The 272921-nt window shown below is 37.9% G+C and overlaps 1 protein-coding gene and 1 long non-coding RNA gene across 3 annotated transcripts; both read right to left on the bottom strand.

Annotated features, from left to right (window-relative positions):
• Window positions 1–8219: 8219 nt before the first annotated feature.
• GUCY1A2 (guanylate cyclase 1 soluble subunit alpha 2) lies at window positions 8220–190526 on the bottom strand. The gene is made up of 8 exons (XM_039322018.1): window positions 188837–190526; window positions 167181–167242; window positions 161128–161249; window positions 158338–159056; window positions 103594–104079; window positions 71829–71972; window positions 27479–27633; window positions 8220–9682 (listed from the first exon to the last, which is right to left on the bottom strand). The coding sequence occupies exons 1-8, from the start codon at window positions 189140–189142 to the stop codon at window positions 9475–9477; spliced, it is 2202 nt and encodes a 733-aa protein (XP_039177952.1). The 5' UTR covers window positions 189143–190526; the 3' UTR covers window positions 8220–9474.
• A 49859-nt stretch (window positions 190527–240385) lies between these two features.
• Window positions 240386–246942, bottom strand: LOC120298361. Of its 2 annotated transcripts, none has more exons than XR_005554056.1 (4): window positions 246886–246942; window positions 245574–245672; window positions 242037–242156; window positions 240386–240565 (listed from the first exon to the last, which is right to left on the bottom strand). It is a non-coding gene; the product is annotated as an uncharacterized LOC120298361 (long non-coding RNA). The 2 variants fall into 2 exon arrangements; XR_005554055.1 differs by having other exon boundaries at window positions 240386–240568.
• Window positions 246943–272921: the final 25979 nt, after the last annotated feature.

Below are 272921 nucleotides of genomic sequence, written 5' to 3' on the forward strand. Positions count from 1 at the left end.
TCACCTCTACTGTATATTCATCAGGAATATGATTTAGTTCATACCTGAGTGGCCTAGTGTTTTTCCCTACTTTTTTCAATTTAAGCCTAAATTTTGCAACGAGAAGCTCATGATCTGAGCCACAGTCAGCTCCTGGTCTTGTTTTTACTGACTGTATACAGCTTCTCCATTATGGATTACTGCCTCCCCTTTATGGATTACTGCCTTGTCGTGGCGAAGGAGCTTGCGTAACTCAATGAAGCTATAAGCTATGCCGTGCAGGGCCACCCAAGACGGACAGGTTATAGCAGAGAGTTCTGACAAAATGTATAAAACTTACTAGATAAATAATGAGTATGTTTGCTTCATGGAGGAAATTATTGCAAAGGAGAATGAAATCTGTATTTTTTAGACACTTTTCAGTGTACATGATGCACTGGGTACATGAAAGACTTCCAAGGAAGCAAATTTTGTAGTTTGCAAAGTATAGGTATGTGTTTCTCCTTGGAATGATTTGGTTGCTATCAGTTCAGAAAAAAAAGGTTCCTTATGAAGATCGAAAGTCTAGTTCAAAAATATCCTAAAGCTATAATGAGCTAGAGCAGTGGTTCTCAACCTGTGGGTCGGGACCTCATTTGGGGTCGAACGACCATTTCATGGGGGTCGCCAAACAAGGCTGTCCGCCATTTTTCCCCCCTTTTCTTTGGCCATGCCCCTGGCACCCGGTGATGTATAAGTCGTTGGGGGTCACCACAACATGGGGAACTGTATTATGGGGTCATGGCATTAGAAAGGTTGAGAACCACTGAGCTAGAATGAAGGGCGAGGTTACCTATATATCTTGGGCCTTACATCTCTCTCTCTCTCTTTCCCGTGTGTGTTTGTGTGTGTATTCAGTCTCAGTGTGGAACATTTTGACACATACAATTATGGATTTTATAGGGTTATTAGATCTACATTGTCTCCATGATTCCAGTAGTATCTTTTAGAGTCATTTGTGTAGGTAGCATATACATTTTAATACTAAATAAAGAAATATGACAGCAGCAATATTGTAAATAGTGATATTTTAGGTGAAGTTTTTTTTCTTCATGTTGAAGTAGAGATAAAATACAGATCAACCCCAATTCATTATGTAGATATAGCAGGAAAGAAAAACTTGAGAAGTTTTTAAGATTCAGTGGCATCAAAGATAAGCTATGGCTCATTTGTTCAGAAGATGCAAGAACAGACATTTGAAGAAACCAGCTGTCAAAAATTGGACATGTCTAAGTCTCCAAAGCAATGGAATGGGACCAATTTAAAGGTCAAAGATACCCGCAAGACTTACAGTATATTCCAATGCATGTCTATATCAATTTACAATCCCAGTGAGTTTAGTGGTTCTTTCTTAAATAAAAGTAGATGACAGAACTTCTAGTCGTATTTGGCTGCTAAGACCAAATTCAGAAATATGAGTCTTGTCCCCATATTTGTAAACAATGGGACAGCAAAATTAAACAGACTTTCATGATGCATTAAAGACTAACAAAATAGACATAAACTTTCATGGACTGGAGTCCATTTCATTAGATGCATGAAGTTTCCCAAGCTGGCCGATTCAGAGGTACAAGATTGTAGTCAAAAGTAACTGTTGGCAGAAATGTCCAACGCAAATGAGATACTGAGATAATACTGACTATGACAGTTACATTAAAACATAACTAAATATAAAACAACGTTATGATATTTCACAAAGCAGAACCGGTGATAATGAAAACATCCTCCTGTTGGTAAGCTAAACAATATCTCATGGGGTACAAAGTGATAGAGCTGAACTTCTTGATAAATTATGATTCAGTGGCTTCTATTGGGGACTTTATCAAATTATTCTATGACCCACCACCTCTATTAAGATAATAGGTATTTATCCCATACTCTGTAACATGTTATAGAACTAAATCCATTCTATTAAGAATGTCATAGTTTTATTTTTTTATATTGTCTGATTGAAGAAATTTCTCATATCATTATGCTTCCATTTTGAACATGTTTTACAAAATACTGATCTTACTTTGCATATCCAAACAATGCCCTTCAAGGAAAACTAATAACTTTACAATTCATAGGTAGCCTGCCCCTGAAAATTGTTCTAGCAAACAAAAATAAGTTCTCAATCTTTCTCATTTGGAGAGTCACCTTTTCTCAACTGACAATTTAAATTTCCTTGCTTTCTCTCAATTAGGGTGCAAATGCACTTTCTACTCATTTTTTTCACCTTGCACAGTCTTAGAAACTACATTTCTACGATACTTCAAACCTCTCAAGAAAGGATAATTGATCTGTTAGTGTTCCCCATCAGTATTTTGCTTAGCAAATTTGCTTATTTGGGATGGGTGGCTATAGAAACTGAATAAAGAAAGAATTCATGCTTGGCTTAATGGAAAACCATCTATACCAGGGGTTTCCAACTTGCAATGTCACGTGATGTGTTGCGACATATTGTGACATTTCCCCCATTGCCGGACCTGGAGTGAGTGCAGTTTTGGCATGATGCATCTGGCCCGCAGGCTGGCAGTTTGACACCCCTGAGCTATACTTTTCTTTCCAAGACATGAAATTATCTGCAATTACCGCAGGCGTAAACACAGACTCACATCTAACAATATATTAAATATTTCCTTGTACAGTAACTAGAGAAATATGCCCCAAACTAATGTTAGCTGTCATAATGTGAAAGCATATAAAAAGAATGTTTGGGATATACTATCTCTGAACATGTTTTCTTTAAAACACCAGTCTGTAAGCTTTTCATGGGAAACCATTCTTTCTTTCAAGAAAGAGTTGATTTATTTGCAAATATAGTCATTATCTCCATGGAGATGCTGACAACAATTGTTTAGGTTCTGCAGTGATCTCTGTGATTATGGATTCATCTCTTGCTATAAATTAGCTGTTTGAAATCACTTCTAAATAATGGTTCAACATTTTCACTCAAACTCATCCTATCTTCCTCCTGGACACTATTATTCAAATAAATTAATATTCCTCAGTCTTCTGGCTTGTCTGGAAACAATGGGAATAATTGGTCAAGCAATGTTGCCATGCAACATCTTCTAATTTTACCTGGGATTGAGCAAAAGACCATGCAAAGGCTTCCACATTGAAGGCTGTCAAGCATCAATGCTTTCCCTAGCTAACTGGGATCTGGCTGCCCGAATGATTTTTTTTATATTGGGATTCTGTGCATGGGTGTGAGAGAGTGTGTATGTTAGTGTTAGGAGGACAAAATTTAGATTCTGAGAAACATACTCAAAATTAAAATCTGAATGGCATCATATGCCTACTAATTTGTTTCCATGACAACTCTGATTCAGTTATTGCACAAGATGCCCACATAAATGGGGAGAAGGGGAGGTTTTCATATCATCATCTTGTAGGTATGTGTATGTGTTCATAATCTTTTGCCCTCTTACATTTGACAGGAATTTCTATATTTAAATCTAATCTACCATGTCCCGCCACCTGGAATTACATACCATCTGTATGATATTCTTTCAGATAAGTGAAGACTGCTATTGTATCTACAGTTATCTTTCCTTAAGGTTAAACATGTCAAGCTCCTTCAATCTTGCTCTATTTGCATTCTTTTGCCACTTGCTGAGCCTTTTTCTAAATCCTTAAAATGAGATGCTCAGAACTAGATGCAATACTTCAGTTGGACCCTCACCAAAGTGGAATAAAATGAACGATTGCTTCCTATGATTTGGATATTCAATTTTAATTAATATAGCCTAAATTTGCATTTCCCTTCTTTGCAGCCACATCACCACACTCCTGGCTCATGTTCAATTTATAATCAATTGCTCTTTGCAAAACCACTTTTTATAAGTACTATACCCAGCTAGGAATCCCTGTCATATACTATCTCTGAACATATTTATTTTTTGTTTGGGAAACATTTACTGAGTGGCTGTCTTTAAGAATTTATTTTCAAGCTAGGTGAGTGTGGCTGGATGAATTACAGGTATGCTGCTGTACTCCAAAGAAGGGTTATGCTACCCAACCGAGACTTAATTAGCTTGCTAATCAGAAAGTCAAGGTATACTTTAGTCAAATGTGTGGCTAAAATTCCCACTAAGATACTATTCTGATCAGAAAATGAAGTCATGTGAGTCTGGCTAATTTATTGTTACTTAATTTATATTGCTGTCCATCTCAAGTTCATGACTGTGAGCAGCTAACAATTAAAAACAGTATAACAAAAATATACTGTAGACAAATCCATGCTGACTTCAATTGACTGCCATTGTTTGCAAAGAGTTTACAAACTGATCTCCTTTTGATCTGTTCTACAATCTTCTTGTGAGCCAGTTTGGCGTACAGGTAGTCCTCGACTTAGCTGGTGACCTTAGCTTAATCCAGCTGGTGACCTTGATCTAGTGACTTTTAATCGTAGACATTACCATGCCATTTCTGTAATCTTGCCATGAAAACTGCAAGAACTTGTTCAGGCAGTTTCCAGAACCATCAATACTGACTCAGAGACACCCCAAAACAAAACAAAGCAATCACCCCAGGTATTGTGGTCAACCTTATCTATTTTGTTAGATCCTCCTTCCTACTCCGCCTACCTCATCTTTTCAAACCAGGAACATTTGCTATTCTCCAATTATCTGGCACTTCTTCAGATCCACAGGATTTCTCAAAGGTAACACATAAGGGTTCAGAGAGATAATCAGCAAGTTCCTTTATTAGCTTTGGATACAATTCATCTGTCCTGAAGATTTAAATGTTCAAAGTAAAGAGGTATTTCTTGACTCTGCTTGTCAATCTCAAGCTCCCTTGCTAACCCTTCTAATTGCTCTTCAGAATTTCCTGATGGAATCCATATTATTTTTTGTTGGAGAGGATTGAACTGAAGTGTTTGAGCACCTTGGACTTTTCTTTATTACCTCTTGGAATTTTATCCTTCTTTCTTTTTCTTTTTCATTTCATTACCATAGCTCATTCTGAGTTTTTTTTTTCTTTTTCTCTAGCTCTACAGTTCTGAGCTACTTGTCTGTACACTTTCTGAAAGCTGTCTTTCTATGTCCTATCTATGTCCATATGCACTTTTTTTTCCACTAAGCATTCTGTGTAACCATATGGCTTATTCATCTGTCTTCTATTTTTTTCTCCTCACTGAAATGGTTTGCAATTGTCTTCAGGAACCCTCACGTGTAAAAGCTTCTTGTTCCATTAACTTCTCTTATCACAGATTCCTACTTATCACTGCTCTAAATTAACATATTTTTTTCTGAAGTGAAAAATATGTTTGCTCAGTGTTTGCTTTTCCTTAAAATCAAAGATGGAGTATTACATTATCATTTTACCAGGCAAAATATCAAGTCTAAGGACAGAAGATCCTCTTGTAAGCTTTCTTCTCCTGAGAAGACTGTGCTTTGTACAATTTGTTCCCCAGCAGATTATTAAAGTTATTAAAAGTTATTAAAATCTCACATTATGACTTTATGACCCTTGGAAAGATCTGCGGTTTGCTTTAATAAGGCTTCATCTACATCTTTGGTTAGGTGGCTGATTGTAGACACCAACAATAGTATTGCTTTCATTTTTTTTCTGCCACTTATTTTAACCCAGATGGTCTCTACAGCTTTGCCAACTAGGATTATTCACTTAACTTTTCCCAAACATTTCCACTTAGCACTAAGAGCACAATATCCTTTAAGAGTTTCATTGATTTCTTGAAACCTTGATCATCATGCTAGAATAATCCAAATTGTAGGAAAAAACGGACTGGTGTAGTACCTTTTGGACTAATCAAAGCACAATGCCATCTGGACCATTGTTATTTGGGATATTTTGGAAAAATTGTGAATTTTTGAAAATTCTCCTCTTTTCTTACTTGGAAACCTATTGCTCTCTTTTTGACTCTAGAGGGAGTCAACTTTTACAGTGAAGGGCACCCAGCATCTGTCTTCTTAAATACCTGTTTGGCTTTTAATATCAGAACTGCTGTATAAATATGAACTTGAGTGCTCATTTGTAAGTCACAGACAGAGTCAGTTTCAAATTACTATTCAGTTGTAGATATCACTGCAGAAGTGATTTAGCAGCCCTCTCCTAACTGTTGAGAAAGCTCTGGAGACATGATACAGAGAAATATAATATGCTCCTGTGTTTCACCTTCAGACATCAAGAATCACACAAGTATAAATCATCAAAATCCTACAAAACTATGTTGAATTATGCCACACAAGGTAGCTAAGAATCCTGCAGCATTTTTAAGAACTAACAAGATTTATTGTGGCACTGACATTTGTGGGCTAGAGACCACTTTGTTGGGGAAATATTATAATTTTCTGGGAGAGATGTGTATGCATTGACAGAGAAAAAAGCATAAACACGGTGGCAAAAAGAACATGAAATGTAAATCTATGCAGAACCCAAACAAAAAATCCTGTTCTTATTTTTAAATATCTTAAACACTGTGGCAAAAGAGTAGGAAGTGTAAATCTATGCAGAACCCAAACAAAAAGGCCTGTTTTTATTTTAAATATATTTGAACTCAACAAAAAAAAATATTCTAAAATTTATATTGTCCCTTAAAAATTCTCTTTATTTATTTCTGTCAATATTTATTAAGTATAACCTATGTATTCATGTTTATCAAAGGAAATACTGCATGCATCTGATAAAATAGGCTGTACTCCCTAAAAAGCTAATGCCACAACAAATTTATTGATCTTGTCACTGCATAAAGCTTTGATTCTTTACCATTCTTGAGATCTGAATTGCCATATAATTTAACTGTTGGGCCATATATTGCTTGATATACTTTCAAGCTTGAGTGACCATGTGGTTGATACATTTATAGAAAAGCATAAAATTATACAGCATGTTTAGCTACCTGATGTAGGATATAACTATTAGAAATTTTTGAAGGAAAACATCTCTCTGAAATATTCTGCATGAAATATGGATACAAAGTGACCTAAAGGTCTAAATGAAGTATTATTTATCAAATTATAGTTCTCAAATGGTTTCAGGGGCATTTGCAGCAACAGGTATTGACTTCAAAATAATGGTGCAGATAGGCAGACCCACTCTTTTTAAGTGTGTGTTGCATGTTGCAGGTCTTCAATTGCTCGGTTGAACCTACCATTTTGAAGTATTGACCATCACTGTGGACACTCCTGAATGACTTACTCTGAAGAAGTTACCTCAAGAGATCAAACTTCTATAAAGTAGTCTCATTTTACACTGGCAGCCTAAGCGCAAACACTCAAACTTATTTAATCTTGAATATTCCCTAATACAGAAGCCCCGAACCTTTTTGGGCACGAGGGACTGGTTCCGTGGAGATAATTTTTTCCGTGGACCGGAGGGGGCATGTGGTGTTCGCATCGTGGACGGGGCTTTGCTTGTTTGCACAAATAGGTTTCTGGCATGCTATGGACCGATGTCGGTCCACGGACCGGGGATTGGGGACCCCTACTCTAACAGCCACAGGGCAATACTTATAACCAGGGTGGTGAAAGTATAATAAAAGAGAGACATGGAGCCAAGCTTCCTAAGGCGTTGAACATCATTCATGGTTTTTTTTACAACTAACATCAAAATTTTGAAGTTCCAAAGACTGAATTTTATTGTATGGGATGTTTCCAAAATATTATATCTCATTATGTTTAAGCATACAAGTAATTGTAGATGTATCACTCTCCCTCCCAAACTTTCTAAAGCCAGCAATATTTATACCTGTAGATTTTAATCCCTGCTAGTAACTAGGTAACAGTACATTAAGTGAGCCACACAACAAAGGATATGACATACCATAACAGCGTGGGAGAAGTTCAGGGGATAAAGTACAAATCACATACTTTTAGGTGTGTTTCATTACCTACTAATGAAAGAAACAGTGTTAATTAGAGTTAGGTTTAATTTAACACACATATTTGAGAAGCCTTCTAATCTGGTTTATTGACAGGGTAAATGATTTAAACTCTACAAGGATAACTGAGGATTCCTTTTTGGAATAGTTTACTTCCAGTTACTAAACATGATCAGCATGGTCTCAAAGATGCTTTTTTTCTTCAAAAGGCAACTGGACTGGGTTCTTTTTTTAAAAAAAAAAAAATCTTCAGGTTTCTGAAAAAGAAAGAAAAAAGACGTTTCACTTCTCATCCAAGAAGCTTTGTCAGTTCTGATGGCGGCGGGGGGGGGGGAGAATGGATTCATCCCCTGCCATCAGAACTGATGAAGCTTCTTGGATGAGAGCAAAATGTTTTCTTCTTCTCCCTTAAAGAAAAAACAGTCCAGTTGCCTTCTGAAGAAAAAAGCACCTTTGAGACAATTATCACTTGGATGACTGAGAATCTTCACAGACATGATCAGCATGGCTCTTTTTATACTATCCCAATATTGGACACTTATTATCAGCATGAGTAATGTGAACATGGTTGTGGATAGATAAAACATATTGCAGAAAATGAAAATCACTAAAATATCGTTCTTTGCAGACTGCAATACAATTGTGTTATTGTTATCATCCCACTTCATAAATTGGATACCTATCAAATATAAACAAGCTAGCCAGCTTCATATTTGCTATAGAATATTGCCCTAAAAGTGAAATGTGGGTTTTTAAAAAGGGTAAAATCCTTAATATATCATATCCCAAATTAAAATTTCTTCTTCTAAAAAGGTTATAAATAATCTTTACAGTATCTGTACGAAGTGGTTAAAGAATGGCAATCAACCAGAAATGTTCTCATCCTCAGCAATAAATCCTTCAAATGTAGGAATGTATCATAATCTGAGCAATCTCTGGTTGAACTTTGGCTAACACTGTTTATAGCTTTTGTATAAATTGTTCAGGTGCACATGGTTAAAAGATCAGGAGAACCCTGATTCTACTGAGATAAAAAGAGGATAAGAACAAGAGCAAGGATTCAACACTTGCATACAACAATGGCCCATTTCAGAAGAAAGCAATACAACCCACAAAGTACTCTATTTTAATGGATGTTACGGTCAGCAACCCGGGCCCCTCTTAATGTTAATATGGCAAGAACCTCATTATCTCTGGCCATGTTGGATGGGAGTTAGCATCCAATGATAACCAGGCAGCTACAAGCTACCTCTGACTTATTGGGATATCTCCACAGTTATTTAATTTAGATTCCTTTTCTAAAACCAAACCAAATAAACCTCCACCATTCTGATATTTATGATCAGTAGAATCTCTGGCAACAGAGAAATATTTTGTTAATTTGAATTTTGTAAAAAAAAAAAAAGAAAAAAAAAAAGAAATCCCTGCTCCCTTGTTTGCCACTTTCCAGTTTTTTTACTGACAGCAGTCACCCACCTTTAAAAAGAATTATTGCCTGACATTTCACAGAGCTTTTACTGCTTTTCTTGGAACAATGCAGTGAAAAAGAAAGACTCTCCTCTCTCTTGTCATGACCCAGTTCTGGGCTTGTGCTTTTTTGATGAGTCTTTGATCTGCAACAGGCTTCATAGGCTCGTTTCCCGAAGGAACATGGTGCCAATGTTGTAGGATATCTTTCTCACTCTGGCAGATGTGACAGAGGACTTTGGCTGCTTCTGACCAGTTCTGACCTCCAGGAAATAACAAATCCCAGGAATTTCCTTTGGAAAGTTTTCTGGAAGCTCTTCACGGGACCGAGGAATGAAGATAAAATTTTCTTCTTTTTTCAGAAGCCTGAAGATAAGGGAAAAGACAAGAATGGGACAACTTTGAGCAATAGTTATCAAAAGGCAGTGCACTTCATCCTTAGGTTGGTTACAAAGACAGTTAAAGATTGGAAATTCAGCCAGTTGACTGGTCATTGTTTTTTGTCTTAAATAAACAGAGTCACCAAGTCAAGCAGATCAATCTGAAGCCACAATTCTTTGGTTCTTGCACATGTGGAAAGAAACTCTGCAGGTAAATGTTGCTTTTATGGACTATTCAATCTCCTACCACCAATACTTCTGGTGACAGAAGGGGGGGGGGAAAGGAGTTTCCAGGAATACCTTGCATCTGCCACTCATCTGAAAAGCCCAATAATTGTGTCCCTAAGCGGTAGGCACTTGAAAGTATGAGTTTGAGATCTCATTTATATGAATGTATATGCCATTCATCTCACTGTCTAAGTGACTCTGGGCAGATTACATAGAAACATAAAAACAATTAGAATTAACAAGAATTAAGCAGAGACTAAAACCAAGTGTATAGAGGTGAACTTTTCCTCTTTTACGCCATCTACCATCTCCACCATAGAGTGCCCCATTGGGGCCCAAGCCAACCAGAACAGCTGAGTTTTAAGATCCTTCCAGAAGCCAAGAGACTTTTTCCCTGTCTTGTGTGTCTTGCTCCCTTCCTTACCATCATGGTTGACTTTTATGTCAATTTTAGTGTTAATGTTTATTATTTAACTGTTTATCTTGCTCCTTTTATGGTTTGTAAGCCATCTAGAGTTGTCTCTAGGAAAGATAGGGGGCATACACGTTTAATGAAAGAATAAATAAATTAGTATTACTGAAAATAAATCTAGTATGTAGTAAATACGAGCACATATTGATAGAAAAAAACAAATTTACTAACAAAGTTGACACCATTATCTCTTCATATAAAATTTCATACAGATGTGACGATAGATAGATAGATAGACAGACAGACAGACAGACAGACAGACAGACAGACAGAAAGAGATGAGAGAAAGAGAGAGAGAAAATTTTGAATCTAGTTCTACAGGAATGTAAAACTCTTTAGGATAAATTTGCTTAAGAAATTCATAAAATGATATGAAAAATAATAATTATAGTTTTTATTATATAAGCCAGTTCATAACTTCTCAAAGATTAAGATCTTTAGTTTTCTTTTTTTGGGTTAAGAATGTTCCTCTAGAAAAACCTCACACATGTTAATCCACCATGCCAAGCATATTCTACTAGGGCTAGTTATTATGTCTGTCTTTTTTTGTGCTCTATGTCAGTGTTTCCCAAACTTGACAATTTTAAGGCATGAGGACTTCAACTCCCAGAATTCCACAGCCAGCAACACTGGCTGTGGAATTCTGGGAGTTGAAGTCCACATGCCTTAAAATTGTCAAGTTTGGGAAACACTGCTCTATGTTATAGGTGGCCTTTGCATTTAGAACATCTATCATTTTCCTCCCACAGACGTTCAGACCTTACTGTTATTTACTGTACACTGATAGGCTAAGCCTCATTAGATTAGAACTCCTGCTCAGGCAGCCATTCTCTGAAGGAGATTGTTGCCTTGCAGTTGTTGTCTGCTATATTCTTTTTTGTACTAGTTGCAATTCCGTGTTAACTGCCCAGGGTTGCAGTTTTTGAGTCTGAATGGCCATATACTTTGATTCAGTTACATAACAACATGCATACATATTTTCAACTGGTTCCTCAGAGGTCTGGCCTTGCATTTTCTCATTTTTCATTCCATTGATCTTCTACATAAATTATTCCAGTTCAAACGTCTATTTGTTCTTATTTTATAGCTTATTAGTATTTGAATCTTTCAGGATGTTGCCTTTGGCTCTTCAAATAATGTTGTCAATAATGCAAGAAAAACTGATTGAAGACTTTATGTAAATTGATTGAGCAATGTTAGCACCTGACTTTAAAGGCTAATGTTGGTGTAGCAGATTGTATTTTGGACAAAGTTAGAATCATTTGTACAGCAGAGAGAAATGTATATTGAACATTTTTGTTAGAAGATATACTGGAGATATCAGCACATAGATTACAAATGTCTTGAGTCATATGATTAAAAATACTGAAAGGATTAGAATCTTGAACCATTTTAAGTAAAAGTAGTTAAAATTGTGACATCTCATATCTACTTTTTAACTCTGGAGTTATGTGTTGTTGAGAAATGCACTGATGGTTCTGTGGATGGAAAATGAAACAATAAATAATGCTAACAATGTTCCTTTGGTTTATTGAGTTTTAATTATCCATTTGTTTGTTTACACATAAATTGAAATGGATTATTAGGTAGCTGTTCTCTTGTGCACTATGCATAGAATGGTGCTTTTGAGATAGTAAACAAGTGCTTTGTTAAGTTAGCAATTCAACTGATCTCACTGATGCAAAAATATGTTTTCCATTTGACATTTATTTAAAATTATACCTGCACTTTCATTTAGTAAAAATACATAAGGCAGCTCAAAAACAAATTTAAAACAGTACAATATAATACAAAATTTATCATTTTTATTTGCTTGGCTGCAGTGGCAATAAACATGTCAATCAAATGTATCTCTCACTAGGTATATTTATAAAGATTCCAACAAAAGGAAAAGGTCATTTTTCTCTTTTAGTTGCCAAAGAATACAGGGGAGTTCTTGACTTGTGGCCTCATTTGAGCCCAACATTTCTGTTGCTAAACAAGACATTTGCTGGGTGAATTTTATCTCATTTTACAACCTTTCTTGCCATAGTTGTTAAGTGAATCACTGCAATGGTTAAGTTAGTAACACAGTTGTTAAGTGAATCTGGCTTCCCCATTGATTTTGCTTATCAAAAAGTCACAAAAGGTGATCGTATGACCCTGTGACACTGCAACCAGTCAGTTGCCAAGCATCTGAATTCTGATCATGTGACCATGGGGATGCTGCACTGGTCATTGGTCACTTTTTTCAGTGCCATTATAATTTCGAATGGTCACTAAACAAACAGTTGTAACTTGAGGACTAACTGTATATCCTTGAGCATTAGGGAATTCTGTGGAATTATATGGTCAGTTGTCCATACAGCTATGTAGGAAATTGGGGTTGGGAGATACCTTCTGAGGAATGGGGCAGAAAGCCTTATCATTCAATGTTCTACAAACCTTGTCCTTGTTCCTTATTGCTTTCTACTCTTCATTTGAATTTCAAAATCAAAATACTTTTACGGTCCTCCTTAAACATAATAAAAATAAAACAAAATATGAGACAGCTTAGCAAATATGTAGCTATTAATCTTTCTCCTCTTTCTTATGGGGCATAGATGTAGGCCAGAAAGAGGCCATGGTTTTAGGCCAATGGTCAGGTATAGAATTTTGAGTGCATCCTCTGCAATTTCTTACACAACAGGTGACACTGATCTATCGGAGGGCAAATGGAAGATATTTCTCCATGCCACTCATGTTAGTATATGTGGATGCTTTGCAACACACAAGAGTACTTTTTTAAGGGATTTTGGTAGTGGGAAGATTATACCAACTTCCAATCAAATCATTATTTTTGTTTTCTAACGATACCTCTGAGCCTATGAGAATTCTTGTAAATAAAGATGTTGGAGATTGGTGTCTGGTGGGTGTGTTGTTGCTTGTAGTTTGTGTGTGTGAGAGAGAGAGAGGGGGGGGGGAGATATTGGGCTGAGATCATAGCACGCACCAAGAGAAATGTCCACATATATTATGGCTCCTGGTCCTGTTTAGAAATTTGCCCTTTTTGGAACTTTGTCTTCTATATATTAACGGAGCAATAGAGCAACATAAAATATGAACCTGAGTTCAGAAACAAATAGGCAGCCAGGGATGTAATATTTCAGAACCCATCTAATATAGTTTGGATGTTTTACTCATGTCAACATGAAAGTTCACTGCAGTAGGCTAACTTTGATAACCAGCATGACTAACCGAAGCAAGAACAGCTGAAAACAGGTGAAATGAGAGTTGATAAATCAACTTTGTCATCAACACTGCCTGGCTTTCCACCAATAACAATGTGCTGGAAGAACTTATCAGGTGGCTATTTCAAGTGATTGCAACTTTAGATTTGTGTGCTCCTCTAGAATAAATTGTTATCTTGCTACCAGCTGAATGACAGATCAAGACTTGCACAAAGTATTATTTGCCTATCTACCTACTCTCTTTTATCTATGATTCATCTGTCAGTTATATCAATTAAACCAGAGTGAGCAAAAGGAAGCAAACGGGGTGGCTATTGAAATGAAAGTAATATTAATGAAAACTTCTAATAGGAAGGGCTACAGCTCACTCAGGACAAGTTAATAGCTAAACTGCATTTTTTAGCTGTTGTATCTGAGTAAACACAGTTCATTCTTCAAATACTGTGTACAAATTCTTTGAGGATTGATTACCATACATGGGTTTACATGAATTTCAAAGATGTTTTAAAGTCACGCAAGAAGCAACGCTGGAGGAATATACCAATACTAGATAATGAATCTGTTTCCTTAAGTTTATTTTTTTTAAAGGTGCTACATAGTTTAAAAACACAAATATCTTAGGACTATACAGAAGGTCAGAAATCCTTTCAAATTCTATCGTATACAGGTAATCCTCTGTTTATGACAACTAAGTGATGTAGTTGTAAAGCACAACTTCATGTGACTGCATCACTTAGTTACAGCAGTTCCACAGTTACAATTGCTTCAGTTAAACAAGGAACATGTGGGGGTCATTAAACAGGACCACATATGATTGCCACTTCAAACTTTCGGCCAGCTTCCTCTGCTTGAGGGAAGCTGGTAGGGAATGTTAGAAATCGCAATAATGTGCTATGACAGTCATAACTACTGGATCCAATCTGGGTCTGTCACTGGGACCAGGGATTTTGTCTTCTGAGCTTTTGGACTTATGCTGGGGCCCATCTTCAAGGAACTTCTCTCTAGCGGAGTGTTTTCTGAAGATGGGCTCCAGCACAAGTCCGAAAGCTCAGAAAACAAAATCTCTGGTTCCATTGTCTGACCCAGATTGGATCCTGCAGTATTATCCTGGGACAGGTATATTCATTTTCAGTCATAACTACCACTTATTTAATGCTGTTGTAAGTTTGAATGCTCACTGAAGGAATGGTCATTAAATGAGGAGCACCTGACTTTCAGGCTTTCTTTCACAGATGTCTGATGGATGAGTGCACCCTTGTAGTTAAAGTAATTCCACTGAACTGAGATATGATGAAGAGTTGTTTTTCTTTTGGCATTTTCTCTCCTAATCCTCCCTGCAAAAGTCTACTCAAGGAGACTGTGATTTCTCTACTTCTAGAGGTATTTACGAAGAATCTAGATAGCTATCTTTTGAGGAAGATCAATTGGTTTACCTGCATTTTGCAGATAAATGGTTATCCTTTTGGCCCTTCCAACTCTACAGTTCTATGATTCCACAAATTTGAAACTTTGAGCCTGTCTACACAGCTAGCTTGGTTGTTAGGTTTCTCATCTCTTTTCTTTCTCTTTTCCTCATATATTTTAGTGCTGCTGTAGATAAAGTTCTTCCCTCAAATCAAACTTCTCCTTTCTTCCTCTCTTCTTCCCAATAATAGTGTCAAATATTGTTTCAATATTTGATGGGCTCCTACAAAGACAAAGGGGTCAAACTATTTTCCAAAGCATCTAAAGGGAAGATGAGAAACAATGGATGGAAACTAACCAAGGAGAGAAACAACCAAAAACTAAGGAGATATTTCCTAATGGTGAGAGCAATCTATCAATGGAACAACTTACATTCAGAAGTTGTGAGTGCTGCATCACTGGAGGCTTTCAAAAATAGACTGGACAACCATTTGTCTGAAATGATATCAGCTCGAGCAGGGGGTGAACTAGAAGACCTCCAAAGTCCCTTCCAACTCTATTATTCTATGTTCTAATACATGCCTAATTATCAAGTATCACATTGATATTATATGATTCCCTCTAATTCCTTCCTCGGGTAAAATGAAAATCCACCATAAATTATAGAGATGAGGAGGCATTATCACTTGTGCTTTGGGAGTGACAGTCAGATTTTTAAAATGTTTAAATGCAGAGAATGGCACAAATCCAAAGGGATATGCAACACTTTTACTCTAAGCAATATAATGTGGAAGTCAGTTGTAATTCACATATGCATCTTTCTCTGGGTAGTTAACTGCTATAGTATGAAGTCCCTCAGACCATATAAGTGAGAGATATGAACCATTAGCTGAGAAAGATAAAATCCAGAGTGCTAACTGAAAAAGCAGATGAGCATCACAAGTTTTTAATCTCCTCCTTTGAATACAGGAGGAGGAGGAGGAGGAGGAGGAGGAGAAACAGCAGGAAATAAATGAGCCTGAATACATTCCATATCTGCATCATTTAATCTGACATTTTTTGTTCTTGGTTCAAAAGATCTAGTCATTAGCTCTGTCAAATTCATATGAACTGAAAATGATTGCTAATGACATTAGACAGTTTGAGGTAGTCTATTCAGATGTTGGATGAACAATGGGGAAGTTCATGTGGTTTGGACACTGAGCTGCCTCTGGTGCAGTGAAGAATACTTTCTCATTGCCTGTTTATGATGTGATTCAATTGTTGATCAAATTGAATAGAAACATATGCACAAATAGGGAAATATGCACAGATATTATCTTAATTTCTGCTATTCAGGGTGGCAGAGTCTTGGTTCCCTTGTTGAGTAGAATCAGAAAGATCCATTTTGCTTGCCGACTCTTTCTCACAGAACTGGTATAGTATAATGAGGGGAGACTCTAATGAGGAAAATGCATTACCTTCAGAGAAAAGATAATTTATTAAAATCTAATTTATTAAAACAAATGAAAGTCTTCCTATAGTACAGAACCATTTCTCCCATAATAATAATGGGATTGACACAATACACTAAGTCAGTGTTTTTCAGTCTCAGCAAGTTTAAGATGTGTGGGCTTCTGGGAGTTGAAATCTACACATCTCCAAGCTGCTGAGATTGAAAAACACTGCATGAAGTCATAGTATATGTCCAGATAAATTAGTATTTGGTTTGTTGGAAAGAAAGAGAAGATAAATAAGCTCATGAGTGTTTTAGTCATACTGGTGAGAAAAATAAATCCCAATATTTTCAACATACTATTCTATACGTAATCTGTTTTGCCACTGTGATGTTGGCAAAGCACTACTATGTTCAAAATAATATTTCTAAATTTAGAAACATATAAATGAAAATAGTATTTTTTATTAGACTATTGGGTGTAGTAGAGGATTTATTTACACATAAAGTCTGTCCACATAATGTCTGGCTGGACAATCTAAACAAGACTAATGTAAACACTGTGCCCAAAATAGAAAGCATATACTGTATTAAGAAAGAACAGTGTGGGATAAATAAGCAAGTAAGCACTTGGGAATTAGATATTTTTAAACTAGCTACTTGGCTCATGGCAAAGTTCAGACCACGATGCTAGTTTTGAGCAAATTGAGTGGACCCTCAGCTTGTTGGCAAAACTATACCTTGCAGCTGTCAAAACTGTATAAAACTTATTACATCTATGTATAAAGCCATTTTAATCTCTCAATGTGTTCTGCACAAGTCATATAACTTCAGATGATGACATATAAATAAATAACAGGGCAAATTTTATCAAATAGTCTTATACTAATCAAATTCATTTTCTCTTTTTTTTCCTGTTTTGAGAAAAATGGGTCTGATAATAGTAAGGACTTTTTTGTATCTTTAATAGGATGCTGTTGTTGTCTCCCTGACCAAGACAAACAAAGTCATATTTTTTTTTTTTAGGAGGGAGAACTGGAATATTACAAATTATGGCAGAATTAGTGGGAAACTCACTCAGTTAGCCATGCAATACACAAAGATATTTTGAAATGGGAAATATTTTAGATATTATTTTTTTTAAAAAAATCTACCATAACTTTCAATTAAATTATGGATGACCATTCGAAAAAAGGAATACTTTGCACTAATTATTGCACATCATTATTAATAAATGACTACAACTTTTTTTCCTGTTTTGAGAAAAATGGGTCTGATAATAGTAAGGACTTTTTTTGTATATGTAATAGGATGCTGTTGTTGTCTCCCTGACCAAGACAAACAAAGTCATTTTTTTTTTCAGGAGGCAGAACTGGAATATTACAAATTATGGCAGAATTAGTGGGAAACTTACAGTTAGCCATGCAATACACAAATATATTTTGAAATGGGAAATATTTTAGATATTATTTTTTTAAAAAAATCTACCATAACTTTCAATTAAATTATGGATGACCATTCGAAAAAAGGAATGCTTTGCACTAATTATTGCACATCATTATTAATAAATGACTCCAACTTTTATATGACTCAGTTCTTTCCCATATATTTTGCCAAATAATTTAGATATTTCTATGATTACTTACTATTTAGAAAATTGGTGGGAAATCCCTGTAATAATGGAAAAAATTCATCACTTTTAATCAGTACTCTAACCTTAAATTTCTAATCCAATTCATTACTAATGATGAGCACAACTCCAGTTTTAGGGATAATTCCTACAGAAAAATCTGTCCTTTTCTATTAATGTGTATTAGCACATTGCAATCGGCAGTCAATTAACTTGTATGTAACCTCAGGAAAGCTATCTGGAATGATGCTGGGATCTCCAGGGAATTCCACAGCTGTAGATCAGTCCAGGAAGTTGAAATTATCCCAGAAAAAACTCCAAGAAAATTACAAATCCATATACAAGTCAGTTTGAATTGTGGGAACTTAATCCAGTGTCATGAAGTACTGTTTTAGAGAGACAGTTAAAAACAGGACATGGAACTAGTTGGGACACCACAGTAGTTTTGAGTCAGGTAAATAAACTATAATAAAGTTATTTGTACAATTGCCATTCCCTTTTCATTGTTAAAACAATCCCAAAGCAGGAATACAATTGTATCAGGGAGACTTTCCCAACATGGTGCCCTCAGGATGATTTAAGTTACACCATTTAGACACTGTGCAAAATCTACTGAATCTCCAATATACTATTAGAACTGAGAAATATCAATAAAATAAACTGAACCTAATTGAACCCTTGTTGGTCTTCACTAGACTTCTGAAAAAGATTCTACATTAAGTATATGATTATTCATTTATCTATTTAAAACATTTACATGGTTGTCTACCTTAAACCAAACTCTGGGCAGCTCACAGTCAAAGAACACAAATAGCATATGAGGATAATCAAATCAAACCAAACAACAAAAACAGACTTATGATACTGAGGTCACTGGTATCTATTGATAATACTAATCTAGAGGTATCTAAGTAGACTATATCTCTGCAGTAAGAAGAAAGATATTTGTAACCACACGACATCTTGACAGAGCCAAATTTTTGCAACCTATCACTTCCAATTCTCCACAAGTCTAAAGGATACACTTGGTCTGAAACCAGCACTCAGAATCACTTCTATGCAAGCATTAAAAACCATCTATTTATATATATATATATCTACTTCTACCCCCTCTCTCATATACATACATACATACATACATACATACATACACATATACATATATATGGATGGATTAAAAATACTTTAGTATGTTTGCAAACAAATAAAAATCTTCTTTCATCTCTCCTCCATGGACAAACAGTGACTTTTCATTTCCAGACATTGATGAAATCTGCCTTTTCTCTCAAAAAATGTTTAGAATGGCTGAATTTAGAATGGTTTGTTATCTACCAAGAACGGCAAATACTCATACTTTCTTTTTGTAGAATTAACTGACCAAAACCCTGCATTTTGTTGCAAGCCAAAGCTTGTTATGCACATTATTGTTATGCAGATAATTTCAATCAAAAGTTAGATTTATTTAGGAAGTAATAATGAACTCAACCAGCAAAAGTTATTAGCATGATAATAAACTAACCATTATGATTGCTCATGTATTTTTAAAAGTTTTATCTCCCATTATATTTCTCAGGCAACTGAACAATTCATACCCTACTGCCCCTGAATAATGCATAAATGTTAAATATAAAATGCAATATGATAAAGCAATTACTGGCTGGTTTGCTAAAATATAGATATCATAGCTAGCTGTTAATTGCCGTATTTGAACAAAAAACTAGCTTGATTTTGTTGCGTCCTTGGCGGGAAAACAGACACGAGAAGCAGCTGGAGTTCTCAGGTTCTTTTATTCAGCGTTCAGCTTACAGGAAGATGGCTTCAGCTCAGCCCAAACGCCTCACAGCCTCTTATATAGGCAACTCCCGGGTAAATGGGTTACTTTTCCCGCGCCAGCACCCGCGCATGCGCACGGCGCTGGCGACAGCCTGTCTGGTCCCGGGCAGCTTTGCACCTGCCCGGGACTGCCTGCAAACGCCCGAGCCGTTTGCAAGGCTCGGGACATAACAGATTTCTCCACAAGACCAGATTTATTCTGTTTCCTACAACACTTTTCCTTAGGACTATGTAGCACTTTGTATTGTCTAAGATCGGATATAGCTTAAGAGGACAAGAAACCTGACATATTTTACGAATGGTTCTTAAGGGACAGAAGATAAGTCTCACTGATTCAGTTGTGATGTTGCTAAGCCTTTCTGGAGCTTAACGTCTGTGGCACCGAGCAGTTTATCCAAGGTTTGAATCAGTAGTGGGATTCAGCCAGTTCGCACCACTTTGGCAGAACCAGTAGCTAACTGTTTGTTGCCCAGGCCCAGAATGGACTTCCGGAAGTGGCATCCACACAGAGAATCGGTTGTTCACATATTTGAATCCCACCACTGGTTTGAATACTTACATCTGCTAAAACAAGACAAGGCTCAAGAAACAAAATGTCTTACTTTGCATTGCATTCCCTAATTTTCTTAATAAAATTTAATCTATTAAACTGATAGCATACATGCTTAATGTCTGTACTGTACTTATGAAATCTATCACCATTTAAAAGCGTTAGGTTTGAGAGAATATGAGTTTTGACAAAGGAGAAGTTATAGGTAAAGTGGCCCTTCAAACCGCAATAACCAAATGAAGATTATGTCTAAAAATGAAACCTGTAGCATTTGGTATATGAATGATAAAATGTACTACATTCTCATATCATTTTGCATTTTATCTGTCTCCTACTATTTTTCTGTCCTTGACTGCAGCTAGTTGACCTCAAGTTCTGGTAGACAACATATTTGCTCCAAGGCTGACGTTGCTATTTGGTAAAATGAGACAAAAATCTCAGCCTGTTTCAAACATTTCTAACAGATGACTCTTGTTTTCTCTCAAACAGCATTAGGGATGGTCAATGTGCAATCTGAAGATTGCATGGGATATCACAACATTGATTTTGCAATTAACTAGAATATCCCCAGTCACAATAGATGAAGTGCATTAGATGTGCAAGAGCATCCAGGAGCCAGCTTGGTGTGGAGCTTATTAATGGAAACAGCACAACACAATAGAACATGTGAAAGTTGAGGACTCATGGTATTTATTGACCTTTACTGAACTTCCAGTTCAATGGACAAATATAGATACAAATTAGAACACCTATGGATTTACTCATCTCAGGATTCATACCTGAAAGTCCACTACATTTAAGCCAAAATATGGATACATTAGGTAGACAATTACTTTTTCATGATAAAAAAAGGAACAGAGATTAAAAAAAACAACCTCCCCAACCTTCCTGAATATCTTCTTCAGCAGAGGAAACAATGGCAAAAAAAAAGGTTCATCTGAAAAGCACCTCACAATAACCAAGTACTTCACTACCAAAGCAACAACACATCTGTCCACAAAAGGAACTGCATAGCAACATTATTCAAAGGAGCAAAACAAAACAAAAAAAGTAACCCAACAGACAACCGTACAGCATTGTCCACTGTAATAAATACAGGACTTCATTGAGTTGGAAGGACCAACTTCTATACAAAGAATGGCTGCGGGATTTGGGTTTGGCTAGTCTAAAGAAAAGAAGAAATAGGGGAGACATGATAGCAGTGTTCCAGTATTTGAGGGGCTGCCACAAAGAAGGGGGTGTCACATTATTCTCCAAAGCACCAGAGGGCAGGACGAGAAACAATGGTTGGAAACTAACCAAAGAAAGAAGCAATCTGGAATTAAGGAGAAAGTTCCTGACAGTGAGGACAATTAACCAGTGGGACAGCTTGCCACCAGAAATTGCGGGCACTCCATCACTGGAGGTTTTTAAGAAGAGACTAGACAATCACCTGTCTGAGATGGTATAGGTTCTCCTACTTGAATGGGGGGCTGGATTAGAAGACCTCCAAGGTCCCTTCCAGCTCTATTCTATTCTATTCTATTCTATTCTATTCTATTCTATTCTATTCTATTCTATTCTATTCTATTCTATTCTGTTCTATTCTACCGTGTATTCTACTTACTGGAATATAACCATCACAACATATAAAATAAAACTCTACCATGTAAATCAAATATTTTTAATTGCCCAAAGAATACACAACTTCTTGGTATCATTGTAGCACACAAACAAACAGAATCTCTCCAAAGCTTCTTAAGCAAACTCAGAGATCCCATAATTAAATGTCAAATATAAGTAGGGGTAAATAGGGCCTGTATTATAAGACAAATTCTTTTTCCAGAAGGAATTGTCTATCTATACCAGTGGTAGCGAACCTATGGCACTAGTGCCAGAGGTGGCACTCGGAGCCCTCTCTGTGGGCACGCATGCTGTTGCCCCAGCCCTGCTTCCCCCCGCAGCCCCCTTCTCACCAGCAGGTCCCCTGGAGGAGAGTCACCTCCGGGTGCGGCCCGCATGAGCAGCACAGCCAAGCACATGGCAGCTGGACAGCAGATGATGCTACAGGGTGCAGGCGGATGACGTGGCCACCATGGGTGATCTGTGGCAGGCCGTGGATGGCCCTGAGGGTGGGCGGGGTGAGGACAGAGCAAGGCAGGAGTGGGCCAGGGGCAGGCCAGTTTTGGGGCACTTGGTCTCTAAAAGGTTCGCCATCACTGATCTATACAGTAACATCTATTATCTGAAAAACAACTGCACTTACAAATTGCCATGCATTTATTTAATCTAAATGATTCCAGGTAGGACAAAAAATACCAAACCAGTATAAATATGGGATGATTTCCTTGGAATTGCATAATGATATATCATTATGCAAGGAGAACTTTAAAGTTTCAGAATGAAGGTTGGTCTGTTCCAGTGCCCAATTTTTTTCCCTTCAGTAATCAGTTTTCTAGCTATAGTATGCCCCAGTTATTTGGTAACAGTTGATATTTAATGGCATTGTTTCTATAAATCTGAAAATTAAATATAGTCATCATAGATTTATCCATAAAATTATATAATCTTTGTCAAAGTCATGGAAACAAATGGCCAACATGTATTGCTAATGCAAAATTGGAATTATCAATTAATTATAATCACTCATTATAATCGAATTCTAGCGTTATGTGAATAAAAAAAATATCCTTGAATTTATGTTGCACCTTTGCCAATTATCCATGGACATTCATGGATCAAATATATCTAGTAGTGCTATACACCAGTCAATCACCTGGAATAGTGGTGACATGTAATCCTGATTTTGATAAGATCCACAATTAATAGAAGAGAAAATCTGTATGAACTGTACAGTTCCTGGTGCTCTCTGAGTTTAGTTGTTTGCTTGCGGATATTTCCTTATCAAATAAGGTAACAACTTCATTGTGGGAAGGGAGTAGGGTCTGTTTATATAAGGTAGTTTGCCCTTTCTATGTTGGTAGGAGTGTCATTTTCCCCTGGTAGTTCCTTGAGTAGGATATTGTTTACTGTTGACTGTTTGTCTAGTGTTAATACTGCTTGGAAAAAATCCAGGTTTACATTTTTATTTGACAATTACAGTCACTGACTGAGAACTGTATTCATTACTGGATTTGAACAAAATCGTGTTTTTTTTTTTATGTAAACAAGGATTCCTGACAACACTCTAATGATACCAACTGTCAATCTAACACTTTTCAGCACAATCAATTGCTTTTCTGAAATCATCCAACAGAAGATCAAATCAAGCACTTGGACCCATAGACTGGCTCTTTCCCACCCTTATCAACTTCACAAACTTAGGGTGAAATGTTAACACTATTCTAAATTAATTGGAAGAAAATGGGAAGTAAAGATCCTACAACGAACAGGAAAACAAAGCTCCTCAAATAATCTGAAGATCCCTAGAATAGAAAGCAGAAAACTTTCTCTTTTCCTAATGTCATGGCAATTAAGCATTATGTTCCTCTACATACCACATCCCCCTTCAACAGTCACTGTGGGTACTGAACAGAATAAAGCTTTTAATCTATATCAGATTTATTACTTTAATATTTTTCAAATTCAGTGAAAATATAACTGAGATTAAAAAATCACAGTTGGATGTTTAGATATAATATTGTATTATGGCTTTTCTTTAAAAAGAGGGGAGAAAATAAAGAGCGGGTTGTTTACAAAGTAACACAAAATTACATACATATGGCACCTATTTTACCAAAGAGCTGGCATTTCAGAAATAAGTTCTCTACCATATCCAAATTAACTAAGTTCTGGTCCCCTTTTTTTACAATGGCCTGCCAATGAAAGGCACTGTTTTCCGTAAAACTAGGCATTTAAACTGCTATTTGATTTAACAGGAACAATCCAAGCACAGAAACAAGCTCTGCCTGTGTAACAGATCAAACATGGAAAGTGGTGCACCTTTCAAAGGTTTTCAGTGATATTCGCAGGATAAATCTGTTCACTTTTCAGAAAAGATGGAGTGAAAATCCCTTGTGTGCAATAAAGAGACACGTGTCGCCTGCTAGATGGAGTGAAAATCCCTGGTGTGCAATAAAGAGACACGTGTCGTCTGCTATTCCCTACTGAGTATGAGGTATCTTGATTAGAGCCACTGGCTAAAAACCAATGAAGTGGAATTTTCTAAATAAGCAGAGTGCATCATATATAATCCAAGGAAACAGCCACTTGTAAGCACCTGTAACTGCTGACAATGGTTTTTGTTTAGCTTTGAAATTCATTCGGGCATACATTAAAATTATTATATCCTGGACAAGCAGCCTGTGCATTGGATTTAGTACATTGTTATAATTGGAGCAGCATTTTCTGTTTCAGCAAAGAAGAACAACTTTGTGAGATTCTCATCCAAGCAGGAATTTCGGAAGGACTACCTTGTTTACACTGGCACAGAGGAACAGTATGTGAGCACGAAGAGTTCGCCCTGAGACACAGAGTGCTGATCTTGAAATCTCAACTTTTTGCAGAATTAGCTTCAAATTGACATTGGAGGTGGTGGGTCAAGTGACATTGGAATGGAAGAAACAACAACTGTGTTTCCTTTCACCAGTTCATGCATATAATACAAAGGGTGGCAACCATGTGGTTAGGAAATGTGAGTTTAAGAAGGAGAAAAATCAAGAAACAGGGGTTTTTAAGAGAAGTATGAAAGAAGAGAGTACTATAACCAAATTGTTGCTTCTTTGGGGGAAACACAACTTTTAACTTTGAACAGCAATGGCAGGCTTTCTTTACAGAGAAATTGTAAAACTGTATTATTTCAGACATTAACTATTTAAAAATTTTAAAGCACTAAAAATGAAACTATCATTTTAAGCTTTAAAGGAACAGAATCACTTTATTTATCTGATTATGCAGAAACTAGGAGCCTTATTTGAGTACAGTTCAATTCCCGATGACTTCCTCATATACAAAAATGTTTCTCAACTTCAAGAACTTTAAGATGGGTGGGCTTCATTCCCAGAATTCCCCAGATGGCTGATGAATTCTGGGAGATGAAGTCTACCCAACTTAAAGTTCCTGAGGTTGAGAAACACTGGTGTAGAATGTAAACTGCTCCATCAGTTTAGTTACAATCAGTGGTTAGGTTTTCAATGATTTCACAAAAACAACTGTAGAATTGAGTCTAAGGCACAGTTTGTTCAAACATCCAGTTTTCAGTGTGTAAAAGAGAAAAGGCCAGATGGCATATGAGGCAGGAGTAATAGATTTTAGAACAAAACATCTGAGCACAATTTTCTGGCTGCTAGTCTTGCTTGCTTGGTTGTTGACTTGCTTTGCTGAGCATCGCCTGTTCTATTGACAGAGTAAGATAACGAGCTTCAGAAACAGGGACTGTAGCTTGATAGCAGAGTATACAACATTTATACGTATCACTGAAGAATTGATCCCTGCAATTCAGTCAAAAGATCTTGTGTGACTTTGGAATAAATATCACAAAAGATTATCTTGATTGTGCAAAATTCACATTCCAAGGTATAAATCAGATTTTAATTTATGGGGACCTGCTGCGGAGTATCTATTCTCATGTCAAATTTGAGCATCACGAGAAAAGAATTAAAAATCAGAACAAAACAATCTGACAGAATTGCACAGGGAAATTAGATTCTGATTTCAAATACTAATCACTGAAATTTTAATAACTGTTTGTTACTAGGTCGATCTGGGACAAAATAATTTATTTTATGCCAACTGGTTCCCAAATTACTTTGTATTCCCTATTCCAGCTTCACCTCTCTTCATCCATTATCCATCCATCAAAATCTGCTCAACATGTCTGCCCCTTGCTGAAGCACCCAAATTGGCTCTGTATAGTCATTATCTGATTTTTATCTATAGTGAATAATCTTCATTTTGAGCAATATTTTTAATTGCTTTTAAAACATCAAATCTCTAGCTGTTTTATATTCAATTGTATCAGTCTCTGAACATCCTGGGTGAAGACAATTATATAAGCTTTCATTTATATAGAAGTTTACACAAATGAACACAAACACAGAGAGTCTTGAGATTATTAAAAAGGGAAAGCATACAAAAAGGCAAACAATCTGAAACCACAGGAAGAAAACTACAAAACCTACAATAGTGAAAAAAGTTTCTAACTACAAAATGAGTTAAATTAGTCAGAAGGAATCATATGTGTAAGACAGGTTCAGAAATCCAGTTCACTTTTAGACTCTGAACGTGCCTTTGAAAATTATTAAAACATTGGGGGCACATCTAACTGTGCTTTTCACAATAATATTTTCTTTAGGGGCTGTGGCTTACATGATTTCTCAATTGTTTCATGCCATATTTTATTGAGCCTAATCTGATAGGCCACACTCAAAGCACTGTCGAAAGAGATGACTAAAATTGCTTTAACTGGTATTTTGCAAAAAATACTAACAAAAGGCAGCCTTTGAACAATCAGAATATCTGAAAGGAAGAAATTTTGAATGTGATGGATTTTTGGACCTGTATATTGGGGGAAAAAAAATCTGCTGCAAACTCTGAGTGGTGTCAGGAAGGGCATCTGGCTAGTAAACACTCAGCTCCAACCAGTTGCCCCAACCCTACTCTGAATTAAGGGATTACAGGGTGGTAAAAAGGAAGGTTTTTTTAATATTGAATATTTGCTGCATAGGTCACATCAAAGGAAAATAATTATAGTTACAAGTTCTTATGCTAAAGCACCCAACTAAAAATATGGAGAACATTAAGAAAGCACAACTTCCAAGCATTCTTGCTCAATATATAACTCTTTTATTCTGAAACCAGGCCCTAAATAGGTATGTCCCTAATTCTTAAAGAGATTGATTGATTGATAGAAGACATGCAGACAATATAGTCTTTTTCTGGTTAAAAGCTTACCTAGACACACATTGTCTTATGCCCCTAGATTTACTTTATATTGAAAATGTACAGTACATTGGGGTGATATATCATTTTGTTTTATGATCAGAAATGCTGTGTGCCAAAGCTTTAAGAAGTATATTTGAAAAAAAGGCTGAAGAACACTTACTGATAGGTCGTTGGGCTGACGTTGATGCGGCGTGGATGACTTCCTGACTCAAACTTACTTGCTAGGGTGACATTGTTGCCGAAGAGACAATATCTGGGCATTCTCACCCCAACAACTCCAGCCAGAACAGATCCTGAGTGAATACCTATTCTCATCTGTTAAGAAACAAAGAAATAATAAAATAAATCACATTAATTTCTTATCTTCTTTTGCTTACTGACTTAATCCTGCATTTATTTTCTACCTTTTTTTAGACAATCACCTTTCATTTTATCCTCACAATAAAAATCATGTGGGCTGATAGAAAATAATAGGCAAAAATCAGATAGCTAGTTTCAAGGTTAAATGTGGAATTGGTATTCATACTCCCTTTAACTAATACAATATTCAGAATAATTTAAGTTAATTTAAGCGAAGATCAATAGCCACGTGTTAAAAAAAACTTACTGAAATGTTAAAAAAAACTTACTGAATTGTAATTGATGAAAAAGTTATTTAGTTAAAGGCTGCCAGACTCTCAAATAAATCTAGGTGCTTATATTTGAAATGATTAATTTCATTTGAAAATAATAAACAGAGGAAACATGTTTGTGTCTAGACACACATACATCAAATATTTGTTCATTTGTTCAGTAACATAATTCAGGAAGAGTAGTCTGAGATTTTTAGGCAAACAATTAGTAAATCATTGAGTAAACCTCCTCAATCTGTGTGCATGGTAGAGAGGATAGTAATAGAGAAAATCCCTTGCTTTAAGAAAGCTTCTGAAATCTTTTTAATCCAGCAATCTGAAGGAACACTTAATATTTTCAGAAAAACTGACAACAAGCAGATTTTAAAAAGAAACTTCAGCCAGCTGATTTCAATGGCTGCAGCTGCATGAATGTGGGACTGCAATACTGTAGTATGAAAATGATACAATGAATGAGAGAGAACGCATCATATTGTAATTCATATTACTGATTCAATTTGAAACATGGCCGATCTGGATGCAAGTATGGTTTGCTAGCAGGACTGGGACCGTTTTTGAAAAACCCAATTTTCTTGAATTACCACTGGGATATCACATCATCATCAATGTATCACGACTTCAAAATCATGAAGTTGGAAAAGTTATTTTACTCCATCCCATTCTCATTTAAAGAGGAACTACTCGTATTGCTAAGCTTTTTGCAGCTGTTACTCAAACAGAACCATGGAACATCTTGTAACTATCAGGCATAAAAGTGTATTACATGCCTTGTAAAAACTGGAACCCCATTCAAATCTTTTCACCATAAGGAAGAATTATGTTTTGTATATGTTCCAACAATGATAGTTTATTTGCACAGGAAATAGTCTTCAGGAATAGGAAATCTCTTGCTTGCTTAAAGTACTACTGACTTCTGGACCAATCATTGGTCTCTCTTGTTAAAACATTTTCATCTGCTTTGGCTATACTCACAACTTTATCTTTGACAAGCAGGCTGAAATTTCACAACTAGGGAGCTTTCTAAAAACAGCAGGAAGGAGCTTAATACAGAAGTGGGTAGTCCATTTCATGATGGAGTCATTCCGTTAAAATAAAGCAAAAGAGGGAATCAGCTTCAATGATTTTTAAAATAGGAAAAGCTGGAATGTAATGAATGTACATTTATAAAGTTAATATCACTGTTAAAATAGTTGTTTAATAATGAGAGAAAAACGTGTTAAGAAATGAAAGTAATTCTTGCCTATCACAATTATTAAAATGTGTTGCACAAAAAGATGTTATCCATACAACATTTATTTTCTATGAAAATTCTAATTTTCTGGATGAAACAGAAATAATCATCTCTGAACTAGAATAGGAATAACAATATTCTTTATTGGCCAAGTGTGATTGGACACACAAGGAATTTGCCTCCAGTGCATAAGCTCTCTGTGTATATAAAACAACAAGACAGTAAGTCTTGATAGATTACTGTATGCGATCTATGTGATGTGCAATAGAACAAATGTATTGCAGACCAAATCAGAAAATAAGCATGGCCTGAGAAGCTGTTACAAGGGTCGATGAGTTCAAATTAATTCTGTGCTTTACAAAGTAGCCCTAATTGCAGGATCCAATCTGGGTCAGTCACTGGGACCAGAGGTTTAGTCTTCTGAACTTTCAGATATGCTGGAGCCCATCCTCAGGAACCTCTGTCTACCAGAATGTGTGTATTCAACTTTATCCTAGGAAACATATATTTGCCTTCATTCATAGCCATAGATTAAATAACTTGGTGAATGTTCTATGGTATCATTTCCTTCCTTCCTTCCCACACTCAATAGGTCACTATTTCAACACTACCTCCGACCAGTCAAAAATTACTGCATCTTGAACCAAATGTCTTTTAACACAGTATTTCTCAGCTAATTAGTATTAACAGGATCAGTATTAAGAACCCTATGCCTTAAACCAATTAAATTAAAACCAAGAACCAAATCAGATCAACTCTAAACAAAGGGTCTGTTTAATCTCCAATTTGAAGCCAGAATTCCGTAATAGGCCTTTATTACTAGATTGCTATTCAGTCACAATGAACTTGAGCATCTTTATATCTTTGGGTGAAGAACATGGTCAACTGCTTTTAATCAAATATTTATAACAGAACAGACACAGATAATTTAAATTTTATAGGAAGCCCTACTTTATCAATATTGTTTCCATATTTTTTTTCTGAAAAGCAAAACCATGGAAATCTGCCACAATTTCTATAACTGATTTGTGTGTTTTTTTAAAAAAAAAGATGGAAGAGAAATAGCAAATGCATCTACAGCAATGTCCTATTGGGCAAATAACTATCAGAGCTCAGTGCAATCTTTACAGCAAGGACCAGTCTTAATTCATTTATTTTATCCTTTAAGATAGCAATACAGATACCAACTAAATGAAACAATATAATATTTTTAGTAAGTATAAAACTCTTTATATTTGTTATCATTTAGAGCAGTGGTTCTCAACCTGTGGGTCGCGACCCCATTTGGGGTCGAACGACCATTTCACGGGGGTCGCCAAACAAGGCTGTCTGCCATTTTTCCCCCCATTTCCCCCCCCCTTTTCTTTAGCTGTGCTACTCCCTTTTATTCTATTGGCTTTTGAAAGCCAATAGAATAGACTCTATACAAGAGACTCTATTCTATTGGCGTTCGAAAGCCAATACAATCTATTGGCTTTCGAAAGCCAATAGAATAGACTCTCTTGAATAGAGTCTAATTCTACTGGCTTTCAAAAGCCAATAGGAATTGTCCAGGCTGTCTCTGCCCTGCTGAGACTGCCAAAAGCCCCAGTCTGCAAATGGTGCTGCAAGGAAAGCTTCCCTCCCTGCTGAGCAAATACTAAAAGTAAGTAAAAGAGGGCCAGGCGTGGGAGGTGGGAGGCTGGCGAGTGCAGGGAGGGTTTCTGGCGCGCGTGGGGCCTGGTGGGTGCCTTACCTGCCTGGACTGGGCCAGCTGGTGGCCCAGCCAGTGGTCGCCTTGTGCCATCGCTGCCCCTTGCCAGCTAGGCATCGGCCAGCGCAGGGGGCAGCACTACGCATGCGCAGCACTCCTGGGCAGGGAAAGTCCTCGACTTATGACCGGTTGGGTAGTCCTCGACTTACAACCGGTTGGGGGTCGCAGGATTAAAAAGGTTGAGAACCACTGATTTAGAGTAAGGTAGGAGTGAGCAGAATATAGTTTAAAATTATGTTTATTTTTTTTAAATAAACTACTGGTTGCCAAGTATCCCGCAATCAGGTGATCACCATTCACAATCTTCTCTGCTGGCTTCCCCAGAAAGTCAATAGGGAAGCTGCCAGGGAAGGTCGCAACGCTAACACCACCTGCATCAGAAGGATGCCACCTTCTGGCTTCTGGGGACTGGTTGCAAATGCCCTGTGCTACAAATACTCTGTGCCAAAATCCTGCTTGGATTTCAGGATGGAGCTGAAAATACAGTGAGAGTGAAAATACAGTAAGTGATATTGGTTCTGCTTTAGATGAAAAGAAAAATTTGAAAATCAAATTAGAAAACAGATTCCTATTCTGGAGTATCTACTTTTTAAATGAGGCTGAGAAAAGTTGAATTTCCAATGTAGTAATAAAAACTGTAAAAATGATTTATGTTGCAATCAGTTAATGTGTTTTCATTCCAGTGAAAAAGTGGACATATTGTTTATTTTGAGAAAAGCTGCACCAAATGGAGAAGAGTGAGATTGGAAATGTTAATAGGATGCAAAAGACATAATACAGAGTCCTGGTTAATTTAAAAGATCCATTAGACTTGGACAGGAAATTCTTTTCTTTCTTTTCTTTTTTGCCATTTAAAAGAATGAATATGAGTAATAAAAAATATTCTGCATTATTAAACGTGTGCAACATAAGCAGGGAAGTTGTTTAAGTAGCCATACTTGAAGTGAAAGGTTGCTAATACTAACTTAGTCAGGCTTATACATATTTATTTCCTTTTTAAACGGATTTTTAAAATCATTGGTAATTGCAGAAAAGAGGTCCACTATAGTAGACTTTTACTTCCAGCTGGCTCTACCTGCACTAAAATTCCTATAAGAGTTTTTCTATTAAAATGGATGGAGAATCCCTCGTAAAAAGTACAAACTTACCCCTTCTTGAACAATTACTATAGCATGACACAGAAGCCTAAGAGTCTCATAAATATGAATCAGTACACCAAGGATCAGACTCCTATTACTGTAGCACAATTGATTACACGCTATTAAGTTGTTTTTAACTCTCAGCAACCACACAGATAGATTTTCTTCATGAAGCACTATCCCTATCCTGGTTTTTCAGCACTTCCAAGGTAGTTCTTGCCACTGTAATTAAGTCCCTCTTTTTGCTGCTGCTTGTCCCCTTCTCTTTCCTTCCATCTTTCCGAGCATTACAGCCTTCTCCAGAGAGCTGTCCAAAAAAAGGATATTTGGGCCTAGTCATTACTTGTAGTACCATAGCTCTTTTAAAAAACCCTTTAAAACAAGATAGCATTGTTTTAAATATTTTTATTAAAACAGGAAGATGATGGAATGATATCCCACTGGATCAAAGTTAGACCCAGGGCAGTAAGGCAAGTCTCATATTGATTTCTGTTTGAGATTCTTGGGACAATTTCTTTTAAATTATGAAATGAAAGTTATGATATGTGTACTTAGAAATGTGTTAATAGGCACCTCTGTTTTACCATATACTCTAGTTTAATTAAAAAATAAAGTCTTAGGCAGAAATAAAATTTGCTGAAAAACATAGTTGCACATCATTCATCTAGCTGTGGTGGTGCAGTGGTTAGAATGCAGTATTGCAGGCAAACTCTGCCCACAGCCAGGAATTTGACCCTGACCGATCAAAGTTGATTCAGTCTTCCATCTTTCTGAAATTAGTAAAATAGGTACCCAGATTGTTGGGTGCAATATGCTGACTCTGTAAACTGCTCAGAGAGGGCTGTAAAACACTATGAAGTGGTATATAGGTCTAAGTGCTATTGCTATTTACACACTTCTCTCACACAAACAAATACATATATTGCTTCAGTATAGGTCAACATTTCATTTATTTATTTATCTATCAAACTTGTATGCTACCCATCTTGACAAAGGCATCTTACAGATGTTGAATACAATAGAGAATAAAACATTAAAACAATAAATAAATATCTTAAATTTTAAAATTCAATTAAAATAAAACTAAATAGGATGGACAAGGAGGGAGCAAAATGAGCACAGAGAGGAATGGGGTGTTCTCTATTCCATTAGCCACCTCCAGAATGCCATGCTGCCATTAGGGGCTCAGACTAGTTGGCACAGCCATGTTTTCAACGACTTTCAGAATGTCAGAGGGGTGGGAGCGGATCTGACTCTGGGGCCAAGATGTTCCAGAGTGCAGGATCCATGGCAGAAAAGGGACTCTGAAAGCCAAAATTCTTTTGCTGATGAGGTCCTCAGCATGCCCCTTTTGCCAGACGAGTGAGGTAGGCTGATCCCATTCGGATAAGCCGGTTTTTCAGATAATCTGGACCCATGCATGAAGGGCTTGAAAGGTGGAGACCAACACATGGTATTACATGAGATTGCCAGGTAGCTTATTCTGGTTCTGCTAACCAGACTAGGACTTCCTTATGTTTACCAGATTAATTTCCATAAAGCACTTTCAGATAAAGGCAGACTTAATAAAAACGACTGTTAAATATAATACTAAACAAGGGAAACAGCATTCCCACAGTTGGCCAATTTGCAATCTGCAAACTCCATTTTCCAATAGTACTGTGGAGAATCTGGACCAATCTATTTCGACCTCCACCATTCCATTAAAAACCTACCATTGAAAATGTCTCTGTTGAAGTGAAATATGTTGAATCCATTTTGGCAAAAGCAAGCCTAATAAAAATTCTTTGCAAAAATTTGCATCATTACGAGAGATAATAACCGTTATCTTTGCATCATTACCAAAGCTAAGAAAAGAAGCCAACCTTTTAAATATTTAATTAAATCACCTGAACACTCAGGCTAAGCAGCTGCGGCTGCACATATGTTGGATTCCAGCATTACTAAAGGGTTCCCCAACAGTTAAACTCACTAATCAATTAGTTTCCACATCAGATGTGAGTCATTTAATTGCTAGGAATTGCCAGATCATGGGGGTTATATTTATATCAAGAAAGAAAGGAAAGAAGAATATATTTTCTGATGAAATAGTTTTACTCTAGAAAGTCATGAGGAGAGTAGGATGCCTTATAATAAGTACAGGAAAGGAAGGCAATATCATTAAATCAGATAAAAACAATTTTAGTAAAACTGTGAACTGAAACCCATGAATGACCCTGAAGCACTTTCTAGTGGTTCCCAAGACTGCGGTAAAAACTAAGAAAATAAAATATTCAAATTTTTTTTCAGCTTCTGATTCCAAACAGAAAATTCAAGAATTTTTCCATTAAGTGTTAAACTCAAAAGGCAACTTTTGGCTCTTTAGAAATATTAACTCTGTGTATAGTTTAACCTTGTAGATCAGGGGTTCTCACCCTTGGCAACTTTAAGACTTGTGGACTTCAATTCCCAGAATTCCTCAGCCAGCTTTGCTGTTATAGATGGTTACAGATATTCTTTTGGTTACATCCACCTATTCAGAGACCATTCAAAGTTATGACAGTGCTAAATGAGGGGGACTTCTGACCCACCCTCAAAGTTGTGGTTATTGCAATGTTCCTGAAGTCATATGGTTGTCATTCAGACGCTTGGCAACCAGCTTATACTGTACTTATATTGGTTGAAGCATCCCACAGTTATGTGATTGCCATTTGTGACCTTTGCTTACAAGACAAGTCAATGGGGAAGGGGCAACAGGGGCTTTCAAGTTATTCCTGCAAGTTGCTTTTTCTTGCCACTTTTCCTCAAAAGGTCCCTCTGGGTGGCAGAAGGATCTTGTACTTCCTAGAGTGTGCATGCACCCATGTATGTCTACACTCCATAACACATACCTTCATTCAAGCCCATCTTGCACTCTGTAAAAGCTGGTAACACTTGCACCCACCTGTACTCATGCCCCCCTGTAAGATCTATCCATCTACCTATACTCATGCCTACCATATCAACCCACCCACCTGTACTCATGCCTGCTCCTAAAACCCATCCAATCATCCACTAGCCTCCACATGCCCACCTATAGCACTTACCTGCCTGCTCATTCATGCACTTGCCCATAGCATTTGCCCTCATATCCTCCTGCACTTGCTCCTGCCAGTACCACTTACCCATGCACCTGCTCACACTCACTGTAGCATCCACCTGGCCACCTGCATTTGTGCCCATCCAAAGACCATCCATGTATCCACTTGCGGTACCCACCTGCATAACTGCCTGTACTCTGCAGCAGTTACCCATCAGTTCTCACCTGCTGGCCTGCTTGTGAACCACCTAAGAAGGAAAGGCTTATTGTGAGAGAAACTTGTGGTTTTCTGATGGCTTCTCCATTGAGTTTCTTGTTGGAAGCTGGCAGGAAGTAACAAGTTGCAATCACATTTGGTCCTCTTTTAACAACCCATGGTCCTTGGCAAGGGGGACCACCATAGCTAACTAATGCAATCATGTAATATTAATTACATCACTTATTAATGAAAATTCTGGTCCTATTAACAAACCCAGAGCACTATTGTATTGCTTTGTTGAACTGGACACAGAGGACAGATGAAGTGATAGAGGAGGTAGGTTTTCAAAGATTCTCCTATTTAGCAGGAACAAGATTATTTATTGATTCATTCATTTATTGATTATATTGTTTTTATTTTGTCCTCTTTACTTTTTTAATAGTTAACTCAAGGCGTTGAATATATATAATACCCCTTCCTCCTCCTGATCCATAAAATGCAAGCAAACAATGCTTGTCATCTTTAAGATGAACTTTTAGTGTATAGTTTTAACACTACTGTGCTGAACAAACAACCAAAATTGAAGTGGTATGAGAAGAAAACATCCTATGACTTTCAGGATAGAATAGAAATATATAAAACATTTCTAGGATATAGTATGAATTCAGTTATCTCTATCTTAGAATAAAAGACAATTTTGATTAGCCACAAATAATTGGCAATCTCCCAGGGACTGCTGTAAAATGATCTAACACATAAATAAGGCTTAAAGATGAATATACCTGAACACAAATGCTGGCTTCTCCCTTCCCATACTTTTGGAGAACAGCTATCAACATTTTATTTCAAATTTATAATTTAAACTATCGAAAACTTTTACATTACTAAGAGAGCATCCCCTTGTTTTTAAGCAAAAATAACTAATCACTGCCAGATCTAAAATCCAATCATTTACATAAAATAATTTCTCTAGACAAAGCACAACTAAATAGTATATTTTGGATCCAATCAATGCTCTAACCAGGAAGGAGATTTTAATCTGAAATGTGTTTATTTTATTTTCTTCACAATAGGTATAAAACTAGTTCCTTATTACTGGTAATTTAGATTCATTCACATGGTTCAATTTTCTTCACATGTGCTGGTGCATCATTCTGCCTTTCAAGGCAGTCTATCTTTTTAATAAATGAATTATAAATCCAGCATTATCCTTTTCTCTACCTCAGCACAGAGCTTTCAGATAAAAGAGACTGTCTTTTGCAATCTGAAACTGCAAAATGCAGAAAGACATATAGCATGTGATTCTGCTGATTATATCCTGTCTTGCATATAAAACCTTCTTATTGCTACCTTGACTTATATGACCGGTTATTTAGCACAACTGGTGCTTTATGGCCTGTATGGCACTGCTGGACATCATAAAATGTTATGTTTCCCCCGGTCATGTGATTGCAATTTGGTTGTTTGACAACCTGTTCACTCTTACGACCTGTTGCCAAGTGCCCTGCAGTTATGGCATCACCATTTGCAATCTTCTCTGTTGGCTTTCCCAGAAAGTAATGGTTAAGTGCACAGGGAAGTTTGCACCCTAATAAAGAAGAATATTTGTTGCTCAGGGTTGAAATGAAGGGTCCTTGGTGCTCTCTGAGCTTGGTTGTTTTCTTGCAGATCTTTCATTATCCAAACTAGAAAACATCATCAGTGCTAGTGCTCATCATCAGATTAGCACTGATGATGTTACCTACTTTGGGCAATGAAATATCTGCAAGAAAACAACCAACCTCAGAGAACACCAAGGTTGCAATCTGCCTCTACCTCTCGTCTCTGGGGAGTGGCTGAAAGAAGAGAGCTGAACTCCTGTGCCTGGGTGCAGAAAAGGAACTCAGATGGTTCCTGCAGCCTGTCGGAGCAGTTCTCTTCTGTGTATAAAAGGGAGCTGAATTCTGGCGGGCTAGAGAGACAGAACTCAGATCCCGAAGCTCTGCCCTCCATTCCTGTAGCCTGCTAGAGCTGAATTCAGCTGGCAGCTCTTTTGCTCCATTCTCTCAACAACCCAGGAGATCACTTAACAGCCACAACTGAGAGTGCTAAAATTGCGGTCATTGAGTGAAACAGCTACATGGGCATCTCGCTTAATGACTGCTTTGCTCAATGATTGAGACTGTTCCCTCTCATGTAAATCTATGCTTATACATCAGTGTGCAAAAGGACAGTTTTAGTGGTACCAATCGGCAGAATACAGTGGTTCAGACAGATCCTCTAACAAGCAAAAATACTAACATCTAATTATTTAATGAAGGGTTTTCATTTTTATGCTTTTTAAATTTTGTAAGTCACCCTGAGCAGAAAGTTTTTAATGCATAATAAGTGCATTACATCATGCCAAATTTAAAACATTTGTTTTAACCTTTCCCCTACAAATACCACTGAAAAAAATCATACTGTCAAAAATGATATACCAAGATATTTTGCTGCCATGGCTTGGAAAGGTCTGGGGATTGCCAAAAAGGGTCACGGGATGGTGGAACAGGCCGTAAAGACCAAGCAGCTGCATTTGCACAACACAGCTTGGTTAATGTGCAGGTTAATATATTGTGAGAACCTACATCGTACATTGTAGTTCATAGTATTCTTCAAACTAAGAAATAGGTTAATTTAGTAACCAACCACTTACATAAAGTTGTATGGTCTATAGGACAAATTTCTGTTTTTTTTTCTTTCTCAAATATAATATATAATAAACTGTTTGCTTCAACTATATATGGTTTGCCCCTATTTGCATTTCACTGAAAGGTGAATTTGATTGCTATTTGTTTTGTTTGTACTTTACAGAATTACTCTTTCTTTAATAAAGTACAAAGAATGAATATACTGATTTACCTTATGTCAGGTGTAAAAGATATTAATCTGTCTCCACCCACCAGATGAGATATCAACTCTACCCTGTGCTGATTATATTAACAGATTCTTGCCATAGTAGTGAGCACAGCAAATCACAGCAATGCAAAAAGCCAACAGATAAAAATCTCATAGTGCAAATCCCCTGCATCTTGCATCTGATGCAAGTATGTGCATTGCAATATTTATGTGATGATAACATGATGCATGTTTCATTGCTTGCCCTCCTTTACTGACCCTGATGCATGCCCATGTCATGTCATATCTCCAGGCCAAATATGCTTCTAAGCCAGCCTAATACACCTAGGAATTATTTGGAAGATAAAGGTCAATTTTGATTGGTGGAAAAGCTTTGCTGGTGGGAGGAACGGCTGAGAGCAAAGTACCCAATTACCCACTTGGGTAAAATCTGGGTCAGAGATTTGATTGTAGTTGCCCATCAGACATGCTCAAAATTTCAAACATTATTTGGTTCTTCTCCCAAAGGTGCTTCTTTAAAAAGCAACTGGACTTTTTTTGTTTTTGCTTGAAGATGTTTCACTTCTCTTCCAAGAAGTTTCTTCAATAGGAACTGAAGAAGCTTCTTGGATAAGAAGCGAAGTGTCTTCAAAGAAAAACAAAGGAAGTCCACTTGCCTTTTGAAAAAGCACCTTTGGACAACCGTGACCTGGATAACTGAGAATTTCCACAGATATCCGGTTCTTATAGGAACTTTAGATAACATTCTAGTGAGTTGTGTTAAAGGGACTTGCTAGGAGCGAAAGGCTGCCTTAGTATCAAATATGTTATGTACAAACAACTCAATATTTTCTGACTGATTTCTTAAGCAGGAGAGAAAATGTAGATCTCAGGAACAATTCCGAGTTCCATCCTTACTCCAGGGCCCAATGTAATGACCTAATAAACTGAAGAGCCCTATTGAGTTCCATAAGCATTATATTAGGTGAAAAGGGAAAGTGCACTGCAGAGCTGGCTGCAATTCACACTGAAGCAGGTTTTCTTCCAGATAATGGTTAGATGAGTCCCTGCCAGAAAACAATATTATGCTTATGATGCTACTAAAGATGCTCCTTAATTAAACAAACACTTGAATTTTTTTCACAGCAGAATACAAGGCAGAATTTTTTTGGTTTAATATTACAACCATCTTCAATAGACTATGCCATATAAAGAAGTTAAGCACAGTATATTTTGTTTATTATTCATTATCTGTTTACGTTATAATTATCTCCCAAGTAAAAACACATGCATCAACAAAATAAAAATAAGGATGTTCAAACAAAGGTAAAGCCCAAAAGGAAACATCATTGGCCAAAATAAAATAAGGAAAGAGATATCAAAACATATTTACAGGCCCATATAAAAGCTTTTATCATTCTTGATAAGGAATGTGCCTGGATCATGCTTAGTATAGCCTTTCTTTCCAATGTCTTGTTTACACAGTGCTATTCTTCCAACAAAAAACTTGCATCACTCATAACTGTATTCCTTGTCTACAAGGGATGCTCCACAATTTTCTTTATTCTGTAAGGGCTGCAGGTGGCAGGGAAGTGATAGCAATGTTACCAGAGGGGTAGGACTGGATTTTTTCTCCGTTTTTCATTGAGGAGGACTGAATATGTTGTAATTCAGAAGTCAGATGAGGTTATTTCTCCCATTTTAAAAAAAGGTGTACTCTCCCCTCACAATCATTTGCTTCTTATAAAGTACCACTGTCCATCCCCTCAAGAAACAAGAAAGACACACAGAGTTACTTCTGAGTAATTTCAATAAGAATAGAGCTGGAAGGAACATCTTCAAGGTCTTCTAGTCCAGGGCTTTTCAACCGGTGGTATGCGTACCACCTGTGGTACATTAGCACGTGGCAGGTGGTACACAGCCCTGCCCAACCAAGTGTAGTGGGGGAGGGAATGAGCCAGCACAGGCAAGGACTTACTGTGAGAGAGTCCTCCAGAGCTGCAGAATGGCTGGGGCAAGGCAAAGGCCCAGGCTCACTTCCGGCTCACCCGGAGGAGAAAGGAAGAGGAGGGGGGCGGAGACAGGAGTGCTTATAAAAGGAAGCAGTTTGGGTGGGAGAGGGACAGAGAGAAAAAGCAGCAGCCATGAGAGGAGGTGGAGTCAGCTCCAGCTGCACCTAAGGGAAAGAAGAAAGAAGAGGAGGAGAAGGGTGGGGGGAGAGGAGAGGAGATCAAGCAGGCCGGCCATGAGCCAATCTACAACTGCTGAGGCAGCCACTTATGCTGGCACAGCTGTGCTCCTTAACTTTCCTTTCTAGCCAGTAGCTAATTCTTAAAGGGGAATGCACCTTTTTAAGGTAGTTTCCTCTTTTCTGTCTCTGGAGGCTTTTCCTTGTTTGATGAATATATGGAAGAGGGAAAATATGGGGGGTGTTCAAATTCTCCCTTCAGAAGAAGATGGGAATGAGAAAGAGGAAGGGAGGAAGGGAGGGAAATCCTGCCTTAGCACTTGGCCACCAGCAGCCCTGCCATTGACTTTGCTTGTCAAAAGGGTTGCAAAAGGGGATCGCATGACCCTGGGACACTGTGACCATCATACAAATATAAATCACATGACCCTGGGCATGCTGCAATGGTCATAAGTGTGAAAAATGGTCATAAGTCATTTCAGTGCAATTGTAACTTTGAACAGGGATTTTTTTTTGTCATCAAGTTTTTGACACCTTGCTAGGTAGTACTCGAATATTGCCATATCCTAAAAGTGGTACAATTGGTGAAAAGGTTAAAAAGCCCTGTTCTAGTCTACCCTCTGCTCAAATGGGAAGCCCTATATCATTTGAGACAAGTGACTGTCCAATATCTTCTTAAATCCTAGAGTGATGAAGCATCCACAACGTCTGAAGGCAAGCTGTTCCACTGGTTGATTGTCCTCACTATCAGGAAGTTTCTCCTTAATTCCAGGTTGCTTCTCTCCTTGATTTAGTTCCCATCCCTTGTTTCTTCTCTTGCCTCCTGGTGCTTTGGAAAATAAATTGACCCCATCCTCTTTGTGGCAGCCTTTCAAGTACTGGAGTATTGCTATCATGTCCACCCTAGTCCTTCTTTTCTCTAGATTAGCCATACCCAATTCCTGCAATTGTTCTTCATATGTTTTAGTCTGCAGGCCTTTAATAATCTTAGTTGCTCTTCTATGTATTTTTTCCAAAGTCTCAACATCTTTTTTGTAATGTGGTGAACAAAACTGGATGCAGTATTCCAGGTGTGGCCTTACTAAGGCTTTACAAAGCAGTACTAATACTTCACATGATTTTGATTCTATGCCTTTGTTTATACAACCAAGGGTTGTATTAGCTTTTTTTGGATGTGGCCACACACTGCTGGCTGATATTTAAGTGATTATCCACTAGGACTTCAAGCTACCTCTCACAGTTACTGTTTTTTTAAGCCAGATTTCATTTACTCTGTACCTTTGGTTTTTCCTGTCTAAGTGTAAAACCTTGCTTTTCTCCACATTAAATTTCATTTTGTTGGATAGGGCCCATTGTTTAAGTCTGTCAAGATCTTTTTGGATCCTGAGCTTGTCTTCTGGGGTGTTGGCTATTCCTGCCAGTTTAGTGTCATCTGCAAATTTGATGAGTTTCCCTTCTATTCCCTCATCTAAATCATTTATGAAGATATTGAAGAGTACTGGACCCTTCCTTTATTGTTCCTCACCTATAGAATGAATCTATAGATACAGTATACTCAGGAATTGCTAGGGAGGGAGCCATTTTTATCTTTTTCCTCCCACCAAGCATTCCATGCTTTGCTATCTTGTTACTCTCTGGAATGAAGCCCCTCCCTCCTGGAAATCCAGACTGCATTCCACCACACAACTTAGCACCAGTATTGATCTGTTTATCTACCTCAGTTTATAGTCAGACCCCCTTAGCTTATTGGATATTATTATTTCTTCTAGTAGCAAAAGAAGTAAGTGTAAACTTAATAACCAGAATTGTATGACAAAGGATTTCCAAAAGAAACACAATTTATTAAAAGTAATATAAGTGAAGACAAATAATTTCACATAATTCAAAAACTTTTCTTAGCTTTGTGTGTCAGAACTTTAGATTCTTTATGCTAAAGTTTTATTTGGTTTCTTACAATGTTGCTATAATCATACTGCTTTATTTCTCTGTCACTCAAGCCTTCTCTCAATCTTTTTCTTTTAAAATGAGATCAGCTCTCCTAAAACTCCAGGGGATGAACATCTTCTTCCATTGTAGTCTTTCCTAAGCCTTGTCAAACTTCTTTAAAATCAAAACTCCATTGAGCAGAAAACTTTTCTATTTCTCTTCTAAACACTTTTCTCCCTAGCGAAGATACTCTTCACTTCTCTACTTGATTATCCAATGCTGATTGACTTTCCCGGCCTGTCAGTAAAAGGGGTTAAGCCTTCCTCATCTAAAATGGCTCAACTGGATTCTATTCTTTTAACAAGTATTTAACATATATTACTAAGACCTACAGAATGGGAGGGCTGTCTATTTGGAAATATGCCTAGCTAGGTTTTGGGGTTATCTTAGCCTAGACTTCAGGGTAAGGTAGGGATGTGGTGATTGCTATTTTGGGAATCTCTTATACCTTTCAGGGACACTGGCCCACAGATCACTGAATATGAGACTGTGTTCATTTTAGAGCTCTAGGGATCAATTGGGATAGTTGATATTGTACAGATTTCTCCCTCAGAACCTCCCCCCATCATAAATAAAATTAACCAATGACGGTGTGATATTACTAATTCAGCATAAAACTAGCTAATTATTTGTCAAGATCCCAAGACTGTTATGGTGGAAAAAGAGTAATCCTGGGATCTTGGAGACAAATAAGAAAAGACACAGTGGAAAATGGTAAAGATCAATCATAAATATGATATGTATCTTATCCATTTGCTGCTTAAGGGAATGGAAGGACATCTAAGAGAAAACATTAATATGGCTTTGTGATCATGGTTGACTGCATCTCATCATCAGAGGCCACAAAGGATGACAGACCTGACTATTATGAGCATAACAGGGTACTGAAAATCCCAATCACTGAAAAAAGGGTCTAAAAAGTAAATAAGACCAAAAATAGATTCCAGCACATATTAGCTGTAAGCGGAAATTCCATTTATTGGAGTAGTTGATTTTCAAGGTGTGTAATTCTATAGGTAGATTCTGTGTAGTAATAATAATAAAGTTGGAAGGGATCTTGGAGGTCATCTAGTCCAACCCCCTGCTCAGGCAGAAAAGCCTATACCAGGGGTAGGCAATCTTGGCTATACCATTTCAGACAAATGGCTGTCCAGTCTCTTCCTAAAAACATCCAGTGTTGGACCATTCACAGCGTCTGGAGGCAGGTTGTTCTAAGTGTCAGGAAATTTCTCCTTAGTTCTAGGTTGCTTCTCTCTTTGGTTAGTTGCTTCTTGTCCTGCCTTCCTGTGCTTTGATAATATTAACACAGGCAACACAACATATTTTCTATATTAAATATGACTATTTTATAGCTTGTAAACTGGAATAAGCCTTCTTATTGTTATCTTCCATTTCAACATGCCGTTTATGCAGTACATTTATTATTATTATGCAATATATTTTTAGCTGGGATAGAGTATTAGGAGAACGGATGTTTTTGATTTTTATCTGTACTGTCAGGGTCCAATGACAAGATTTTGAAAGGTAGACGAGATTAAATGGACTCGTCATGACTTTAAACTAACAGGAAAAGATCCTGTTGTTATTGCAATTCGTATCCTTTATTGCTACAGCAGATGTTTTATCTTTTGGTTTTGCTGCAGACATTTTAGCTGCATCCATAATTATTGATTTCAAACTACTGGAAGAACCACAGGAATATTCTGGTCAAAGGTATATAATACATGCATACCACTGATGTTTTTTTTTTCCTTATTTGTGTTCATGAAAACTATTTAGGGAAATATTGCTATGTTCCATCTGAGCTAGCCATTCAAATAAATGCCACAAAAACTTCTTATTTATGTTCACACTTCTTATTCATGTCCAAGCAGTCCCCAAAATGTGTGTTATTATTCAGAAGCACATCCCAAATGCATGATGGGAACAGTCAACAAAAATTATTGCCATAGGGGAATTCTAAAATGGCTGCTATTCTGGGCACAGTTGGTCCCAAAACAGGATTTTTTTTATTATCTCCAATAGGATCCCCAGATGACTTCTGTCTTCTGGACAGTGGGGTAAACTGTCAAACAAAGCATGAGGATGCATTGACCCATTGTTGTTACTTTCTAAGAAGGTAATACCAAGAGGTATTTTTTATAAATATCATACTGATTCCAGCTGGAACATAGAAAAACTCAAAAAAGTAGCGCAAGATTGAAAGATGTGGAGAGGCTTGGCCCATAGAATTGCCAAGAGTCGGCCTCAACTGAATGGATAACATCCTCATCATCATTGCTTTGAGTTAAAATCAGATAAGGCATTATAGTCACCAAAATAATAATTATGATAATGATGATGATGATGATGATAACAATAACAACAACAACAACAACAATAATAATAGAGCTGGAAGGGATCTTGGAGGTTTTCTAGTCCAACCCCTTGCTCAGGCAGGAAACCCTATACCATTTCAGACATATGGTTGTCCAGTCTCTTCTTAAAAACTTCCAGTGTTAGAACATTCACAATTTCTGGAGGCAGGTTGTTCCACCGATTAATTGTTCTATCAGAAAATTTCTTAGTTCTATGTTGCTTCTCTCTTTGATTAGTTTCCATCTGTTGCTCTTATCCTACCTTCAGGTGCTTTGGAGAATAGCTTGATTCCGTCTTCTTTTTGGCAATGCCTGAGATATTGGAAGACTGCTATCATGTCACCCCTCGTCCTTCTTTTCATTAAACTGGACCTATCCAATTCCAGCAACTGTTCTTTATATGTTTTAGCCTCTAGTCCTCTAATCATCTTTGTTGCTCTTTTCTGTACTCTTTCTAGAGCAGGGGTGTCAAACTGCTGGCCCACGGGCCAGTTTCATCATACTGGAGCCACGCCCACCCCATTGCCAGCAATGGCAAAAAAGCTCAGATACGTCGCACGACGTCACATGACGTTGAGAGTTTGACATGTCTATTCTAGAATCTCAATGTCTTTTTTACATCATGGTGACCAACACTGGATGCAGTATTGCAAGTGTGCCCAAAAGACATACAGTAGCCCAAAAGCTACAGACACTTTGTGCCCATGGACACCATACTGAAATCCTAATGATAGAATTCTGCATAGGAAGGGAGAGAAAAAGATTGGTTCTGTAAAGATCATAATATTAAGGAAGAATGAATTTAATTGTTTTCTTTTCAAAACTGTTGCTGTTTGGCCTGTTTTACTCAAAGTTGTCTCCATGACAACCTGGAGGCCCTTTTCCCTCTTCCCAGAGCATTAATAAGGGTCATATGTTTGCTCCCAGAGCAGTCTATATATTTTATAAAGAGAGGCATACAGACTATTTGGCAACAAATCGGATGCATTTGAAAATTTTGGAAATCTTAACAGTAAAGATGCTGGTGACTTCCAGTTACAAAGGCTTCTTGAATATATGTTTGCTTCTATCTATTGTATACATCTATCATAAACAACAATATTTCAAAATAGTTTCCCAAGAGCTCTATTCTTATGCTCCAGTTTTTAAAAGCTTATATTCCATATTTGGTGAGTAGCGTTTTTTTTTTTTTAAGGAGCTTCTTGAACTCCAGCCAGAAATCTAATTATTTGGGAGTATTTTGATTCAAAAGGGTTTGATGACATAGATATTGCAATGCCCTTTCTTGAATACAATGATCCCAATATCAGAATTTGAGGCAGAAATATATGAAATTCCCAGAAAAAATATAGTTATTCAGCTGCTCAAGAGGAGGGACTGCTGATAAGAACACAGTATCCCACAATATGAATGAACAATAAGGTTCTCAAGTATCAACATCTTTCCATTTTCCAGAATGCTGTGCTTGGAGTAATGTTAATCTGAACAGATTAACTCTGATTTGAAGATAGGCTTGCTGTAGGAGCCAATACTCTCTCCTCACCCTCCAATAGCAATGCTATGCAAATGACACCTCTTTTTTTGCATCTCCCAAGCACTCCAGAAGAATAAAAGGAAAACAGATATTTGCTGAGACCTCCAAATTAGAATGAATTCAATCCCACTAGTTTCATGCTAGGAAAATGAAACTCCAGTCTAAATTAATTCCCTTTGCCATGAGATCCAGGGTTCATCTGAATGCAAAGTACAATCCTAATATGTGTAAAACTGGTGCTTTACTTTTAAATGGTGACTTAAACCACAGGAGATTTAACCTAAAGCGTGGAGCTTAGGGGTATGTTCTTTCTGCAAAATATAATTGTTTCTAATGTTCACTCCTGAATTAGAGTTCAAGGGACACTTGCAGTATACCGGGCTCTGGTTCGAATATCTGAAAAGTACTCCTTATTTTTGTTTTTCTGTAACCAGCCAAGAATCACAGGTATCTGCTGATGGCCAAGTGGAATCTGAATAAAAATCTCAGATGCTCATTTCTCTTTAACTAAATCAAGAAATTCAATTCATCATTTCTTCCTTTAGTGATCATCTCAGAGATGACTGCCACAGCCATTAAAAAAAAACACTTTTCATTGCAAAAAGCAGTGAGTACAGGTAATCCTCGACTTACAACAGTTCATTTAGTGACTATTCGAAGTTACAACGACACTGAAAAAATGACTTATGACCATTTTTCACACGTATAACCAGTGCAGCATCTCCATGGTCACATGATCACAATTCAGATGCTTGGCAAATTCATATTTATAACGGTTGCAGTGTTCCAGGATCATATGATCACTTTTTGTGAAGTTCTGACAAGCAAAGTCAATGAGGAAGCCAGATTCACTTAACAATCATGTTATTAACTCAACAACTGCAGTGATTCACTTAACAAAATGGGGCAAAACTCACTTTAAAAATGTCTCACTTAGCAACAGAAATTTATGACCCCTCAATTGGGGTCATAAATTGAGGATTATCTGTATAAATTTTCTGACCATAGGAGCGTCATGTGGTAAAGCAAACATCAGAACTTATGCAAAAGTGGTGCAACTTCACTCTGCTTCTTCCAACAGCTTCTTCAGGGACTAGTAGTCTAGTACTGTGTTAAATGAAACTGAAAGATGTTATGAGATACCCCTGCACATTAAGTTAAAACTAGACAGTTTAGACTGTAATATACCTACCCAGGATTTACTTATTTATGTAGAATTATGTATGTAGAAAATCTGCATACCACCTTCTTTATTTGCTTTTATTGTAACAAGGAAATGAAACTCAATGTAAAAAACCCTCTATGAAAGTGATTGTATATCATTCCTTCAGGTTGTATACTTGTGGTTGGCTCTGAAATTCCTATCTGTTCCTATGTCAACAATCAAAAGTATACTGGTTCATTTTTCTCTTAGGTTAAAATACCTGTTTCAAATCCATTTTACCATAGTGATATAAATAGAAGAAGAAGAGAAGAAGGGAGGAAAAATTGGCAGGTATTATTCCAAATAAATTTCAGCCCAAATACAAGCCAAGCCAAACTCTTGATAATAATTTTGATAGCACATCTAAATAAAGAATGAGACATGTGAGTCTTTAAACTACTGTATCAATTTTGCCAAATTAGTGGCATTGAAGAATGGCTATAGAGAAATAACAGTGGAAGCCATCATTTTTCTGACAATATATCTGGTACCTTGGCAACATTTCATTTCTCTTGCTATTTTTGTACAAAATCTACGTATGACAGGTTAGTAACTGAAATAGGTTTGAGTATAAATAAAGAAGCAGCTAATAGATGTGAATTGAGCCAGTTTGGCATAATGGTTAGGGCATCTGACTAGAAATCAGAAGACTATGAGTTCTAGTATCTGTCTTGGGCACAAAGCGAGCTGGCTGACTTTGAGTTGGTCACTCTCCTCAGCCCTAGGAAGAAGGCAATGGCAAACTATTTCTAAAATCCAAGAAAATTGCAGGGACTTTTTCAGACAGTCACCAGGAGTTAATATTGACTGAAAGGAACTCAACTCTTCCTTCCTTCCTTCCTTCCTTCCTTCCTTCCTTCCTTCCTTCCTTCCTTCCTTTAACTCCATTAAAAACAGTATGAATTTGCCTTTAAATTTAGTTGAATCTACACTATTAGTTAGTTATCTAGGAAAAACTGTGCACATGCGTTGTTTTAGAAAGCTTGCCTTTATGGCTAGTGATTGTGAGTTTCCACTTTAAAAAGAATCAGTGAAATCTTGGGAAAAGAATGTTCCATTTCCATAATTTTTATAAAGCATCACACTAAATTCATTTGGATTAAAAACTTATTAGCATTATAAATTATATTATATATCAAATCAATGGTTTTGGGGTTTTTTTTTTTTTTTTGCTCTGGAACCTAAAAGCTAAAAGCATAATGAAAACATAGGCAAAAGAGAGTTATTTAAGTTAGTAACAAAGCCTTACTGGCTGTTTGGGGTTTAGAAGCTCATTATATCTTGCTCTAGCAAGCTTTGAGAGTTGTAACTTTTTTCCTCCAAGATTTGTATTTGCCCATTGGACCCAGGGATTTTTGAAAATTCATCTTTGGGGAGAGATTTGTTCCTTTGCTTAATTTTCTGTGAGTGGCAATTAATACTTGGGATTTGAACAAAGAATTAAGTCAAGCTAACACAGCAAACATAATCACTTTTGTGACTTAACTTTTTATTCCAAGCAGAATAAAAATAATAATATTCTGTAGTAGAATATTAAAGCAAAGAATCTTCTGTTCATATTTTTTCAACAGTATTTTTATTTAGAAAATGTGTGCATCTGCCACACCCTTAGCTCTAAGAAACTTCCAAAAATACAGTAAAGATGTTCAAATTTAAGGTTTAGCTTGCCTAAACTTGGACATCAGCTAATAGTTGTTAAAAGTGGGTTCTTAAACAAGGACCACTTCACCCCCCTTGACTGAGGAACTTTCAGCAAACTAGTTGTTCTGAATTGATCAGCTATGTTCTTCTTACAAAGAAGAACATAGCTGAGGTTCAAATCATGTATGGCATGGAAGAAATGGGCAAAGGTATTTTTTCTCTCTCCCTTTCTCCAAATAAATAAATAAAGCGGTTTGGAAGATTTGAACCAGACAAAAGAAAGCATTTGTTCAACAATGTGCATAATTAATCTTTGAAATTTGTTCCACAAGATATGCAAATGGCCACTAACTTGGATGGTGCACAGGAGTACAAAAATAACCTTGAAGAAGGAATGCAAGGGTGGCTATATTAACATCAGCTTAGTCCCAAAAGAAGGAGTGGGTGAGGAAGCCTCACCACAATCCTCTTCGATATAAGAAAAGGAATAAACATACCTGACAGACATTCAAGATTCTGTTATTAGAACCTGAAATAATAAAATGGAGTTCCAGTAGTCTTTATACAGTTCTACCTGATACAGTTCTACAGAGGAATTATTGAGTCTGTCATTTGTTCTTCTATAATGGTTTGGTTTGGTACAGCAATCAAACTGGACAGGTACAGATTTCAAAAGATAGTTAGGACTGCAGAAAAGACAATTGCAACCAACCTGCCTTTCATTGAGGACCTGTATAGTGCATGAGCTAGAGAAATATCTAGAGACCCCTCACATCCTGGACATACTGTAAAATGTGTCAACTCTTCCCTTCAGGACATTGCTGTAGAGCAATGAAAAAAAAATTGCGATATGTCGCAGCACGTCACGTGACGTAGCGAGTTTGACACCTGTGCTATAGAGCATTGCATACCAAAACAACTAGACAAAGACAGGTTCTTTTCCCCATGCCATCACTCTGCTAAAAACCTAATTCTCACACCATACATATGGCCTAAGGTTATTTACCCTATAGTAGGGCTGTATTACTATTATCCTTCTCATCTTTACTACTACTTTCTCCTACTGATATCTTATGAATATATTACCTTGTTGTTTGTGTGTAATATTGTTTGTATGTTTGAATGACACTGATTATATTACCTTGTTTATATGTACACTGAAAGCTTTTGCACCAAAAACATTCCTTGTGTGTCCAATCACAGTTGGCCACTAAACTATTCTACTCTGTTCTATTTATGGAATCAGACATGTCTCGGGCTTTTGGCCTTGAAGTTTCAGTGCTATCTTCTGGTTGGAAGTAACAGGCTTCCAAATACTAATTGCAGAGTCACAATAATGTGAGAGAGGTATTTTTCTATGGAATCCTTGGTGTTCTCTGAGCTTGATATATTTCTTTTTTGTGTTCTGAGTGCCAGGGGAACCTGATCAGACAGTGTGAGAAATGAAATGCTAAGACAAGTTTTGGGTTGATTGAGCAAAACAATTCTCAAGATTCACAATAGACTTATTCTATTTCTTGTTAATGTTAACAGATAAAGTGTAATAATAACATTAAACAGCAATATGATATGGTTTCACTGAACACTGGCTGCACACATCATGTTAGGCATTGGTTTGTTTTAACAATGGTTTGTTAAATAAACCTAGCTGTCATTCAATACATCTTGACGACTGTTATCAATGATTTCTATTAGTAAATCAACCACTGATTCATTCAAAACAGTAATCCAAAATCCACTAAGGCAGGGGTGTCAAACTGCTGGCCTGCGGGCCAGTTGCATCATACAGAGGCCATGCCCACCCCAGCTCCGGCAATGCAAAAAAACTTGTGATACGTCGCAACACGTCACATGATGTGGCGAGTTTGACCCCTCCTGCATTAAGGGTTAGATCAGTGGTTCTCAATCTTTTCTTCACTACAGACTCCCTTTAAATACCTTTTGTGGCTATGGTAACAGACCAAGGCTTAACTCAAGATTTCAATCATATCATTTCTTCAAGCAGACCCCCTGTGACAACATTGCAGCCTCCCAAGATTGAGAACCACTGGGTTAGGTGATGAGTATGGTGATCATATCTCCCCTTAATTCTGTATAACTCAAGATGACATACATAATACTTCTCTTTTTCCCACAACAACCCTGAGAAGTGGATTGGACTAAGAGAATGACTGGCCCAAAGTCATCCAGCCAGCTTTCATGGCTAAGAAAGGATTCAAATTCTGGGTTTCTTTAGAAGATTTTGGCTAGTATACAAACCTGCTCAAAGTTATTTTGGCTAGTAAGCTATGCATGATTAGAAATGAAAGACAGAACTTCTAGGTAAATTGTGGATAGATTGTAACTATTTCTTCAATTATTCAACTTATGCCAGTAGGCATAATGGTATAAAACTGGACTAGATTTGTTTTTTAAAAAAAATAAGAAATCAAATTGGCTTAATTGTCACATGTTTTATGGGAATTTGTCCTTGGAACTGGTCAGGAAGCTACATTCATTCCCTAAATGTAGCAGCTAGGATCCTGAGAATGATGGTATCATAAGTGTGGTGTGTGTCTTTATGATAAAATATGTGCTGCAGTGTTGTGACACTGTCCCTTACATATTTGATCCTGTCTCATTTTACATCTATGCTAAAACAGCTTCAGTCTGCTATTGTCAGAATCAAGGAACTGGATAAGCCTGTATTCAGCTCTGGGAAGAATGGGGGAGGGTTTTGGGGAGGGTTGGGAGGGATTGGGGAAAGGGTTTTTATTGTGAAATTTTAAAAATTTTTAATAAAAAAAAAGAATCAAGGAACTGGAGTACTATATAAGCGAAGACTAGAATAACTTGATCTATCTTGCGTTTTGCCATTTGGAGGTGACACAGCAACAAGTCTTTTCTATAGTGGCAAATAACCTGTATAAAATAATTTACCTATGGTACCCCAATCCCAAGGCTTATGTCTTTTAGGTATAATTTAAAACCTGCTTCTTATGTTAGCCTTCCCCAAGAACTGTCTCCCTGTAACATTTCTCTTTCAATAGACTGTTTTTTTCCCTTCGATGGTTTCTATTCTGAGATATTTTACAATGTTGTCAAGCACTGGATTCTCTCTCATAAAAAGTGGTAAAGAAATGTTTTAAATGCAAGAATAAATATAACCCATGAGCTATCCGGAGGCCAAGTACATCATCCGTCTTGTGAGGAGGAGACACTGTAGTAGACAGCAGAAACAGTAATTCCCTTCCTTGCTAATATAGTATTAGTGAAGCTGAAGGATTCTCCTTTCTTACAAGGATCTCCTCACTTCTGGAAAGTGTGGGGTATCATCTACAGAGGGGAGGGTGTCTTCAATTTACATTTTTTAACAACTAGCTATGCATTATCTTATTCATTCATTCATTCATTCATTCATTCATTCATTCATTCAATTTATTGTCTGTCCATCTTACCACAGGATAATTCTGGGCAACTTAGTCTAGTAGTAACTCAGTAATTACTGCAAAAACTTTTGTGTCTGTAATATTTAAACGGTGAATTGTAGGGCAACAATTCGATTAACTTATACAATATGTCCATAATCCAGAACCTACAGTATGATTCCTGTGGAACTGAAATTTGGCAAATTTTATAAAACATTTAATGACATAAAAGTTACTATAAAACGTGTTATGACATAATACAAAATGGCATAGAACATTTCCTGTGGTCAACTCTTGATCTTTGACTGCACTATACAGTTCAACATGGGCTATTTTTATGGCAGATATATTTCTGAATATCCCTTTGAATCTTTAAGAACTTGTTTTATGACATTAGCAATTCTGCCATTGTCGAAGGCATTGGTGGTTGTGTCATGGAAATATCTCAGAAATTATGACCAAACAGGTCACAGATTGTTTAGTCATATACTAGAATCTGACTCATATTGTTTTTTCTCTTCCCTCCTCATTCCCAGAGGTTTCTTGGTCAAAATGATAAATGACTACTGCATTGTGATGACACAAGCTCCACTCTCTTTGTACCTATACCTGTCACAATATTCATAGAAATGGGGCAAACCTGTCTTGCGATAGCTTGTCTTGTCTTGTGATATTCTGACTTCATCACTGAGCTCCCCTCCATAAGGAGCACAGTGGCTCATGTGGTTAGGATGCTGGGGTGGAGGTTAGCAAGCCCACATTAGAGATCTGAGTGCTTTCACGGGGTGGGTCAGCTCCCGCCTTTGCTCCAGCTCTGGGGAATGAAAGGAGCCCCTCACCTAGGTGTCCCTCTCAGACAACAGTAATGCCACTGACTAATCCTTTCAACCCAGAAGCTTCTGCCACAAGTGTAATGTGATGCCCCTCCATAGAGACCTCTGTCTATTCTTCTGGAAAAACTACTCCAAGGTTACATTTGCCAAACTTTAAGATCTTGGGAGGCAGTAATGCTCAGTGTCCCATGATTAAGCGGTAAATTGTGTAAGGACATGGCTTATTTTGCTTAATAAAACAGAAGAAAAGCAGAGTGAAATGAAATTAAAGAAGAAGAAGAAAAGGAAATGAAACAATACAACAATAAGAATTATATATGCAAGGGTTTTTTGTACACATCTATACTGATATAATTTTTTCAGAGCAGTTCTAAGAAAAGATTTCCATGTTTCACTGTAATTAGGCAGACTTGGTCTACATCAGGAAACATGATTCATAGGTCCCAAGTGACGTTGGGTATTCAGTACACAGAGTAATTGGGGACATAAATGCAGCTTTCCAATGTGGGTTATTCTCTTAATAATAAGGTGGGCAATAACAATTCTTCACTGTTGAACTAACTTCTGGAATGCCCATCCTTTAAAGATCAGGCTGGTGCAAGTATGACTTTATATATTTATCTTTATTTGTTTATTTTAAGGCTGCCCAACTGCATAATGACTCTGGTTGGCTTATGTAGCGTTACCCCCTCAGAGGCCGCCAAAAACCAGACCCTCCCAGGCCCAGCCCCCTTTGTCAAACCCTGCAGTAGTATTCTCTAGGGTTTGATAAGATGTCTCTTCCAGCCGGAGCTCATGCAGAATTAGTAGGTAGCAGGCTCTTGTCATCAAGGAGGGGCTTCCAGGAATGAAAATAACCAGTCACGATAGTCAATGCTATGATGATATCCAACAACCCAAGGCCGGTGTAGCAGCAGGAATAAAAGATTCCTCAGTGATCGTTCAGAGTCAAATGGGATGGAAGAAACCCCGGCTCCAGATGGTAGTAGAAACAACAACAGTCAGTGTGCTGTAGCAATAGCTCGTCCCCCAGGGCAACTCCCCCACAATGTATAAAACCTGTGCCAGCAGCAATAGTCACAGTCCAAATAGCCTCCAGGCTTCACAGCAATAGCCACCACCAGTGTCTCCTCTCCTTCTGTTGCTTCTTCTTCAGTCAGATTTCAGTGTCAAAGCCCTCCCCCCCTCTATCTTTAATGTTAAAATCTGAGGCTACGAGCTTCAGCCAACTCTTTTCTACACACTCTCTCTCTTGCCTCCGTTTGAGATATCCTCCTTACGAAGGAAGGAAGCAATAAAACTCCATTCTCTCCCTCCCTCTAGCCTGTGTTTAAAATATCCTCCTTACGAAGAAAAGCAAATAAAACTTCCCGTCCCTTTACCTTCACCTGACGAACTGCAACAGCAACAGCCCCCCCCCCTTTCCTTTCCTTCCCTTTTCTATCTTTTCTTCCACCCACACCGGCCACACCCAAAGCCAGCAGCAGCTGTCCCAATCTCTCCTTTCCCAACCAAGCTCCTGCAGACACTCTAAGACAGCACTTACAAAAGAAAAAGTAACATGCATCAGAAGAAAACACAACTGACTGGAAAGTGAACCAAAAGAACCAAATTCATAGGGACAATACTCCTATCTCAAGACCTCGGAGCAGAAACAAGTTTGTAATAATTTTCTGAAAGTCCTTAGAGTGGAAACTATACAGAAATTCGGGATAGGTCAGTAATAGAGGCATGTTTCTCTGTGTGACATACAGATTTACTCTCACACTGGGGATTTAGTATGTATAGTCCGACCAGGCTTTTGTTCTTTAAGTGTTGTTATTGGGGTTATTGTGAATTTTAAATTAAGTTGTTATTTTATTGTTTTATTTTGTTTATTTTATGGGTTGTGACTCACCACAAGATCCTATAAATATTTCAAATCAACAGTTAACAATGAAAAATAAAGTCTTTTTAGATTCTAAACCTAACAGGAGGGACAGTTTGGATTTTATTGTCCCATAAGCAGTCCTTGGAAGCTTTCAGGCTAAGAGAGATAAAACTGCTTTCAGTGAATAAACAATGCATGGGACATGATAGGCAAAGACAGATTCTCTCTCTCTTTTTTTAAAAAACATCACTTTAGATTGCCCCTCCTGGCAGTTTTACAAAAAGCAGCCATTTATCCTAAAATAGCAAGTTTATATCTATATATATATTAATCATTTCACAAAATATACTGTATATAAACAGGGATGGGATGAAAAATAGAGTATGAGCAAACAAGGAGTTTACGAATGGCATAGAGGTTAGACAAAAATAGCAAGTCTTAACAGTTTTAGCATAATAAAACTTCACAGAATTTCAAACGTATATTCATAATTAAGTGAAAGAAAATCCATCCCAATTGTATCTCATTTTCATTTAACCTGTTTAAAATTATTAAGTTAGAACAATTAACCAGTGGAACAACCTGCCTCCAGAAGCGGTGAATGCTCCAACACTGGAGGTTTTTAAGAAGAGACTGGACAGCCATTTGTCTGAAATGGTATAGGCTTTCCTACCTGAGCAGGGGGTTGGACTAGATGACCTCCAAGGTCCCTTCCAACTTTACTATTATTATGGATCATCGCACAGTCAGCCAGATGTTCACACTGGATTTGGCATTTTGTCTACCTATCGAGTCCTTACCCAGGACCTGGGATAGGCAGATGTGGATATTTGATGGTATTACAGATATCGTCTATTACTATTATTATTATTATTATTATTATTATGTCTGTAGTATTTTTTAAACCTGACAGCCAAGCATTACTGCTTGAAATTAATTGAAATGTGTATTGGATTTCTGTCTTAATTACATTTATTTTGCTCTTCTTTAAGAAAAAAATCAGAACATAATGCAGCAATTACTTGATTAAATTACTTTGGCAATATATGTGTTTCTTTATTGGTCCAAAATCTTCCAAGTTTCATTGTCAAGGATACAGAAATATTTTAATATTCTAGCAATGCATTTATTTGTAATGGGGAATACACTCAACCTCAGGTTACCGAATCATTCTGAAGCAGTTGTTTTTCATTCTGTCGAAGCCAAGGGCTGATGTCCACCAAACCTGCTGAATTGCCAGCTAATTCTGAAAACATGCTGTCCTGCATTTTTAAAAGGGCAAATTTAATTCTCATACTTTATTCAAAAAACATTTGCTCTCTCTTGGTGTGAAAGATAACAGCTATATTATTTTTAGCAGATAACTAAGGATTCTAGAAACTATCCTTTAAAAAGCTGATCAACAATAATGAGAATAGCCAATTTTAAATCAACTAAAAGTGTTTAGGCTCAGACAGCAACCGAAGTCAAAATTAATAAAATCTATCCATGTAATAAAGCACTGAAGACCACTTTCTGGAAGCCTTATTTTAAACTACATCAACGGGTTAACAAGACTAATTTGGGTAAAAGATTGATGTAAGGGTTTGTGAAAATGAACTTGAGAGGAATGGAAAAAAGATGCTCTCTAATGCCGAGGTCCCCAACCCCTGGTGCACGGACTGGCACTGGTTCATGGCATGCCAGCAATTGGTCTACACAAACAAGCAAAGCCCCATCCATGGGAGGCAGGCAGCACGCAAAACCACGACCCCTCCAGTTGGTGGAAAAAACCTTTCTGCATGGAACCCATCCCTGGTGCTCAAAAGATTGGGTGGGCTGCTGCTCTAGGGAATGATCAGACAAGAGAAGGAAGAGCCCACAGTAGCTTAACAATCAGAGAAAGAAACTTACAGTAGGACCCACCCTAGTTGATCAGGCTGTTTAAAGTCATAGCAGGGAGATTTAGCACCTTCAGACTTGCAAGACTGATATCAACCCTCTCAGGTAAATCAGACATGGAACAGACCAGATGAGCTAATTCTACTTTATTGTAAAGCTGCAGTAACAAAATCTTACAAGTTTGAAGGTGCAATTCTCCCACAGTCACCTTTCATAGCTTTACCAACTAAGGCAGGTATCTCCTAAATTTCTTTCTCTGATTGTTAAGCTACTGGGGACTCCTTCTCTTGTCTGATCGTTCTCTAGGCAGCATCTCTTCCCCTTATCCCTCTAAGTCATTCCCACATGCCACTCTCTCTGAGTGAAAGAAGGCTTTCATGTAAAATGACTTGATTCAGATAGAATCTAAAACCATAAATTGTCAGGTAGGTTGTATAACACTATAAACTGAATTCTGACTCATACTCACACAATGAATAAGAATGAAGTTTAATCCAGGGAAAAAGAAATTAGGTGGTGGCAGAATCTGCTAATTTGGATAGGCATTGGAGCACTCAACAGTACCTGAGGAAATACAGGTGATACAGATAGCCAAGAATGCCTATCTTATCTTATTGTTAACTTCACTTAATATATCAGCTGCAACTTTATCTAGGGAAAGTTGAATTAGACTGATATACTAGTTCTGTAAAGCAAACTAGGGGGGACGTTCACTTGAAAACACTCCTGGTTACTTGAAACATCAGCTGATGAAGAATTTTGCTTACTGCTGTTGTTTTTTTTTTTGTTGTTGTTATAGCTGGGGAGGAATATTATACAGTATCAGTTGTTCAAATCATCAGTGTGTTCTGCTGGGTTCACATCAAGATTACTCTTTTGGCTTTATAACTTTAAATAATTCAAGTTCAGGTTTTCTCAGCTATTTGAAATATTGTCGCCATAAAACATGGGCAAACCTGTGGTGGAATCTCCAGCTGGAGGGAGGTAGTCAGAATGGGCCAAGCTTAGAGTCCTCGCATTGCAGAAAGCAGCACAGGCCTGACCTCTCCCCAGAAACCCCTCATCTGACCATTTCCAAGGGAATACAGTCAGTCTGGTGAGATTCTTCTAACATAGGAGACAAACAATAAAGCTTTGGCTTGAGACTATCCAAGATTGGTTCAGGTTGCTCCCTCATTCAGTGAGAAAATGGTGATGTGAGACAACAATTTAAAAAAAAAAAATTGTAAGGGGTGATTCTCAGGGCAGACAGAATTGTTATATAAACACTGAGCAGATGGTTTCCACTCTCAAGGGCAGGAAGAGAATTGCCAGAAATCAACTGATTCAAAATGATGGGAAAAACCACCTAGGATTGACTGAATATTGCTGGAAAACTTTTGCTTGAATATTTTCTACATTACATTCTACATTAAGCACTGACTTATTTCTTTTCAGCAGTAAAGGAACTTTTATTTACTTGTGTCGAATCTGTGAAGCTTCTACCATCACTGAAAGAAGGGTTGCATTTTGGGAGAGTTGATGTCTATTGCCTGGTGAAATCTGATGGCAAAATCAGTCTGTTCTTAATAACATAGAACAGGTAGTCTTTGATTTATGATCACAATTGAGCCCAAACTTTCTGTTGCTAAGTGAAACATTTAGGTGAATTTTGCCCCATTTTATGACCTTTTTTCCACAGTTGTTAAGTGAATCACTGCACTCGTTAAATTAGTAATATTGTATAGTATAGTAATGAATCTGGCTTCCCCATTAACTTTGCTTGTGAGAAGGTCGCAAAGGGTGATCATATGACTCTGGGACACTGCAACAGTCATAAATATGAGTCAGTTGCCAAATGTCTGAATTTTGATCTTGACCTTGGGGATGAAGCAACAGTCATAAATGTGAAACACAGTCATAAGTCACTTTTTTCAGTGCTGCTGTAACGTTGATCAGCTACTAAACAAACTATTGTAAGTTGAGGACTACCTATAGAAGTGTCTATCCAATGGCTCTAAGATTAAAAAATGCAGGTCTCTTGCAATTTCACTGATTATGGATCTGGTTATCATGCCTTGCTCTAATATTATAACCAAGCTGCAATCCATTGGTATCAGTTAAACACAGATGAATCAACTAGATAGCAAACAGCACAGCATCTGCCACTATCACGGACTGTCATAACAGTCCTAGTCTAAGATCTGGTGGCTGTTGTTGCTTGGCAAATATCCTTTTAAATCCTGACAAATTGCTTCCCTTCCTTAATCTGGGTGAATTATATATGACTCTGTGCTCAAGTATATATGACTGATCCTATGTAGGATTTATAATTGGCCTAATGAGAGAAGAAACTGCAAAATGGGGAATCACCCTTCTGAACCAGAATAGCCTGGATTTAGATAAGCAGGCCAATTTTGTGATACCCTTAAGAACTAACTTCCATGAAGTTAAACAAGTGATCTTCAGCTATGAGGTCCATCACTGTGAGAGTTATTTCTCACACTGATAGGAGAGCAGGGTGTGACTATAACAGTGAACAGACCCTTCTTCAAGAAAGAGGCAAGAATCTACTCCTCTGCACAGACTGAGTAGAAGAAAACATTAGAGTGTTTGCCGCCCTAAAATTACCTTTCCAAAATGTCTTTCCAAAAGTACTCAATGGAAGTTTTACATTGTAACTTGTATCCCCCATCTAATAAGCACAATTAATCAGAACTCAAGCAATCTTACTATTCTAGAAGACTGTGTGTAAATCGCAGCTTCTAGATCATCTCCAAAGGAAACCCCACACAGAGATCATTACAGCTGTTTAACTGTGTTATGTTCAAGATGAGAATTACGGAATCAGAGCATTCTGGTTTGGGTAGGTCTATGACTAGCCTACAAAGACAGGCCTCTCTGACTCTGGCTTCTGTCTACAACCGAGTAGGCTCCAGGAGAAAGCCTAAATCAAGGACTAATTATTTTGAGGAAACACTCCATACAGAGTAACTATTGGGACTGATGCCATTGGCTTGCCCGGATAACTCTTAAAGAATTTAAGCTGCTCTTATTTTGCCCCATCCAGATCTCTACAGACTTTAATTATCAGATTAAGACTTTCAAAGCTTTATCTGGGGTGATAATATATACTGTAATTTGGCATTGTCAGAATGTTAATGACATCCCACTCCAAACTGAAGATAAACTCTCTCAGAGGTTTAATTTAAACCACCCACTGAACTAGAAGCAAAACCATGGTAAAATGGAGTTCCTAATTCCCAGCTCTTGTAGGTGGTCCTGAAGGATGCCACAACCAAAGGTATTACTTGTCTTTAATAGAATCAAAAGAGATGCATTTTCCTCATCCATGTTTTGATGAAGGTCATTCACCAGAGCCACAACTATGGCAGGATTACAGATAATCTGTCTCCTTGGATCCCTTTGCTTAAAATAAGCTTCTCTTCTATTCAAGTGTTGCTATTTCAGGCTATCTATCAACAAATGAATATATTGCCAAATGTTTCCCAGCCTTCCCCTATTCCGCAGACTTCCTGCTTTCTCCAGGAATTGCAGCCTCTCAGGATTTTGTTAACAGCATATCAAAGCCTCAAAAAAAAAAAAAAAAGTGTACTGACCACAATTCCCATGATGTTTCCCCTCATTATTGAGGAACAAAAGATTTGGCTTTCTATAACTTTTTTCTCTTCACATAACTATCAAAAAAACGAAATGCTATCTTTTTGATATCATTTTCTACACTCACAGAAATGAATCCTGGAGTCTTCCTCTGCAACTTCTAGCCACACTAAATATGCCTTAAATGTTCCACTAGATTAGACAAGGTTCCACGTCCACTGTACATCTTGGATTTCCTTTCCTAATTGGGTGTTGGAGGAAGATTTCAAGGTGGAATGTACAGTATTTTGGACTCCTGCTGCAGAAACAATAGAGTAGAATATTTGGTTTATTGGAAGACCTATCCATATTAACCATGGCAAACTGCAGGTAGTGTACAACTTCTTGCCTCCTTCAGTGAAGTCAACTGTATCACTCTCACAGGACCAGACCTCTGACTGGCCATATATACTGGGTCTGGTGCCTGTTAGAATTTTGACTCTTATGGGAATGGAGGATTGGTTGGAGAAAGAGAGGGAGAGAGAGATTTCTATAACTACTGGAGAAGAGGCTGTCCCACCCAATACTGAAGGAGAATTCTGCAATGATGGAATCCCTGACGAAAAGATAAAAAAAATTTCCACTGCCTACTTCTTGCAGTTTGATGTCAAAAACAGCAATAGCACTTAGACTTATATACCACTTCACTGTGCTTTACAGCCCTCTCTAAGCAGTTTACAGAGTCAGCTTATTGCTCCCGACAATCTAGGTCCTCATTTTACCAACCACGGAAGGATGCCACAAAGAAGAGGGAGTCAAGCTATTCTCCAAGGCGCCTGAAGGCAGGACAAGAAGCAACGGATGGAAACTGATCAAGGAGAGAAGCAACTTAGAACTAAGGAGAAACTTCCTGACAGTTAGAACAATTAACCAATGGAACAACCTGCCTCCAGAAGCGGTGAATGCTCCAACACTGGAAGTTTTTAAAAAGAGACTGGACAGCCATTTGTCCGAAATGATATAGGTTTCCTGCCTGAGCAAGGGGTTGGACTCGATGACCTCCAAGGTCCCTTCCAACTTTTTATTATTATTATTATTATTATTATTATTATTATTATTATTATTATTATTATTATTATTATTATTATCTGAACTCCGGCAATGTGAGCATAATTAGCCTGCAATACTGCATTCTTACCAGTGCACCACCATGGCTCTGGTGTGGGAGGTAGAATAATGGAAGGTAGGACAATTTGTATGTGGGATATCTCCCCAACTTCAGCTAAAGAAATGGAAATTCTTCCTTCCTTTGAGATGTCTAGAAAGAAAGGAGGGATATGGGGGTTTAAAATGGAGAGAGACCTTGCCCTCTCCAGCTAATGAAGAAATGGAAAGAAGTGTCCAATGCTATTGAGGCTCCCTGGCTGGAATGAAAGAGAAGCTGCATCTGATACTGTTCAAAGAGGCAGAGGAAGGAGAAAATAGAGTGAGATGTGGCTTAAGGGAAGAGGTTCTTTTTAAGGTACAGTATAAGGTCCTTTCTAAGGAGCCAATATTTACTTCCCCACTTGGTGAAGCCCAAGATTCACTCACAGCATTCAGCAGCCCTTCCACATTGAAAATAATTTTGAAAAGATGACCAAAATCAAAAAATGTTGTTCCTAAACAGAGGCTGTTCTTCCTTGGTTGGCATAACCTGCAAGACTTTAAGGTGCTAGAGCAGTTTTCTCAATGGCAACCTCTACCCTATGGAATTACTCCTCCACCCCCACCCCCCAAAAAAAAATTTATAGTTAAATTTATATTAAACCAATTGGTTGTTTGAAAGTAGGCTACTTTTTAAATTACATATTCTATTTGGCTATTATAAATTTTCAATTGGTTTTTTATATTTTAATTTCTTTTAATAAGCATTCTTATTAAATTAACATATGCACAATGTTTATGATATGGATGTTATTTATTTTAAGAGCTTTTGGGAAGACTACAACCTCTAAAGTCAGCTAAAACATATTTGATGAATAAATAAAATACAAATAAAGGGCACCTACCTCTAGTTGCAATAGCAAACATGAATTGCAATTATTAAAGAAAGATGAAGGAAGTGTGCTTTTTGGCTCTAAAGCTAATACATCACCTTGTCCTTCTGTAGGGACTGTACATTTTAAGACCTCCTCCAATACAATATTGTGATTTATTAGCATCTCTGACCCTGAGTAAATAAATACTTATGTTCCACGGCAGACAGGCTGTTATGTATTTTTCTCTGTGCCCTATTTCTCTTGTAAAATTCCAAAGACAATCATGGAGTTTCTTCAATACTAATGCTACTCAAGAGATGCCTTTAGAAGGTCTTTTGTAAATAAAAACCAAATCAAAAGACAGAGGTATCAAGAAAATATTTCAACTTTAAGGCAAATGGTCTTTCTGCAGTAGTAGGAATACAAGGCAGCTGTTGTATAAATAAGCTGGGGAAATATGCAGAACGTGGCTTATGGCATTTTTCCAACCCTATTATCATCTCCAGCAATAGCGGCCATTTATATTTTTCTGTGTTAAGAAGTATTGTGCTCTTTATGTGTGTACCCAGTTTTGGTCACCACAGTATAAAAAAAGATGTTGAGACTCTGGAAAGAGTGCAGAGAAGAGCAACAAAGATTATTAGGGGCCTCGAGGCTAAAACATATGAAGAACCATTGCATGAATTGGGAATATCTAGTCTATTAAAAAGAATGACTAAGTGTGACATGAGAGCAGTATTCCAATATTTGAGTGGCTGCTACAAAGAAGAGGGGGTAAACCTACTTATTTCCCAAAGCACCAGAAGGCAAAACAAGAAGTAATAGATGGAAAGTAATCAAGGATAGAACCAACCTAGAACTAAGGAGAAATTTCCTAGTAGCGAGAACAATTAACCAGTGGAATCCCTTGCCTTCAGAAGTTGTGGATGCTCCATCACTGGAGACATTTAAAAAGAGACTGGACAGAATTTGTCTGAAATGATATAGGGTCTCCTGCTTGAACAGGGATTGGATTGGATCATATGAATGGGAGGTAGGACAGCTTAGAGTGAGAAGCCATCAACATTTTGAGGGGCTTCAGAATTGCTTCTCCTAGAAAAATCTCAGAGAGAATTTTTCTGTAACTCATCTACCATATTTGCAAATGTCATCTTCTTTGGATAACCTCTTCTTCTCTCCCCCAATTTGGTTTTGTTCTATATACTTTTGGGAGAGTTTATTGTGCCTGACTGATAGACAGATGGGGAGAGAGATCCCAAGTTGCCCCAATGCTTCCACCCCAGGACTGGCAAGGCTGTTTTGTTTGATCTACTAATTTTCAAATTGTAGAAGGCCTGACAAGAATTCTTTACCAAGGGATCAAGATAATGCTGTGTAAACACATTTCACCATTCCAAACTGCTTAGAAATATATCTGAGATTTCCTCAAACCTAATTTCCTATTAGTAAATGAGGCCTACTACACAGAATTTTCCTCCTCCAGCAAAGAAGAGAAAATGACTGAAGATGTATTCTTTCTTTATCCTTTATTGGTCAATTGTTGGACACAAATGGAATTTGTCTCTGGTGCATAAGCTCTCAGCGTACATACAAACAACAAAGTTATAAATCATAAGATACAAATAGGAGAAGGTAATAAACAAGATGACAAAAATAATAGTAATACAGCCCTACTATGTGGGAAAATATCCTTAGGCATAAAACAGTGTTGTGATAATTAGGTGTTTAGCAGAGACATGTTTTTTATGTTTTTTATTATTTATTATTTTATTATGTGTTATTATGTTTTATTATGAGACATGTTGGTCATCCCAGTCTAGAACTGATGAAGTGGAAGGACGACCTAGAAAGTCACACAATTTTTGGATCAGGTACGCAGATGTTTGTGCTTTGCATCTCCTCTAATCATATTTTTTCATATCAACATGAAAAGATGAATAGCATTCAAAAACTGCTTTTATCTCAAAAGGCAGGTCACAAGGAAAATGTTTCCTAAAAGAAGAAATTATGCTAATTACAACCAAATTATACTTATGTAGGATTTATCCTGTGGCTTTAAGTGGGAATAGAGGGGAGGAGCACTAAAGTACAGCTTTACTACTATTGCAAAAGAATTCTGTGTAATCAAAATTCTCGCAGATTTAAGCTGATTGATCTGAACACAAATGTCTTTTACTTTGTTTCTATGAAATGAACATTACCAGCCATATTCAATCTAGTTAGATCTAGAAAAAAAAGAGCAAAAATAATCCTATTATATGACTACATCGTTTAGGTATTAACAATATAAATAGTGTTCTTTGAACAACTGTGTACTTTTTTATTTGCAATGTTAGTCCATGAAAAGACAAATAATTCTTCATTTAAAACTAGTCTTTCTGAAACAGGCCCTTTTTTCTGGTAGCTTTTAGAGAATAATTTAGATATTAGAAAGGAGGGGAGAGACTAAAAAAAAAGAAGGGGGAGACAGAAGTTGCTAGGATACGATGGTGTTATCAAAAAAAGATTTCCAAATACCAGGGAAGGAATTATCAACAGAAAACATGAGTCCTGCATTTCTGGAATAGAATTTGTTTAACTAAATTGTACACAGCTCAAGTGATTTAAGCTGCTAACTTCTACAGCTGGAACGAATACCCAATGTGTGAACTTCAAAGTAATAAACAAGATTGCTCTAACAACATAAAAAAATGAATCTGTATCTTCCCATTTTACATTGTATATGTAAACAAGTGGACAACAACTTATGTTACTCAATGGTTACATAAGGCTAGAGAGATTTGCCACCGAAGTTTTGCATAGTGTAAAATTCAAAGGAATATCAGAAAACTTGCCAAAATTTTAAAAAACGTAACAGGCCATTTCAGTATTCCTGGAAAAGACGTAATATTTTTGAAATATTTTTAAATGCTTACAAAGCAAGCCCCAAAACAAAAATGAGAAAGGCATTTGTCAGCCACCCTACCAAATTCATACTGGAAGTCAATAGTCTCCTTCCAAACTTCATTTTTAAGAGAAGGAAAATATGCAAGCTGCAGAGCTGGTGGTGCAAAATACCTTCTGGGTGGACTTCATTTTAATGAGCATACTGTTTTCAATAACTATCCAAAATGATGAATTAGTTTCCAGAAAAGCTGAGGGATCAGGAAAGTAGAATCTTGGCTCCTAGTATCCATAAAGCTACTAAATAATATTCATCTAAAATATGTCTATGTGAAGTAAAAATGTCCCAAACCCATTATTTTGGATGTTGAGGTCTCACATAAGATATGAAAACTTGCAGTGATGCTTGCCACCTGAAAGGTTTCTCAAAATGGATGTACATATGAGTCTTTGAAGAAGGCAATATAGAAATATTAAACATTAGCATCTATTTTTATACAAAATATTATCATTATTTTCAGGAAAGGGATCTTATGCATTTGGAATTTCTGATCAGATATAGTTTTCAAATTTACAGGTTTGCCTATATGTTCTATTCAGAAGCAAACCACTCTGAGATCAGTAAGATTTATTCTTAAATAAGAAAAATTTTACTTTTAGATCTAATACGTTGGTTGACCTTGAGAAACTAAGAAAGGTTTGGTCTGATTAGATGAGAATTGTCCAAAAATGCCCAGGATCTAATCTAGATTGCAAAGTGAGAACATTCTGGTAGAATACATTGGTAAACCACTTTTGTTTTCTCCAAATTAAAAGGATATGTTCTAAAAATCATGTCTCTTTAGGATTACTAGGAACTGAGCTTTGCTTGAGAGATTCTTTATTTTCTCAACTGCATATAGGATTGCAGTATCAAATTTTTATGTTCTCAGATTTTTTAAAAATCTTTTGATGCAAGATTATTTTTGAACCCCTGTTATGAGCACTGTTTATTTATAAGCAGAATGTCAGATGACCACATTAGGATGGATGTAATGAATTCAGCAGTCATTTGTTTGTTTACATTGAAAGGTCAAAGCAAAGCCATAACTATCCAACTGCAACCTTAAAATGTAAACAGCGCTCTTATTTGGAGTGTCATGTTAGGATGCTCTGAGTGTGATTCTCCTGGGAACGTCTTTCATTGGTGGGAAAAGTATGTGCAATGTCAGTCCCCTATCCAGAGATGCTGGGAACTGTATTTCTATATTGAAAAAAAGCTGCACTGGATATCCTACAGTTCCTCATCTTCTGCCTTCCCTGGTAATAGAAGACAAGAGAAACTGTTTGTCCTGCTAGATATTTGGTCTATGTTCTCTCTAATCAGCACAAACATTAGCAAGAGACATTGACACAGTGCCTAAGATTTGGAGCGTGAATGATAACAACTGCTAAGGTCAGAGTGTTGGAATGTACTCTGTACAGAGAATTCACTCATATCTGGAATCAAGACAGCTACAGCAATTTAGTAGACATGAATCCTAAGTGGTTTGGAAGCGCTATGTGAGAAGAATTTAAGAACCGGCCCCAAGGATGGATCAGGCCAAAGGTCATCTAGGCACAGTAGCCAATTGAATGGATTTGAGAAGCTCACAAGCCCAGCCTGTCTCTTTCCATTGTCCCTTCCCAGTAAACATATCAAGCTGCCTATGATTCAGGAGCTAGTAGACAGCCATTATGGTAGTACAAGTAGCCACTGAAAATTTGATTCTCTGTGAACAGAGCCTCCCCTGAAAGCCATTCAAACTGACTACCATTCTTGCAATTGGTTAGCAAGAATGCTTCAGTTTCATTTTACAAAGCTATTTAAATCTGCCACTCCTGAATCCTATTAATTTAAGTGAATAGTGGCAACTTTCAAAACTGTGAGAGAAGGAGAAAAACTTCTTTCTCTCCAAATTTTCAAATATTTTTTTCCTTGCTATATTGAAAGACTCATAATTTGAAGCCCAGCCTATGTACTGTCAAAAAGTCAAAAGTCTAGATCTGTTCCTCAAGCCTCCAATAAAAAGGTCTCCATTTAATTTCAAAGAGTCATTACTGATGAAAGCAGGGAGTGCCTCATAAATGATTGGACAGTCCTGGTTAAAGACTGAGACAATGTTCCAGAAAATTGGAATGGCACACCTGAAAGGCCACCTCTGCTTTTATTTATGATACATACTGACCACTGGAATAGTCAGGAACCTTAACGCAAATATTGTTTTCTTTTTCTGGGCAACTGGCTGGACAAGTCCCTCCAGAATTCTTGGCAAGATAGCAGAAGTGCTTTTTGCTATTGCCTGCTTCCTAGAGCTGAGGGAAAAGCTGGACTAGAATTCACCCTCTCCCACTACATCAAATTGGCTCTTTTTTTTCACTACAATGCTTTATTTAAAAAATGACTTATATTTTCACCTTTAGGCTTGAATTTATCATAAACTGAAGTTACCTTGTAGCTCCATATCCAATTCCCTCTCTGAGCAACTGAAAGGAGAAAGCTTTCATAAGCTGCACAGGGAACTACTTTTCTCAGAAAATCAATATCATAAGATAGAAGAGGGAAAGTCTTGTTTCAAAGTTTCCTTAGGAAATTTTCTGGCTATCAAGTATCCTTCTCTAAACTAATACCAAGATCCCTCCTTTTCTTTTCCTCTTTAACATTTCTACGATTAAAAAAACCCCACATACTCTAATTCTGATGCTGTATCTGCATGTGCTGAAGTTCTCTTATAGCAGGGGTGTCAAACTGCTGGCCCGCGGGCCGGATGCGTCATGCTGAAACCACACCCACCCCATTGCTGGTAATGGAGAAAAAGTTGTGATACTTCACGACACATCATGTGATGTTGTGAGTTTGACACCCGTGTCTTATAATATTTCCACCGAACCAAATGTGTCTGAGTCTAGGGAGTGGTGCTCAACTCCGTTTCTTAGCCGAGGGAGCCAGTGTTGTCCAAAGACATTTCCCAGGTCCTGTGGCATGACAATATACCTACCAAAGTGATATCTATTTATGTACTTGCATTTGCATGCTTTCGAACTGCTAGGTTGGCAGGAGCTGGGGCAAATAATCGGAGCTCACCCCGTCATACTATTTGGGTCTCAAACCCAGCTGACAAGCTCAGTGTCCTTAACTGCTGAGTCATTGCACCCCCCAATAGCAACAATAGAGCGATAGATATTGACAGTTTATTCTCTCCAGATGGGTTCTCACATAATAACCGAAGCTTCAACACTATCTGAAATACAGTTCACAGAAACTCAGACTGTAAGTACCTTTTGCTATAGCATCACTGTAAGTGGCCAGGGAAAATTTCTGTGTGGCCTGAAAGTGGTAGGGGATAACTTCTACACAGGCAAAGGCCATGGGCTAATATTAATTCTTGATGCCATCTTTTAAGCAGGTTAGAAAAGAGCAGCCCAAAATACCTTTAATTTCGGAGAACATAATAAACGAAGGCCAATGTTTAGGGAATTCCTACTGCAGCATTAACTCTGCCTTTCGGTATTCCATATTTTGCTACAGAACAAAGAAAACAGCCAAAGTGTAAGCATTTGTCATATCACCCATTTAAATTTACCTCAACATTTTTAGTGGGAATTTTAAAGGTTTGCGTAGCTCAAATAGCATCTTGATGCATTGTTGAGCAATGCTAAAGGAAATGTAATGTCAGCTGAAAACTTAACATTAAAGGAGACTGACATAAAAGAACACATAAACTGAATTTTAAAAATAAAAATAAATAAATAAGGGCCAGCTCTTGAAATCTTCTCAAATAACATTATCAACCCTCCTGAACTAATAGTAATACTAGCATCATAATTTATGCTAGTGTTATAGATAAGAACAGCTAAAAGATATTTTAATGTTTTGGGCAATTCCCTGACAAAAATCAGCAAACAATGGAGTCTTAACAATCAAATTATTTTTACAGTACAATACAGAATTTCATTACTAGATGTCAGAGGCAAGCAATTTCACCTTACACAGTTATGAAAAATTAGGTCCCTAAAGACAACTAACAAAGGAAGTCATCCATGTGTAAAAGTAACCTTGTCTGCGTGTGCAGTTAATGGTGATATAAATCTGAGTACATAGTTTCACTGATACCAAGAATCATCATGTGCAAACTGTTAAATAAATATGGATGAGGATGTTTTTAGCATCGATAATCACACACTGTGAAACTATGTGTATATATTGGAATTCCATATCTTTGTTACTGCCATTGTTACTAAAAACCAAAATATCAAAAGCTTGGGGAAAAGAGGTAAACAACTACATGTTCAGTTTTTATCTTTATTACAAACCTTTCTAGGAGATGCATTTGAATGAGCACTAAACAGCACTTTCCCTTATACGTGAAGAATGCTAGAAAGACTGTTTATGTGAGAAGGAAATTATATGTTTGAAAGCCTTTCTATGTATTTAGAAACACTTTTTAAAAAAGACATTTCCTGCAAGACAAAAGTGCCAATACTTTCGAAATTAAACACTGAAATCTAATGAAAAAAAAATATGCCATTAATCAATTTTCAACTATAGTCAGTCCTCGATTTACAACCTTAATGGAGCCTGCTCATTGCAGTCATAGCTCTTGATGGTCATAAAGCAGGTCATGACAAGACCAGACCTGTTTTTACTACTTTTTTGTGGCAGTCATTAAGTGAACCCATTGTTCACTATGGGACATTTTTTTCAAAAATTGGAAATAAATGCGGCTATAATCACAGTCATATGACTGACTATGGGATGTTGCAAACAGCCATAAATGTGGACCAGTTGCTTATATTTCTTATGTTATAATTTGTATTAAAGAAATTTTAACAAGGTAAAAACTAAGAGAAATAAATAAAAGGAAAGAATAGTAAATTATGGAAAAAATAAAACAGAAAAGGAAATAGAAAAGAAGAAAGAAAAATAAAAAGTAACATTATAAAGAATCAGCTTCTGATCTTTGTGACAGCAGTTATAAATTTTTACTTTGCCCTTTCTCTCTATGGTTACATCATAATGTTCTTCTTTCCATAAGCTACCCTTTCTAATCTTCAAACTCATAAATCACAAGTCCATTTTTCTCTTTTTTTCAGCAAAAAAAAATACAAGGGGTTTTCAGTCATTAATAAATATAGCTGTTGATCTTTCTCTAATCAAACAGGTTCATCTTGCCATTTCTGCTAGTTCTGTCAACTTTACCAACCATTCTTCATTGTGGGTATTTCAAAGTCTTTTCATTTTGCACATTATAATGTCATAAGAGTAATCATGTATTTTTTAAAAAAAACACTTCCATGTCTCTTTTCTAATAGACTTCCCATTAATCCCAGCAAGAAAAATTCTGATTTGAATTAAATATTGATCTTTAAAATTATTTCTATCTCAACCCAGACATTTCTTGTTTTTGGCAAATCCACCAGGTATGCCAAAAGGACCCTTCATGCTGTTTATGTTTCCAACATAAATTTGAAGTACTCATTTCTCATGTAAGACTGCATATGAAGCAACAGATCTTTAACCAGAGACATCAGTCCTAAAGCTTGCCAGAATTTTGGTCATTTCACTTCCATTTTTGAGATGCAACGAACTTAAAGTAAACTAAGTGCATTAATTAATTAATTACTGCAGGCTTGATGCCCTCTTTCAATTTTTTTATCCTGCCCTTATTATTTTTATAGATAACTCAAGGCAACAAACATACCTAATACTGCTTCTTTTTCCTATTTTCTCCACAACATCAACCCTGTGAGATGAGTTGGGTTGAGAGAGTGTGACTGGCCCAAAGTCACCCAGGTGACTTTCATGCCTAAGGTGGGACTAGAACTCCCAGTGTCCTGATTTCTAGCCTGGGGTTGTAACTACTCCATAAATGTACACACAATGGGAAAATCAGGGTCCTGTTTATCTTATAATTTGCTTCTGAAGATCTGAATCTCAGAGGAGTCCAATTACCAAACAAAAAATAACTGAGAAGCTAAGTGTTGCCTAAGGATAATGGGTCTAGGAAGTTAAGACAGTATATGGACTCCAGCTACTTCCACAGCAGACAATCAGAAGCCCACAATGCCTTAGCAATGCCTAAGTAACTAATTACGTGGGACAAACACACTCTGCCTCTAGTCTACCACTCACCTCTTCTACCAAGACTGCAATTTTAGAGACATAGTGCACTATATTAGCAAGCATAGGCTGCTCTTTTCATTCATTAAACTGCTGCAAATATATAGAAAAGAAGATACCTTAATTGGTCTTCCGTCGGGTGTGAGCACCTCCTCTGACAGCTCCATCATCTTCAGGGCCATCAGGGCAATTGGCTTTGCATGATTCAGGTTCTGCCTGTGGAGCCCGGCCGCCACACAGTATGCATCGCCTATTGTTTCCACCTGCAGCAATCAGGAAAATCATATGCAAACATATGATAATGAGTAGGGAATTGGTGCCATTAAGTATTTACAATCACCAAATACTGTTTAAAAACATGTTAGCACAGCATCAATAAGAGAAGCTATTAGACAAGAGAGTATAATTGTCCTCCAAGTTTGTAAACAGGCACCATCAAATCTTGACACCTCGCAGCAGTTATTTTCCATAGTGATCAAGAAACCATTGCACTCAAGATAACTTGTTCTACAAAGTGAGTAATAAGAGCTTATAGCAAAAGAAAGTAGATTGTTTGAATTGCCATTACATGGATTACTGGATATGTAATACCAGTAAAAAAGTGTCTACATGCTTTGCAACCGTGGTTCACATTTTTGTTTAGATTGAGGCCCATTCTCAAGGTATTCATTTATTCTTGTAATTATGTTACAAGGGTTCTAGTCTGCTTCCATCAGAATCAACTCTTAAGAGCCATACTATTATCATCTTCCCCAATCAGATTAAAGCAACCAACAAAATACAGAATCCCTATAATTCCACAGTGTAATAATAATAATAATAAAGTTGGAAGGGACCTTGGAGGTCATCGAGTCCAACCCCCTGTTCAGGCAGGAAACCCTATGCCATTTCAAACAAATGGCTGTCCAGTCTCTTCTTAAAAACTTCCAGTGTTGGAGCATTCACCACTTCTGGAGGCAGGTTGTTCCATTGGTTAATTGTTCTAACTGTCAGGAAGTTTCTCCTTAGTTCTAGGTTGCTTCTCTCCTTGATCAGTTTCCATCTGTTGCTTCTTATCCTGCCTTCAGGCACCTTGGAGAATAGCTTGACTCCCTCTTCTTTGTGGCAGCCCCTGAGATATTGGAACACTGCTATCATGTCCCCCCTCGTCCTTCTCTTCGTTAAACTAGACATACCCAATTCCAGCAACCGTTCCTTATATGTTTTAGCCTCCAGTCCCCTAATCATCTTTGTTGCTCTTCTCTGTACTCTTTCTAGAGTCTCAGCATCTTTTTTACATCGTGGTGACCAAAACTGGATGCAGTATTCCAAGTGTGGCCTTACCGAGGCATTGCAAAGTGGTATTAATACTTCATGTGATCTTGTTTCTATCCCTCTGTTAATGCAGCCTAGCACTGTGTTGGCTTTTTTGGCAGCTGCAGCACACTGCTGGCTCATATTTAAGTGATTGTCCACTAGGACTCCGAGATCCCTCTCACAGTTACTACTATTGAGCAAAGTACCCCCTGTACTATACCTGTGCATTTGGTTTTTCTTGCCTAAATGTAGAACCTTACTTTTTTCACCATTGAATTTCATTTTGTTAGATAGCGCCCAGTGTTCAAGTCTGTCCAGGTCCTCCTGTATCTTAAGCCTGTCTTAGTCCTTACTTAACAATTCAAATTAAACTTAATGAGTAAATCATTTAATAATTAAATTCAGTGGCCATTCAAAGTTATGTTGGCAGTGAATAAGGAGACTTACGACCTGTCCTTGTAGTTGCAGCCATTGCAATATCTCTATGATCACAATTCAGGCGCTTGGCAACTGGCTCACAATTATGACAGTCACAGCATCCTACAGTCACATGACTGTGATTTGTAACCTTCCCTGCCAGCTTCCAACAAGCAAAGTTGACAAGGTGGTCACAAATATTGATCACAATCACACAATATCACACTTAAAAATCCCATAGGATTTGCTTAACAACTTGAACTGCTGCAACTGCAATCATGAGGTGACATAGTTATATGACATTGCACTTTATGAGCGCATTGCTTAATACTGGAGTTGTTAGTCCCAATTACTGTTGTTAAGCAAGGACTACCTGTATCACAGTATAGGATCAGGATGCCAACAACATTTTCCTAAAGATAATTAAAACATCTGGCATTCAGAGATGACTAAAGTCCGGAAGGATGACAGCACTTTTAGTTTAATATCTGGGGTGGTTTTGTCAGGATTTATCTGTGAAGATTCTCAGTCATCCAGGTCATGGTTATCCCAAAAGTGCTTTTTCAAGAGACAACTGGACTTTCTTTGTTTTTCCTTGAAGATGTTTTGCTTTTCATCCAAGAAGCTTCTTCAGTTCTGACTGAATGGTGGGGAAAGGAAGGATTTATATTCCTTGCAGCCATCTGGTTGTTAGCACTCTTTCTGAGAATTGCTGAGGTAATTTGGGGGTTTATCTGTACCTTCAGGTTCACATGGAACCTTCTTGGGGACTGCTGAAAGGACTGTGTTGTAGACAGGAAATAGGTGGTGTCATATTCCTCCCCCTCTGTTTGACCAGAATGTGGACTTTTGTGCAGATTTTTTTCAGGAGATCGGAATCTCTGCTTTACAGAGACTTGAAGCAGACACCTATGGAGTCAATTATCTTATTTGTCCTAAAGAAAGGTTCTTAAAGGGAGGAGAAGGATGCCAAGCTGACTTTGACTTGGATTTTTCTTTAGTATTCAATCCCTGACATTGCAGGCTAACAATTTGCAACATTAGTATTTTAACTGGTACACAGTCATAATTCACCGGAAGGCTTGTAGATCAGAGGAAAGGTGCAAGAGAAAAGAAGCAAATAATGCAAATGCAGGCTAGGTAATTTTCTTTTTTTCTTTCTTTATTGGAGTTCCTGCTTTGAATTGCACCTTTAAATCACAGAGAAACAGAGCCAATATTTTGCAGGCAAACTTTCATCTCTTTGTTTACAGAAATACAGCCTTAAAATACTGTTAGAAGTCCCATGTTTTTGATCAGAAATAGTGGATAAAAGTCCTAAATACATGCTGGTTGTCAAATGTGAGAGCTTATTGTAATTCAGTTTTTTCAGTGTTATTGTAACTTCCAATAGTCACTAAATGAGTGGTTCTAAGTCAAGGACTACCTGTATGCTGCCTAATTCCTTGCCCTTGTCATACTACTACCACAAATTAATTAACATGGTTGCCTTAGCATAAATGGTCAATTATACCATTCTGTCTTTAACTGTAAAATATCATCATTTGTTATTAAGATGATCAACAAACATGACAAAGAAATCTATCCCAGACCTTAACCTGAGCACTCAAGTTTTGTTTATTGAGGCATGAAATGCCTGACAATATTTTATTTGAAACAGTTGCATCTGAATTTGTATTTTTCCTTTCTTGCAACAGGCATCAAAAGTGCAATGACTCTTCTGACTTCTATTATTGGGGGGGAAAAAATCAAAGGGCAAAGAGGCAGTGGAGCTTGGAAAGTTTGGTCCACATGAAGAAGATTAAAACAGTTCCTCCCTAGCTGTTCCCAGAATATATCTGTAGTTATGCAAATAGCTGCTTTAGTCTGGCAAGATTCTGTCTATAGAACAATAAAGGAAAAATACTCTTAAATAACTGTACAGGTCATATTTTTTTATTCTTGGGGCCTGACAGAAACCAAAATCATGATTGCTAATATTACTTTTTTTACAGTAACAGAATCTTGCAAGTCGAAATGTGTGCCCCCCTCTCCTTCCTTTATCTTCATGACAATTAAGGAGATGCTTACTTGGATTACAGTTCTAGCTTAGACTCAAATTTGTCTCAGTATTGTCTTGGTAGCAGCTCTTCTTACTATTCCTCAACATTATTCCTCTGCTCATTACAGTGTACTCTAACATATTTTACTTTAGAAGTGTGTATATCATTTTTTCTTGCACCAACTTCAAATCAAAGAGGATGACAGAGGTAACATTACCTGATCTGAACTGCACAAATCAAGATAAACAGATGACAGCATCAAGATACAAAGAAATCTAGAGGTCATCTAGAGCAACAAAGATGATTAGGGGACTGGAGGCTAAAGCATATAAGGAACGGTTGCTGGAATTGGGTATGTCTAGTTTAATGAAGAGAAGGACGAGGGGGGACATGATAGCAGTGTTCCAATATCTCAGGCATTGCCAAAAAGAAGAGGGAGTCAGGCTATTCTCCAAAGCACCTGAAGGCAGGACAAGAAGCAATGGATGGAAACTAATCAAGGAGAGAAGCAACCTAGAACTAATAGAGACTTCCTGACGGTTAGAACAATTAACCAGTGGACCAACCTGCCTCCAGAAGCGGTGAATGCTCCAACTCTGTAGGTTTTTAAGAAGAGACTGGACAGCCATTTGTCCAAAATGGTATAGGGTTTCCTGCCTGAGCAGGGGGTTGGACTAATGACCTCCAAGGTCCCTTCCAAATTTACTATTATTATCCAGAATTGTGCATCCCCAGACAAGAGAATCAGCAATGTACTAAAAATCTGGTAGTAGTGTGTTATTTGGCTAACCTTAACCCTTCTCTCTCCACTACCACCTAAAATAACAATTATGCAAGAAGACATATGTAATTAAATGATTTTGCTTTGCTGTTTTTTTTTTCTCATCCAGTTGCAGGAGTTAAAAAGCTAAGGGAAAGGCGTCACTGCTTAGTACTTGGGAGCTGTTCACAGTGCTGGAGGAGAATTGGCTGCACACTATTTCAATAAAATTCCATATGTGGTTGGTAAAGTATGAGTAGTCCCACGGATTATTTTCTGTCCACTTGTCAAAGCTCTCTCTCTCTCTCTCTCTCTCTCTCTCTCTCTCTCTCTCTCTCTCACACACACACACACACACACACACACACACACACACACACACAGTTGGATAGCATGGGTACTAGAGTATTGCCTTTGACTCAGGAAACCAGGATTCAAATTCAATTGGTACCTTCCCTATTAGTAGGCAAAGACCTCCTAATTTTCTCATGCCTACCTCAAATTATGAAAATGACATATAGTAGAAGAGCCATGACAGTTTGGATGTTACCCAAATTAACAAGATCTGCACCAGATGTTGGGGAACCAGATAAATCTGATGATAAGTGGGCTACTGGAACAAACCATGTATGGTTTCAAGACAAAAGCACCTGGAATTGATGGGATGCTATCACAACATCAGATCTAATGAGAGGCGACATAGGAAACATATGAGGAAACTATAGATGGATAGAAGGCTACATCTCTGAGAAACAGCTAGTTGTCCAATGCTTCAACATAGTGAAGAGGAAGCTGTTCTCACAAGCTGAGACAGAACAACTACACATTACGTCCTAGACTCAAGAAGACCCCAAAGAACAAGTGGATGTGAAGCTAATACCTGAAGCTGGAATGTCACTAAAACCCTATCCATTTCAGAGCATAGTTGCAGATATGTGGCATGGGATCATGGATAAACTAGCTACAGTTAACCTCAAGACTAGTTACCAAGGCTCAGTAGAGATATCATCAGTATGCTAGAAGATGCCAATGGAGTCCTGTACTATCACATAACTCAAACCAATGAACTGGTATATGCTGTAATTGCTGTAATCCCAGAGAGGCTTATCTACATGATAAAAAATAACAGTTGAATTTAATACCAGCAGCGAGATTATTAGTGGGTCAAGGATTCTCTGCCTTCTTTAGAAGAATGGGTATTTAAGGTTTCTAATTTAGCAGAAATGGCTAAAATTTCTGCTTATTTAAAGGACCATTCACAAGAGAGATATGTTATTGTATGGAGAAGATGGATAGAATATGTTCAGAAGAAATATGGAACTACAAAGTTTCATTTATTTTATGAGTAATAGATTTGTTTATAAAATTATGATGTTAAAGTTTGAAGAAAGTTAAGGGTTAGTATGATTTTGGTTATTGTATAATTAGTAAACTTAAATAGATTAATATGTTTGTATAACCCTATACTTGGCTCTGGGAAGTGGAGGGGAGGGGGGAGGGGGTGGGGGGGATAATAAAAAAGAAAAGAAAAAAAATAACAGCAGTACAAAACACACACACATACCCCTGAGGAAGATGAGGTTAGAAGCTAAGTTCAAGGCAATTTGGAGAAAGATTAAAATAATACATCATTTTATAAAAATTCTCTTTAAGGATCAAACTTAATATAAATCCCTTTAGTCCCATAATTTCCCATTGTTCCATTTGTCTATTGTAACCAGCATTTTTAGCTTATTTTTCTCAAATACTAGACAATGCATGACCCCCAGGGTTATCCTTTCAAAGATATTTCTTTTTTACTACATTCCTCAATGCCTTCAACAATGACAGAGTCTCTTATGTACTGCCTTCTCAGGAAAATTTTGGAGGCATTCAGAAATGCATCTGCCTTGAAAATAACATGTTGAACTGTATAGCACAATCAAATATTAGCACAGGATATGTTTTATTAGGCCTTAAAGTGTATTACTATAATTTTGATGTCATAACACGTTTTATAAAATATTCTGAATTTCAATTCCACAGGAGTCATGGGTCCTGGGTTTTAGAAGCATTGGGTAAATTAATCCAACTGAGTTACATTGGTTCAAAACGTTTTGCTCTATGAATCACTGTTTTGCTCAGTTAAAGGTTACAGGACAGAGAGTTTTAGTATAGAGATTATTTCCCTTGTTCTTCTTGTGGCCCAAGTTTCAACAAGAGCTTATACATTTTAGCAATATCATATCATTAGTATATAATTCTATTACAAACTCCTTCTTACACTGTTCAATCTTTTATCCACTTTAAATCTGATAATTTTACATAAGGAAATCACAAGGACATCCTTCTATTGTCAAATTTTCACTTGATTTTATTTTACAATACCCTTGAGAAAATTCTAGTATATTACAATAAGTTAGCCATTTATGTTTACTTATTCTTTCTTGTCTTTAAAATGCACTAAGCCACGGTATTTTCATGCAGAATCTAAATTTATATTTATTCCATAATCTAAAATGGCCTGCCTGATATGATTGTTAAAATCTACACTATCCTAGCCTTAATATCCATGCCATCCAAATCTCAGATCATGTCCTTCTAACTCAATTAGCCTTCTATTTCTTAACATCCTCCCACTCTTTCATCCAAACTGAACAACAGAAAGCAAAATATAATTTTAGATTTGATAGACCCAATCCTCCTCTTGTAGTATCTTACATTTTTTGCCCTGCCAAATAAATTTAGATATATCCTTGCCATTGTTTAAACGGTATATCAGTGGTCAAAATAGTTATTGTCTGAAACAAAAACAACATTCTTCTAGGTAAAAAATTCATCTTAACCACAAATGTCCCATTTTAATGTGTCTTGTTTTACTTCATTTCATGTCATAACATAATTATTTTGAAATAACAAATTATTCATGTTTGTTATAATTATGCCCAAATACGTTACCTTCTTCTCAACCTTATAAGCTATCTTATTCATCCGTTTTCTTTCATCTTATATTTTCATGTTTTTTTGCTAACACCTTTGTCTTCTGTTTATTAATTTTCAGTAAAAAGAAAGCAGTAAGCTCTAAGGGACTATTTTCTATCCACCTGTCATGGTTTCCCTGAAGAATTCATCCTTGAAAGGAGCAGGAACATAAGATCAAACCTAGGAGGCCACTGCAGGTTTACAGAATTCAGTAGAGAAGGGAAACAGTCCAAGCCACACTGCGGTTAATATAATTGCTGGTGTGGATAAATTGGCTAAACTGCCTTCCCTGGTTGTTAAAAAAAATAGTTTCCTAAAAGATGTAGCATCTGCCTATAAGTAAAGGGCTTTGCATGACTAGACAGTTTTCTAAAAGGCTCATAAATGAAGAGGTCTAACATTAGAGTTGCTCCAGTGGGTTAACACGTATATGTATTGCTTTCCAGCTAATTAATAGTATAGATCAATGTTTCCCAATCACAGCAACTTTAAGGTGTGTGGACAATGTCTATGAAGTCTACAGTCTTAAAGTACTGATACTGAGAAATGGTGGTATAAATAATAGGTTGTCTTTATATAGTACTCATCCACCCACATACATTGTTATCAACATACATACTACCATTCACTTAATTTTACAATCAAATGTTGGAATGCTTGCGATATTGGTCTGTCCGTCCATCCATGCATCCATCTATCTATCTATCTATCTATCTATCTATCTATCTATCTATCTATCTATCTATCTATCTATCTATCTATCTATCTATCTATCTATCTGCATGTAGTTGTTTCCTATGTTTTGGGGAAATATTGGGATAGCATGGCCATGTTATATGGTGCAGAGAGGTATTGAAGATCTCCAACATACAAGTAGCCTTGACTTACAACCATTTTTAGCTACAGTTCAAAGTTACAACAGCACTGAAAAAAGTGACTTATAACTGGCAGTGACTTTACGATAGTTGCAGCATCTGGGATTGTGTGATTGTTATTTGCAACCTTACCAGTCAGCTTCTAACAAGCAAAATCTGTGAAGGAAGCTGGATTTGCTTGATTTATTTAACAACCACAGTGTTGAACAACGATGGCAAAAAAGATGATAAAATTGGGTGTGATTCATTTGATGGAAAATCTGGTCCCAATTGTGGTCATAAGTAGAAGACTACATAGATCTTTAATCTCTCCATGCAGTAACTGCATGTTCATCTTTCGATGCCCATTGAAGAGCTTCACTTTGCTTTCCTGAACTAGACCTCTTTTTTCTAAATCTGTTCCTTTTTTTTAATTTATTCTTTGTTTTCTACATTGTCTGTAACTGACATGGCTTGTAATTTATCTTTCAAATGGAGCAAAACAAATCTAAACCATTCATCTTGTAGAAGTTAAAGACACTGAAGGGGGAGATAATTTAGGAATGATACTGAAATGATAGCAACATTTAACAGGTGGCAATCTAGAAAATTATTTGTAGAGGGGAAAAGGAACAAAGTAGAACATGTCTTCGCAGAAAAAAATATCTGTATGTTGTGATCTGTGTCTTAAGATGATATTGGTCCCTGGGGGCTTTATGGAGGTTACCATTCTTTGATGCCACTACCTCTCTTTTCCCAACAATGAAAGAATAATATGACAGAATGTTCTTCTGTCTTTGCAGGAGACTGCCAATAAAATTGCCCACCTCCATTTGCCTTGCTATATTCCCTTCATGTGTTTCCTGCCTGAGCAGGGGGTTGGACTAGATGACCTCCAAGATCCCTTCCAACTTTATTATTATTATTACTACTACTTATTATTACTCATTTCCCTTCAGGAGCAGGTGGAAAGGGCTGCACGAAGGGTGAATTGACCCTTCATGCAGGAGAGATGTTTGCCTTACATTGCTGCAGCCATCAGTCATTCCTTGGGAAATTATTTTTTTAGTCTAGACTATTCAGCTACTTTTGTTCACCACAGTGGAGATACGGCTATACTTAGAAATTGATCAGGTAGAGATTAATTAGTTCATCTTTCCATCACTGTTTTCAGAGAGAAACTGAAATACCTCTGAAAAATAAAATCACCTAGATGGATGCACTGATTACTCTTCACTAGTTTAGCCACATTTAGGATATGTGGACTTCAAATCCCAGAATTCCCTGGCCTGCCATAGTAGCTGGGGAATTCTGGAAGTTGAAGTACACATATCATAAAATTGCCAAGGTTGAGAAACCCTGAATACTCAATTTTCCTCCTGAATTCTCAAGCTTCCTCCTTCCATTATATATTCAAGATGGACAGTATTTAATATTTATTTGCTGCGTATATATAGGGATGTGGGTCTGTACATATGTTGTTCATAGTATGTTTAAGTGTGTGTCATGTATCTGTTTCACTTTGAGAGCGGGCAACTAAATTTCATTTTTGATGTGTGCCGTTGTGCCCACAGTACAAAAATGATAATAAAGGTTATCTTATCTTATCTATCTTATCTGTTCTATATCTTTGAATGAAATGCAGCAGGGCAACATAGAGGACGTTTTCCATACCAGTGTACATAGACATTAAAATCATCCCAAGGAAACAAAGAATGCGAATAATGAGTCTGTGTACAAAAATTCAGGCACATGGAAGGAACTCCAAAAACATCACTGAGAAGGTATGGATCTAAATTGAGAAATGCAGATTCATGCAATTCATATTTCCCCAACAAATTTTCATGTTGATATTCTTGTAGATACTTATTTCTTTTAACAAATCAGAAATGAACAGAGGAAAATTAAGACTGGTAAAAGTAGAAATCAAGTAAAATGAACCCAAGGGATTTAAAATCTTATCTATATCATCGTCAATCTGAAACTTCCATCCTATTACTTCATTCTTTGCCTAGTATACTTCCTTGTTAGAGAAGCTGAATTCAATAGTTTTATCATTTCTTGTTGATTGTTGGAATGTTGCAATCTTAAGTGAGCACTTGGTATACTGAATCTTTTTATTTTGAACATATCTGTTGATTTATTGGATTTGAAGAAAGCCGTTGCCAACTTCAAACCTTTATTCTTTGTAACATTTTTCTGTAATTCCACGTTATCTTGCTCTTTCTTGATGACGTATCCTTCTTTCCAGTTAGCAGATAGGGGTTTGTTTTGTTTTGTCTTTCTAATTTTTTTGTGATACAACATTGACTTCTTTTCCTGATTTGTTTACTTTCCTGCTGGAATTGTTTGCAATTGTGTTTTAGTATCATGTAACCCATGCTGAACACCTTTGCTCATTAGAATTATTTTTGTTCTGAATTAATTAAAAACCATTTTCTTTAAGACAGTATATTTGAATACATTCAACTTTAGTTTTGCTTCAGACAAAGAATCTCTGCATTATATTATCACTTTTCTCCCAAGTTTCTGCTACTTCTCCTTCCTCACCTATGTTTGCTCTATCAGTGAGCATGTCCACTTTAAGTCCTCTTTCCAAAAGAAAAGGTTGCCACCAAGGATGGCCAGGAACTCCCTGGAAGAATCTGTCTAACAACAATTGTTGGGATGTTTAATCACTGCTACTATATGTCTCTCAAAAATTTACAATTTGCTTTCAAATCTTTTCTTGGTTAAGCAGGCAATAGACATTAGCAGTAGTGTTGTATTGGTTCCTTAACTTTTTTTCTTACTTCTGCTGACTTTAATCCAATTAATCTAATTTTATCCTCTGTAGGCATACCATTAAAATGCCTTTAATGTTAGACAGATGTTTGCCTCATTAGTCTTGTCATAATTTATTTTCACTGACAAATTTACTTAGTAGGCTTCAACTCCATTATAATGCCTTAATCAAATAATACTAAAGCCAAAGTTTGAATATGTACAGTGCTGGTTATAAAAGGCCAAATTAAACACTGGAAAAGCATGAATAGTTTTTCAACTTCTTCCTTAAAAGAATTTTTAGGGGTGCTGCAACAGTAAAGGAATGGTAGGATAGGAAGAGCATTTTCTGTTCAATTCCATAGCCTCCTTGCTCAACTTATTCTCACAGAACAAAAGATATATATTTAGAAGGACCCAAATATATTTAGAAGGACCCAAAGATATATATTTAGAAGGACCCAATCAAAAGATGGAGAAACACAACCTTTCTGCATTGAAAACACTTCTGTCTTCATATGAGGCTAAGGGTGATGGAGTATCACTTCCTTATTTACAACATGGTTGATCTGTAGCTAAATCAATATCACAGAACATAGATAAGACAAAAGCCAAAGCCATCAAGTCAGACAATTATAAGACAAGGTTAGTACCAGACTTGGGTGAAGAGATAGATAAAGTGCTTCACACTGCACCAGTGGTACCATTCATCTCAATGAAGCATAGCAATTCACTTCATCAAAGTTTCTTGTGATGCTTCTGAAATTTCTGCTAAGCATAGCAATAGCACTTAGACTTATATACCGCTTCACAGTGCTTTACAGCCCTCTCTAAACAGTTTACAGAGTCAGGATATTGCCCCCAACAATCTGGGTCCTCATTTTATTGACCTTGGAAGGACGGAAGGCTGAGTCAACCTTGAGCCAGTAAGAACTGAACTGCCGAACTGCTGGCAGTCGGCAGTCAGCAGAATACTGCATTCTAACTACTGCACCACCATGGTGCAACCACCAGCATGTCCAATTAGCTGTTGAAAATGTGGAAATTAGCTAAGTGAGGCTTCTGTGATAGAATGTAGTAAGGAGGTGGATCCCCAGGAGGAGAGGGTGCATTCTGGAGGAGTAAGAGGCAACTCAGTCTGGATGTTATGTCTGAGAAAAAGGGAGTGAAAGCAGCCTTGTCTAATAGTTTCCGGAGTATAGATGCAGATACTGCAGTCCACAGTCTGGCATGATATTGTCTATAGGTGTGACAAAGAGCAGGGCTTGTCAACCAGTGGTACGGGTACCACCTGTGGTACATTGGCACCTGGCAGGTGGTACGCGAACATCCTAGAAAAGTGGTAGCGGGGGAGGGGAATGAGCTGAACTGGTAGCAGCACTGCACAAGCCTGAGGAAGAGATGGCTGAAGTGCAGGGCTGTCAGGGCTCAGCAGAAGCGCCAGGATCAATGCCGCTTTCCAGCTGATCGGTGCTTCTTCGGGGCTGTCAGGGCTCAGTGGAAGCACCAGGATCAGCTGGTGCTTCTGCTGGGCCCTGAAGAAACACCAATCAGCTGGAAAGCGGCATTGATCCTGGTGCTTCTGCTGACCCCAGAAGAAGCACCGATCAGCTGGAATGTTGCAGCATCTCCAGGATCTTGTGATTTACATTCAGATGCTTGGCAACTGATTCATATTTATGATGGTCACAGTGTCCCAGGGTCATGTGAAGTGACTAAAACCTGCTGCAACCACCCAGCAGATGGGGGGGGATAAAACACCCCCCACCCCACCCCTGCTGCCAATCCTCAACAAAAATGCTCACAACAATGGAAACTTCAGACAGCAGGAAGAGCGCCGCTGGGTGGGCAGGCAGGTATCTTGCTTGGCTGTGGCTTGGGGGGCACTTTTTTCAGTGCCATTGTAACTTCGAACAGTAACTAAGCGAACTGTTGTAAGTCGAGGACTACCTATATTTTATCACTTTTTCCCTTTTCTTTTTGGTCATCAAGTTTTTGACACCTTGCTAGGTGACTGGTGGTACTCGGATACTGCCACATCCTAAAGGAGGTACAATGGGTGAAAAGGTTGAAAAGCCCTGACAAAGAGAACTCAACTTGGAAGAATCACCACGTGTCATTCTTAGTTTTGGGCTTGAGAGCCTCAGAAGCAATAAAATACAAAGCAATGTGCCACTTTTGTTTTCCTTTATGGAAAGAAGGAAAAGGCTTCCTTTATTATCTTACATTATTAATCAGATTTACAGCAGTGCTTTATTTGAAGCATTGTTGAAATGCTGTATTTTGGGGGGAGAAAAACTTTACAAAGGCCTAGTTAGGAAAGACCTAACCTCAACATGGTAACATCACCTGTTGTATCTCAGAATCAAATAGTGTATTCTGAGACAGGATTATGACATTCACATCAACATTTGCCTGAAATTGTGGCAGATGTGAATGTAACCTGATTCTTGCAAACCCTAAAAATTCTCAGATGAGTTGACAATCAGCATAGTAGGAATTTCAGGATCCAGGGATGCTTATAAATAACAGAAGAAAAGAATTTGGTTTGGAGAGAGCTGTCAAAAAATATAATGAAAGACAACTTGATGACGATATATTTGCAAGCATTACTGATCCTACAGAATACATTCTATGTTTTAAAAATAATGCTTTGTACTGGTGTTATGCTTCTATTCTTATGTACAATGATATGTATTTATATAACATGGCAAACTAGTATAGCAGTATTCAGCACTGATGCGAATGCTATATAAGTGACTGATTTGATTTCAGCTTAATATGGCATGGTATAGTATTATATATAAATGGGCTACTATGAAGTGTTTAACAAAATATAGTTTGAAGAAATCACAGCTTAGCCCATGAATCTAACCCATGTGTGCCAAAAGAGTTCAGGAGATTGTCTTGCAAAACAGATTTTTGGCTGCTGAACAGTCAATATTCTGAAATACTTGTGTGCAGAAGCTGCGACAATGTTTAAAAATGGCATTAAAATGATCTGACCAAAGGGTGGGTGTGATATAAAGGATTAATTATATCAGAACAATATTTCAACAAGTATGTTGTAGACCACACAAGTGAACAAGATTAAGAAAATAATTTTAATAGTTTATCTTTTACTTTTCCTAACCTGTCACAATTTCTTAAATGCATAGAAATTATTTCTCATTATAGCCATTCATTCTCAATTATATTTAATATTTGTCGGCCCAGTCATTTCTAATTTGATTCACTGCCAGTTACTTCTACTTTTAACAATATGCAAAGCCAGGAAAGCATATAAATATTCATATGCAATTACTCTAATAGAAATCTACATAATTTTCCCCCTGCATGTTTAATGGGAAATTGATCCAGATTTGGCTATAGATGTATATATTGTATTTCCTCAAAATGAAGATAACCCTAGATTTAAGATAATCAGCTCTGAACAATGTATGACAAACCAATCAACCGTCCCATGATAAAACAGAGAAAAATTCTCAGGTACCAACTTCTCAAATCTGTCAACCAGACTTGCCAGCTCTAACTGCTATCAATCTTGCAGATCTTATGTTCCCACCAATGTACACATCCAATGAATGTATGTGTCAAACACATAAGTATGTATGCATATGTATTTACATCTGTCTCTATAAACCACATTATAAACCCGCCATAAGGACAAGGTAAGGTGGGAGAAAAGGTTCATTATTTCAATTAATAACTTTATGTTACTCTTATCCACCTATTAAATAAGATACCCCATTCAAAATTAACAATCTCCATTAACAATCATTCTCTGTCACAAACATATAAACCAATCTCCTGGAGAATACAGTAAAGTTAACACACCCATGTGTACATTCCCCTTTCTCCTTACAAGAGAAATGGGGGGAAAAATAGCGGGAAAAAAAACTGGGTTGGATATGCTACAAGAAGAAGGAAAGAGAAAAAGAAGGCATGGAATTTCCTGGTAGGAGAAAAGATGAAGGAAAGAGGTAACTGGACAGGACAGAAGAGGAATTATCCTTATTTGGGCATAAGGATTACATTCACACGATTCACTCCTAGCCCTAAAAGACAGCTGCTAACCTTTGGGCTAATCTTCAGAAGCCTCCAACCCTCCACCCCACCCCCCACCCATAATTATTTGGAAAGGGAAAAAGATCATTTACTATTGTAAAATGTAGTACATATAACTAGACAGGCACATTTTTCCTGGCATAGTCAAATCATACTGCACAGTTACATTGTTAGACTATTGTATTATACTGCAGCATTTACTAAGGAGCCAGGATCAGCAACAGCTCACTGTCATATGACTGTTGACTTGCAAATGTGTATCAGTTCATTATTACATTCTGTATCAAATGGCTTTGGCTATCTCTAGTGAATTAGGAAAGTTAGAGTCTAATTCAGCTATTCCCTCTGGGGGTCTTCAAACATGATTCTTGTTATAGCTAGACAGCCTTCGGCCATGCTAGTTTACTGAATGACAGTAGCTGCAATCAGACCTACCAACACAGCAGCAGCTTGGGGAAGGAGGTTTTAATTCAATTTTACAGGTGTAAGCTATTGAGTTTGAATTGTTGAATCAACTGATTTACACAAAGCAGACAATTTTCCAAGTATATATAAGATTGCCAAACTGAGTGAGTATTCTGTGACAGAAATCAGAACTTCATGAGTATAGAAAATATTTTATAGAAAAGCAATTATTCCTCTATGAAATATTCTCCTACAAGGACTAAGAACAAATACCCACAAAGTCATAACAACTATTAGAATCAAACATAAAAATAATAAATAACTGCAGCTGGAAGCTTCTGCTTTACAACTTCTATGCAGCAGGGTTACAGTACTCAATGGATTAATCATTCAGACATAAAATATTTTGCTTTAAAAAAGGACTGTTATGTTTAATCAAATAAGATAGCTATTAATTTTATTAATGGTTAAAAGGAATTATTCTTAACGCAACTTCTTGTGGGTACATTCCCCATTTCTTTTATATAAGACAGTATTTCTCAACCTTGACAATTTTAAGGCATGTGGACTTCAACTCCCAGAATTCCACAGCCAGCAATGCTAGCTGTGGAATTCTGGGAGTTGAAGTCCACATGCCTTAAAATTGTCAAGGTTGAGAAACACTGATATAAGGAGTAAATGCCTCTCTTACAGTAGATATGATTAGAAGAAACAATTCCAGCAAGGAGGAGCTGCTGCCATTTCCAGGTATTGCTTATTTTATGAGTGGGACGGGAGGAATTGCTCTCCCATCACATATACCTTGGCAAGGAGAACTGTATACAATATTTCAGGTGTGGAACATTCCAATGTAAGCAGTTTTATTGTCAACCCATTCCTAATGAACACCAGCATAAAATGTGCCTGTTTCACAGCCACCATGTATTTAGTTGACATCTTTGCTGAGACAGTCAAGATGTTTCTCCAGACTCCATCAGCGTATAAAGGTGGGGAGAGAGGGTTCACTCATTTACATTTTATCCTAGTTCAGTGTTTCTGAAACTTTTTCCTTCATTACTATCCTGGCTCCAATAACCAAGAAAGAAAGATAAACAATTTCCTTTATTGTTCCACATCTATAGAAAGAAATATTGACAAACTAAAGCAATAGTCTGAGACCTCCCGAGAAGAAGATGTAACAGATAACAGAATAGCAAGAGTTGGAGGGGACCTTGGGGATGTTCTGACCCAACCCCCCCCCACTCCAGCAGGAGATCCTCTATACCAGCGGTTCTCAACCTGTGGGTTGGGACCCCATTTGGGGTTGAACAACCATTTCACCGGGGTCGCCAAACAACGCAGTCCGCCATTTTTTTCCCCTTTTCCTTAGCTGTGCTACTCCCTTTTATTCTATTGGCTTTTGAAAGCCAATAGAATAGACTCTCTTGAATACAGTCTAATTCTATTGGCTTTCAAAAGCCAATAGGAATTGTCCAGGCTATCTTTGCCCTGCTGAGCCCGCCAAAAGTCCCATTCTGCAAACAGTGCTGCAAGTTGTCTGCAGCGAAGGCGAGCTGTCTGGAAGTTTCCACCCCTTCCTGCTGAGCAACTACTAAAAATGTAAGTAAAAGAGGGCCAGGGGTGGGAGGTGGGAGGCCGGCAGGCGCAGGGAGGGTTGCTGGCATGTGTGGGGCCCGGCGGGTGCCTTATCTCCCTTGGGCTGGGCCAGCTGGTGGCCTAGCCGGTGGTCAGCCTGCGCCATCTCTGCCGCTTGCCAACTACGCCTCAGTCAGCACAGGGGGCGGCACCACGCATGTGCGGAGCTCCCGGGCAGGGAAAGTCCTCGACTTACGACCAGTTGGGTAGTCCTCGACTTACGACCGGTTGGGGTCGCGGCATTAAAAAGGTTGAGAACCACTGCTCTATACTGTTCCACCTCTTTTCCTCCCAAACTATATAAATTTCACTGTCTTTTGCTCCTCTGGAATGACTCCCTCCCTCCCTCCTAGGAATTCTGATTACATTCCACCACAATTACCCCAAACCACTGATCATAAAGTTATTTTTACCCAACATCGGTAAAACACTTTAAGCCAATTTAAATGTACCTGTTGACAGAAAAAGGGATTTGTGCTTCCCGAAGAAAAGCTACTTTTACCAAATTTTTGATAATTTCTCCAGGCTTGGGAAGCACCGTCCTAATTTAAACAGAATCTTGTCAAGTCATCCCTAAATCAAGATTATTTATGAACAAGCCTAAAAATATTGGATGCATCACAGATCCTTGAGGATTTCCTCTTATTTCCCTCCATTGAGAATATTTCCCATTTCCCTGTTCTATATTTTCCAAGTTTTAACTAGTTGTCAAGGACAATTTTCCCACAATCACTACCTTTAGTCAAGAACCTTTTGGAGGAATTTTGCCAGTTTTTTTTTTGAAAGTCCAAACATAGAATGCCAGCAGGCTCATCTCATCCACAAACTTGCTGACATATAAATACACACATATAAAAATGAAAAAAAAAAGTTGTTAGGCATCACCTTTCCATAGTCCATGATAGTTTCCTGCAGCAAGACTTGTTCTCCTATGTCCTTTTCTTTTCTTTTCTTTTCATTGTCATTTCCACTAATTTGCCCAAGATCAATTTTCAGCTGACTAAATTTCTTAGATCTTTCCCCATATTCCTTTTAAAAAATGGTATAACAATCTCATAACATTAATATTTGCTGCTTTCCAAAATCTGGTATGCAGTTTTTCAAACGCATCCTTATCCCAAATTTTTTCTTTGTTGTCATTTTTCAGCTCACCATATTATTGCCAGTGGCAGACATTGTTTTGAGGTAGTGTTTTTTTGTTAACATGTCTTCTTCCCAACTGACCATACTTGCCAATTTGAAAAAAGGGAAGGAGGGAGGCTTAAGTGAAAAGGGAAACAAGAAAATTGAGAGCCAGTTTAGACTACTGTTTAAAGCACGAGAATAGAAAGTAGGAAACTATGAATTTTAATCCCATCTTAGCCATGGAAACCAACTGGGTGATTTGGGGCTAGTCACTCTCTCTCAGGTCAGCTCAGCTCAGCTCAACTCAACGGGTTGTTGTGGGGAAAATAAGAGGAGCAAGTGAGCTGGATATGTTCACCAGCTTGAGCTATTTGTAAAAATAATAAAGGTGAGAAATAAATAAATAAAATATGCAGTGGAAGTCTAGACACGTGTGAATGGTCCTTTTTCCTTTCATGAAATAAGCACAAGAGCAATATAGTACATAAAGTGTCTTTAAACATTTCTAAAGCAAACCTGAAATTAGATTTCTAAGCACATTTAATAAATATTCTTGAAAAAGTATATAGCATTAAGAATTGATGCCTGATCTTTCTTGTTTCCTTGTCTTTTTCTATCTATGCTAGTCTTTTATAATATAAACCTGGGGAATGTGATTGTTTTTCTTTTAAAATTAATCTATAAAATAGTCTGGGGAAACACTTTTGATAAATCAGCTAGATCGTGCTGGGCCATGTGAGAATTTTCTAAAAATTGAATTGCTGCAGAACCTTCTTTAATAGTATGCAAATCTATGCAGATTCAATCACTTAAAAAATATGTGATTCCTCTCCAAAGATTTGCTATTTGTATGGATAATGGACTCAAGCCTTATTTTCCCTCAGGCCATCATGATGATGAAGATGCTTTGCATGGGATATTTTTCATATATATTTAAACCAGAACACAGGATACAATCACTATATATAGATTAAGTTTAAATAGTAGCTTCTGAGAATGACAGGGTGGGTTCAAAACAATTGAATTATAAGCCGACCGGAGTTGCTTATTGAGATGGATGCTTTAGAACTTGAATAAATAAATGAACAAATAAATAAGTGAGAAACCCAGATTCAATCTTTTTTCCCAATCAAAGACGCAAGCAAACCATCCCCAGTGGAAGCTAGAAGCCAACAGACAGTTCCTCTCTTAGGTCTAATAGCAGAAATACCAGAGAAGGGATTTGGACTGGGACTGATTGTTATAAACCTTTCTTTGCCTATTAAAATACCAAAATGCAAACAAAGAAGATCTTCAAACAGGCTCTATGTTTCTTTTTTAAAAAAATATTTCTTTTTTTTTAAAAAAAAATCATTCCTGTCCTTCTCAAGATTGAGCATACACCTCAATCTCCTTCTGAAAGAGTAACACTTCTCATGAAATGGACAGCTATACAAATTTGATTATTTAATGAATAAATAAATAACAATGCTGCATCTGCACAGCAGTTTGCTTTTGAAAATCAGCCCAGGATGATCAGTATTTTTGGAGAGAAAGAGGGAAGGAGAGGGCAAAGAGACTCCAAGTGGTAATTCCACCATCTGTTTAAAGTGTGTTCTTCTAGCTTGCTTTTCTTTCTCAAGAGTCTAATTATGAAGTAATTGGTGTTATCAGGCTTACAGTCATTAAAAACACCATCAACAACAACACATATACACAGCTAAGATTTAATGATAGCCCACCTGGCAACCAAGGAAAGCTCTCCTTCTAACTTCACACTATAGTTCCTCTTTAGTAGTCAAAGCAGGAATCCTTTGAGAACTAAGGATGAAGGGAAAATCTGACATGAACAATGTACTGAACCACAGAGAGCTACTTTCAAGAGAATGAAAAGCAGCAATCAATTCTCACCATGTAGTCTCTCTAACTGATATTAAATGATATTTTGCCATTATTTTTTATTATTTTTATGGAGGGTTTTTTGTTGAAGAAAAATAATATTTTACTCCATGGGTCGTTCAAAGTTATTGACTATATAAAAAAGGGGTGAGCCTTTTTTTGAAAATGCACAGGAAAAATGAAAAGAATCTTTAGACAGAAATAAAACAATAATGTTCAGCGTTAATATGCCTGGGCAGATCCACATACAACAGATATTCTGAAGTCCTAATGCTGTACACGTAGTCCTTGACTTACAATCATAACTGAGCTTGCAATTTTGGTCATGAGTCGTGATGGTGATTAAATGGGTCACCACATGTCCACGCCCAATTTTACAGCCTTTTCTGAGGTTGTTGTTAAGCAAGTATATGGTTGTTAAGTGAATCCATTGTTTGCTATGGGGTTTTTGCCAGAACCCCAATGTAAAAACCAGTTTCCGACAAAAATATTGTAAATGTCAGTCAAATGACAATGGGACACTGCAAATGGCTATAAATGCAGGCCAGTTGCCAAGTACCCAAATAGCAGTTATGAGGCCATGGGGAGAGGGACAATTGTTGGAACCTCAAATCCAGGTTATGAGTAGCTTTTTCATGGTCTGTCATAACTTTGAACTATCACTAAGCAACCAGTCATAAGTCAAGGAACACCTGTGCACTTTTAAGGGATTGGAGCTCACTGAATATTATTAGTAGTAATGATAGCAGTAGTATGAAAAGATGCATCTAGGATTCCTTTGTTAGACTGCAACCCAGTGTAAGTTTTAAAACTACAATTTGATCAAGTATAGATTATATATGTGTTCATTCAGTGAGGTCATCAAGAAAGGCTTGTTTATGATCCTGTCCTCTCAAGTGTCATATTCTTATCAAACATTTGCAGCAAAAAAGCAGTATTCTTCTTGGTCATCAAAGGGACATTTGATTACAGAAATCCTGACAACAGGCTATCTATACTTTAGCACCAGGTTTATCTCTAAGTTCATGGAGATAAAGCACTCTTGATCCTCTTACTAATTATCCATTAATGTATTGAAGAGGTAGATACCCACTTTCCTGGTGAAGAAAGCAATGTTCTAAGCCTGTAATATTTTATATTTTTTATAACTGAAATGTCTAATAAATTATAAAAAAATCAGGGATACAATATTCCAAGAAGCATATTTGTATGCTCTCTACATATATTGTTTTATGCAATGTGACCGTGACATTGTGATTAAGAATCAATTTTTGCACTCTTACAAAGAACCATCAAGTGGTTTTAAAAGGAAAGCACAATGAAGCTAATTTCCTGAAGTTTATTCAACCTAAAGCAAACAGATTAAGGCATGCATAAAAATAATACTGTGAAATTTTGGTAATCCTAATAAGTCTGTTATTAAGGAAATAAAGGATGAAGACTTACCAACTGGAGTGAATGTTTGCCCTTGCAAGATTACAAAGGGAGTGCTAACTAAAGATAAAAAAAATAAAAGAAACAGTTTTCCCAGATGGAAATTTAAACAAGCCAGCCAGCTGATGGAACCTGGGCATTTGAGATCAAATACCAATAAAAATGAAGAGTGAAAAAAGCTACTTTGCAACCGTAAAATATGCATGTACTGTATATTTTAAGGAATGAAATATACATATATAGGTAGTCCTCAGCTTAACCATTTGTTTAATGACCGTTTGAAGTTACAACAGCACTGAAAAAAGTAACTAATGACTGTTTTTCATACTTAACAACCATTGTAACCACCTGATGGTTACATGATCAAAATTCGGGCACTTGGCAACTGGTATGTATGTATGAGATTTGCAGTATCCTGGGGCCAACTGATCACTATACTCTTGGTAATCATATCCCAGGAGTTTCTTTTTCTGGAAATGCCAACTGGATAGTTGACAGTCAACTATCCAGTTGGCATTTCCAGAAAAAGAAACTCCTGGGACATGATTACCAAGAGTATAACACTTTACTGAAACTTTACATTGGCACAGAAGAAGCAAAACCAGCTCCGGTCTTCCTGCTCAAAGTCTTGCTTAGTTAAACAATAATTCCCTCACCCCACCCACCACCAGGTGTTCACATTGTCCAATAGTAATATTTCTTCCTGTTATGAAAACAGTCCGCTTCTCATTTTGAGCGCCTGCTTCAGTGACCTTAGCTCTCAGTTGCCTAGATATCATCCCTCCCACTTTTGCATTCCATTGTCAAGATATGAGAGAAAGTAAAAATCTGGATGAAAAAGCGAATCAGTCTTGAGAGTAATCTTCTAAGCCGGTTTCCAACAAGCAAAGATAATGGGAGAAGTCAGATTCATTTAACGACTGTATGATTCACTTAACAACTGCAGTGATTTGTGGCAAAAAGATCATAAAATGAGGCACAAGTCACTTAACAATTGCCTCACTTAGCAGTGGAAATTTTGGGCTCAATTATGATCATAAGTTGAGGACTACCTCTATCTATCTCATAACCAATAAGAGTGAAGTGTTTAAGAAATTCAAAGTGTTCTATGCTGACGCTGAAAACAAGTTCAATATAAAAATAAACAGCATGATAACAGGGAGAACATTACAACCAGGAATTTGAAAACCATTTGAAGAACAAAAGAGTAAAACATGAAAAAAAAATGTTAAGCTACAGCTTTGAGCAAAATGGGGTTGCAGAAAGAAAAAATAACAAAGCCTGCTAAATATGAGAAGATGCCTTTGGTTTGATAAAGGTTGTCAGCTGATCTCTGGGGAGAAGCACTTAAGACACTTACCTGCACAATTGTTTGCCCACAAAACATGCAGATAAATCCCCTGTGAGTTGGGGAATGGGAGCAAACCCAATCTGTCACAATTAAAGGTATATGAGTGCAAAACATTATGTATGTCTCTGAAGAAAATAAAAATAAATTGTAGAATCCAATTAGGAATAATACTGGGCTATCAAGCAAGAACAAACACTCCAGAGTTTGAGATTTAAAAACTAGAAAATTAAATATACTGTATGGCAGGCATGCCAAAGTGCCGGCACGCGGGCCGGATGCGTCACACCGAAACCGCGCCCACCCCATTGCCAGCAATGGGAAAAAAGTCCCGTGACATCACGAGTTTGACATGCCTGCATGTCAATGTATGGGATGCAGTGTTGCTCATTTTATTGAAGGGAAAAAGGGTAAACCCAAATGAGCTGCAATATTTACTTTTATTAACAATAGTTGTTTGGATCCAGGAAGCTGACAAAGGAACGCAACATATAATAAATAATATGCAGTAATAGTTAACTAATTAATAGTTAGTTATTGATTAATTAATAATTATTTAATAGTTAATTACAACTCTAACCCTAACCAACACAGGAATACCAGACAGCAGTAAAAACTCTAAGTACATGCTTAAAAAGAGCTATATCATTTATTTAAAATACTCTGTAACTAATGATCCAAAACTTACTGGATGTACAGATTTGGCCTGAGGTGAAGATAAATCTGATAGGAGGTCAACTACAGACCATAGATTTATTTTGACAGAGGGAGTAACTCATTGCCTGGTACAGCAAGAAACAAAGCACAGTAGCCTTGTCCTCTATAGTGGTTGAACACTGCTCTGCAGAACAAGGAAGCTGTGAAGCTGCACAAACTATTGCCAGACCTCATAATACAAAGGAACAATGTCTGCCATTGTTTCCTTCTTAGGGCTGGCAGAATGACTGGCCTAAGATCATCCAGTTGGCTCTGTGCCTAAGACAGAACTAGAAACCTCAGTCTCCTGTTTCTACATGACACATGTGCCCTTTTGTATCCTTCTCTGTAGTTCATGCCTCTCTTGCACTTTGTTTGTCTTTTGCACCATTTTGCCTCTTAATTGTTTTTGACGATTGCTGATCTTTCATATAGCTGCTTTGAGTGGCATGGGTGGTTGTTCTAAACTGCTCTGATCTGGGAGCAAGAAACAAATGGGAACGGTCTGATGACAAACTAAAACTGGAAGTTGTCCTTAGAAATGTTGCCACGTGTGGTAGTGTCCCAACTTTATGTCCACTCTCTCATGGCATTCTGAAAAATGCCTGAAAACATTTATCTTTCAGTATACATTAAATCACTAGTTCAGTGTGACTTGGCAGCCATTCTGAGTCTGGCTTAGTGAGGATTTGGGAGGGTGGGAGTTATTATTTACATGTAGTTCTCGACTTGCAACTGTAAAGGAGTCTGCCCATCATAGTTGTAAGTCATGACAATTGTAAATCGGATCACCCATGTGACTAATCTGATTTTACAAACTTTTTTGTGGCAGTTGTTAAGCAAATGCCAGGATCGTTAAGCAAACCCATTGTTCGCTAAAGATCGGTTTTGACAAAAAGCAAACGTAAATACTGGTTTTCTGTAAAACTGTTGTAAACCATGGATACATGACCGTGGGATGCTGCAAGAGTTATAATGGCAAGCTGGTTACCAAGCACCTTACATGCAGTCACTTGATCCACTGGAATTTCAAAATTGGATTGTAAGCACCCCCAGTGAGTTCTCTCATAAACTGGAATAGTCGTTAAGTCAAGGACTATCTGTATTTCACTTTTTATATTGTCACAGTTATGAGAATTTGAGCAGAATACTAATAAAGCGTATATCATAGAAAATAAAATGCCCAGATATGGTTTGGGCAATATTAATTTTATGTTGATATTATTTCTTTAAAACTTCCCAGAGCATATACATGTATGTTTTATAAAGTATTCTCAATAAAGATCGCCATTAATACCTCATATTCTTTTAAAACATCACACAAGATAAAACACCGCACAGGATAGGGTAAATGTTCTCCATTGTTCTCCATAGCAAATTATATTGGTGTTACTCTGATAAGCAAACTGTCAACAAATAAAGCTTTTTTATTATTGCAGTTTCATGGCTGTCGCATCAGTTACATTTCTGCTAGTCACACCAATTGCTGAAATCACAGTCTGAAAATAAAATATAGTAATATAAAGTACTATCAAATCTGTCTACTAACAAACCTTCTATGCCTCCATTTCTCTTGGGCTGCTCTGCCTATAAATCAGCATTCCCCAAACTTTCTCAGTTGGTGACCCGACGCAGGTGGGAGGGGGATAGAGGGGATGGTTTGTGTGAGGGGCTGGCGCATGCACACGTGCCCGCAGCTTCATCTGTGTGAGCGGCAGGAGCCGCTCATGCAGGTGGGGCTCTGAGCAGCAGCACCCCACTACTTGCATGAATGGGGCTGCACATGTGGCAGCCCACCACTCACGTGGCCCAGTTGCAAATAGGCCATGGCACACAGGCTATAAATAATATACTGTCAAAATGATTCTGTGGTCAGCTGAAAGAGCGGTTAACAAAATAATTTGGGGTTTGGGGTGGATTTCATGACTGAGTGAGATTTTGAACTTGTTTCCATGCAGCTGAATCTTCAGATTTCAGGAATAATGCATATTTTTTAACTGGGTAGAATTTATTCCAAAAAAGAAAGACTAGGGGTCACGTGATAGCAGTATTTCAATATTTGAGGGGTTGCCACAAAGAGGGGGTTCACCTATTTTCCAAAGTACCTGAAAGCAGAACAAGAAGCAATGGATGGAAACTAATCAAGGAGAAAAGCAAGCTAGAACTATGGAGAAATTTCCTAACAGTGAGAACAATTAACCAATGAAACAGCTTGCCTCCAGGAGTTCTGGGTGCTCCATCACTGGAGGCTCTTAAGAAGAGACTGGACAGCCACTTGTTTGGAATGGTATAGGGTCTCCTGCTTGAGCAGAGGGTGGATTAGAAGACCTCCAAGGTCCCTTCCAACTCTATTATTTTGTTATAAATGTGTTAAATGTGGTCAATGTGCACCTTTTACGATCATCTCCTTTCCTTGGCTTTGTATCTTCTCTACACTAATTCTCTCTTGCTCATCACTGCTTCTTCCTTCAACTATCTTGCTTCATTTATGAACCAACCCAGTTTATAAGCAGCACACAAGATAATCTTTCCTTCAGTGGTTGAGGGTACAATTCTAAATATTACAGAGAAATATGCAGTGCTGTTATTTTCAAAAGGTTGAAAACAACTGCCCAAAGGACTGACTTTTTTCTCACTTTGAAAACATTAGTTAAAATAAATGGGAGCCATTTCAGCTTTGTTCTTGAGCAAATTAGTATAATGTGCCAGAATTGCTTGGTAAAACTAGAATTGTAATTTGAAAAATCCTTTGCTGATGGCATTTTAAGTATATAGACTCTGCATGAATATATGCATGCTAATATGAGGTTGAGTTTTGTTTTGTTTTTAAAGTAGATTAAGTCACATAATTTTTCCTCCTCTTTGGTATAACATGAGCTGTCTCCTTTGTGATCATCTAATATCTCTATAGCAACTACTCTAATTATTTGTATAGGAAAGTAGCATCAGAAAAGTATATTTTTAGATATATTTTAATGTGTAATTTAACAGCAGGAAACTAAAAGCAAACCATTCCATGCCAGTTACCACTTTAAGACCATACAAATCAGAATTTTAACATATTTGCTTAGTTAACCTTTCAGACTTGCATTTTTAATCTCTCTTAGGTACAAATACACACATGCATTCCACTTTGCTTCCCCCCCCCAGCAATTCACATTTTCTTAACACAGTATACAAAAACTTTTCTCCAGAAGGCAAGACAAGAAACAATGGATGGAAACTAATAGAAGCAACCTAGACTAAAGAGAAATTTCCTGACACTAAGAAGAATTAACCAGTGGAACTGCTTGCATTCAGACGTTGTGGGTGCTCCATCACTGGAGACTTGTAAGAAGAGACTGGACAGTCACTTGTCTGAAATGTTATAATATCTACTGCTTGAGCAGGGGGTTGGAATAGAAGACCTCCAAGGTCCCCTCCAACTCTATTATTCTGTACATAACTAAAAAGTATCTTGGTTTAATTGTAGAATCCTAGATAATCACATATTGTTCTAAAAATCTAAGGCTCAGTTTTATTTGAGCCCTATTCCTAAATCTTAGGGGCTTTAAGATGACTCTATCTGTACCTGCAGTTTTGAATGGAAAAGTACTCTCAGACCAGCATTCAGACATTCAGGTAGCAACACAGAGTAAGGAATACCTTTCTTAGCATTCTCCAGCATTTCCAACTGTGTTCTTGAAGTAAAAGATATTTGAATACAACCATGAGTGGGGAAGATTTAAGTGTTTCATTGCTCTAATGATTATACATGAAGCACATTCTAAAGAAGAATCTGAATCTGAAGAATGGCATGGTTTTGCATGCGAGAGCACAGACAGTGATGCATAGTGCAAGTGAATATTTCAAACTGTTTTGTCTAACTAGGGTCAATATAGCCATCCCTTAAAAAGAGAAAAATGCTAAGGAGAAGGTACAGCCTGTTAACAATTTTACACCATGAAAGTTTGTTCTTTTTTTCAAGAAATTTCTGGCAAGAATCTGTATTAGTGAGGCTCAAATTACAGCTGTGGGAAATCAAAACACCGTACAGCATGGATATAACAGAATACAATTAAGCTTCTGTGCAGAGCACAGATGAAGGGATAGAGCAATTTTTTGATTTTTAAGCATGGTCACTCAATTTGTGGTTTTTTGAGGCCATAAAGAAAAAGATTCACTGCCTTTTTAAGACCACAGATAATCCTCACTGCCAGTACTGTGCTTAATTATCCTCATTGAGATGAGCAATGGAAGGAATTGCTACATCTTTTTAAAGAGTAAGTGATGTCCTATGGTAGAATGTAGTCCTGACTGAAGAACTGAAGTCAGAACTGAAGAAGCTTCTTGGATGAGTAGCAAAACGTCTTCAAGGAAAAACAAAGTCCAGTTGCCTTTTGAAAAAAGCACCTTTGGGACAACCATAAACTGGATGACTGAGAATCTCCATAGACACAGGAGGGAGGGGCTGATTTCCAGAGGGCAAAGTGATAGCAGAGCTTGGAATCTCTGGTAGACAGGAGATTCCCCTAGCAATTCATGCAGTATATCTAATTATCTCAGCAGATTTTCTTGATGTATGTGGTTTAGATCAGGGATCCCCAACCCCCGGGCCGTGGACCAGTACTAGGCCATGGCATGCCAGCAATCGGCCCGCACAAACAAGGAAAGCCCCATCCATAGGATGCAGGCAGCACACAAAACCACACCCCCTCCAGTCTGTGGAAAAACCTCTCTCCGTGTAACCGGTCCCTGGTGCCCAAAAGGTTGGGGACCTCTGGTTTAGATAGAAGATAGAAAGACATGCACATGGATTGGAGAACAAACAAAAGTATATAATATCATCAAAAGAATAAAAGAATTGAAATGGAAATGAGCTGATCACTTAGCAAGAAGAACTGAAGACAGGTAAACCAAGGCAGTCTTAGAATGGATTCCGTTTGATAAAAAGCATCCACGAAAGAGATGGCCACAAGATGGATCAATGACATCAGCAAGTATTGTGTACCCAACTGACAAAAGAAAGTTGAGGATCATATTGCTTGGAAACATGCGGAAGAGGCCTTCATCCTGTAGTGCAGAGGTCCCCAACCTTTTGGGCAGCAGGGACCAGTTCCATGGAGAGAGATTTTTCCACGGACCAGAAGGTACATGGTTTTCTGTACTGCCTGCATCTCCCGGATGAGTTTTGCTTGTTTGTGCAGACTGGTTGCTGGCATGCCATGGCCTGGTACTGGTCCATGGACCAGGGGTTGGGGACCTCTGCTGTAATGGATAGACAGTGGCTAAAATGATGATCTAATAGTTTTGCATATTTTTGTTTTAGTCTGACAAGATTCTATCTATAGGTGAACAGCAATAAAGAATTACTCAGAAATAACCCCATATGTCATTCTTCCTTCATAATAAATATATTCTAAGAATTGCAAGGGGGGATTGCCTTTGCTTCCCTGATAGTCTAGGACTAGGTTCAAGACCCGAACACTGCATGATGGGTTGAGTTTCCATTCATTGTCCCAGCTCCTGCCAACCTACGGTAGCAGTTTGAAAGCATGCAAATACAAGTAAATAAATAGGTACCATTTTGGTGGGAAAGGAGCAGTGTTTGTGTGCCTCAGCATATAGTCATGCTGGTCACATGACCACAGAAAGACAATGCTGGCTCCCTTGGCTAAGAAACGGAGAAGAGTACCACCCCCTAGAGTCAAACATGATTGGACAGGGGAAATCTTTACCTTTTTAAAAAAAAACTCTTCCTCCCTACCATAGATTCCAAACACTCTGCTACCTCTTTGCTCTCTGGGAAACAGCCCCTCCCTTCTGCAACTCCGGACTACATTCCATCATATGGCCATACTCATCTTCTTTGACCATTTGATTACATTTTTAAAAATTATGCCCAGTAAAAGACATTTTCAACTCTTACTAGAATTTATGGGAGATTGATGGATAATAATTTATAGTACAAAATCATATGTCCCAAGCTGTCAAACAAAAGGGGCGATGTATCATGTGGGAGGGTAGAAAACATTTTCTTGATCTGATTGGGCATTTTTAAGAGTGCTCTTTTTCAGAAAGCAGAAATGTGAGGCAAAAATGATTTAATTTTCTTGTGTTGGGAATTAGATATCTAAGATGGTTGAGCTGTTATAACTGCGAAATTAGCAATGCTTACGCAATTGCTCCTAAATTATATTATGATCTGCTCACCCATCACATATGGTAACTTATTATCAAAAGATTCTGTGAATTTCTGGTGCAGTTTCTTCCAAAGAGGAAAACAGATTTTGATAAAAAAAAAAATCCAATACTTTTCTTAGCATTCACCCATTGGATTTTAAAGGTATCAAAGAGATCTGTTCATCTCATATTCATAAATGCTTAGCTTGAGAAATATGTTTGAAGATAATAGAAATACACAAATAGACACTGCTCACCATTACTATCCATCACTAAGAAAAACCAAAGACCACCCAAAAGTTCACTATTGGCCAGCAAGATATACAACCAATAAGTCTCATAACATTTTGCAGAAAATCTGATATCCCAGGCATCATTTGATAGCAATAAATCATTCAATACTCTCTACTGAGTATACAACTAAGCAAAATCAGCAATCAGCCCAGAGCAGCAGCTAAGAAATAAGACAGTTGGACATTTCTGTCTATAAAGAAACCATACACCAGATATGAGTTTTGTCAGGATGTTCTAGAATTTAGATACATAAGTAGACTCTAGACCAGTTAAATGTAGTTCCCAAGCTATAACCATTTGCTTAGTGACTGTTCAAAGTTACAACAGCACTGAAAAAAGTGACTTATGATTGTTTTTCACATTTATGATCTTTGCAGCATCCCCATGGTCACAAGATCAAAATTTAGACGCTTGGCAACTAACTCACATTTATGATGGCTGCAGTGTCCTGTGGTCATGTGATCACCTTACGTGACCTTCTGACAAGCAAAGCCAATGGGGAAGACAGATTCACTCAACAACCACATTACTAACTTAACAACTGTAGTGATTCACTTAAAAACTGTGGCAAGGAAGGTTGTAAAATGGGACAAAACTCATTTAACAACTGTCTTGTTTAACAACAGATATTTTGGGCTCAATTGTGGTTGTAAGTCGAGGACTACCTGTAATGTCATTTGGTTTTTGTACACAATGGTTCCAAATTTGATTTTTGAAAGTGGAGGAGGGGGCACGTTTGTACCAGTTATTCACCTAATATAATTAAACTCTTCAGCCTTGGAACTAAAAGACAATTGAATGATAATAGGAGAAATCTGAAATTGTTAAAATACATTGTGTCAGTTCAATCTAGGAATGAGAGGGCTGCCAATTTTGAATATGGTACATCAAGAAGCATGGTTCCAACTCAGCTCACTTCTAATTTGTTGATTATATATCAACAATAAAAATAAAATCACTTTAAAGATCTTATTTAAAGAAATGTGAATAGGCTAGAAGGCAAGGATCAGATAATAATAATAATAATAATAATAATAATAATAATAATAATAATAATAATTGCTTGGGCGCAATCCCAAAACAACTGGAGCACCACTTGAACACCATTGGCATTGACAAATTTGCTATTAGTCAATTGCAAAAGGCGGCCTTATTAGGAACTGCTTCCATCCTGCGACGATACCTGTAATACCATCAAACATCCACATCTGCCTATCCCAGGTCCTGGGTAAGGACTCGATAGGTAGATAAAATGCCAAATCCAGTCTGAACATCTGGCTGACTGTGCGATGATTGAGAATAATAATAATAATAATAATAATAATAATAATATCTGATCCTTGCCTTCTAGCCTATTCACATTTCTAGACTGGATCACCCCATTGCTCACTTTTTCCCTACGGTCAAATTTCTAGCAACAACCATGTAGCTTAGATCAGTAGTTCTCAACCTGTGGGTTGGGACCTCATTTGGGGTTGAACAACCATTTCATGGGGGTCGCCAAGCAAGGCTGTCCGCCATTTTTCCCCCTTTTCTTTGGCCATGCCCCTGGCACCCGGTGATGTATAAGTGGTTGGGGGTCACCACAACATGGGGAACTGTATTATAGGGTCACGGTATTAGAAAGGTTGAGAACCACTGGCTTAGATCAACCTTTTAATAAAAAAATAGAAAACTGTTAGTAAGAAAAGGTATGTTAGCAATATCATACTTTTGGAAAAATTGAAGGGTGAAAGATGTTGTTACCTTATAGATATCTAGGAATCCACATTGGTGGTCAAATCTGGTGTAAAGCTCATTGAGCATACTGATCACTTGCATGGGTGTACACTGGGCACAGACAGCAGTGAAGCCAACAATGTCTGAAAAGAGCATTGTAACATCATCAAATTTTCTGGCTTGAACTTGCTGCCCCTGCCAGAGCTGCTGGGCCACTTCTTCTGGGAAGATTGAGATAAGAAGATCCACTGTTTTCTTCTTCTCCTCTTCTAGAGCTTGGTGCGTTCGTTCTAATGTTGCTTTAAGCTTGTCCATCCTCTTCTTCAAGCCATCCTGGGCTTTAGCCTGCTCCCCGACAAGGATGACATCACGGGTAGCATCGTGAATTGGTATGTCTGAAAGGTGGAGGCCTCGACCCATCAGTTCATCCAACTTGTCCACACATGGTGAGCCCAAAAACAAAATACAGTTTGATTCTGGGACGTGGATCATTTGTCCTTTGATTTCCATGACCTGGAATGAAGAAACATTTAATAATGCAGAATTAGACTCTTAAAGCAAACATTTAAAGCTATCAAAGCAGCAGTCATTTGCTCTCACACAGTGTTTCTCAACCTTGACAATTTTAAGGCATGTGGACTTCAACTCCTAGAATTCCACAGCCAGCAATGTTGAAGTCCACATGCCTTAAAATTGTCAAGGTTGAGAAACACTGCCTAACAAATGATTTTCTGTGCATTCTTTGCATACATTTTTTTTTCATTAATATGAATATCAATTGAATTGTTCAAATAACTTGTTTATTATACATCCATTTTGGAATATATATTTATGCATTCATATTTGATCTGATTTGATTTTAGCGTTGCCCAAATCCAGACTGGCTCTGGATGGCTTATAAATCCTCTGCTATGTAATGCTGATAAATATATAAAAAGTATATAACCATGGGAGACAAGAAATTAACTATGCCCACAGAGGAAAAAAAAGGCCAACAGGTGTCTTCTTCAAGCAAAACCTGTCAATTAATTGATACAGTAGTGGAATCCCTGAACACTTCACACATTGTTTCATGCGTAAACCATATCTAAGCTATTTGACATCTGGCTTGGCTCAGGAGCTAGGAAAAAGAAATTTTCTCAGCAACTCTTTATTTTGTTTAAATCACTTAATCTGGCAGTTTCTGCCCTTGCCTGCTAAGAGAAAATATGTGCTGTCAAATATAGTGATATACAGCAATTTAAAGAAAGTTAAATAAAGCTCAGAGTTTCAACTAAGCAAGGGGATTATTTTTCAGTCATGAGAGGATCCAGGCAAACTATTCCTAATTTTTCCCCCAACTATATTTATTTCTGAAGGTTCTTGTTTTGCTTCTTTGGCCCAAACCAGCAGAAATTGACTTAAATATGCTTGTATTTGTATTGCAATAATAATGAGTGAACAGCCTTGAGTAAAATATAGACATCATTCCAAGAGTCCATGAGTAACATTTGATATAACCATGTCCAAATTTATAATGCATATAAAATTCTCCTTTCTCTTAAATTCTCTTTTTTTTTGGGGGGGGGGAGAAGCTTTTAGATACTTATTTGTTATGTCATTACCTAACAATGCACAAATAGTCTGACATTTAGGCAAAGCACCATAAAATAGCTTCATTTGCAAAGAAGTAACCAGTATACATGATGCAGGAAAGTAAAACTCGGAACTTAAATGCATTCCAAGTAGCATTTTCTCAGTAAAATTGACATTTAAATAAATTGGTATTATCAAAACTATGGGAAAATTGGAAATCATCTAAGCAATATGATATTCCTTTATCTCCAAGCTGATGTCTTAAATTACCAGACCACTTAAAGTATGGAGGTTATTCTAACATTGTGCAATGAAAAAGTCCATGGACACCGGGATGCTGATGTAACAATGGATTTGTTTATCAAAAGTTGTACTTTTATTATCATTTTATTATCATTCTACAACAACTTTTCTAAAATGTACACTTATTTGAAAAGAAGGAGAGATCCATGCCAACTGCTATCATTTGCTTGTTTTTATAAGTTACAAGCCAGGAAATTCTAAACTTGCTGCTAATTAAGAGTAATTCATAGTCCTGATTAAGTTGAGGGGAAAAGAAAACTAAGGAGTCATAATGAAGCTCAACCTCTATCCTCCCCAAGAAGAATGTTATAATGAAAACAAGACAAACTTGGTCCCTTTGCTTGGCCAGAAACATGCAACTTTTTCATTACTTTCTTTTATTTTCTTGCCTCATTCCTAGAAAAATGTCAGCACTTTATATGTGAATATTACCAACAGTTAAGGATTGCTATTGTTATTAATGGAGCTGATTAAGATTTACAGTATAGATAATTAATACCAATTCTTGAAGTCTGTTTACTCCTGTTTCCCCTCAAATAACAACTGTAAAGGGACTTAAGAGGCTTCCTTGAATACCATCTAGCTGTTTGTTCCCATCTAAGAAGGGAATGGCATTAAACTTATGAGTATCAAGTTTAAAATGATCAGCTCATTTTTATAAGCATACTGCTTCATATATAACATGTAAAGAAAAGAGGTTTCTGTTTCTTATTCAAGAAAACAAATGTGTATGGACATTTGTTAAAAATGATTAAAAAATGATTCCAGTCCCATAGATAAGATAGACAAATAAATGACAGATGATGATTGATAGACAGACAGACAGACAGACAGACAGACAGACAGACATTTTCCTTCCATTCAATTACATTCGATTCTCTGGCACTGCCTGGACAAGTCCCTGAAGTTTTCTTGGCAAGGTTTCTAAGATGTGGTTTGCCATTGCCTCATTTCTAAAGCTGAGAGAAAGTGATTGGCTCAAGGTCATCCTGATGGCTTTGTGCCTAAACTGGGATTAGAACTCCTGGTCTCCCAGTTTCAAGCCTAATGCCTTAACCACTATACCAAACTCCATAGAGGAGAGAGCCTTTTTCCTAGAAAGTTGTAATTTAATTTCATGGCCACTCCCTTGTTCTTTGTGTTTTCCTATGTGCTACCCAAAATCTACTGTTATAGTTATTACTTTTAAAATACACACTATTATTTTTAAAATACACACTACTGCAAAGCTCAGCTATCAGAAGACCCCTTCACAAAGATGGACTGCAGATGTAACCAACGACATAGGATCATAACATCCTAGAAGAGGAAAGGGCTACTTAGGCCACTGAGTCCTATTCTCACTCAATCCAAGAATTCAAACTGAAATATCTTACCTCTAGGTTAGGTCTTATTTTCGGGAAAATTTACGGTACTAAATGTGTCTGTCTGCTGACGATCTTAACTGGGGCTTGTTTTTGGCTTATATTAAAAGCATCCCGAAAAATCATGCTGAGGCTTATTTTCCAGTTGGGTTTTATTTTCAGGGAAACATGGGAGCAGCTTACAAAACAATAATAAAATATAAAAAATGATAAAAGCCTTCCTATACTATACTTCCATGTCAGAAGACCAAAGAGTTCCGTGTTGAAATGATTAACAAGTGACATCACCCTCCTGGGGATGCCAATTTGGGGACTCCCTCCTGGGGATGCCAAGTCCATTGAAGTGGTACCTATTTATCTACTTGCATTTGCATGTTTTCAAACTGCTAGGTTGGCAGGAACTGGAGTGAATGATAGAAGCTCATCCTGTCACACACCAGTATTCAGGCTTCAAACATGGGCTTGCAAATTATCAACCAGAGTCCTAATCAGCTTGTAAGACGCTAAGAAAAAGACACAGGCATGTCTTGAGCAGAGGTTTGAAGCTGCAGGACCCAGCTTGACAAACTCTGTGAGTTTATTGGTTTTTATATTCTTGTTACATACACAAGCTTAACCATTAGATGCTGACATAAAGTTTCTTCATTGGAAAATTCCTTCATATAAGCAACTATTTCCTAGTAACACATTACATGGTCAAAGACCAGGTAAAGAACAAATACAGGCAGATCAAAGGAGAAAGAACTAACAAAGACAGGAAAAGATAGGAAGGAACTAAGCATATTATCTGTTTAGGTAGGTGAGGCATTAAGTCAAAAGGGGATGACCTTCTGGCTGCTTCACTGGGACAAAGGGTATCAAAAGGTTATGATGTTTGTGGGGGGGAAGCACAGCAGTTTGCTATGCGTGTATTTTTGCCCACATCAGCTGAGCCAATCTTCCTATAACTTAAATGTATTATTTTATGCCCTGTATTCAAAAAAAGACAAGAGTACAGATTTTGAGTACTTTCAATGTGACATCATCAGGTATTTTAAGATTGCCATCATCTTTGTTCTCTCCTTCTCAAAGCTAAACATTTCCAATTTTGTCTTTTTAATAAGATGTCTTCTGGGTAATGCTATATGAACTAATAAATATGCACTGACTTTTCTTTTCCTATACTACTTATGTTTTTAATAAATACTGATAGCATCATAAATATATGAGTATGGATTACTGTAGCATGTTTATGGTGTCACAAACCTGTATCACAAGTTTTGTTTAATATTCAAAATTAAAAAGGGAAGTACAGTCTAGGGAATGAGAGTATAATGATAAAGACCCAGCATGTAATAATACCAATAATGTCCTGGTTTTCTATTAAAAGTACCAGAACAGCTTGTTTCCATGCATTATAAAATCAACAGCAGAACAAGCACATCATCCATATTTTTTTCTACAAAAGAATATATTATATAGCCAGCATTTTGTTTTCCACTTTTGAGCTGTTAGTAAATGTCTGAATATTCAGCCTGCTGGTTTTAACCTGCTGCTTTGGATTTGGTTTTCATCTGGTATTGTCTTGAACTGTTTGTTTTACGATTATTGCTTCTAATTATTTTTTGTAAAGTTTCATTCTGGGCAATCACTGTGTATATTCACAAACAGAAAAGCAAATCAAAATCAGGCTCTGAAACTGTTAGGAACATATTGTTTCTAATTATGCCGGAAGGCACATGTTATAGTCTACACCTTCTTGGATTCCTTTCATTCTCCACATTATTCACATGAGCTCCTTAAAAAGGGTGGAAAAACTTGTGGGCGGGATCTAGATATAGCTACCCATTTCTTTCCCTGAGACCAAAATATGGGGAAATAAGAGGAGAATGCAACCCAAAACGTGGCATTGGTCAATCTATTTGTCAGTCTTAGGAGGTAGTTCAAACAAATACTGGTCGCTAAAAAGCGAGACAATGGTGAAGCGGGCACAGCAGCACCTGCATTTTCTGCGTCTCATGAGAAAAGCACATCTTCCTTCCCCTGTCCTTACCACTTTCTACAGAGGGGCGATCAAGAGCATCCTATCATACAGCATCACAGTCCAGTTTGGAAGCATCACTGCTTCAGAAAAATGACAATAAAGGTTATCTTATCTTATCTTAACTGAGCCTACAGAAGACCAGCTCTATCTTTATTGTAAGCCTCCAAGAGCAGAATCTGCAAGTCTGAATGGATATCTCCCCCCCCCACTTGCTTTTAATGTCTAATAAAATAAGAAGGATCCCTTCTGAGAAGTTTTGCCATGCCCCCATTTCTTCTGTGGTCTCAGTTGCCTCTTATCTGGCTGTTGCCTAGTCTGCAGCTCTTCCTTCTGTCTCCCCAAGCCATTTCCATATACCATTACACTATTCTTTCCAAATTATGAATAATCTTGTTTGTCACTTTAGGGTAGATTCAGTTTTCTGATCTACATCATCAAGTAGCCTCAACCAAGATGGCTAATGCTGCAGGGTACCAGAGTTAAAGTTTGGGAAATCTCAGCATATTAAAAACAGAGACATCACCTTGCTGACAAAGGTCCGTACAGTCAAAGCTATCGTTTTCCTGGTAGTAATGTATGGCTGTGAGAGTGAGACCATAATATGAAAGGCTGAGTGTCAAAGAATTGATGCTTTCGAACTGTGGTGCTGGAGAAGATTCTTGAGAGTCCCTTGGACTGCAAGGAGATTAAATCAGACAATCCTAAAAGAAACAATCCTGGCTGTCCTTTGGAAGGATAGATATTGAAGCTGAAGCTCAAATACTTTGGCCACCAAATGAAAAGAGAGAACTCACCGGAAAAAAACCTGATGTTGGAAAAGATGGAAGGCAAATGGAGAAGGGGACAGCAGAGGATGAGATGGTTAGATACTGTCTTGATGCAATGAACATGAATTTGGGCAAATTTTGAGAGACAGTGGAGGAAAGGGGAGCCTGGCTCACTGTGGTCCATGGGGTTGCGAAGAATCAGGCATGATTTAGTGACTGAACAACAACAACAATCTCTGGAGGTCACTCATTGCCTCAACTGCCTTATGGCTTGATGGTGTGCTTTGCAGACTACCATTTGGTGGCTACATAGAATGAATTTCCCCAACGATGACAACTACTCTTTGGAATGACTTCTACTAAAAGGCTTCCTGAATGGTGTCACATTTTAAATGCTTTTAAAAAATGTAACTTTTTAATGCTGGCCTTAGGGCTCCTATTTCTTCTCCAATGCCTCAGCCTGCATCTCAGAAACCAAAATCACCTCCACCTTCTCCTCCTCCTCCTGCAATTTCTCTTAATGATTTACAAGATGCTTTAAAACAGCATGCCCTGGATATTAAGGAGGAGGTAAAAGATCTTATAATTGCAGAGAGGGCTAATACAGAAGAATTATTGGAGAAAAAGAACAAACAAGTAAGAGACCATATCCTTCTGGCCTTTCAGGGCTTAGCCCTGCACATAGAGAGGATTGATAACCAGATGGAAAAGATTACTGAAAATGCATCAAGGATGGAATTTAGAATGCAGGAGGTAGAGAACAAGATAGAAATTACACAGGATGAACAAATCATTTCACAATATAGGGAGATGGAACACGCATTGCGTATCAGAGGCCTGAGGGAGAACCCTCAGGAAGACTTAAAGATGCTTATTGTGAAAGATATTGCTCCTAATATTGGCTGGCAGCCTGAAATAATTGAGAATGAGATAGAAAAATTTTTTAGAGTTAATTCACGGGTTGCTAGACAGAGAAATCTACCAAGAGATGTGGTTATTTACTTTTCTAGAAGATCTATCCGCAATGAAATTATACAGGCTTTTTACAAACAAAAGTTTCAAATTGCTGATCAAGACGTGGTAATTTTAAAAGAGATACCTCCAAAAATTTTAAGAGCCAGAAAAGATTTTACTTTCTTGTCTGATGAGCTGAAACATCGTCAAATTCAGTTCAGATGGGAGATTCCAAGAGGAATAATAGTAAATTATGAAGGGATACGTCACAGATTAACTACTGTTTCCAAAGCAAGAGATTTTTATCAGTCTATCTTAAAAGCAAGATTGTCACCACCTCCACAAATAAGGATGACGGAAGAGTCTCTTATGGCAGGAGCCTCATCAATGATGGTTATGGAACAAGCTGCACAGAATTCTGACATAAAAGAGCAAAGGATGACACGAGCTGCCCATAAACGTAAAGAAAAAGAGCAGTTGCAGAAGAGTGGTGAAAGTTTGGTTGTTACAGAGCCTGTGGGAGGGGCAAGACCAAAAAGATCTTCGACAGCAGATCTGCAGGCCATGCTCCAGAGGCTCCAGGCCGGTGGAGATGGTCAGGTTCCTGACCTGGAATGTTAATGGCTTAAACGTGCCACAGAAACGAAGAAAGATTTTCCATTATTTGAAACAACATAATAATGATTTGATATGTTTGCAGGAGACTCATATAACTTTAAAGGATTCTAAATTCTTGATGAATTCCCGTCTGGGCACACATTTTACTGCTCCAGCCCCTGGGAAAAAAGGGGGAGTGGTAATTTATGTGAAGAAAACTTTTTCAGCTAAACTAATTGAGGCTGATTCTGAAGGAAGATATCTTTTTGTGGAATTATTATTACAAGGCCGAAAGGTTCTTATTGTTGGACTATATGCTCCCAATCAACAACAGAAACAATTTTACAAGTTGCTGCATGGCAAGATATCTCAGTTGGATTATAAATCGGTAATTTTGATGGGTGACTGGAATGGGGTTTTAGACCCAACTATAGACAAAAGAAGTTCCTCTAAAACTTTTATTCAAACTAAACTACCTATGACTTTCTTTGATTTGAAGGAAGAACTGGAGCTTATTGATATTTGGCGAGAAAGGAACACAAGTGATAGAGACTTTACTTTTTATTCTGATAGACACCAGTCATTTTCAAGGATTGATTTTTTTTTTGATTACTAGTGACTTCCTCCCTAGAGTGAGGAAGGTGAAAATTTTTCCCAGAACATTGTCAGATCATAGTCCTGTGTGGATGGAGTTATATTCGGAAGACAGGAATAGAAGATCCTGGAGATTGAATGAGAACTTATTTAATCGGGAGGAGTTCGTACAAAAGTGTAAAGAACATTTAAAGGACTTTTTTACTATAAATATGAATAAGGGAACATCGATGTCTATGGTGTGGGACGCTAGTAAAGCATATATGAGGGGAATTTTGATTCAATTGAATAAAGTTTTTAGGGAAAAGGGGTCACAAAGACGTAGAGAAATAGAAGAAGAGATCAAATCAAAAGAACAAGAGTTGGTTCTTAACCCTACTGATAATAATTTAAAGGTATCTATAAAGATTCTTAAGGAACAATTTAATATGTTGATGGCAGATCAGGTGGCTACCAATCTGTCGTACATGAGACATAATACTTTTTGCAATGCGAATAAGCCTGGGAGATGGTTGGCTTATCAGTTACAAAAGAAACAGAAAGCTAGAATTATAGAGAAAATAAAATATAAAGGTACTGAGGTTTTTCAGCAAGATTTGATTAAAAAAAGTTTTTTGGACTTTTACACAAAATTATATTCAAGTGATAATATAAGGGGTTTGGATATAGATAAATATTTACAATCAGTACATTTTCCTAGACTTTCAGAGGAACAACAAAATGGGATGAATAGTTTAATTACTGTGGAGGAAATTGGTTTAGCTATTAAGCAGTTAAAGGTTGGAAAGTCTCCTGGAACAGATGGACTGACTTCTAGGTATTATAAGATCTTATCTGAAGAAATGATAGAGCCGTTAAAGGAACTCTTTAATAGTATTTTGTTGGGTATGCAAGTTCCTCCTTCTTGGAAAAGAGCCTTTATATCACTGATTCTGAAGGAAGATCAGGATCTTACAGAGCCTAAGAATTATAGGCCAATTTCATTATTGAATGTTGATTATAAGATCTTTACAAAAATTTTGGCAAATAGATTAATGCAGGTTATGAAAGACTTGATTCATAGTGATCAAGCAGGATTTATAACAGGGAGATATATGAAACATAATGTTAGACAAATTATTAACTTAATTGAGTACTTGGATAAGAATAATCAGATTCCTGTGGCTTTTATTTTTTTGGACGCTGAAAAAGCTTTTGATCAATTGGACTGGCAATTTTTATTTTCTTTGGTAGAGAAAATGAATTTTGGGGATAATTTTTTACATGCACTTAAAGCTATATATCAGCAGCAATCTGCACAAATTGTTGTAAATGGGGGATTGACTGAGAATTTTAATATTCAAAAAGGGACAAGACAAGGATGTCCATTATCCCCATTGTTATTTGTTTTAACATTGGAAATTTTATTGACTCAGATTCGGGAATCGAAGTTAATTAAGGGTGTAAAGATAAGGAAGAATGAGTATAAATTGCGGGCATTTGCGGATGATTTGGTTTTAATTTTGGAACAGCCGAATCAGGCGATTGATGGTTTATTAGAACTTATAACACAGTATGGGAATGTTTCTGGTTTTAAAGTTAATAATTATAAGACTAAGATATTATCTAAGAATATGTCAGTTAAAGAAAGGGAAAGTTTGATTAAAGCCACAGGTTTTCAGATGGTAAAAAAGGTTAAATACTTGGGAGTATATCTAACTGCTTCAAATGGAAAATTGTATAAGAACAATTACGAACCATTATGGGCAAAAGTCCAAAAGGATTTAAGAGATTGGAAAAAATTGCAATTGTCATTGTTGGGGAGAATTTCAGCTGTAAAAATGAATGTTCTACCAAAGTTCCTTTTTTTGTTTCAGATGATACCTATTCTTAAAAAAGAGGCAAATTTGGAGGAATGGCAAAAGGATATCAATAATTTTATATGGGCCGGGAAGAAACCAAGGGTTAAATTTAAGATATTACAGGATGCTCGAGAAAGAGGGGGACTTAAGGCACCTAATTTGAAATTATATTATGATGCAGCCGCCCTAACTTGGTTAAGTGATTGGCTTAATTTAACAAATATGGATATTCTTTTTTTGGAAGGTTGGGATTTAATATACGGTTGGCATGCATATTTAATTTTTAATAAGAAAGTTGATCGGACTTTTAAATCACATATTTTGAGGAATGCCTTACTTCGTGTTTGGAAGAAGTATTATTATAGATTAAATTATAAAATACCTATCTGGGGGATTCCCAGACATGCAATTGAGGGAACCTCTAAGGGGACAAATTTTGATAAAATCTCATACAAAGAATTGTTAATTTGTTCTGGTTCGAATTGGCATTTGAAATCCCTAGATGTATTAAGGCAGCAAAATATTCTACAGTCATGGTTTCAATATTTACAAATAATGGATAGATGGACTGTAGACAAGAAAGAGGGAATAACACTAGAAGATAGACAATTGGTTATTCAGATTAAAAACCAAGGTCCAGCTCATATAAAAAGAATATATAATGTTTTATTAGAGTTAGATTCGGAAACAGAATTGGTTAAAGACTGTATGATTAAATGGGCTCAGAATATACAGGAGCCGATCTCAAGAAATGTTAAATTTACACAAGCTCAAAATTTGAGAGAAAATTTTTATAAAATGTTTTATAGATGGCATTTAGATCCTAAAAAATTATCTTGTATGTATTCCAACATACAGCCCAAATGTTGGAGATGTGGCAATAATGATGCGACATACTTTCATATTTGGTGGAATTGTAAAAAAGTAAAGGCTTTTTGGATTATGATTTGGTGGAACATTCAAAAGATTTTTAGAAAAAAGATAAAGTTTACTCCTCAACTATTTTTACTTGGTATTTTTGTTGACTTAAATGAAAAAGAAACTACTTTGATGTTGAATTTATTAACTGCAGCAAGGTTACTAGTAGGTTTATATTGGAAGAAAGATTCTTTGCCTACTTTAGAAGAATGGATATTTAAAGTATCTAGTTTTGCAGAAATGGCAAAAATTTCTGCTTATTTAAAGGATCATACACAAGAAAGATATATTACTGTATGGGGAAGGTGGATAGATTATATTCAGAAAAAGTATGGAATTAAAAAGTTTTATTTATTTTATGAATGAATATCAAATATTATAGAGAATTGTTTTATAGGTTATGGAGTTAAAGGTTAATTATGATATTTTTTTCTCTCTTTTTTTTCTTTTTTCTTAATTATTATAATTTTCTTTTTTTTTTAACCCTGTATTCTGCTCTGGGAAGTGAAGGGAGGGGGGGTGGGGGTGGGAGGGAGGGTAAGGGGGGGGGTTTCTCCATTTTAAAATTTTATTGTATTTTTATAAATGATTGTATGTTTTAAAAAATAAAATTTTCAATTTAAAAAAAAAATGCTGGCCTTAGGTAGTATAAACTTCCTCGATATCTTTCTTCTTATAGATTGTTTCTACTCTGTTTTTATTTTCTGCCCTTGTAAGTACTACAAATCAGTTTGGAATTTTAAAGAAAAGGAAGTGACTCAAAAACACTTTTAACAAATAGTTATTTATAACCATGTAACTGTACATACCTTTAATATGAATTGCTGCCATTGCTATGTATCAAAGTTGCCATCTAAATCCAATTACTAATAACTGTATTAAGATTTCATATTTTTGAGAGAACTCTTATTATTCCACTCAACTTTCCAAATTGTTTATGCACATTGGTCATTCCTCTGATTAAAATCAAATATCTTTATTACAGACTTTGAACCAGCTTTACAATAAAAAAATATAATAAAAAGAGAAATAGCTTAACACAACAATTTGTAATTGGGAAAGGGAAAAATAATAGGACAATAAAACAACTGAATGAAAGATTTTATGGGACTCCTTATTTGCAGAGACTTTGTCTCTGTGGATCCAGGAAGGAAGAAATTCTTATTCATGTCTTCATATGGTATCTTTTCTATGATGCCCCATGATGTCCTCTGATTGCCTCAATCATTCCCAAATACAAAGTCCACACAGATAAATGTTATGTTTATTACTTTTTAAAGGATGCTAACTCACACTGACATATCAGGTGGCCAAATATCTATATAATTAGATATGTTCTGTTATTATCCTATTATTTTTCCCCTTTCCCAATATCAAATTATGTTAAACTATTTCCTTTTTACTCTATTATTTTTATTGTAAAGATAGGGATATTTGATTTTTTAAATATGATTTTGATCATTCCTTTGAACGAGTGCTTCTCCTTTGTTTCCTTTTTTTTTTTTGAGTTTTGGAAGATAAACTGCAAAATTGCTGCTATATAGCGACAGATCCAAGTTATATACATTCCAAAGCTGACACCTTTAAAAAAGGACAAGTTCATTTCAAAAGGCTTTTACTCTTTGCACCTGAAGACTTAAAATCATTTGAAAAATACGATTACATCTTAAGACTAGGATATACAACTGAGCTTCTAAGGCTTTGTAAAATTTGAAAGTCCTTCTGTGTGAACTCCAAAGTCTGTCTAAAAGTTTTGATGAAATTGTAGTTTAATGTGTGACAGAACGGAAATACAGCTAGTCTTTGTTCGATATATGATCCCAACTGAGAGTAGAATCTTCAGGCATTATGTGAACTGGTTTGCTTCACTCAACAACTGTAATCTTGGAATACTCCTAATTGTAGGTATTAATTGATCTCCTGGGTAATTAAGCAGACTGAGTGAAAGGGCTGTCAAAGAGCTGCTTGCCAGAGGGACTCAGCCTTGCATGGGGTTGGATCCCTCTAAAGTAGAGTTCCCCAATCTTTCCAGATTGGTGGCCCAGAGCAAGGAGGAGGGGGGAAAGAGGCAATGATGTTTTGGGAGGAGTAGGTGCATGTATGTGGGTGTGTGCACACCTGCAATGTTCAGGGCAACACTTGCACAAGTGGGGCCGCAAGCACCCGCAACAAAGCTCACGAGTGGGATGCAAACGCCTGTAACGATGCTCACACAAATGAGGCTTGCACGAGTGGGGCTGCGACAGCCCTCGACGACACTCTTGTGAGTGGGACTGCGAGCGCCCGCAATGAGTGGGACTGTGAGTGACCATGATGACGCTTGCTGGAATGAGGCCGCAAATGCCCACGATGATCCTTGCATGAGTGGGGCCGTGAACGCCCACAAGTCTTGCGCGAGTGGAATCACAAGTACCTGCATTGAGGCTCGTGTGATGGGGCTATGACCATCCTTAATGACTCTAATGTAAGTGGGGCCATTGACATCCTTGACGATGTGAGCGTGAGTGGGACCACAAGCACCCGCGACAATGCTTGCATGAGTGAGGCCGTGAACACCCGACAACGCTTCCGCGAGTGAGACTACAAACTTCCCTGATGCTTATGATGCTGCTTGCACACAGATGCACACACACTGGCCAGCCACTCACATGCCCTGGTCGTGATTAGGCCACAGCCTAGTAGTCGGCCATGGCCCACAGGTTGAGGACCTCTGCTCTAGCGGGCAGGACTGAAAAAGATCTGTCCTGAATTCCAAGCAGGATTTTGGCACAGAGTGTTTGCAGAACAGGTTGTCTGCAGCCAGCCCCCAGAGACAAGAAGATCTCTTCTCATTTCTGAAGGCTGGCTGTGTAAGTGGCCCATATGCAACCATTCCATGCAAAATCCTGTTTGGTTTTCTGGATGGACCTCTTTCGCACAACCACTTTTCATTAAACTAGTAGACTGATTACAGAAGATATAGGCTTCAAGTGGAAAAATCTCCAACCCCATTCCATATAATTATGTGCTTAAAAAAAAGAGCTATGCAGTTGCCTGTTGTAAGAAAACTGCATGGAAAATTTAAATAGGTCAGAAGGATAGGTTCAGAAATGAACCTTTCACTATGAAATGCGCCTTTTTTTGTCTAATCTTCCATAGTTGAATTCCCCCAGAATGAATTGTCAAGAGACATTGTTCTTCACAGCATCAGACTTACTGTTACAATTCAGGTTATTTATAGACAATGCCAGGGTGTTACATAATGTACAATAGCTCCAAACCCCAAGACAACAAGTTTAACCTTTTTTTTTCTATTGATTTGTGATGCCTTAAGCTGTAGGAGTAAATCGTCAGAAATGCAAGGGACCATATTAAGGTAGATGGTGGAAATGTCTCACACCAATAAATGTCAGCCAATTTGCTGTGAAAAGAAAATAAATCTGGAAAATAAAAGGACAAGCACATTTAAAAGCTATAGGTCCAAATGGTCTAAAAAGATGACATTCTCACAGCCACAGCCTTTAAAAAAAACAGAGTTTATATAAAGGAGCTGAAAATCTACAGGACTCAGATTTTTCAGAGCACAGAATAAGACTTTAATAAAAAATGCATCAGTAGGAAGCATTCATGAGAATCTTGAATAAATAATCGGGTTTTGGAAATGCAGAAGTTATTTTTTTTTCAACTGTAATTTTAGTCCCAAGACAAAAAGTTCTGGTTTCAGTTGAATATTAATCTTTAAAATCTTCTGAAATACTGTATATATTTGAACCCAGCATTTTCTAGCTTTTTTGCCCTTCTACCAAGCATAATAAAATGACCTTTCTTGTTATTCACACATCTAACATAAATTTGAAGTACTTTTATACTGTATATTCAAGATATTTTTTCTGGTATCATATATCAATGATACATCATTTCATAAAAATTCTCTTTGAGTTTACAACATAGTATAAATTTCAGTTCTTTCAATCATATATTTTTCTATTGTTCCATCTGTTTATTATAACCAAAACTTTTAACCTGTGTTATCATACATTCCTTAACTATTTCTGTTTCAAATTTCAATAAAAGTTTATACATTTTAGCAATCACATGTCCATTACCTGTACATAATTCTGTTTCAAAAATCAGTCTTCCAATGTTAAATATCATAAATTCTTTTATCTATTGTACAAAGATGGAAAGATTTGGCAATACCTACAATAGAAGAATGATGAATGAAGCTGACAGAACTCATCAAAATGGCCTTGTTTGATTAGACAGAAAACAATATCTATATTTATTGGTGACTGAAAAGGGGAGTGGTGTGGTGGCCTAGTGTTGAAGCCTCTCGTCTCTCTCTGGAAGGTTGAGAGTTCAATCCTAAGTAGGGGTAGATGTTTCTTTCTCTTAGGGCACAAAGAAAAAATATCTGCTGCAAATTCCACATGGCATCAGGAGGTATCTGGGCAGAAAGCACTCAGCTCCATCCAGTTGCCCCGACTGTATCCCAAATTAAGGGACTACAGGGTCATAAAAACAAGTATTAACTGAAAACCCCTTTGGAGTTTTTGCGTAAAACAGAAAAAAATGTACATGTGATTTATGGTATTGATTATTGGGTAGGATAAAATACAGAAAGAATAGTCACAATGTAACTATAGAGATAGCTGTCAACTTATAATTGTACTTATGACTTCTGTAAAGATCAGAAGCCATTTTATATCATTTTTCTTTCCTTTCTAGTTTTCTGCTAACTATTCTTTCTGTTTGCACCCTTCGTTTTTTCCTCTCCTTTTTTTCCTTTTTCTTTTTTGCTCTATTCTAATTTTTATTAGTCTTATTCTTGTGTTTAAATTTTTCAATAAATTAAGCAAATCCAGGAGATATTTTAAAGTCTCCCTATCATGTCTGCCCTCTGGAATGATATCCCCCTGGAGATCTGCATGGTTCCCATCATAGGACTTTTTAAAAGATATTTAAAAAGTAGCTCTGCTCCTAGTCCTGGGATTAGAGCAGCCCCCCCCCCACTGCTTATGGTCATTTGCAGTGTCCCGCAACTATGTGACCATGATTTTTGGCAATTTTTGTCAGTTTCTGGTGTTTACTTCCAGTTTCTGGCAAAAAAATGCTCATTTGGGAAAATAGGTCAGCTTAACAACTATGGCATTCACATAACAACCACTGCAAAAAGGTCATAAAATTGTGTGGGGTCACAGAGTGACCCACTTAATCACCACAATGATTTATTACATAATTCCAGGCTCAATTACAACCGTAGGTCAAGGACTACCAGTACAGTAACACAATGGCAGCATATGGTAATAAGATGTAATATGCAGTAAGTCATAAGCAAGTAATAAGCAAGGTAGAATGCTAGCAGAGTTTTTTTAAAGTCAGCTTACATTAGCCTTTTGAAGCTGTTTTTTAAGAGCACCTTCTATCCAGACGTGTTTTTATAATTCATTCCTAATATACAAACGGTAAACATAAAATTCTAGGCAGAAAGCTAACATGGATATATTGGCCCTTAGATTGAAAGGACAATCTCACCCACCTCGGATTACAGTTGATTTTTGAGCCATGTTGACACAATGCTTAGAATGGTTAGAATGCAGTATTGCAGGCTAACTCTGCCCACTGGCAGCAGTTCAATTCTCACCGGCTCAAGGTTGACTCAGCCTTACCTACTTCCAAGGTTGGTAAAATGGGAACCAAGATTGTTGGGGACAATCTATAAACTGCTTAGAGAGGGTTGTAAAGCACTATGAAGCGGTATATAAGTCTAAGTGCTATTGCTATTTAAAAAATGCATTCCTCCATAGCCATCAATTGAAACAGGAAAAAAAAAGCTTCCTAGAATTTTTACATTTTGTTTTTTAAAAGAATGCCTGGTGGCTTATGCTCCATGTGGCTTAACCCACACACCACCTGTGTTCCTGGATGCTCCTGCTGTCCTATTCTATTGAACCAATATCTCACATTAGGCTAAAACCATTAATTTAAATTGCTGTGCCTTTTAAAGCCTTGTCTGTCTGAAGAAAGATTTCTTGCAGATTTTTCTTCTTATGCATATCAGCATTAATATATAATTTAGGTATGAATTATTGCATTTATATCCAAGTTTTAGGCTGTTCTGAGAGAAAATGATAGACTGAAAATCACTCAGCAAACTCTGGCTAATTGGAAACCTGAGGTTCTCTCGGTTAAACAGCAGAGCCACTGCTTTATTCTGGCTCTCTATTATATTATATTATATTATTCTGGCTCTCTAATATAATATAATCCTCGACTCACTTAGTTCAAAATTAGTTCATTGGATTTGAAGTCCAATGGTTGGGTATCCGCCCCCTGCCCACAGTCATCTGACTGCATTTCATATGCTGAACAACAAACCTGCATTTATAACTGTTTGCAGGATGCTATGGTCATGTGACCACAATTTGTGATGTTTTTTTCCGAAACCAACATTTACTTCTGGTTCTTAGCAAAAAAAAGTGGGTTCATGTAATGAGCACAGCATTGATTAGCCACTGCAAAAAAAAGATCATAATCATGGTCACATTATGACCTGCTTAATGACTGTCACAACTTACAGGCTGAATTAGGGTCTTAAAACAAGGACCACCTATAATAATAATAGGACCAATTGAAAAAAGCTGTCCATACTACTTGCACCTGCACATTCATCAGATCTGGGTTGCCATTTTATGCATGTGTAAAATATGTCCTTATAAAATATCATTCCCATTTTACATATGTATAAATGGGTATAATACATTAATCACCTCATTTGGATTTGATGGGCATTCTATTTCATCCCACTAGCCCATTAAATTGAGAGTTTACTTGTATACTGACTTGCATATGGTTGACATGTAAAAGGTTTCATTTTCTGACAGAGTTGCCATCTGAAACCCTGGAGATTGCTAGTGATCTGAATAATTCAGGCTTTTCTAATCAGATGCCATTCAGATGGATAGCAGCTTGCAGGATTCCCAGGTCAGACTGGCTAAGAACTGTGGAGGTTTTATCCAACACATTCAAAGGAAACAGACTGTACAAGGCTGATGTAGAGAACATAAAAGCCTGACTTCTTGAAGCCTTCTCTTTTCAGGCTCAACATACGGAGTGCCTTCAGCTAGTTTTCCTTCATATCTCTAATCATCTCTCTACTAGGGATATGCTCAAGTCTCTCAATATCCTTCCCAAAATGCAGTGCCCAAAGCACCAAAGACGAGAAACAATGGATGGAAGCTAACCAAGGAAAGAAGCAAACTATAACTTGATGGGCTCTGGGGGAGGGGTTTCAGCACTGTGAGGAGAGCGCCTTGCGGCCTGCCAAAACCAGGCAGGCTGGGGGCTGGGTAGCATTGCGCAGGTAATGTTGACTCTCATGCTGCTCATGGCAACCCTTCCCCCAGAACCCACCAAGCCAGATATGTGAAATAGGTGAGGGCCATGCGCTGGCCACTTCCAGGCGATGGTGCATTTCTTCATTCCTCACAAAGAGTGACACCTCCCCAGCTGCGTTTCTTGCCTGTTTTTCTCCCTCCCTCATCTCAAATATTTTCCCACCACTCTGTACTTGGGACAGAAGGAAGGAAAGAAGGAAAGAAGGAGAGGGAGAGTCTGAGGGAAGTCCTAACTTAGTCCTACCCTGCTGCCCTTTCACCATCCCCTTGCCCCCTCCTCCTGGCCTATCCTGGGGGTCTCCCATCCTATTGCTAAGGAAGCTTAGGATACAAAGTCGGATCTCCTCCCATGGAGAGGGAATGGGCCTTCCTCTGACTTTGCCCTTGTACCCATCATGGGCAACCGGGCTAAGGAGAGCAAGCATAGCAGCAGCAGCCTTGAGGAGGAGGTAAGTGCAGCTGGGCGCCCCCTTGGGGAAATGGAACTGGGCTTGGTGTCGCAGGTGCTCAAGAGCCAGGCTGGGCATTTGACCTCTGCTGCCCAGAGCTCCGGGCAGCCTGCACCACATCCAGCCCCCCCCATGGCCTGAGAGGAACAGTGAGGCTCCTTCAGTGGACCATACCTTGGCACTTGCCCTGGTTCCAACCCTTCTGCCAGAGACCCTCAGATCTGCCCAGGTCCCCTGAGGGCAACCGCAATGCTGATGCAGCCCTCAATGAAATTGAGTTTGACATCCCTGCTATAAGCTAAGATTCCTTTCTATTCCTTCTGCAACTGCATCAAAATGTTGGCTCAGATTTCAGCTTGTGATTCTCCAAGAGACTGAAATCATTTTCACATGCACTAATAATATACCGTATATGCCGGCGTATTAGGCGACCCGGAGTATAAGACGACCTCCATCTTTATCGCTGAGCCACATTCCTAGAATGTCGTCTTATACGCCGGAAACTACCAGTATTTCCGGCGTATAAGATGACTCGGCGTATAAGACGACCCCCGTCTTTGGCACCAAGTTTAGCGCTTCCAGAAGTCGTCTTATACACCGGCATATATGGTACTGTTGCCCAGTCTGGTCTCGCTTGCCTCAAGCCAGCTGCCCTGTTAGGCACCAAAAGGCTGATGCAATCCTCTGCAGCCAGCTTCTGCTTGATGATGGTGTCATCTGTGTGAGATGGCAGGAGACTTTAGGGAGATGAAGTCTATAGACTGTTTGGCAAGCAGGTAACAAGATTATGAGTCATAGACAGGGAAAAGGGTTATAATTCAGCTCCTCTCCTGACAGACTGTATCTGGCTCACAAGCAGTATAAATGCATGCACAAGAGCACAAAAATCCAGGCATAGTTTCCCTTATATATCCCACAACTAACTACGCAAGATTTCTTGACTCTAATTTATTCCGTAGTAATACCAACATGAAAGTAAACATTTCTTGAGTTTCATAAGGGAATCCATTAACATCTATTAATAATCATGCTTAAACGGGAAACCAGGTCAAGTAGGGTACTGTAGAAAATGAATCGTACAGTGTAAAGTGGTAGAAAAGCAACAATATAGGTAATCTTGACTTATGACCAAAATTGGGATCAGAATTTCTATTTCTAAGCAAGGTGGTTGTTAAAATGAGTTGTGCCTGATTTTATGACCTTTTTTTGACCACGGTCATTCAGCGAATCACTGCAGTGGTTAAATGAATCATGCGGTCATGAAGGGAATCATGCTTCCCCCACTGACTTTGTCAGAAGCTGGCTGGGAAGGTCTCACATGGTGATCACATGATCCCAGGACACCTCAACCATCGTAAATGCATGCCATTTGTTAAGGGGCATTTCAGTCCTGTTCTAACTTTGAATGGTTGCTAATAGAAATCGAGGACTACCTGTATCTGTAGGACTAGCCAATGATTACTGCTGTAAAAACATTTTTAAATTATACAATTGTGTTCTTATTTTATCTGTAACTGGCCAAAAGTCTGATTTAGTTCAGACATAAGGAACAAAATTGTTTCTTGTTACTTACATAAACTTAATTGTTTGTTTAAATTGTAGTTAATGAAAACCAACAAGGTTTGTTTAAATTGTAGTTAATGAAAACCAACAAGGATTAAACCATGGCTAAAATCATGGCACATGATTTGGAAATTTTTAAAATATTTAATAAACAATATCCATTACAGTAATCACTGAATAATTTTTCTCAAACTATTACTCTCAAACTGTGATTCTGACCCAACAGGGATGCTTCACCATAACCATTCAATATTCCCTACTAGGCCCAGACAATTATGATCTTGAACATGCAGCAACAAAAGTAATGAACCGTAAATAGGACAATCAATATCTAAAAATAGAATTTCATTGGATTGGAGATCCACTCACCATTATCAATTTAGTATGTATTAAGGGATTTATACTGGATAACATTCAGAGCCTAAGAATTAAAGTAGTATGGTGTTTATGAAAAGAAATCAAATGGGAATATATATATAATTATCAATTAATGAGAATATTTGTAGCTCAGGGTTCATGATATTACCTAGCTTAGGTAGAGAAATGTCTACAAGAAAACAACCAAGCTCAGAGAGCATCAAGGACCCCTCATATTTAATTATGGACAATATATCTGATAAAAACATTAGTTTTAAAACACCTTTTAAAGTGGCATATACAAATGTGATTATTTTATTTGTCCAAAAGCATGAACCCCAATTCTGTAGAAGACAAAATGTAAGCAGAATAGAGCAGGTGGTTGTTTAGCTGAATGATTTATATGTTACCCAAGTAATTTAGTGGTCCATGACTGCAGAAATGTTGTATTAAAAGTGTTTTGTTAAATAAATATATATTAAGGATAAGGAAAAAAAACTATAAAAACCATGAATTGATTTTTACCTTACCTTGAACTTAATAGGTGGGTAGACTTTGAACTTACTTGTGTTAGAAAAAAATATCAAAAATATAGGGATAAACATGATTAACTAATTTAGAAGTCAATGCATTGTAAAAGATTTTGTAACAAAAAATGGGCACCAAATACTATAACAATTCTAATAATTGATATTAAAATTAAAACTCAGATATCAATCATTAACACATTGATCAAATGATCCATAATATAATGTGGTGTGATTTGGGGTCAGCTGTTCTCTATCAAGTGAACTCACAAGGATGACAGGGGGAAAGCCTGCATTTTTTTTAAGCTACCTGCTTGAATCACCATCTGAATGACAGGAAGCCCCTCTAGGGGGAATAAATAGACATTCCAGCTTAGAGTTGGTTCAGGGAAGGAAAAGTCTGAATCAAACTTAAGGTCTATATCTGCCATTTCCCAAGGGAAGAAAGACAAAATTCTTATAATATAGGTCAGTGGTGGCGAACCTATGGCATGGGTGCCAGAGGCAGCACTCAGAACCCTCTCTGTGGGCACGCGTGCCGTCGCCCCAGTCCTAGGCCTTCAGCTGGGTTTTATAAAACCTTTTCGCTTTAGGCCTCCACTCCCGTGTACAAAAAAAAAAAGGTTCAATCAATCAGTCAATTTAACTTCTCGCAGGGAAAAAAAGATCTTGCAAAGTTGGAATTGATTGATTGAACTTTTTAGTCCCACCCAGTCTGCCGTTACCACCACAGCCATGCCCACCCAATGGGCCATATCCCCCAATTGGCCACACCCAGCCAATGAGCCACACCCACCCGGCACCCAATGATGCATAAGTGGGTTTCGGGTTGCAGTTTGGGCATTCGGTCTCTAAAAGGTTCTCCATCACTGATATAGGTGATCAATAATAAAACATCTAGTTGGGCCTATTCACGAGTAGTTCTAGTTGCTTATGCCTAACACTGTTTTTCCATGGGTTGCACCGTACAGTGGTAGAGAATAGGGACCCCAGAATGATGGAGGTGGAAAGGAGGAGAAATGGAAGTATGGCTGAGAAAGATGGTGAAAATGGATAGACAAAGCAGCCTCCCGTGATCAGAGCAGTGGAGGCATGTTGGGTTTATTTACTAGCACAGAATGTTGCACAATCAAAATTGTGAGATATCATTAACTTCAATTCTCAGCAACCACTATTTTGTGATGGAAAATGTAGCAAGCGGACAGAGGTTTTTGTTCATTTCAGTAGGTTGAATGGCCTTCTCCATTAAATGGACAGGAATCACTGCTCACCTATCTAAGCTTGGGGGAACATCTCCTGTTCCACAAATTGTCCATCTACTAAACAAGAGGTATCATTATGCTAACTGGCTTCATGCTATTAAATTAGCAGGTTTTGCATGCGGCAGAATATTTCATTTAAAGCTTCAGAGACTATATCCTGCCATCTCCCCTATAATATATCATCAATATTTACATCAAGGGAAGCATAAAATCTCGAATGTCTCTAAACAAAATTTCACTAAAGATTAATGAGCACTTTGTAAGCGTTTTTTTTTTTTTTTTTGGTGGGGAGGGCACAATAAATATCAGAAATACATTGGTAGAAGAAATTCATGCCTAACTTGCAGAAGCTGGGATCTGTGATTTTGATCTGGCAAACCATTCTATTTTTACTCATGATTAAATCAGACCCAGCTGGCATCAAAGCCTTTCCAGTTTCTTATGAATTATTTAACAAGAAAAATTCAAAATAATTAAAGCTGAAGATTACAACAGCTAGCCACAGTCTTGCCTCTCTTCATCATTCAGTATCAGGTACATATAAAAAATGGTACTGTCATTTTCAGTGGTAGACCTATTTTTATTGTAATTCACTTTTCAAGTGTCACCGCTCCTCCAGAAAATCAAGAAGAAAGTTTTTATAAATTGAAGAAAGAAAGAAAGAAAGAAAGAAAGAAGGAAGGGAGGGAGGGAGGGAGGGAGGGAGGGAGGGAGGAAGGAAGGAAGGAAAGAAAGAAAGAAAGAAAGAAAGAAAGAAAGAAAGAAAGAAGGAAGGAAGGAAAGAAAGAAAGAAAGAAAGAAAGAAAGAAAGAAAGAAAGAAAGAAAGAAAGAAAGAAAGAAAGAAGGAAGGAAGGAAGGAAGGAAAGGTTCTTCTGAGGGAGAGAAAATAAATTGTTCATGTGGAAACGAGAACGGAATGGAAAACTGAAAATTGAGAAAACTAGTTTAAAGTATTTCAAGCTCTACAATACTCTTACCCAGTGCTCTAAATGTGTTGGAACTACAGTCCCCAGAATTCTCAATCAACGTATCCATCAGCCACTTGGTTAGGAATTGTACAGCCAACATATGGAGGATACTAAGTTACTAAGGTTGTCCCTCAGCATCGTTTGAGGGACACATTCAAAAGAATCTTCTTGAAAGGAATGAACGGTGCTGGACCGTACTTAATGCATAGAAGGTCTCTGAAAATTCTCCATCCTATATTCAAAGAAAGACATTTTTGGATGAAAGAGATTATTCAGTAACTTGTAGAGGATGGAGATTTAGTGCTAATACTGTTCTTGTCTTCATGCCTAAAGACATAGGTTTTCAGTTTGCCACTGTCCATTCATTCCTATCTCCATATCTAAAGACTATCAGGGTTTAGATGTGAAGGAACAGGGTTACACTCAATGCTGACAACACTCAGAGACTATGTGTTCCTGGCTTTGTGATAAGATGGTAACCTTGAGGGACAAGGGAAAGAGATGCTGCCTAGGGAATGATCAGACATCAGACAGGAAGGAGTCCCCAGTGGAATAATGGTCAGAGGGGGGAAAAAAACTTAGGAAGGACCTGCCCTAATTGATCAGACAGTTAAAAGAGGCAGGGGAAAATTTGTATCTTCTGACTTGCGAGCTCCTATTGTAAGCTGCTTACAATAAAATAGAGTTTGTTCATCTAGTCATGTTTCCTGTCTGATTTACCCAAGAGGGCTGACACATGGATTTTCCTCTTTAGCTGGAAGATGGAACTGCTCTTCCCCAGCAAAACTAATGTCCAGCTCAAAGAGAAAATACCAATTCTAGCCAGGAGGCCTTTCACTCAGATTCATTTTGGAATACCAACTGCCCATCTTTCTGGGGTCAAATATTGCAACCTCTCAAGACTCTTTTGAACCTTAAGTCTATTTTCTAAGTGTTAGTAACTCTCTCCCATTCCCCACCTTCTGTCATCTGCACAATTATTGTCAATTATCCCCAGCTGCAAGGGGGGAACATATTTGTGTGTACCATATAAGGGACTCTTCCCTCTCTAATTTAACTTGCTACCTTCAAATGAAATGGAAAAAAAAACAGGTCTGTACTTTCTTAATGAGCTTAAGTTCATCTAACTGCCTAGTACACCAGACTCTATAATAGAAGTTGGCAGGAATAAGAACAGGGAGGATAACTTGTGGGCTAATAAGGATTATAAAAGAACATTTGTCCATTTGGATCTTGGATGGGGTTAAAATGCAGGAGAAGATCTCACTTCTGGCAAGAAAAGATAAAACTTTCAACAATCCATCTTTATACCTGAAGCTACACATCTGCTCCTTGATCCTCCAAATTAAAAATCTGGGAGTCGCACAGGATTTTAGAGGGAGAAATAAAATCAGTAAAAATTATCTTCTACTTCTTTCACCAATAAAGGAGAATATTTGCAGCTCAGGATTGAAATGAGGGGTCCTTGCTACTTCTGAGCTGGCTTGTTTTCTTGCAAACATTTTTATCCCCCAAAGTAGACAATATCATCAGTGCTAGTCTAGTTTAGGTAATGAAATATCTGCAAGAAAACAAGCAAGGTCAGAGAGTACCACGGCCCTCTCAACTTCAAGGGACATTCTAATCAATGGTAGCAAATACAGGATTCCAGCTATGGCCTATTTCTACTGTCTCCATTATTTCTTTCCAATCCTATTGCATCATTCTTAATATTTTGTAATTTTTGCTACTGTTTTTGTACCATTGAGGTATGATTCTGTATTATCTTGTGTTACACTATTTCATTTTTAAAGTTATTATAAAGATCACAAGTATAAATGGACAACTTTGTTGATGACTATACTTATTCACTCTTGACAATGTCAGCAGAAATGGCCAGGGTTTCTATATACAGTATCTACGGGTGCTAGGTTTTCCATATAGGCCAAACAAAAGGCATTCACAGTGCAATCATCTATTTATATTTCCTTTTTCCAGAAGTAATATCCATAAACTTCACATGGCATTCATTCCCAAGAACAAGTGTATAGGATTCAAGCACTCAGTAGTTTAAGTTTAAAATTTCAATTTTAAAAACTGTGTAAGCCTACAATTTAAATAACAGTTTTATGCTTTTGTCCAGCTAGGTGGCAGCCTCTAGCTGATCTTGGTTTATCTCAGAAAAAAAACTAACCAGAATCAGACTTGTTTCCTACTTGGAAGAGAGAGACCCTGTAGAAATCACAGGATTACAGGTAAGAAAAGAAACTTGTAGAAATATGCCAGAAAATTGCCAAGAAAATTTCATTGAACGTATCCATGTAGTCACCAGGATTTAAACTTTACCTTTCTTTATGTGCTCTAGCAGGAGACTGCTTCAATATTGGCAATTGTGGCACTAACGTTTAATTATGCTATTGGAAGAGGTTACAGGAACTTCAAAAAAAAAAAATGTTCTCAGCTGCAGGCCAAATAAGGATCTGTAACTTTCTTATTTTAACAGACTTAATCTTTCCAGATTTACAAATTCATTGGGACGGTAACTATGACTATAAATAAAAAGGTATTTGCTATTTGGAAAAAAGTCTAGGAGAGATCTAGACAAGATATTAAACTGTAGAGATATCACACTGACAATAAAAGTATATATTGACAAGCCCATGATTTTTCCAGTTTTAATATATTGCAGTAAAAGTTGAATCAGCATAAAGACTGAAAGAAGAAAATGTTGATACCTCTGAATTGTGCAAAAGACTGTTGAGAACGTCTTGGTTTGCAAGAAGAATTAACCATTCGCTACTAGATTAAATAAAGGCAGACTGGACATTGGTGGCACTAAAATGAAGCTAAAGTTTAAATATTTTGGAGAGAGTATGTGAAGGGAAGTCACTGGTGAAGACACTTGATAATATTAAAGACAATCAAAGAAGAGGGTGACACAAGTCAAGGGCAGATAGTATGAGCTTAGAAAAACAGTTATTGATAAAGAATCCTTGCAAAACATCTATGAAGATTCTCAGGGCATTGCTTATTCAAAAGGCAACTGGACTTTCTTTGTTTTTTCCCTGAGGACATTTCTCTTCTCATCCAAGAAGCTGAAGCTGATGAGAACTGAACAAACTTCTTGGATAAGAAGCAAAATGTCTTCAAGGAAAAACAAAGAAAGTTTGTTTGGGACATCCTGTCAAAATGATGTCCACTGCATTAGAAAAAGTCAGTTACAACAAACAACAATCCTACTTGAGCCTCATTGAAATTGTGGTAAGCATATGGCAGATCTTTAGAAGTAGGATCTTCAAGCAATACAGGACTGAAGAGCACTGCAGATGAAATAGAAATAACAAGTCATGGAATTAACTAGCATTAAACAGTGAGGCAATGAGGAAAAATAGCAGAAAGTATATATTTCATAGTTACTTACCATAGCAGCTTGTGAAATGCAACCCTGAGACATAATTAGGTTTAACAAAGATGAGCAAAATGACAAAGCCAATTTTTGCACATTTATGTCTTTATATTCAGGCACAAAGATTTTGTGCATTTCCAATTTTATAACCAAATTAGCTGAAGGATCTTTTGTAGAGCAATGGCACTTTGGCATTTGTGAATTAAATATTACAAAGAGATCTAATGTTCCCAGTGCTCCTCTGTGGAGTGTTTATCGGGTCTGCAAATTCAGAAGTTTCAGCACTCATTACATCTCAATAAAACATTTTCACCTCAGGATGAGAAACATTTAAATAGCAGGATAAACAAATTGGCATCAAGGTGCTCTAAGTCATGAAGGTGAGTGATTCTTTTAATACAAAGTTTAGTCCTTAAAGGAACTTGCTCTTGTCAGTAAGATACCAACAATAATTTTGAATTATTGCTGGGGAAAGCTTAGAAAGAAATGAAATAGCTGTAAACTATCAAGAGCAGGGCTTTTTTTCGTCATAGAACGCCTAGAACGGATTTCCGGCACCTTTTTTGGATGAAACCTTGTAGGGTAGGCAAGTCAGGTTGTATGACATGTGGGAGTTCCGGCAACTTTTTTTTTTTTTTTAGAAAAAAAGCACTTATCAAGAGATAAAGAACAAGTCAGCTGATACCATGTTTCCCCAAAAGTAAGACCTACTCCCAAAATCCTTTGGGGGTGGGCCTAATATAAGCCCTACCCCCCAAAATAAGCCCTAGTTTTGGGGTGAGGCACACGCCTAAAAATGAAGCTAAAGCAGGAGTGGAGCTTACCATTGCAGTCAGGCCTCCCATGGATCAACACTTGACTCGTCGGCCAACTTCTTCCACGGCTGAAGGAGCAACTTCATTCTGCAGCTGAGAATGGAGCTTGGGCCTGCATTTCGCAGTCAGAGGCTTTTCCGGAAGGGCTGTGCAGCTGAGAACCGAGCTATAAATTGAATCGTAGCTCAGTTCTTGGCTGCAGAGGCCTTCCGGAAAAGCCTCTGACTGCAAAATGCAGGCCGGAGCTCCACTCTCAGCTGCAGAATGAAGCTGTTCCTTTGGCTGCAGAAGAAGTGGGCCGGCTGAGCGGGCCTGTTGGTGCTGCTGCTGTGAGATGAGTGAAAAAGACACCCCCTGAAAATAAGACCTGGTGCTTCTTTTGGAGGAATAAAATAAAATAAGAACCAGGTCTTATTTTCGGGGAAACACGATAGCATATCTCATAAATGGAAATTTAGGCCAGGTAGGGAAAATGAAACATCTGAAAAGGAACTTAATTAACTCTCCATAAATGAGGGTGGGAAATTTCTCTTAGAATTTCTGAAACTGATGTCAATCCTATGCAACTGAACAAGATCCAGGAAACTACAAAGATTTTGGTCAGGTATCTGCATTGCTCTCTCTCTCTCTCTCTCTCTAGAATACAGAACACAGAATAACAGACTTGGAAGGGACTTTGGAGGTCTTTTAAGTCCAACCTCCTCTAAGCAAACTATACATACAAATGACTGTCCAATCTCTTCTCAAAGAGCACCCATAGCTTCCAGAGGTAAGCCATTCCACTGATTAATTATTCTCACTGACACGAAATTTATCCTTAGTTCCAGGTTGAATCTATCTTTAACAAGCTTCCATCCATTTCTCCTTGTCCTGACATCAGGTGCTTTGGAGAATAGGTTTAGCCTTCCATCTCTGTGACAGCCCCTCAAATATTGGAAGACTACTATCATGTCATCTCTAGTCCTTCTCTTTATTAGACTAGACATACCAAGTTCTGACAACTGTTCATTGTATAGTTTAGCCTCCAGATCCCTTATCTTTATTGCTCTTCTCCACATTTAGTCTGAACTTCTTTTTTGTATTGTGGTAACCAAAGGTAGATGCAACATTCCAAGTATGCTTTTACCAGTGCAACATAAAGTGGTACTAACATTTCACACGATCTTGATACTATCTTCATATGAGAGTCTTTTTTCTATTCCACCAACAACAGAGATTAAAAGAATGGAAATATGAAGTATTTCTTTGTGGTAGTTTTAAATTGTAGAAATGTTTACCAAATTAAGTTAGACTAGTTTCCTATTTAATGTTAGACAGGTTTTTAGGGGAATTGCCTGTCTCTCACTGTACAGTTATCTCTTCCACAGTGTGTATTAAAGTATGTGGATACTTTAATTAAACCCATAATACAGACATCATAAAGCAGCGGTTCTCAACTATGGGTTGCGACCCCATTTGGGGTCGAACGACCATTTTACGGGGGTCATCAAACAACGCGATCCGCCATTTTTCCCCCTCAGGGGGCGGCGCCGCGCATGGGGGCGCCGCCGCGCATGCACGCCACATCCGTGTGACGGGGGTCGCCATCACACAAACGTTGAGAAATGCTGTCATAAAGGAATTCCTTGCCCTAGCCTTTTTCAGAGGTACTATTACCACTATGAGAAAGTTCTTTCCTGGGGAGTGTAGAAAATTCTCCTTTCCCTGGACAAACTCAGAAAAATTATGTTTACACTCTCTGCCCACAGACCTGGTGGAGAATTTGAAAAGGATATGAATATATTGCTCTAATTAAAATACTGTTCTTCTCCTGTACTTCATTAAAGTAGTACATTATTTAAAACTGGGATGGCCCATTTGCGGCCAAAATGTCTATCTGATGTGGCCGATAATTTCTTCCTATTCTGAATAATACAATTTATCCAAAGTGAAGCACAAGCAAACACCAGATGGGAAATACACATCAGCTCCCAAGCAAAGGTATAAGCACTGCAATTGTTAAACATAAAAATTAGGAAGCAGGAATTGAGTCAACAGAAGTAAGAAATACATGGCACACTACATCCAAGGAGAATCTATTGCTCAAATAAGATAATAGCTTATCCAATCAAAGGATAATATCAGCAGACAGTACTTTTCTGCCCAAATCATGTTTAAAGCTGACGCTGTGAGAATATGACCCCTAGTGGTGCAATGGTTATGTTGTTATTGTTGTTAATTGCGAAGTCGTGTCCGACCCATCGTGACCCCATGGACAACGATCCTCCAGGTCTTCCTGTCCTCTACCATCTTCTGGAGTCCATTTAAATTCACACCTACTGCTTCAGTGACTCCATCCAGCCATCTCATTCTCTGTCGTCCCCTTCTTCTATTGCCCTCAATCTTTCCAGGCATTAGGCCCCTCTCCAGTGAGTCCTTCCTTCTCATTAGGTGGCCAAAGTATTTGAGTTTCAACTTCAGGATCTGGCCTTCTAAAGAGCAGTCGGGGTTGATCTCTTCTAGGACTGACCGGTTTGAACGCCTTGCAGTCCACGGGACTCGCAAGAGTCTTCTCCAACACCATAGTTCGAAGGCCTCCATTCTTTGGCGCTCAGCCTTTCTTATGGTCCAACTTTCACGGCCATACATTGCAACTGGGCAGACCATGGCCTGGACTATACGCACTTTTCTTGGCAGGGTGATGTCTCTGATTTTTAGTACGCTGTCTAGATTTGCCATAGCTTTCCTTCCCAGGAGCAAGCGTCTTTTAATTTCTTGGCTGCAGTCCCCATCTGAGGTGATCTTGGAGCCCAGAAAAATAAAATCTGTCACTACCTCCATTTCTTCCCCATCTATTTGCCAGGAATTGAGAGGGCCGGATGCCATGATTTTGGTTATAATGCAGTATTAATGCCCACCGCCAGGAGTTTGACCCTGTCCAACTCAAGGTTGACTCAGCCTTCTATCCTTCTTAGATCTGTAAAATGAGGTCCCAGATTGTTGGGGGAGGGGTGAACATGCTGATACACTCAGAGAGTACTATAAAGCACTATGGAACAGTATATAAGTCTAAAGGGTATTGCTATTGCTAATTTCCAAACAAGCAGACACACAAAGAGCTAAAATTTCTCAATTCCTAATTCCTGGAGCTTTTTCTACAACTCCCCAAACATTTTCTATTAACCTCTACTTAGATTAATCAAAATGTCCACGAACATGCTTTAGGCCATATGCATTTAATGAAGAAGCTTACAATATGCAAGATCACTTCATGGCTGACATAGAATTTTCTATCTCTGGAGACTTAAGTCCTGGTATCTTCTGGAAAAAAAATGCAATGTTTTGCAGGGAAGATTGAATTTCAGTGTGTGTTAAGACATTTGGCTAAGTTTGTAATGTGATCTAACATGCTTAGTTGTTCTACAAATTATAAAGCATGCATATTTTCTTTGTATTTGACTTCTAAAATAGAGTTGGAGAGACAAATATTGGGTATTATATTCATTTAAAAAGGATAGATAAAATTTATTAGATTCTTGGGACTTCTTTTTTGGCAGCAGGCAACAGAATCTAGCTTTAGGCCATGAGAAGAGGCATATTTCAGGATTATAGGAAAGGGATTGAATCAAATCACCAAATAGTTTTGGAAAATTGCAAAATACTTACAGGTAACTTTGAGCACCTCGCTCATCATCATTAATATTCTCAAAATGAAAATTTTGTGCAAGTCACCCACAAAACACATCAAAGAGTTAATGCAAATAGCAGATCTTGTCTAATTGGCAGAATGAAGCCTTAGTTTCTGGATTGATCCGAGAAATAAAATTAAAGCTGAATTTTAAAAAACCCAAATTTAATAAGATGTTCCATTTAGGAATCTCACTTAGAAGTCCTTTTAAGGCTAAAAACTAACTCAAAGTATGCAAGTAGGATTATCAGCATGATTGGGAGGCACATCCTTCAGTAACACTGGGCCCCTAAGAAGTCTTCCATTTGTGCTACTAATTACTAATAATAGCCAAGAAGATAAATGTGGAAGATGGAGGAATATGAAGTATTTGCAAATACAAATAAATATCTCAAGAGTTTTTAACATGTGCTTCTCAAAAGTACAACTTAGAAATGATTTCCTGCCTTCCACAGTGGTGCTTTCCATTTCTAAGCAACTCCTGCTTTCAGTTTAACAAACTATGTCTTCTCTTCCCATTTCCTAGAAATATCCAGAACCACTAGATCCATTGTAGCTAATTCTTATCATACAGCCATTCCATTTCTCCCTTATTCATTTGCATCAGTTGTTATGTCAATCACATTGATTTAATCCTTATTCCTCTCTTCTTCTGCCCTACTCATTTTTTCTCCTTTGTAAATTAGGCTTCTAGTGGAGACTAGTCTTGAACGTATCAGTGTATCAAATGTATCAAAGAAAATACATTTTTTCTGGATTAAATATTCAATTGACAATTTCTGATTGATATGCCTATTGACCTTTGTTGGAAGCAGACTCTTAACCACCCAACTGGGTCTCGAAAAGCAAAGCATGAGTGGACTCAATCTTATTATCCACCAAGCTTGAAAGAAGTATCAGAAAGTTTCATAAATTACTACTTAGCTCCTTTATGATCTGAGCCAAATCAAGGACAGAAACAGGACTATAAGCCAGAAACTGTTGGCTATTAAAAGCAAATCTTGAAGCAAACATCATTTACCATTTGTTTTATACAGCATCTAGCACAATGCTAGCAATAATAAATGCAGTGTAGTCCTAATAGTAATTATTAGTACTCAATAAAGCAGGGGTCTTCAAACTTAGCCCTTTTATGACTTGTGGACTTCAACTCCCAGAATTCCTCAGCCAGGCACGCTGGCTGAGGAATTCTGGGAACTGAAATCCACAAGTCATAAAAGGGCCAAGTTTGAAGACACTTGCATTGAAGGCTTTCTTTCCCCCTCCCCCTTCCAAATCAAAATCACATTTCTTCATCAGGGAATGCATAGTTGAACAGCTCATTGGAACATTGGTCATTGGAACACTGGAACTTCTTTAAACCACACAAAAGAATGCTCTTCCCCCATTAGAAAATATGAAAGTGCACAAAAGTTAATTTTGAAAGATTGTTGCTTTGGCATAACACCAAAAAACACAACTCAGCAGAAACATTTAGTCTTTGTACAAGATAAAGAATGAGTGACAGAGAAAAAATATGAAGGATTTTTTTTAAAAAAGCTAATAAAAACATTAATGGGCTTCTTTCCATAAGCTCTCTCACAGCACACCAAAAGTAACATATGATATTTTGCTTCTCAAAATAGCTCAAGATGTTCATGTGAACAAATAATTCCTAAGCGCTTTTTCCCCTTTGCTTTTTCACAGAATGATCTTGGAATAGGTGAATGTTTAGAGACTCTGCTTAATGGAGTCCCAGATTAAGAATTCCTATTTTAGATGCACTGCGTTTATCCTAATACTGAAGATATATTTTGTTCTTGTTTTATTATAAAAGTATTTTATACAGTAATAATTAACAAACATAGAAATTGAAGGAAAGGAATAAAGAACATATAGAACAAGTGAAATAACAGAAAGTAAATAGAAAAATAAGAAAAGCGAAGAGAAGGAAGGGAATGGAAGGGAATGGAAGGGAAGGGAAGGAATAAAAAATTGGCTTCCAATTGTCTTTATAGCAATTACAAACAAATTAATTATCTATCCTCCCTAGATTACATTATAATTCCTTAATGCCACATTTTAGACTTTCTGTCATCAAATGCATAAGTCACCAGTTCCAGTTCCATTTGACATATTTTTTGTTTTCTTTCAGAAATCAGTAGAAGTCTTGCCTCTAATATTTATTTACAATCAAATTTTATGCAAAAAAAAAAGTCCGTATGAAGTCTATAAGTTATAGGTTGCCCAGCCTTTGTATAGTTTGTCTGAACTAGCAAAGATCAATCTAAGCATCCTCTTCCGGCTTGTTCAAATAAAAAGAGAAATGAGAATCCATAGACAGCTGGGAACAGATGCTTCCATTCTCATTGCTGCATCAAATGGGAAGAGACAAAAAACCAGGAGTAATGTTCTTAATGATACTTTTTACTCAAGGACTTCTTCTTACATATGCAAGGACAGCTCAGGTATATACCTGGATATTTTAATTCCAGGAAAGCACAAGAGGGTCAAGTACTTCTTTTCCTCTATGGTGCATCCGAATATTACTGCTTACAGCATGTGATGCACTGTATTATATTATTAGTGTCAACAGGACAGATCAGAACAAGTCATGGAGCAATAATTATATTAAAAGTGAAATGAGTTTCAAAAGGCCAACCGTTTCCTTTGTTAGAGCTCAGATAATTTGATGTGGCATATGATAAAAGTGCTTTTAGCCAGTACCAGCATCCCAGCCCATTTGTAAGAATTTTTGGCAAAGGAATAATCTATCCTGTAACCTGGATGAAATGTTCTTACACCCAAACAGAAACCAGACTATAGAGTGGGTGAGGATCATGCCAACCCACAGACATTATAATTTTTTATGGCTGCTTTACAAACCATAACACTCACCGACTCGGCTGCAATCTCTAACTCTTAAAACTTAAATCGAATACTAAATTACTGTTCTTTGTAAATTCTGAAGCATCATATTTAACTAATTTCAAAATAGAAAGCATTTCAAAAGTAGGAAGCCGTATCAATCTGAATAATAAAGCAATCAATGAAATGCAACAATGTTAAATGCCTAAAATGTCTATTTACTATCTTTTGCTGAATAAGGCAGTTAGTGAATAATTCTTGAATATGCTACTATGAAAACTTTTTTTTTAAGTTTTCAAAGGTAAATAATAAACCAAAATAATATCAGAACACACAATTTCAAATTAGCACCCCTCACTTGGAACCACTTCTCTAAGTAAAAGGGTTGTGTTAATGTCTAATAATCCATCTACATTCAACTGTTCTCCTAAACAATACTTACTGATACAGATGGGAGCAGAGCAGGTTTATCATTACATAAACTAAAATGCATTGCGGAAATGACAGTTTTGCTAATAAAATAATTATATGCATGTGCAAATATATGAACCAACCCTTTTTTGTTTTGGATCAAGCCATTAGTTCATCTAATGCAATGCTGCTTCCTCTGGTAGTTGGGGAAGATTCAAAAAGTAATATTTACATATAACATTTAATGCTGCGTTTTGGCCCCTACCCTCGAAAGAGGAAATCTCTTAAAAAGGATGTCATCTAATTTGTTAAGAATATGAATCTGGAGAATATTTAATAAGTTTTGCTGCTCTTTTCTATTGCTATATTCCTTTCCTCTTCTGCTTAACAGAGGATATATGATCTATTCATAAGGTTTTTTTTTTACTGTTAGTTTATCCTATTTCAATTACATGAAAGGTTCATGAAAGAATTCTTCAATGAAGAAAGAAGCAAATGAGCCAAGACAACAAGAACATCCCTGAGCATATTTCATTTGTGTGGATGAATGAATTGAATGAATTCTAGTCTAACATGGCCCAGATGCCATTTCTAACCAAAATGAGAAAAGTACAAATTCCAAAATCCAAGGACCAAAGTATATGATAAAAAGCATTGCTATAATAGATTGAGATCCATTTGCTGTGGAACATAAAAGAGAGAAAATGGAAACTATCAGACACTATCATCGTCATTAACCTTTGGAATTTGAAGCATCTGGCAAATATTTTGGCTTGATTAAACTTTTTTAATTAAACAGATTTTCAGTTGGCTTGAGCAGATACCTACATAAAGTATTCTCAACACACACACTCCACAAATATCAATAAACAAGGTCAACTACTAACGAATTAATCTTCTTTACTTAATTCTTTTCTATAAAGAGGATTATTATACAGGTTATTTCTAAATGCATCCTAAGTTTTCATTAATGTTGGTAGCAAATTGTGCTATTAATAAACTAAAGGACTACTTTGAGTAAACCTGCAGGGAAAAGCATAATTAAAATACATGTAATCTTACAGACAGGCCTGGATATTGAAGAAGAATATGAAATATGAAATTCATATAGCTGTACTAGGCTCCCATTGAATAGCCTTGTTTTCATTTTAGATACACAGGTTGATATATGGTTTCTAAAAATAATCTTTTTCCTAAATTCTTTCCAATCAGATTTTTATAAATGGGAAGCCAGTTAATCTCTGTACAGTTGATAAAAGATGGAATCCTACCAAAATGTGTTCTTTGGAAGCCTTATAATTAAAGAGATTGTAAAATAGAATGTTTTACAGTCAATTAAACGAATATAATTTTATATTTATTTTAAATTTTAAAACCATTGTGACATGATCAATCCATTTTTTCTAACAATTCTCATTCAAGTTTGATTAAAGAGAATTTGTTTATAATTTATTTCAAAGTATAAAAGAATTTCAGTGAAATTCTCGAAGATGGAGTATGGTGTTCTTACACTTATATAACTAAAAATGGTCAAGAAATGCTATGAATGTTTGTCTTTCCTTGTACTGTTTTTAACCATGTGGTCTGCATCCATATTTCCATTAAATCAGTCTGGACTTTCTCTAACTAAGAAGTGGAGGCAGTTTTCATTCTGAGGGATAAACAAAGATGTACAACACTTACATAAATATTACCACTTTCACTGACAACAATAAAGACAGCCCCAAAATACCATGCAAAAATGCAAAAGAAATCCTCAAACATAGTGAAAGTAAATAAGTTCTTGTTTGCCGAGGATGGGGAAAAATGAGAAAGGCAAGGCAGAATTTGATTTAATAGAGCACAGACAATCCTTTTAATATTCTTCCGATGAGGATGAAGTTAGGAAAGTAGAGATGAATATGCCTGCTCAGGTTTACATGTCTATTGGTGAAGTCTAAGACTCTAAGGTGTGATATATATATAAATTTCTGTGGACATCCCGTCATGGTTTTAAGGCAATAGCTTAAAGTTGGATTATTCTATATTTTTATCTCTATGCCTTATATTAAGGATTGCAGTTTATTTTAAAATGGGCCTGAAGAGCCTTTTGAATACTGTAGAACACAGGTGTCAAACTTGCCACGTCATGTGACATGTCACATCGCGACTCTTTTTGCATTGCCGGCAATAGGGTGGACACGGCTTCGGTATGATAAAACCAGCCCACGGGCCGGCAGTTTGACACCCCTGCTGTAGAACATTAGAATAGAAATATAAACCAAATGAAATCAGCAAATAAAGATGCATTTGTGAATCTGTGGCCTAATTTTAACTGAATTGTACTCATTCTTTTCCAAAATGTCTTTTGAAAAACAACTAGAATGAAATTAGGATTTTCAGCCATCAGGGATTTGACCTATTTATTGGTTATATTTTTGCTTTGCATAATTGGATGTTAGGAAAATATAATCAGGTTTTATTTACTTACTTCTTAAGTTATTTGATGTGTTTAAAACACCCATAGTTAGTGTGATATAAAACAAAACATTTGATAAATGCATCCAAAAACAGTAAAATCAACATGTTATTTTTGGCTTGCTCACCCCAACAATACTAATATATCATGTTTCCTCTTTATAATGTCAAAATCCATCATGAATCATCTAAGCAATGGAAGTTTTTTTTATTACAATCATGGACAAAAAAGTAATATACTTTGCATCAGTTAAAGCTTCCATGATTCCAGATAGAAGACAATTTCTCTCTTTTATATTGAGCATATTTATGCTGACTGCTCACCACTTACATACTATCAATAGTTCACAATATAAATCCATCCACAAACAGGTTAAAGCTACATAAAAACACTGTTTGCTTAGAACTAGCTGAACTCATCCAAGCTAGTGATGAATAATTAGCAGAATACCATTGACTGGCTAAAGTGTATGTGAATTGAAGTTTGACAACATCTTGACAGATACATATCACCATCCTTTCTATGTACTGCTGGAAATAACTTTTAAAAATACTTTAGTAATTTTTTTATATTATTAATCTTTGCCTGTAAGCTAATAAAAGTCTAAAATCAATTATAAGAAATTCCATTGTAATTTAATGCAAACTTTCCAGAGCTAATCAGGTCATTTATCAAACACATATTGCATGAAAATAATAAATAACTTAGTGAACTTTTCCTTTAACAACATAATTCATGAATGTTTTTCATCAATCATATTTGCTAAAACAAGATTGGTGAAAAATGTTTGTTAATTATATTGTTAAAGGAAAAGTTTGCTACGTATTTATTATTTTCATGCAATATGTGTTTTATAAATGACCTGATACACATACCCATACATACACATATACAGAAACGCATCCTATTATTACTAGATTAATTAAGGTTGATTTAAATACAAATTATTATTATTATTATTATTATTATTATTATTATTATTATTATTATCGATCATCGCACAGTCAGCCAGATGTTCAGACTGGATTTGGCATTTTGTCTACCTATCGAGTCCCTACCCAGGACCTGGGATAGGCAGATGTGGATGTTTGATGGTATTACAGGTATCGTCGCAGGATGGAAGCAGTTCCTAATAAGGTCGCCTTTTGCAATTGACTAATGGCGAATTTGTCAATGCCGATGATGGTGTTCAAGTGGTGCTCCAGTTGTTTTGGGAGTGCACCCAAGGCGCCTATGACTATGGGTACTACCCTTGCTTGCCTTTGCCACAGTCTTTCTATTTCTATTTGTAGGTCTTTGTATTTTGTTATCTTCTCCAGTTCTTTCTCGTCTATTTTGCTGTCTCCAGGCACTGCCACGTCCACTATCCAGACTTTTTTGTCTTTCTTATCGACAGTTGTTAAGTCTGGGGTGTTGTGTTGCAGGTGCTTGTCTGTTTGAATTCTGAAGTCCCAGAGCAGTTTAATTTTATCATTTTCTATGACTTTCTCTGTTTTATGATCCCACCATTTTTTGCTTACAGGCAAATGATATTTTTTGCAGATCTTCCAATGCACCATTGTTGCTACTTTATCGTGCCGCTGCTTGTAGTCAGTCTGTGCAATCTTCTTGCAACAGCTTACCAGGTGGTCCACTGTTTTTTCAGCTTCTTTGCATAGGCGGCACTTACTGTCTGTTGCTGTCTTCTCAATTTTGACTTTGTATGCATTTGTCCTTAAGGCTTGGCCTTGTGCAGCCAGAATTAGTCCCTCGGTCTCTTTCTTCAATTTTCCTGCTCTTAGCCATTGCCAGGTTTTATTATTATCTGCTTTCCCAGCTATTTTTTTCATGTATTGACCATGTAGTGCTTTGTCTTCCCATGCCTCTATTCTGTTCTTCATTTGGTCTTTCTTGTAGGCCAGTTTGGTCTCTCCAGTATTTAGTAAGCCTTCCTGATATACTAATTTCAGTGCATCTTCATCATTGTTCTTCAGATATTCTTCCAAAGCCATTTTTTCTTCTTCAACCATCTGATGTACTTGTAGCATTCCACGCCCACCTATTTGTTGTTGTTGTTGTTGTTATTATTATTATTATTATTATTATTATTATTACTTTTATCATCATTTATGTATTAGCCTGAATCAATCTACTGCAGATTATGGATCATAATCTACCAGGTTAACCTAGTATAGATTGGTAAATAGGTGTTTGCTTTTAAAAATCAGCTGGACTAGCTATCACTGACAATGCCCTTGAATTTCTCAAGTACCAGAAACGGAGAGGTATCTTCCATTTTATTGGCTTACTCTTCTAACCCTGGATTTGGGTAGCAGACCAGCTTTATAACCCTAGCCTGTTCTAATTTGATCAGGCAGGCCTGATGGTAAAGGCAGCCTTCCAACAAGCAAGTCAAAGAGGGAAAATCTGAAAAGAAAGTGATTGGAAAGCCAGGCAGAATCAATCCCCATGAGAAGATTAAAAAATGGGAACAGCTTTAAGAGGCTCACGCATGAATAGCAACTCAAGAGCAAGCTGAAAAGCAGAAATAAGAAGTTATATAAGAAGTGCAAGGAAGTGCTGATAACAAGAGGGGAACAGGACCTGGTAGGAATCCTAAAAAGTATTATGAGATGAACCTGCCAAGGGGGTGTTAAAATATTGTAAGAAGGTGGCAAAAAGAAATATTAAGATGGTTGCTGGTCTGTTGTAGAGAAAGATGACGCAATCATAAAGGAGAAAAAGGAGAAGGTGATATTTGTATCATTACTGAAGAAAAGGGGGAACCCAACTTAGTATTCATAAAGGCATAGAAAGCACCCTCCTAGATAACCTAAATGATTTCAAGTCTCCAAGACCAGTTGAATTTTAAGGTATAGCAAAGCTGGCTATAGCAAAATGATCTCATCGTAAATGAATGTAATCTCTGAAACTGCCGGAGATCTGGCAAGATATTAGAAGACTGAAGGAGAGCAAACATAGTTCTAATACACAAAAAAGGGGAAGGGATGAATCACATAAAATACAGACCAATTACTGGTCAGTTCTGTAGTTGGCAGGATATAAGCACATATTGTCAAACAGCATTTCCTTGTATGCTATCATTATTAGAAGCCAGCACAGGAATGTCAAAAACAAGCTTTGCCAAACTAACCTCATCTCTTTTTATAATATAATGATTGCTTTAGTAGCCCATGTGGAATGCTGTGGTCATAGTTTACTTAGATCTTAGCCTAGCATTTGATTTTAGTACAACATGGTATCTTGTGGATTGGGTTTGCAATTACTTGAATAACTTTGAATAACAAAAGTGGTTTTTGCATTATACTAGGGTAGGGATTTCAAATGAAGTATCCCATGCCTAATGCTATTCAACACCATTATACATGACCAGAATGTAGAATAGAAAAAAAGCTTACCAAATATGCAGATGACACCAACCTAGTGGATTGGATAATATATTAAATCAGTGGTTTTACAATGAATTACAATGTCCCCTTAGATAATTGTGAGCAACTCAGTAAACATTCACACAATATGTTGATATGCTCCATTCTCATACCAGAGCAGGGGAATCATGTCCCTGCCCCCATAAGGAGTCCATATCACAGAGCAAGAAAAGATCTATGTCGTGATGCTATCCATACAGTTTTAACCCATAATATTTTAAGGGCCATGATTAGTATAGGTAGTCCTTGACTTATGATCACAATTGAACACAAAATTTCCACTGCTAAGCAAGGCAGTTATTATGTGAGTTTTGCTCTGCTCTGCAACCTTTTTTTGCCACAGTGGTTTAAAGCAAATCACTGCACTTGGCCTCCTAGATTTGTGCCACCAAGAAGAAGGCACTGGATAAACATTAAAGGGATAGACCAGTAGTCATGCAGAAAGACACTACAACTGATGATTTCAAAAAACTCTGAGAGATCCAAAAGATGCACCATCCCACTCCTGGCTCTGGCAAATACTGTCAATGTTGCCTGTTTAATAAATGAGTCTTATATAGAGCTATGGAGATACCACAGGGCATACCGACAACAAGAAGTATTGTTGAAGCATGTTTTAAGCCCAGGTGGAGAGTAGTAGAAAAAAATTCATACCGACTGAGACTGGCTGAAGAGACTGGCTGAAAACATAGGCAGAATTGAAATATTTATGCTACCTCTATAGCAGGTAGACCAGATCAAAGGTGGCGCAGCAGTTAGAGTGCAGTACTGCAGGCCACTTTAGCTGACTGTGTTCAGCAGGTCAGCGGTTCAAATGTCACCGGCTCAAGGTTGACTCAGCCTTCCATCCTTCCGGGGTAGGTAAAATGAGGATCCAGATTGTTGGGGGCAATGTAAATATATATATACATTGCTTACTGGTGTACACCGCTTAGAGAGTGCTTGCACTTAAAGCGGTATATAAGTCTCATAAATAAATAAATAAATAAATCAGGAAACTGACTTCATAGAAATAGCAAGAGCAATAGACTTATATTCCACTTCATAGTGCTTTACAGCCTTCTCTATGCGGTTTACAGTCAGCATATTGCCTCTAACAATTTGGGTCTTCATTTTACCAACCTTGGAAGGATGGAAGGATGGGTCAACCTTGAGCTGTTCAGAATCGAATTCCTGGAGTGAGTAATAATAATAATAACAACAACAACAACAGGAAAATCAGTAGATATGAAGCTCGAATTGCAAACTATAGGCAGAACCTCCAATTTCAATCCAATCAGAAACGTTTCTACCAATCCATCAATGGAGAAACTGCAAGGAATCAGTCAGTACCTGACAAGGAAGAAACAGTGCAGTTCTGGAAGCAGATATGGGATAACCCAAAGAAATACAACAAGGATGCGGCTTGGTTAAAAGAGGTGGATGCAAATAAAACAGAAGTTGAAATGAAAGAAATAGTGATAACAACAAAAATGGTAGAAAAAAGAGCAAGGAAAATCAAAAATTGGTCAGCACCAGGTGAAGATGAACTGCATGGGTTTTGGTTGAAACATCTAACTGTTATACACTCACTCATTGCCAAGCAGGTCAAAAGTGGCTAACAACTGGGAAAACCCACCTAATAATGAAAAATCCAGCAAAAGGGGCAACACCAGGCAACTACAGGCCAATTACCTGCTTACCAACAACCTTCAAATTACTAACTGGTGTGGTAGCTGATGCAGTACAACAGCATCTAGTTGCAAACAATCTCTTTCCACCTGAGCAGAAAGGAAACCGCCCCAATAGCAGAGGAACAAAAGATCAACTCCTAATAGACAAAATGATCTTGGAAAACTGCAAGAGAAGGAAGACCAACCTGAATGTGGCATGGATTGACTACAAAAAGGCATTTGACTCTCTGCCACATGACTGGATAATCAAGTGCCTAGAAATAACAGGAGTCAGTAGAAATATCACAAAATTTGTGCAAAGATTGATGGCACAATGGAAGACACAGTTGCAGATCAATGGTGAGAGACTGGGAGAGATTAATATCAAGAGAGGAATATTTCAAGGAGATTCATTGTCACCATTACTATTTGTTATTGCACTGTTTCCTCTGTCAACAATACTGAATAACTCAGGACATGACTATCAAACATCAAAAACATTACCAGACTATCCCATCTCCTTTACATGGATGATCTGAAGCTGTATGGAAAAACATCATCTGAAATAGAATCGCTGCTCAACACTGTCCGTATATATAGCCAAGATATTGTTATGGAGTTTGGTTTGGACAAATGTGCCACACTTACTATCAAACAAGGAAAAGTAGTGAAAACTGAAGGAATCAAGATGCCCCACGAAAATAACATTAAGAGTCTGGATGAGGAAGATTACTACAAATACTTGGGTATCCTTCAAGCTGACAACATCAAGCACACTGAAGTCAAGAAAAAGATTAGAGGTGAATACATCAAGAGAGTGAAGAAGATCTTAAAGTCCAAACTCAATGGAGGAAATACCATAAAGGCAATCAACACCTGGGCAATTCCAGTCATTAGGTACATAGCTGGAATAGTGGACTGGACTCAAGCAGAACTAAAAGCAATGGATAGGCAGACCAGAAAAATAATGACAATGAATCATGCCCTTCATCCACGCAGTGACATTGATAGACTTTATCTACCAAGGCAAATAGGTGGGCGTGGAATGCTACAAGTACATCAGATGGTTGAAGAAGAAAAAATGGCTTTGGAAGAATATCTGAAGAACAATGATGAAGATGCACTGAAATTAGTATATCAGGAAGGCTTACTGACTGCTGGAGAGACCAAACTGGCCTACAAGAAAGACCAAATGAAGAACAGAATAGAGGCATAGGAAGACAAAGCACTACATGGCCAATACATTAAAAAATAGCTGGGAAAACAGATAATAACAAGACCTGGCAATGGCTAAGAGCAGGAAAATTGAAGAAAGAGACCGAGGGACTAATTCTGGCTGCACAAGACCAAGCCTTAAGGACAAATGCATATAAAGTCAAAATTGAGAAGACAGCAACAGACAGTAAGTGCCGCCTATGCAAAGAAGCTGAAGAAACAGTGGACCACTTGGTAAGCTGTTGCAAGAAGATTGCACAGACTGATTACAAGCAGCGGCATGACAAAGTAGCAACAATGGTGCATTGGAAGATCTGCAAAAAATATCATTTGCCTGTAAGCAAAAACTGGTGGGATCATAAAATAGAGAAAGTCATAGAAAATGATAAAATTAAACTGCTCTGGGACTTCAGAATTCAAACAGACAAGCACCTGCAACATAACACCCCAGACTTAACAATTGTCGATAAGAAAGACAAAAAAGTCTGGATAGTGGACGTGGCAGTGCCTGGAGACAGCAGAATAGAAGAGAAAGAACTGGAGAAGATAACAAAATACAAAGACCTACAAATAGAAATAGAAAGACTGTGGCAAAAGCAAGCAAGGGTAGTACCAATAGTCATAGGCTCCTTGGGTGCAATCCCAAAACAACAGGAGCACCACTTGAACACCATTGGCATTGACAAATTCGCTATTAGTCAATTGCAAAAGGCGGCCTTACTAGGAACTGCTTCCATCCTGCGACGATATCTGTAATACCATCAAACATCCACATCTGCCTATCCCAGGTCCTGGGTAAGGACTCGATAGGTAGACAAAATGCCAAACCCAGTCTGAACATCTGGCTGACTGTGCGATGATTGATAATAATAATAATAATAGTAAAGTTGGAAGGGACCTTGGAGGTCATCAAGTCCAACCCCCTGCTCAGGCAGGAAACCTATACCATTTCAGACAAATGGCTGTCCAGTTTCTTCTTAAAAACTTCCAGTGCTGGAGCATTCACTGCCTCTGGAGGCAGGTTGTTCCACTGGTTAATTGTTCTGACTGTCAGGAAGTTTCTCCTTAGTTCTAGATTGCTTCTCTCCTTGCTTAGTTTCCACCCGTTGCTTTTTGTCCTGCTTTCAGGCGCCTTGGAAAATAGCTTGACACCCTCTTCTTTGTGGCAGCCCCTGAGATATTGGAACACTGCTATCATGTCCCCCCTCGTCCTTCTCTTCATTAAACTAGACATACCCAATTCCAGCAGCCTTTCCTTATATGCTTTAGCCTCCAGTCTCCTAATCATCTTTGTTGCTCTTCTCTGTACTCTTGCTAGAGTCTCAACATCTTTTTTACATCACGGTGACCAAAACTGGATGCAGTATTCCAAGTGTGGCCCTACCAAGGCATTGTAAAGTGGTATTAACACTTCATGTGATCTTGATTCTATCCCTCTGTTAATGCAGCCTAGCACTGTGTTGGCCTTTTTGGCAGCTGCAGCACACTGCTAGCTCATATTTAGGTGATTGTCCACTAGGAATCCGAGGTCCCTCTCACAGTTACTTTAGTGAGTTAGCTTGCAGTACTGCATTCTAACCACTGCACCACCATGACTCTTCACTAAATTTTAGAACAGTTTATTAAGATAGGCTACATTGGCAGAATTTGGCAAGTCTGCCTATGTTTTAGGAACCCCTAGACCACGGGTGTCAAGCTTGTTGTGTCACCTGACATGTCGCAACATATCACAACTTTTTTTGCATTGCAGCTGGGGTGGGTGCGGCCTCCGTATGATGCAACCAGCCTGTGGGCTGGCAGTTTGATACCCCTGTCCTAGACTGTGTTTTTGCATAATGAATTCTGATTGGGGGTACCACTTTCCTAGACAGAACATGTGTGCATTTTGAGAATCTTTCTTGACTATTAGTTCCTGCTCAAGGAGCACAGAAAGGCTTTGATTTGTAGAAATCCATCTTGGGTACCAATTGTGACCATTCTTGAATTGAGAGATCTGATTCATGGTTACTTAAGCCTTGATCACGTCCTGTTTCAACCACTGCCTTGTTTGCCTACAACTCAGAAACCATATCCGATCCAGAATACAATGATCTAGATATTTGGGGATTGAGCCATTGTTTCACCAGCTGAAGTGGCTCCTAGATACAATCCAAGATGGTTATCTTGGTGCAGAGGGAATAGGCAATGGCCTTGAAGGATAAGAATAAGGCAATAGTCAGAAAAGAGGACTTGAGTGTATTCCAAGAAACTAATTTAGGTAAATATCGCAGGCCACTCCCTGGTTCATACAGTAAGAAGTGGAGCACATTCAGACTTGCAAGATTCTATTCCAATAAAAGTAATCATGGTCCATCAGACTTTGCAACTCCAATTTCTAAATATCCTTTTGCAAACTAATGCTGATATAAATGACCTTCAATCATACTATATTTCCTACCTTCCATGTAAATAGCCAAGTGCTTTCCCCCAGATTTAGATTTGCTGTACTCAGGCACTCAGTTCTGGCCTTTTTAAAAATAATTTTTATTTGTTTAGCTTCCCTGTAGAAAAAGATATCCTAAGAAAACTTCATTCCAAAGGCATTCACCAGATTTGAATATGGTACAAAATCTCTGAGGACCAGCGTTACTGAGAAACATCCATTTATGGCTTTTGTCATGGAAATATTATCTTGTACTAAAGCCCGAGCTTTATTTGATCGTGTCTTTTATTTATCCAACAACTCCATCTCAAAATACAGGCAATATTGTTTTTGTCAGAGATACTGAATATATGGGCCAAATCAATAATAGTTTGATTTCCCTCAACAACATCGTGTACTGACAGAAATAGTTCACTAGTAAATCTGACTTGCAGAAGGTTTAGAATAACTGAACAGGAAAGTACATCTGTAGAATTGCATGCAAAAAATTAGGCACCCCAATCAAATTGTTTGTTCCAGTTAATTCCTAAATAGAAGCTGACTCAATCTCTACATGGTACAAAGTTAAAACATAAAATATTTTAGAAAATTGGAATACATATTTACCAGTTGCACTTACTGAATCAAAATAAAAAAATAATGAAGATAGCAAGTGCAAAAGTTTGGACAAACTTCTAGACAGTACTTTGCAACATTTTGACAGAAATAACAAATGTTTCCTGTAACCAGCTAAGAACCTTTCTATTCTTGCTTTTGGCATTGTTTTCAACTTTTTTTTTTTACTTTTTTTCTCTTCTAACTCAAAAATAGTTCTCAACAGATTTCTCTGCATGCAATGCCTATTTCATATCTCCCAATGAATTTTCATTAAGTCTGCACAGCCTGAAGCCCATTCTGAAACTTTTATATTTCTTGAAATATTCCATGGTTGGTATGAAGTTATGGTTCAGTTTCCTATCTTGCTGAAATATGCAGCAAGCATTTTCACCTTTTTCCCCACTGTTGGTGGGATACTAGCTTTTAGGATATGATATGCATCCTTCCTTTCTTCTGCCCATATAACCTTTCATTCACTGCTGTCATACAAAGTTAACAGAACAATAATCAGTCCTTGTTATAAGAAGCTTAGTATTTGTCCATCTGTGGAATTGCCTAAAGTATAGGCCTAGCAACAATCCTTTTACAGTTAAAAAATAACTGTAATAAATACAATAAATCCACTGGAATAATGTGTAAACTTTTGCATCTGCCATATTCACTTTTTTGTCATTTCGGATTTGTAAATAAATATACTGAAATAACAATCTGAAAGCCTTGAAAAGGGAAAATTCTAATCTGCTATCAGCTTCCTTGCCCTAATCCTGTATTTCTTAGCCCCCTCCAAAAAAAAATTAAAAATAATCCCTGGTCATCAAATTTTTACTGCACTTCCAACTGAATTACTACAGACACGTTATTAGTGTATGATTTTCTAAGTCTTCTTCCTAACACAAGTCTCGTTTTTAACTCTCTGATTTGCTACTAATATCTCTAATTTTTTTTAAAAAAATAATCTTTTCAGGAATGGTGGTCCAAATGATGACAGTTAATTCAACATACCTAAAGATACAGTATCTATTTTCTGATATTGTTAAAAAGATCTTTTTTTTAATCCCTCCATGAGCATAAGGCAGATGGGATCATGGTTTCAGGTCAGAGAACTACTCTTAATTGTGATGCTTTAATTCTAATTGCTTCTCCCTGATTTACACCTAATTTTATTCAGCCCTTGTTCACGGTATACATGATGAAGTAACTCTCATCTCCATTAGACTGCATCTCACCTCAACAATTTATAACTTCAGGAATACAAGGCAGTAGGCAATGTTTTTAAATTTCCTCATTAAAACAACTCATTAGAAGTATCGAGCATTGATGAGCAATAAATCACCTCATTACAAAACAACCTCAGATACAATTAAGTTACTGGAGCTAGACTTCAGTGCTAATTCTCTTGTGATAAAATTAATATTATTAGGCCTAAAGAGGTTCCAAACTCCATATTTATTTTAAAACAACACTAAATTTAGGGTAGGGAACACTTGATGGGGATCAAACAACTTGCTGATGCTTGATTATTTGGTTTTGGAGGATATGATTTACAGAGAAGAATCCATGATGAAGAAATACTAACAAACTTCCATATATACCTTTTCAGTCTAAAGAGGGGATGCAGTGGTGCAGTGGCTTAATGACACTGGAACTACCATTCAGAAATGGTCTTCACTCCAGTAGTTCGAGCTTGGCTCCATGAGACGGCGTGAGCTCCTGTCGCTCGATCCCTAGCTTCTATCCATCCAAACAGTTCGAAAGAAGCAATATTGTGAGTAGATAAGTCGCTACAACTTTGGTGGGAAAAACCCAGCTGCTTTTGTGTGTGTGCAGAGCAGAAGCTGGTGCTGGACCTGGTTGGATGTGAGGCTTTGTGACACGAGGAGAGATGAAACCAACGGAGGAACCTGGAAGAGTCAGCAACCCTGAGCTGAGTGCTGCTAGCTAATTTGTGTAAAGCTAGTTTGCCCCCTTGCCCCACCAAGGATAGATGCACAAGCATCAAACAGAATGAACTAGCAATCTAGGCTGTCAGGACTGCATTGTGTCTAGCATGTGTAGATTTCCCTGACATTGTATGCCATACACTAAATAAATAAAAAGCCTAAGGTTCATGCCTACTTAATTATTTATTAAAAGCATCTTTGAAAAGCAAGTGAGCAGAAACTTTTGTTTAATAGTAACTTTAATTTGATTTGAGTTAAATACATTTAACAGTATTACCTATTGTGTATCAACCTTTCTGTCATATTAAATTTCCTTTCAGTGACAAAGTTTTGAGGTCCTCGGGTGTTACAATTTATTGTATTTTTTATTGTTTGGGGAGACCTTAAGTTCTATATTCATTCTCTTTACATGAAATAAGAACAATGTATGTGATATAGTTCATATTTTTCAATCAAGAAACTCCAGATGTAATCTCTTTCATATTGATCTTTTGATGTATTTTTGTTTGTTTTGCATCTAAACCTCAAATTTGTTTTCTCACCTGAACATACATCCTGACCCTAAATTATGCTGACATTAAAAAAAATCCCTAAGTGATTTAATCAATATGTACTTCTATTTAACTGGCATAATCTTCGAGCTCTAGTTATATTTTCACACTATCAGTTTGGGAAAATGCCATTAAACGCATTCCTATTTGTTTGTTTCACACTTATATAAAAAGCTAGCCGGTCAATACTAAATTATCCATGTAGTAACATGTGTTTAACTAAACATGCTTATCTATTAAAGGTACTACCTGTCATGCTTCTGTTGATTAACCAACAATAAACAGCAATGGGTTCACTGTTTATTGTTGATTGATTGGCAATGTTATAGCTATTTCCCTAATACAAAACTCATTGCAAGAAAAATGTCTAAAATACTCACAAGAAAATGTTGTGTGTCTGCTTTTCAAACTCCAAGCTTCTACTGAATGACAAATAAATTACCAAGTGGTTCATAAGAACTAGGTACACAATACTTTTACTAAAAACTAGCAGAAAACTAGAACTTTTTCTGTTAAAATTCCCTAATCTAACCTAGATTGGCAAATTATTCCAAATTATATTTCTAACCTAATTCTTCAGTCAATGTTTTAGCAATCTTTATAACAACCAAGTAACATCACACTATCTTATACAATTATACTAGAACATGCAAATAACTAAATCAATTTTAGAATGGCTCATATCTCCCTTAAAACCTTGGAAAGCTTCAGAAAATAAATTAGAAATGATAAATTATTTTCTTTTTTATTTGGAGGTCTCATGCATATCATAGGAATTTAGCAGCTAATAAATTCCAATAAATAAATAAATGCCATCTGGGGATGTCTTACTTAGGCAATATAGTGCCCACAGATTCTGTAGTAATGACTCCTAAAATAATTGTCATTTTCATCAATAATGTCTCTGTTTTAAATATAGACTTCCAGAGAAGAATGGTGGGCTGAAGAAAACTGTGAAAAATAGAGCCAAAATTTGTAGCAAAAGACAGGGCTGCCAAGTAGATTTGCTTCTTTGATCCTCTCAGGATAAAGAAGGGATATGAGATAACCCAAGCTGCATTCCATATGGTTGCTTCACACAAGGAAATTGAAAGCAGTGGTTTCCAGAGAATGGAAGAACCAAGAACTGAATTTGCCAACCACCCACAGAGGTTTCAAATGACACTAAGTTCACACTTCTTTTGTTAACTATTTTTAGAAATTTGTCTATTTACTGTCTATACCTTTAAAGAAGTCATTTTATTCAAAATTTTATTCAAAATGACAGGTCTGGAAATATACTAAGTTAGTGCCTTCAATCCTTAATGTAAGAAAATGAAAATGTATTTGTATAATTTTTAATAATTTAAAATAAACAGCAACAAGCAAAGCAAGGTTTTGACTTTAGAAAGTTTTAAATGGATTAAGGGCTCAGAAAACATTGGAATATTGGACTCTGAAAATTAATATTTTGTAATTCATTTTAAAGAATGAATTTTTTTGTGGGAAAGAAGAATTGTTTTTGATACTGGAGACATACAAGACAAACAACTTATAATAGCATTCAGAGATAGTTTTGAGGAATTGCATTTGGATTTTGAATCAATAAGGTCAACTATGTTGTATTTTTTAAGGATTATGCTATTCCCAGAAGAAATTGTTACAGAAAAAGTTATGTCGCAAACTATAGCTGAGAACAACTTGAATAAAACTCGAAAAAGAATTCATCATCTGTGAAAAAACAAACTGGATGCGGCTTTAAAAATTAAAGTGGAAATGAAAATGACAATCCCAGGGAGCAACTGGAATAATTTCCTTTTGCTTGATTTACAAAAAAAAAGACTGTTTAAAGTTTTGAAGAAATTTGAAACAAGGATCAATCATATGAATGGATTAAAGAGCAAGACTAGTTTACATTACAAGAAGGATTATAAAGTTGGTTCACTTGAACAGGGTGAAAATGGGACATGTTGCTATTGTGAGTTGCTATTTTTGATCTGCTGACATCTGGAATGGAAAAATGTTATGTATTGGATCTGCTTACAGTTAACATGATATTTAAGTCTTTTTCCCTACAGTCACTTTGTGTATTCTAATCTGACAGGCTTTGTACTTAAAAAATTTTTCACTTAAAATAAGTATTTTTATGAGCTTATTTTCTTTAAAGAGAAATTATCTCTCTTTGTCATGTTAACTTTTAGTCTTTTGTTTATATTAGGATATTGGGATTTCTTTATGTCTCTTAATGTGGTTTTCCTTATAGCTAAGAGTTCAGAGATTGAATTTTTATTTAAAGAGATATGTTGTTATTTGGGATGGTTTCTCTTTGGATTTGCTGACATCTGAAGTGGAAAACGGTTTTATGATGAGTTTGATTACAGTTAAAGGTAATGTTTAAGCTTTTTTTCTCTATAGCTATTCTATGAATTCTAATCTGATGATAGCATTTAACTTGTATTTAATTGTTGTATTTAATTGTCTTTCTACTTAAAGTAAGAGTTATTTGTGAACTTGTTTTCTTTAAGGGAGAAATTCTCCTTTTTGTCAAATTAAATTTCAGACTTTTGTTCACAATATCACTAGAATATTGAGGTCACTTTAAATGTGGATTTTCCTACAGTTAAGAGTTGAGATGTTTATCTACGTTAAAGCTATTATTCTTCAGCTCTGGGCTGAAGAAGCTTCTTGGATTAGAAACGAAACATCTTCAAAAAAAAACAAGAAAGTCCAGTTGCTTTTTGAAAAAGCACCTTTGGGACAACCATGACCTGGATGACTGAGAATCTCCATAGACATTTATTCACCCAGTATTTTTATTATAGTATTTTTGAGTTTCCCATAAATCTTTTCAAAACTGGATTGTTTCCTTTTTGTTTGATATTCCATTTTCGGAATTTCTAGTATCATTTATACTGTGGTAGAATTACCTCTGGTCCAAATGAAATAGCTGATTTTGCTTAAATCGGATGATTCATTCCTCATAGCTTTCGATTTTGCCAACTATTGCTTGTACTTGTTGGTTTATGATTTCCAAGTCTTCTTTATATTTTCTGATGCTAAGCCAATATCTTTTTATTAGGCTTGTCCTGATCCTTGCATTTTTCAATTTTTGTTCTTTCATATTTTTTAAATTATTTGCTTCTGATCTTAATTTCTTTATTGTGGCCTCCAATCTGCTCTTCCACTTGGGACTGAATATGATTTTGATTTTGATTTTCTAATTTCAGTACTCAGTTCTTTCATATTCACCACTGTTGTACTGTAGTCAAGCTGATTGGTCTCTTCAATATATGTTATTTTAATCATTATTCATATCCTTCATTATAGGTGCCAGGTTTTTTTAAAAAAACTAGTATAATTATTGGATGTAATCCCCAAAATATGCTTTCTTTGCACTAGGCATTTAACAGATTTTTCCAAATACATAAAATGGAAAGGATATGCAACAATTTGATATTGAATAATAGCTGAAATAAAAGCCTGGAAAAATCCTGTTGATATGATGGAAGAACTACATTCACTAAACAATGTCAATCTACACTCTGCATGGAGAATAAATATCTTACACTAGGATAAGCATCCCACACCCTGTGTGCCACACAAATTCTCAGAAATTGCTGAAAAATAGGCCTGCCTATCTCAAGGGCAGCCAGGTTCAAAAAGATTCTGCTAGTATGCACACTGATTTGCAAACCATTTAAAAAAATCATTTCATTATGAGATTTCATTATGGCAAAAACATATAGTCTTTAAAATTAGGCCTTGGCACATCCCTAAATTAAAAATGTTATACGGCTATCTAAAAAGTTTTAAACTTTAGTGAAACGTTAACTATTAGCGTGGTAGAGGATCTATTTTTAAACTACATTGTCATCTATTGTTTTACATTATTCCATTCACAACCACTGCCAGCTGTCAAATTAGCAATGTAATTCATTTTGAAAATCATTAGAGCCTAAAACAGTCTGACAAGCAAAAGTGAGGAATACTAACAGAAGAATGGAACAAACATGAAAAATGTGATTCTGTTAGGCTTTTGAGACTATAATTGCAAAAGAAGCGGAATGTTAACTTTTTGCTCCCATCTTTAGCAATTCCACTTGAATTTTAAAAGGAAATTAAGGAAAGACAACCCCTAGCCAAAAAAAAAAAAAAAAAAAAAGGTCAGTAAAAATGAACTGAAGTATTTAAAGAAAATTGGCAGGGTCACACTTGTAGCTTTCCTAATACAAAAAAAAATTAAAAATAAAGCTTTTGAGTGTGGTAAAGTCAATACAAAATTTTGTTCATATTTCAAGCACTGGGGAAGGAATATGAATATACATACAGACAGAAAGAGAGAGGTGGAGGAAGGGAGGAAGAGGGAATAACGTGGGGAGATGACATTCCTCCAAACATCCCTATTAGAAAGCAGAGATTGTTGACAGAATATCCCAGAGCTAAATCCTGCTTTCTTATACCATAATCTGGCCTTGGTAGTAAAATACAGTAGAAAGAAGCTTTACTTTCTGCAAAAAAAGATGAAGAAAACAAAACAAATGGAAACTCTGAGCTTCTGGATCTGTAGCCTGATTTAGTTGGAAAAGGTATATCTAAAGAAAGAATTAAAAGAAAACATTATAAATATCACAGTTGAATAACAGGTAAGATATCGTGAAACAGATTTTTTTATTCTGTTGCAAAACAATTATTGTCTCTTCTTGCAGCTAGAGCTAGCCTTCTTTCCTTCCTTCCAGCAGTTTTTCAATTTTTTTCCCCCAAAAAGGAAATGGTAGCTTGGATCTCCATAATGTCAGATTCTGAATATGGGAAATCTACTCCTGGTCTCTGCCCTGGTTTTAGCAACAAAAGTATTTGATCATGCTCAAAGGAGAAGAGAGCAAATTCAGCCTTATTGATTTTCTGCATGTTTCAACAGCGTTTAATCTATCTGATCATGCTACTCATTGAAAGAGTTTTTTCTTGGCCTGATATCAAGCAATTATGGGTAAAGAATTTACAATTGCAGACTTCCCTGTAAAGCTAGGAGAAAAAGAATAATTAGAAAGTCTGTCCCCTTATGCAAACACAGAAATACTGATTCTAAATTGAAAATAACTCACTTGCCGTAATCCTTATATCAATAATGCTTTCATCTAAGTAAAGATTGCTAAAGAGAATTTTAGGAGATTTGTGTTTGGAAAGAATCCCTTTTTTATTCAAGTCTGACAGTCTCACAATGACTGATCAGTTGGAGGCTAGATGAATCTGCCTTAGGACCACATCTACTAGGATTTCATTATCTAATATCTAGCAATGAAGAAGGAAGCTACACACAAAAAAATCATAAAATAGGCCCACAGATTGGGCTTAATATTTATCTAAAACAAGCTCGAGAGAGGTATAAAATCAGATTGGATCAGTGGTTGCATCAACAGTATTGAAAGCAGGAAAAAGTTCAGTATGTGTCCCAGTCTACACTTCCTGTTTATGGTTTACAATAAAATATGCAGATATCTTGGATTCTTATTTTTCTAAAGATGAAACTAGCATGTCCTGAGACGTGCCCTGGTGGCACAGTGGTTAGAATGCAGTATTGCAGGCAAACTCTGGCCATAGCCTGGAGTTTGATCTTGATGGGGTTCAAGGTTGACTCAGCCTTCCACTCTTCTGAGGTCAGTAAAATAAAGACCCAGATTGTTGGGGGCAATATGCTGATATTGTAAACTGCTCAGAGGGTACTTTAAAGTACTATGGGGCAATATAGAAGTCTAAATGTTATTGCTATTTGCAAATCTGTGAATGTTGCACTCAGAAGATAGCACAAAGAATCTATTCACCCTCTACCTTCGGCATTGTGACCAGACTCCATTCATCCTTTATTTTAGTATTAGCTTTTACTCCACCGTTACCATTTTTAAAACTGTTAGACCTTTTTGTAATTTACCAAAACAATATTCCCCCCAGAAGAAAATTGCATTCTTACCTTGTCTTTATTTTCAGAGCCAGAGGCTTCAAGTTTGGTTCGGATCACAAAAGGGGTGGAGAGTCTCAGAAGGACACGATCAAACATGGCTGCAATCTTTGGAGAAACAATTTCAAAGCAGTCCTGGAATTTCAATGTCTTATGAACCTCACACTTGAGCTGCTTCCTCAGTCCTTCACCCAGCTGTAGTACCAGCATGCTGGGATCAAACATCAGATGGAAAGGAAAAGCACGGCAGAAGGTGTTAATGCTTATCCTCAGATCTGAGGGGGATTGAGATGTCCCCAGAGGAAGCGCTTTTGTGATATGTGCACTTTCATGCTCTTTGATAATAAAAGTGAGACAGCTGCAGTTGCCTGGGTTTAGGTCCTCAGAACATAGTTTATCGTTTACAATCTGCTCCACTTCAACATCCATTTGGTAGATCTTCCTTGCTGCTGCCTTCACCATGCCCATCATGGCAAACCCAACAATCTGATGGGGATGGAAGTAGTGAAGCATAAGGTTGCCTTCAGGGAGCTCTTTGCATAGGAAAGAAGGGGATTCTGAAGTGACCTGCCTCCCAAACGAAGTCCTTATGTGCTCCAACAAAGCATCAAAGCCATTAAAAAAATCTTGCAAGGTGCCACCCACAGCTCGAAGAACTCTCTCATTCTCATTGAAGCAGATATTGAAGAATTCAGCCCCAAATTTCTCTTGTAGCTCCTCAAACTTTAAACCTGGAATAGACATAGGTCAGTATGAAATCACAGTGGAAATGATCCTAGGAGAGACAAAAGTTTGGGAAAAGAGATCAGCCTGGTAAGCTAGTGATAGACATTTGGGAGGAGAGTCTAGCTGTATAGAAATGTATCAAAGAATGGGATAGTTAAAATGAGTCAGAACCCAGAACAGTTACAAGACCTGGAATCACCAAACAGGTGTAGTTGGATGGCCCTAGCTCACAGAATAAATAAAATGGGATAAGCAGGCAATTATTGTAAGGCATGGCTTTTGAAGTGAAAATAGCAAAAAGTATGGATAGCAATCATATGCAGCTTAAAAAGGTCTTATCTCTGATATATTTAATGACAGGAAGCAGAAATCAACATTAAGACAAACACAAACATTAAAAATTAATTATTAACATAATGAATAAAGCTAGTGTTAGTTGATTTTAACCATTGCAGATTAGGGGCTTTAGAGCAGTGATGGCGAACCTTTTAGAGACTGAGTGCCCAAACTGCAACCCAAAACCCACTTATGCATCGTTGAGTGCTGGGTGGGTGTGGCCCATTGGCTGGGTGTGGCCAATTGGGTGGGTGTGGCTAATTGGGTGGGCGTGGCTGCGGTGGTAATGGCAGACTGGGGGGGACTAAAAAGTTCAATCAATCAATTCCAACTTTGCAAGATCTTTTTTTCCCGCCAGAAGTTGAAATTGACTGATTGAATTTTTTTTTTTTGGGCACATGGTGGTGGAGGCCTAAAGTGAAAAGGTTTGATAAAACCCAGCTGAAGGTCTAGGACTGGGGCGACGGCGCGCATGCCCACCCGTGCCATAGGTTCGCCACCACTGCCTTAGAGGTAACAGTAAATCCAAAATGCATGTTCTCCAGATGTTCAAAATGGGAAATGTAAACATTTTCCCTGTGTAAACACACAGGGCTTAAGAGAGCATGCAGATAATGCTCTTCCCTCTTAAGAAGGAAAAAGAGAAATACCTACTCTAAGGATTGAAAGGTGTCAAAAGTCTGATTTTAAAAAAAAGATGTTCCTTTCTACATGATCTTTGAGTATTTAGAGCAACTGCACAATCTCAGGTTAGGATGAAGATCAATTTACAAATACTATAGCTAGAAGAATTATCTTTATAGGACAATAACCCTATTAAGCTACCTTACAATAAAGATCTTACCTTATGCATTTCACTCTCAACAGCTATCATCTTATTGAAGCTTCTCTGACAAATCAAAAAGAATCTACCTTCCTATAAACTCAAAATAAATGTTCACTTCCTGAATTCTAGGATGATAAAGAACTGGTTATGGAATTCTACTGATTTAAGAGATGCATCATATCCCCTCCCAGTCAACTCTGAGTGAGATGGGTCAAAAATATGATTGATAAATAACAAACTTTTCTTAAGTCTAACATATTTTTGTATCGTTTAGTTTCTAGTTATTTCGAGTTATTTCTGTCAGTTTTTCAAAACATGGTACCCAGAACTAAGCATAGAATGTAAAATGGATCTTAGAATTCAGAATCTCTAGAAACTATACTTTTATTATTGTACCCTAAAATTCCATTTACTTGACCTTTTTTTTGCAGGCATGTCATACCACAAATTATTTATTTATTGGTTTGTATGTTTATTACTTATTTATTAAATTTATATGCTGACCATCTCATTTTGAAGAGACTGTGGGTGGCTTATAGCAAATTCATGTTCCATTTGTCATTATTTACCAATCCAGAATCCTTTTCATCAGTGCTATTCACTTTTGAGTCATCTGCAAATTTATTAAGTATTTCTCTCCACCTCCTCATCCACGTCATCATTAAAATGAAGAGTACCAAGCACACAATTGATAGTCTTTAACTTTCTTTGAAGAGGACTTGTTAAGAATTAAGTACAATCTCTTGAGTCTGCTATGTAGACACCTAACTGCAATTCCATCCAACCCAAATTTGCACAGCCTGCTAATCAGAATTCCTATATTTAAGTTGCTTAATTTGAACAGAAACAACCTTCTGCTTAGATACACATTTATTTCCAAACAAAAGTCAAAGTGGAAAATAATAATAGAGTACCAAGAATATTTGCTGTACGCTGGAGAATTCCTGAGACATCTTCAGTTTCATCATTGCCAGAATGGTCTGCGTAGGAGCATCGGTTGGAAATATTGTGGAAATTCTTTTCAGCATCCCTATAACTAGAAAGAAACATACAATTGGTGGTTTATGGTAGCAAAACAAAGACCATCTGAGTATTTGAAACAACAATTCTTTCTGAGGAAGAATGATCATTCTTTTTGAAAACATAATCTAATACAGAATTTTTCAACCTTGGCAACTTAAAGATGTGTGAACAACAACTCCTAGAATGCTGAGTGTTGAAGTCCACAACCTTCAAGCTGCAAAGGCTGAGAAAGACTGATCTAGTACTTCCATCTTTTTTATGGAAATGAACCAGCAATCAAATGCAACAAGCAAGAAAGCGGAATCTGAAGATCCATATTTGTCCACGCATGTATAACATATTTCTCCTTCCTAAAACAGAAAAAATGTTGTAGTTTTCAAGTACTTCCTTGCAGGTTATCTAACAGGGAAGCTTATAGCCCTCATTGATATTCTGAACAAAATAAAGAAGAAGAAACAACACTAAATGGGGAATATACGCACATATATCATCTTAACTCTTGAGGTCTAGGAATGTGAATTTCAAAAGAAGAATGGACCCTTTGCTCTAGTTTCCACTCCTTTTCTTCCATATCTGTTCTATACTTGACATCAAACTATGAGCAAGTTTGCAAAGGTGATTCCCTAAGCAGCAGCTTCTTCTACTATTCTAGCCTGAGGTACTTTCCTGACGTGTCTGAATTGTTAACTAAGGAGAGTTGAAAGGATAGCTTGACTAAAAGTCCACAAGGATAAATATCTAAAACTTGGGAAACCTCAGAAGCTTGTGCTGAATTTTAACACATACTTCTAACCTAACCTGAAGAGTATGCCAAAGAATCAAGGGCATAATTGGAAACAACAAGTATTATTTGCTTAATCAATATAACTCCACTGCTTAATCAATACAGCTCTGGCAAGTGTCTCATCCATACAATATTGTAGTGAGAGCCAGCAGTAGCTGTTAGATCCAATTCTACCTTTAAGCAATGGAATAATCACCTCCAGCTGCAGATGTTTGGTTATCTTTCAGAACAAGGATTTATTATTATTGTGAGTATATTGCAGTATATGGAGATTGGTACTCTGAAATTTTCTGTCTCATGAGACAAAGTAATTTGGTGAGCATGACTATCATGCACCTTCAGTTGGGGAGCAAAATGGCAACAAATAATAGACAGTCAATGCAGACTAGGGAAAACAAAAATAGATACAATGAGATGGTGCCAATTAGTTTTATGAAGCATCTGTTGCTTGATCATATTATAAATTGAAGCTGCCTGTTACTCAGTTGAATCTAAATATCAATATGAGTGATCAATCTTTTATGGCTTTGTTTGAAAGTCAGTCAGTGAATTTCTAATGGCAAAGGTGACTTGAACCAAGGTGTTCCCAGTCATACTCCAACACCTTAACTACCATGCCATGCTGGCTTGAGTTCTGCTTGTAAAACAAAAGAAGGACACAACTCAGCAAATTCATAAGTACATCAAAGGCTTCCAATGCACAAAATTCAAAATTCAATTCTTATATTTCTAATTAATGAAAGATTAGGTAGCAGCCAGTAATGAAAGGAGACCCACTTCTGTAATGCTGGAAGGTTGTTTTTAGTCACAACTTATTTGGACATAACTGGACATATTTAGCCATTCACCTGGTGCCTTATTAGGCAACTGTTTATAGTATTCAGTAGCCTACCTCCATCTGTTGCCCTATAGATATGTTGGAAATAATAGCACTATGGCCAAGAGAAAAATACTGTCGGAAATATAATGCAAAACAGACAGGAAAGAGAAAGTTGCAATACACTGATTTAATAATAACTTTTATTTTTATTTTACTTATCCAATTTATATAGCCACTCATCTCAAATCACTCTTGTATATGTATACGATCATAAAATCATATAAAACCAGATTACAGATACAACACAATCTCTCTCTTTCCCTCTAGAGTAGGTAAGAAAAGTATAATCCATAGATATTAACATAACCAGGAAACAAGGTCCTTAGCCCACTTGGGAGCTCAGGGTTATTTTATTTCACTTTATTTTATTTTATTATTTATTATCATTTGTATAGAGCAATGATGGAGAACCTTTTAGAGACTGAGTGCCCAAAAACTGGCCCCGCCCCTGCTCCACCCCCTGCCCTGCCCCTGCTCCTCCCCCCATCCCCTGCCCCGCCTGCCCGCAGGGCCACTCACCACCTTCAGGGCCCACCGCAGATCACCCAGGCAGCCCAGCAGCGCTATGGCGGTCATGCCCTCTGCCCGCACCCTGCAGCATCAACTGTGCATGATGGGGTGTGAGGGCAGAGTCTTGTCTACGCTGCCTGGCTGCCATGTCCTTGGCTGCGCTGCTCCATGTGGACCACGCTCAGGGGCAACTCTCCTTCAGGGGGGCTGCTGGAGAGAAGGGAGTTGCGGGGGGAGGCATGTGTGCCCACAGAGAGGGCTCCGAGTGCCACCTCTGGCACCCGTGCCATAGGTTCACCACCACTGGTATAGAGCACGGTGGGTCACATGGTTAGGATGCTCGATTGTAGGTTAGCAAGCCCGTGTTCAAGACCCAAGTGCTGCTGCATGGTGGGGTGAGCTCTCCTCATTTGCTCCAGCTCTGTTGATGGGGACATTAAAGGAGCCTTCATGGGTATCCTCCAGGCAACGATGATAACACCCAGAAATACCTTAAATGGTGCCTCCTACACTAACGGGAGGGGGGATCATTTGTATGCCATCAACAGAGCTTCATTAACATCTCTTAACAATAAAATATTCACAAATGTGCTCACTTATCATGTGGACACTTAATATCTAAAACCATAAAACTGTCACCTCCAGGGAAAACTATCAGTCAGTATTCCTTTAAACCTATCCTCCAGATGTTCAATAAAAGATGATGGTCTTTTACCTGCTTTTAGAAAGCAAGAAGGTATCCTCATTTTAAGAACACAAAAAATAATGGAATTCTATAACAAAATTCCAAAGAATTAAAATTCTAAGAGATAAAAAAAAAATCTCTGTATATTGATGACAAGTTTACCAACAGATCATGCTTTACAGCATCATGGGATGGGAAGATTCTACTTAAGGAGATTGTCCTGAAAATATGAGGACTTTAACCTAGAAGGGCTATATAAACCAGTACCTTGATTTGCATCCAGAAACCTACTACCAGCTCCTGCAAAATGACTGTGATTCTGTTGAACTGGGCCAGGTCTGTCAACAATTGGACATTTGTGTTTTAGGTGAGCTGTGATTTCTGGGTAGTCTTTGAAGGTTGTCCTAAAGCCCAGCCAACCCACCAAGAGACAATGCATGAGTGACTTTGCCAAAACTCCTGTTGCAAAAATGGCAACATCTAGCATACAAGCTGAAGACTCTCTTTCTCTGTTATATACAACTACTGTTCCAGTAAAAGCTGTAAGTCCAATGGGAGAAAAAAAATTCTAGACCTTACCAAGAACTAAAAATGGAGTTTTATTGTGTCTAACCACTGTCTAGACAGCAGTTATTCCATCTGAAGAAAATTTAATCTCACTCCAATCCTTCATATTTGGATCAGAATACTATGATCTAATGGTACTGGATGTTCTCCAGTCCTACTAGATGCGCTCCGGTCCTGCTAAAGAATTAGCAGGACTATAGGGTTGCCGTCTTTTCTTTTTAAGTCCTGCTGCAGCTTATCTACAAAGAAATTAATGGAACTGAAGACTGAAGATTGAAGACTGAAACTCAACTGGAAGGATTGCAATTAATCTGCATCTTCCAAGTTCTTCTATGGACAAATCCCAATCACTTTCTCAACAACCCTCCTGCAGATCAGAAGGTTAGAGACCAGATGAGAGCTTGTACAACCTCCAAATGGAGGATATTTTCAGAGGCAGCACATAGCCTTTAAGACAGTCAGTGAAACTTCCTCCTCTAAAGAAGTATTCCCCATCCCTTGAATCCAAATATCTATTCTTTCCTGGGCAATTCAAGTAAGTCAGAGAGGTGGTGAATCCAGCCTCTGCTGCTTGTCTCACACTACCCTGTCTACCTCTTCAGACTCCACAGACTCAAAAGAAGGCTGGATGATATCATAGGGCACTGTTACAGTGACCTCTGCAGTAGAGATGTGAGATATAATAGCAGAGACTTCCAAGGTAAAGCCAACTTCTTGCCAATTTATTACTGATTCTGGATATTGTTAAAGGAGCTATTGGTATTTGCACTTAATTGGTATTTGCATTTAATTAATACAGGGTTCTCTGAAGTGGTTAATATTGACCCCACGACTCAATAGGACTATCCAAGGGTAAATATTGTTGTTATTTCTATTCATAGTAACATTAGTTAAAGTAGTTATGGCAAGGTATCCATTGAATGAGTTGTAATTATTGAATATATTACTGCAACTTTTTTGGTTGTTCATTTATTGAAGAATCGTGGCAAGTTACTGTAAAAAAATAAATAAATAGAGCAGGTGATAATTTCCCCTAAACTAGATTGTAAATAGGTTCTAGGAAAAATAATTTTCTTCAAAGCTTACTTTAATGTGAATATTATTCCCTCCCATTGCTTGTGGCCTGGAATGAGAAAGGAAAATGTGTGTGACATTTTACTTCATTTGCCTGCTAGCCACTGCTGTTTAAAAATTCCAGTAAGATTGAAGGGAAAGTTTAGAACAGTGGTTCTCAACCTGTGGGTCGGGACCCCATTTGGGGTCGAATGACCATTTCACGGGGGTCGCCAAACAACGCAGTCCGCCATTTTTTTCCCCTTTTCCTTAGCTGTGCTACTCCCTTTTATTCTATTGGCTTTTGAAAGCCAATAGAATAGACTCTCTTGAATAGAGTCTAATTCTATTGGCTTTCAAAAGCCAATAGGAATTGTCCAGGCTGTCTCTGCCCTGCTGAGCCCACCAAAAGTCCCATTCTGCAAACGGTGCTGCACCAGTTGAGTAGTCCTTGACTTATGACCGGTTGAGTAGTCCTCGACTTACGACCGGTTGGGGGTTGCGGCATTAAAAAGGTTGAGAACCACTGGTTTAGAACAATATATTAAATCCAACCACAAAAGTATTTAGAAGTATTTAAAGGGCATTGCATGAGCCTCCCTGAAACGTTTTGAACCTAAGTGGTACAATCTTTATGGCATGATGTCTTAGTGCACAGTTCCCTGCATAGAGAAGAACTATAAAGGAGCACAAAATGGAACAAAAAACGAAGAGGGGGTATGTTGGCAGCAGTTTCCTTAAATTTTTGCATCAATATGTTTTATTGTGTCAAGGAAAAGGTCAAATTTTTAATTGCTTATCATAGTCTTGTTGCTTAGTTTGAGAGAGTTTCACTATTTCCTTACAAAATTATAAAACAAAGAAAAGAAAAAGAGTATGACAGATCTATTTGGGATTGAAGAAAGGTATTACAAAAATTGTCAATGAAGTACGTGTTAATGATACATTAAAAATGTACTTCCTACATCCTATTGAAATAAATAAAATCTACATAAACAAAATATTGTTTTCGCACCAACAACTTTCTATGAAACCGCTCAAGTGTTGCATCTTAGGGCATCATGACTGTCTTTGCATCACAAACTTTGTTTCCTGAATTAATCCATTTTGGATATACAAATGGTTTAAACCATAAATTGACTAAATTGGCTGGATTTACATCTCTCAAAAAAACTCAAAAGGGTTATCACCAGGCAAACTTGACAACTTGTGCAATAGTCAATAGATTCTTAAGTACATTGTATGAACATATCTCATTTATACCTTTCTCCAATCAGAAACTCATTTGGATTTTTTTTAATTGAATTGCCAGAATTCCTACTCCTAATTCAATTTAAGGGCACCTGGTTGGTAAAGCTACCATAAGGCAATATCTTGGCAATCAGCAATTAGTTTTTATAGCTACCCATTCACTGATCTATCTCTATACTCCTTTTGGAGTTTTGAAGAAATCGGTTCTACTTACCCAATAACTTGATGCTCATAATGTTGTAGTGTCCTCTGGAGAGTCTGCCTTATGGTCTGTGGCTACAGAATAAACAAAGAAATAATAATAAAAATGTTATCAGCAGTTTCTCAGTCAGCCTAGCTCTCAGCATGGTGTCTGAACAGAGGTGACTACTGATATTATTGCTTAATCTAATGTATATTTTTCCAATTACATATTTTTTCTTCCCCTTCCACATCTGTTGTGCCTCCTCCAGAGAAATGTGAAGAAAGCTGCCCAGAAGTAGCAAGCTGTTTTTATTCAACAAACACATCAATATTTCAAGACTCTTCCTGATATTTTAGTCCTCCGTTAAATCAGTTTCTTTAGCATCAGTGTAACCAAATACAAAAAGCTGCAAAAGGAAAACATGATGTGTACAGAATATTATGCTAGTCACTTGGGGCCAAGCTTATACATCTCACCACACGTTTGCTCTCAACTAAGTCTCTCAAGACTAGTCGCAGTGCTGAAAGTTTCTTCTGCATTATTTTCAGTGACATTATACCGTTTTTTCTATCATTTTACAGTGGTGGAAGGTTGCCCTGTTCTTACTGGCAAAATCAGTAACTTTTCACATTTCAACTCACAGGTAGGCAACTTGGTGATAGTGGAACTCAACTCAAAGGTTTCCTGCCAGGCTCCCTTTGCCATCTGAATTGTTTTACAAAGATTATTTTGTTTAAAGCATAAATGAAACGAGGTCTACTGCGCTGAAAAGTGTATCTATCACAGTCTTCATTTATAAAACTGTTTTTGGAATTCTGCATCAACCATTCCAAGTAGATAACATAAATAAAATAAAATAAAATAAAAACAGAGGGTGTATTATAGCCCAATCTTGCCTTTTTAAATGTTACCAACCTGCCTAGAAAAAAAAGGAAACGATGGGATGAAACTGAGCATCTGGGAAAGAAGTTGGAAGGTTGAAATAATGACCTTGTCTCTGGCAGCAATGGTGGCCATTTGGTGTGAATGTCCATAATATCCTCTCATAATTCCAAATATGTCCATCTGCTCAGAAAGGAAGGTTAACCCTTGCTTCCGTTAAACCCTCTTAGAAGAGAACTCCTATCCAGGTCAGAAGCAGAGACAATGAAGAAAGATGTGAAAAGTGATGGAGACCCCAGGAGTCTTTGCTTATGCATGCATAAGCTCAAAACACTTGAAATCAAAAAGGAATTATAAAGAAATTCCAAACAACCCTAACAATGAAACAGATATCTGGAAGCCTCTTTCACAAGAAAATCTGTAGGAACATAGAAGACAAATTTCTGCATGCAGCATTTCATGTGGTTTTTAGATTATAACCTTATCCATATAAAAGATAAAGATTCCCTCAAGTCAAGCTTGACTCCTGCTGATTTCTTAGAAAAGTCCATATAATTTTATTGGCAACAGTATAAAATGGTTTGCCACTATCTTCTTAGATGGCTTTTTAAACCAGGCTCAGCTATGAAATTTCCTGCTGGTCTCTGTCTAATTTCTAACTCGCTCCAACCCTGCTTTTTTTCTGAGGTCAACCAAGTATGGCTGGATGCTTGCTGTAATATAGAGGCTCCCAGATGACTTCATAAGACACAAATTGGAATCCATCTCACTGGTCTTCGACAAGTGGGATAATTTGGCAACAAAAGCAAGTTATTTTGTCATGCCAATAGAATACAACCCTTTGTTTTCTCCCCAACAGTAAATAACCACCATTTTTTTAGCAAAATTGTATAATGTTGGGACTTGAGGCACTATTGCGATGAGGCAAATTACTCACTCTCCCAGTAACAGATGATCTGCCTCCAGCATCAGAAACTTCCTAACACAAGGACTGCAGAGACAAATGGAACCTCTTTTCAGCACAATTGCTGAAACTTATAGCTTTGGAGAAATAAATTCACAAAACCTCTAGTACAAATCCTAGGAGGAGGAGTCCAGACCTATTCATCTGCACGAAACAACCTCACTATTTTGCATTACCACTCTATTTCCAAAACATTAATCCTTATCCACTATAGATTTGAATGTGAGTAAAAGGAAAGGGCACAAGTCCCTATTCAGAAGGCTTGTCTATGATTGTTGTTGGATGGAAACAATATACCACTGTCATTCCATTGCTTCTAAAGAAGAGGCACATTTAGAAGGAAATTACAAGAAAAACAACTCCTACATTTGGAGAGGTAAACATTGCTTCTCTTCCTTCTTGGTGCCTGAAGATCATATCAGTCTTGAGTAAACAAAAAACACACACCCAGTTTCAAAAAGCAAATTTAGATCAGACGGCACTACCACCAGAGTCACAGACTATTTCCTGACATTTTATAATCTGTCTGTTACAGTATTCTACTATTATACTGTTTCTTAACCAAGGCAATGATTAGCGGTGTGGTCTTCAACTCCCACGATTGATCAACCACAATTTATCTTTAACAACAGCAGCACATAAATGCAGACAATCCATACGATTTCTCATCATGTGATGGAATATAGAAAGGAGATAAATTCCAAGAAGGGAGGGGATGCAGTCTAGAGGAGTAAGAGGCAATTCAGTCCAGATATTTTGTGTGAGAGAAGAGGGTGAAACTACTTAATAGTTTCCGGTGAATATGGTAGATACAGATAATAGAGTCCTCAGTCTGTCAAGATTCTGTCTATAGGTGAGGAAACAAAAAGAACTCAGTTTGGCAGAATTAGCACGTCATCTCGGTTTTTGGGCCTGACAGATATCATCCCTACGCTGAGTCCACAATTAGTAGAAATCGACGTTAGCAATTTACCTGCATTGTGATGGGCAGTTTAGCTACACTTGAAAAATAAAAGGAGAAAATACATTTAAGTCTTTTTAAAAGTTGCATTTTTAAATTCTGCATCAAGCAATTACACCTGCTCTCAGTAGGAGCCAAATTTACCCTCTCAAGAAACCTTTAAAAAGAATCCGATGTGCTCTCACAAAAGAAATTAACAAAAGCTCCATCCAAATAAGGCCACACACAAGGAAACCACACTTTCCCATTTGGAGAGGCAGGTGTTTAAATCGAAAGGACCTGATAGGGTAGAAATTCTCCTTGGATGCAGCTAAAAGAAAAGACAATTTTGTGGCAACACAACACGCTGATTCATACTGTGAAGAAATGAATGGATAAAGAACATGAAGTTCATCTCTAAAATTTAAACCACCAATAAACTGCCTTTCATCTTGAAAGCTAGGGTCAGTTTGACCAGCTGCCAGCTTCTGCACCATCAGAATAAAAGATTTAAAAGCAACATTCATTTAACCCCCACAAAATACAAACAATTTTCCTTAAGCACTGACTGTGTTTTACCTGCTTTCCAGCACTGTAACTTTTTTTAATCTACCTTCATCTACTTTTTGGATTCCCTGAATTTTCAGGTTTCCAATCAGATATCTTTGCAATTAAAAAAAAGCAGGAGGCTGTAATGGATAGAAGCAAGAGGGAGATTTTCTTCCTGGCTGGATGTAATCGTGATTTCTATATTTAAGATATTCAACAATCCTCTTTTTTTTGCCTATTTGATTAACAGAGACTTCCCCAATGTGCTGCTCTCCCAATTAATTGGTCTTCAGTTTCCATAACGCACAACTGTAATTTATAGACATTATGAAACTGGAGCATTTGACATCTAGGAGGCACCAGATATGGCCTCACCAGGCTTGCCTAAGATTATAGAATTGTAAGTAAAATAAACTGGAGGGGCAGGCTGAAAAAAGCTAATCATATGTTTCCTTCATTTCTATGAGGGAGACACTTAGGTCTAGCACAGAATTACAAATGTCAGGTAATCACCCAAGTCTCTGCAATAAATCTCTGTATAAGACTTTCATCCCTCAGTCTGCAGCTTTCACAGGAAGTCAAGAATAAGCCATGAATAGAATAGCAGATGCAGTTAATCCCAGTAATGGTAAAAATCAGTACCTACAAAGTCAAAAAACCTAGCAGTTTATTCAGATATGTCTTATCTGTTCCCATCTCCTGCCTTTATGTCACAAAGAGTAATAGTCCCTCTTTCTTCAAGCTTTTCCATTAGGCCCACCTGCAAATTATTTTCAAAATGGCTTCCCTTTCCAGTTTTATCCTGGGCACAGATAAAACAAAACCTTCTTGCCACTATATAAGTTAGCCTTGGACATTTTCCTGCATGACCCAAGATTGGAAAAGATACGTGGGTGTGTTTGATGTACCAAATTACATGGTCATTAGACTAAAGTGAACTTGGATCCCTAAAATGTACCCAGAATTGTCCTTCCTTCTTTTCTCAAGGGCTTCCAGGCATGCACTTATGGCACCCCAGCTGTTGAAGTACTGAAGATCCTAGCAATGCCATCTAGAAAAGTTACTTTTGGTGATTATGAGAGAAGACATTTTAAAAAGAGGAAAATCAAACTGCTCTTTAGTTTTACTATTTGCTATGATAGTTGAGCTGATCAGAGCAGAAACACAGAATGTTCTAAAGTTCAACTGGAGAATATTCAAATTCCAGAGAACCAGGTGTTCTCATGATACAGGAAGAAACTCCTCTGCTGAAATAAAATAGACCAGACCTGAATGAGAGACTACAAGAGACATTTTGTATGGAACTGCTTGAGTTCCATGATAGAAACAAGGCATGATATAAAGCTTAAGATAGAGCAGAGTGGCTCATGCAGTTAGCACGCTGGTATCAACGCTGCTAATATTGAATATTCTTGCTTTGACAAAATATGCAGAACTGTCTGGTATTTTTAGAGTTAATTCAGATGACAGAGAAAAGGGAGGGGAAATAACAAAAGCCTGGGAAAAGGAACGGAAGTGAATCTCTGCCCTCTGGGCTAATTGGAAGATGTGACTTGTGACTGCAAGATAAGGGAGGGGTTTAGCAAGAAAAGTTAAATGCCAGCAAGAGGAATTCAGATTCTGGCATAAACCTCCATGATGTGACATCAGTTTGTAACACTGTTAATAAAGGCTTTAGGATAAACATGCCTGGAGGTTCTTTGAAGTGTTTCATTAGTCGGGACCATGACAGCTGGGTTGAAAGTTAGCAAGCCCATGTTCGAGACCAAGAGCTGCTGCGTGATGGGGTGGGCTCCTGCTATTCATTCCAACTCTCTGACAGGGACATGAAAGGAACCCCCACGGTGTCCCCCAGGCAACAGTGATGTCATTGACTAATCATTTCAACCAAGAAGTGTCTTAAATCAGGGGTCCCCAATCCCCAGTCCATGGACCGGTACCACACACTCTTTGGTTCACAGAAAAACCTTTTTCCACGGAACCGGTCCCTGGTGCCCAAAAGGTTGGGGACCTCTGCCTTAAATGGTGCCTCCAATACAAACAGGACAAGAAGATTAAAATATAGTTAATCAAAACAAGTTTTTATAGAAGCTTGTCAACCTCCTTAACCCACAAATTGGTTCTAAAACAGCAAAGCAACATACACATTCTACCAAGTGATTGCCCAATGCAGGTAGTCTTTACATATGGCCACAACTGAGACCAAAATTTCCATTGCTAAGCAGTTGTTAAGTGAGTCATACCAGATATTATGCCTTTTTTGCCATACTTGTTAAGTATATCACTGCAGTTGTTAACTGAATCACACAGTTGTTAAGCAAAAATAGCTCTCCCCCCTTGATGTTTGGAAGCCAGCTGGGAAGTCATAAATGGCAATCGCATAACCTCAGAACCCATTGTAAATGCATCCTGGTTGCCAAGCAGACAAATTTTGATCATGTGACTATGGGGATACAGAAACAGTCATAACTGTAATGACCAGTCATAAATCACTCTTTTCAGTGCCACTATACCAGGGGTAGGCAACCTTGGCTCTTTTATGACTCGTGGACTTCCATGCTGGCTCAGGAATTCTGGGAGTTGAAGTCCATGAGTCATAAAAGAGCCAAGGTTGCCTACCCCTGCACTATACCTGAGCAGTCACTAAGCAAATGGTTATAAATTGAAGATTGCCTGCATTAATATGCACTGTATATGAAATGCATAGGTATTATGTATTATGTAAATTTTATTTATGTGAATTCACTATTATAAATTTGATAATTTTAATCTAAAAATTCATTTATGCAGAAAAAGTAGCTACTATATGATTGGTGTCAACACAATAGTTTGCACCAAAACTCTGAAAACATGTTAAAACTTATTCCGAACAAAACCACTTGGGACACTTTCCTGCCAAAAATTTCTATCCTCATCCAGGTATTTTCATTATGATACATCACAGAGAAGTAGAGGGAGCATGATTTTCCTTATATTTTTATTATAACTTTGGGCCAGACATTCTCTTTCAATTGATATCAGCTCAGAGTAGCTGTTGTTGTGGGGAAAATTGGAGAAGGAAGGTGTGTATGTTTGCCATAACTTCATAAATAACATTATATTATATTATATTATATTATATTATATTATATTATATTATATTATATTATATTAATTATATATTATTATATTATATATTATTATATTATATTATTATATCATTATTACATTACATTAAATTACATTACATTATTATATATGATGAAGGGATAACATTTTTTAATAATCCAGAATCTATCAGGGATATGAGTGCAATACAGTAATGGTTAAAATATTATTTTTCTACCCAGGTAAATGCTTGTTCAAAACTGCATGTTGTGCTAATAACTGCATGACCTGGTTACAGAATTAACCCATTTTCTGGATTTGGAAAATGCCCTGAAACATAAGGTGAGCCTGCACAATACTGCAAGGCACAGAATACTTTAACAATATCATGGCCACCTGACCAAGCTTAGTCGGATGTACTAATTCTACCCCTAGGTTTTCCCACCTATAAATGTTGAGTTATAAATTACTCTTCCACTTTGATTTACTTCCTAGAAAAATTGTTAAGATAAAAGGAAAGAGGAGACCTCTGACATTGTCTTAAAGTATCTAGGCACGGTAGCCCACAGACGCAATGTCTTTTTTAAAACAAAAACCAATATGATCACAATACCAAAGGCATTCTCACAGCTGTAAAAGGAAGTTTTGTGTGGCAGAGATTTTGAGTTAACTAAATGAAATCATTCTGAAAGGATTTGTAGTAGCTTGAACAAGCCTACATCAAAGGCTTGATCAAACCACCACATGTTCTATATCAAAGGCTTACTGATGATATCACAAATAGAGATAAACATAATAGAATGAATGAGTAATGCTGAATAAATCTGGCAGGTTTAATATGTTGATCTGTTCGCATTTAGGGGTAGGTTCTAAATACTGTTGTTAAAATTAAAAAAAAGAGATCAGGCTAGTAATCTGTCCCCATCATGAGCTGTATGTTCAAAATTATTTATTATAGTCCCACTGACACCAATCTCTGGATCCACTCTTGATTTTTACTGAACTTCACTCTATTCCAGGTATCAGGTTTCTTTATTTCAAAAATCTGTCTAGTGTGTGTGTGTGTGTGTGTGTGTGTGTGTGTGTGTGTGTGTGAGAGAGAGAGAGAGAGAGAGAGAGAGAGAGAGAGAGAGAGAGAGAGAGAGAGAGAGAGAGAGAGAGAGAAAAGTAAATTTCAAACACTGAGCTGTCATCGTGATTTATACTGGAATCAAGAATGTAATTAAATTTGGCTAATATAACCAAAGGGACAAAGGTAAAATTAGTGAAACAAGTAGTTGGGAGGGAAATCATTTCCTGCAGGAAGATAAATGTATTGTGACACATACAATTCAGATTATATGATGTACACTGCTAAAACTAAATAGGCTGAGCTCACAATTTTTTTACTCAGTAACCACAGAAGTTTTCTGCTTTCTGTATGATGTAAACCAAAGAAGTACATGCAGAAGTGATCAATCTTTGTGAATAATGAAAGAATCAGTTATTTAATTAGATGTTAATGCAAGATGATCAATCTTTAGTTTCAGTTCAAAGCTGAGGTTTATTTTTCAACTCAAATTTTATTTTCTAGATTAAAAAAAATACTTTAAAAGCAGCTCTTTGAATTAATAGAGACTGGTGACTTCATTTATTTCCATTCAATTTTAGTTTCATACATATCCAACAAAACCTATTCTCTTTAATACATGAGTCTTTCAAAATAAATTCCTGCAATAAATTCATAAATAGAGCCAGTTTGGTCTAGTGCTTAAGACACCAGGCTAGAGTGCAGGAGACCATGAGTTCTAATTTCTCCTTAGCCATGAAAGCTATCTGGGTGACCTTGCTGGTCACTCCCTCTCATTTCCAGTCTAACCTACCTCACATGGTTTCTGTTGTGGGGAAAAATAAGAACAGAAAGGTGAGTTGGATATGTTCATCACTTTGAGTTATTTGTAAAAAAATAACAAAGGTGAAAGGAGGGTAGATAGAGAGACAGACAGACAGACAGACTGACCAACCAACAGAGTCAATACTTCCCAAGATGTTTTATATCCAAACTTCTCTAATACACAGACTTCTCTACTAAACTTTTCTCTAAAATCTGCAGATTGTATGCAACTGAATTCCATGTATATGCCATGATTTGGAGAAATGTGCTACTCACATTTTCCATCACATTAAGTCAAATCATTTAGAAATGTGGATCAAACAAAACTGCATTTCATCACTATGAATTAGCATTATTTACGGACCATAATCAAAAACAAGTTGATGTTGGTTGTGCAAAATCATCTTGCAAATTTTTACTGTGGTTTTAATGTTAAATGGCATCTTTGTGATTGATTCTATTTTGCATTCAAATTATTTCTTTACATTACAGATTCTGGTTGATATTCAAATTAAATAATGTCCACGCAGTGCAATTTTTTTTAAAAAGACCAATTCTTTTTTCTTTCTTTTCTTTTTTTTTTTTTTTACTACTTGGGATGAATTCTTCTCACCCATTTTGGACTTGTAATGGTAAAGGCACAACTTGCACAGAGTCTATTTTTCACTGCCAATTAATACTTGTCTTTGCAGAATTGTCTGCTTAGTCATGTGATTTACAGGTTTTCACAAATGCTGACAACAGCCAATTTCATTGCTCAAAAGTAATACAATGTGAAATATGATTTCTAATTTCCAGTAAGCTTGCTCCCCCCTTTCCATAATGAAAGAGATATCTGCTTTTCTTCATCAATCACTCAGTAATTTAGTCCACCAAGATCCCTTCCAATTCTGTTGTTCTATTTTGTTCAAACTGATGAAGTGCAGGTAACAGAATATTGGCTGCAATGAAGTCAGATATTCTAGCTGGCATGGAATAAATATTTGGAGGGGGGAATGGAATTTTATTATGTTTGTGGTCAAATATACCAACAAGGACCAATGTTGGTTTTACTATTAAAGGGAATGTTGCATATGGAGAAAGATCACAAGAATCTGCACTTTTTCTATCCTTCTATGTGAAAGTATAAGAACTTATGATGTGATAGCTTCAAATGACTAAAGACTTGGTGCAAAAGCCCTCTTGGCCTACAGTGCCGTCTGTTCTTTCAGGAAGAGGGGTCAGTCTAAGAAAATCAATAGACCACATACCACTCTCAAATGCAGAGGTGGTTCTCCATACAAGTCTAGATACAGAAAGTCTTCAGGTCCAAAAACTTCAAACAGCCACAGCCATTTGATCTTGTCAGAACTGAGCCTGAGTCTGTTCTTTCTCATCCAGCCTTGCAGAGCTTTGAGACACTGAGATAGAACATCATTAGCATCACTTGGACAGTTCAAGGTTGTGACATACAGTTAGGTATGAACAGCATAATGATTTTACCAAATCCTGAATTGACGTGTAGATGGTAAGTAGGAAGAATAAGAGCATCAAGCCCTGAGGCCCACCACATGTGCAGAATCAAAGCTGGACTCTGGATCACTTACATCCTAACTCCATCAAAGATCACCAACAAATTTATGTTGACTCCATACTCTACTCTGCCTTGGTCTGGATCCCAACTGAAACAGTTCCAGATAGTCCATTTCCTCCAAAAACTTTGGAGACTGCTGCCCAACTATCTACTCAACAAATTTCATTTAAAAAAGTCTGGATACTACATTAAAATTGTCCTGGATTAACAACAGCCCCTTGAGGAGGGAGCGCATAGACATCTTTTTTATGGCTGGAGGAACTACCCTTTCCCTCAAGGAAGATAAGGAAAAGGAATGGGAAAGAAAAGAAACCATACTCAATGAATTGTCCTTAATGGTACTACATCTACATGGAGGGAAGTAAGTAGTGGGGTATCAAAATGTTTCGCCTTAGGTTCAGTACTCTTCAATACCTTCATAAATGACTGAGATGAGAGAATAGAAGGGGAACTCATCAAATTTGCAGATGACACAAAGTTGGCAGGAATAGCCAACACCCCAGAAGACAAGCTCAGGATTGAAACAGATCTTGACAGATTTGAACAATGGGCCCTATCCAACAGAATGAAATTTAATGTGGAGAAACACAAGGTTTTACACTTAGGCAGGAAAAACCAAAGGTACACGTATAGAGAAGGTGAAACCTGGCTCAGAAACAGTAACGGTGAGAGGGATCTTGGAGTCCTAGTGGACGATCACTTAAATATGAGCCAGCAGTGTGTGGCAGCAACCAAAATAGCTAATATAATCCTTGGTTGTATTAACAGAGGCATAGAATCAAAATCAAGTCAAGTATTAGTACCACTTTATAAAGCTTTAGTAAGGCCACACCTGGAATACTGCATCCAGGTTTGGCCACCACATTACAAAAAGATGTTGAGACTTGAGAAAAAGTACAAAGATCAGCAACTAAGATGATTAAAGGCCTGGAGAATAAAACGTATGAAGAACGATTGCAGGAATTGGGTATGACTAGTCTAAAGAAAAGAAGGACTAGGGCTGACATTATAGCAATATTCCAGTATTTGAGGGGCCACTACAAAGAAGAGGGGTCAACTTGTTTTCCAAAGCACCAGAGGGCAGGATAAGAAACAATGGATGGAAACTAATCAAGGAGGGAAGCAACCTGGAGTCAAGGAGAAACTTCCTAAAAGTGAGGACAATTAACCAGTGGAACAGCTTGCCTTTAGAAGTGGTGGGTGCTTCATCACTGGAGGGTTTTAAGAAGAGACTGGACAGTCACTTGTCTAAAATGGTATAGGGTCTCCTGCTTGATCAGGGGGTTGGGATAGAAGACCTCCAAGGTTCTTTCCAGCTCTATCCTGACTGGAAAAAAAACCTGGATATAACTCTAAAAATCACCATTTGATCACCTTAAGATAAAAGACTAAGAGAATTAGTGAATAATAGAAGGATGGTGGAATGTTCTAAATGTGGAACAGACAATTATTAAAAGTATCAAGAAGCGATCTTGGGGGGAAAATGGTCCTGGAAGGAAAGGGAAGAAATTGTCAAGCTAGCCCAACAGCAACACAAAACAATCCAGCCAAAGTCCAGCTCTATTTGCTTACACTGTATAGGCAGAATCTTGCAAGAATAAACCTATATGTACTGCCCCAAGGTAATGAATGTACCCTGGGATATTCTAGTGAGTGACTACCCTAGATCTATCTCCCTTCCTATAATCTAGTTCTGAATTGTGCTATCTCTAGTCTCACTCCCCTCCCCTCCTTGGAATGTGCCCCCTCCTTCTTAGGACACTGTCGCCTTACTGTAGTCCGTCACAGAAAATGAAAGAAATGAAATGAATATAAAAATGATTTGGAAGAAAGATTCATCTCCCCAAGAATGAACAGGGAGTGTGGATGTAAGAAAACAAAACACAGAAATGGAACAGAATGAAAATAATTACTGTATGTTTCAAAGTACCAGTTAAACATGTAGGAAGTATGAAAAGGGACGCTTGATAAAATGAAGAAATGAAAGAAGTAGTGATTGAGAAAAAAATTAATACAAGACACAGTTTGCTGCAAAACGAGATGGGAGAAAGGTATTACATAATGACTGTAGACACAGTTGTGAACAGTGTAGTCAAGGAGACCATGGAACAGTTGATATTAAAAGAGGCAGAGAAAATGGGGCTTAATTTTGATGGAAACGAAAAAATTTGTTTTTGGAAGTGAGTGACTGGAGCTAAACTAGGAACCTCAAGCTGGGAGAATAGAAGTAAAATTTAAAAGGGATGAAGTTATTTGGGACTTCATGGAAGTGAAGAAATGCTGGGAGAAGATATTCCAATAATGATATGTCAAAGAGTATGATTGAACCAAATGTTACAAATTTTGATGTCTAAAATAAAAAAAATCAATGAAAAAAGTCATAAATGATCAGAGCATGTTGAAAATAATAAAGTTGCCAATGTAGATAATTGTAACAGGAGAAATCTTAATATAGACAAGCTGTTTCCTTATCAAGGAGCTGTTTGAGTTGTTCAACATATATGTGAAGGTTTCTTTCCAGAGGATTAGAAGAATGACATTATTTTTTGTTGTACCGTAGAAAGGGAACACTTGAAAGAGTGATTGCAGAAAATACAAGGGAGTCCATTTTTTTAAGTGCGCCCAGAAAGATGTGATCAAAAGGTTACAAAGGGTGGCAATCAGCAAAATTGAGATGCTGCAGTGTAACTTTAATCTGGACAGAAATTGTGCAAATAATACCTGAAAAACACATAAACTTGACAAAAGAAATGATACTTTATTTTTGTTCATTTCCAGAAACTATTTAATAAAGTACTTACAGTATGCTTGATTTATGGAATGTTTTACATGAATATATTATCGAAAGATGGTGAAAGTGTTGGAGGGGGGTTTAAAAAGAAAGCAAAGCATATGCAAGAATAAATGGATTGCTTAAGAAATGAACACTAAGCAGAGAGTAAAGCAAGGAGGTGTATTGGTCCCTTGGTTTAGTATTTATATGAATACTGAGAAATATTTGTAATTATGTTGTAAGTGGACTAGTTGGGATGTGTATGTGCATGTACTTTTGTATGTAGATAATATACATTTTAGGCTAAGAAGTCAAACACCTTGCAGTATGATGCAATGAGGAATATGATCAAAAAACTGATGTATTAAAGGCCAATGTGGACAGATTTGACAGAGCAAATGAAGTGGGTAATTGCAAGTGATTTATAAATGGGGAAGGCTAGAGTAAAAATAGATGAATTTGTGATAGAATGTTTTATTAAAGAAGAGGAAATAGATGCAAATATTTTAATATAGGGGGAAAGATAACATGTAGTCTGTCACAAGGAATAAAGAAGGGGTTCCCAACCAAGGTTGCTCACACCCCCTGGGGATGTGAGATAATATTCCAGGGGTGCGAAAACTTGTCTTTTCAAAATTATTGTGTATGTGCATAATTTGTTGCCATTATTTCAAACTTTTATAAGGGGTGCGAGAATATATTAGAAGTGTTCTAGGGGTGCAGGGTATAGAAAAGGTTGGGAGACACTGAAATAAAGGTAGTTCCTGACTTAAACCATTCATTTAAAGTTACGCTGGCACTGAAAAAAGTGACTTATGACCAGTCCTCACATTTACAACAATCACAGCATTCCCATGGTTACATGATCAAATTTTAGGCATTTGCCAACTGGCATGCATATATGATGGTGGCAACATCCCCAAGTCATGTGATCGCAATTTGCAACCTTCCCAGTTAGCTTCCAACAAGCAAAGTAAATGAGACAAACTGGACTCACTTAACAACCAAACATCTCATTTAACAACTGCAGTGGTTCACTTATCAACCTTGGCATAAAAGCTCACTTAACAACATCCTTGCTTAGAAATGGAAATTCTGGTTCCGATTGTGGTTATAAGTCAAGAACTACCTGTATATCAGGATTTCCCAATCTTGGCCATTTCCAGGTATATGGATTTCAATTCTCAGAATTCCACAGCCAGCATAGTCGTTGCTGAGAATTCTGGGGGTGGAAGTCCACTCACCTTTAATTTGCCAAGATTGGGAAGCACTGTTATAAATGAATTAATGGAGATTGAATACAGAAGTGTATGGCCAGTACAAAACAAGTACAGTACAGTGAGCTGGTTTGGTCATAGAGGAAGTATGAATGAGAAATGCATCACAAAACAAATACATGAAGAAAGAATGAGTGAGTTGTGATGAAAAGAAAGACTGAGAAAGTCATGGTTGGATGCAGTTGATAAGATCCTGTAAAGAGTGAAAGGTTTAAGAACAAAGAACAGACGACATGGAAATTTGCAGAACAATAGACAATCAATAAAAGCATGCTCTATTTGCCAGGATGGAAATGTACAGAGGTATAATGGCTGGATTTAAATCTAAAATGTAAACAACATTTAGTTAGGTCTATCTGTTATCAGAAAAGTTGGTTCATTATTTCTTTCTATCCTTTCCATAACATTCTATATTGGGGGGAGGAGGACACAAATAATTGTGCCACAAGGATGCAAATAATTGCATCAGATATTGCATAATCAAACCCAGATAGTGCAGATGAGATCTTAAATCAGTTTATATCCGGCATAAGAACCCGATATTCACTCATGAGAATTTCTCCTGTGAAAAGGATTGTATCTTTTCTATTAAATTAAGTGAGAATGGCAGGTGGAAAAATCTAAAGAATCTAAATTCAGCCAAGAACAAATCTTTTCCATGAGCACTGCCACCATGACTGGCAGAAAGCACTGGTCCCCAGTTTCGAACTGGTTCACATATACCATCAAGCATCTCTTGATCATTCATGAGTTGTTTTGCACCCAAAACCAGGATTCAATGATGCATAAATGAGAAGTCCAATGGCAAATTGCCACATAATACTGCGCTGCCACAAAGTAAGAGTTAGACGATCAGAAACAAAGGCAACAAAATCTTAACTTAAAAAAGACCACAGTAGAGATTTCTTTTCAACAAGTCTGAATGTAGCTTATATACATTCCAGATGTGAATGATTTAAATTGAAACTAAAACCACTCATTGCTTTCTATATGAAGGATGCAATGTAAGGAAGGTGGGCAGATAAAAGCAAAAGATATTAACTTGTGTTAATTTGTGTTTTTATTTGTGGTCCATCTTTAACCTCAGATACAGGTAGTCCTCAACGTATGACCACAATTGAGCCCAAATTTATGCTGCTAAGTGCAAAATGTGTTAAGTGAGCTTTGTCCCATTTTACAAATTTTCTTGCCACATCTATTAAGTGAATCACTGCAGTTGTAAAATTAGTCAAATCAACGATTGTTAAGTGAATCTGGTTTCCCCATTGATTTTGCTTGTCAGAAGGTTGCAAAAGTTGATCACATGATTCTGGGACACTGCAACCATCATAAATGTGAGTCAGAATGTAAATCATATGGTCATGGGGATGCTGCAACATTCATAAGTGTGAAAAAATGGTCATAAGTAGCTTTTTCCAGTGCCATAATTTTGAACGGTCACAAAACGAACTTGTAAGTTGGGGGCTATCTGTACTAGCATAGATATAACACAAAATCCTTATAAACAGAAGAACACTGACATTGACATCCCCTAAACTCTGCTGAAAATGTTACCCAGCCTGGTAACGAAAAGTTTGGAAACAACCCACAAGCTCGGAGAACGAACCTTCATCTTCATAGATATAACTGGAGTTACCATATCTGAGCTGCAAAGAAATTCATTAATCCTTTATTGTCATCTAGAGTTTTCCAACCTCAATACAATTTATGTGCATTGAGAAGTGTAAACAGAGTTTACTTCCTGCCCTGCAACTCACATAATGTACTGTTGTTCATGCTGCCGCTGGCCAGCTAGAACAGCCTCAAAGAAACTGGGGTATTCCACATCAAATGTGCACACTTATGTTATTGGATCTCACCACTGTGGAGCAATATGATGCTTACAAAGATCATTACACCAACATATTATCCCATTATGTGTCTATATCAAGGCAGATATATGGAAGATCCAACAAAGGCAGAATGTTTAAGCTGTCCACCCATTTTTCTTACCATGCTCAAGTATGAATTTTTTCTATTGTTGTTCTGTTCACTGAAGTCAATGGCGAGTAACTGAGATACAGGAAACCCAAGATAATATTTGTTAAAGTGGTTTTGCTGCTATGAATGAAAATTGTCTCTCTGATCACTTCAAATTCTGAGATATACTTTGGCTGTGTCTCCTTCATTTGTGGGTCCAGGACAATTTTCTCATAGTTCCACTCCCCAAATTTAGCCATGCAAAAAATTTAACAGTCAAGTTCTCCAGACCCACAAAATATCTATTTGTCCTTAGTACATCGAGGCAGCTTTGAACCCAGTCCTAAACACATGGACTCAAAAGAAAATCCTGTTGTGGTTAATAGAATTCACTTCATAGTAGATCCGCTGTCTTCTGAATTTAAAAGACTTTCCTTTTGTAAACAGAATTATGTGTTGTTCTATTTTTGCTTATCTGGAAATAATCTACATTAAATACATTAGAGCTTACATCATATCAACATATTTAGGAGGCAGTTCAGTCTTTGACTGTCCTCTTCAACCAATATTTAACTCCTAAAGCTATTAAATGTAGTCCTCAGTACATTCATTTACAAGTTATTTCCACTGAGTTGAGCTTTTAAACCCAAAGGGGAAGTTTCAGTGGATAGCATAAATCAGCCAGGATTTCACATTACCTATGACAATAGAACTTACGTACTGACTAAACAATTGAATTACTAAGAAGTGCTCAGTTCAAATCACACCTCCATTGAAAACTTATTAGCTCAATTTCTACATAGCATCAAGCCATGAACAAACTCAAGTTGAATTTTCCTTCTCTTATTTTTCCATCATTTCACACAGTCCAAAATTAGCCACCTTCTCTTTGCTACGAACCATAATTTTCCCAAATATGCAACCTAGGCTAAGGTTTGCCCTTTAAAGCAGGATCACAACTAGCAGCTTGATGCTTTATATTTTAATATTGGTGGCAAATAATAGTAAAAATGGCTTACTTTATGCACTCATAACTACAGTAAGCATATAAAGCAATTTTAAGACATGAAAGAACTAAAAAAATCATTATTAAATGTAATGAAAAACTATACCAAGAAATCTTTCTAGTGACACAAAGTTGCAATAGCTAAACCTTTACGTTAGTGGCTTGTAAACAAAGGCTATAGAAGCCTGTGGTTTCAGTCTTAATGTGAAAAATCAATTTATAATCTGAGAAGTAGAACAAGAAAAAGACTAAGAGACCATAACTATTAATGGAATGCTCCTGACTTAATCTGTGCTTGTTTTATCAGATTACCAGTAAAATATAAATATTCCCCAGAATATGAAAATCTACATCTATCTCTAAAATCATCACGTTACAATTAGCTTAATGATCCCCCAATGTGTGAAAATATAATTACTAAATCTGTAAGTGCTAGAGAACTTGAAATAATACAATAAGTTTCTTCAGATCTCTTTAAATATATTGTTCAAAAATCACTGAAATTATGCCATTGCTTTTTTTATTAAGCAGTTTAATTATTTTTCAAAAATATGACAAAGGTCAGTTGGGATTCTTCAGCTATGGATCTCTGCCTATGCAGAAAGAGGGAAACAAATTAATGACATTCTATTTATACTGAACTATCTAACAGGCGTATAAAGAAAATCTTCTCTCTCTTCAGCTCATTGGTAATTCTCCTTATCTTTCCTGATGTACCCTATTGAATATAAACTTTTCATCATGAATAGAATGAAAATGTCAAAAGCAAAATGGAACCCTTTCCTTTGATAGGCTAACAATGCAACCAAGCTCAGATACAAATCTTTTCAAAATATCGGGAAGTTGGTTACAGTTGACAAATCACATAGATTCCTATCACTTAAAGGCAATAAATTGGGCCATAGAATATAAGCTTGTTTTATACAGCGATCTCTCAGCTCTAGCAAAAATAGCATGCATGGATCCATTCAACCCAGCTTTTCTGAAATAAACACTTCTAATATCTGGCATTAAAAATATTTCTAATATCTTTTGGCCAAATCACACTCCACATGGGACTATCCAAATTTCACTGCCTGAAAATTTCCTTGTGGCCTAGTTTTTTTAAAAAGCTCATCTAAAAACATTTCATTAAAAGTCAACATTAAAAATAAACTTCAGTATAAATGCCATTATATTTGAAGGGAAGGGAGTAAAGGTAATATAATTTACTATACGTCTGCCTGAAGTCAGAAATTAGAATTAAGCTATCAACTTGTTACTGTTGGCATCTGACCCATGCAGGCATATATAATGGCTTCTATCCATGTTCAAAAGAAAAATTTTGACACCCTCATAATTTTACTACCTCCAAAACAAATTATTCTAAAACAGAATGAAACATCAGTGAACCTCTTAAAGTAAATATCTATGATCTGTTGGTCATGGAAAGACCATGCATTGTTCAATAATGTGAAAATCCAAACACTGCAGGGAAAAGTCACATCTGCACTTCTGGACACCATCGATCAACATGTATCGATATTGCATAGATTTATTTTAAAAAAAAAACCTCAATCCCAACTGAGATTGATTCAAAGTTTTCACAGGTACTAATTTCACCTTTAACATATTGCACACTTCATAAAATAGTATGCAATAAGCTTCACAAAATAAAATGGAAGATGATGGATGCACTATGGATCGCTATCCAAGATGACCATTCTTTTTGCGCAGTTATCTACAAAGGTTTTTATTTTCATTGTCAGAGCATCAAAATATATACCATTGCTCTAATATGATTGGTTTCAAGTTTCCTATCAAACCAAAAAACTGTTGAATATTCCTCAAGTACAGTAAAGGCGGATTTCTCAGTAATATACCATAAAAGGGCATGACAACTTTGGGGTGGAGAGAGACATTAAACTGGGGCTAATCTGGTCCCTGCCCAGATGACTACAGGCACCAAGCATTAAACTAATCCCCATAGCTTTATCATTTGTTCTAACTCTTTACAATAGTGATAGAATGGCTTTTACTAAGAAGGCAGTGGCATATCCCAGGGTTGAATTATATAACTGAAAACAGATTCTGGAACTATGTATAGGTGACGTATAATTGTAACTATTTTATTTTTTAGCCCTTATGATAGTCCTTATTAGGAGAAATGTTGCAGAAACATTTCCCAGTTCCCTACTCCGAATTGCCCTCCTCCAGCTGTTTATATTCTACCTGGATGGATGGAGATGAATGGATGGATAGATGGATGGATGGATGGATGGATGGATGGATGGATGGATGGATGGATGGGTTTACACACACATACATACATACATGCATGTATACACACACACACACACATATGAACATAATGTGTATGTAGTACATATAGTATATAGTACATACACATACACAACACATACATATATTCTATGCACACCCAAACACAGATCGCAAGGAAAAACCCCACAGGAACTCAATGAGAATTAAAACATATTCAGCAGACTCAGAAAACCAGCTAACTTTTGGTAAAAGGGATTGGAAGTGGGGAGGAGATGTTTAAATAGAGTATGAAAAGTGGGGGGACACTGCCTGGCATTTTACTCCTGCATTTGGTTGGAAGGAGCATAAATACTTACTAATTCCAAATAATGACTCCTTCCAGAATTCCTCTCAAGTTCCATGTTTTAGGAATCTAAGACCAGGACTTTCCTTATCTCCTTCCTGCAAAGCTATTATGTTAATTTCTTAGATTCTTCCTTTTTTGCATTCTAGATAATGCCTCACTTAGGAACTAGAATCTTTCCTATGGTTCTTTACTATCTTGATGAGATTCCTGTAGTATCTTCTAAAAATCATCATACTGGCTTTTTATAACATAGTCTTGCAGCCACAAGAATAACCAATAGCTGGGCTAAAATGGTGGGAACCCTCAGATATTGTTGAGCAAAATTACAAGAGTTGCAATGAACAAGTTTAATCTATGGCAATTAAAGGAGCAAAGAGCAGTTTCTTATGCATGGGAGTTTTCTCAGGAGACTAATGCACATCTCTAGGGAGTACAGGCTAAACTGATGACATTACATAAAGCAAAGCAGTATGTAACCAAGCTGTACTTGGCTATTTCTTTCCCTAGGAAAAACAAACAAATTCAGAACTCAAAGCAGCTTGGAAGAAACAATATGGAATAGCCAAGAGATAAAGGGAAACAAATTACTTTTCCATCTTTAAACTTTTTACTGGTGGGAAAAAAACATAATTCCAGTCAGGAGTAGAAGCCAGGGCATCCCAACAAGACTCCACAGCTGGAAAGGATCAAGCTGAATTAGAGTACTTCCAAGATCGCTGTCGGAAAGGGATGTACCGATAAATGAAAGGATTAGCAGCCAAGACTGGAGAGACAGGGGAAATGAGCAGAAACTAGCAATTATGGGATAAAGAATGAAGTTGGGTAGAGAAAATTCTTAAGTTACCTTTGATGAGAAGTATGAGAAACTGGAACAAGCCCTTGGACCAAAGAAGTGAAATAAACTTTGGAAACAGGAAAAGAAGGACTATATTCTATTGGAAGATGATTCATGGGAAGTAAACATCTAAGCCATGTTCTCTCAGTGTTCTCATAAGAACACTAGAGCATGGTAAGAAAATAAACACAAACGTCTGAGTCAGATTATATGTGTCACAGCAGAATCAGAGAACGGAATGTTGGAATACCGTTCACAGGCCATTGTGAGTCTTGCAAATAGCAAAGGAAGACCAAGGAAAAACTCTATAGAGCTCTCTGGAAAGCTTCTGTGCAGAATAGAAGCTTGGGAGGGGGGGAGTCTGTGAAACAGTAATACTCCTGTGCCACAAGTATTCATTAAAAAAAAAACTCTGTCTGAACTTATAGGCTTTCTTTTCTTTCTGTTCTTTTTCTGTAGGGCTTGTGTGGGAGATTTCTCAAGAGAATAATTCCACTAGGATGGTAGGGGAGCAATAGAAAAACCGAATATTTTGGAATAAGTACAGAAGCAGAATTGCATTCCTCCTCGCCTTGTGTGTCTTCTGGAGGCACTTAATGCTGCAAATTAAAAGGTGTCAGTTAAAGGTGATATTTATTCCCTCTTTTTTTTCCTCCCATAAGGAACTCTTTTTTTTGGTGTGCAGTTAGAGAGAAACAAAGAAAATGCAACAAAAAAGAGGAGGTTATTGGGGGGGGGGCAGCCTTTGGAAAATTCCGTTAAGAAACCAAGAGGCTTAAATGAGAAGGGAATCCTCCGAAATGACTCTAAATTCTGAATGAAGCCGCTTGGAAGGGTCTGGAAATTCCTGATGTTTCCGACCACTTTGGTGGGAATCTGTAGGAAGAGTAATGCCCAAACATCTGGAACCAAAGGAAGTCCCTTCAACTGATTCGGGAGGATCGGCAGCGGTGCAGAGGGGGGGGGGCGAAGGGAGCGGGTAAGGCGACACCTGCGCCAGGGACAACCTGTGGCCGCGCTTTGAAAGTCCGCATCGCGAAAAGAGTGGGCGAAGCGGGGGGCGGGGTGCTACGGAATGTCTATGGCGGGTCGAGCGCTCCTCTTCCGCAGCGAGCCCAGGTTGGAAGATTCCGACGGCGACAGAGCTTCTTCGACCCGCGTGTCCAGCGCCCAGCGCCAAAACAGCCCCGCCGGGTGGAGAGGTCCGACCTCCTTTTCCTCCTGATCAGCCTCCTCTTCCTGGTGGGCGCGTAGGCATCCCGCCAACCGCTTCGCCTACCTGCCTGCCTGCCTGCCTTGCCTGCCTACCTGGCTGGCTGGCCCGCACAGCGATCGCGGCGGCCCGAAAAGGCGCATTTACCGTGGGGGCGGCGAGGCGGCTGATGCTCTCGCCCAGGGAGTCGAGGTTGACCCGCCTTCTGCGAGGAACCCGCCGAGAGCCCGCGGGGGCCGGGCCAGGGGGACCCGCCGCAGCCGCCAAAGCCTCCGGAGGCGGCGGAGGAGCGGTAGCCACCGGAGTGGTAGCCCCGGACTGGGCAGCGGGGCTCCGGCTGCCGTTCCAGAGAAGCCTGGCCACGGGGCACTCGCCCTCCTCCTCCGGGCTGGTCTCCAGGTAGTCCGAGCCGAGCGAGCTGAAGGATTCCGAGGAGATCTTTCGCCGGGACATGCTGGCGGGGAGGAAGCATCAGCCGGAGAAGGGCTTCAGAGAGCGGCGAGGGTGTCCCGCAGGGCGACGGAGCCTGCTGGGCTGCTCATGGTCCAGGGCGCATCGGAGCGCTTTCTCTTTCCCTCGCCCGGAGGCTCCACACGCGCTGCCTTCGCGCCACCGCCCGGCCGAGAGCATTTAAAGGCGACGCCTCCGTCCGCTGCCCTCCTTCTGCCCGGCGCTGCCTCCCTTTCTTCCCTCCTCCGGCCCTGCTGCCGCCACCGCCGCCGCCGCCGCCGCCTGCCTCTCCGGGTCGCTCGCCCCGCCTCCCCGGGCGTCACGTGCTCGCCGCGGGAAGGTGCGCCTCGCCTGTCGCCAAATTTAAAAGAGAAGCGTCGGGCCGCGCAGCGCGATCTGTGTCGCTCCTCCGGCTCCCGCGGCCTGGCTTTGCCAAGAACTGGGCTGCGCAGCAGGTCGAAGCCGAGGTGATGCTCTGCGCTCGGGGGTGGGGCAGGCAAAGAGTCAGCTGCAAGCTAGTTCACGCGTTGAGCGCCCGGGAGGCTTCAACCTCCAGCGAGGCTTTTGCATGTCTGAATGGTCCAACACGGCCGAAGGAACGAACGTACCGGCGGTGGCGCTGCTTCTGATTCTGCTTAGCTTTTCAAAATCAGTCCAAAGGAAGTAGGCTTTGCCCTCTGGGGTGCTGTAATTAAGGGTTCTTCTATCCCACTTGCCCCACACACAAATATAGGTACCATAAAGTTGTCTTGCAGGTATTGTGTAAAGGTCTGAACATTCTGGCTTTACCTGAAAGTAGGTGTGTCTCTAGGAATGCCAGCTTTTTAAGAAGACGTACAATCTGTGTTTTATCTAACGCTTCTTATGATTGTGTAATTGGAAATGGGGCTTTATTATAGAAGAACCACCACTTTATCTGTTGTCAGAAAAGATCTGGAAGCTAGCTGATTTGGGATTATCAAGATACAGTTTATAGAATGTATATCTTTCAAATGCTTATCAACACAAATTGCGTTTGAATTTGGACTTTCCACAGTGGTTTACAGGAAGATGCTATTCATAGACTTGGAAGCAGCCAACTGCCCCTCCCACTTGCTATGGTACTTGAGGATGTCTGGCAGCTTGTTTAAAAACTTTAAGGAAATGAATACTCATTATTTCATGTGCATCCTGCAGTTCCTCCTAATCTGTAACCCGAACCTCTTTCTTATAATTTTAATCCACTTGTTATAGTCCTGGCCTCTTGTGCAATATAAATTTACAACTCCTGTATGTTTTTCTTCATCCATATTGTCAAACAGCAAAGTCATGTTTACTCAAGCATAGTTTACTCAGTCCTGCTTGAGTTCTAGAATACATATAATCACAAAGTAAACATACTATCTAAGGCACGTTTGCACAATATTGGGACTTACAGTAAATTAGCTCTGACTAGGCTGAGATCTTTCTCTATCAACTACTATCCAATAGGATGCAGTCTGCATTTGAATGATGTTCTTTCAAATCATTTCACATTTGGCATGCTTGATAGTCCCATTAAGTCACACAAGTAAGCTGTCACACTATCAGGAAAAAAAAATCAATTTGGGTAATAGAGTTAGTTCACACATGTTGCTAAATGCTACAGGAGTGAAGATATATACAATTGTGCAAAGGATCCATGGAACATGGAAAATGGAGTAAAAAAGTGATTTTCTGTCATAGGCCTAAAATTTGAAGACATCCCTTGAAAGAGACATGAACGATTTAGAAAATATGGTGTCCCAAAATGATCACATCTCAGATAGCTTTAAAAGGGACCAAAACAAATTAATGGAAGTCAACTCTATCCATGGCTACTAACAGAGCTGATAGTCAGATGCAGCCGTCAGATCAAAGACAAAATGATCCCAACTCATAGCTGTTGGAGATGAACCACAGAAGCACCTGCTTGACCCCTTTGATGTCACATCAAATATCTGATCCAGGAAGGATCATCTTGCATTCTTAAAAGCAGAGATATCCATAAGGTAAAATCAAGATGGCAGCCAAGTATACTCATGTGATTTCTGTTCCTCAGAGGCAGCCCATTCACCAACTTCTGCAACTATCTTCTCAAAGAATGCCAGTGGGGTTTAGCCACATAGCTCATACAAAGTGATAATCAAATAATCAATTTCACAGGAGGCTGCACTGCTAATGGCTGCAGACATTTGCTCACTATTAGTGAAATAATGTCAGTTAATTAGCAGAGCAAGAATACTGCCATGACTAAGAAACTGAATGTCGAACCATAAATCTCCCCGTTCACTGCATGCCTTCTCTACAGGCCCACTAGATAGTTTTAAGCAAGCTGCAGCCTCTGTGCCTCAATGCTCTCCCTTTCATCCCCTGATCACATCTGCAAAGCACAACTAACTCAAATGACTTATTTTGCAAGCTTGTATGTAAGGATTTCTGTTGTACAATGTTGCAAACACTGATCCAATATAGACTATACCAGGGGTAGGCAACCTTGGCTCTTTTATGACTCGTGGACTTCAACTCCCAGAATTCCTGAGCCAGCATGGCTGGCTCAGGAATTCTGGGAGTTGAAGTCCACGAGTCATAAAAGAGCCACGGTTGCCTACCCCTAGACTATACTAACTTTGCTGACCTTCTGGGAAGCCATGAAGATCTGAGTATTTCCCAGGAATAGATGCAGAATGGTTATGGCCCTTTAATGTAGGGTTGGTTCATGGGCCATCCTTGACCTGGATCTTTTTAACTGATTGTGAAATGGGCTCTGTTTTTAACATGTTTGCCACCCAGAATGCCTTCAAGAGATGGGCATCCATATAAATATGCCAAATATATAAATTAAATGTAAGCATCACCACAAATGGAAACTGGTGAGGAAACTATAGTGTACATTCATCTCCAGGTTACACTTGTGTAGTGTTTGGAGCAGCCATACTTCTCTTTATAACATTCTACTCCAGTTTGCTTTCTTTTCCTTACACTCAATATTCCACCGTTGATATATGAGGAATCCTTTGATTGCTTCACTTCTTAAGGGGGAGACCTCTCTTAGACTTTGCTTATTTGGCAATTTGACCCCAATTCTTGGGCCCAGAATTTAGTACAACAGTTACAGTCATCCTAATTGGATATGTGCAAAGCAGAGGTGCCTTGTTTTGGTATGATGCATTGCAACACCAAAATAATATATTCTGCCTTGAGGAAAGAGCAAGACCACTATGCTTTTCCTTTAGAGGACAGAGTGGGATGACCAACCTTTTCCTCAACCTTTTCCATAGTGGATCACTATGGCCACTTTATAATTTAAAAGCTTCTCTCCATCAATTTGCTTCAAAGGGCTGCTTTGAACCAATCTTTCCTGACCAGTCCTCCTCTAAACTCTGTGCACCATAATAATAGCTGATAAAAGTGCCAGAAATATTCAAAACTGCTCTCTGAGAATAAATAAGCCAGGCTGTCTTTATCCATAGGCTTTTTCTCTCATTATTGTGATGTAGGGAGGAAGAAGTGAAATGAAACAAGCTTATTATTAAACCAATAAGCTATGGCATTAATCCATCATAGGTGGAGGGGGGATTTATTTAAAGAAGGTCATGTATTTAACCATAGAGCTATTCAGACGCTCTTTAACTAAACAATGTTGGACAGCTCCTTTTTATTTACTTTTGGAAAGCAAGACCAACCTGTTTTTCTACTTCCTCCACTTCTATAGAAATCATTTCCTCTTCCTAAATAGCAAGTTTTTGCTATTTAAGTAAGATGTCATTGCTAAATGTCACTTAGAAATCCAAAACGTATCTTAAAAAAAATAACAACTTTAAAACAAACCGCCAAAACCAACCTCTCATTTACAATTAAAACATACGTTGTAAGTGTCAGAGGAACTAACTGCTCTCAGTATATATACGCATGTCTTCCTCAAGGATGAGTTACTATAGGAAAGTGGGAGGGGTGGTGTGAACGGAAAGGGCCATAAGCAGACAGTGTGGCAGAAATATTACGTTCAAGAACAGAAAAGCTAGGTTATGCTTTGAAGAAAGATGACACTTTTAAAAACAATGAAAGGCAAGCTTTCCAAAACTTCAAACCTCTTTTTTCAACTGCACCCACGCCTTCCTTTTCAAACTGCTTGACAGTTCATAGAAGCCGTGCTAACAACAAAATCACATATTCCATCAAAGCCCCCACAGGCCTAAAAACGCCTTTGGCTAATATAATGTTTTAATTAGTGTTGCCAGAGGAAGATAGGGGAAGAGATGGCGGGTGGAGAAGACGAAGCATTTTGTTTATGGCAGGAATAAAAATAAAGTCTGAAAGCCTGGGATTCTTTGCATCATTTTGGAAAGACGTTTGGTTAAAAAAAAAAAAAAAAAGTACATCAGCATGGGCAGAAAATAAGGAGTAGGGGGAATAATTTGCCGAAGAAACTGCCAATTTTTAAATGTTCTTTTCCCAGAAGATCCCAGAAGCTCACAGCAAAGTAAAGCTGTACAACATTACAAAATAATTAAAATAAGCAATTAAACATGCAGCATTAAAATAATGAAAGCAGCTGCTAGAATGAAATGTTTCTAAACACAACTTGCTATAAATCAAGGCATGGATTAAGATGCCTGGGAGAATATAAACATCTCGCCTACTACTGAAAAGTCAACACATTTGGCACCAGAACAAGCTCTTTGGGGAAAGGAATTCCAAAAATGAAGAACTGCCACCACAAAGTTCTGCTCCTACTTTACAATAGGGCACCTCTTGGAAAAGGTTTCCTCTCATATTGCGTTTCCACCTATTTACTGTCCATACTGGGACACAAAATCACTTCAGACAATAGCCCAAGGTCCTATTGGCAAGGAATTCTGGGAGTTGAAGTTCTGGATATAGGCTTCAGGTTCAGGGAGGCTGAGCTCTACTCGATGTGTCTGCAGTAGTCCCTGGGCATCACAGGGACAAATCTGTTAGTGGATTTCTCAGTTACTGGATGCTCTTGGAGTCATATCTGAAGCAATTTACATTGTTAGATGAAGTAATAATAGAAAGCTTTCAGATGTGTAAATTAAGTCTTATCAGGTACTGATCAGTAACAAGGGTTCTTTCTAAGCTGCTGAAAGGATATCCCAAATAAATATTTATAAACTCTCTGCATTTTCAGCTGTTCAAGTCAATAGTGTTTCCATCCAACTGAAACAGGAAGCTCTTTGGCTAAGGAAAAATAGAAGACAAATCATTCTTCCTCTATTATTTGATAATAATTTTATTGAACATTATAGTTAAACATTAAAACTAATTTAAGCTACAAAAAGAAAAGAAAAAGTGAAGAAAAAAGGAAAATATAATAATAGGGAGGAAAATAGAAAAGAAAGGAAAAAATAAGAATATAGCAAGGAAAAGAAATATATAAATGAGGAGCAGCTGTCTGGAGTACAAGTGGATAATCTGACAATCTCTCCTGTATCTGGAGAATCTTTTCCTGGCCACTGAAATCAGTGCAGGGAAGTCCCTGATCCTTTGGAAACATGTTAACTTGCCTCATCAGAAGCTATTCTACCTATTTTTGATAAGGTGGCTATGAGCATTTGAGAGTATCAGGAATGGAGTCAAGAAATCAAACCCTAAATCAGAAAGAAATTCCTTCAGAACATTTTCATTTGGATCAAGTGTTTCCTTCAGCAACTCCAGAAGAGACACCATGATTGCTTCCATCAGGGAAAAAAAAATGATAGGACATATACAAAGTGGTACATATTATCCTTCCTATGCCCTCTGGCTTGAAATGTGCAGTATGTTCCAATAATTATCAGATTTGCAAGGGCCTCAAACAAATACATCTGTAAGGTGCAGTAGCTAGAGTCATACAGTAAATAGCTTAAGTAGGCAACTTTATTATTCTCTATGTTACAAGAATCTCCCCAGAGTGCTTGTTTCCCCTGGGAAAGCCCATATAAAGCTTTATGGATCTTTATCTTTATCTTGAGGGGGTTAAGTGTACATGTCTTGCAGCTACTCAAGGACTCTAAGCTAAGCCCTCGATTGACACCTCCCACCCCACCTCCTGCACCTTCCAGCTAGCTGGCAGTTTCCTGATATCATCTAAAGAATATATGCTCTTCCCCTTTAGTTTATCTATGGATCAGCATTTAGCAATCTTTTAAAATTAACTATTTCAGCCATCCCATCCTATGATTGTGAGCAAGAGCCTCACATTTCACTCAGAAATATGAAAATCTATTGCAAGATTTTAAAAAGCTGCTTAATTTGGGCATTCTTCTTGTTGTTGTGCCATATCTGTTATCGGACATTGGCGATCATGTTGGCAATCCTGTTTTTATCAGCAGCGGCACAAACAAGTGCTGCTGAGTTTTGTCCAAACCAGTTCCTTAGATTTTGAAGCCATGATGTTCTTCTTCTGCCTGGACCTCATTTGCCTTCAATCTTTCCCTAGAGGATTACATGGAGTATGCCATATTTTTCTGGGTGTTGCATCACATGTCTAAAATCTAACTTATGTTTTTTAATTGTTTTCATGATTTCCCTTGGCTTTCCCAGGTGGCTTATCATCTCCTCATTTGGGCATTGGCAAATTAATTGACAGCCATTTTGATCTTTGGTAGACAAAAGTCAGAAGGAGTCGAGAACAACTTTTCAAGCTAACAAATGTTATTAAAAGACATAAGATTATGGAAATTGTAGCTGATTTCATTGGATGCATGGAGTGGTTAAACTGTTGTTCATCCATCAATTTCAATGAAGACCTTGACATCTTTGTGGGTTATGGGCCATCAACAATGTGTCCGTAGGTGGCTAATAAGACCGATGTTAGCACGGAATGTTCTGCCACATACTGAACAAAGAAATGTAGACACTGTTACTTCAGCATTTACAGCTCTGGCTTTGCAGAGTGCTCGCTTCTCTTGTGCCAAGATTGTCCTTCTGTGTTCTTATGTCTGGCAACCCTGGTACACCAAGGTGCACCATGTCGGTCAATCATGCGCCAGAAGTTCCCAAGAGATTGTGTTAATATCCAGGGACTTAAGAGAAGCTTTTAATGTGTCTTTGTATCGCTTCTTTTGTCCCCCGTGTGATCGCTTTCCTTGAGATAGCTCACCATAGAAGAGCTGTTTAGGGATGCGATGATCTGGCATCCTTACAACATGGCCTGCCCAGCGCATCTGGGCTTTCATCAATAGAGTGTAAACTGATGATAGACCTGCTCTGGAGAGGACATCTGTGTCTGGTATCTTATCCTGCCACCGGATCCTCAGAATTCTACGAAGGCAAGTCATGTGGAAGTAGTTCAATTGCCTAATATGCCTCCTGTACACTATCCAGGTCTCACTAGCATACAATAGGGTAGTTAGCACTGCTGCCTGGTAAACTTTAAGCTTGGTAGCAAGATTTATTCCACGGCGGTCCCACACGTTAGTCCGCAATCTGCCAAATGCAGAACTTGTTAAACTAATGTATGATTTAAAGAGAGATAAAGCAAGAAGGAGGGAAGGTTACATCTTCAGAGGTTTGGAGATCAACAGGTTGGTAAAAGTAATTATGTATTATTCTCCTATAATTGTTATACTATAGACCCTTGTACTGATAATCTGTGAGATACAAGATGAGTAAAAAAAATTCCCTGCTGTCTCCCAAAATTTATTTATTTTATTCATATGCTGGCATTTCACTGTCAAGTGACAAATTCTACTTCTAACCCTCTGCCTTTTTCTCCATGCCAATACACACACAGTCTTACTGTCAGCACTGTATAGAAGTAGATGTAATTAGAAAAAAAAAGGTGGTCTAGTTTTATGTGTCATCTTGTCTGTGTTTAAACCATATATTTTTATAAATGAAATTTATTTAGTTGGTAACCCATTTTTATCTCTAATCCATCACTATACAGAAAATTGTTTTCCATTCCATACAATCCTAGAAGACGTAATTGCTCTTTGATATACCTTTTTACAGCATACTTTTGAACTCTCTCTTTTTCTTTTTATATTAAAGTGGAGAGTGACCTGACGTTTCTACTCTATTAGTCTTTGAGGTCATCCTCCCATAACTGAATCAAGTTAATGTATAAAATAGACTACAAACCATGGGTGTTTTTCCTTGAGGGTTTTACATACTCACTAGTCAGCATTCTAGTTTACACTGCAGGGCAGTGTTGCTTTTAATGACAATGGGGAAGTAATCCAACCAACACTGGCAGCTTGAGTTCAAGCTGAAAGAGGCTTTCCATAATTATCTGCAGTGTTTGTTTTCATGTGCAGTAAAGACAACAGTTTACTAACTACTTTTCACAGGAAATTATTACTGTAGTTGTGTGATTTATTTATTAAATGCTTGCTTATTTATTTATTCGATTTATTTCAGTATAAGAACTGTATAAATTAGCTGTGGTGTTCTGCAGTTCCATGTGTGTAGATAACATTGAATAACTGAATAACAGGGGGACCTTGGAGGTCTTCTAGTCCAACCCCTTGCTCAGGCAAGAAACTCTATACCAGTGGTTCTCAGCCTTTTTAATGCCATGACCCCAAACCGGTCGTAAGTCGAGGACTACTCAACTGGTGCAGCACCGTTTGAAGAATGGGACTTTTGGCGAGCTCAGTGGGGCAGAGACAGCCTGGACAATTCCTATTGGCTTTTGAAAGCCAATAGAATTAGACTCTATTCAAGAGAGTCTATTCTATGGCTTTCAAAAGCCAATAGAATAAAAGGGAGTAGCACAGCTAAGGAAAAGGGGAAAAAAATGGCGGACTGCATTGTTTGGTGACCCCCGTGAAATGGTCGTTCGACCCCAAATGAGGTCCCGACCCACAGGTTGAGAACCACTGCTCTATACCATTTCTGACAAAGGGTTGTCCAATCTCTTCTTAAAATCTCCAGTGTTGGAGCACCAACAACTTCTGGAGGCAATCCACTGATTAACTGAAATATCTATAATTAATATATCATAGACAATGACAGTGGTGGTTATTGGTCATAGATCAAATGCCAAAATGAAGTTACTTTCAATATATGCTGGAAAAATCAGTAATTAGTACTAAAAATTAATAAATACAGTTGGTGCATATTGTACTATGTTTTTTCTATAGAGAAAAAATATTACTCAGAATAGACACCATGTGAGAGATGTTTCCTATTTGAAACATATTCATCTATAAGACATACAGAAATTATTTAACTGCATCAGAAGCTGTCAAGGAAAAGAGGAGTCAGTTCAACAGTTATGTGATAAGAGGATCAAAGAAGTGAGAAAGGAAGATAAGATGTCAAAAACAAGGGATGATTTGTGATGTCGGGCTCTATTGCAGATGATTTTGGTCAGATAGCATCAGAACTGACATTTTTAGGCAGGAACCAGAAGTAAATAGTCATAAAAAATAGTAGAGTTTATTGAGAAGAAGAAAATAAATCAGTTGACCCAGATGGTATTCACCCCATTGCTTTTAAATAAATCAAATAATATATGAAAATTATGATTTTACATACAAAATTGAAAAGATCAGTTTCTTTACTGGAAAAACTGATATTTTTCCTCATCACCCATTCAAAACATACAAACAAGTCCAAAATATTATTTTGGAAGTTACCCGTATATGCCGGCATATAAGGCGACTTCCGCAAGCTTTAAAATCGGCGACAAAGACGGGGTCGTCTTATATGCCGGGTCGTCTTATACGCCGGCATATACGGTATATAGGTTCTGAAAGCCATTTGATAGGTTATTTTACAAAGCTTTAAGGATCTGAAATTGAAAAGGGGATCCAGTGTGAGTAAGGGTGAGCTGTTGATACCCCTTAACTTAAAGGATATTTTCCTGGGATCACACACCTATCATGTATGCTAGGAAAAGACCCTTTTCCAAGAGGTATTGGTAGATGCAACATACATGCCAACATCCACTTCAAAACACTTTTCTGAGCTCAAATGTGAAATATAGGACATTCATATGGAGAACTCTGCTGCAGATCAAATGGCATTTCTTGAAGTGTAAAAGCTAAAACATTCCCTGCAACCTCTTCAATGGTTTCCCCAAGATGTCTGCAAATGCATGTATACACATTTCCACTGGGATGGTCAGTAAACTGGCATTGCATGAGCCCACCAGAAGAGATAACTCAGAAAAGTATTTGAAGCAATGAAGCAACAGAGAGTAGAGCTGCCACAGTGCCACAAGGAGAAGACTTAACACAACTTTGTGAAATGACATTTCAAATGCTTTGCACAGCTCTGTTGCTCATTCCTCTTTTATTTATTTTTGCATTAGTTGATAATATAAAATACAAAAAAAAACACAAAACAAAATAATGGTAAAGTAAGGAGTGAAAAGGGAAAGGAAAAGTGTAGGGCAAAAAGAAAGAAAGGAAAGAAAGAAAGAAAGAAAGAAAGAAAGAAAGAAAGAAAGAAAGAAAGAAAGAAAGAAAGAAAAGAAAAAGAAGAAAGAAGAAAAAGAAAGAAAGAAAGAAAGAAAGAAAGAAAGAAAGAAAGAAAGAAAGAAAGAAAGAAAGAAAAGGTGTTGATTTCCGACTCTCTTTTGTTCAGTAGAATAAAATAATGGCATCAAACCTCAACTTTTTACTTTTACTTCTATAACATCAAACCTATCTAATTGGTAAAATCCAAAGTCAAAGTTTCATTTTTTTCCCACCTCAAGCATAAAATCCAGAAGTAGTTTCCAAATAAAAACAAAAGTAATTGTGTTTTTTTTCTTTAATCAAAGCTGTCAATTTAGCTATCTCTGCTAACTCCATCAACTTTTGCAGCTATTCATCCATTGTGGGAATCAAAGTGTGCTCATTCCTCTTTTAAAGCAATGGAACAATCCACTTTGATAAGACCCAGTGCTTTTTTTCTAAAAAAAAAAAAAAAAAGGTGCCAGAATTTACACACTTCATACAACCCGCCTTGCCTACTCTACAAGGTTCCATCCAAAAAAGGTGCTGGAACTCTGTTCTGGGCGTTCTATGAGAAAAAAAGCCCTGAGAAGACCACAAAGTGGTATGAGATAGACTGGATCCTGGACTTATGCTTTAGAGGGCAGCAAGATAAATGTTGAATCCAATCTGCCTCTTCTTCAAAGTGGGGTTAACCCCAACAACAAACTATGCAGAAAAAAAGCAGAACTGAGAGAAGATTGTTTTTCTGACTATTTTTCTTATGCTTCAGGAATAGCATTTGTTTCAGCATTTGTTTCAGCATTGTCAGCCACTCAGTCGTTTCCATCCTTGCCACTCTATGGATCAGCACTCTCCATGCCCCTCTGTTTAACACCACCTCCTTCAGATCTGCCATGGTCATCTCAGTGTCATCTTTTATAGTGTCCAGCCAGCTGGTGCTAGAGTGACCCATTTTCCTCTTTCCGCTGATCATTCCCAGCCTGATTGATTTTTCAAGTAGGTCAGCTCTCATGGACATGACCAAAATATGATAGCCTCTGTTTGGCAATCTTGGCTTCAAGTGATATTTTAGTGAGGTTCAGTCTAGGAATTCTTTATTTGTTATTTTTTGCAGTCCATGGGATGCGAAATAGTCACCTCCAGAACCACAGTTTAGAGGTGTCCACCCTTCTCCTATTTTCCGAGTGCAATTGTAAAAATTGTTGCATTAAGTAATTTGCATTTCATTGTGAGACTGATGTCTTTACTCTTCAAGATGTTATTCATGCCAGACATTGTAGTTCTTCCAAGTGCTATTCATTTTAGATCCCAGGAAGATGAACTCCTTTACTGTTTCAATGGTCTCATTGTTGACCTACACTCTGACTTGTGTGTTCTCTGCAGTTAGATAAAGCAGTTAGATGAAGCTAGATAAACCAGTCACAAAATATATCAAAACTGTGTGGGAAAGTGGAGGTAAGAAACCAAGTAAAGTTGCCTGGTGAAAAAGTTTGATGCATGGTGAACTACTTTTGTCAGTGGTCAATATGCTACACACAGCATCCATCCTATAAAGTATTCCATTTGAGTTATGAATTTGGGACTCTGTTATCTCAATTTATTTGTGATATATAATCTCAAAACCTCTACGGTTTTCAGTTTTCTCACTAGCCTTTTTGTTGTTTTTGTTAAAGATACATTCCTATTTTCCCTTCAAGTGACAACAGCTGATTGTATTTTATGAGTCGATAAAAAGCAGCAAAATATTTTTAATGCAGTTTTGTTAGGTATATGTTAAAAATGCAGCAGAAAATTGTGAAAAGAACAGGAAAAACATGCTGTCAGGGTAAGGTCAATTCCTGCATTGCCTACAACAAACCAGTATTTTCCAGAATCCCTGCATAGTAACTTGGGATGTTGTGGAATGATCTTATAGAAATTTTTCTCATAATTTTCATTACAGATTAGATTACTAAAAATAGAAGTATGCTTACAATAAATAAAAATAATTGGCCCAGAAGCTTTTGTATAATTCTAGATTCATTCTACATTGCTAAGAGGCTCTGAAATTCAGGGCTATTTTGATTAGAACTATCATTTTTGGACTGTAAAAATCAAAACCACTAGAAGGTAGCAAAGTCATGTTTTATTTTAATTCAGTAATCTTTCCTTGTCCCCAGTTTTCAAGAACACTCTTGGGAACCTTTGTAGAGGCAGAACACCATCATATGATGGTAAGGATGCAATTAGAAAAATGGTCAAATCGTATTTATTTATGAGGTTTATAAGTTGTTTCAACATCAAAGAACTCCCAAATTGTGGTTCTGTTGTTCATGGGGCACACTACCCCATTAAGAGACTAAAGTACTGTAGTACAATTTCAGAGACAGTAGGTTTCTCAACAAATGGCCATTTGTCAAGTGGGAGATGAGTTTGGAGCAGACTACCAGAATGGGCTGATCCTCTCTGCAGCCACCAGTGACACCAATTTACCCTAAAGTCATGAGGAAGCAATTTGTCCATTAGAAGGAACTGGTAGAAATGTGGTCCAATATCAGAACATATCTCACCTGCCTCTAGACACCAGGTGTGGCCATTATGTTCTTCAGGCTCTTGATGATCCTAGAGAAGATCATGGAACTACTAGAAGAGGAGATGAAAATGATGAATAATCTGGATGAATCTATAAAACAGTTCTCATAATGAGATCAACTAGTTCAGAAAAGGATTTGCTATGCAGATAGGAAGTTAGCACAAAAGCAGAACCCATAGCCATTCTTGTGGTCTAACCTCATTTCCTACCATTGTGAATCATTCTTGCTACTGTCAGTGTCTCCCAATATACAACTTACATGCCACTTTGTCTTACCTGTAACCAGGTGAAAAAATCTCATTGAGGGATATTCTGCCTTCCCATTTCAGGCAGGATTTGGTGATGCAGGCCATGTCTACACCCTTATCCACAATATCATCATGGATGAGATTAGATTTGCTATAGTCAGACCTAGCTATATCAGCCTGAGATGGGCATCTAGGAATATGGATGCCAGCCTCAGAAGGAGAGATTGGTGTGTTTGGTGTAGGAATTGGTAACAGATTTCCAATCTCTGTTTTCCTGGAACAATTCACCCCAACCCCCACCATAGCTTCTCCTGGCCATCTTTACCATTATTCTCCCTTCTTTCACAATCCCCTGTAGTTAAAATTACCAAGTGTCACAATATTGCAGCAATTTTGTCAGCTGAACTCAGGAGATGTGCAAGATTGATGCCACTTAGAAATAATAATTTAATATTGAATTGTATTTTGGCACCCTGTGGACGCTACAGAAATGAAAAGAGCTGCAGGCAGTATACCCATTTTTTTAAAAGAAAAAGTTTAAAAGAAGCAATGAAAGTGGGGCTCTGATGTCTGCTTGGCAGAGAAAAAGGAAAAGAAAGTGGGCAAAGGAAGACAGCATGTACTGGGAAAGAAAGAAATTATAAAAAAATATGAGGTAGAAGAGAGGGAAAACTGAGCATAGCCAATTCAGGAACTAAAACGACTTGGATTTATGGAATGATCTTTGTTGCTATTAGGGTAATGTAAACAGAATCTTGAAGGCCTGTCAAAGCAATTCTTTGAAATTGCAGATCCCATCAGCCAAGGAATGTCAGTTACCATAAAGATGTGTATCATAGCACCTGTCCTCTGGAACATTCTCATTCCAGAGATTAGGATTGCCCCTTTTTTCTTTTGAATGTGCCTAAAGATCTGGGTATGTGCCAGGCCTGAGACCCTGAGTGTGTGTAGGGTTCCATCTCCTGATCATCTTAACAACCATTGTTTATGACACACTCCTTGCCTACTGTGTACTTTTAATTTTTGTATTGATAATGGCAATTTATCTTTATTTTAAGATTGTTTGCTGTCCAGAGTCACTTGCTGAGAAGGGTGACCATACAAAATGAATACATGGATGGATGGATGGATGAATTCTCAAGATCTACTTATACTATTGCAATTATTGAAAATGTAATCATAGAACAGGCATGTCAAACTTGCGACGTCACATGACATTGCGCGATGGGGTGGGCATGAAACCAGCGTGACGCATCCAGCCTGCGGGCCGGCAGTTTGACATGCCTGTTATAGAGTCTCTTAGACATGAGTCTTTCATACTTCCCCCTCCCCTGAACTCAAGAATCTTTTCTGTAATGGTCCAAGTCCCTCCTGTAAGGACTTTGTTCCCTCTTCCTATTTCTAGATCCGATCAACATTCCAAGATGTCTGCGACATCCAAGAATTAAGTAAAGGTTCTCTTGCCAGGAACCACTGCAGATCATTTGTCATAGGGTAGTTAGTACTTAGTCCATCATGCTTTCCTGGGGAGAAAAATAGGAATTAGACAGACTCACTTTTTCATGCTCCTGCAAGTGTGATTATGAGCAATTGTTTATGTCATATGTTGGGAAGATGGAGGTAGTTATGACTTTAAAAAACCAAAAACCACAATATATGTGAGAAGATATAGTTCATAGGACCACTACTTGGAATGAAGAATGAAGAAAGATTCATACAAAATTGTTCAGTACCATAATGTCCCAATGCTGTTGCTTCTGAATTCCAATGGTTGACTCCAGCCAATCAAGAATCACATAGTGAATAAGCTAAAGTCATTCTATTAAGGAGATAGTAACATTGGTACTCTTTCATTTAATAAGGTATGTGTATTTGGGTGTGTTGAAAGAGGGCAGAAATAAAGTTGCAAAGGTTTGCAAACTGTAATGATTTGTGGGAATGACTTTGAGAGAGAGAGGGAAGAGCTGCATTCAAGGGAATGGTCAGATAAGAGGCAGCTTAGCCCATGCCATGTGGGCACAGCAAAGATTGATGTCAGTCATGCAAGGTAGTTCAGGTAAGAAACAGCCCTGGAAATACTAACTGTGCTTTATTGTAAGGTTATACTAACAAAATCTTGCAAGTCTGAAAGTACATTTCTCCCCTTTGCTGCCCAAGAAAGTAGGGAGGGACCTTTCTCAGGTGTTTGCCATTCCCCCCTCCATTTCTTCCTCATGGTCATCTGCCTGTTATTCAATCATTGCCCTGATTCCAGTTCTCTCCCCCCCCCCCATCCCATGTTTCAAGCTTATTCCCACATACCGTTATACAAACTTTGTGAGGAACTTGATTTCCACTCTTAAGCATAGGTATAGGAAAAAGAAGAAAATAAAAGATTCATCTCCACTCTTTTCTCTCCTCATGTTCCAACCTGTTGTGAGTTACAAACATTAACATCCAAATTAAGCCCAAGCTGGAATGTCCTTCTCCACTCCCATCCTGTCTCTAGGCAATGAGTTAGTGGTATGCAATTGATCAAGGAATATATTATGCTTCTGTTGATGTTCCTCATCTGTGGTGTCACCATCCGCGGAGGCTGAATTATACATCTTACAGCTGGTGTGCTGTCCCTCCCCAAGAATCGGATGTCCTTGCATTGATGATAGACTGCCAAACAACAGTGAAACAATGAAACAAACACCTAAAACAGATTGATCTAGATTTTGCCTGGAGCTGTTGAAAAAAAAAATGGAGAAGATCCCAGAAGCTGCAAATGAATCCTAATTAAAGTGGGAACTTGGTAGAAGCAGCTTTTTTTCTCCCCATTGTAGTTCCCTATTCTATTTGTTCTTCCCATTCTATTCTATTTATTTATTTATTTTCAGGGAAAAAAGCCATCCTTAGGTTAAACAAAGCTGCTAATGAGATAAGCTTGATGAATGCTTGCTATTAAGAGAAAGCTGTTCTCCCATAGTTCAGCGTGGCATATTTAAATGATCCTATTTGCTTTTCCAGAGAAGAAATGGGCCAAGGAGAAACAAAGCTTTTTGCCACTATACACAACAATATGATAAGCAGGGCTCTTCATCACACTTAGCAATGTCCCTGGAAGCAGTCTGAGGCATTTAAAGATGGCTGTGGTGGGAGACAAAGCAAAACATGATGATAAAATGGTAGCCCATTTTATCTGTATACCCTGCTTTTTATTGTGAGTCCACAATACTTCATTCCATAAAAGCTCTGTCCTATGTTTCTCCAAGGATAATTTTCTCCATGAGCCTTAATTGAAGAAGGAGATGGGCCAAGAAGGAAATAGAATAGATCTAGAGTAGTTTTGGAGGCTGAACAATGCACCAAGACTATCCACAGATTCTGATTTATGGCAGGAATGCACAAAGTCCTTTAGGCTAAGATCACACTTGAACTTTGGAAAGGAGGAATGTCAGAGATTGCTTCTCAAACAATAGATTGAGGTAAGATGAAGAAGCAGGTGGATCCAGGAGAACAACTAAATTACATTACATTTCAGCTCAGTTTAATTCACTTCAAAATATTGTGTCAGATGTGTTTTTAAATAATTTTACCTTTCTATATAATAATTACAATTCAGTGCTGTAAGAGTTTCTTTGCATTCTGATTGCAATGGCTGAAACAGATGCAGATTGCCCAGCTTTCATAGAACATACAAGCATTTTGCCCCCTGTACAAAAAAAAAAAAAACAGGAGGAAATGAATAAGTGTTTCCTTGCCTTGGCTGCCTATATATTTGAAACCAGGCTACCAGCTGGAATTCTGGTATAAATATTATTAAGCTCTTGGATTCTTGTTATTTTGATTAACTGTTTCCAGACTTCAAGGAGAGAAATCTGAAAAAAATGGCAGGTTTCGGGGGAGGGAGGATTCTGTAGTCTTGTGAACTTAAAATGTGCCTATTGCTTTGCATGAATCTGAATCATGCTTGTTACAAATATGGGTAAAGAAACAATTAGAGCAGTAAGGTGGCCTAGTGGTGAAGATGCTCATCTCCCACTCGGAAAGTTGAAAGTTCAATCCGAGGTAGATTGAACGTTCAGGGCACAAAGAGAAAATATTTACTCAGGGCACAAAGAGAAAATATTTACTGTGTACTCCACATAGGTATCAGGAAGGGCATCCAACTGATAAACGCTCAACTCCATTCAATTATCCCAATGGGAATGGGACAACTTGCCACAGCCAACTCACCAAGGCCAACTTGCCACGGGACAACTCATTGCAGAACAATTTAAGAATTCTATTTAATTATTTGAAATAAATAAAAAGTTATTTTAATTTTGGCCATTCACATTTTATTCTGTCCCTCCTTTTGCATCCTTTTTTTAATGATTCTGTTTCACCATTTCTTTGTTATTAGTGTCACCTTTGACCGGTAATGAGTTTTCCTGTGGCAAGTTGGCTGTGGCGAATCATCCCGCAGTGAGTTGGCCATGGCGAGTTGACCATGGTGAGTTGGTCACAGCAAGTTGGCCACAGCGAGTTGGTCACAGTGAGTTGGCCACAATGAGTTGGCCATGGTGAGTTGGCCAAGGCAAATTGTCATAGACCCATCCCAACTCTACCCTGAATTAAGATTACAGGGTCATAAAAAGAAAAAATAGGTAAACAAACAATTTTTAGTGCAGTAGAGGTAGTTCTTGACTTGCGACTAGACTTGGGGCCAGAATTTCCATTGCTAAGCAAGACAGTTAAATGACTCATGCCAATTTTATGACCTTTTTTGCCACAGATGTTAAGCAGTTGTTAAATGAATCATGCAGTTGTTAAGTAAATCCAGCTTTCTCCATTGGCTTTGCTTGTTGGAAGGAGGCTGGTCACAAATGGTAATCACATGACCTCAGGATGCTGCAACCATCATAAATATATTCTGGTGGCCAAATGCCAAATTTTGATCACATGACCAAAGGTTTGCTGATATATAATGTAAGTGTGAGATCTTTTTCAGTGAGTTGTAATTTTGAATGGTCACTAAACAAACGGTTGTAAGTCAAACACTACCTTAGTGTAGTGTGCGGCACAGTGGTTAGAATGCAGTACTGCAGCTAACTCACTGCTCACTCCAGGAGTTTGATTCTAAGCGGCTCAAGATTGACTCAGCCTTCCATCCTTCTGAGGTTGGTAAAATGAGGAACCAGATTGTTGGGGAAAATATGCTGACTCTGTAAACTGCTTAGAGAGGGCTGTAAAACACTAAGAAGTGGTGTGTAAGTCTAAGACTCATTGCTATTATGTAGATTCAGTCAGCAAGATTCAGTTCAGGTCAATATGCTATAGTTCAAGTTGTTCTTTATTTATATAACACAGATTATGAAATAACCTCTTCACCATGAGAGTTTTTTTATACTGAGTCCTGCTATTGCTACATGTAGCAGTTCTATGGAACATCTCTGAAGCCTTGCTACTATAAAATTCCTCAGAAGAACTAGAACTTTTAAAATACCAGTTATAGCTAATGCTCTATTTTAAAATATTTATCAAAGCACACATAATAAACTATGTTTCCTTCCTCTTTCCCTCTTTGGTGCCCATAGATCAGAAAGAGTTATTGATTCCACGTTATACATGCTAAACACATATCTGAACTACTAGCTTAGTTGCTATCGTTACAGCTTCCCATTTTATGCTAAGGTAAAGTTTAATTTCTTTGGCTTGGCTTCACTATTATAATGTATAGCTTAACACAATGTGCAAATTTAGTTAATAGTGGTATAGTCCTCAAATTACTGTTTAAAAATCCATAGTTGAGTATAATGTGTGATGCCAGCCTTAAGGAAACACATTACTGACTTTATCCATGAAATCCAAAGCAGTGAATTAGTCATGATTGTCCCACTGATATTTGCAGAATATAGTCTCACTATGAATACACATGAATAAGTAAAAAGTAAAGAGGCTATTGAGCGGAATTCATTTTGTAGCGACTCACATGGACAAATTAAGGTCAGATAGATGCTTCTACCTCTGAGGCAATTGTTAATTTGTTTATCCTGGTCTCTTATTTTGGATTGTTGCTTCTAGCAGTTATACAAATAAACATTTATGCATATACAACTAAGTCAAATGAACATATTTATAGAAGGAAGAAATCTCTAGGACAGGAGACTTAGGTATTTTAAATTGATAAGGTGGGAAATCTGGTCATTGCACAGCCTTGTTTGCCTGAGTTTGTAATTTGTGTTTTTCTATTTATTTTTTCATTTTCATCTGGAGATTCTTAAATTCAAAGTCAGCTTCCTTTTAGGTGGTCCTCAATGGAACTACATTTACATGGAGGGAAGTGTGTAGTGGAGTGCCCCACGGCTCTGTTCTGGGCCCAATGCTCTTCAACCTCTTCAACAATGATCTGGATGAGGGGATAGATGGGGAACTCATCATATTTGCAGATGACACCAAGCTGGCAGGAATAGCTAATACTCCAGAAGATAGGCTTAAGATACAGAAGGATCTTGACAGACTTGAACATTGGCACTATCTAACAAAATAAAATTCAATAGTGAAAAAAAGTAAGGTTCTACGTTTAGGCAAGAAAAACCACAGGTATAGTAGAGGTGGTACCTTGCTCAATAGTAGTAACTGTGAGAGGGACCTTGGAGTCCTAGTAGACAATCACCTAAATATGAGCCAGCAGTGTGCTGCAGCTGCCAAAAAGGCCAACACAGTGCTAGGCTGCATTAACAGAGGGATAGAATCAAGATCATGTGAAGTGTTAATATCACTTTACAATGCCACACTTGGAATACTGCATCCAGTTTTGGTCACCACGATGTAAAAAAGATGTTGAGACTCTAGAAAGAGTACCGAGAAGAGCAACAAAGATGATTAGGGGACTGGAGGCTAAAACATATAAGGAACAGTTGCTGGAATTGGGTATGTCTAGTTTAATGAAGAGAAGGATAAGGGGTGACATGATAGCAGTGTTCCAATATCTCAGGGGTTGCCACAGAGAAGAGGGAGACAAGCTATTCTCCAAAGCACCTGAAGGCAGGACAAGAAGCAATGGATCGAAACTGACCAAAGAGAGAAGCAACCTAAAACTAAGGAGAAATTTTCTGACAATTAGAACAATTAATCAGTGGAACAACCTGCCTCCAGAAGCTATGAATGCTCCAACACTGGAAGTTTTTAAAAGAGACTTGTCTGAAATGGTATAGGGTTTCCTGCCTCAGCAGGGGATTGGATTAGATCAGGCATGTCAAACTCATGACATCACATGACGTCACGCAATGTATCAGGCCAGTTTTGCCATTGCCAGCAATAGGGTGGGTGTGGCTTCCACGTGACGCATCCGGCCCGCAGGCCAGCAGTTTGACACCCCTGGATTAGATGATCTCCAAGGTCCGTTCCAACTGTAGTAGTAGTAGTAGTAGTAGTAGTAGTAGTAGTAGTAGTAGTATGTAAATGTGTTACAATTTTATTTTAAATAATTTACTATTTTTTTCTTCATCTAACACTTGCAATAATTTTATTCTATCTGTTCATAAGAATGACTTTGCACATACAGAATAACAGAGTTGGAAGGGCCCTTGGAGGTTCTTGGAGATCTTCTAGTCCAATCCTCTGCTCAAGCAGGAAGCCCTATAACATTTCAGACAAATTGTTGCCCAATCTCTTCTTAAAAGCCTCCAGTGTTGGAGCAGCCACAACTTCTGGAAGTAAGTTGTTCTACTGATTAATTGTCCTCACTGTCAGGACATTTCTCCTTAGTTCTAGGTTGCTTCTCTCCTTGATTAGTTTCCATCTGTTGCTTCTTGTCCTGCCTTCAGGCGCTTTGGAGAATAGCTTGACTCCCTCATCTTTGTGACAGCCCCTGAGATACTGGAACACTGCTATCATGTCCCCCCTCATCCTTCTCTTCGTTAAACTAGACATACCCAATTCCAGCAACCGTTCCTCATATGTTTTAATCTCCAGTCCCCTAACTATCCTATACCATAAGTGAAGGTGGTTTGCCAAACTTTTTAAATTCAGCCCAAAAATAACAGAAAAAATTAGAGCCATTTTCCTATAACGTGAAAGAAGTGCATGAAATACTTTCGCCTGCTCACTATTAGTAAAGTTAAAGAAGTAAAATAATCTCCACAAGATGGTCAAACAGAATGTTTTCATGTAGTTTAAAGCAGTTGCTCAGACCTTAATGCCAACTGATAGAAATCTATCTTTTAGTACAGACATGAATAAACAACCAGAACAAATATCCTGTAATAATTAGATTCTTAAGTAAATATTTTTTTATTTCAAGAACAAACATATAAAACCATCACAAAAGTAAATTTAAAACATAAATCATTTTATATATTTATCTTAGACAAACTACTAAAATGTTCTACTGGTTTTATATGCCATAGCATTATTTTTGTTGTTGTTGGTCACACAGTCAACCAAATGCTTATCCACTTATCAAGTCCCTTCCAAGGACTGGGATAAGTAGATATTGTTGTTTGATGTTAATTAAAATATTATTATAGTATCAAAAACTGAAGTAGGAATATAAAATCAGAACTGAAAAAAGCTCTAACCAACACTAGAAACATAATTACTTACGTGCTACAAAATATATTGTATTGTGACATTTAATTTTCTTATTTAGCATCTGTGAAGTTAAGTAGAATAATCTCAGGCATTATATTTCTGTATGATGCAGTCAAAACAATATCTATGCTCATTTCTGGGCAAAACACTTCAAAGACATTGTTAGCAAATTGGAAGGGGTTGCAAAAACCATGAAGTATGTAGAAAATATTTCATGAATGGCTAAGGGAGCCAAATATACTAAAATTATAAAAAAATAACTTTCATTGACTGAAAAGACTGTAGGCCAAAAAAGTTGCTTCTGAATGAACATGTGAATGAACAAAAAGTTGCTTTATGGAGGAATATGCTGGTGCTGAGGTGATAGGGCTTTTAAAAAATGAACTGAGAAGATTAAAAGAACAGAATACTTCCATAATTTCAGGTTATATCCCTAAATATAAAGTAAGCAATGTTTTTCATTTTAAATTGTCTCACGGACATCTATGGAACTTTATGGCTACCCCCTCCTTTACTAATTGCCAGAAAAGAATTGTAGACCAAATAAATTAAAAGGATAGTTAATTAATGAAGCATTTTTTCATTATTTACATAAATTTTTCCCTGTTGCCTTTTTGAAAATGGCTGATCTCTGTGATATTCACCTCTCTTCACAGACAAAGATGTATAAAATTTTATGCATATTATGGGGCCAATTCCTAGTGTAAGTGGCTGGTTTCTATTTCATAATCAAAAGAAAATATTTCAATATTTTAAGCGTGCAAAACATTTTAAAGATTTTAAACAACTAAAATATTCCTGAGGTTAAAAAGGCAATTAAAAATTCAAATATGTAGATGAAATTCTGATGAAATCTAAATAAATTAATATTTCTTCCCTATTTTTCATTTCTGTTGGGAAAATAGTCTTGTAAAATTCAAAACAAAGCAATTACATGTTCATGCCTGTCCAGTGAAAACAGTAGCCTTGTCTGGTTTTATTTTATAATAAATATAAATATAAAACTTTTCAACTGTCCTAACTATTATAGCATCAGAGACCTATTACATTGGAATAAGTTATTAGAGAGAGAGAGAGAGAGAGAGAGAGAGAGAGAGAGAGAGAGAGAGAGAGAGAGGGAGGGAGAGAGAGAGAGATTAAGTGGCCTCCGGCCATTTCTGTACTGTCTTATTAGTACAACCAATTTCAGTAACTACCTTTGATATTTCTGAAAAAAAAGCAGCATGACTCTTCTATTTTCTGATCTCTAGTGTTGCTAATTTTCCTAAATAATGCAAAATGATATTTAGATTAGAATAAATATTAATGTCTTGGGTATATGCATACATGCAAGTCAAAATTGTATTGATGAAGGATGAACTAGTTCACTTCAACTTTATGAAACTCATTTATCAGCTATGGCTAGATCTCAAACCTATTTTTTTTCTTCTTGATTTTTTTTCCTCCATCAGTCTTGTTTCCTGGCAATTGCCTGGACAAGTATATAAAATTTTCTTAATATGATTCCAGAATCAATTTGCCTTTCCCTCATCCTGGGTTGGGAGAGATTGGCCCAAGGTCACCCAGCTGGCTTTATTCTTAGAACTGGATTAGAACTCACAGTTTCCCAGGTTCTAGCCTGATGTCTTAACCATTACAACAAACTTCATAATGTTGGCTATTCTCTGAATAACTCTGCCAAGAGCATTATATGGGATAATAGGGAATGTTGAAGCTGTTTATTATTCTTAGGGTTATTCTTAAAAGAAGATATTAAGAGAAAGAATCTATTGGTTACCAGGAACTGTTTCAAACTGAAGAAATCTTAAACTCTGGAGCAACCTGCAGTGAGAATTCTAATGAGAACAAAGAAAGAAAGGAGATTTTTCTCCATTAAATTTCTCCTTTTCTCCAATCGTTACCTTTCCCCTTGTCTATGATTCTTCATCATGTTGTCCTGAACATAAACACACTAGCTATATTTATATAGAAATCTCATCTACAATCTGTGATTACTGTCCACTTAGAGTCTAGTGATAAGTCAATATATAAATGCTTGTAACAGAGAAATCCCGTAGCAAGCAAATGCAGTGTCAATTTACCCCTACCTTCACCATGCACTGCTTTTTAGTCAAGGTTAACTGAAGCTGCAGACCCAAAGTGTCTTGGAATACATGTCAAGATAAATAGGATGCTTCAACATGCAACTAAGCTAAAGTACAGCACACAACTTACTGTTGTTTGGGGACTAACTGCATTGCAAGGAAAACTGTAACCTTGGTTTAAAGAGTCCACATAGCAGTTGATAAAATTATAATTCAGCTGGCACTCACTAACAAAATTTTAAGCAGGGTGTGTTGAAAATATTATTCATAGATTATTCATCTACTGCTCTTGATGAATGAGATCCATCATGAGTGTCTCTTGGGCTTCCATGAGGGCTGTGCTACCAATGAGCCCACGTTCCATGCATACAATTTTTTTTGTTGCTTCAATTCTATGGAACTATCCTCTATTCCCAGTAACACTGTGCATGCTTCTCTGTAATGATCCTGCCAGGATACAGCTTTAGGTCTGGGCTGCAATCATCTGGATGACCATTAGATGCCAGTAAGAAGTTATAAAAATCCTCTTTTTTTGACCTAGTGACAACCCAGCTGTTCCCAGCCCAGATCTGATAGCCAAGCCAAGAAATTCATATGTCATAATAAATATTAATTATAATATTTAAATAAAGTACCTTTAACCTCCCTTTGGGTGGCGCATGCTGGTTAAGATGCTGGGCTTGTTGGCAGGAAAGGTTTGAGACCCTGAGCACACATGACGGGGTGAGCTCCCATCCTCATCCAAGCTCCTTCCAACCTAGCAGTTTGAAAGCATGCAAATATAAGTAGATAAATAGGTACCACTTCAGTGGGAAGGTAATAGCACTTTGCAATGTCATGTTGGCTACATGAGTGCAGAAATTATTTTGGACAGTGCTAGCTCAATGGTCTTGAAAGAGAAATGAGCACCACCTCGTATAGTTGGCAACAACTAACGGAGTAAAATTGGCAGGGACTCCTTTTACCTTCCCTCCCTTTGGTTGAGTTTCTGCTCCTGAAATGTATACAAATATAATAAATGGCATATGCCAAATAAATGAGGCCTCTTTTAGCAACAGAACATGTGTAAAGAATCTCAGCATCTTAATTTATCATAAATTGAACATAAATTGCTCTGTAGCTCTTACAAGATGATGCACTCTTAAGTTGCATTAACAAAGACTAGGATAGTAATCATTTCTTTCTCTCTTACATGTTGCGGTTCTATGTCTGTTTCAAATACATTGGAAGTATCATATCAACCCATTGAAGTATACAGTAGATACAGTACAGTTTTGTAATTCCTATATCTTTTGGGTTATTCTATGTTACATAAAAATAATACATATACTACATAGAGCCCCTGAAGTATAATATAAATCTTAAACGGAGACTAGAGAAACATGAGTTCAGCCACAGAAATTCACCACAAAGTTTTTGGATCAATTATGTGTTATTTATTTATTAGATTTATATAACACCCATCTCACCTAGAGGTGACTCTTTAGATCAGTGGTTCTCAACCTTTCTAATGCCGCGACCCCATAATACAGTTCCCCATGTTGTGGTGACCCCCAACCACTTATACATCACCGGGTGCCAGGGGCGTGGCCAAAGAAAAGGGGGGAAAATGGTGGACAGCCTTGTTTGGTGACCCCCGTGAAATGGTTGTTCGACCCCAAATGGGGTCCCGACCCACAGGTTGAGAACCACTGGACTAGATGACCTCCAAGATCCCTCCCAACTCTGTTATTCTGTTAGTCAAACAAAGAGAAGGATTGGGGGGATATGATAGCAGCCTTCCAATATTTGAGGGGTTACCACAAAGAGGAGGGGTTAAAGCAGTGGTTCTCAATCTTTTTAATGCTGCGACCCCCAACCAGTCATAAGTTGAGGACTACTCAACTGGTCGTAAGTCAAGGACTACTCAACTGCTGCAGCACCGTTTGCAGAATGGGACTTTTGGCGGGCTCAACAGGGCAGAGTCAGCCTGGACAATTCTTATTGGCTTTTGAAAGCCAATAGAATTAGACTCTATTCAAGAGAGTCTATTCTATTGGCTTTCAAAAGCCAATGGAATAAAAGGGAGTAGCACAGCTAAGGAAAAGGGGGGGAAAATGGCGGACTGCGTTGTTTGGCGACCCCCGTGAAATGGTCATTCGACCCCAAATGTGGTCCCGACCCACAGGTTGAGAACCGCTGCTCTAGATCCTACCTCTCTCACAAAATCATTGTTATGTGGATAAAATTAAAAAAAAATAAAAGATCTCCATGTAAGCTTCCTTAAACTCCTGGAGGAAAGGTATGATAGAAATTTAATAAATAAACATGAGGAGAAGTTTGCACCAGATGACCTTGAAACTCCATTCTGTGAGAAGGCTAGGTTATATCTTAAATATGTCAAATTTCTCTCAGCACTAAATCCAGCCATGACAACGAATGGCATCATTTTGCTAGTGATAAATAATGTTGCTATTGGAACATCTTCACTGAATACTATACTGTATAAGCATTTGTTAGTGGCACTGGTTGTAATGCTGCTCTAGCTACATTTCAATTGAAAAAATTTTCTTTATATGTCTGTATTTTATATTTTGATAAACTAATAAAAATATTTGAACTGGAAAAAAGACAGAAGATTGCTGTTAAATTCTCACACACTTTCTGCTTAGTGGTCTACAGCTATAGTATCAACCCCAAAGATTCTACAGAATGGTCCCACCCAACAGATTTTCCTAATGTCAAACCATGAATTAAATAAAGCAGATTTAGTTTTTTCCAGAATGGAAAATGTATAAGGCAGAAACTATGACTTGTTTAGAACCTAGCAACATATGAAAATTACAGGTATTCCTCAACTTACAACCATTCATTTAAAGACTGTTCAAAGTTACAAAAAAAGTTATTTATGACTGTTTCCCACGTCACACCTATCCTCCGTGAGCTGCACTGGTTGCCTATTGGTCTCCGGGTCTAATTCAAGGTGTTGGTTATTACCTTTAAAGCTCTATATGGCTCAGGGCAAGGTTATTTGTGAGACCGCCTACTACCTCATAGTTCCCTTCATCCGGTTAGATCCCACAGGCTGGGCCTCCTTCAGGTCCCGTTGGCCAAGCAGTGCCATTTGGCGGGGGCGCAGGGAGGGCTTTCTCTGTGATGGCGCCCACGTCTTGAAACCAGCTCCCCCCGGAGATTAGGACCGCTCCCACCCTGTTGGTTTTCTGCAAGCTGCTTAAGACCTGGCTTTTCCGGCAGGCCTGGGGTTTATAAAATCTGACCCCTGGATGAATGTTACTATATTGTTTGTCTTATTAAGTTATATTGTGTTTTTATTGTTAGCCGCCCAGAGTCCTATGGGAGTGGGGCGGTTTTTAAATTTTAATAAATAAATAAATAAATATTTACAACCATTACAGCGTCCCCATGATCACATGATCAAAATTCAGATGTTTAGCAACTGGTTCATATTTATGATGGTTGCAGTGTCCCAGGGTCACATGAACTTTGTGAACTTCTGACAAGCAAAGCCAATGACGAAGCCAGATTCTCTTAACAACCATGTTACTAACTTAACAACTGCAGTGAATCACTTAACAACTGTAGCAAAAAAGACTTAAGACTTAATAGCTGTCTCACCAACAGAAATGCATTTAGAATCCTGATTTTGGGGGATTTCTTATCAGAGTTAATACTGTAGCCTTACAGTATTGATTGTTGATTCAGAGCCCTGACTCATTTAAGTCAGTTTTGCCTATTCCGATTGGCAGGCAACAAACTTTTTGAGTTGAGTGCAACTATTGCTCTGTAAGAGGAAAGAGAAAATTGGCACCCACTCTGAAATGAATTAAAGATATTGAAAGCATCTAATTAGAAGATGGAATTTCAATGATCATATAATTCATAACTCGGCAACACTGTAATGCAGCATATCAGCAAACAACTGAAAATCTATATTACAAATAGTCATGTACCAAAACCTAATGCACAGTTAATTATGAAGCATAGTGTGAGTTTTGTGACATTAGAAACAGCTGCTTTCACAGTGGATTCCATCTGTGGTTGCTAGCTTCAGTTGTAAAGGTTAATTCTGTTCCTAACTATAGCTGTTCTTCCTCCGTCTTTTTGCATTTGGTATCTTCATATTGATGGGATTCATACATCATGTTAAAACAGATTTTCTTTTTTTTAAAAAAAAAAGTAGCCTAGTTATAAATGTGGCACGGTTCACCTATACCAGTGGTGGCGAACCTATGGCATGGGTGCCAGAGGTGGCACTCAGAGCCCTCTCTGTGGGCACGTGCGCTGTCGCCCCAGTTAGGCTGATGCATGATGTGCACTGGAAAACAAACAGAGGGATCCTCTTCAACCCCTCAACAGTTTTTGCTAATTGATTACTATAGTCTCCTGGATCACCTTAGTGACTTGGGCTTATGGAAACAGTGGTTCCACTCCTACTTGCAGGGATGGTCTGTCAATCCCACAGAAAGGTTAAAAATATTTTCTTGACATTGGCTGCAATACTTCTGTGAATTAGAAAGGTGTCTGTCTGAGGTTCTTCCCAATATTATTACTCTGCTGAGGGCTCAGGATATATTTATCCATCTACCTGTTGTTGTATATCCCCATCAGGATCATCTGTCTTATTCCTACACAGTCTGAAAAAGTAATTTTTGTGGAAGCTGACTGAAATGCCCCTCAAGAATTTAGAACAAGATGGCATCATTATGCTGGTGATCCTCAGCATTACTTCTCCGTAACATCTGAATCAGGAATGACTGCGCATATTCTAATCCCAATGTTGAGATATACAGATGGGGATGAATGAGAGCCAATAAGCAGATGGAACTTGATAAAAAGATACATTATGGACAGGTTTCTCAGGTATAAAAGTTAGTGAAAATGTGTATTTTAAATGGGACTGCATTGTGTACCGAAAGAACACACATAATTTTAATTGTCTCTGAACGCCCAAATATCTTGATAGAACCATCTATTTTACCAGTTTAGTTAGTGTATCAGTTATGGTCGCTAGTAGCCAAGCTACTCCTCTGAATATATAGCTTAGATTACTTAGATTACTATTTTATAACCTTTCCTTTGCATCTATTTGATGGACAAGATCATTTTTGCACTAAAATCTTGTTATTATGTAATATATACAGTAATAGCATAATAATATATAGTAAATAGAAAAATATTAAACCTCTAAATTAACCTATGTCTCAAGATGATCTACTTCAAAGGATGTAAATGTACAACAGAATATTGATCAGGAAATAAAAACTACATGCACTGATGATGTTACCTAATTTGGGTAATGAAACATCTGCAACAAAACAACCAAGGTCAGAAAGCACCAAGTACCCCCCCCCCAAGGCCTCCACAAGCTTGAAATCTAATTTTGGAGTATACAATAGGTTTTGTAATTGCAAATTTTGCATCACCAAATAAATGGCTTTTTCTATAGAAGAATTTCCAATGCTGACTGGAGAATTCTAGGAGTTGAAGTCCACACATCTTAAAGTTGCTGAGGTTGAGAAACACCACTTTGAAGTATAATGCATTGTTAATGAGTCTGTGATTAAGGGGTATTCCTTATGGCTTCCCTGCTCCAGCTCTGAGGCAGCCCATTTATCTTTTACCACAAGTTCCCAATGGACTTTCTTTCTCATTGCCAGCTCCATCTCAAGCATGAAGGTAAAGGAAGATTCACAAAGGGAAAGGCAAAAGGGCCACACTGGGTTGTGAGAAAAACAGAAAGTAGAGAAGAAGAATTGATTCCCTGCTTGTTGCTGATCAGAGAGCATCAGCAGCAGATAACCATGGTCCATCCTTACAAAGAAGTCTATTAGTCTTACTGAGATGCAGTAAGAGAATTGCTCTGGGGACATAAATGTTCATATGCCATAGTTTATATGCAATATAAATATGCATATATGCATAGGACATTGCATGCCAAAGCAACTAGACACAAGGACAGTTTTTCCCCCCATGCCATCACTCCGCTAAACAACTAATTCCTACAACATTGTCTTATGCCCTGGGATGACAAACCACTTACTAGGGCTGTATTATTATTATCCTTCTCATTTTTCCTATTACCTATTTCCTTAGCTTCTTATGACTATAACTTTGTTGTATGTATCTTATAATTTATGTTGATTGCTTTTATTTAATATCCTATTATGATGTATGTTGATTACTTATTAGTATCCTATGACTATAACTGAGTGTGTATCTTATTATTTATTGAATTTTATAATTACGATCATGATTTATCACTTGTTGCTTGTATACACACTGAGAGTTTATGCACCAGAGACAAATTTCCACACTTGGCCAATAAAGAATTCTATTCTATTCTATTCTATTCTATTCTATTCTATTCTATTCTATTCTATTCTATTCTATTCTATTCTATTCCTATTCCTATTCCTACTCTACTCTACTCTACTCTACTCTACTCTACTCTACTCTACTCTACTCTACTCCACTCCACTCCACTCCACTCCACTCCACTCCACTCCACCCCACCCCACCCCACCCCACTCCACTCCACTCCACTCCACTCCACTCCATTCCATTCTTTCATAGCCTCGGGGACTCTATCTTATGACAATAACACAATAGTTTTATTTTCCAATTGCTAGGACCTAAGATGAATGGGACTTTAAATATTGATGCCCAGAAAACACACAGCCAACACCCCCTCTTCCTCTACCCCTATCCCCAGGTATCCATTTCATACTTTAAAAATGTTTCTACATTCCAGATATATTGGAAACATTTAGTGTAGCATTGTAGAAGTGGTTCATTGTTACTTTTTCACTTCTTTTCTAGCCTATACCATTCTAGGATTCCCTGCTGGCCGGACCCAACTTATCTTCTCTAACTCAGACTTGGTTGACAGTTGAGATCCATTAGGACACTCCTGTTTGTTGAACCAAAGTGAAAGTGAGGAAAATCAACAATCTATACAGTATAGGATGAAAGAAAAAAGCTTTTGATAAAATAAAAATACTTTTCATACATGCACATAAATAGATTCTCTAGTACATTTTTAATGTGTGTGTATGTATATGTGTATATCTCTGTCTATCTGTCTGTCTATCTATCTATCTATCTATCTATCTATCTATCTATCTATCTATCGCTTGATATGAGATTGCAAGCTATATGTCTATGGAGATCCTCAGTCATCTAGGTCATACTTGTCCCAAAGGTGTTTTCTAAAGGCAGCTGGACTTCCTTTGTTTTTCCTTGAAGACGTTTCACTTCTCATTCAAGAAGCTTCTTGTGAATCAAAATTGAAGAAGCTTCTTGGATGAGAAATGAAACATCTTCAAGAAAAGCAAAGAAAGTCCAGTTGCCTTTTAAAAAAGCATATTTGGGATCTCAAGCTATAAATTCTATAATCCAGTATTAGAAAAACCAAGATAAAAAACAGGTTTACCAGCTAGCCCTATTGAAAAAAAAATATTCTCCAAACAGGGTCACTTTTTTTGCATTTTAACCAGATATAGGTTTTCTTGTCCTGGTGATGAACCAAAGAACCTAAACATTTTGAGCTAGTGGGCTTATTCTGAGAGCATATTGCATTATTCTCACTCAGTGGATTCCTAGATGGCAAAATGAGTCTCAAAGCATATATTTACTTATCACTTGCCATCCTTTTAGCTGACTTGAATTTAGTACAGTTTTAGGGTATCTTGAATTATGACGAGGGGAGTCCTTTTTCTGGTTAGATGAATATTCCTACAAAGCCCATTATTGTTACTGTGGTTGTTATTAGTAGTGGGGCTGTTTGGAACCCTTGGCCAATCTTAAAATACAACCTCTTAACTTATTTTTGGAACTGAGATTCACTGCTGCAGTGGTTAAAAGCACTGGGCCAGAAAACAGGAGACTCTTAAGTTATAGTCTGGCCTTGGATGGGCAGGCAACAGGGTGGCATTGGTCCAATCACTTGTCTCAAGCCTACAAAGAAGGCAAGAACAAGCCATTTCCAAAACTGTTGCCAAGAAAGCTGCAGAGACTTGTCCAGGAAGTCAAAACAGTCTTGGAGAAGAAGGAGATAGTGTTGGAGAATGAGAATTTATGTAACCAAGATCATTTCTAACAGGATGAATGTAGCTTGAGCAAGGATTGATGAAACAGGTTAAGTAATTACATGTGCTTAAGTAAATATATGAGAACAGAGGCAGCAAAAGGCCTTGAGATTAGCAGTTTTGTAGCAAATAGAGGCAAAGTGAACAATTTAAGGGGGAAACAGTACATCTATAACCATCCACATCCAATTACTATGGAGTTGCACTTCCAACGTACAAAATGTTTTCAAGTTCTGCACTTGAAATGGGATTAAATTTCTTCTTGTAAGATAAGAAAACTATTGGGACACTCTTGGTCAGCTAGCTGAGCTTTTCCAAGCTCAAGTGGGAAGTTTCTTATTTAAAGTAGTTCAGGCTCTGAATATTGCATAGTACACAACCTTACAACATACCAATTTCTTCATTATTTTTTTTCTTCCATTCAAACCTTTCTGCTTTATTGTCATATCACAGGCCCATCTCTGCCTTCTGACTCCTACTTCACCCAGATTATGTGCTTTTAGGATTGCAACCATCATGAGGTCTGGCCCTCATTCTCCTCTTTTGTTTTTCTTTATCCTTTCCCCCAAAATGTCCCTTTTACATCTGTACAATTAATATTATTAGTTTTATAAGGGATTTCACATGGAAAACTTCCTGATGTGCAAGGCAGTACAGATACACAGCTGTTCCATGTGTTTCAGGATTGGCACCAGATTTGTTAAATTTATTTTTTGGGCAGCAAGAGCTAGAATAGCTTCTTTCCTGTTTTACTAGATCTGGACCTTTAAGATGTATGGACTTCAAATCCTAGAATTTGCCCAGATAGCTGGAGAATTCTGGGAGTTGAGGTCCATTTCTTAAACCTGGCAAGGCTGAGAAACACTGGTCTAGGGGATAGCATGTCTATCAAACTGATCTTTTATTGAGCAACCCTTTAGAAAAAGAGGTTTTGCCATGAATGTTAATCCAGTTACTCCATCTGAAATCTGAAAATTGGAAAATAATTTCTTGAAAATTATTGCAGGTATAAATTGTGGAACTCCTGATTTTAAAGCTTTAGACATCATAGGTGAGTAACAAGATTACATCCCCACCCCTCTTATCATTAAAGCTATATCATTTCAGTTGTCTATTTTCAGCAACAAGTTTGGACAGGAATTTAATTTCATTGCAGACATCAAAGCCACCACTCTTCACAAATAATATGGAACATCCACGTCTTGGGCTTTTGCTTCTGAACCTTCTGTCTAAATCTTTTAGGGAATATGGACAAAAATTATCCATTCTTGAAAGACCTTTTCCTCTAACTGGAGCCTGGGGAATTAGACAGAAAGTCCCTCCAGGCAAGCTTGACTCCTGGGGAGTCTATCAATTTAATAGACAACAAAGCAAACCTTATTTGGCATTGTCTTTTTCTAGGATGTTTTATTCACATTTCCAGTTTAGTCTTTAGTCATGAAAGCTATAACCTATTTCAACCCTGATTAACTTTTTAAAAATCAGCTAAGGTCAGTGCAGTCTGCCATCTGCTATGACTAGGTGTAAATTATGTAAGAAGATCAAAAGATATCTGGGTATGGTCTGTCTGGGAAGGTCAGTGATGAGGCAGGAGGGGAGGGGAGAAAAAAATGACCAGCTGTAGGAGATGACCAGGCTGAGCCTGAGGCAGGGGTCAAATAGGTCATCAGTCCTGAGTACCTTTATGCCCACAAGAGATCTAAGTCCAGTCCACTTTGAATTCCTTTGACTCATATCTGCCACCCATTTGCTTTACTGTTAGTAGTTTAGATTCTTGTAGAAAGTTTAAGCTTGCAATAAATCTTTATGCCCATTTGAGCCTGGCCTCATCTGGATCATCTGATTTTCCTGGCACTTGACATCAGCTAACATAAATCTCTAATCATAGCTAGTATCCTTTCATGCTATGTAGCATATTGGGCAGCAAGAGATTTCCAGTATTTTTGGTTTGGGACAAGTACTTCAGCATGGTTAGTATATGAAAAATACTGGAAGGCAAGGAGAGACATGCATGATCTGATAGATCAGACATGTCAAACTCGCGAGTGACATCGCAGAATGTATCGAAGCTTTTTCGCCATTGCCGGCAATGGGGTGGGTGTGGCTCCGGTATGATGAAACCGGCCCGTGGGCTGGCAGTTTGACACCTCTGTGATAGATATACAGCAATAACAGTGTTTAATTTATGGTGGCAGAAAATCTTCTCTCTGTTTTTAAACAGGTTATCAGGGTTCTTTGATACTAGCAGGCATTTCTTTTATGCTGTATTTTATAACACTGTTTGCTTGTTTGCTTATTTGAATTAGGTGTCAAGTTTAAATCCTTTTTTGTAAGCCTCTTCATGCCTTTTGAATATTAACACATTCAAGTGAATAAATGAGCAAGTAAAGAGAATTGAACCACCTTTATTTAAGACCATTTGAACTGATCCTCTTTCTCTTCCTTCTGGAGCAAAAGGGGTATCCAGAGAGGGTTAAAACAATCAAGATGTTGGCTGTTAAGTGGCAAGAGTGACTGACTGGGGATTTTGATGTATATAGTTTGCTTCAATTTAATGAGAAAATGGAATTTTAGAAGCCTAAACACAGCACAAATTTTAGCAGAGAAAAAAAAAATCCTATCCAACTTACTGCTTACTTAGTTTTTCCAGCTTCATTAGTACTGGTAGATTTTCTCTCTCCTCACATATCACAGTAAGGAGTCATAATGTTTAGGGCTCTCAGCAAATTGTTTTAAGTTTATTGGAATTGTTCCTATACAGTCCTGACTGTTCCTGTAACATTTTAAGAGCCTATCATGAGTTCGAAACAGGTGTGTTCTGCATGGCTTTTTCATGCTCTTCCAAAATGATTGGACGATAAGGTCAGAACAGTTGCTGATAAGGTCAGAACAGTTGCTGCGAACTGAGATGGATTCAACACTGAACTTCAAGTTCAAACATTTCAAATTCAGTGCATCACTAATACCCAGCAGAGCTCCTCAGAATCCTAACTAATGTGTACATCTTGCAGATTTCATGTCAGTTAGACTTGTCTTATGTAAATATTCTTAAAATTTCCATTTTGCTTGGGAAAGTTATATGCAAGAGGGCGGCTAACATTGATGAGGTTGTTTACATCAGTTTTTAACACCCATAGATTGTCAGCCTGCAATTTATGTAACAATGCAGGAAACATGTGATGCTCAACTGGAAGCCTATGGTAGATATGAGCTAGCTGTTAAATGCTTTATTAAGCAAGCTCTGCTTGAAAAGCTCAACAAAAAGCTCCATAGTTTAGTCAGCAGGTGGCTGTTAAACTTCGGTGCATGTTTATAGTCTCAAGGGCACATTTTCATCCCACACTCAGCAAGATGAATGCAAGTAATAAAGCAGAGTGATAGTTATGATGGAGAGTGGGGGTAGAAAGAAGGATGGTTGTAACTGCTGTTGCTGCTTAGAGAGGTATCTAATATCTAAATAGATGTGGCATTCACTTTTATTCTTGTTGATCATACATTGCAAGTAAAATTAGGTGGTGTAGTTGCATACTTAAAGGAAAACATCGAGAAGTTGTCATGCTCTTTGACAGCTGAAAAAATGGAAAGTGATTCTCTCCAACCACAATTCTCAGTGAGTCTCTTTAGCAGGAGTTATTGGAAAGACTAGAGTTCAAGAAATCCAGCAACAAAACTACACTATTTTCCATTGAGAACCAACTTATTTTATGTATATTACAGTGGAGATTTTATTTCCTTTTCAAAATAACAATTCTGTTTACATTATAGCTCCTGATTTTTTTCTTAGTCCCAGAACTATTTCTTAGATAACATCTTCCTACATCGGTGATCAAGAATCTCAGCTTGGTGCTTTTTTTATATGCAAGCCATTTTTTCAAGTTAAGCCAAGTTAGAGACTTCTGGTGAAGTCTTGGGAAGCAGAATATGTATCCATAGGGAGCAGAGGTGACAACTATGGCAAAGACCAAAGAGCTAGTGAGTAAAACAGTTTTTCAGAACTTCTCTGGACAAGGAGAAGACAGGAGATTGCCCACATGTGCTCTGGGTACCTCCTGCTTCTGAGGAGATCACAGAACACCAGTTCCTCACAGATTTGAGTGGCTGGAGGAAAAGGACTCAATTATCCAGCTCAAAGCAACAGTGCAGCCTTTTAAAATACTCTAAATTAGCTAACCTCACTTCTAATCACTTTCAGAAATCACTTATCTAGCCAACTTAAAGGTATAAGAGATGGAATGACAAGTTTGAAAAGCCACCTGCTGAGTCTGTCCAAAAGAAACTATAAGAAGTTAAAGAATGTGAAATAAACAGCAAAAAGCTAAATAATATTTCAAACCAAGAAAGTTATAAAGAAATTAAAGGTCCAGACAAATCTGGAACATTGAAACTTTCACTATAAGGTTTAGGAACAAATATAAAATAAACAGCTTTTTGTTGAAACCAGAATTATTTCCTGTACTGTAAGTCATAACAGATATTAAAGCCATTATTTAAGATGGACTCTAAAAAGGACTAATCACTCCAGCCTCTTCTCCCCCCCCCCAAAAAAAAACCTTGTGGACTTCAACTCCCAGAATTCGTCAGTCAGCGTGCCTGGTTGGAGAATTCTGGGAGTTGAAGTTCACTAGTCATAAAAGGACCAAGTTTGAAGACCCCTGTCCTATGTATTCCATCCATGAAATACACTATATCTAGGAAGGGATTTTATAAACTATTCTGCCTTATCAATTATCTTAATATACAATAAGTTTTTTGTATAAGTTTGAAGACCCCTAACATAGGAAAACAATCCTATACACTCTTCATGCAAACTTGCTTTTTTCTTTCCTGCTTCAAAAGATTTTCATCGTACATGGCAGATGGGATTCCCACTTTATCACCATCTCCATTTATTCCTTCTATTCCATTCTCCATTTTCTTCCTGTCATGCCTATATCACTGAGACTGTATGAAATTCTTTGATCAATCTGCATTTACTTTTCATTCTTCATTCCTGATTTAATTGTGAGCACATTGTCCTCGTTGTGTGTAATCTGCCTGTATGGCAACCAGCACATCTGTACCCACAACACTTTGAAGGATAAGTTGCCAGATCCCCTATGCTCTATATTCCAGAAGTAAAATATGTTTCATTTGCAATTGATAAAATTTAATATGTTCCAGTCTCAATATAGGAAAATTGATACTTAAGGGTTGCACCTATATACCTTTTCACAGTTTGTTTAATCTTCTGATTAATCATGCATATCTTGTATTCTGGTACATGAAGAAGACAGCTTCAATTTACAATTCAGTGCATTTGTTAAATAATCAAGCCAAAAAAGAATCAGAAATGGATCCGTGTACGTTTTGATCTATCCTTTATTTAGATAGCTAGCAAGTTATCTAGCTAGTAAGAAAGAGTCCTGGACCTGCCATTAATGAAGCTTGCCAAAATATTCACAGTGCGTAATAACAAGAAGACTGTGGAGATTTATGACTAGATGGACAGATTAATATGCATAAGCCACTTAGTATGCACATGTTGAAACTATGCAGAACAATGAATGTAGACTAAAAAGAGCTGGAACATCTGCTGAGTTTTACTTCTGAGATGTCTTAGTAACTTGGTGGACAAAAAATTATAATATTATGATGTCCAAAGCTGCAATTCAAAATTAGTCAAACATATTCTTAGCTGTTTAGCACATTACTCACTAACTCACTCACTAATTCCCTCTAATTAATAAATAGTAAACATGATCAAGTCAAAGTTGAGCATGTTATAGTTGTACTGAGAGACAGTTGAGCTTAATATTTTCTTAAAGAAACTGATATAAAAATAGTGTTTAACATTGGATAGGTAGTGCTTATTGTAGGTGTAATTTTGAGAACTTAATTGTGGTACAATCTACAATAGTAGCCATTATATGATTGTGTGATTGTGTAATAGTTCAAGCACCAAAATAATAATTTCAAGTGGTTGAAATTTTCATGATCCTAGCGTGTTTTCTCTGAAATCTCACAAAAGTTTGGAGCTATCCTGTCCAAATTCTCTTGAGGTGTTGGTGTTCTCAGCTGATGTCCTGCAAGATTTTGAGATTCTGCCTGAGATATTTAGGAATCTGAGAGAAGAACATTGACATCTTCAAAGTTCCTTGTAGGACCTTACAAACCATGTCTAGAGTTGCTACATTAGTTCCATTTTTAAAATGTTAACTTAAAGCAGAAGTTGATGTACTTGAGAGCTGGAGGCCACCATTGAGTTTCTTATCCTATCAAAGAGCACAGAAATATAGAATGGAATGGAATGGAATGGAATAGAATAGAATAGAATAGAATAGAATAGAATAGAATAGAATAGAATAGAATAGAATAGAATAGAATAGAATAGAAGAGTTGTAAAGGACCTTGGAGGTCTTCTAGTCCAGGGCTTTTCAACCTTTTCACCCACTGTACCACTTTTAGGATATGGCAACATCCGAGTACCACCAGTCACCTAGCAAGGTGTCAAAAACTTGATGACCCAAAAAAAAAAAAGGAAAAAAGTGATAAAGTACAGGTAATCCTCGACTTACAACAGTTCGCTTAGTGACTGTTCAAAGTTACAATGGCACTGAAAAAAGTGCCCCCCAAGGCACAGCTGAGCAAGACACATGCCTGCCCGCTGGTGGCACTCTTCCTCCTGTCCGAAGTTTTCATTGTTGTGAACATTTCTGTTGAGGATTGGCAGTGGGGGGTGGGGGGTGTTTGGTTTTTATTCCCCCCATCTGCTGGGTGGTTGCAGCAGGTTTTGGTCACTTCACATGACCCTGGGACACTGTGACCGTCATAAATATGAATCAGTTGCCTAGCATCTGAATGTAAATCACAAGACCCTGGAGATGCTGCAACATTCCAATTGATCAGCGCTCCTTCTGAGCTCCAGCTGGAGCCTGGCACTGATCCTGGTGCTTCCACTAAGACTTGACAGCCCTGCAGCTCCAGCCATCTCTTGCTCAGGCTTATGCAGTGCTGCTACCGATTCAGCTCATTCCCCTCCCCCATTACCACTTTTCTAGGATGGTCGCGTACCACCTGCCAGGTGCCAATGTACCACAGATGGTACATTCAACCGTACCACTGGTTGAAAAGCCCTGTTCTAGTCCAAACTCCTGCTCAGACAAGAAACCATATATCATTTCAAGCAAAAGTTTATCCAATCTCTTCTTAAAAACTTCCAGTGTTGGAGCATTCACAACTTCTGGAGGCAAGTTGTTCCATTGATTAATTGTTCTAACTGTCAGGAAATTTCTTCTTTGTTCTAGGTTGCTTCTCTCCGTGATTAGTTTCCATCCATTGCTTTTGTCCTGCCTTCAGGTGCTTTTGAGAATAGCTTGACTCTCTCTTCTTTGTGGCAACCCCTGAGTTATTGGAACACTGCTATCACTCCTAATCCTTCTTTTCATTAAACTAGATATACCCAATTCCAGCAACCATTCTTTATATGTTTTAGCCTCCAGTCCCCTCATGATTTCTGTTGCTCTTCTCTGTACTCTTTCTAGAGTCTCAATATCTTTTGTACATTGGAGTGACGAAAACTGGATGCAATATTCCATATGTGGCCTTACCAAGGCATTATAAATTGGTATTAACACTTCATGTGATCTTGATTCTATCCATCTGTTAATGCAGCCTAGCACTGTGTTGGCTTTTTTGGCAACTGCAGCACACTATTGGCTCATATTTAAGTGATTGTCCACTAGGCTTCCAAGATCCCTCTTGCAGTTACTACTGTTGAGTGAGGTACACCTATACTGTATCTGTGCATTTGGTTTTTCTTGCCTAAATGTAGAACCTTACTTTTTTCACCATTGAATTTCATTTTGTTAGATTGTGCCCAATGTTCAAGGATCTGTCAAGATCCTTCTGTATCTTAAGCTTATCTTCTGGAGTGTTGGCTTTTCCTGCCAGCTTGGTGTCGTCTGCAAATTTAATGAGTTACCCATCTTAACCCCTCATCCAAATCAGTGATGAAGATCTTGAAGTGTACTTGGCTTAAAACAGAGCCTTGGAGTACCCCACTGCATACTTCCCTCCATGTAGACGCAATTTCATTGTAGACTACATGTTGAGTGCAGTTGGTCAGCCAGTTACAAACCTGAAAAATAGCCAATGAGTTGGTGACATCATTAAAGGGGAGATCTGAATATATTTGGCTAGATAGATAGAGATAGGTGGAGAAACAGAGAGACAGACATTTAGCAGGAAAGGAATTGGAGGATTCCAGAAGGCAAATTATTTGAATTCAAGTTTCCCACGTAACATGGGGGGGAAAGTTCCAGATTAAATCAAAGGAAAAGCAGTTGTGAGGTTTTGTGAGATTTAAGGAAAGGAATAAGAGCCAGAATGTGACACCACTTAAGTTTGGTCATTTCACTCCCAAGTTAAATAACCAATCTTATGCTGGGTTTACAAATAAAATGGCATGTGGAATTGCCTACACCTATTCTAAAAGCTAATGTAGATATGTAACAAACACAGCATCTACTGAAGAAATGATTTTATTATATTCACTGCAAGGCATTTAAATTACCAAATATTCCTAATCAAGCAAGGTGGCTAAAACCTAAGAAAAACATTGCAGGGATAGCATGCCTGGCTTCTATAGGCTTCTTTGTCAGCAGTGAACATATGACTGTGTGCAAATGAACACTGGGAAATCAGGATGGGGTGCACGTTCTCATTTTCAAACTGTCTTTTGCTGACACCATCCCCAACATCACCTTTGGTCTCTTTTTATTGATTTTTTGGAGAAATTTCCTACAGAGAGATGGACAGAATGTGACAAGCACTTGTCACCTAAACAGTGACATTTTATGGTATCAGTAAACATGCTTCTCTATCACTGAGCTTGCCCTATAGAAGTGTTTCCCCAAAATCTAGATGGTCTGCCCTGGCCTTCCTTGAATAAAGCTTTGAAAACATAATGTAGGCGACTCAGAGGCAGTCTCATTTGTGGGAAATGTTTCTGGAACCTCACACTTGCAACTCTGCAATCATAAATAGTACCATAAATGAAGATACAGGAATTGCACAGGCAATCCACTTGGTGGCTCCCTCTGCAAACACCAGAGGATTGGCAGTATTCAGAAGGCAGGTGAGCATGCACCATGAAACATTGCCAGCAGTTGCAGCTGTAAGCTTTAATGAGTAGAAAAACTATAAATGTTTTTGCCCTGCTGCTCAGAACAGCTTCAATTAATGAAAGGCTGTCTTTTTCACCACAGTATGGGCTTGAGTGACAGCCTTCTGCTTCAGACAGCCCTCTCCTTAAAGCATGGTGAATGAATCTTGACCACATTCAATTTATTTGAAGCCTTGTGTTTTGCTATTCCTTATGCACACTTTCCACATTAATCCTCCATCAAGTTGACCATTGGATTGCCTTTTTTGCATGGTATACATTTCAATAGTGGTTTTCAGCACATTTTCAAAGAAAAATGTGATGTGCTTATTTTGTTGTAAAGCAGAAGGTGTTGGGGGTTTTGGCTTATTTCTGTTCCTCAAGCTTTTCATCATTCTGGTTGCCCTAGCACAGGGGTAGGCAACCTTGGCTCTTTTATGACTCGTGGACTTCAACTGGCTGACTCAGGAATTCTGGGAGTTGAAGTCCATGAGTCATAAAAGAGCCAAGGTTGCCTACTCCTGCCCTAGCATCTCTATCTGAAACAGCCCCATGAGTCCCTTCTTTCAAGATCTAATTGACACATGGGATGCCCAAAAGGTGCAGACTGCTGGAAAATTCATGGCAATATGAAACAAGAGATTTACTTTTGTTACTGGCCAAATTTTGACTGTGATTAGTACAAGAACCCAGTATGTCACTCTTTAAAATATGAATATGAATTCATGAATATGAATTTTAAATTTCAGATATTCTTCTCCTCTGAACAAGTGATGAAAATGGTGCAGAAAGTTTTAGCCCAGAATGTTGTTCATCATATCTAAACTACAAACCAGGAAAGAGATAAAACAATAGATGATGGCACATCTGCAAAGTAATATTTCGGGGTGAGAAATGGAAAGAACACATTCTCAATATTGCTTGAGTGACAACCTTCTGCTGTAGCCACCCCTTACCTTGTAGCATAGAAGATAAAGGTCTTCTCTTGATCACAAACAGTTTATCTGATGCCTTCTGCCTTTCTGTTCCTTGTGCATACCTTCCACATTCATCCCCAGTCAAGTTGAGCATTGGCACACGGGAACAATTCATAAAGGACTGCCTTCTAGTTATTTGAAAAAATAAAAAAATCCCACCTTTTTAACAAGCACCCTCAATGGAAGTAGAAGAGCCAGAAAGCAACTACATATTCATTTCATTAATGCAGTTCTATTATATTCCCAAATATATTTACCACCTGAATCAAGATATTAGGACTAAGCTCTCCACACCAAAAGTGGTTCAAGAAAAGTCAGATTAGGTCAGTGCAATAAAAGCAAAACTACACATGTATAATTGTTTTATACTTTGTATTTTTAATTGATATGTTGCTCAGAGAACTTTATTGAATGACTTTAAAATATAATGAACAAGCAGAGTGTATCACAGAACAGCAAGTAAGCTTTGGTTTCAGAATCAGGTACAATCACAAACCCTGTTCTACTTCATACATGGGGACCTGGGACAGTCTTTCATAAAAGAGAAACAAAATTGTTCCTTAACTACTGTTTTTGTTCCCAGGAAAAGATACTTGAGATCTGAGAGATGTAGTTTTAGCAATAGAGTTGAATTCTACCCCCATCAATGGTTTCATATGGTTCCTTGCATGAGACAAAAGTCTTCCTGAAGAACACTTGCAAGAAATACTTGAAGAACTAATCTAGTGAAAAGAAAAACTAGGAGTGTCATGATAGCAGTGTTCTAATATTTGAGGGGCTGCCACAAAGAAGACGAGTCAACCTATTTTCCGAAGCACCAGAAGGCAAGACAAGAAATAATAGATGGAAACTAAACAAGGAGAGAACCAGCCTAGAACTAAGGAGAAATTTCTTAACAGTGAAAACAATTAACCAATGGAATGACTTGCTTTCAGAAGTTGTTTTAAGATACAGCTTAAAAGCTTTATCACTGGAAGCTTTTAAGAAGAAACTGGACAGCCATTTGCATGCAGTTGTATAAGGTCGCCTGTTTGAGTAGGGGGTTGAACTAAAAGACATCCAAGGTCCCTTCCAACTCTGTTATTCTGTTATTCTAATAAAGTAGAATATTTATAGCTCAGGGTTGACATGAGAGGTCCTTGGTGGTCTCTGAGCTTGCTTTTTTTTTTTGCAGATGTTTTGTAACCCAATCAGCTAGCACTGATGATATTACCTAGTTTAGGTAATGAAACATCTGCAAGAAAACAAGCAAGCTCAGAGACCACCAAGGACCCCTCATTCTGTTATTCTATTAAATAGCATATACAGGTTAATTTTTAATGGGGCAGAATATAATAATGCAGTCTTATATTTATGTACTTACAAGTAAGTTCCATTTACTTTTACTCAAATACCTTATTAAAATGTTATGTAGGTAGTTCAGTGCTATAAGAAATAAGACCCATTCATTTTTGTGATTTATGTTCACACAGAATAGTCCCATAGTTTATTTAGGGTATTTCTGATTCTAAATTATTTTCATGCGTTTGACATTTAGATTTGTAGACCACTAAGATATCTTATGGAGTCAGGGGCATTAAATACAGGGTCATCTTGTAGGAGAGATGGGATAAACAAACAAACAAACAAACAAAGTAAGTAAGTATCTCTAATATGAATCTTGCGCAGAAGATTCCAGTGAAGTTTATTAATACATAAGTAAATGTATACTGCTACTTATAATGTAATCCCATAGATCTGTACTTTAAACAGTTTCCTGGGAGTAACTCTCAATGAAGTCTTTTTTAGCCTGGAAAACCGGATTATACAATTGCAGTCTAAATATAAATGGCACCAACCATTTAGAATAAAGCATTTGCTAAGAACAATAGATTTCTCCTTCTCCCGCCCCTTACCTGTGGATTTCACATTTCAGTTCAGGGACTAGTGATTTTGCATAGGGGAATCAACTCTATTGCATCAGATATAACTGCCAATTCACACGCCCACTCTTTTACTTTGGACATGGTAAATGTAAGTCACTGTAGAAACCTGTTTTTCTACAGGTGTACTTTGTCTTTGCCCCCAACTTGTTAAATGAACAGAAAATCAGGATATTAGCCAATCTTGTCCTGCATTCTATGAGTTATCACTCTCTTCCTGATAGTCAAGTTCCACTGGTCAATTTCTTTAGTTCACTGTTGCATTTTTATTATTAGTAAGAGTGATTACTTTTGTCTCATGCCAAACCATGTTTAATATTCAATACTGCTTTGCCTTTAAAGAACATATTTATAAAAGAGCATCTGCTAGTGGGTGGTTAGTGTAGTTATAATTATCAAGAGTTTGAGCAGGTATAAAAAGAACTATTCTTTCCTTCCCTGCTAACATTGTGGAGTAAATGACTCTGCTGGAGAAAGCACTTTGCACTGAAAAAAATAGGTTGCATCCATTCCCTGAGCCAGCCAACTCAGAATTCTAGGAGTTGAAGTCCACAAGTCATGAAAGGGCCGTGGTTCCCCACCCCTGCCCTAGAACAAAAGGATAGCATCAGCCCTTCAAGGTAATTGTCAGGTTCCAGAAACCAAGAAAGACATGTAATGATTTTCCAAGCAGATTGCTCTACTGTTCCACACCTATAGACAGAATCTTGCCAAGGTAGTGAAGCAAACTACTACCTACATCAGTGGTTCTCAACATGTGGGTCGGGACCCCATTTGGGGTCAAACAACCATTTCATGGGGGTCACCAAACAATGCAGTCCGCCATTTTTTCCCCCTTTTCCTTAGCTGTGCTACTCCCTTTTATTCTATTGGCTTTTGAAAGCCAATAGAATAGACTCTCTTGAATAGAGTCTAATTCTATTGGCTTTCAAAAGCCAATAGGAATTGTCCAGGCTGTCTCTGCCCTGTTGAGCCCACCAAAAGTCCCATTCTGCAAACGATGCTGCACCAGTTGAGTAGTCCTCGACTTACGACCGGTTGAGTAGTCCTCGACTTACGACCAGTTGGGGGTCGCGGCATTAAAAAGGTTGAGAACCACTGACCTACATGAAGCATATACTCTAGGAACTATTAGGAATTCTAACTAGAAGTTAGAGCTTACTGCATTCCATCACAGTAATCCATATAAGAAACCAAAACCATGAATACTAATATTAATTATTAGTATTAAGTACTAATTACAACTTCAATGTAAAGTTACAATAGCAGAATATTGCAAATCTGAAAGCATTTCCCCATTTTATTTTTACTTTTGGAGAACTACGGAGGGTTCCTTCTGAGTCATTTTTTCCACCACCATCCCTTCTTTGGATTCATATTTCTTTCTCCAGCCTCCAACTCTTCCTCCTGTCTCCCAAGGTTATTCTCACATCCCATTATAGCCAGCTTTTCTGACCTCATTTAGCATTTTTGAAAGGATAAAATATGGCCAATGAGGGGAACTGTGCAAAGTAGACATGTTTGCATAAGAGTACTCATGATTAACTGAAACCATATTTACTGAATTACTGTAACAGTTATCTGGATTTGCCCAACATGTACAACTATAAGCTTCACTATATTGTGTGGGTTCCCATAATGAACTGAAATTACATTTTAATTTTGGTTGGATGAATCCAGCCAGTTAGGATTCTCCTAATTAATTGTACTGAAAAGTAATCACATGGGCTTAACAATTCACAGATTAAAATAGAATTGGCTAATTCTGACACAGTTGTTGTCATTTTGAATTGTGGTGCTGGAGAAAAGTCTTGAGAGTCCCTTGGACTGCAAGGAGAGCAGGTCAGTCAATCCTAAAGGAAATCAAACCTGACTGTTCTTTGGAAGGACAGATATTGAAACTGAAGCTGAAACACTTTGACCACCAAATGAGAAAAGAGGACTCATTTTAATAATTTTGGGAATGATTGAAGACAAAAGGAGAAGGGAACGTCAGAGGATGAGATGATTAGATAGTGTCATCAATGCATTGAACGTGTATTTGGGTAAACTCAGGAGATAGGAGAGGACAGGGAAGCCTGGCATGCTATGATCCATAGCGTTGCAAAGAGTTGGACATGACTTAGCGACTGAACAAAAACCTCAGTAATTGAGATTCATGATTCATTAAACTTCAAACTTGCCAATCATATTGTGCTGTCCCACTTGCACACACACACACACACACACACACACACACACACACACATAACAGTGGTTTAGCGGATTTATTAATATTCCCCAGCAATTCCTGCACTAAAACCCCAGAACTGTCTCAATTAAGTCCAGCCAAAAGCAGACCAATGCTAGTCCACAGTGGTATAGCCAATGAGTCCACAAGACACTTGAAAGTTTCCCAAACAAGATAAACCCAGTAGGCAAAATTAAATGTACAATATAAGAGGGTTCACAAGACAAGAAAAGTCCAGAGTTTACAAGGCATGATCCATGTCAGGGCATGGTGTCAATCCAAAGCAAGGCAGGAATCCCAACAACCAGGAAAAACGCAGTTAGGAAATGAAGATGTTATGCCTGGCTGAGGAATTCTGGGAGTTGAAGTCCACAAATCATAAAAGGGCCAAGTTTGAAGACCCCTGCATTATTCCCAGCAACACTGTCTGCTATGCTAAATAGCCAACTTCTGGTACAGCCCATCAAGAAGGATGAGGCTACTTCCTCACAAGTAATCAGATTGACCTTTGCCACTCCTGCCTTTTCTCTGCCCTACGTATTCTTGGATCAGGTGCAGAAGGCAGTTCCTCTTCCTCATCGCTAATTGGCTGCAGCTCATTCTTTCCTCACCTGAAGCCTCAGAGCTATCCTGCTACAGCTATGCTTCAGCCAAATCCTTCTCAGACAGCTGCTTGGAGCCACTGACCAACTCCCCTCCAGATGTGCCCAGAACTGGCTCATCCTCCTCCAAGCTAACATCTGGAGAGGTATCTGGGGAAGCATCCAGGGGAGTCATCACACTTATTGTAACCTATGTGAACTCATGTTTTGGTCTCAATTTATTCCTGCCTTCCCTCCATTGTATGAAATTGTGCCAACTCACCAAATCTGTTTCTTGATTACATGCTTTTTTTATATGTCTCACATTTTGACATGTGGAATTTAGCAGTAGCAGCAAGTTAGATCTCCAAATTGCTCATCTGCATGCTTTCTTTTGCCCTTGGCTGCTAGCAACAAGTTGTAATTAGACTGCTGTTCTTGTACTACCAATATTTTTTCAAAGGAATTAAAATGTGTTGACTGGTTTTTCTAATAAGAATCTTGAACTGGAAGCACACATAGGAAAAGATTTGTATAACAAACTAACCCAATTTTTGAGTTTGGAGAACACACTGAACTTAAACCAAAGTGCACATAGATAGGACTCACTTTTGTACACTAGGATTAAATATCTGGAATGTATCATGAACATTAGTCTTTAGCAAAAGACAAATTGCTTATGAACTAGTCAATAACACCTTGTCTATTAACAGATTAGAAAATGTGTGGTCTGGAAATCAGATTCCCTTATTGGCCAGTTGTCTGGATTTCCTGGGAGTAAAAAGCCTGATATCTATGTTGATGTCAATTCAGGAATCTATCTCAGTCATTAAGTCCTTAGTGAGATGTGCAATACCGCAATGCTAACTCTGTAAAACTCTGATATGTTTAGCATAGGATTATCCAAAAGAAAATGTGATTCTGGTATTGCCCTAATTTTTTAAGCAAATGTTCCCTTGAGAAAGGTAGGCTTTGCAATAAAAATTAAAGGCTCTTGGTTATTTAAATAGCTAGTATGGTTTTGTTATCTTGCCCTCCACCTCACTGTGTATTTGTGTGTTTTCTGTAGAACTGGATTCTTTTGGTAGTTTCAGATTCCCATTGCAGCCATTTCCACATTCAATTCCCCATCAAACCCCTAATGTAACAGGAACACTGAAATGGAAATCTTTTCATCAGGGTGATTCTCCCATAAAAGTCTGATCACCTGCTTGCTTGCAGTGCTCATAAATTTCAATGGTACTTGCAAGCAATCAATACTGTAGAGTTTGTATTGAAGTAAATCATGCTTTGTGGGTAGAAATCGTGTTAATGGAGTGTAATCATGTGCCAATTAACCTTGGTTTTTTTTTAAACCTCCAAGTACCACATTGGGGGGGGATAACACCAAAATAAATACTAAATTAAATCTTAAATTTAATTAATTAAACACAACTAGTAGAATTATTCCTCATAGATTTCATTTGATAAATTGGAAGTGATCTGGTAGCCACATCATGTAGCCCTGGGCCTCAAGGTTGGTCATCTCTGATTTACAGCATAGCTTTCCATGGAAACAGTCACAGTTAGAAGGTCAGCAGAAGATCCCACTCATTGTAGCTAAGTGTGTTTCAAGTCTTTGTTGAAGAAACCCTCTTGAAGTCAAGGATGATCAACTGAATGTATTAAGAGCCCTACCACAATAGAATGAGATTGCTGGAAATAGAAATGCCAAAACCAGTCCAAATTCCTCAACTGAATCTGAGAAAGTGATGAAATCTTTCCAGTTCTTATAGCGCTGTCATGCTTTACACATTCAGGGACAAAAAAACAGTCTGCATTTTAAAAAAAGTCAGTTTCCTTCACGAGAGGGATAACCTATTCATAAATAAAATAAGATATTCTTCAAAAACCATGCTCGGCTGGAAATCTCAGCAGTTCTGACTTTATATATCAATAGTATCTATTACTATCAGTTACTGAAATTGTTGTGTTGCTGATTTCTTTGTCTTTATGGAATAATCCCTAGCCCTTGTGCTGGGGTTTGGAATCTAATTTGTTACTTCGAATATCATATATGAATTTTGGCCCAATTATGACTCCTTCTGTACATTCCTATTTGCAATTTTAATCTAATTACTGGCTGCTTGTTCTGAGTATGCCTTGACTGTGGCAGGCCAATTTGCACTAAATGAGCAAGTTTTTCTGATGTCCAATTCTTAGACAATAGTGCAACAAAATAAAGTCATTCTCCTAAATTATACGGTTGCAATGAGCATGCTTAAGCATCTGGGAGAAGATAATTGTACAGAAGAACTATAACTTCTATTTGATTCTCATTCTTAAAGCAAACTCCAGAATGTACGATTCTTTAGCTGTAATTGTTTGCCCTTTTAATTTGTTTCTTGTTGGTGGATGTTGAGATTCCATTTAAACAAAAAGAAACAGAAACCCTTCAACCCTGTATATCTTTGGCATGCTGCTACTGAAGTATGCAGTGTACAACCTCTCTCCAAACTTCATTATGTTAATTTGTAATATCAATATTCAAGAGATTTTGCTATGAGTAATTCCAAATATCTCTCCCAGGAATAGTTGTGAGCTTGCTTTAATTCAGGCGTGTCCAACTCACGGCCCCACAAGATAATAAAAATATTTTTAAAGAAGTTTTTAATAATGTTATATATGTTTTAATTGACTAAATCATGCACTTACAGACTAGAAAATGAATTTTCAAGTCATAACATCACAATATTTTTAATGATTAGCTATGTCTTGGGCTTCTTTTTGTTCTTTTCCCCCTTTTTTTTATTCTTTTTTTCCCCTTTGTAGTACATTGCTCACCTTGTGTTTGCAAATAAATCCTACCAGACTCAATAATACTTAACTCATAATGGATTAAAAATGGTAGTCTTGAAACACTGACCAATGCCACTTTTTAGCTGCTGTTGATATTTTAGAAAGGAAAATATATATTTGAAATAAAAGGTTTTTTGAATACTTGTGTTACAATAGAATCACTTTTTTCCCCATGTCTTATTTACCATTTTGCCATGGTACATTATTTAAAATAACAATAATTAGGTTTCATGGTTTACTCCATCTCTTTCTCATTTCTCCATAGGTGCCTGTTATGCCTCTGTCTGTTTTATGCATTCTGCCTTACTCTGACTGAGGAAAGAAAAGTTAAGCAGCCAAGGATTTGGCTTGTCTTAATGCTTCTGCTCTTCTTTGAGAAGTGTGACATCTCATCTGATGTGTGTTCCCTCTAGCGGTATGCTATTTCCTGGTACAGTGAACGTGTCCATGTGTCTCAGTCAGACTCTTACCTTCAGGCCCTAGAGCAAAGGAAAGGTTGGCTGAAATCCCTACTGCACTAGCATAGAAATTATCTCAGCTCTGGAAATGGCAGAAATACTGGAGTTTCCCCCCCGACTAACAATTCACTAGCACTGGAACTTTCTCCCAAACAAAATAAAATGATAATTTAGGAATTTAATTATTGAAAGAGGTGAAAATGAAATAAGAAGTTGAAGGGGGACTTCTGGAAGAGTTAAGATAGAGGGGAGACAGTGAGTTTGTTGATATCAGTTGAAGAGAAGGGAATGGAATGGAACGGAATGGAACAGAACAGATCTTATAGGTCTTCTAGTCCAGGGCTTTTCAACCAGTGGTACGGGTACCACCTGTGGTACATTGGCACCTTGCAGGTGGTACGCGACCATCCTAGAAAAGTGGTAGTGGGGGAGGGGACTGAGCTGAACTGGTGGCAGCACCGCACAAGCCTGAGTGAGAGATGGCTGGAGCTGCAGGGCTGTCAGGGCTCAGCGGAAGCGCCAGGATCAGTGCCGCTTTCCAACTGATCGGCGCTTCTTTGTGGCTGTCAGTGGAAGCATCAGGATCAGCACCAGGCTCCAGCTGGAGCTCGGCATTGATCCTTGTGCTTCTGCTGAGCCCACAAGAAGAGCCGATCAGCTGGAATGTTGCAGCATCTCCAGAGTCTTGTGATTTATATTCAGATGCTTGGCAACTGATTCATATTTATGATGGTCAGTGTCCTAGGGTCATATGAAGTGACCAAAACCTGCTGCAACCACCCATCAGACGGGGGGAATAAAAACCAAACACCTCCACCCCACCCCCACTGCCAATCATCAACAGAAATGCTCACAAGAATGAAAACCTCAAATAGGAGGAAGAGCGCCGCCAGGTGGGCAGGCAGAGATCTTGCTCGTCTGTGGCTTGGGGGGCACTTTTTTCAGTGCCATTGTAACTTCTAAGAGTCAATAAGTGAACTGTTGTAAGTCGAGGACTACCTGTACTTTATCACTTTTTTCATTTTTTTTTTTTTTGTCATCATGTTTTTGACACCTTGCTAGGCAACTGGTGGTACTCGGATATTGCCATATCCTAAAAGTGGTACAATGGGTGAAAAGGTTGAAAAGCCCTGTTCTAGTCCAACCCCCTGCTCAGGCAAGAAATCCTATACCATTTCAGACATATAGTTGTCCAATATCTTCTTAAACACATCCAGTATTGGAGCATCCACAACTTCTGGAGGCAAGTCATTCCTCTGATTAATTGTTCTTTTTTAAAAAAATTAAAAGAGCTTTCTACAAGGTGCCTCATCCTCCTTCATTCTCCAGATGAGATGATGATTCATACGCTGCTGGATTTAAAACAGGGAAGAATCATAGCCAAATAAGGGCTTAGTTTAATTGATTATTCCAATTATTCACTTTTCAGGAACAAACTTTACTTTTCCTCTCTTTCTCCCACTAATACACTCACAAAGAGAAACCAAATAAGCAGAATATATAAGCATGACATTTTTGCTCAGTTGAAGTGTAGAGAACTGATCCCAGATTACCAATAGCCACTGCTTAGGATAAGACTCCAAAGACTTTTCCTAGTCCAGGACAGTGATTTATATTATTTGCAACGTATTAATGTTTTTGGTAAAATATTTTACACTTTTTATGAGCACTAGGCACAGATTTTTCAGGGACTGGATTCATTCTTTGTTTTAAATTTGAGTAGTGTTCATGTTTGTCAGTATTTCAGACATTATACTTACCTTGGTTTCCATTAAATCCCATTAATGTTTTTTTTATTGGTACATGGGAAATTAGAGAGACAGTTTGTATAGTGTTTAAGACATTTGACTAGAAACTGGGAGAGATTAGATGAATGACCTTGGGCCAGTCAATCTCTCTCAGCCCTGGGAAGAAGGCAATGGCAAACCACTGTTGAAATCTTGTCAAGAAAAACACAGGGACTAGATGAAGCCATCAACAGGAGTCAACACTAACTAGAAAGCACAATAGAGATAGAGGTACAGAATCTAGTTTTAAGAATATTTACCTGCCAATTTATATAATTTAGTGCATGAAACAGTTCATGAAGCTTTAGTCCACATGAATATGAATGTATCAGTAATTTATGATTTTGAAGACAGAGCTTATTGCCCTAAATTCTGTTTGCCATAAAGACGCTAAATAGTTATTTTAATAAATAAAATTAGTGCTGTCAATGTTGATACTCTTTTTAAATAAAGTAGCTCATATGCAGAGTTGTCCTTATATATTTTTGACATATGAACCAAAAAATAGAGAGGGCAATTTCCCTGGATATTAACACAAAAATAATAAGAAATGACAGCTTGTCACTTTTTGATTGCATCCAGAATATGTGGCTGAAACTTTTTAGTCTCAGGGCAGGACAGCTTGAGGATTAGCTATGACTTCAGAAAGTGAGAATGATCCAAGGGATCCAAGGGTGTTACAAGAAATATAGCACCTTTTGCTTTTATATCTGTATATATATATTTAATATGCCAGAATCTTGCCTGGAGAGAGAGAGAGAGAGAACCACAGTTCTCTAGACAGAACATCAATTTATGTCCAAAGATCACAAGGATCTTCAACTCATAAGATAATAGATTCAACTTCTCACTTTTTAAAAAAATATAATTAATATCCTACACTTGATCTGGCCGTTGTTTCAAATGCTGTTTGCATTTACATCTTCCCTGGAATATGGCCTATGAAAACTAAAAAAAACATTAGCGTTGGATATCATTGTTATCTAGGTATGCTAAATTGAAAGACAATGAATAGATAAAGATAATTACAAACCTTTTTGCATGATCATGGCATAAATGCTGCCCACTGTGAAGAAAAGCATCTGTAGATTCTTACAGGAAAAATAACTTGCCAGGTTTGTCACTGCTAATATTGTCAGTCCTTCTGTCATGCCTCCATGCAGTTGGAGAAATGGGGGAAAATAATAAATATATTGCAATAAAAAATCAATCTTGTTGAATGAGTTAGAATTTTGTATACCTGTCACCTTGCCTGTTTCAGGCTTGGACTTGTGTCTTCACAAGAAGAAAATGGTATTTCATTTGAATCTTCCACTTTATACAGGCTTATTATGGGCTGAAATATGCAGCTGTTTTTTTCAAACATTGGACTAAACTTCGATTGTTCAGTAAACCAGAATGACTAGTTATATGATATAAGCCATGGTATAAAGCTGGACATTTTTTAATAACAACAACAACAACAACAGTAAATTTGGAAGGGACCTTGGAAGTCATCTAGTCCAACCCCCTGCTCAGGCAGGAAACCCTATTTTGTTTAGATTTTTATCATATCTTCTTTTTCATATACAACTCAAGATGGAAACATACCAATACTCCTTCCTCCTCTTAAAAAGGTGGGTTGGGCTGAAAGAGTGACTTGTCCAAAGTTACCCAACCAGTTTTCATACTTGAGGTGGGACTAGAACTCGCAGTCTCCTGGCTTCTAGGTCAGTACCTTAACAATTACACCGAACTGGCTGTTTATACGGTATGTTTTTAAAATACAAATTTGTAAAATAGATTTGAAAGTATGTAAATTGGATAATTGCTAGATTTACACATTGCATTAAGCCAAAGACAAGCTTTTTTATATAGTAAACAAAACAATGTTTAACATGACTAAATGTGAATTCAACCATTAAGCAAGACTATATAGAATAGAATAGAATAGAATAGAATAGAATAGAATAGAATAGAATAGAATAGAATAGAATAATAACTTTATTGTTATACCATATGGTAACTTGCATTCAGTCCATGAGCTATGTCTATTTGAAAGTCAAGCTAATTCTGCATTATAAATTATCCTGTAGAGACAAAGATGCAGTGGTGGGATTCAAATATGTAAACAACCAGTTCTCTGTGTAGATGCTGGTTCCAGAAGTCCATTCTGGGCCTGGGCAACAAAAAAATTAGCTAGTGGTTCTACTGAACTGGTGCAAACCAGCTGAATCCCACACTGCAAAGATGCATCATATAGTTTAATGTGTCATGACTGGATATAACCTTGTAGTTTTCTTAGTAAATATTATGGAAATGATTTACTATTACTGTCTTCTGGGATGTTTTTCAATTCAGTTTCTCCATCTACCCTGGTGGTATCTCATCCGACCCAAGTCAAACACAGTTTGACATCTCAGTCCAAAAAGGATAGGCTAAGTCCTCATCAAGGTAGGGATGATGGTAGTGTTCTTGAGAGAGATAAGTGAAGAATGTCGGAAGTGTATATCCAGAGTATATAGTCCCAACAGAGTCACCCAAGGTGTAAGGATCATTCCAGTTGCCTCATTAAAACAAACAGCTACCCATATTGGCAGTAGCGATATATGAAGATGCTGGAGGCAGCTGATTATCTTTGTAACAATGGCATGGGCATCAATTCACTGTGCAGGAGAAGGCAATGGCTAACTACCCCTATATTTTTACCAAGAAAACCACATGGTATAAAATATGACACAACTGATGATATAGTACCAAGTGATGGGCTCCTCAGGTCAGATGACACTCAACATGCTACTAAGGAAGAAATTAGGATCTTTAGGGCTATTAATGGTATTTATGATATGGCTAAATTAGAAGCTTTGGGACATCTAATTGCTGATGTTGCCATGCAGAAAAAGAAAATTTGAAGCTGCAAAGATGGAATTATAGTAGGAACACAGATATTAGAAATATAAACACAGGAAAGTTCAACACAGTGAAAGATGAAATGAAGCAACTACAAGTTGATGTCTTAGGCATCAGCAAATTGAGATGGACTGAAATGAGACATTTTCAGTTAGAAGATAACACTGTTTATTACTCAGGATGTGGAAAAATAAGAAAGAAATTGTGTTTATTTTGTAGTTAGGAAGGCTTTAGCAAGAACAGTATTGGCTGCAATGCAATCAATGAATAATATTGATTAAACTTTGTGGACATTCCCTTAATATGACCCTCATGCATATTGATGCTTCTACTACTAGTATAGACAAAGAGGAGATTTACCTAACATTTTCAAGGAAAACTTCAGGAATTGCTTTGAAATCCTGAGCTTCACTGATACAGAACCGGAGGAATTATGGAATGAAATTAAAGAAGTCATTAAACATGAATGTAAAAACAGACTGCCAAAAATGAAGAAAGCAAACTGGATGTGAGAACAAACTGGAAATTGCCAAGAATAGAAGAGAAGCAAAGCCAAGAAAGACAAAATCTGAGAAAAGAACTTTCTGTAAAAACATAGAAATATGAAACTATCATATTTTGGCCTCATTATTCAGAGACTAAGTTCCCTTGAGAAGTCCATAATGCTGGGAAAATGGAATGAAAGAGAAGAGAATATCAGAAAATGGATGGATTGAATTACAGTAGCAAGAGACTGTAATCAAAGTTAAGATTTCCCAGAGAAAGTCTGTGTGGTCACTAAGAGCTGACATTGACTTGCTGTCACCTAATTATTTTATCATGTAACTAATAAATAGCAAATAAATGCACATTGATATACCTTACAGGATTCAAATATTAATAAATCAAAACAATCAACAAATCTTTCTTTTAAGTGCTGCACTCAATTTTAAAAAATAGAAAGGATAAGGGGAAGCTGGCCTTTTTGGAAACTTATTTGCCCAGATGATCTCTATTTGTTCTGGTCTAGCCAGAAAATTCAAAATTATCTAGAGGCTATATCTTCCTAATCAACTTGGTGATATTTTAAAGGTGCAGTTTATTTTGTATTAGCTTCACTGTTGTATAAATGTGATTAAATGGGAAAGACCTTTTTAGAGACTAAGGGTAAATTCCATTTATTTATGCCTCTAAGAATGGAGTCAATTTAGAAGTTGTCACACCTTGTTCATTTGAATCCAGCCATTTTGGCTATGTGAACTCGATATAAAAAGTTAATGCAATGTGATGGGGGCAGGATTATTCAGCAACCATCAAGAATATCTATGGAGATTCTCAGTCATCCAGGTCATAGTTATCCCAAAGATGCTTTTTCACAAGACAACTGGACTTCCTTTGTTTTTCCAGCTGTCTGCAAGGAGTATAAATCCTTCCATTTCCCCACCATCCAGTCAGAGCTGAAGAAGATTCTTGGATGAGAAGCAAAATATCTTCAAAGAAACAAGAAAGGCCCGTTACCTCATGAAAAAGCATCTTTGGAGCAATAAGGGAGCCTATCACAGTTACAGTAGTGCAGATAGTAAGAAGAGAATTCCAAGCCCAGAGAACTTAATTTGGTCCACAATCACTAATCCAAGCAGAAAGTGGCATATTTGTTTAACTATACATCTTAAATATGACTCTACTCCTTTCTTCAAAGCACCTATGCACTGAAGATTTCTGCAGACATTTTAAAGAGTATCCAGTGGTCTTTGGCAAGAGAAGGAGGAAAATCTTCATTTCTCAATTGGGCAGTATTCCTCTAAAAGAAAAAAAAAGAGAATAATTGTGGTAATTTTGCCTTGAGATGAATGCAAAGTTAAAGAAAAAGTAAATGTTCCAGATTTGTAATATGACATTCTGTTCTGTTCCATTCTGTAAAGAAACAAAATCCAGTCTCTCTCTCTGTAATTATTGGAATTGTTCCACTCTCTAGCTGAGAGGGCTGATAAGCTCAGAAAGGTTAAAAAGCAAATAGAAGGGTTGGTTGTCTAACACTCAGTGTGCCGATTCATTCTTCCTTGTAAAATATCATCTAGTCAAGTTCTCCCCCACTTCTTTCAAAATGTGTGATAGAGGCTTTCCCAAACCTTAAAGAACTAGGAAATAGTTTTTTTTTTCAAACTGGTTTTTTTTGTTTTGTTTTTTGCAACTATTTTGACAGAGGGGAAGAGGAGGGTCATTTGATGCTGTTTTGAAAAGTGTCAGGGTAGGGATCAGGTGCCCAGGCAATTGGTTCTTTTGGATTCAGAGACAATGAACACCTGTATATAAAGGGATATATTAAGCCATATCATTAGCACAAGCAAACAGGTTTAAAAGCATAATATAAAAAGCACACATGTCAAGGAAGATATGACATCCAAATCTCTTATAAGCTGCTTTAATAATGACAGCACAAATACCCCAAGGGTGACCGGTTTCCATAGTATTCAACGCTAGGTACTGTGCAGAAGCTCTCCACAAACAACAATACCCCCAAGTGTTTTATTAAAACCTGGTACCATGACTTCATGGTCCTGCTATGGTCATGAGACTGCAAGACCTGATCTTGACTGGCTGGCACACGACTCTGCAATGGGAACCAAAGTATGAGATTTTCACAAGTTTGCAACTATGTGAAGACTGTCACCTCTTCCTCTTTATTCAGCAAGCAAGAATGAAAAACAAGCAGATTAGCTCAGAATGAACACTAAACATTTAGACTTTTCTTAATATGAAGAAGAAATTAAAATAGTTCACCAAACTCCTTGAAATAACAATGGTCTTCTATATTAACACTACAGATGCATGTTAGAAATGGCAGAGTCACATCATGTAATTGCAACCCTTTATTGATTCCAGTTCTGTTTAACCAAAACTGTCAGAGCATGCACCAAGGTAACCTAGGAGTAAATACCATAAACAGTGGTCTGTATTAAATGGTGGTTTATCACACACTATCTACAAATATACACTAGAAACAAAATACATACATGTGGTCATTCAGCAAACTCCAGTACGCAGAAATTACAGCAGGAAACAGACAAAAGAGAAAGACTCCAGCATGGCCTTCCCTTTTATACTCAAGCTCTTAAAGGGATACGGGCTTCTGCTTAGTCATTCCTAACATTGCATCATTCATTTCATATTATACAAGCTGGTTAGCGTCTAATCATTACCTTGACAAAAACTAATGGTGAAATTGCAGCTGCAACATTTGTCAGAGAGGAAAGTGAACAATGATTGATCTATTTTCTAAAGAAAAGTGATTTTGTAACCCTGCATTGGACTACACTTTGGGAAACAACTGTCTTTAGGCCGCACTCTCAGGGTGCCAGAGGAATGTTAGCCAAGGGTTATGGGAGTGGTACAAATAGTCCTTGTTTACCAACAATTGGAACCAGCAACTTGATCATGAAGATTAAGACCAAGAAGCTTAAGACTTCTGTGTTGCAAAGACACTTGTACCATTGTGTGAGAAAAACCCAACACCTGCAAATCCAATTATAGTCCTTTTGCATATATACACTATACTATACCCAATTACCTATAGAAGGCTGTCCTGTTAATTCTTCATATTCTGAGTCAGTCCTTGTTTAACCAAAATTATGTGATTCCTGCAAAAGCTGAAGGGGGAAGTCAGCAGCTGGAGATTTCATATTTTCTCCTTAAGATTTTCTAAGCAAGAGGAAATTTGGAAAATATACATTAGGACCCAGAGGCAAGGGAGAGAATACAATGGTTGGAGGAACTCTTGGACAGAATTATTCCAGTTCTTAGTTGGAAGCTCAAAGCAAGGGGACTGATCAGTGCCTCTCAAATAGGGTCATCACAAGTGTGGAAGGAGGATAGTTTTTAAAAAGGAAGTCACAATAGTCATAACCAAGCTATCAAAGCTGCTATTTTGACTCAGCAGGTGCTCTTGCTCTCAAACAAAGTGGGACAACAGAAATTAAAAGATAAAAGAGATACATCTATTGTTCTGTATAGCTCTCTATGCCAAGAAGCCTGGCAAATCAGGATCTTCTTTTCTCTGCCAATAGGTAGAAAACTCCCCCTTCCTATATTCGAGAATTACTAAGAGTAATTTCAAGTTTAGTTTGTACCCAGCATGCTTCCAGCAAGTCCCTAAATCCAGGTCAAGCAAGCATGCACACTGCTTAATTCTGCTAGAAAAAAAACATAGCTTGATATTTATTTAGCAAACATCCAAAATGGTTAACTGCCAAAAATGGAATAAAAAGCAGAGCGAGTAGGGAGAGAGAAAGAGATGTGAACAACAAACAAGAGACAAAAAGGCAGAAGAGTTAATAGCAATAATCAACATTACCTGTCAATCAATGGCACCAAATTTTCCATAGCTGTTGGGAACAATATTATGAGAAATTAGCTTGGAGGGTTTCAAAGGGACTTCATTCTTCCAGCTTTACCCCTTTGATATATGTAACAATAGCAGAAAAGAGATGGAAAGCCGGACACCAGGTGATCTCAGTTCTGTATCATGAAGGAAACAATTTAATGGATGGAGATCATGTACTCAACAGAATGAAGCCCTGGTATCCTCAACTCACTATTGGGGTCAAGCAGCTCTCTTCCCTGAGAGAAATAATCATGAATGACCAAAGAGTGGCACTCAGATAATGCTGAGAAATCAGAGGAGGAAAAGTTGAAGTCATCTTCCATCTGTGCATTGGTTAGTTTCGCATGATGCATTATGTGATTTGTATGACTTTGGTTCAGTGATTTATGTGAATTCAGCCATTGTGGCAAATAAACCATGGATTCCATGGATTGAGGCATTGGTGAAATCATCAATTTTAGGATGTTCAGTAAAACAAATATGCAAACACAATTATTTATTTATCTGTTTCACTAGGCCAGGGGTAGGCAACCTTGGCTCTTTTATGACTTGTGGACTTCAACTCCCAGAATTCCTGAGCCAGCCATGCTGAGGGGAAAGGGAGAAGTTTCCATACTGAGCCATGCTGGCTCAGGAATTCTGGGAGTTGAAGTCCACGAGTCATAAAAGAGCCAAGGCTGCCTACCCCTGCACTAGGCCATGGGGCAATTTGTTTTCTCTTGGCCAAAGACAAAACAAATCCAACCAAAAGTGATTTATTCAATATACCACATTGAGTGAACAGCATGTGCCTCTTTTTCAGGTTTTTCGTGGCTGGGGCAGTGGGGGGGGGCAATCCTGGATTAAGAGAAGATTCTGTGAGTGTTTTGTCTTCTCAGAGTTTTGAAGCATTTGCTGCTAGCACTGACTGTGGAATGAGCTGAGACAATGCCTAACTGAATAATGTCACACAGATGTTCATTCATCAGGGCATTCCAGAGCTTTGTTGCAGTAATTCAATACTCATACCTTTGCAGTGTGAATGCTCCACAGCAGCTCATTTGGCCTCTTTACTATTAAATCCTTCTTTGAAGACAATTTAATTGATAATCCTCCTTTTATTTGGCTATCACAAGTGAAACAGTTTGAAAATGATGCTTCTTTTGCATTTGCTGAGCTCTAATCATCCGCTGCACTAAATAAGGCTCTCAAGGCTTTGGAGAAGCCATAGAGATGATCATACAAAGGACCTGTTAATCAAGTAAGATTAAAGGCAAACATGGGCTCGGATCCACTATTTATCTTGAGTTTGGGTTGTTTTTTTCCAAAAAACTTTATTTGACCATGAAATGGAGACTTTCTTAAAAACTGATTTCCCAAGTGAATTTATTGGATATTTTTAGTTTATATTAGCATTCTTAAAACATTCAATTGTCTCATTCTTCACAAGAGGTACCAGTGAGATAATACAATGGAAAGAATAATGGTAACATAAAGAGCTTTTTTAAGAAATGTAACCAACATTATTTAAGCATGTAATACTGACAGATCTACTCCCTATTCTAATAAGATAATGTGGGTTTTATTTTCACTTTGAATTTGCTTGCTACTCAAATCAGGCTTTCTTAAAGACACAGTTGCCTTGTCTAATCATATATTTATCTATCTCATGTACTTTTTAATCACCTGATATTTTGTTCATCTCTGTAGTAAAAAAATGTTTGTAACCTTCAGTTGGGTGAAATGGTACATCATAGGGCAACAACCAAATGCTTGTGTATCTCCATGCACTCACAATCTGCCCCACACCCCCTTGCACCTCTCCTGCAGCCCTGTGCACTCTTCCTGATTCGTATTGCATATTGTGTGTCTTCCCTGGCACATGCCCCCACCCAGCTTCAGAAAGGAAGGAAGGAAGGAAGGAAGGAAGGAAGGAAGGAAGGAAGGAAGGAAGGAAGGAAGGAAATCACCTCCACTCCCAGTGCTGGTTTTTTTTGCTCACATATGGTCATTCTAGTTTTCTGTTTAGATAAGGAAATATCAGATTGCCTAGTATAACACAAATTTATGCTTTGAATTGCTTGTCCAGTGCCTAGTTTTAGATATTTACAGCCTCTTCATATTTCATACTGAATATATAAACACACACACACACACACACACACACACACACACACACACACTTACCCTATGAAGTTCATCAGGTGCCATGGACTATCATCCAGACCCTCCCTCCCCATCAGGTCCCAAACAGAAGAACATACATCACAGACACTTCGTATCACTCTTCCGTATATTAACACCGTCTCAGAAACCACGGCTAGAATATTGGCACCCTATGATGTGAGGGTGGCACATAACTCCAACCAGACGCTGCGATCTAAGGTGATGAGATTGAAAGATCCACTCCCCACCATAGAGAAGTCCAATGTCATTTACAGGATCAACTGTGAAGGTTGCTCTGCTAATTACGTGGGGGAGACCTCCAAACGTGTCAAAACTAGAATTCACGAGCATAAGTTGGCGGTAAGGAGAGACGACCAGTATTCCCAAATCGGGGCGCATATGCTAGAATCTGGGCATAGGTTCGATTTTAGCAACGTGCAGGTGATGGCCAGTGACAGCACGAAGGGGGGCCGGCTCCTTAAAGAGGCGTGGCTCTCTAACGAAGAATCCATCAACAGACATGTGGACCTATGCCCAGCACATGTAATATTAAGAGCATGGACAATGCGCGACCGTCCCTCCGGAGAAAAACGATGTAACATTACGTGCCTTCGGCAAAGAGGGTTGACGGAGGAGACGGGCCTTGGAAACACCCAGACAGGGAATAACCAGCAGCAGAGTAACTCACCACCTGCTGAAACATATGCCCCTCCCTCATGGACACAGGAGTGGATTGACAACCAAGAGCCAAGTGCCGATAAATTGAGGGTCTCCCCAGGAACAGCGAGGAGTTTGACAAAAAAGCGATCTGGTATAGATTTTGGATTATTAAACAACCATGATTCGAAGGATTGGAATGCCACGTGTAATTCCACCGGCGATCCTGCAACTAACTTTATTAATGACATTCCCCTTTTGAATTGTTATTGCCTTGGGAACGCAGGAGAACAACGGGGAGATGAGAAGCCTGTTCGCTATAACCTTAGAGCTTCCACACTCTCCTACAGACATTTGAGAGGTACGACTCCCCGTAGGAATGCACAAGGAGATGCAAGTCACAATCGTAAGGATTCCGCCCCTCTCCTTTTAAGGAAGATTGCATACCCCCAAGTAACGAGCAAATACACAAACAACAGTGAAGGGATAGCTCCCTCGGAAAAAGGGGTCAGCAATCAATTTGTGGGTGCCACGAATTCTGGAGAGGGTGTTAAAATCACCCCCATTGAAGAGAAAATAGAAAGGGGAGTTAATAAAGCGATACGAAGGATCGGGAAACAGGATGATGTAAACACAATGGAATCTTGGGCTACAGAGACAAACAATGAGGATATAGTTTTGAAAGAGGATCGTAAACAGAGAAACAGGGGGAGGAGAAGAGAAATAGAGAGTACCAAGAAGGAGGATGAGGTGAACAAACAACATAAACACAGACAGTGCACATCTAATTACGTGGAATTAAGGAGTCCCCCCGACTTACAGTTATGCAAAGAAGGGAGGAAGAGCTGCCGTACCAGCACAAGTAAGGAAAGTGAGGAAATTACAGCTTGCAACACAGAAACTACGATCAAAACGCAGGTGGATTGGCTGGGACCCATGACGAGGTCAAGAAGCCGGGCGCACTTATAAATAGCTTCTCCCATCGACTGGAGACTACCCTGATGATGCTAGCAGATGCCAGCGAAAGCTTGGTTTTATTCTGGTTTTATTAAAACTTTTTATAGTTTTATAACTTCCTGGTGTTCGTATATTTTATTGTTTAATATGAGTCTACCCATCTGGACAATTAGAATTCTGACACATCTGGAGGAAACTAGGCCAGGAAAAGATAGTGGAGCATCAATACATTGCCAAAGTATTTCCCCTCTCCCAAAAAAAGGATTAAATTGACTCAGTTACAGAGCATTTTTAAACCAATTCAGCATCTACTTGAAAAGAATAATTTCAATCTATTTTGTAATAAGATTCTCATTTAAAACTCCATCATAAATCTCAATAAGGTTGTTATGCTTTTTGTGTGCTATTAAGCATCATAAGCTTTGTATGTGGAAAGTGGCTTTCTTATCTAACCTAGATAAATAAGTGCAATGATTTTACAATGAAAGGAAAGGAGAATGAAAACCATGTAGAACTTTTGTTTCTCTAATGAAGTTTCTCTCCCTTTTGCCTTCAACAAATAGCCCCGCTTACAAAAGTGAGTTTTAATTTTATTCTCCTGCCGAAAATTGATCCTTTCTATACCCTCTTGTAGAACAAGAAAATATATCAAATCATCGAAGTGAATATTTGTAGCAGACACAATTCTTATTGGCTTGGACTGAAAAAATAAGCTAAACTAATAAAATATTTTGGAACCGAGCTGTCTGTTTTCAGAAAACAGCTGAGTGTCTTATTTCTTGGGATTATAAATTTTCAGCTATAGTTGTTTTAAGTGAATAGACCACCACCAATCACTAAGATATTGTCCAGCAAATAATTATGAACATCTTAAATGCATCCTACTTTCCTTAACCTATCTACAACTTTCCTCAAGTAGAAAGTAAATCTCCCAGAAAGCTTTAATGGTATGCCCCAAAATTTTCATCCACCTTGGTCCAGACTCTGGAAATTCTGAGATTTGTAATTCCAAAACCCTAGGAGACACCAAGACAGTCTGTAGATTTCTCTTGATAGTAGTTTATTATGCTAATAATTTATCATTCTTGCCAGTCCTACCAATCAGTGGTGACCCATGTCTGAATTACTGTCCCAAAGTACAAGGTAATGCATCAATGTAAGTGTAATTCAAAGGAGACTTACTTTAAAGAAATGCATAATATTTGTTATCAATAAAAGGGAAACTTTGTAGCTCAGGATTGAACTGTGGAATCCTTGGAGGGTCTCTGAATTTGGCTATTTGTTTACAGATGTTTAATTACCTGACTAGGTAACACCATCAATGCTAATGAGCGTAGAGTTTTCTCTCTGTCTGTATATAGTAAGTTGCTCTGTTGGGTACCATTGGTAGATCTTACCTTCTCACACTGACCATTAGTATAATAAGCCTGAAAGAAAAGGCTGAGCATCTGTCTTTGCAATTCCACAGAGATAATTTGTTTTGATCCCACTTAAATAAAAAGTTTGATTGGCACAGAGGGGATCTCATTACTACCATACAGTGTTGGCCCCTGCTGGAATGTTGCTATTTTCCTAACTGTGCTGCCTGCTGGTGCTTAGTTATCCTGAGCTGCTAGACCTGTTTGCAACCTGTTTGATTTCTGATGGTCTCTAGCAGAGCAGTAGTGGAAGGAAGATGAATGAGATATCTATTGCACATGTTTATGAGCACATGTCATTCTTCATGCTACAGATAGTGAGGGTCATTGTGAGATGTGGTCAGGCAAATATGTTTTTTCCTTAGTGTATCTTAGTGTATCTTCTAAACCCAAATGATTTCTTTTGATTTCTTTTTATAAATGCATATTGGAATCAGCAGAAATTGTATTGCTGTTCCAGAATGCAGCAGGTAGAAACAACTAGCAATCCTTCAGTATTCCATAAGAAAAAAAAAGGGTTAGATGTACTGTAATACATAATTTAATAGGACACCACAGGAAAGCTTAGGACTTTATGTTAAATTAAGAAGTTTAAAAAGAGTATAGAAGGCACTGTTGTATTGTTATAGAAAGCCTATGTGTGTGTATCCATGACGTTGTCACCAAGACATTGACTTGATTTGAAGAAGAAATTTTTTACTTAACATAATCGTGAGTCTTTTTCTGGGACTGATTTGTGTTGTTAGTCCAAAAATAATGAAACTAATGTTATAACTGTGAAATGTTGGTGTGTTGGATGATACTAGTTCTCTAAACAAGTTAATACATCTAATTCATGCAAGAGGGTTTATTTTTCAGAATAAACCTTTCATAAAGCCATATGTAGTTCCTACAGGAGGCCCTCAGATGCAAATTAACTTAACATGCCAAAGCCGCCATACTCCAAATCAAACCATTGATTTAACTACTTCTGTATGACTGATAAAGATTTTCTGAGGTTTTATAAACCCTCTTGGAAGATGCTGGAAATTCAACCAGGGAAACTTTGTGGGCATGGATTGTATTTTACTTTCAAGCTACACAAACACATACTCATATTGCCATATATGCCTCTTTCTTTTGTTCCTTAGGCCTTTCTGCCTTTTAAATGCATTAAAGTAAGAACTTAATTTAGCTACAATGGCAATGCCATCACATTGGCATTTATGTAATTGCTTCCTTAATTTATTCATGCTTTATTGGGTTTTTTTTTTTTTTTTAGTTCATGGGCTACTCCAGTTTACACTCAGACTTAATATTCAAAATTTTCACATATTTGCATTTTAGTGCTACATAGAAACTCAAATTGTACAATTTTCTTAACCAGGACATTGAGATACCTGGGAGGAGGGAGGGGAGACAGTATAATACAGGGGTAGGCAACTTCGGCTCTTTTATGACTCGTGGACTTCAACTCTCAGAATTCCTGAGTCAGCTATGCTGACTCAGGAATTCTGGGAGTTGAAGTCCACGAGTCATAAAAGAGCCGAGGTTGCCTACCCCTGGTATAATACATTGCACCATAAACTAACCAAGGTGACCTTTGCATTAAGATACAAATATTTACAAAGATTAAAGTTTTCCAAGCCAAGGTATTCCCTGTGGCACTCTAAGAAGTGAAAGTTGGACTCTGAAGAAGCAAGATAGGAAAAATATTGATATCTTTCCAACTTTGGTGTGGGAGAAGATTACTCACAATACTATGGACAGCCAAGAAAACAAACTAATGGATCATTGAACAAAACCACCCAGATTTTTCACTTGCGTCACAAATGATCGAGATCAAATTATTCTACTTCAGACAGGCGTGGAGACCAAGCTCTTTGGAGAAGGTTTTAATGCTGGGGAAAATGAAAGGAAAGAAAAGAGGACAGCAAGCATCAAGCTAGATGGACTCAATTACAGAAGAAAACCTATACCATTTCCATGCCACTGGAAAACCTTAAAGATTAGAGATAGATTGTCATGGAGAAATATCTTCTTATCATTAGGAGTAAAACATGATTTGATGGCACATAGCCAATCAAGCAAATAATCACAAACTCGGGCATTAAATTGGAATGTTAACTATTGCTGCTAATTACCCCTTGGAAGGATATATCAGATTGGAATAATTTCTCATGGCCTTCATGATTGGGAAAAAGTTGCAATCTGGTTCACATTAGGATTCTTTTGTTTTTTCCATATCTCCTGCATTAAGATGTCAAAGCTATTTAATTCACTTTCTCAAGTGATCTATTTTAAATTGCATCCAGGTTTGGAATTGTAGATCCACACGTCTAAGTGTCTTATATCCATGTAGAATAGAATAGAATAGAATAGAATAGAATAGAATAGAATAGAATAGAATAGAATAGAATAGAATAGAATTTTTTATTTTGACTGATGAAATTTCCTGGATGGGAAGCAAAACATCTTAGAGATTAGCAGATTTTGGTCCAGTGGCTAAGATTCAAGCTTTTAAATACCTTTGGCCTGAAAGATTGAGTCTTCATTGACATATAGATAAGACTGCCTTATTGCACTGTTTTTAATAGTAACTTTTGTTACTGTAAAAACAAATAATTAAGTTAACAGAATGGTAAACTGGATCAACATTAAAGACATTTGGAGGTATAGTTCTCAACTTACTACAGTTCATTTAGTGACTGCTTCAACTTACAACGGCACTGAAAAGTGACTTATGACTGTTTTCACACATGACTGTTGTAGCATTCTTTTGATCACGTGATCAAAATTCAGACTCTTGGCAACTGACTCCTATTTATGACACTTGTAGTGTTCCAGGTCATAATTCATTTAAAAATCATGTTATTAACTTAACTGCAGTATTCACTTAACGACTGTGGCAAAAAGGTTGTAAAATAGGGCAAAACTCACTTAAGAACTGTCTGGCTTACCAACAGGAATTTTGGGCTCAGTTGTGGTCGTAAGTCGAGGATTACCGGTATTCTAATTTGTGAATATCACTTGCTCTGTACACATCCACTGCTGTGATCATTTTACATTTTTAAAGATTTGCTTATCCTTCATTAAAAGATACACATTTATTGGCCAGGCATTGTTTGCTTTGCTAATTCCTCTCTTGTAGATATCTTCATGATGATATTCTGTTTGACGAAAGTAACCCCTTTCAAATTCTTGCAATGGTAAAAAGAGGCTTTTAAAAATTAATAAGATAAATGGGTTGATTTAATCTGAATGATTCAGGAATTTATGTGCGTGTGTGTGTCTCTGGGTAAGCAAGTAAGTGTGGGCACTTAAAAATTCTGACAAAAGCATTAACAGATTCTAACAGATATACGAACATTAACCAGAATAATTATTCAGAAATAGGCACTCAGCTTGGGAAGGGGATAACATCATCCTAGATTTTTAAAAAAGCTTATTGCCAAGGTAATGAATAAAACTAATGATGTAAGATTTATGCAACCAAATGATCTAAAAATCATATAGCTTTGGCAGAAAAGATGGGATACTAATATTCTGATACACTAACTCCAAAAACAATATCAGTAGAATTAAGAGGTTTAGAGCCGGGTTCTCTAGCCTCTGGTCTGTGGACTGGCACCAGTCCATGGCACACCAGCAACCAGGACACATAAAAAAATGAAGCCCCATCCACGGGAAGTAGGCAGCATGCAAAACCACGCCCCATCTGGTCGGCAGAAAAACCTCTCTCCACGGAACTGGTCCCTGGGGCCCAAAAGGTTGGGGGCCACTGGTTTAGAGCAAGTGAATATCCCATTTTATTCAGCCTAGAAGCTGGGTGTGAAAACAAATGATGGTCCTGGACAACTGTTAATGCTATCCTGACGTCAAGGTTTCAGTCGATGATTTGCCCAGTCCCGGACTACAGAAACTGTATTTAATTATCATGACTAAAAGCTCTATGATAGAAGTGGAAAAAAAATTGTTTGCAGTTTTCTTGAGACAAAATTGCAAGTATTTGGATTTATCTTTATGTTTAGATCTTGAGTGTTCTTTCCAAACAGAAAGGTGACCTATACATTTAATGAATATATTCCAAAGTTAATGATACTGATACTGTCTACCTGAGCCACATTAATGATATGAGACAATTGGAATTCTATTGTTATGAGAGAAAAAAACATTTTTTAAACTTTCTTCACATTGGACATTATTTTATGAAATGCCATTATGTAGTGCCCCAACCACCACCATTATGGCTCCTCCTCCCCTTGAAAATTCCAGATGCATAAGCTTTCTGCCATCTGGAAAGTATTTCAACCCCTTGATCATGTGGATGAAAAAAAATATTGAAATATGGTAACACTTAGCATTTATACTATGTTTTCTCAGCAGTCCAAGTACTCCAAATTATATTTATTCCAATTATGGCATCAGGTGGAAGGGATACTCACTCAGTTTCCTGCTTAATTAGCTAGGAAATAAAATAACATAATCTGAAAGAGGGGAATGGCAGGTGAAATTTAAGTAGCAGAGGCTAATCACAATCTAATCACAATCCTGTGAGTACACAGCAGGTGACAATCAGCAGAGAAGAAAAAGCAACTCAGCCTAAGCAACTCAGGGAATAAGTCATAATCTTCAAAGAAGAGGAAAGCTCTTCATGTAAACTTGAAGTTAAGCATATTTGGAAAACATTAGAGCTGCCAGAGTAACATGGGAGAGAAAAATTTGGGGAGAGAAAAGTGTGCTGCTGATCTATTCCTATTCTTTCAAGTTTTCCAGTGGTTTTTAATTATTTATACTGCTTCATATAGTGTATTTAGTTTGACAGATAGAGTTTCTAATATAGCCCAAATTAATTAGGGCAAGGGTCTTCTGTTATGTCCCGAGCCTTGCAAACGGGCTCGGGGCATTTGCAGGCAGTCCCGGGCAGGTGCAAGCTGCCCGGGACCAGACAGGCTGTCGCCAGCGCCTGTGCGCATGCATGCGCGGGTGCTGGCGCGGGAAAAGTAACACATTGACCCGGGAATTGCCTATATAAGAGGCTGGGAGGTTTTGGGCGTTGCTGAAGCCTTCACCTGTAAGCTGAACACAGAATAAAAGGAAACCTGAGAACTACAACTGCTTCTCATGTCTGCTTTTCGCCAAGGACTCAACACTGGCGACGAAGGTGGGATGCCTTACATCGCCTGTAAAGGAAGAGGTGTAAGCTTACCCAAGTGAGTCCTGAGCGGCGGAACGGCATTGATTCGGCAGCTACCCGCCAATCCAGTGCGCATTCGGGGGTAGGCTGGCTGATAGACCCGTCTCCTGAAAATGGCAAAAGTCGAAAGGCTTTCGGAATTCGACGTCTCACATCCACAGCGGTGGGAGTCCTACGTAGCCAGGGTGGAAAATTACCTCAAGGTAAACCAAGTAAGGGAAGAGAGCTTGAAGGCTGCCACCCTGCTTTGTGTCTGCGGTCAAGACGCCTTCGAAATCGCAGAGAACCTTGCAGCACCTGTCCCATTAGAGTCTGTCAGCTACGCAGATCTAAAGAAGCTATTGAAGGAGCACTTCCAGCCCAAGATGTCCGTCATCGCATGGCGCCACACCTTCGAGCAGAGGGATCAACGATCCGGAGAGTCGGCCAAAGAATACATCGCCGCATTGAGGAAGGCCGCCAAGCACTGCGAGTTCAAGGACCTCGAAGAACGACTGAGGGACCGATTCGTGTGCGGCTTAAGGCATCGAGATCTACAACAGAGGCTTTTCGCCAAAGAAGACTTGTCCTTCCAAGATGCCTTAAGAGAGGTTACCGCAGAAGAAGCAGCAGGCGGTGCCATCAAAAACATGTGGCCGATCAGGAACAGTCCAGAGGTTGCATCCGTGCACCAAGAGGACGTCCAAGGGAACTCCGAGGAGGTTCCGGACGAGGAAGTCGACCGTCTCCACCCCACGAAGGAAGGGAATCAGAAAGGAAGCTCTGCAGCTCCCCTCAAGTGCATCGGCTGTGGAGGTCACCACAGGAGAACCGACTGCAAGTTCCGCTCCGCTATCTGCCGGGCGTGCAGGAAACAAGGACATATTGCAGCTGTGTGTCTGGGCCGACGAAAGGTACAACCTCAGGAAGAACTGCGCCTGAAAGGTACCAGGGTCCCCAGCCAGAATAGGGTAGGTTTTTGCGCTTCGCGAAGAAGCATCTTCAGGACAGGCACACACAAGCCCATCAAGAAAAAGCTGTCACTCAAGGTGAAGCTACAAGGGGTTCCATTAACTATGGAACTAGACACGGGGTCTGCCCTTTCAATCATATCCTTACATACATTTAGGAAGATTTGTTCCGGCAGTGGAACTCAGGCTAAATTAAGGCCTTCAGACATTGTGTTAACAGACTTTCAAAATTCGAGAGTGTGTGTTAAGGGGGAGGCCACCCTTAACGTACAGTATAAGAATTTTGAAGGTCCACTAGACATATTAGTAGTAGGGGGTGAACGAACGAGTCTCATAGGACTCGATTGGTTTGAAGCCTTGGGGATACACGTCACGGGGCTCAACAGCTTACAAACACTCGACCTACAGGAAGTCTGCAAAGAATTTGCAGATGTCTTCAGCCCCCAGCTGGGCACATTCAAGGGACCTCCTGTGTCCTTAAAACTAGACCCCACTGTCACACCCATTAGAATTAAAGCAAGAAGGGTCCCTTTTGCTTTAAAGAGTAAAATTGACACTGAGTTAGACAAACTGATCCAACAGGGAATCCTAGAACCTGTTGATTCCAGCCCTTGGGAGACCCCCATTGTCACGCCTCTAAAGGCAAATGGGGACATTCGCATTTGTGCTGACTACAAATGCACTCTTAATAAGGCATTGCAGCAACATGCCTATCCTGTTCCTGTGGTCAGTCATATTCTGGCCTCCCTCAAGGGGGGGTGCATTTTTGCAAAGCTTGACCTAGCTCAAGCGTATCAACAGCTGCCTGTTGATGATGCTGCTGCTATAGCTCAGACTATTGTGACCCACAGGGGAGCCTTTAAGGTAAAAAGGCTACAGTTTGGAGTGAATGTCGCTCCTGGGATTTTCCAAAGCGTAATGGAAAACACACTACGGGGCATACCGGGGGTTTGCCCCTACTTTGATGATGTCTTAATTGCAGGAGACTCCACACACATTCTAGCTGAAAGGCTAAGGGCTGTTCTGTTAAGATTCAGGAAAACAGGCCTCAAGCTCAAAAAGACAAATGCAAAATTGGGGTGCCTTCTACTGAATTTCTGGGATTCAAAATTGATGCTGCTGGGATTCACCCTGCTGAATCCAAACTAACTGCCATTTTAGAAGCACCTAGGCCAAAGTCTAAGGCCGAACTTCAGGCCTTTCTGGGCCTCCTGAATTTCTACAATTCCTTTCTTCCACATAAAGCTAGTGTAGCTGAGCCTCTTCACAGGCTATTAGACAAACAAGCAGTGTGGCAATGGTCACAAACACATGAGGCTAGTTTCAATGAGGTCAAGGCTTTACTCACTTCTAACAGTGTACTTGCACACTTCAATGAGTCCCTTCCTGTGTGCATCGCTTGTGATGCTTCCCCTTACGGGGTAGGAGCCGTCCTGAGCCACCTCAGGTCTGATGGAACTCAGGTTCCTGTTGCATATTACTCCAGAACACTGTCTTCTGCTGAGCGCAACTACGCTCAGATAGACAGGGAGGCTCTGGCTGTTGTTGCTGGAATTAAAAAATTCCATGATTTTTTGTATGGCAGGCATTTCACGGTCTTCACTGACCATAAGCCTCTGCTGGGACTGTTTACCACACGTAAACAAACTCCCCAAATCATTTCCCCTAGAATGCTTAGGTGGTCTATTTTTCTGTCTGCATATGATTTTTCCTTACTCCACAAGTCTGGGAAAGAAATGGGCCATGCTGATGGCCTCGGTAGATTGCCCCTGCCAGTAGTAGAAGCTGACCCTGCGCCAGCTGTCAACATTCTATCCATCCAAGCCTTGCCCGAGTCCCCTCTGAATGCCAGGGATGTCGCCGCTGAAACAGGCACAGATCACACACTTTCACGTGTCTGGATGGCCTGAGCACTGCCCTAGTCCTGAGTTTCAGAGTTTCTGGTCCAAAAGGAACGAGTTGTCCACTTCTCAGGGTTGTCTGCTTTGGGGGAACAGAGTTGTCATTCCCACCTCAATGAGGACTAGGATCTTAGAGTCCCTCCACGAGGGTCATCCTGGCATTGTTCGCATGAAGGCCCTAGCGCGCAGCCACTTGTGGTGGCCTGGCTTAGATAAGGACATTGAGGCTAAGGTGCATGCATGCCACCTGTGCCAGCGCTCTCGCCCAGAGATGCCCCAAGCTCCTGTGCATAGATGGGAGGATACACAGTCCCCATGGTCTAGGGTGCACATTGTCATTGTGTCTGACAACGGCCCTCAATTTACTTCCTCCGAATTCCAAGCTTTCTTATAGGCTAACATGATTCGTCATGCCACGTCTGCACCCTTCCACCCGTCCACCAACGGTATGGCTGAACGCATGGTCCGCATCACAAAGGACGCCTTGAAAAGACTCACCTATGGGGACTGGCATCACAGGTTGGCTGACTTTCTCCTTTCTTACCGCACCACACCGTCCACTTCTACAGGGAGAAGCCCAGCTGAACTTCGCTGGGGGCGTAAACTTACTACAAAACTTGACCGGTTGCATCTGGACAGACTGCCTTCATCTACCTCACATCCTCGGGCACCTAGACAATTACTTGTGGGTGCCCTGGTTTGGACTCGCAATTACGGGCCTGGTCATACATGGTCCCCGCTTCTATTTCCAGGGTCACAGGTCCTCTATCCTACGAGGTAGCTCTGGACAACGGTCGTGTCCTGCGTCGACACATCGACCAACTCCGCCGTAGGCAGGATTTTCCAGATGAGACCCCTGGGTCTTTTTCAGGGGGGAGGGGGACCTTTTAGAGCAAAGGGAGGGGCATGAGCTGCTGCCCACCTCCAATGATGGAGCCACAAATGGCCCATTCCAAGATTCCGCAAGTGCCCCAAACAGGAATTCTAAGAGCCTATCCAACTACCAGGCATTCACGCCTACTCCAGCCAGGGAGTCACCCCGGGGGTACAATCACTATTCACCTGCACAGCACAGTACTCCAGTCAGGGAGGATACCCGGGAGCATCCCAATAAATCATACCCCGCAAGAGAGCTGGCACATAATCCCCAGAGTTGGCCTGATCTTACCCCAAGTCCTACAGGGGGTCAAACATACAGGGAGGTGGTCGAGGAACCAAGTCCCGACCGCAACACCTCTAGCCCAAATCAGGGAGTAACTGAGTTTTGGGAAGGTACAGAAACCCACATGAGCCCGGACACAGAACGGGGTTTGGGGAATGGACAGCCTCCTGACAGGTCTTGGACGGACCTAGGAGGTTCTACAGAGACGCCCAGCAGTGGCTATCACTTCAAGGGGCCCGAGGGCCTACAGCTAGGCAGGTCAACCAGGTCACAAAGTGACAGAAGCCCTGGCCTGACGAGCCCGGTGGGCGAGCGAGCAGGCCAGGCATTGGGGCACAGTCCTTGGAAGGCACCAAGGCATGATAAGGAGAACAGGCTCACGTCTCCCCTCAGTCAGGGAACACCTGTCAGAAACCCAGAGCTGAGAAGGTCACAGAGAGCAAGGAAATCTCCTAAATACTTAGAGGATTACATAACATTGCTGGCCAAACAAAAGCCAGTAAACAGTAGGAGCACTGGGGAGTAGAACATTGCATCAAGAAATAATTGTATGTTGGTAGTAGTCTTAGCCCGGGGGAAAGGGGTGTTATGTCCCGAGCCTTGCAAACGGGCTCGGGGCGTTTGCAGGCAGTCCCGGGCAGGTGCAAGCTGCCCGGGACCAGACAGGCTGTCGCCAGCGCCTGTGCGCATGCGCGGGTGCTGGCGCGGGAAAAGTAACACATTGACCCGGGAATTGCCTATATAAGAGGCTGGGAGGTTTTGGGCGTTGCTGAAGCCTTCACCTGTAAGCTGAACACAGAATAAAAGGAAACCTGAGAACTACAACTGCTTCTCATGTCTGCTTTTCGCCAAGGACTCAACATCTTCAACCTTGGCAACTTTAATACTTGTGAACTTCAACTCCCAGAATTCCTCAGCCACAAGTTGAAGTTCACAAGTCTTAAAATTGCCAAAGCTGGAGACCCTTGGATTAGAATATATTTAGGTACTCTAATTTCTAATGAGCTTGGGACTTTTGCAATAGCATCTTTAATGACATTTTAGTTGGCTGTTACTTTTCCTACACCAGGGGTCCTCAACCTTGGCAACTTTAAGACTTGTGGACTTCAACTCCCAGAATCCCTCAGCCAGCAAAGCTGGCTGAGGAATTCTGGAAGTTGAAGTCCACAAGTCTTAAAGTTGCCAAGATTGAGGACCCCTGTCCTACACATTATCACATTTCCCACCATGCACAAACATAGTATTTCACATTATTTGTGCTCACTTTGGTGTCCTATCTATAGGATTCCAGAATAAGCAGGGCTTTTTTTGTCAAAGAACGCCCAGAACGAAGTTCAGGCACCTTTTTTGGATGGAACCTTGCAGGGTAGGCAAGGCGGGTTGTATGACATGTGTGAGTTCCGGCACCTTTTCTTTTTTAACAAAAAAAGCACTGAGAATAAGGATATATCTTTAATAGCTATGGGACTGTTTTTACCCACAGAAGAGTGCCTAAATTGTTTCAGTGTTGTCATTTAATCACTTGATTTTTCCTTTGGGATGTAGCATCCCTTTTTTGGTAAATTAATAGGTGTGATTTATTCAAAGTTTTACGTATGTTATGTGATATGCCTAGCGACCAAAGAATGGTTGCAAGTACAATTTTAGAAGCTGCCATTTTAGGCAGATTGCATTGTGTACATTGTCCTGTGTGGCAAACACTATTAAGTAACAGGTGTGGTGATGCACTTGGTGAAAGGATAAAAATGGTTTGACAATCTCTTCCCCAGTTCTGCACAGATCTTCAGAATTATATTAGAAGTATGATTTAGTTATGTTTCCATAGAAACCTCTCCCTTTCTCTGGGTATGTGTGTGTGTGATGTCTGTTTAACAGAAGTAAGTGTGACACAGTCACTCTGGGGAGGTGAAGCACCTCCCAAATATGTCATTTTTGAATGTATCAGACATGCTGCCTTGAGACTGCAAATATATGCAAGAATTCAAGGATGGGAAGATAATTAGTTTCCCACCTTCATATCTTCATTGAAAGGTTACAACTGAGAAACTCCATGCCCTTAATTAATTTTAATGAAGTGAGATTATTGTCACAATAGTTAGCATGTTGGGAGAATAATGTAGAGTTCCAGGAAGGGGGAGGCAAAGGTTGGAAAATATGACTTGAAAAATCAGGTTTTTTCCCTCACAAAGTGATATTTTTTAAAATTAAATCCCTTATAGACAGTGGCAGTCATTTTAGAGTTTAGAAACAAAATTAATGTTCACAAAAATATTGTTGTCAGTATAATGAGGGCTAACAAGTGTAATGTTAGCAACATAGCTTGTTAAATTTGACCTAACTATTCTAAAGAAACTAAGCAGCCTTGGTTAGTATATGGCAGTGATGGCGAACCTTTTAGAGACCGAGTGCCCAAACTGCAACCCAAAACCCACTTATGCATCGTCGGGTGCCGGGTGGGTGTGGCCCATTGGATGGTGTGGCCCATTGGGTGGGCATGGCTGCAGTGGTAATGGCAGACTGGGTGGGACTAAAAAGTTCAATCAATTCCAACTTTGTAAGATCTTTTTTTTTCCGCAAAAAGTTAAAATTGACTGATTAATTGAACCTTTTTTTTTTTTTTGCACATGGTGCTGGAGGCCTAAAGCGAAAAGGTTTTATAAAACCCAGCTGAAGGCCTAGGACTAGGGCGACAGTGTGCATGCCCACAGAGAGGGCTCTGAGTGCCACCTCTGGCACGTGTGCCATAGGTTCGCCACCACTGATATATGGATAGAAGACTTCTAAGAAATCCCAGGGTTATAGGTAGAATACAACATTTCCAAAGAAAGCAATTATTCTTTCATTGATGCCAAGAAAGCTACATGGTTGTGTTTACAGAATCACCAAAAGCCAAGAGTCCCACCACAGTGTTAATTTTTTTGTATATTTCTACCATTTCAATCTGTAGCATAAATTCTAAAATAGATTTCAGATATTTAGAAACAGAAAGATCACCCCAAAACTCTATCTCCAAAACCTAGAAAAAAGCAAAACATCCCTTGTCTTATCCATCCATGCATTTTAGGCTTGCCTACCATGTGTCATAATGCACTCCTTCATCTCCCTCCAAATAATTGGTTCTATCTATGCACCAAAACAGGGGCCATGAGGGGGGGGGGGTGTCAAAAAAATTCCATCCATTGCACATACATGTGACTTCACAAACATATTGAAGCATTTAACCCATATAACAACTATCACCTTGGCTTTTCAATATCTTGTCCTATAGAGACCATTGAACATAAAAGTGCCCTATTTTGATTTAACATACTAACAGCAATCTTATTGATGTGTTTGAGTGCCTGAATGAACATCATGATGTGAGGTCCTTGGTGCTCTTTGAATTTGGTTGTTTTCTTGCAGACATTTCATTTCCAAGATAAATAATATCATCTGTGCTAGTGGATAGTGGGATTTGCTCTCATTGAATATTCTAGTGCAGTGGTTCTCAACCTTTTTAATGCCGCGACCCCCAACCAGTCGTAAGTCGAGGACTACTCAACCAGTCGTAAGTCGAGGACTACTCAACTGGTGCAGCATCGTTTGCAGAATGGGACTTTTGGTGGGCTCAGCAGGGCAGAAACAGCCTGGACAATTCCTATTGGCTTTTGAAAGCCAATAGAATTAGACTCTATTCAAGAGATCTATTCTATTGGCTTTCAAAATAGAATAAAAGGGAGTAGCACAGCTAAGGAAAAGGGGGAAAAAATGGCGGACTGCGTTGTTTGGTGACCCCCGTGAAATGGTCGTTCGACCCCAAACGGGGTCCCAACCCACAGGTTGAGAACCACTGTTCTAGTGGCTTTCCCTGTAGTGTTGGTGGGACTGGTCTTGGTGGTTCCTTGGTTGGGCTGGTTTTTTTACCGTTAGCTTGTTTGGCAGTTGTATGATTGGGGTATTGTTTGCTTCTTGATTGTTGGACTAATGTTAATCTTGGTGTTAATTGCTGCTCATCTTAGTGTTAATTGATTGTGAGGAGGTATTTTCATCCTTTTGTTTTCTTTTGGGCTTTTTGATTGTGTTTTTTGAATGGTATGTGGATTTATTTATGTCTATATTCCTGTTGGTGGCTGATTTGTCTGAGTGCCAGGCATTTTTGGACTTAGTTAATAATAATAATGATAAAGTTGGAAGGGACATTGGAGGTCATCTAGTCCAACCCCCTGCTCAGGCAGGAAACCCTATACCATTTTGGACAAATGGCTGTCCAGTTTCTTCTTTAAAACTTCCAGTGTTGGCACATTCACCGCTTCTGGAGGCAGGTTGTTCCACTGGTTAATTGTTCTAACTGTCAGGAAGTTTCTCCTTGGTTCTAGGTTGCTTCTCTCTTTGGTTAGTTTCCACCCGTTGCTTCTTGTCCTGCCTTCAGGCACTTTGGAAAATAGCTTGACTCCTTCTTTTTTATGGCAGCCCCTGAGATATTGGAACACTGCTATCATGTCCCCCCTCATCTTTCTCTTCGTTAAACTAGACATATCCAGTTCCAGCAACTGTTCCTTATATGTTTTAGCCTCCAGTCCCCTAATCATCTTTGTTCCTCTTCTATGTACTCTTTCTAGAGTCTCAACATCTTTTTTACATCGTGGTGACCAAAACTGGATGCAGTATTCCAAGTGTGGCCTTACCAAGGCATTGTAAAGTGGTATTAATACTTCATGTGATCTTGGTCTAGGATGCTTACAGTTTCCAGTTAAAACTATGATTAAGTCTTTCCATATGTGAAAGAGTTCTCATCATGTCATCTGACTGCTAGTTGGTGTTCATGGATGCTCTCTGCCAGTCTTCTGCCTGTTTGTCCTACATAGTAGCTATTGCAGTCCTTACACTGTACGTTGTAGATGACTCCTGTTTCTCTTCTGGGGATGCTAGGCCTTGATCATGATCCATGTTATCATTTTCCATCTATCTTATTCCCCAGTCCTCACTTTCTCCTACTTTTCACTGATTCTTCTACCTTGGGCATCTGAAAGAGGACTATTCTTGTATTCACTGAACAGAAATAAGAGCAATAGTTGTTGATATGCATGGGCCAATCTGGTTAGAACCATAAAAAGGGAATATAACAATTTTAAATTTAAGAGGAGTAAATAATAATCATTAGTGAATGAAACAAAGGCTATATAACTAAATCAATATTTTTCACACTTACCGCTTTAAGGCTAAGCAAAAATATGCAGAGCTAGCAAGATTGAGAAAAGGAAGCATAGCTAAAACTAGCTGAAATCACAGCTGGAACTAGTTTAAATGTCTCTCTCCATATTTACTATCCCTGGAAATTATCTTTGTTTCAACATATCCATATATAATTTCATAATTGCCTTTTACTGCTTAGCTTTCTTAAATCTCTATTTTGAGGATTATGTCAAATCCACAGCTTTTTCAGTATTCTATTTATTCGCAACCTATTCACTCTTCCTTCCTCTATTTTTCAAGTCAGTCTTTATTCAATTTCTCAAATCACTTCAGTATATTTCTTTCATATTGGTCACTCACTTTTGTATTCATTCAGTGCTCATCCATTTTTGACCTAATCTCTTCTTTTATCATACACATCCATGCTATTCAATTTACAATATGTTTTTCTTGACATACCAAACTGTCACTTCCACCTGAGTGGGTAGAAGCACACTCTTCAATGCAGCCATTTTCATTTCTTTCAGCAAATCACTATCATTGCTGTACAAATCTCTAAAATTCTGTCAGTGTTTCCTCATTTCACTTCCAGGCAAATACAAATTTTATTACAATCTAATAGCATAACCATAAAACTTAAGCCAACCAAATACTATATGCGAATACAATATCATCTCATTAATTAAATAAATAATTCACCATTCATCTGGCCAGAACATAGTGAAGATTTATGGTTGGGGCACAGAATTTAATAATTATGAAGGTGATTTCAGAGTGATTATCTTTTTAAGAAAAATTCTAAAGTCCACCTATTAAAGATTGAATTAATTGGGAATGCAATTCCTTATGGAATCTATTTGTCAGGAAGACATGTTCTAAAACATGTTTTGAGTTCATAGAGGTACAAGGGCATCTTCTGAGTGAAAAGGGGGTCTGATTATATCTACTATCCATGAGTCTAGAGGGAATGACATTGAAGCCTACTCCAGAGAAGACTTCACAGAGATCTATGGAAGGGAACTTTTTGTAGGTTGCAGTTCCTTTGTTGCCTTATAATCAATACACCCTTGTACAGCTGCAAAATTATTTGCCAGGTTCATATTTTATAGTCTTTGTCTTATAGCCTCGTTAGCTTTATCCAATCTCAGCTTTTAAAAAATCAGAAGAGATACTCAAATAGAGCAGCTTACTCATTATTCTTCTGTATCTTTTGGACTCAAAGAGGTCACTTGCTAGAAACAGAGAGGAACCATAAAGAGTTAGTAGGACAGTTTTAATTGTCACACTCTAGATTCTGTTCTTAGTACAGTAGTCCAGATCCCAATCAAAGTACAGCATTAGGGAGGTATGAAGGTGTAGAAAAAATAGTTTTCAAAAATCATGGCTGAATTCTTTCATACATAATCTATATTAGGCAGATGTTGTGCCACTGGTATTTGGAGCCAAGAATTTAATAACTAATCTGAAAAGAAGATGCTGAAAGTATCTAAGTGGCTGCTGCAAAGAAGAGATCAACCTATTCTCCAAAGCACTGAAGGCTGGATAAGAAGCAATAGTTGAGAACTAATCAAGGAGAGAAGCAACCTAGAACTAAGGAGAAATTTCCTGACAATTAGAGCAATTAATCAGTGGAACAACTTGCCTCCAGGAGTTGTGGGTGTTCCAACACTGGAGGTTTTTAAGAAGAGATTGGACAACCATTTGTCTGAAATGGTATAGGGTTTTCTGCCTGAGCAGGGGGGTGGACTAAAAGACCTCCAAGGTCCCTCCCTACTCTGTTGTTCTGTATTCTATAAAGTATCAAATCTCAAAATATGAAAACAGAATGAAAGCAGAACCTTACTATCCAAAAGTATCCTTATAAGAAACCCAGTCAGAAGGGTGGATCTACACAGGGATTTTTTCCTATCCCCTTACTGAGTTTATTCATCCTCTTACTTTTCTTATATAAAGTACACATTACTAATCTTATTATTTCAACCAAAGGACTGCATATGTTTTCCAAGTCTGACTTCAGTCCAAGACAATGAAGAATTAATGAGTATAGAAATATTTCCTGTCTTTTCCTTGTATGGATTAGGATAATTTTTCTTTACTTCACGGTTCATGAAGGCAAAGTACAAGAACACAAAACCAGACAGCTCATTTAACTTATTGTCCTCTAAATTTATTCTTTTCCCACATCTTATTTCATTAACAGGTTAACAAACCCAGAAAGTGGTTCTGTCCTGCCTACTTTTAGTTAAGAGTTAGATAAGACAAACCATGGCTGAAGAGAGCCATACCTATGATCTTGCATTGGTGCTATACTACCCATTAGAAAGACAACACAGCCACAAACATTATAGAAGAAGACAACTTCAGAGTCCTGTTCATTTTTTCTTATGCTGCCATTATTAGAAGGTCTATGGAAATTTTCAATCATCAAAGGTGCTTTTTGAAAAGGCAACTGGACTTTCTTGGGTTTTTTCCTTGAAATTGTTTCACTTTTCATACAAGAAACATCTTCAGTTCAGAACTGAAGAAGTTTCTTGGATGGGAAGCAAAATATTTCCAAGGAAAAAAACCAAGAAAGTTCATTTGCTTCTTGGAAAAGCACCTTTGGGACACTAGTAGAAGGCTTTGTTCTTTTCTCCATTTCTCACATTAGCTAAGTACAAAATCTTGACTAGGAGGAAAAAATGGTTGGCACACACCCTTAAAAGCTCCTCTCCCACCAAACATCTCTTGGGAAACTCTGGTCAGCTTTTCCCATTTGTTCACTCATATGGGATCAGGTTGCCTTATATCCCTTTTACAGCTTCTGTTCACTCAGCAGGAAACAAGCATTCTGTCATCCATACTGGTAATTAGCAGCGCTTAGGACATATCTCTAGGAAACAGCAAGGGATGTACTGTTTCAGGGTAAATAAATTGATACACTTCTAATATCAGAAGCAACAATACCCCAAATCCACACAGGAACATTGAACCTCCTCAGGACACTTGTATCTGATCTCTGGAATGTTATCCTTCAAAAAAAGAACTACAACAATCAATTTCTTTCTGAAGTAGCCAAGCCAAAATTCATCAGAAAGCTTGACCACAAAATAAAGTGGTAATTTATTTCAGGCTTGTAAGGCTTGGAGCAAAACCCTTGAATTACTTAGAGTGCGGTTCAGTTTGAGAGATAATGCTTTTGAACAGAAAGTATTCACATGTTGAGGATTGCACAGGAAAGACAATTGAAATGGTCAGTTGTCAGGTTGTCATTCAAATGGATGCTTTTCTGAGTAGAACAAAAGAAATGAAAAAGATGGGATTTAACAAAAAGCAGTGCAAAATAGCACTTTAAAACACTTGACTTGAGATATTGGATGAATAGCAACGTACAAATGCATATCTTTATACCAGATATGTTAGGAAGTAATTTCTTAAAAGCTGAGAAGCAATATAGCTTTTTCTCCCCCTTTTTCTCAGGTAATGTAAGTAAAAATCCTAAAAACATTAAATATGTTGTGGTTAAATAACATCTTCTGACAGCTCAGACATTGGTTATTATTTTGGAGGAACTTACAATTAATAAGAAACTAAATGTTTTGCTTTTTTCTGCAAAGGTAAGGTGGGAGGTGTCAAGGCAAGAACTGATATGCATTTGATAAGAATTTTTCATGCCAAGCATGAACCAAAAAGATCCTTCTGTCATTGAATTTAATTTAAAGGCTACCCAATTTCACAAGACTCTAGGTGGCTTACAATATTAAAAGCTAGAAGCAATAATGAAAAAGCATAAATCATAGATGTCTGGGGGAAAAAATCCATGATAAGTGAAAATATCCTACAAGGGCTCAACACTCATTTATTCCAACTACTGGAAGAATAATCAGGTTTCCAGTCATTTCATGACCATTCTAGACTATAGATTAAATTGCCCCTGGATCAAGTGGCTATTTGGTTTTATTAGGACTGAGTCCAAGTCTGTCTCTAGGAAGATCCTGAAGTCATGGTGTATAATTGGATATCATCAGAATGTTTCATCTTCATCACTAAATGCCTCCCTCCATAATTTCATCTGGATGGTAAATAGAAGAGTGAAAGCACTGAGTCCCCCATGGAGCTCTTCCACCTGTTGACATTGACTGGAACTGATCATAGAAAGGGGAGAGCCAATATGACACAGTACTTTCAATCCAAGCTCCATAGCCAAAATGCCTGAAACATGTCTGAAACAGGCCTTAAACCTGATTGAAACAGATTTGGAAACACTTCCTTCAGGATCCTCTGAACTTATTGCTCAACCATTTTTCCCACCTCCCTAAAAAGGAAGGTTGCAGGTTAGATGAAAACTGTCCAGGATCCTATAGTATTTTAAGGAGTGGGCAGGACTTCCTCTAAGGTGGAAGATGGCCACTATAGCTCTCAGGTTGTATATAATATTGTATTTATAATATATAAATAGATAGATACCCAAGAACAACTATTTGTCACTATTGAGATGGACTTCAGTAGCATTCAAGAGGGCACTTCTGGTCTGTAGCTCAGCATCTTAGAAGTGGTTCTGCCAAGAACTGAAATTCCCTTCTCTTTGTCACATAGTACTGGCCAAATTTTAAAGAAAAGAAAACAATATTTATAAAGCTTTTAACCAGATACACAGTTTCAGTATATTCCAATGTTGTGACAGCTGCCATCTTGCCCCAAAAGGTTTCATTGAACGTGGCACAGTTCATGAGAAACTATTGCTACTTTTCAAAGACTAAATGGCTTTCAACATGCTAGAATTTTGACAGGATTTTCCTGCCTCCCCTTAGCATTCCTATTGAAAAAAATACTTTTGCATCATTCTTCTCAGCATCAGTCTAATTTCTCATTGTCACATACCCTTTAATGCAAAGATATACAAGCTGAAATCCTTAGACTGCACATGCCCCCCCCCTAAGTTCCAAGTAATTAGTAATATTTAACTGCACAAAGCAAAGAACTCTTCAATAAGGTAAATTAATCATATTATCTCTTCATAACTCTTTTAATGTAATTTTAATGTTGTCAAATTTCATTTAACCATGTCTATTTTGTCCTGGTCCTCTCTATTTTTTGAAGAGAAGCTGTTCCTTTGGTTGCTATGTAAAAATCAAGGTAAACTTTTTATTAT

This window comes from Crotalus tigris, unplaced genomic scaffold (assembly GCF_016545835.1).
Source record: "Crotalus tigris isolate CLP2741 ecotype Arizona unplaced genomic scaffold, ASM1654583v1 scf7180000017607.2124824, whole genome shotgun sequence".
Taxonomy (NCBI): domain Eukaryota; kingdom Metazoa; phylum Chordata; class Lepidosauria; order Squamata; family Viperidae; genus Crotalus; species Crotalus tigris.

Coding starts and splice junctions, on each gene's coding strand:
- GUCY1A2 (XM_039322018.1), bottom strand. CDS start 189,142: ATGTCCCGGCGAAAGATCTCCTCGGAATCCTTCAGCTCGCTCGGCTCG. Junction 71,973..103,593: donor GATTCCTAGATATCTATAAG/GTAACAACATCT, acceptor TGATTGCTGCAG/GTGGAAACAATAGGCGATGC. Junction 27,634..71,828: donor CCGACGGAAGACCAATTAAG/GTATCTTCTTTT, acceptor GTTTCTTAACAG/ATGAGAATAGGTATTCACTC.